This window comes from Podarcis erhardii (assembly GCF_964252035.2).
Source record: "Podarcis erhardii genome assembly, chromosome: 1".
NCBI classification, from domain to species: Eukaryota; Metazoa; Chordata; class Lepidosauria; order Squamata; family Lacertidae; genus Podarcis; species Podarcis erhardii.
Genome location: NC_138497.1, coordinates 46746341 through 47030107, shown reverse-complemented (window position 1 = coordinate 47030107; position 283767 = coordinate 46746341). Strand labels below are relative to the sequence as shown.

General features: G+C 43.8%; 1 protein-coding gene and 2 long non-coding RNA genes across 7 annotated transcripts; 2 read left to right on the top strand and 1 right to left on the bottom strand.

Annotated features, from left to right (window-relative positions):
* The first annotated feature begins 9730 nt into the window (after positions 1–9730).
* LOC309339022 lies at positions 9731–10450 on the top strand. Its single transcript, XR_014155140.1, has 2 exons — positions 9731–9938; positions 10014–10450. It is a non-coding gene; the product is annotated as an uncharacterized lncRNA (long non-coding RNA).
* Positions 10451–28903: 18453 nt separating this feature from the next.
* Positions 28904–31310, bottom strand: LOC309353082. Its single transcript, XR_014161524.1, has 2 exons — positions 30900–31310; positions 28904–29372 (listed from the first exon to the last, which is right to left on the bottom strand). It is a non-coding gene; the product is annotated as an uncharacterized lncRNA (long non-coding RNA).
* Positions 31311–56594: 25284 nt separating this feature from the next.
* Positions 56595–274968, top strand: RGS6 (regulator of G protein signaling 6). Of its 5 annotated transcripts, none has more exons than XR_014161495.1 (18): positions 56595–57140; positions 67745–67845; positions 183124–183223; positions 212437–212487; positions 213315–213421; positions 215120–215171; positions 218192–218256; positions 219954–220030; positions 223136–223217; positions 223842–223916; positions 225204–225302; positions 225812–225873; positions 230141–230251; positions 231334–231459; positions 239375–239539; positions 250464–250553; positions 261737–261790; positions 272778–274968. XR_014161495.1 is itself a non-coding variant. In XM_081881774.1 (18 exons), the coding sequence occupies exons 2-18, from the start codon at positions 67771–67773 to the stop codon at positions 272826–272828; spliced, it is 1464 nt and encodes a 487-aa protein (XP_081737900.1). In that variant the 5' UTR covers positions 56595–57140; positions 67745–67770; the 3' UTR covers positions 272829–274968. The 5 variants fall into 5 exon arrangements, 3 of the variants coding, with proteins under 3 accessions (XP_081737900.1, XP_081737899.1, XP_081737901.1); XM_081881774.1 differs by having other exon boundaries at positions 239375–239561; XM_081881773.1 differs by lacking the exon at positions 272778–274968 and adding an exon at positions 264598–264708 and having other exon boundaries at positions 239375–239561.
* Positions 274969–283767: the final 8799 nt, after the last annotated feature.

The window sequence follows — 283767 nt, the reverse complement described above, 5'->3', positions numbered from 1 at the left end:
ATACTGATCACGGTTTTATTTGGGCATGCGGTGTTTTGTGAAATAGGTACTTTGGTTTATTGGCATTCTTGGCAATGAAAAATATTAAATCTCATTGTTTGAACTTACACTGTGTTGATGATATTCAGCTGTTCCTGTATTAGCTTGTGCCTTTGTTTACTTGCACATTTCTTGAAGTGAGTAATTTCCCTTTAATACAAGTCCCTTTATTACTCGTAAAGGAAGCATATTTTAAGTGTACCATGTAATGTTCCTTTCACCTTTTATTTATTTATCAAATCACCATTCCTATGTCAAACGGATGTTGGCTGCAAGTAGCAGCCTTTCTATTTTGGTTGATTTACTATTTAATGCAGGGGGTGACCTTTCACCCTCCAGATGTTGTTGGACTCCACATCCCATCATCCCAAGCTAATATGACCAGTTATTGAGATGATTATAGGCCAGCAACATCCCTTTCCCTGATCTAACTCACAGATTAGCAATGCATTCACTAGGCAAGGTTTTATTTTATTTTTTTTAAACCCCACTAGTACATCAGTTCCATACCAGAATACAGTGGTACCTCGGGTTAAGAACTTAATTTGTTCTGGAGGTCCGTTCTTAACCTGAAACTGTTATTAACCTGAGGTACCACTTTAGCTAATGGGGCCTCCTGCTACCGCCGGAGCACGATTTCTGTTCTCATTCTGAAGCAAAGTTCTTAACCAGAGGTACTATTTCTGGGTTAGTGGAGTCTGTAACTTGAAGCGTCTGTAACCTGAAGTGTCTGTAACCCGAGGTACCACTGTAGGAAATAAATGTTTGGACAAGGGCAGCAGTTACAGAGACATAAATAACAAAACGTGAGTTCATATTCTGTATTTAGAACAATTAATAGCATTTGTCCTTAGGAACTCCTGGCAAATCATCACTGATACCGATGCAGCAGAAAGATAATACCCATGAGAGAGACCAAGAACCATGATTGACCTGTTGAGGATATATTGTCTTCTGCTGAGTCTGACTGCAGTTGATTCGGGGTTGGTACTATAGGTGCTCTCATCTTCACAGCGACAGAGAGAGGTTTGGGGAGATTTTTTTTGCCTCTTGCTGAATGTGGCAAGGCACCCCTCAAGAAGATGTCTTCAGCATCTCAACATAAGGCAGCCCTTGTGAGCTGTTCACCCCTGAGGAGAAATAAATGCGTACTCCTTCTGGGTCTTCGGCTGCCGTAGCACCCTCCTCCACCCCAGCAGTTTCTGTCAAAGTTGTATGACAGTAGAACAGACTCCTTTAGAGAGCAGTGGCTCTGCAGTGTTGGAGCTCTTTGAACAGAGGCCGAATGACCACCTGTCTCTCCCATTCTCTGACTTTCAGGGAATTGAAGCACTCTTCTTCCCAGTGCATTGAAAGCTGTGAAAACCAATTTCTCACAAGTCATTTATTGTGAACTAAGGGTTTTTTTAGGGAAAGAATTTCACTGATCAATGCAAAAATAAGCATTGAAAAAAACAGTTGCTGAAGTTTCTGTGCAGCTAGCATAAAAGCAAGCGCCTCCTCGTGACACATGAGCTCTCTGAGCATAATGCCAGCTGCTGCTGCTGCTGCTGCTGCTGCTGCTGTGCTCCTTGGCTCTTCGGTTGCCATGCTGCTGCCTTTCAGGAAAATCTGCATTCTTCCCAGTTCTGCTGTACATTTCATTATATACCTCTGGATCTAGGCCAACATCTGTGAGACACGTTGAGCAGATGGTGCTCCGAATAATTAAAGCAGATTCCTTGCCTCATCGATTTTTTCAGTACTCCAGGAAACCTATCCATCATCTCGGGCTGATACCTCCTCAAGGTGCAACTTCTTATGCAGTGCTTTACTAGCAGGCTGGAAGCAGATCCTAGTAAACAGCTGACAGAAAAGCATAAGCTTCTGGCCTCAGGGGCAATGAGGGAAGGGGATTCTCCTTGCACTTGCAGGTTGTTCTTTTAATTAAATCCCTCACCCTCTGCTTCTAAAATACTGCTCTTTCCCATTTCTGCCAAATAAACCAACAACTAGATAAATGAACGGATACAGTGGCTAAGGGTGAGCTGTAAATTAGAAGATGCCAGTTTCTGTGTGACCTCTCTCTCTTGTGACTGGAGAGAAGGCTGCCTTTGGTTTTGGAGCAACTTCCAGGATAGCCTCCTAGAAGACTTATCCCAGTGGCATAGCATAGACTGCCGGCATCCGGGTCAAGGCAAGTATCTTCCGCACTGCCCACCAATAGGCTGGAGAGAAGGAGAAATATCGTGGTGACCTACATGAGTGGCAGCTGCCGTGTGAATGCTGAACATGGCAGAGAGCAGGTATCTTTCTAAAGCCCATGCAGAGGGCACCCAGCACCCTAGCAACTGGACTGCCCAAATCCACTCAGTCTGCCCATGCAAACATTGGGAGATTTTCCATGTGAGGAGGAGAGCGCTCTCTTTAAATTTTTGTTACTACTTTATTTTCTTTTTGAAAAAGTAAAAAAAAGCCTCTTCCTTTTGCCCCCGCCTCTCCTGCTCTACTGTCTCCCAGGACCAAAAGAGGGTTGAAGAGGAAGGAGCAGAAGGTGAAACACAGGCGGAGTCTGCACCTGCTTGTGCGCAGCTTGGATAGGGGAGATACGTAAGCCAAGGTTGGGAGTATCTGCCTCATCAGATTCACTCTCAGAAGTAGCTGAGACACATAGGACTGATGGACATACCTTTCCCTAACTTGTAAGAGTGCTTTTGACAATGAAGAGTTGATTCCTCCCTCTGGACATTCCTTGCCTGACAGTGCTGTGGCCATGCTGACTGGTGCAGATGGGCGCTGGAGGGCCAAGGGTTCCCCATCCCTGGCTTAAGGAGCATGTGCTCTGTCACACACAGCATGTACTGGGTTCAATTTGTGGCTGATTAGCTGCTCTCCCTGTGCAAGGGTCAGAGGGGGCAGGGTTTCTGTTGAGGCAGGTGGTTAGCTGTGGGAGGAGCTTATCAGAGCTTGCAGGGCAGCGGCGCGCACAGTTTGATCCATCTTTTAGATTTAGGGGAGCTAGTCTCAAACGTTTGTTGGGGGAGACCTAGGTTTTTTTGGGGGGGGAGTTATTTGTCCTGTCTTCACACTTTTTATGATGGAGGACCGCTGTAGCCACCCCCAACGACACGTTCTCAAGATGGAGGGTGAGGGAACAGCTGCAGTCACCTGCAGTTCCTGCGCAATGTTTGCCATCTTGCCAAAGGTTGCAGGCAGCTTTACCTGCAGCAATTGCATGTTGATTGCCCTCTTAGAAGACAAAGTCCAGCAACTGGAGGAACATGTAGCTACGCTCCAAAGAATTAGAGAGCTGGAGCTCTTCTTGGAAGCAACAGAGCACACCGTCTCCACCAAGGAGGAGACAGGGGACTCCCCTGAGAAGGAGGCTAGTTCACCAACACAGGAGCCAGATATATGGAGAAACAGGACTCAAAGAAGTAGGAGGCCCAGGGTTCGCTCTGATTGTTTAGAAATACACAATCGCTTTGAGGTCCTCTCCCCTAGCATGGAAGACGAAGAGCAGACTCCATTTGAGGATCTCTACCTCATTACAGTCGATCAGGTATATGAAGACGAGCAGCAAAGTCAGTCCTCAGGGAATGTGCAGGCGACCTTGGAACGGACAGCTCACGGAAGAACCCCGACCAGACCTAAGAGGAGGCGTGTAGTGGTGATAGGGGATTCCTTACTGAGGGGAACAGAAGCAGTGATCTGTGGGCCTGACAAGATGTCTCGAGAAGTGTGCTGTCTCCCCGGGGCTAAGATCCAAGATGTAACTGAACGACTGCAAGGAATCATAAAACCCACTGACAAATACCCCTTCCTCTTGGTTCATGTGGGAACCAATGACACTGCAAGCAATAGCCTCCAGAAGATCAAAAGAGACTACGAGGCTCTGGGCAGGAAATTGAAGCAATTAAATGCACAAATTGTCATCTCATCTGTCCTCCCAGTTGAACGACGTGGCCCAGGGAGAGAGGGAAAAATAGTGGAAGTGAACAGCTGGCTTCGCAAATGGTGCAAACAGGAACGGTTTGGATTCTTAGATCACGGACTGCAGTTTCTTGAAGATGGACTTCTGGCAAGCGATGGGCTGCACCTCACAACGGTTGGGAGGAATGTTTTTGCCAAAAATCTCAGAAACCTCATCAGGAGGGCTTTAAACTGACTAATGTGGGGGAGGGAAACAGTGCTCCTGAAGGTAGGAGTCTATCAATTGATGAAGATGATCATCCAAATGTCATAGACCAAATGGAGCAAACAGCACGCAGACCTAGTGGTGGGAGGAAAAAATCCTTAAATAAGAGACACGGGGGAATGATTAATGGACTTCAATGTCTGTACACTAATGCGCAAAGCATGGGAAATAAACAAGATGAGCTTGAGCTCTTGGTACAGCAAACTAAATATGACATAATAGGCATCACTGAAACCTGGTGGGATAAGTCCCACGATTGGAATGTAATAATGGAGGGATACAATCTATTTCAGAGAAACCGACCAGACAAGAAAGGAGGAGGAGTGGCGTTATATGTCAGGGATGTGTATACCTGTGAAGAGATCCAAGATTTAGAACCTCAAAGCCAAACTGAGAGCATTTGGGTCAAAATTAAGGGAGAGAAGAATAACAGTGACCTCATTGTGGGAGTTTACTATAGATCCCCAAGCCAAACGGAGGACATAAATGATGCCTTCCTGGAACAGATGGCCAAGCATGCAAAAGGAAGGGAGATAGTAGTAATGGGGGACTTCAATTACCTGGATATTTGTTGGATGTCAAACTCAGCCAAGAGCATAAGGTCAAACAGATTCCTCACTGGCCTTGCAGACAACTTCATTGTCCAGAAAGTGGGAGAAGCAACAAGAGGAACAGCCATTTTAGATCTGGTTCTAACCAATGTTGATGACCTGGTTAGTGGGGTAGAAGTGGAAGGATCATTAGGCGCGAGTGATCATGCTCTTCTGAAGTTTACTATACAGCGGAAAGGAGCAGCCAAGCATACTAGGACTCAATTTCTTGACTTTAAGAAAGCCGACTTCATAAAACTTAGGGAAGTGCTGGGTGAGATCCCATGCACAGTAATACTAAAAGGAAAGGGAGTTCATGATGGCTGGGAGTTTGTTAAGAGGGAGATAGTAAAAGCACAACTTCAGGCAATACCAATGAGACGGAAACATGGAAGGTGCCTAAAGAAGCCAGGGTGGCTATCTAAAGAACTTTTAACTGAGTTAAGATTAAAAAAGGATGTGTACAAAAAATGGAAAAGCGGGGAAACCACCAAAGAGGAATTCAAACAAATAGCCAGCACGTGTAGACACAAAGTCAGAAAAGCTAAAGCACAGAATGAACTCAGGCTTGCTAGAGAGGTTAAAAGCAACAAAAAAGGCTTTTATGGGTATGTTCGTAGCAAAAGGAAGAACAAAGAAACAGTGGGGTCACTCAGAGGAGAAGATGGTGAAATGCAAACAGGGGACACAGAAAGGGCTGAACTCCTCAATGCCTTCTTTGCCTCAGTCTTCTCCGATAAAGAAAACAATACCCGACCTGAAGAATTTGGAGCAAATGATTCAGCAGAGGAAACACAGCCCAGAATAACTAAGGAGATAGTACAATAATACTTGGCTAGTCTAGATCAGTGTTTCCCAACCTTGTGCCTCCAGCTGTTTTTGGACTACAATTCCCATCATCCCTTGTCACTGGTCTTGCTAGTTAGGGATGATGGGAGTTGTAGTTCAAAAACAGCTGGAGGCACAAGGTTGGGAAACACTGGTCTAGATGTATTCAAGTCTCCAGGGCCAGATGAACTGCATCCAAGAGTATTAAAAGAACTGGCAGATGTGATCTCAGAACCACTGGCAGTCATCTTTGAGAATTCCTGGAGAACAGGCGAAGTCCCGGCAGACTGGAGGAGGGCAAATGTTGTCCCTATTTTCAAAAAGGGGAAAAGAGAGGACCCAAATAATTACCGCCCAGTCAGTCTGACATCAATACCAGGGAAGATTCTGGAGCAGATCATTAAGCAAACAGTCTGTGAGCACCTAGAAAGGAATGCTGTGATCACCAATAGTCAGCATGGATTTCTGAAAAATAAGTCATGTCAGACTAACCTGATCTCAATTTTTGACAGAATTACAACCCTGGTAGATGAAGGGAACGCAGTGGATGTAGCCTACCTTGATTTCAGCAAGGCATTTGACAAGGTGCCCCATGATATTCTTGTAAAGAAGCTGGTAAAATGCGGACTTGACTATGCTACCACTCAGTGGATTTGTAACTGGCTGACTGACCGAACCCAAAGGGTGCTCATCAATGGTTCCTCTTCATCCTGGAGAAAAGTGACTAGTGGGGTGCCACAGGGTTCTGTCTTGGGCCCGGTCTTATTCAACATCTTTATCAATGACTTGGATGATGGACTCAAGGGCATCCTGATCAAATTTGCAGATGACACCAAACTTGGAGGGGTGGCTAACACCCCAGAGGACAGGATCACACTTCAAAACGACCTTGACAGATTAGACAACTGGGCCAAAACAAACAAGATGAATTTTAACAGGGAGAAATGTAAAGTATTGCACTTGGGCAAAAAAAATGAGAGGCACAAATACAAGATGGGTGACACCTGGCTTGAGAGCAGTACATGTGAAAAGGATCTAGGAGTCCTGGTTGACCACAAACTTGACATGAGCCAGCAGTGTGATGCGGCAGCTAAAAAAGCCAATGCAATTCTGGGCTGCATCAATAGGAGTGTAGCATCTAGATCAAGGGAAGTAATAGTGCCACTGTATTCTGCTCTGGTCAGACCTCACCTGGAGTACTGTGTCCAGTTCTGGGCACCACAGTTCAAGAAGGACACTGACAAACTGGAACATGTCCAGAGGAGGGCAACCAAAATGGTCAAAGGCCTGGAAATGATGCCTTATGAGGAACGGCTAAGGGAGCTGGGCATGTTTAGCCTGGAGAAGAGGAGGTTAAGGGGTGATATGATAGCCATGTTCAAATATATAAAAGGATGTCACATAGAGGAGGGAGAAAGGTTGTTTTCTGCTGCTCCAGAGAAGCGGACACGGAGCAATGGTTCCAAACTACAAGAAAGAAGATTCCACCTAAACATTAGGAAGAACTTCCTGACAGTAAGAGCTGTTCGACAGTGGAATTTGCTGCCAAGGAGTGTGGTGGAGTCTCCTTCTTTGGAGGTCTTTAAGCAGAGGCTTGACAACCATATGAGTGCTCTGATGGTGTTTCCTGCTTGGCAGGGGGTTGGACTTGATGGCCCTTGTGGTCTCTTCCAACTCTATGATTCTGTGATTCTATTCTATGATTCTATGATTCAATCCCTGGCACTGTGACTGGAAATACAGTGGTACCTCGGGTTAAGAACTTAATTTGTTCCAGGGGTCCATTCTTAACCTGAAACTGTTCTTAACCTAAGGTACCCCTTTAGCTAATGGGGCCTCCCGCTGCTGCCGCCACGCGATTTCTGTTCTCATCCTGAAGCAAAGTTCTTAGCCCGAGGTACTACTTCCGGGTTAGCAGAGTCTGTAACCTGAAGCATCTGTAACCTGAGGTACCACTGTACCTTTTCCTGAAACCCAAGAGAGCCACTTCTTGGTCAAAGAAGACAATACTGGGCTACGTGGGAAGTAGCCTGACTTGGTACGAGGCACCTTCTTACATTTTTTAATTTGATACATCACTATACACAGGTATGTATTTATTTGTAATAATGCTGACATTGCAAGGCAGGAATGGAAGGCAGGCTCCGCTTGAGCAGAAAATAGTGGTGCTGCTATTTTTGCCAAATGTTTGTGCAGATTTGCTTGTCTTGTACTTCTGCTCTCCAATTTTATTGAATGAGAGAAATAATTGCCGCTGACCAAGCTCTAATTAAAAGAGAATTGACACTCAGGCAAATCCTGCAGCTCTCCCCCAAGACATTGTGGGTATAATAAGGTCTTGCCCATCATTTTAAAAGGTAAAGGGACCCCTGACAATTAAGTCCAGTTGCAAATGACTCTGGGGTTGCGGTGCTCATCTCGCTTTACAGGCCGAGGGAGCTGGTGTTTGTCCACAGACAATTTTTCCGGGTCATGTGGCCAGCATGACTAAGCTGCTTCTGGCGAAACCAGAGCAGTGGACATTAGTGCCTGATAAATCTCAGAGCCCTTTTCAAGGAATTAGTTGTAGGGCATGGCAATAGGGCAAGGCTTTCTCCGTTGCGCATCTTCTGTTCACAAACCTGGTTTTAAGTATCACAGGGCCTCTGCCTGCCTCCTTCTCCCTCCTGGCTCAGATTTCCATCTGCCCCATTCCCAGGTCTGAAGCCAGAGTGAAATTGGGATCAGATAAGGAGTATCATCCAGGACCGCCTGGTACTAAGCAGCCAGGAACACCTAGTTTTAAAAATATCAAAGGTTAGATATTAATAATTTACAGTAGTGCCCCGCAAGACGAATGCCTCGCAAGACAAAAAACTCGCTAGACGAAAGGTTTTTTCGCCCGCGATTTGCCTCGCAAGACGAATTCCCCTATGGGCTTGCTTCGCAAAACGAAAACGTCTCGCGACTTTGTTTCCTTTGTGTAAAAACCGTTAAAACCAAGGGTGCTTAGCTTGAGCAGCTGCAGTTGCGACTTGACTTCGAGGAGCAACTGTTAGCACGTGGTTTGGTAGCCTTTTCTCAGACTTTGCTCACTTTTGAAGATTTTCCAAAACTTTTCCAGAACTTTTCCAGAACTTCTCTTTCATCCATTTGGTAAGTTAAACTTTTAAAACTTTTTTGGGGGGTTTTGGATTTTGGGTTGGGGTGTTTGGGATTCAAGGACTTGGTGTTGGGAAGGGGTTTGCGATAATCTGGGGGCTTGTGGGCCTTTTTTGGGAATTTTTATGATTTTCTGTGACCACTGGGCCAGGTTGATTTTTTTTGAAAAATTTTCTGAGTTTGAATTTCTGAGTGCTGGCCATGTTGTTATTTTTTGAAATTTTTTTTTGTCTGGGTGGGGAAGCAGTTGGGGAGGGGTTTGCAGCAGTTGGGGAGGGGCTGGGGGAGCAGTTGGGGAGGGGTTTGCAATTTCTGTGTTGTGGGTGGGTTGGTGCGTGTCTGTGGGAGCAGTTGAGGTTTTTGAAGACATTGGTGATTTTTGAAGCTTTTCCTAAACTTATTTTGCAGCCATTTGAGGTTTCTGAGGACGTCGGTGGTTGATTGTTGAAGCTTTTCCAGAACTTCTCTTTCATCCATTTGGTAAGCTAAACTTTTAAAACTTTTTTGGGGGGTTTTGGATTTTGGATTTGGGGTTGGGGTGCTTGGGATTCAAGGCCTTGGTTCTGGGTTTTAATTTCTGTGTGGTGGGTGGCTGGCTGCTTTTGTATTTTTTGGGTTTGAAGCACATCACTGATTTTTTTTTCTGTTTCTGAGTTTACGAAGGTAGGAGCTGTGCTGCCATGGGACCCAAGAAGACTGCTGCTGCGGTGGCCGGCGAGAGGAAGAAGGAGAAGGTGATGCTGGAAATGAAGAAGGAGATCATCTGGAAGCACGACGGCGGAATGCGTGTGACGGACATCGCCAGGGAGTACGGCAGGAACCCATCGACCATCGGGACCATCCTGAAGATGAGGGAGAAGATCCTGGCAACTGATGCAGCCAAGGGAGTCACCAGGATCGTGAAGAACCGCCCAGCTGTCCTGGAGGAGGTCGGGAAGTTGCTGCTCATCTGGATAGAAGAGAAGCAGCGTGCAGGGGACACAGTGTCTGAGGCCGTCATTTGTGAGAAGGCCAAGGCCTTGCACGCTGACCTCATCCGGGAACAGCCAGGAACCTCAGCCGAGCCAGAAGTCTTCAAGGCTAGCAGAGGTTGGTTTGACCGGTTCAAGACAAGATCTGGCATCCACAGTGTGGTCAGGCATGGAGAGGCTGCCAGTTCTGATGTTCCTGCGGCTGAAGACTTTGCAGCGGAGTTCCTGGAGGTTGTGACGACGGAGGGCTACGTTCTGCAGGCAGAGGCTGCGCAGGAGCAGGCCTCACTGGAAGAGGAGGAAGCAACTGAGGAACGGCTGTCCTCCGAAAGACTGAGGGACATTTGCCAGAAGTGGAAGGAGGTGCAGACTTTTGCAGATCTACACCACCATGAGAAGCACGTGGCACATGACGCTGGGAACTTTTATGATACGAGGGTCATGTCGTCTTTCAGGGAGCTGCTGAAAAGGCGGATAAAGCAGCAGACTATGGACAGGTTCTTGACCAAGAAGCAAAGAGTGGAAGAGGAGCCTTCTTCGAGTGGTCCCCCAGAGTCTTAGAAAATGTACTGTACACTTTGTTGATTTTTAAATGTTTTTCTGTCATGTTTATAAAGTTAATTTATTTTCCCTTCAATTTTTGAACTGCTCTTTACAGTATGTGTGACTTTAAAGAGCAGTTAATAAACTGTTGTTGTACCAAATTTGGCTTTGTTTGGACTTTTTTTGACCATAGGAACGCATTAATTGATTTTCAATGCATTCCTATGGGATTTCGTGCTTCGCAAGACGAAAAATTCGCTAGACGACAAAAATTGCGGAACGAATTAATTTCGTCTTGTGGGGCACCACTGTACTTCTGATCTTCCTAGGCTACTATAGGCAGTTCAAATTATTTTTTAAAATCTTACATTTAAAAAAAAAAACCCATTAAAAACATACAATTGAAATCACAATAAAATAGAGAGTTTAAATACATCTATAACATTCAATAAACACCAAGAGGGAGCCTCAGGAACAACTCTTTCAGTTTAAAGCTGAATAAAATAAGAGCCTGGACTGAAGGAGCTATAGCTGTATATCTCATAGGATAGGAGCCACCATAAGGATGTCCCGTCACTGGTGCCCGCCAGCCTAACTGACCTTAAAGGTAGTTATGGGAAGCAATTCTCCAAATAACCTGCAACTAAACCAGCACTTTGAACTTAAAAATGGAAAGCGTAATGCTGGTGGTCAACAAAAGAGGTGTAAAGACTCTCAAGTCAAATCTAAAAAAAGGTAGTATAAACCCCGACAACTGGGAAGCATTGGCCTACGAGAGCTCCAGTTGGAGAACAGCCTTTACCAAAGGTGTCGTGGGCTTTGAAGATGCTCAAACTCAGGACAAAGGGAGAAACGTGCTAAGAGGAAGGCACGCTTGGCAAACCCTCACTGTGATCAACTCCCATCCAGAAACTTATGTCCCCACTGTGGAAGGATGTGTGGATCCAGAATTGGCCTCCAAAATCACTCACGGACTCACTGTTAAAACCGTGTTTATGGAAGACAATCTTAGTCAGCTACGAGTGATCGCCGAAGAAGAAGAAGAAGAAGAAGAAGAAGAAGAAGAAGACGACGACTTTGAATTGGACCCAGAAATGCACCAGAAATGCAAACATGCACAGAATGATGTCTGCTCCCAACGAGGTCTCAAGCAGCTTTGGCCAGGTAACACTTCTTTACCATCTTCAAAGGCAGCTCCAGGCCAGATAGATTAAGTCAGGGGTAGAGAACCTACAGATATTGCTGAACCACAACCCCTATCTTCACTGATCACTAGCCGTGTTGGCTGAGGCCAGTGGGAGTTGTTGTTTGGCAACATCTGGAGGGTCACTAGATCCCCATCCTTAGTTTAGGCCTCTTAAGAAATAGCCTAACCATGCCCTCCTTAAGAAAGCCAGGTACTTGACTTCAGATACAATTTTATTTTTACATCAGTCATCCCCCTTCCAACAAATCAGCGCCAACCATGTCAGGCAAGCTGGTGAAGCAATAAGGATGTTATGCTCCTGTCACCATTAGAGTCAGGCCATGCGCTTGGCCTCTAACCCACAACCTCTTTGATTCACTCCTTGTTTCTGCACCAGCACATTTGCTGCTACACAGGCACTGCCATTTCACCACCCAAAGCGCCTTTCGTAGCAAAGGGGGAAGATATTTGTGAAGGACACCGTGACAATGGGATTATTTTAAGGCAGCTGGCCCTCGCGGCAGAAAAGAAGACTGGTGCCTCAACAGGTTAAGCATCTGCTGCTGTATTGGCACTTAAGACAAATGATCAAAAGCCTATTAGCCACAGACAATTCCTCATTAATGGAATAATCGATGCCAGAGTAACAGCAGCACAGGATTGACTCGCCAATAAACTGGCTTGGACTCTCAACTGCATCAACACAGAGTGGCTTTTACCATTAAGTGTGACTTTCAGTAAAGTGTTTTCTGAATTAGCAACACAGATGCTAATTTTAATCACACTATTTACATTGGGTTCTGGGAAATCTCTATCCCTCCCTAGTGAACACAATCCAAAAGCTGCAGAGGCTTCATCAGTTTGAGCAAAGGTTGCTAGCACCCCCTAGTGTTCACCTTGACACACAAGATTTTATCCTTCCGAACAAGAGGAAACTTAGCAAACAAATAGCTTTTCTGTTAAACATGTGACTAAGGAGAACGTGTGCCTGTGTGTCTGAGATATTCCTATTCAATGGAGGAAGAGGTACCAGATGCTGCAGCTTCAGATTAGGGTCCAGGGTGTGTGATGATAGCTAGCTGCTGTTGTCAGTAATGTTGTTGTCTTGCAGCTAAGTGCTAGGTTTTGGTTTTAAAATTGGGTTTGAACTGATTTGGGAATATGGCACTGTGTTGTAAGTTGCCTAGAGGCCTCATTAAAGTCTGAAATGGTGGGACAGAAAATGAAAATGATACTTTTAAATTAAAACAAAGGAATACCAACATCAAGTTTCATTAGATACCACCACTTACAGCTCCCATTGGCCAGTCATAGTATAAACACATTAGTCTGCTCTGTGTAGGGATCATAGCTGTTAACGTTTCCTGTTTTTTAAGGGAAATTCCCTTATTCCGAATAGGATTCCTCACAAGAAAAGGGAAAAGTTGACAGCTATGGTAGGGATGGGAGAGAAATCTGTTCACTTTATATTTAAAAGCAAACCCACTTAATTTGCATATTCCGAAACATTACATGAACCACAGCCATCCTTTGAAATTTCCACTCCACCGAATTTTGTCATGAGGTTCTCCAGCCAAATAAAGTGTACGAATATGCATAGAATGGGGAGAGGTGTGCATAACCATGCGCATATTAGTGAAAACAACATATTGAAATATATTCTATTGGGGTAAATTGCTTTGCCAAAACGTGTACATTCAATAAGATTGCATAAAACTATTGTGTATTAGGAAAAGTTCCCCAATGAATTTTCGTGATGACATTTTTAAAAAAGTAAAATTGCAACCAGATGCAGAAATGTAGATAACCAAGCTTAAGGTTTGGAAAATAAGACACTTGGGGAAATGTGTGTGTGTGTGTGTGTGTGTGTGTGTGTGTGTGTGTGTGTGTGTATTTCCCCCAGCCACTCTAGGTGGCTTCCAACAAATTAAAACACAATAAGACATCAAACATTAAAAACTTCTCTATACAGAGCTGCCTTCAGGTGTCTTCTAAAAATCAGATGGTTGTGTATTTGCTTGATGGGAGGGCGTTCCACAGGGCAGGCGCCACTACCGAGAAGGCCCTCTGCCTGATTTCTGTAGCCTCATTTGTCACAGTGAGGAAACCACCAGAAGGCCCTCAGAGCTGGATCTCAGTGTCTGGGCTGAGCAATGAGGGTGGAGATGCTCCTTCAGGTATACAGTTAAGCAGTGCCCACACTGTATGACAGCAGTTCTCTGGATATTTATATATAATGTTTGCTAATTTATTAAAGGAAGGAAGAAAAACCCACAAAAGAGACTGGAAAGGGGGAGAACAAAACAACAAAACAAAAACAGAATCGTCTGCTCCCATTCACAGTACAAGAAACATCAATGTATCCATCTTTATTTACACATAGAGATTGACATATGCCCTCCAAATATTCGGAAAGGTCTCCAACTGCACTTGGTGTTTATAGAAGGCAGCAAGGGCATTAAGGTTTTCAAAGCACTGCATAACAGATGGTGAAAAATGTCCTTTCAGGCTCAAATGTATAGGTCTCTTAGCAACCACAAGGACTTGTAGCATCCATTTTTGTTGTCCTGCTGTTAGCCCCCATATTACAGGAGTATAACCCTAAAGGACATGAACATCAGCAGCCATCAAGGATTTCTCCAATGCAAGATTAATACAGACAGCAACTTCAGACTGAAAAGGACACATCCTATGTGAGGCTCGTCTCCAGATTGTCAGGATTTCCCCAACCCTACCTGGAAATGTGGACGATTTAACCTAGGAGCTTTCGCTTGCAAAGTGTCACCATTGCATAGTAATTTGCAGCGCGTGCACATTCATCTTTGAGAGCACGGAAATCTATTGTACAGTGGTACCTCGGGTTAAGAACTTAATTCGTTCCGGAGGTCCGTTCTTAACCTGAAACTGTTCTTCACCTGAGGTACCACTTTAGCTAATGGGGCCTCCCGCCGCCACATGATTTCTGTTCTCATCCTGAAGCAAAGTTCTTAACTTGAGGTACTATTTCTGGGTTAGCGGAGTCTGTAACCTGAAGCGTCTGTAACCTGAGGTACCACTATACAGTGGTACCTCGGGTTAAGTACTTAATTCGTTCTGGAGGTCCATTCTTAACCTGAAACTGTTCTTAACCTGAAGCACCACTTTAGCTAATGGGCCCTCCTGCTGCTGCTGCACCACCGGAGCACGATTTCTGTTCTTATCCTGAAGCAAAGTTCTTAAGCTGAAGCACTATTTCTGGGTTAGCGGAATCTGTAACCTGAAGCATATGTAACCTGAAGCTTATGTAACCCGAGGTACCACTGTATATGGAGAAGATAGCAAGGAAGTAATCTCTCTCCCCCGCCCCCCATTGACTCCCACCCGAGATGATCTCATCAGAAGACTGCCCAGGCTGCACAACACTATGTGCTGGCAAAGGCAGAATCACTGTGGGGAATCAGGACTCGTTCAGCTATAACCAAAGTAACATCTGTGGTTCGGCTGAGAAGTGTACCTGTGCATGAAATATGCAGATGCAGAATCGTTACTGAGGCATCAAGGCACACACTTCTTCATTTCTGCAAGGATTAAACTTCCAGTATGTGGAGCAGGGGAAGCTGTTCTGCAGCTTTGCAGGCGGTTCCCTCACTTCAGAGGCCAAACATGTTCAAAACTTGTTACCCATTCCTCTTTCACTAACCATTAACTTGGAAGGATATCCGTCCAGAAGCTTGCAGCAGTTCTATGCAACACCTCCAGGGTGTCTCTGCTATGAAGTCTCTGGTATGGTGTCTCCGTTATGACGCTTGAGCTGAGATTCTTGCATGGCAGGGGGTTGGACTAGATGACTCTTACAGTTCCCTTACAGTTCTACAATTCTACGATTCTAAGTCTTGCAATGCAGAGAAAGAAGAAACTTCATATGCTAGCTGGCCTTCTGCTAGGCCAAGCTTTAAATTCAGAAGCTTTTGTTTTTCTGAAGAAATACCAAAACAAAAAACCACACAGTGTGATTTGCTTCGTAGGGACACTTCATTGCCCCATTACTCGCCATAATTTATTGTTGCTGGAAATTTTTTTGGTGGTATTCAATGCTAGTCCTTTATGTCCATTGAATTTAGGACTCACTTAGGTTAATTCATTTCAATGGGTCTGTTCTGAGCAGGGGCAATGTGTCCTAATTTGCTGCACAATGGAAAGTGCCACTTTGCCCTGCTGTTGCCGCTCCCACCCTCACCTCCCTGCTCCTGCTGTAATCCCTATGTCCTGAACCATGGGGTAAAGGTAAAGGTAAAGGACCCCTGACAGTTAAGTCTGGTCACGAACGACTCTGGGGTTGCGGCGCTCATCTCGCTTTACTGGCTGAGGGAGCCGGCGTACAGCTCCTGGGTCATGTGGCCAGCATGACTCAGCCACTTCTGGTGAACCAGAGCAGCGCATGGAAACGCCGTTTACCATCCCACCAGAGCACTTTCACTTTGATGTGCTTTCGAACTGCTAGGTTGGCAGGAGCTGGGACTGAACAACAGGAACTCACCCCGTCATGGGGATTCGAACCGCCGACCTTCTGATTGGTAAGCCCTAGGCTTAGTGGTTTAGACCACAGTGCCACCCAAGTCCCACTGCTGTACACAAGGACATGGCAGTTGCTAGCATGTAGTCTAGTAGGCTAATGAGTCTAGAGTCCAGTCAGGCCAGGTTCTCACCTCTGCAGCTGATCCAGGGATCAGGGCACCTGGAGATCAGTCCCATACACCCAGTCGTGATCTAACCAATATGGGCAGTTGAGGAGACACAGCACCTCAGCTCTGCTTGCCTTTGGTACTTTGCCTGCTGATTGCAGCACCTGGGTTTGAAGAGGCATGTGATCCTCACCTGTTCTAAGCCTACTCCAGCTGATGAATCACATACCTCCTCCCAGAGCTAGTGAGCCCCACTTGGTCAGCTAGGGAGCTGGGCTGTGGGCCCTTGCCTACCTCAGCCTCCTAGAGCATTCCTTCTACTGCTCCCTATGCCTCAGAGCCCACTGTGTTCATGGAGACAGGGGCCCCTCTGCCTCTGGTGATGGGTCCTGCTGCTCTGATTCCTGTGCACTGACCCCCATCCCCTCACCATTCTCCGTCCTTCCATGAGTATTTTCTACACCAACTTCTTCTCCATCCCCAACTTGCCCTGGAGTGTCCCAGTCATGATGACACCCCTCACTGGGATCCTCTTCCTCCTCCCCGCTATTCTGTCAGTTCATGACACCCTACCACATCTGCCACTGGCAGAGAAGCAATGCTGTCATTGGTGCAGATTTTGGGCAAGATCACACAGGTTTCGGGTGAGGTCTTGCCCCAAATCATGCATGCTCCACAAGATCTCACGTGGTTTCGGATGAGAGCTCTCTCTGAATGGACACAATCTTGCTGGAAATTGGCACCAATTGTGGCAGTACTTCTCCGCCAATGGCGGAAGCAGTGGGGCAGTTGGGGCACCCTGGAGAGCTTCTGCCGCCTAAAGCAGAGGTCTCATCCTGCCTAATGGTTGTGGCGGCTCTGGTTCCACTTGGTGGAATATCACCCACACTTTTTTCCTTGGCCATGCACAAGCAAAGAACATGGAAAGTTGCCTTCAGTCTTTTCCACACTGGAGTCTTTTGTGGATTTGAAGCTGCTTCTGTTTCGTGTGTGTATTGTTGTTTTTGCAGCATTCACATGGCATCCTCCTCACCCAAAAGGCAGTCTCTGCTTGCCTACTATTAAATTTGGATTTTCGCAATACATGGACAATCTGATAAGGGGAAAAAACTCAATATAAAAGCACATTACCTGATTGTGTATGACCTGAGTTGCATTGTGTGGGCAGGTTTTTTAATGTGTATGGTAGCTGCTGGGCGCCATCTATCACGACACCCCATATTTCCATTTTGTTTCTAAAGGAAGGGATGCAGCCTGCCTTTTCCCACTGGTTGTTGCTGAAGGGAGGTGAGCAGTATTTTCATTTTTAACAGCTCTTTCACACATAACCGCTCTTGCACAAAACAAATACATTAAAAATAAAAATAACATCCGCCCCTAAAAGTACAGGAGGCAGGAGAGGACAAAGAAAGTAAAGGAAATGGCAACTTTTCCTGTGAGCAACGGTAAATTCTTCCCTGCCTTGTGGAAACACAAATTTTAAAAGTGCTTTTTTGTGGCAAATTTGGTATATCAAAATAAATCGTATTTCAAACACACACACACACACACACACGCGCGCGCGCGCGCATGCCCACACCAGAATTTAGGTCTCCTGTCTTGGGATTATTATTATTTTCTCTGCTCTTTTGTGTAAATATGGTAGACTGAAAAACTTGTATTTCAAAAATACCTTTTAAAAAAAGTATTGCCCATAATGGACTTCAAAGTTCTGTAAGTTATGTTGGGCTGGGAAGTGCTAACTGAGGGGAGAGGCAGCAACATGCAGTGCAAATGTACCCCACAAAGTACCGCCCACAAGCATACTTGATAGATTTCAGAGGCATAAACTTGAAAACACGCATGCACACATGGAATCAATGATGCCTGCAGAGCCCAAGACAGAGTCAGACTGTTGGTCTACCCATCTCAGTACTGTCTACTTTGACTGGCAGTGGCTCTTTCAGGCGGGGGTCTCCCCACTCCTCCTGGGAATTCATTAAAGCCTAATAGTAGTCGTGCCAATTTTATAGCTCGAGACGTCACCGTATTTCACGGAAAAGCCCTTGGCATTCTCTCTGTGCCTCAGACCACTCCGTTTTCCTCCTTCAAAAGGGCAACAGCCTTGGCATGTGCTGCATTTCAGCCACTGGGTGGCGCAGCCTACTGCATCATTGCATAGTACAATAGCTCCCGCACCCTTCTCGTTTTTGTGTCTGAGCTTGGCTGCTATAATGTAGAAGAGAGAGTTTTGTTACAGAAAGTATTATGAGGAACTAGGAGTCGAAACCGTCATGTAGCGCCCAGATAACCCACCTGTGGCAAACGTGTCAGCAGAAGAATGGGCAGCGGGGGTTAGTGGCACACCTGGCCAGGAGTCAGAAGACCTGTTGTTTGTCGGACTCTTCTGCGATGTGATGCTGTGTGGATCCTGGCTCTGTTGCCTAGAAGGACACTGCTCTTTTGTTGGCGGAATTTGTTTAGCAGTTAGACACAGTATATCACCTCTCCTTCTGATAGACATGGTAAACTTGATAAACTTTCCCGGAACTCACTGCCATTGCCATTATACGAGAACAAGTGCAGCATTCATGGTGAGTTCCAGCTCCTCTTTTTCTAGAAAAATAGCACTGTCTAGAGGAGCTATGTCTCCAAACGTAAAAGCAGGGAAATAAGTCGGGTGTGAATTCTACGATACAGTGGTACTTCGGGTTACATACGCTTCAGGCTACATACGCTTCAGGTTACAGACTCCGCTAACCCAGAAATAGGACCTCGGGTTAAGAACTTTACTTCAGGATGAGAACAGAAATCACACGGCGGCTGCACACAGGCAGCGAGAGGCCCCATTAGCTAAAGTGATGCTTCAAGTTAAGAACAGTTTCAGGTTAAGAACAGACCTCCGGAACGAATGAAGTACTTAATCCGAGGTACCACTGTATAACTAATGGGCCTTTGTGACTTTGCCTGACACATCCCTGCTGGTTTGGGGATATAGCTCTCTGTGTGTGTTTGTGCACACATGCACACATGCCCTAGCACACTGAGCACAAGAATTCTCACAATCTGCTATGCCAGTGGATATGACTGTGGTGTTTGAGTGTGTATTATGTCGGGAGCAGGCAGGGGTGTCAACTTGAATAAACAATTGGGGAAATCCTTGTAAAACCCGCCCTGCATAATCAACCACATGATACAGTGTATGCATACTATTTTAATGACTATGCCTATCAACGGGGGGGGGGGGGCGGCTGGCCCCCTCAGACATTTTAGGGGGGGTGGAAGACCCCTCAGACCCTAGGAGTTGGCTCCTCTGGAAGCAGGGATGGGCAACTATCAGTTTCGGTTTCTCTTAAGTTGAATTCTCTACATTTCTGCATCAATTTACCTTTTGTTTTATGTCCCCATGAAAAGTCATCAGTGAACTTATCCTAATAAACACTCCCCCCCCCCAAAGCAATTTCCCTTATTCAATGCACTTTTGTATTATTTTTCCCCACTAAAGATGCATTTTTGTACACATGGCTTGGCTTGAGAACAGCACTGCAAAATTCGTAGAGATGTGAATTTCCAAGGGCGGCTGTGCTTCGGTTCATGTACAGTTTTGGGAAATTGATTCACCTTTAAATGCAAACTGCACAGAACTTCTCCCATCCCTCCTCGGGATGTGGGTGGTATCAGGCTTCCGTATCTGCAACTCAAAAAGCCACATGACATTATTCTGAGTTCTCTTATGGGAGTCCGTGCTATAGACACAGTCTTGGGAAATGAGCCCAGAGTGGATTGCTTTCCAAACAGTCTGGGCTACATCTGTATTTTGCCCAACTTCACCACTGTTGTACTTTCTTACTCAGTTGTTAATATGAAAAAAAGACAAAGGTAATCAATGTGTTAAAAAAAAACCCACAATGCAATTTCTTTCAATGAATCCTTCACTGATGAGCTCCTAATGAGACTGACCTTTAGAAGCCAATTAGCCTTGGTAAAACAGCATAATCACATTTAAATAATGCTTTTTCTTTATCCAAACGAAGCTCTTTGTCATTATGCAGGTTTAAAGAGCACAAGCTACCTAATTGTTCCACGCATGGAGGTCTGTTACCCTCCTGGGCTGAGTAAGCCACTAGGTGGTCACAGCAAAATGAAATCGGAGAGGACAGATGCCAAGTCTGATTGGAGACGGGTTTCTTAAGTTAATTTTGATCTGCTCTGGTTCAGCTCTCTAAAGAGATGTTTCCGCAAGGCAGGAAAGAGACTTGGTCAGATCAGGCCAATTTGTCCTTAGCATCTTCGTACTGGGCAAGTGATGGGGAACCTGTGGTCCTCCAGGTGTTGATGGATGCAGCTCACAGCATCCCTGGTTGTTGCTAAAGCTGGGGGGGGGGGACAGGGCTGGAGCCCACCATCATTTGGAGAGCCATGAGTTAGTCATTGCTGCTCTACAGAGAACACTCATCGTACAAGTTGTTGTATAAAATCTACGGTAGAAGCTGCAAAGGGGAAAATAATACAAAAGTGCATTGAATAAGGGAAATTTCACAGAACCTGCAAATAACCTGTAATCACTGAATTTTCCCGTGTATGACGAGGTTTTTTATTTTAAAATTATGTAAAAAAATTAGGGGTCGTCTTATACACGGATAGTGCAGAGGGTGGAAAGGCGATTGGTTGCTGCTGCGAGCAGGAGATTGTCAGCAATGGGGTGGGTGATTGGCGGTTGTGGCAAGGCTGCTGTCGATAGGCTGGTGCTGTGGCAATTGGGCGGGTGATTGGTGGCTGCTGGCGGTGAGTGGGTAGTTGATTGGTGGCTTTGTAGGCATTTGCTATTGTCAGCGTTGGTTAGTTGGGCGAGCGATTTTAGGCACCCCCCCAATTAAGCTCAACAACTCTGGGGGCAATCCTCCCCCCAAAAAGTTTAACAACTCTTGGCAATCCCCCCCATTTTCTTAATTTGAAGTCTCCAAAAATAGGGGGCCTCTTATACATGGGGGCATGTTATACACGGAAAAAGACTGCATCTTCAGGGCTGTTCAGTTTCTGTTAATTGATTCTCATGAAAACTTGCAGATTCTGGCTTCACACAATTAACTCAAGGCAGTGTCAATTTACTCTTGGCAGAAAGCCAAGGTCTGCTTGACCTAGAAACTACTCACTCCGATTGGTTAACGACCAGCACTCAACTCTGTTATCTAGGAATGCTAGTACGTTTGGGGTGTGGTGTGTTAGGAGTAGGAGTGCTGTGTAAGGTTGAGAGAGAGAGAGAGAGGATTTATTTTACTTTGTTTTATATGCAGAAACTCTGCTGGTTTCTTTTTCCTTTTAATAAATCCTGTAAATAGTTATTCTGAGTCTAGCTGACTAGTCATTTCCACCTCAACTAGCTTCTTCGCTGTGCAGGAAAACTCTGCTACGTTTGGGCTAAAGCCATTAGAGCTATGCCTGACACTTCAAAGTTCCAAGAGGTTATGGGTATTGTGCTGCCAGCCTGAGTTGTGGTGGTGTCAGCATCAACGGTGTTGGTTCCAGTAGTTCCGGAAGTTGTTGTTCCTGTTGGTGCAGCAGATGGACACTGGCTGGTTCCTGACTGTTGTTTGCTGGTGACGCAGTGGACACAAGGACAACAGCTGCAGCATGTGAGTGCTGGGTTGCTGTGGTTCCTGTTCTCTCTCTCGGTGGTCGTGAGTAGCTGGTTCCGGGTTCCAGGGACATCGCTCTCAAGATGGCCTCTCAACCAGTTCAGATGGCTTTTGAGCGTCTGAATGACTCCAATTACTTGCTGTGGTCGGAACGCATGCAGGCAGTGCTGCAGAGGGATCGTCTCTGGCAAGTGGTGAGTAAGTTTCCTGCGAAGCCTGATGATGAAGACCTCGATAAAGACCAAAGAGCAAGGGCCACAATTGTTTTGGGGCTGGAAGATTCCCAGTTGCCGTATGTGAGGGGAATCAAAACAGCTAGAGGTGTGTGGCAAGCACTTAAAGAACTCCATGTGCGTGAGACAGCAGTTTCCAAGCTGTTCATTCGCAAGGCATTGTACAAGGCAACGTTGCAGCCTGGGGTTACAATGCAGGAACACCTACACAGTTTACAGTTAAAGTTTGCTGCGCTACAGGAAAGAGACTGTGCGTTAGACCAGCAGGAGAAGGTGGCTATTATTTTGAGTTCTCTCCCGGAAAGCTGGGATAATTTAGTTTTGTCTCTAGAAGGCATACAGGAGCATGATTTATCAGTCAGTTACGTTACTGGGCGTTTGATTGAAGAATGGCAGAAGAGGCAAGAAAGGTCGTTTGCTGCAGAGGCTTCTACAGGCGGGCGGTTTGGAGGGAGTTCTCATGCCGTGCCAGAGGTGAAGCAAGAGCAGCGTACCGGTGAGGAGTCAGCGTTTGCTGTTAGGCGTTGTTTCCGATGTGGGTCTTCAGCGCATCTAAAACGACAATGTCCAGAGTTGATCAAGTCTCAGTGGCCGGTGCAAGAGCAGAGACGAGATCAGCAGCAGCAGCAGCAGCAGCGTAAAAAGAAATTCTTCAAACGAAAACAGTCGGCTCAGCTGGTGACCGCCGAGGTCAAGATTGCTGATGAGAAACAAACTGTCTGGGTGGTTGATTCGGGAGCGTCTCGGCACATCGTAAATTCAGATGAATTGTTTGTTTCCAAGAACTCAGCACAGCGCAGCCAGGTAGCCCTAGCAGATGGAAGTACTTCCGAAGTGATTTCGGGGGGTGCAGTTTTTGTTCCTTGTTTTCGTGAATGCCTGCAAAATGTACTTTGTGTGCCTTCATTAAGGAGCAATCTGATGTCTGTAGATTGTTTGCTAAAAGCTGGGTTTAAAGTGTATTTTGAAGGAGACAGTTGCATTATTAAGAAGGCTGGTGAGATTTTAGGCACTGCTAAGTCAGAGGGAGGCTTCTTTTGGCTTAAAGCAGGATCTCAAGTTGCAGCAGTAGTCAGTAAATCTCAGCCTGCAGTGAATAACAAAGCTATACATGACAACTGTGTGCACTTATTGCATAGGAAAATGGGGCATGCTGGCTGGAAAAGTGTACTAAAAATGTCTGAATTGGCTGATGGGGTAATTTAAAGAGTTGTAATAAGTACCTTGATTGTAATGTCTGTAAAAAGGTAAAAACCCACAGAGTCTCTTACCCCAGAAGTGACAGAGTTAGTGAGTCACCGCTACAGCTGGTTCACATGGACGTAATTGGTCCATTTGCTGTAAGCAGGGGTGGATCGCGTTTTTCATTAACAATTGTGGATGACGCCACACGTTACTCTTGGGTTTTTCCCATGAAGAATAAGGGTGACGTGTTCACTAAGTTCAAAGGCTGGGTGGCATCTGTGGAAAGATTTCTGTCCATTAAACTCAGAAGGATTCAGACGGACAGAGGTGGCGAATTTATGTCAAATGCTTTTAGAGATTGGTTACAAAAGCGTGGCATTGGGCATAGAAAAACGAACGCTTTTTCCCCAGAGGAGAATGGCGTTGCAGAGCGAAAACACAGATCTTTACAAAATATGATGTTTGCCATGCTTGATGATGCTGATTTGCCCATGTCTTATTGGGGGGAGAGCATGCTCACCACGTGTTATCTCCAAAATAGGCTTTTTCATCAAACAATAGGTACAACTCCGTACTTTAAATTGTTTCAGAAAAAACCCAAAATTGACCATTTGCATGTGTTTGGATCAAAGGCCTGGGTACTAATTCCAAAACAAATGAGAAAGAAGGGAGATCCTAAGACCAAACAGTTAGTGTTTGTGGGTTACCAGGAGCTGGGAAAAGGTTTCCGCTTTGCTGAAGGGACAAATGGCATTGTGATCTCCAGGAATGCCAGTTTTTGTGAACATAGTGGCTGGGAGAGACTACATACCAATACTGAGGTTTGGTTTGAACCTTCCCAGGAGCTTCATGACTCTGAAGGTAAACATAGAGAATCAGAGTCTGAGGGGGAGGAAAGTTCAGATAAGAGCTCTCAAGAAAGTGGAATTAGCCAGAGACCAGTTGCTACGCAACAAAAGAGAGGTTGTAGTTCTGAGGAGGAAAGTGGGTCAGAAGAAAAATTTTCTCCCAGAAGATCTAAAAGACAAAACAAAGGAGTGCCTCCGGTGCGTTTTTCTCCAGATACTGCAAACGTGTTTAGTGTAATTGCAGAGCCCAAGAGTTTTCAGGAGGTGTTAAAGTTACCAAAAGAGGAGGCAGAGCTCTGGAAACAGGCAATGGAAGAAGAGATGTCCTCTCTGAATGAGCACAAGGTCTTTACACCAGTAGCAGCGCCTGAGGGGGCAAAGATTGTAGGCTGCAGGTGGGTGTACAAACTTAAACCTCTGGTGACAGGAAAGTACAAATACAAAGCTTGTTTAGTGGCTCAAGGATACTCTCAGAGGCCTGGAAAAGATTATGATGAGACTTTTTCCCCTACTAAGGGGGGACAGTGTAAGGCTGATTCTAACGCTTGGAGCAAAGAGAAAACTCCTGTTAAACCATTTTGATATCCAGACTGCATATTTACATGCATCAATATCAGAAGACCTGTATCTAGCCGAACCGCCTGGTTATGAGACAGGTTCCAATAGAGTGTTGAAATTAAACAAAGCTTTATATGGTCTCAAACAGGCGGCAAGATCTTGGAACAAATGTTTCCATGAGGCCTTAGTGTCATTTGGTTTCAAGCAGAGTACAGCTGACAATTGCGTTTATGTACGTGGTACAGGCAGTGATCAAGAGTTTTGTCTGATTTATGTAGATGATGTATTGTATGCTTGCAAAACAGATAAACAAACTAAAAGGTTTGCCAAGCAATTGTCCAGCAAGTTCAAAATGAAGGACTTAGGCCCAGTTAGGACATATCTAGGGTTGGAAGTGTGCTGGGCCCAAGATGGCAGCTGCCTAATTAGTCAGCAGAACAAAGTTAAACAACTACTGACTACATACAGGATGCAGGATTGCAAAGGAGCAGTGGTGCCTATGGATCCAGGTTTCATAAAAACACTTCATATAGATGAGAGTCCTGAATTTGAACATCCTGATATATATCATTCTGCAATTGGAAGTTTATTGTATCTAGCACAATGGTCCAGACCGGATATTAGCTATGCAGTAGGCATATTGAGTAGATTGGTCTCAAAACCCACACTAAATGCCTGGAAAGGGGTAAAACAAGTTCTGAGATACCTCAAACAGACAATTGGCTATATGTTACAATTAAATTCTTCAGAGGATGAAATGTTGAGTTGCTTCTGTGACAGTGACTGGGGAAATTTGCCAGATAGAAAATCTGTCACAGGACTAGTCATAATGGTCGGTGGAGCTTTAATCAGCTGGCGGTCACGCAAGCAAGACGTTGTAAGTGTGTCATCAACGGAATCCGAGTACGCCGCATTGAGTGAATTGTGCAACGAGGTGATTTATTTCAAGCATTTGTTAGCAGATTTAAATGTAAATTGTGGAGAACCAGTACGAGTTTACATTGATAATCAGGCTTGTATAACCTTAAGTAAAACAGAGGGTTTCAAATCACGTTCCAAACATATCTCTGTAAAATACCAAAATGTACGTTGCTGTGTACAAGACAATATAATCACATGTACTTATGTACCAAGTGAAGAAAATGTAGCAGATGTAGTAACTAAACCATTGGTAAAGATAAAGAACAAGCAAATGTGCAAGGGTTTAGGTTTGCTGGAAAAACAATCTCCTACATAGGTGTTATTTGATGTTAATTGTCCAGCAGAATCTGTGAGGGGGTGTTCAGTTTCTGTTAATTGATTCTCATGAAAACTTGCAGATTCTGGCTTCACACAATTAACTCAAGGCAGTGTCAATTTACTCTTGGCAGAAAGCCAAGGTCTGCTTGACCTAGAAACTACTCACTCCGATTGGTTAACGACCAGCACTCAACTCTGTTATCTAGGAATGCTAGTACGTTTGGGGTGTGGTGTGTTAGGAGTAGGAGTGCTGTGTAAGGTTGAGAGAGAGAGAGAGAAAGGATTTATTTTACTTTGTTTTGTATGCAGAAACTCTGCTGGTTTCTTTTTCCTTTTAATAAATCCTGTAAATAGTTATTCTGAGTCTAGCTGACTAGTCATTTCCACCTCAACTAGCTTCTTCGCTGTGCAGGAAAACTCTGCTACGTTTGGGCTAAAGCCATTAGAGCTATGCCTGACACTTCAAAGTTCCAAGAAGGGCTTAGTTCCACCGAGTACTAAATGCTCTTATCTGCACATGCGAATCAAGAGCACACAGAGTCCAGTTTTTGCTCACAATTAAGCTTACTTTGTCACTTTTGCCTTTAACCATGATACCCCCACCCTTGGGGTGTGTTGTAGATGCTTATTATCTGTCTTTTAATGATTAAAGATTATTCATATCCTGAAGGAGCATCTCCACCACCATCGTTCAACCCGGACACTGAGGTCCAGCGCCGAGGGCTTTCTGGCAGTTCCCTCGCTGCGAGAAGTGAAGTTACAGGGAACCAGGCAGAGGGCCTTCTCGGTAGTGGCACCCACCCTGTCGAATGCCCTCCCATCAGATGTCAAAGAAATAAACAACTATCTAACATTTAGAAGACACCTGAAGGCAGCCCTGTTTAGGGAAGTTTTTAATTACTGATGTTTTAATGTACTTTGTTGGAAGCCGCCCAGAGTGGCTGGGGAAACCCAGCCAGATATGGGCGGGGTATAAATAATTATTTATTATTATTATTATTATTATTAATCCTGCTGTTGCAGATAAGAGAGCCAACAGGGTGTAGTGATTAAAGTGCAGGGCTGTAGCTAGGGGGTGGTGAGGTGGGCCCCTGCCAGGGGTGCAGGTGACGGGGGGGGGGCGCAAAATCAGCTAAAAAAATATGTCCATAAATATAAATATTGATTATTGCCTCATAAGAAATGGTTTTATGAATGGGTGGAGGGGGGGTTGGAGGAGAGGCAGAAAGAAGAGCTAGTTTGTCTATGGCTAGGGGATGCTTCTGCCAGGGATGCAAGATCACCTAGCTACAGATCTGTTAAAGCGTCAGACTAGGACCATGGAGATCAGGGTTCAAATCCCTACTCGTCCATGGAACTGACTGGGTGACCTTGAGCCAATCACTATCTCTCACTCTAACCTACCTTACAGGGTAGCTGGGAGGATGAAATGAGGTGGAGAAACATGTGCTTCACCTTGAACTCCATGGAGGAAAGGCGGCCTATAAAATGTAAGGAACAAATAATAATGAACAAAATCTTAACATCGCTACCGGTGAATATTTGGCCAGCTCAGACTAATCTCTGTGGAAAGGGTCATGGCTCATATGGCCTAGAAAGTGTCCTCAGCTGATTTTAAAGGTCACAGAAGGTCACAGAGAGGGCCAAGGTCTCTGGGGATGTCCAAAGGTGGAATTCATTCTGAATGCTGAAGTACACTCCAGCGTTATTATTTTATTCTGGATTTCCCAACACATTCTGAAATGGTGGATCCACCCAGTCCTGCCATTCGTCCAGATTTTAACTAGGCTTAGAGAGCATAGCTTGCCCCAAGTCATCTATGGAATTCAAGCCTTTGAGTCCAGGTCTTTTGGAATCAAGAATACAGGAACCCATGCTGAGTTAGGCTGTGGGTCCATATAGCTTAGTATTGTCTACACTGACCAGTAGCAGCTTTGTAGGGTTTCACACAGGGTTCACAGCCTGACCTGGGACCTGCTGCAATACTCTTGCTAGTAGGTCACACCATTTATGCTTTTCCAGGCCACGTGTTACATTGGCATTGGGTTACTTGCTCACTCCTTGACCATCCTCAAGATTCACACTAGACCATATCTGCCTTCACCTCAGCTTTTGCCCAAACAACCTGAGCATCTTGTGGATACCTCCAGGTCCTACAGAGCTGTTTCTTTCCCACTTGAGCCAGAGACTCAGGGACAAGAAGAATGGTTGTTCTTGCTAAGGCCTCCAACACATTCTGCTAACAGTTTGGGGGACAAAGAGCCAGGGTGGCGTTCTTTGAGAAATCTTCCCAAGCATGAGAAGAGCAAGTCCTTCTGTCTTCTGCTTCCTCCTTTCATGGCTATAAGGAAACAAGGAAATTTGACCCTAAAGGCTGAAGCAACAAGGGCGCAATGAAAGAGATGGAGGTGGCGTGAGGCTGCCATAGTGCCCATTGCATCCGAAGAGAATGATGCAACAGCAGGCAAGTCCCATCCTGTTTCCTTCCTCCAGCTGGGATAGTGCAGAAAAATCTGAAACTTGAAGCAGGCACACAGAGGAAGGTGACTCATTTGAATGGGGTGTATTAATACTTAATAAATGTGTCATCCATAATAAATAAGAACTAGCCCACCCACAAGGGCACCAACTGCTCATGAATACCAACGGGAAGCAAAAACAATCCCAGAGGAGCTGATCTGATGGTGCCCTTTCAGGGGAGGAAAGAAAGATGATGGCTCTAACATTGTAATTGTACAGAAAATAATTAGCGGAGAAACAAAAGGTGCACACACTTCTAACCACTGTTCTAGGCTTCCCAACAAATACCCCACCGCCACCGCCAAGTCTAGGAAACCTGAGCTTCTAACTGAAAAGTGGCACCTTGGTAAAGTGATTCATGATCTGGTCATGTCCAGACTAGACTACGTAGGCTACCTTTAAAAGACGGTTCAGAAATCTCAGGTGGTCTAGAATGCAGCTACCAGAGACCTATTGGAGCAGCCAGTCATGTAAATTCTCATTTCTCCACAGCGCTTAAAAGTGTTTAACTGGACTGTGCGCAGCAAATTTTCCCTCCATATATTTTACAAGTATTATGTATTCCTCACTACAGCATGTTTCTTTGTTATCTCTGTGTGCACATTCCCCCCAGAACTCCAAATACAAAGGCACAGTGGCAGTTTAATCTCTGTTTGCCAATCACTGAAGACCTGACAGGCATTTCCAGAGGGAATTGTGCGCATTGAACTATAGCTCCTGCTACAACAGTACTGAGATTTTCATAGGAAGACAAGAAAGCAGTTTATCTGATGGTTCTGAGCTTCTCCAAAGAATAATAAGGGAGTAACTCCTCCCCGCAATCTTGTGATGCAACAGAATCTTAAGTATGGAAGAAATTTAATACAGAGGTGAAGGAACTTCCTTATCTGTATTCCTCCTGCAGTCCTTCAGATCTTAGTTCCCCCTACTTCACACACATAGTAAACCCATCTCTTGCTGAACATGTTCTCTCTCTTTCGGATCTTCTGGTTTTGCCTCTCTTGCTTTGTAATTTCCCTGCCTCATCAGTGGAGCCACCTGAAAAAGATACAGCAGGGATCAGCAAAGCAGATTCTGAGAGAGAGCTCTTTCTCAAACATTTGTTTAGTCGTTTAGTCGTGTCCGACTCTTCGTGACCCCATGGACCAGAGCACACCAGGCACTCCTGTCTTCCACTGCCTCCCGCAGTTTGGTCAGACTCATGCTGGTAGCTTCGAGAACACTGTCCAACCATCTCGTCCTCTGTTGTCCCCTTCTCCTGGTGCCCTCCATCTTTCCCAACATCAGGGTCTTTTCCAGGGAGTCTTCTCTTCTCATGAGGTGGCCAAAGTATTGGAGCTTCAGCTTCAGGATCTGTCCTTCCAGTGAGCACTCAGGGCTGATTTCCTTCAGAATGGAGAGGTTTGATCTTCTTGCAGTCCATGGGACTCTCAAGAGTCTCCTCCAGCACCATAATTCAAAAGCATCAATTCTTCGGCAATCAGCCTTGCTTATGGTCCACCTCTTTCCCAAACTGAAACATTTTAATATTTCATGTTTGCACCCAAATCCTAAATATATTTACTCAGAGGAAAGTAAAAAAAAAAATGATTTCCAGAAGATATACATCAAAGTAAGTACATTAAGGGCAGGAGCCTTACTTAAAAGCTGTTTTGGGTGGGATTTGCCCAGAAAAGTGGCATATAAATATGTTTTGGATTGAGCTGTAGTGCTTCAGTGCTGTCAGAAATGTGTCTGACCTCCACAAATTGAGCCACTGAATCAGCTGGCATACCAGGGTTCTGCCTAAGCCACTTTTCTCCCTCTGTATTTTTTGTTCCTTACACTAGCAGCGCTCCACTGGCACAGGGGTGTTCCTTTGTTAGGGTCTATTCCCCAAGCACTACCACTGTTCTACCACACCGGGTTCTGCAAGCATAAGAGCAGTGAAGGGCTGGAATGAAGAAGATGGAGAAGACAATTGCTCCAGATAAGAAACAAGAACCAATAGATGGAAATTGTAGATAATCGGATTTCTGCTAAATGTTAGCAGAAATGTAAGAGATGTTTGACAGCTCTTCCTGTCTCAGGAGGTAGAAGTTCCTCCTTCATTGGAGGTATTTGAGCAGAGACAGTGTCTGCCAAGAATGCTCTACTTTCAGATCCTGCATTGTGCTGTGGGTTGGACTACCTCACCTCCAAGGTCCATTCCAGAACTATGATTCTATGACAGGAGTGAGTCTGACCCCATTCAGCAGGCGTAACTCAGGAAAAGAATCAGCCCACCAGCCGCTCATTATCACCACTGTCTCATGGCGACGAACTGTGATTGTGTTCCTCACGCTGACAACAATGCTTTTGTGAAACAAACTCATTCCAGATACATTCATCTGGTCCACAGCTTTTGTCCCTTCCCGTGTCCCCTGCTGCTGACAGAGTGTCTAAACATTTAATCATCCTGCCTTCTCCGGCAAAATATATGACTTGTCTAAGAGCAGGACTGATGCATCTCTGTGTTGTCAGCAGTGGGGAGGAAGTCAATTGCGCTAGCTATTTGTCGGGAGGCTTCCTGTTCAGGGAACGTACCTGCTAACAATAGCAAGCTTGCCTCAAAACGTAATGCACGTATGTGATCCTCCGGCATTGTGCACCTCTGGGCACCTCTCTGAATACTGCTTTCAGTTAAACCTTCTGTGTTTGTGGCAGTTGTTTTCTTCAGTTCAACTGAACTTACTGGCCTGTTCTCTGAAAGAGGCCCACACATATCTGACCCTATTTGTGTAGGTCACTTTCGCACCAGTGCCACTTTAGCAGCTGCTGGGTGTGTGTGGTGAGCAATCCCACTGCCTCCTCATATACTTAGTGAACCTGTGAAGGGAATCATGATCTGAAGGACGACAGGCCTGGCCCTACCATGAGACAGGCAGCAACCTCGGGTGACAGGTACTGAGGGGCAGGAAGTGGACAGGCCTCTGTGGGCCCCCTAAGCTAACCTGATACCCTAAAAAAGTCCCAAGACACTCTTTGGACTTGGGTACACAACACAAAAATTGCTGCATTGTTAACGAGACCACTTTAATTTAATTTAATTTTTGTAAAAGAGCGAAAGCAAGCTGATTAGGGGAACACACTGAGCAAGGGAGTGGGAGTGGTAGGGGAATCTTTCGTTTTGAAGGTGAGGTCTAGCATACCCTCCAACATTTCTCCAGTGAAAATAGGGACGTCCCATTCCATAATGATAATTTTACTATTTATAACCTACACATCTTACTGGGTTGCCCCAACCACTCTGGGCAGCTTCCAGCTTATATAAAAACATAATAAAACATGAAAAAACTTCCCCATATAGGATTGCCTTCACACAGCTCAGGGGTCAGATAACTCCATACCCTCCAACATTTCTCCAATGAAAATAGGGACATCCTAAGGAAAAGTGGGACATTCTAGGAACAAATCAGAAACCGGGACAGCTTCTCTAAATCAGCACTCGTCACATTGCTTTGAGGGAAGAATGTTTAAATAAATATTTTCAATTGGCTCTATGCTGTTTTTCCCCACCACTTCCCCTTCCTCTTGTCAACTTAAGGGAGAGATTGCTCTCTTTCCCTGAATTGTTCATTAGTTCAGTGGAACTAACTCCCAGGTTTGGGTAAGTGGGTATAGAATTGCATTTACCTGGGAGTTAGTTTGCCACTTTTATGGGCAATAGGAATCCAATTGCAGCTATTGCAGTTTTTAAAATGAATAGACAGATGCAATGTAGAAAACGCTTTCCTGTATGAAAATATTGTTAGAAAAAAGATATTAAAATGTTAGTTTAAAAATATATATCAGAATGCGGCTAGTGATGGGAACTGTGAGTGCAGTGGGTTTGTTTTTATGTTCTGTTACAGAGATAATAGACATTTATTGAGGGTTGTTAATTTTAAGGGTGTGCTGGGAAGGGTGAATTGTAGCTCTGTGAGAAGTCTCCTGACAACTCTTAGCATCTTTAGCAAACTACAGTTCCCAATATTGTTTGGGGGATGCCATGACTATTCAAGTGTGTCAGAGTGATTGAAGCCTATGGTGCGGATGTGACCTCAGTTTTTAGAACAGACCCTTTTCTGGGGTTGCAAGGGAATTCACTACTTTTATATTTTAATGTTAACTTTTAACATGAAATGTGTTTTTTACTGTAATTATCACAAAAGCCCTGTTAGCTCAGCTGTGAATCCTACATTGTATATATACGTGACCCAGTTTTATTACTGCTGTGTATCAGAAAGTTCACAATATTGTGTTTATGTTGCAGCATATCCAAACTTAGTACACTGTTTTCTAGAATAGGACCAAAAGCTTTAAACATGTGAGTGTGTAAAACATTCGCTGCTCCATCAGCAAGTGGAATGGCTATTGCAATTAGTGAGAATGTAACTCTGGAATTCAACCATAAAAGTGCAATTCCCGGAGGCCTTTCCCCAGTGAAAGTTTCATGCAGACCATGCAATATTAACAAAACACAGCCACCACAAAGCATAGAGTCAAAAACCTCCATGTGTTCACTTTCCTTCAGCTATAAAGGATTTTACTCTGCAAAGCTCCTTCAATATATCTGAGAAAATAGCAAACAACAGGTTCCCTTCTGGCTATAGAAGAGGTTCATGGCCACTAGTAGCTCAGATGAAAAACCAAGTAAGCAGGGATTGCTGGCAGTTCAACACTGTTACAGTTAGTAGGGTTAAATTTGCTGATATACCACCTTAAGCAGATTATGGTGGCATGGAGCTAATTTCACTGTCATTGACATATAACCAGGAAGGAGATCATCTGGCCCTACAGATTTTGTTGAATGGCTGCAACTGGCTGAGCTTGATGATTGGAGTTATAGTTCAGCAAATCTGGCAGACCAGAGGTTTCCCACCCCCACATTGTAAGATTGTCTGCTTCTTGTCTACATATGGTACCTACAAATCACTTTGCTGTACTAAGGGACTGGATATCTTGAGCCACCCAGTCTTGAAACGTAACTCTTCAGGAAGCTGTGGGCTCCTATCAGAAGTGATTAGCCTCCCTACAATCCCTTACAATATTCACCCCAGTCTGTTATAAATGTTTACAGGAATTTTGAGAAGTAGAAGGATAGCTATTTGTGTTCCTAAACTACTCCCTAGGTTTGGCTATTCCATCCCTGTAAAGCTTTTACCTGACTGCGGATGCATGCAAGGAATATTTGTGGGATGTGAAACACAGAGCAGTCAAGTACAACATCCCTAGAGTGGACATAACAAGGGGATGTCTGGAGCAGCCAGTTGGAACTTCCTGTTTCCTCCTAGGCTGGGACAGACTTCCTCTACATGTGACCAGAGGTGGGCGTGGCCTCGCCTGTGCAGGTAACAAAAGCATAGGATGGGCCTTCATCTCTCTCTGACTACATTCGTCGAAGAAGCAACATTTGCTTAACCGAAGATTTTGTGGACTACAATCTACCTCCTCAGGGACTTCCGGGTTGGCGCCATCGCTGAATGGCGGACTCCCTCCAAGCTCCGGAGGGAGCCTGCTCGGTAGGGGCTGGGTCCTGCTGCGCCGGCGACGCGGGGACCCTCAAAAACCATGGGCGCTGTCAGGGGTTCAGGGAGAGAGGCGCAGATGAGGGAGGAGACAGAGAGTGAGGGGGAAGGATTCCAGAGTGACGAGGAAGAGGATGACAATGACCCAAGATTGTCCATGAGTCCGTCCAGTGAATCGGAGGACTCCCAAAAGGGAGCCCCTCTGGTCAAGCCAAGGGGAGCTAGAGAGGGAAGCAGTCAGGAGCAGGGAAACGAAGGGGGAACCCCCAGTGGGAGTTGGAGAGCGAAACCGGCTGCTCCGCTGGAACGGAGTGAGGGGGGAGGAGTGACCAGTGTGTCAGAAGGAGCAGAACAGGAAGCAGAGAGGGGAAGGAGATCAGGGCAAAACGTCCTGCCGGAAGGGGAGGAAAGTAGTATCGAGGGCAGTGTAACTGTCAAAGGGAAGGTCAGGGGCAACGTACGCGCGCCAAGTTCAAAATGGGAGGCGCGCGGAAATGAAGAGAGTCCTGGGGAGGAGCCTGGTCCCAAAGCCCAAAGGAGGGGGGAGGAGGCGGCAGAGGATTCAGCCTCTGGAGAGTCCCGAAGGGAGAGAACACAGGGGGGCAGAAAGACCCTGCGGAAAAGGAAAGAGAGAAAGAGGTGGACCAGTACAAGCCTCTTAAACTGGTGTAGAGGGGGGACCGACTCAGAGGGGACTTCAGCGGTCTAAGGGTGACAGACGTAGAGTCACGGAGCTCGGATGTGAAGCTAATAATGTTCTTCAATAAAAGCTTTTGTACATAAGCTGGAGCGGACTTTGGTCTCTTGTGAGCTGGGACCACGGGTGACTCTGACAGGCGCTAAAACCCATGGACATGGTGACTCGGCTGGCACCTTTTGAGCCCCCCCCCCGACCCGCGAAGGAGCCTTTTTAAAGGCTACGGAACGGGTGACAGGGGGTGTGTGCTTTGAGTCCTCCGCTTCCCCTGCCGAGCGAAGCCGCATGCCATTCGACGGAGAGCGCTGACTTCTTCCATTGGAAATTTGGACTTAAAAGCATAACCCGTGAGTAATCGGAACTTGGATTAAAAAAGGCGAGAAATTTTTAAAGAATTCGGAACGAGCGGGGGAGGCATAAAAAGGAAGTCAGCCCCCCCCTGTTGTAGAGGAGCTAAAGTAAAGGACTTAACATCTAAGATTGAGCGCAATTTTATTTTGATAAAGTTATGAAATTTCGCGATGGAAAATTATAAGATTGAGCTGGAGGAGAAAAGTGGAATTTATTCAAAAAGCAACCCCCCCCCGGAACCTGGGAGCGTTTTAATTAGAGCGCCGGGAGAAGACAAGGAGAGGTTTTGACAGCTGTCAAAGAGCTGTCAAAGCAGAAGAACAAAAATGAGAACTTTGTTACGAGGACTTTGCCGGTTATATTTGTTACAAATTGGATACAAAATGTTTAAAACAAGGAATAATAAGTTACTTTGACTGGTGGACATGATCTGGAAGGGAACTGAGTTACTACAATCCACCTAGAGGAGCCGAGGGATATTACAAGTTGTTGGCATCGAATTTGACAGAACTTTTTATCTCCTGGGAAACTGCAGAAATGGAACATTATTTTGGCTACAGAGGTTTACACACTAAAGTAGACAATAGACTTATCTATTGAAAAATGGAAGGGACTTGGCATCATGTTTCGTTCCTGAATAACAGAGCCTCTGCAGTGGAATTTAGAAGCTTTTGGAATTAGAACATTTGTGCAGGAAAACAGGAAAAGAAAGAGGAGAGAGATTAACAAGAACAACAAGAATAATAAGAATTGGACAAAGTTGGAAGTGGGAACATTTGGGACATCCAGATTTGAAAGGTTTAAGAAATAAAATTGGAGTTTTACTCCCAAGTATATAAAAATCTGGATGGAAAAAATGGGCCTTTTTGAGATAGACTCCTTCCAAGATTGGACATTTAAAATTAAAGAAGACTGGTAAAGGACTATGGTTTAAATAAATGTGGGAGCTCCAGGAAGACATCAGATGTTGATCAATATGGGGAACGCAACCAGGAAAAGGGGGAGGGAAATTTGGAATCCAAAGGCTGCAAAATCATATTTTATTTTGCCGTGCGTTTGTGGGGAGGCCCATTTTCCATCTTGGGCCTGGGGACGGGCCCCAGACTCCACCCCAGCATAAAAGACTCCAAGGAGGCCCGGAACACTGCTGCTGCCGCTTTGCCGGTGAGTCTTGGGGAGGACCGCTCCCCCTGCAGGCCCATTCTCCACCTTGGGCCTGGGGGCGGGCCCCAGACTCCACCTCAGCATATAAGGCCCCAAGGAGGCCTTGGAACATCGCTGCTGCCGCTTTGCCGTGCGTTTGTGGGGAGGGCTCTTTCCCCTGCAGGCCCATTCTCCATCTTGGGCCTGGGGACGGGCCCCAGACTCCACCCCAGCATAAAAGACTCCAAGGAGGCCCGGAACACTGCTGCTGCCGCTTTGCCGGTGAGTCTTGGGGAGGACCGCTCCCCCTGCAGGCCCATTCTCCACCTTGGGCCTGGGGGCGGGCCCCAGACTCCACCTCAGCATATAAGGCCCCAAGGAGGCCTTGGAACATCGCTGCTGCCGCTTTGCCGTGCGTTTGTGGGGAGGGCTCTTTCCCCTGCAGGCCCATTCTCCATCTTGGGCCTGGGGACGGGCCCCAGACTCCACCCCAGCATAAAAGACTCCAAGGAGGCCCGGAACACTGCTGCTGCCGCTTTGCCGGTGAGTCTTGGGGAGGACCGCTCCCCCTGCAGGCCCATTCTCCACCTTGGGCCTGGGGGCGGGCCCCAGACTCCACCTCAGCATATAAGGCCCCAAGGAGGCCTTGGAACATCGCTGCTGCCGCTTTGCCGTGCGTTTGTGGGGAGGGCTCTTTCCCCTGCAAGCCCATTCTCCATCTTGGGCCTGGGGACGGGCCCCAGACTCCACCCCAGCATAAAAGACTCCAAGGAGGCCCGGAACACTGCTGCTGCCGCTTTGCCGGTGAGTCTTGGGGAGGACCGCTCCCCCTGCAAGCCCATTCTCCACCTTGGGCCTGGGGGCGGGCCCCAGACTCCATCTCAGCATTGGAGCCCTTGGAATCATTGCTGCTGCCGCTTTGCCGTGCATCTGTGGGGAGGGCTCTTCCCCCTGCAGGCCCACTTTCCATCAGGCCAGGGGGCGGGGCCCACGCTTACCACTGCCGCAGCTTTGGGGGACACTAGTGCTGCTGCAGTGGTTGTTTGAAGTGTTTTTATATGTTTTAAACGGTTTTTATTTTTTGCTTAGTTGTACCACCATAAGCGGTGGTTTTTATCTATGTATTTTTATTTTGTTTTGCTTTATTTTGGGTCAGGGTTTTTTTGTTTTGGTTTATTTTGGGTCAGGGTTGGGTGGTTGTGGAGTGGGGTGGGGATTGGTTTTGTTTTCATGTAATTGTTTTTTATTTGTTTGTTTTTATATTCTGTAAATGGAGGCGAATATTAGGCTTGGGATTCCTACTGTGCAGGGGCGAGGGAGGTATGGCGGTGGGGGCAGATGTCATAGGCGAAGGGGATCGAGATACGGATATGCTCGTACCCCTTCCAATCTGCGCCCCATCCCGAGAGACGAGGGTAGGGTGAGCAAGGATTACTCACCTCCGTCACTGGTGTTGTGCAATGCCAGGTCTATAGGCAACAAAACCGCCACCCTGCGAGATTTCTTCACCTCGCAGGGGGTTGACCTGGCATGTGTGACTGAGACCTGGGTGCGTGAAGGGGATACTGTTCCCTTACGAGAGATGGCGCCCCCGGGTTTCTCCGTCCTTCACCAGTCGCGGACTGTGGGCCGGGGGGGAGGGGTGGCGTTATTAATCCGGGAAGATTGTTCTTTCAGGGCTCTACCATCGCCATCGATCCCCGGCATTGAATGTGTTGGCCTAGTGTGGGGCTCCGAGGTGAGCTTGGCTGTCTGGCTGGTGTACCGGCCACCTAGCACACCAGCAGCCACCCTGTCAGGCCTGCTGGAGGCGGTGGCTGGCTGGGCCTTGGAGTTCCCTAACCTATTGGTATTGGGGGACTTCAACATCCATGCTGATGCCACTCCCTCCTCACAGGCTCTGGACCTGGTGTCTTCCATGGCGACACTAGGGCTCTCCCAGTTTGTTTCGGGCCCCACACATCAAGCAGGCCACACGCTGGATTTGATCTTTGGCATCGGTATAGATGTGATCATGTTTCCTTCAATGAAGGTGCCATGGTCTGATCACTATGCTCTGAAAGCCAGGATTGACGTTCCACCCCCACCCTGCTTGGGTGGCGAGCCAATTTGGGCTCGCCCGCAGAGGCTGATGGACCCTGATAGATTCCGTCAAGCCTTGCGGGACCTTTCTCCCCCTGGCGACTCATTGACTGAGCTTGTTGAGGCCTGGAATACCCAGCTCCTGGCAGCCATCGATGAGATCGCACCTAAGCGCCCTCTGCGACCCCGCAGAAACCGGGCTCCCTGGTTTACCGAGGAGCTCCGGAAAATGAAGCGGGACCTCAGACGGCTAGAGCGAGTATGGCGGGGTGCCCGTGATGGAGCTTCAAGAACATCTTATAGGGTTTTTATGAAAACCTATGAGATGGCAGTGAAGGCCGCTAAGAAGTCCTACTTCTCGGCCTCCATTGCATCCGCTAGCTCTCGCCCGGCGCAATTATTTAGTATAATTCGGTCTTTAACGTCCCTTGAAGGACAGCCAAATTTAAATAACAATTCGACACACAGCTGTGAGGCATTCGCGAGCTTTTTTGCGGAGAAGGTCTTGTTGCTCCGCCATGACCTCCCTGCCAATTTGGATACAATAAAGGAACTGGAGGCCCCTCGACTGTCCTCGGGTTCAGTATTAGACCACTTTGACTGGATATCCCCAGCTGATGTGGACAGACTCCTCCGAGCTGGAAAGCCCACCACCTGTCCTCTCGACCCGTGCCCGTCCTGGCTGATTAGAGCGTGTCCAGACGAGGTGCGGGGCCCCCTGGGGGATATCATCAATCTGTCTCTTGGCGCTGGGACATTCCCAGGGGAACTGAAGGAGGCAGTGGTGCGCCCGCTCTTAAAGAAAACATCATTAGATCCTTTAGATCTATCCAATTACCGCCCGGTTTCGAATCTTCCATTCCTGGGTAAGGTGATTGAGAGAGCGGTTGCTGAACAGCTTGGTAGGTTTCTGGATGAAACATCAGCTCTGGATCCATTCCAGTCCGGCTTCCGCGCTGGTCATGGGACCGAGACGGCTCTGGTCGCCCTAACAGATGATCTCCGCAGGCAGCTGGATCGAGGCGGGTCGGGGCTGCTGATTCTTCTAGACCTGTCAGCAGCCTTCGACATGGTCGATCACGAACTCCTAGACCACCGCCTTGCCGACGTGGGGATCCAGGGCACAGTCCTTCAATGGCTGCGCTCGTTTCTCTCTGGTCGGGGACAGAGGGTGGCGCTTGGGGGGGAATTGTCATCCCGCCACTCCTTGGTGTGTGGTGTGCCCCAGGGTGCAATACTCTCCCCGATGCTTTTTAACATCTTTATGCGCCCCCTCGCCCAGCTTGTCCGGAGTTTTGGGCTGGGCTGCCATCAGTATGCTGATGACACCCAACTCTATCTGTTGATGGACGGCCACCCGGACTCGGCCCCAGACACACTGATCAGATGCTTGGAGGCTGTGGCTGGATGGTTTCGTGGGAGCCGGTTGAAGTTAAATCCTTCGAAGACAGAGGTCCTCTGGCTGGGACGGGACGACTTGGGACTGAGGGGGCAACTCCCATCTCTTGCGGGGGTGCAATTAGTGCCAGCACCGTCCGTTAAGAGTTTGGGTGTAATCTTCGATACCTCCCTCTCTATGGAGGCGCAGATTGCAGCTATAACAAAGGCGGCATTTTTTCATCTCCGCCAAGCTAAGCAGTTGGCTCCTTACCTCTCTCGCCCTGACCTAGCCACTGTGATCCACGCGACGGTCACCTCCAGACTGGATTATTGTAACTCGCTCTACGTGGGGCTGCCCTTGAGACTGACCCAGAAACTCCAACGGGTGCAGAATGCCGCAGCGAGACTCCTTACGGGGTCTTCGCTTAGAGATCACATTCATCCGGTGCTATACAAGCTGCACTGGCTCCCGGTGGAGTACAGGATCAGGTTTAAGGTGCTGGTTTTAACCTTCAAAGCCCTATACGGCCTAGGGCCCTCGTACCTACGGGACCGCCTCTCCTGGTATGCCCCACAGAGGAACTTACGGTCTTCAAATAAAAACACCTTGAAGGTCCCAAGCCACAGAGAGGTTAGGCTGGCCTCAACCAGAGCCAGGGCTTTTTCGGCTGCGGCTCCAACCTGGTGGAACGCTCTGTCACAAGAGACAAGGGCCCTGCAGGACTTGACATCTTTCCGCAGGGCCTGCAAGACAGAGCTGTTCCACCTGGCCTTTTGTTAGGGCGCAGCCTGACTCCCTCCTTTGGCAATCTTTTCAAGACTTTAGCTTATGGTTGCCATTAATTTTGTTTTTAACTCATTTTTATAATGTTTTATAATGTTGTATTGTTTTAGTGTTGTTAGCCGCCCTGAGCCCGGCTTCGGCTGGGGAGGGCGGGATATAAATAAAATTTATTATTATTATTATTATTATTAAAGGGGGGAACGCACGGAAGGGAATAGGTCGATCTTAGGAGATGGGAAAATATTTTTAAATTGGGTTAATGATAATAAGGTTAAAATTTGGGATAATAAATTGCTGAATTTATTTGTAAGAATTGGAATATAAGAGGGGGAGGGGAGGGGAAGTCCTGGAAAGATGTTACGGAAAATAAGATCTTAAATTTGGATGTTTTGTTTTTTTTATATTGTTATAATTGGAAACTCTTAATAAATATTATTAAAAAAAAAAAATACAATCTACCTCCTCAGATGCATGAAGTGTCATCCTGACTTACACAGAGACAGACTCAGGAGGTCAGAGAGAAATCCAATGCCAAAAAGTACAGACAATAATAATTATGGAATCACTAGTAGTGCTGTATTTTATCCCAGATCAGTTCACAAGTGACAGTATTGAACTTATTGATGTATTGTAATTCAGCAGTTTCACTTTTCAGTCTCCCTTTGAGATTCCTTTGCTTCGGGATGGCCACTCACTCTTAAAAGTCATATATAGGGTGTCCTGGTGGTTGAAATGTTTTGACACACTGGCTTTTGAATATTGCCATTTCTGATGTCAGATCTGTGTCCATTTATTCTTTCATGTTTATCCTATCATTTGCTGGCACATGTGTGACATGGGAAGGTGAGCAGTTTTGTTTCCTGTGCTGTAAAAAGAGCACTATAGTGGCCTTCTTTATGAGCCCTCTGATAATTCAATACACATCATGAAGTTCTAACTGAAAGAACTAGATTCAGCCTATCTCATGTCTCAGAGGGGCCAGCGCAGCATGGACAATCTAAGTTGTGACTGCAGGGATCTCACTTCTCATCCCAGCTCTGCTATCTTGTCATTACATTCATCTGTGACTAATGGTTCTGGTCTGATAGGCTACAGTCTGTCTCCCCTGCCCAAGGAAGCACAAAGAGGATATTGGCAGGATGATCAGTGATTGATCTGTCTAGATAACAGTGTATGTATCTATAGCTATATATATATCTGCAGCCAATGCCCTTGTTAAAAAACACACACACTGTTTTTGCAATTTAACCTCTACTGAAAACAGGAATTGTGTCCCTACCTTGTTCCCATTCATTTTGTTCCTTATGGGTTGCCCCACTAATTCTTTTGACATGGCAGCCAACCCCACCCCCTGGCCCATTCATCTGCTCCAGATCTGTCTGCTCTGAATTTTCCTGCTCAAGGTTCTGCCCAAGACTCCTTCCCTGGCCCCAATCCAACCATGCCACATGGTCTGAAGACAAAGGAGGCTACCAACTCCTTGATGAAGCAAAGCCAGTCAGGGTCTGGTCATGGCTGGGAATCACATGTATACCTTGGGTGCCTTGGGTTCCATGAAGGATGTGAGATAGGAATGTGAGAAAGTGAATCAACCAAAGCCCTTGATCTTGGGCACCAGTGACGATGAGGAGAGTCTTTGGGGCTTGGCTTCCCCTGCACCGCTTTGCTGTGTTTCTGGTTTTGCATCACAGTCCCCAACCGAGAGTGTGGGAAGCAGCCATCTGGGCATGCTTGGAAAGCGCTTCAGAAATGGCAAGTAATATTCATAATAGATTTCACGGCAATTAATTACTCATGAGACTTCTAGTTTCCTCCGTGTTCTGTTCCTTCCGAACAGCAGCGTTGTGCAATATATCCTCATCATACTTCAAACGCTTACACAACTGGGCTCTGCAAGAACTAGGTCACGTGGGAGGAAGCTGCTTCTTCCAAGCCGGAAAAACTTTTGAGAGAGGTCAACAGTGCTTTCAAAGCTGAGATGCGGAACAGGATCATTCTTCTCCCAGTCCGCAGAAATGAATGTGTACGTTCTCTGTTGCTTGCTCAGTGGATCAAGGCTTAAAAGGAAATATTTGCATGTTGGTAGCATGGAAGAGGCAATAGAGTCCGGCAACCGTTTGAAAATAGTATTGCTCCTGGATGTATTTAAAAGAATATGAAACTTTCTTTCTTGTAAATATTTTTTTCTAATCCATGGTCTGTCTAACCCATGTGCTTTTAAAGGTTGTGATCCTATGGATACTCACCTGGGAGTAAATCCCATTGGAGTCAAAAGGACTTACTCCTGAGTGGACATTGCACTGCATAGAACCAACTGAGAACTGTTTATCAGTATATAATTGCTGAGCTCTCTTGAGCCTGCTTTGTTAACAACTTTGCATCTGTTTCGTTTGATTTATTTTTAATTTGCATTTTCAAAAAGGTTTAATAAAGGAAAAATAATTCTAAAAGAACTACAGTTTGATGGGAACCTCATTTCAAATATCGTCTAAAACATATTTATGCATGTGTAGTTATCCAGTTTTAGACGGCTCCTGTCTTCCCCAATAGTTTTTCCTATGCATTTAGCAATCCAAAAGTGCTATTTTAGGTTTAAGACGCAACTTTGTTGTTGTTGTTTGGGATCAAGCTGCTACTATGGAAAAATTAGAGGTCGAAAGAAGAATATGCTTTGCAATAACTCAGCTATTCTGAGTTAAATTCCTTTCATAGATCTGTTCTTTGCTGCATAATTCTTTACAAAGCTGACTCATCAGGACACAAGAGCACTTTGAGTGACGATATCGAGTCTGCTTTTGTACAGGCTGTGCATATTTTTGCAGCTAAGTAGTTAAAAGTCCTTTCCAATAAAGAAGTTTCATTATTATCAATTATTTACTCAGCGCTGTCATTATGACAGATAGGGCTGCCCAAGGCAGGACGACACTGAAGCTTCCACAAGGATCTTACTGTGCTGCACCAAAAACAATCCCCACCAGTAAATAATGAGCGCGTGAAGCGTGCTGAGACACGGAGACTGAGCCCAGATTGATTTACTTCTGCTTGCTTATCTAACAAGAGGCATAGCCTTAAGATGCAGGCTTCTAAGATGTTTAACAAGTAAAGCCAGGACTACAGAACTGGCGTTTAAACACCTGGTGCCCATTGGGACTGGTAAGGCAGAAGGCAGGGAGAACAACTGTAGATGAAGTCAGAGCAAATGAATCATAGAATTGTAGAGTCCGAAGGGACCTCAGGGATCATCTAGTCCAACCTCCTGCAAGGCAGGAAACTCAGCTCAAGCATCCAGGACAGATGGCCACCCAACCTCTGATTAAAAACCTCCAAGGAAGGAGAGTCCACCACCTCCAGAGGAAGACAGTTCCACTGCCAAACAGCTTACTGTCAGAAAGATTTTCCTAATGTTTAGTCAGAATCTCCTTCCTTGTAACTTGAAGTCATTGGTTTGAGTCCTCCAGAGCAGGAGAAAACAATACAGTGGTGCCCCGCAGGACGAATGCCTCGCAAGACGGAAAACCCGCTAGACGAAAGGGTTTTCCGTTTTGGAGGTGCTTCACAAAACGAATTTCCTATGGGTTTGCTTCGCAAGACGAAAATGTATTGCGAGTTCCTGCAGGGTTTTTTTCCTCCCCCCCCTTTTTCTAAGCCGCTAAGCCGCTTATCAGCTGATCTGCTAAGCCGCTAAACAGCTGATCCGCTAAGCGCTTAACAGCTGATCCGCTAAGCCGCTTATCAGCAGATCCGCTAAGCCGCTAAGCTGCTTAACAGCTAAGCCGCTAAGCCGCTTAACAGCTGATCCACTAAGCTGCTTATCAGCTGATCCGCTAAGCCGCTTATCAGCTGATCCGCTAAGCCCCTAAGCCGCTAATAGCGCTAATCCGCTAAGCCGCTAATGGGCTTGCTTCGCAAGATGAAAAAACCGCAAGACGAAGAGACTCGCGGAACGGATTCTTTTTGTCTTGCGAGTCACCACTGTATTGCTCCCTCTTCCATGTGACAGCCCATTTGAAAATGGCTATAATATCTTTTCTCTGACATGCATATCAGCCCACCACTGAGTGGCTGTAACTAATACTGGGAGCGGCCATCAAGACCACATAACACTGGTCTTGAAAGACCTACATTGGCTCCCAGTACGTTTCCGAGCACAATTCAAAGTGTTGGTGCTGACCTTTAAAGCCCTAAACGGCCTCGGTCCAGTATACCTGAAGAAGCGTCTCCACCCCCATCGTTCTGCCCAGACATTGAGGTCCAGCAGCGAGGGCCTTCTGGCGGTTGCCTCACTGCGAGAAGCCAAGTTGCAGGGAACCCGGCAGAGGGCCTTCTCGGTTGTGGCACCCGCCCTGTGGAACGCTCTCCCATCAGTTGTCAAAGAGAACAACAACTACCAGACTTTTAGAAGACATCTGAAGGCAGCCTTGTTTAGGGAAGCTTTAAATGTTTGATGCATTACTGTATTTTAATATTTTGTTGAAAGCCACCCAGAGTGGCTGGGGAAGCCCAGCCAGATGGGTGGGGTATTATTATTATTATTAATAATAATAATAATAAATTTATACCACCACCCATCTGGCCGGGCCTCCCCAGCCACTCTGGGCTGCTCCCAACAGAATATTAAAAACACAATAAAACATCAAACGTTAAAAACTTCCCTAAACAGGGCTGCCTTCAGATATTTTCTAAATGTCAGATAGTTGTTTATTTCCTTGACATCTGATGGGAGGGCATTCCACAGGGTGGGTGCCACTACCGAGAAGGCCCTCTGCCTGGTAGCAGGCTGAGGTTGGTGTGGGACTGCCCCTTTCACCCTTATGGAGCACCTTCCATTGATAGAGCCCCTTGTAGTTTTTAGGGTGGAAGGGATAGCTGCCCCCATCTCATACACCCACCCACACCCCACAGAGTGTTTTGGCTCATATGCTACTCACCTTTCAACCAAGAAGAGGAGGCCATCCTTCGATTCAGTCAACCCTTTAAGGATGCCGGGTACCTGTCTGATCAACCAGCTGATGGAGGTTCCTTGCAAGCTCCTACAAACCCTCTTGCAGTTTTTCCCAGTGGAACTTCAAATCCATAAGTCAGCCAGGTGGCCCAGGCACCCAAGTCTAGAGGAAATGGAGTGGCTACAGAAAGTGCCCTCAGAGGTGGAGCTGGAAATGAGTCTACCCATGGGGGGAAAGCGATAGGAAGACGGTGGTATATGCAATTTGGTGACATATTTCCTATTCTGCCAAACCTTTTAGGGTGTAAGAATTTTTCCACTGACCTTGCTGTATGTTTTCACTGGTGTTTTAAGTGGTTTCGCTCTCCTTCTTCTTGCATTTTGTATTATTATAATCATATATTGGTTGGCACCTTGGGCTTTCTTTCAAATGAAGGGTGGGGCAAACCTTCACTGAAATAAATAATAAATAAGACAAATAATAAATAAAAAGACAAATAATGCCCAACACATTTTAGTGCCTGATATGAAAAATCCAAGTGGAATTCCCCTACCCTTAAAATAGCACGCAGCAAAGTCCATGGGGATCTTTTCCTGTGCAAGTCTCATTGAAATGAACACGCACTGCATAAGAGCACTCCTCATGTGTTCCATGTGTTGTCTATAGAACTGGGTGTCCAATTTATTTAAAATGTTATATGTGACTCTGAAGCGGGGGTCCTAATGCATTATTGCAGCAGGGTTTCTCTTAGTCCAAAAGCCAAATTAAGCAAGATTTTAATTGTATGGTTGCAATCAGAATACCTAGTTTTTTTAATTTAAATTTTAAAATTTACTTGTATATATGTACCCCAAGCTGCTGTTAGCCTTTAGGTGGAAGTTTCAATTGATGCCAGTGGATTCCTATCTTTAATGAAATGCAAAGTCATCCAGTAGAAAAAAACAGCCCCATTGCTCTTCTGCAAAGTACTGCTGCCTCCTGACACTTTTTCCTCATTAAAAACAAAACAGTGAGGCTTCATCATTACATACATTTAAGCCCCCCGCCCACTGCCCTTATTGTTTGTGCCCTAAACTTGTGGTTAGGGGACACAGTGAGATGGGCTCCCGCCATGCCTAGTAGTCTACAAACGTTTCAGATAATTTAAAACTCTGAAAGTGACAACCAGGGACAAAGAGCCTGAACCAAGTTTTTCTGTGAGTTGTTGTCACAACTTTGCATTCCAACATCATGTCAAACTGCCAAGCGGAGAAAGATGCATGCTTCATCCTGGCAGGCAGCGGAGCTGACATTCCTAATTTGGCCATGACATTTATAGGCTTTGCCAATCTGACACAGCTAATTGCAGGCTTGGCCGGTGTCCCAGGGCCACGGTGTTACTATGCTTGGTCTTGTAGCTGTGAGTCTGTTTCACAGCTCAACAGATCACTGCCCCCACCCCTTCTTGACTCTTTGTTATCAGATGCAGCACTCTCCTCTCTGGCCTTTTCTGAGTTGTTGTTAGGGGCCGGGGTAGAGGGGGGATGACGCCACATCTTGATGCCTCCAGAAGATGGAAAGGCATTGAACTTGTGGATGAAATGAATGGCAGGGCTACAAAAAAGCATTGTCTTGTTTAAACAGGTGATGTCCCTAGGAACCTATGGCCATCCAAATGCCACTGAACTTTGTGGAAGCATTCACTCCAGACATTTAAACCATACCCCCAATAATTGTGAGCGGTGCAGTTCACCCCAACAGAGCTATAATTCCCAGCATCCTCAACAAACTACAGTTCCCTGGAAGGTGTTTTAAATGTATAGTGTGCACACATCCTCTATCTCATCAGCCCTTGCCAGAATGGCCACTGGCAATGGGAATTGTAATCCCAAAAATGTTTGGAGGGCCACAGGTTCCCCACTGCTGCTGTACTTGGATATCCACATCTTTCGGGGCTGGCTCTTGCGGGAGCCAAGTGGTTTGTGTGAAAGCACAGCTCTCCAAAATGGGTGTCTTTGGGGTCGCACACTCGTGGGAGCCAAAACGGAACATCCCGTGATCCAATCAGAAGTCAGGATGGCCTCTGTAATTCTGGGATATCCCGCTCAAATCGGGACAGTTGAAAGGTGTGCCAGAATGAGCAGAGCCTTGTCAAAAGGAGAGTCTCTTTACTACTGCTAGGACCATAATGTAAAAAGCTTTGCACATGGGACCAGACCAGAAGAACATCAGTTGTTTGGCTTGAGTGTTTGTGATGCTTCCTGTGCCCTGCAGGTTATGGATAACAAGTGCCCCCAAACATTTCACTGCAAACCACCTGTGCTTTCATTCCTCATGCTGCTCCTAAAGATTTCTTATCTGGCCTACACACACACACACACACACACACACACACACACACACACACTTAGTAGAAATAGTAGATTTAAACACAGTGCATTGTAGGCATTTATTTATTTTTTTAGTACCTCAAGCCAAGTGAGGGAAAGAGCTTTGTGTTAATGTGTAACAGAGCACAAAAAGGAAGAAAGAAAACAGAAGGCTGCTGTGTCTGGTGGGAAAGGAGAAAGAACAAAGTATATGAAAATATATAAATTTAGATCTTTGGATGAGGGAATGTTTGTTGCAGGCTTATCTGTTGGAATGATAAATACTTTTGAATGTGGCTCTAAAAGACTGGTGATCTCAGCTAGCTGCCTCTGAAAACAATATATAAGGAGTGACTTGTGCTTCAGCCCCATTGATTTTCGCCTGATTTAAGCCTGCAATACACATTGCCCAGACAAGCCATCTTCCTAAATCAGATCTTTTGTAGCTGGCCTGGAAAAAACAGACCCCAAAGCCCTTCTACTCAAATGGAGCATCAGGGGATGTCTAGTAATTTCCACAGCCCAGTGAGGAGCAGCTGCGGCAGCAATCCCCAGGTCTCCTCTCAGTCTTCATTTGAGGAGGCCAATACAGCTCTTGTCTGTAAAGAAATTCTTACAGAGACATACATCTCTGGAGCACAGGGAACTGGGGAAGCTCTGATTGTGCACCACGTATGTGGGGGTCCAGAAGATGGGTCAAAATGCCCATCTTCCTATCTGGCTATGAATAGAATAAACAAGAATATGCCATTCTAAAATATTTTGTGGCTTCTAACATGGAAACAGGGAAAGGGTAAAAGCAGGGACCTGGGGAACATATTGTAGTAACAGAAATGCTGCCCCATGCCAGAGTTTTTAACAAGGAAATTAATCCAGGCAAGCTTATCTGCTTTCCAAAAATAAAAATTAGGTGATATTTATTGTAAGATGGTCTGCTCCCGCCTCTATGCTAAATGAGAAAGAGGGAGGTAAATGTGCTCCTCTGAATGGCACATAAAATCAGACATGGCTTGTATTGCCTGGAACTGTTTGTAGTAAACATAACAACTTGCTAGGAATGTAACCAGTTCCATTCCACAAAGACATTGCATTAGCTGGTTTCCTAAATAATTACCGTACTTCAAAAGGATGCCATAAGGAACATGAAGGCGATTTCTTATTTTCTCTCCGTACGAGTGAGCTGCTCTCCCCACCAACACCTATAGTACAGGGCAAGATGCTGAGCATTTGTTTGACATATTAGGTGTTGGCATGGACTGAAGAAAGCCATTATGGCCCTAGCAGTAATGTATATAATGAATGGAGCATCTAGGTGCTGAAATGCTGCTATTTCAATTGGCCTCTTAAATCTCTCAAAACATGGGCAGCCTGCGACAGCATAACATTCCCATGGCCTCAAAGACTCAAAATAGTATTTCCTTCCCTGCCTAAGGCTACTTCAAGCTCTGAACAAACATTCTCCTACTTACATGGCTGTGAGTAGAGAACTGAACTCATTTTTTATACGGATTATGTTCTCACTACCCATAACCTCCCGCTGATAACCTGGGTTTCTGCCAGATAGCAGTCCTGCTTCAAATGTATAAAGAATGAACTTGCGTCTGACATTCAGCTCCCTCCGCATTTGCAAGTAACCAGAAGCGCTCAGTGCTTTTGAGGGAATGTCAACACTACACATGTAAACTGGTGTCACAGTAATTCCCTCTCCCCAGGGAACACCCTGGGAACTCTCCCTCCAAGGGCCAGAGGCTATGTTTTTGTCTGGCAATGACCATTTGCCTGGTGGGTGGAGTTTGAAAGAGCGCCCCCAGTGGGCCAAAGCAGATGTGACATCAATGGCATGAATTCAGTGTTTATTCCAATAAAAGCAGCAAGCCATGAGTAGGCAAACTAAGGCCCAGGGGCGAGATCTGGCCCAATCGCGTTCTAAATCCGGTCTGGGAATCAGCATGTTTTTACATGAGTAGAATGTGTCCTTTTATTTAAAATGCATCTCTGGGTTATTTGTGGGGCATAGGAATTCGTTCACCCCCCCCCCCAAAATATAGTCCAGCCCCCCACAATGTCTGAGGAACAGTGGACCCTGCTGAAAAAGTTTGCTGACCCCTGCTCTAAGCTGTGGGCACCTTCTTTGATTCGCTTTCTCCCTGCCACAGTTCCAGCAAATGCCATTTCTCCAAAGCTGCCATTTGGGTTTCATTTGGTGTCAGCGAAGGATTCCCTTGAAATGCAAATGCAAATAGCAGCGCTAGGGAGGCAATTCTTTCTTGTTGTCAGGACTGTGCTAGGGAAAGAATTAAACTTCCCCTCCCCTTCAGTGCTGCTACGTACACAGCAACAAAAATGCACACTAAATGTGTTAAAATTCCCCGTGCTTTTATTTAAATAGGCTGTGGGCATCCAAACAGGACAATCGTAGAGGGGGGATGCATTGACAACTTAAGTCTAAAAACTTTCCTGTTTAGCTAAGCCTAGCCAGACATGTGAAGTTGATATGTATTCTAATCTGTCATATTAGCTTGCAATGTATACTTTTGCTTTTTTAAATAAACTTGTTTTTAGCATTGACTTTTATTGACAAACGTAAGGTATATTTTATATTCTATGTAAACCGCTTAGAGCTTTCATTTACATACATACCTAAATACATACATAATTTTATTTGCATGCCGCCTTTCCACAGTTCAAGCTATGCTCAAGTCAGCTCACAACATGAAAATAATGCATAACTATAATGTAACAAAAGTCGGCATAACAATAAATAAGACATTAAAAATACACAACCAAACTGAACAATGTCCACATAAATCACCATAAGATATAAAATAAAGATACAAAAAGCCAAGAGCAGCAACAGCAACTACCCCACCAACAACCCCAGCAACACCCCAACCCCAGTTAAATCCTATACAAATTTTTGTTAAAAAAATAAAATGCGTCAGTGGCCATTGCATGGCTGATACATGGCAACACGCATAATCACATGATAAATCAAGTGGGGCAACTGGATATGCTTTTCCACATTAAGTGGTTATATTTCTCATGCATAAAGCATGGTGAAGGTGCCATGGATACACAATGGGTGGTGACTTCTGCTAATGCTATAGAATGAGTATACTGCACAACAATCAGAAGTGCTGCCTGTGTTGAAGAACAAGATGGCACCCGTAATCTTACCTCTTGAATCCGACTAGATCGGGAGTTGAATCTGACTTCTATACTGGCTACAGGACAGTCTCCTCCAGTCTAGCTTATGGGGGCAGGACACTTTAAGAGATGCTGGCCCATCCACGGCACCAACTACCTGAAGCGCGTGCCTCACTCTGCCTAATGGTAGGGCCAGGCCAGCCTGCATTTAATCTATCATTTAGTTTCGTCCACGGATTCACAGTGCAGCTCTGTGGGGACATTTCTGTATTTGTGCAGATCTGCTCCCACCACTGAAAGCTGGCCTATGCGCCAGCTCGATCTGAGCAGCCAGAGTCCTGGCATGTGGGTAAAACGGACTAATAATGGAAGTTCCAAATCTGTCTTGAATCTAAGCAGAAAGTCGGAAGAATTCTTAGAGCGAAAGATTTGCTGGTTGCATTGTCAATGCTTCATAGAACGGCAGCATTCGGTGCTGCACAATGTAAGTACAATTTTTATCCTGCTTGTAAGATTTTCATCCCCGCTTAGCCAATTCATTGCCTAAATAGAGTTATTAAATATTTACAAAACAAAGAACCTTCTGCAAAGAGGTTGAGGCATTTGAGATTCTCAAATTTACAGCACAATGACAAGTCCAGAGTTATCTGGGCTGACATTTGAATGAAATTGACAATGTAGCGCAATATGCTCAAAAACCTCTGCATAAATACAAAAGGAGATAGATGGTCATTACGGATGCCTAAAATGTAGCTGGAAAGAATAAAAATATCTCAGCAACCAGATTCCTGCTGTATTGAGCTTGAAGTAGCACCCTTTTTTCTCAGCAAATCTGATGCAGGAGGCCTAGGAACACAGATAAGATGCAGGAAGCATCTAGAGGTAACCATTCCAGTAGTGGAAGAGCTGGGAAGCTGAGCCCACTCCATTGACTCTTCTGTGACAGGCCAGCTCCATCAGCCCTCTTCTCCCCTCAACTGATACCTAGGGGCAGTCATTCTATCAGGCTGCCTCATTGGGATAGGAAGCAGGGCTCATTCATCAGCTTTGCTACTGTGCTGGCTGGTCAATATAGGACCTACTGTTCAGAAATTGGTGCCTGATTTTAATTTTCCTCTTCCCTCCTTGTCCCTTTTCCCTTGTGTGTTATGCTTTTTTAGCTAGTAAGCCTGTGGTAGGGACAGTCTTGTTTTGATAGTATGTAAACCACTCTGGGAGCCTTTCTAGCTGAAGATCAGGGTACAAATACACTAAATAAATAAATAGCAGCATCTCTCCAGGGTTTCAGGAAAGAGTCATTCCTGGCCCAACTTGGGGACTGCAGGGACTGAACAATGCAAATGCTGTGCCATAGAGCTATAGCCAATCTGATGCAGGAGGCAAATCTGACCACTGGAATCCAAGTGAAAAGCGAAGTCATTCAACATTTCCTGCTGTGAAATTTAGGCCATGGGTAAATTAACTTTTGTTTTAAATTAAATACCCTCTCTTGATCAACTTCCTTGTCATTCTGGTCTTCTGAAAAGGTAGATCTAAAGTTCTGCAGCAGTGGATTCAAGAAATCCAGCCATTTTAAAGCATGATTCAACTGATTTGTTTCCGAGCACAATTCAAAATGCTGTTTTTTACTTATAAAGCCTTAAATGGTTCAGGGTTAGCTTACTAGAAGTACCACCTTCCTCTATAATCCAATCTGCAACTTAAGATCTCCCACAGAGACCTTACTCATGGCTCCTTCAAGGTATTTGTAAGGTAACAGAACGTGAGATTGACTTTTCTGTGGTGGCTTCCCCACCTCTAAAACTCTCTCCCTCAGGAGAGCCATATGGCTCCCTCACTGTTTGCATTCATGAGTGAAGTTAAACAACACACAACTCGTTTTTGGCTTTTGAACGCTCCTGGATATTTTGGCTGCTATGTATTGTTAGGTGTACTGCTTTAGATATTATTTGTCATTCTGATCTCCCAATGAAAACAATGCAGCACAAAAGTGTTTGTTTTATTAAAATTCCTTTACACCCTGCTCTCTCTGTGATGTTGGAGCCATTTCCCTGAGATTGGAGCAAAAGATTCAGTATATCCTATGGCCCCTGGGACCCCACCCAGGGGTCATAGGATTGCATCTTAAAGTGCTTTAATTTGGCTGGATCTTTCCCATCACTATTATTATATTAGGAATCATGCTTACAGGTCAGTCAGGATAAGCCCCCCACCCATAATAGTAACAGGCAGTTTGCAGATCTGTCTGTCTGTTCCAAGTGTTTCCACACATTTTTTACCATTGTAAATTTGCACAATGAGATAATACTTTGTGGGAGGGGTTGTCCTATTATGCTCCACACAGATTTTTCTTAAGATGGGTAGGGGAAGAGTCACCTTATGGGAAGGATATGTGTGAGAGTTTTTATAGTATAGATTTAAGCTTTTTAACCATGACACAGAAACAACAGTACTTCTAACGTCTGTGTGGTGCTTTGGGTAATACTGAATAATCATAATGGACCACAGAGACCTCGGAAATAGTGAATGTGGTTCAGTTGAGAAGGACTCCAGAAAATTCACCATGCTGCTGTATTTTCCTATAATTTATACCCCACTCCACTGACAGAATACATTTTGATTTCACAAATGGCCACCATTCTGTTAATCCTTGTGCATGTAGCGTCGTCTGTAACACACTAACTCCATCTAAAATGGTGGGAAAAAACAAAATAAAAAAATTCCTTCCAGTAGCACCTTAAAGACCAACTAAGTTAGTTCTAGGTATGAGCTTTCATGTGCATGCACACTTCTTCAGATACACTCAGAAGATATCAGTCTGTACCTGTGCAAGTTTCTTGGTGAGGTTGATGGACTTCCATTTCATGCGGCTCAATGTGGTGCCTTCCATAGTTCCAGTTACAGATGGGTAGTCGTGTTGGTCTGCCATAGTCAAAACAAAATAAAAAAATTTGAAGTGTATCTGAAGAAGTGTGCATGCACACGAAAGCTCATACCTAGAACTACGTAACTTAGTTGGTCTTTAAAGTGCTACTGGAAGGAATTTTTTTATTTTGTTTTGACTATGGCAGACCAACACGGCTACCCATCTGTAACTAAAATGGTGGGGTTATTTGTGACGGGGTCTGTGCATGTGTTAGGCATTTAAAAATCTCATCTAACAATCATTCATGTGTGTTTCTTGAACCTGAGGGTGCCGGCCTGTCATGAATACTAAACACTCCTTATTATAGTAAAGTGCACCACAAGAAGAACTATGGCCTAAATGCATTCAAGCAAGTCTTCCTAACAGGTTCAGAACTCAGTGGTGGCCGGGGCCCATTGAAAATGGCAGGGCAGAAGACAAGGAGGCCAAGAGAAGGTGGAACCAGAGCCAATGGCAGACAGAGCCAACTAATTCCAGTTTGGCTTCCTCTGTCTTCCCTGCTGAGTTCTATAATGGCAACACTGAGACTAAGGAGGAGGAAGCTGACAGCCAGCACCACCACACGGGCTGGAGGTAAGAAGGCAGGAATCTGGGGACTGTCAGAACTCCAGCCTGGGATTGTTGTGATGCGTGATGGTGATTAATGTCCACTTTGGAGAAAGTAAAACCAGTGGAGGCTGCTCCATTAAGGTGAATGGAGAAGTGCCCACCAAATTCAGCCTGCCTTAGCCAGTCCCCACCCAGTGGTAGACCTTGGTGCCTCAAATTTCAGTACTGCCCTGTTCAATGCCAAAATCTGGTGCCCCCCATCTCTCGCCTTCCATTGGACATCATAGTTGCGATGCCTGCTGCAGCGCCCCAGAAACTCCACACTCAGTACTCGACAGTTAATTTTACAAAAAATTACATGCAGTGCTCATGTAAAAAGGTATCAAGTGTTTCCAAACAATTTCATGAATGATCAAATCGGACATGATTCCATGCTCTAAACTTGCTCCTTTTCTGATTTCTGAACTGGTATTTCCTCCTGCGACTTCCAATGAATCAATTGCACAACTGATCATTGCTGTGAGACATGCAGTCGCGAAGCATGGGAGAAACTCTCTCTGGTGATATGCTGATGGAATGGACACCTCAAATTTGGCATCTCACATGGATGGAAATTGAGATGAAATTAGAGCGAGAAGGAAAAACAACACAGCAAAAGACTTTTACAAAGTTTGGGGAGACTTTTTTCATATGCAGTGTCTAAGGAACATGGCTTTTGACCACCCGCTGTTTATGGAAATCTATGGAAAAGTACTTTGGTATAAAACAACAACAACAACAGTTTCTAGATACCTTTAGTACTGAGCGGGAGTGGAGGAAAGATATGTTAGGGGAGGGATACATTTGTTTGTATTGTTTTGGATATATGGGGAAAAAAATCCAATTAAAATATTCTGAAAAACACACACCAACATTTTAAATTGAGCCCGGAAATGTATCAGAAGCCAGGCCAGAATTGGTGAGATGTGTTTGGGCTATCTGGTCCCTCATTCTCCCCCTTCCCCTTGAAGGTAATTTTTCAGGATGACCAGGGCCAGTTCCGTATCAACCCCAGGCTTGAACCCAGACTGGAATGGGTCCTATTTCCTCCAATAGTGACTGCAACTGAACTGCCGTTACACTCTCAAGCACCTTACCCCCAAAGCAGGACACTGTTGTCAAACCCTCAGGGTCTTTTTCAGGAGCAGGTGTACCATCAACTCCTTTAAGGCAGTTGGGATAACCTCCTCATGCAAAGATGCATTAACCAGCCCCCACCCTGACTTGCATCAACAACCAGGATGGGCAAGGGTCAAGAGGGCCAGGGATGGGATGGGCAGCTAGAAGCACCTTGTCCACATCCTCAGGCCTCCGTAGCTGGAACTGATCCCACAGAACTATATATGACAGTGTGCTGGATGTCTCACCAGAGATTATAATAGCAAAGGAATCAATACAGTGGTACCTGGGGTTACAGACTCCGCTAACCCAGAAATAGTACCTCAGGTTAAGAACTTTGCTTCAGGATGAGAACACAAATCGTGCAGCAGCGGGAGGCCCCATTAGCTAAAGTGATGCTTCAGGTTAAGAACAGTTTCAGGTTAAGAACGGACCTCCAGAATGAATTAAGTTCTTAACCCAAGGTGCCACTGTATTGGTATGAAGGTGAATGGGTTTGTCCTTGAAGTGCCTAGCAAACCTATCACAGCCCAGGCCTTTGATGCGTCCAGTGCCTCATTATCCCAAAATTGCTTCACAAACAAGCCAATGCAGGCCTCCGACACCTCTTTGGGGCCAGCATGTAAAAGGCCCCGAAGCCATTCTGAAGAACTTTTGGCTGGCATTGGGAGGACACAATGGAAGCAGAGAGAAAACATTTCTTTGTTGCATTCACGGCCTCAGACCAGGCTTGACAGTGGGCACACACTTGCGTTTGATTGTATTTGAGAGTTTTCTTTCACGTGTTTATGCCATCTCCCTTACTGGTTCATTATTCTCAGACCATGGCAGGCCCTGAGGGAGAGGAGATGACGCTCAAGAGCGATTGTGTCAACCACCTGGGCTGTCTTCATTATTCCTCTCAATTTTGTTGTACTGATGTGAAACGGGTTGGTTTTTTTTAATAATATAGGTTTTTTTATTTTTTTAATAATATAGTAGTGCGGATTAGATGTTAGCGTTGTACCGGCGATTTAAAATGTGCACCGCCCTGCAATTAATTCAGGGACGTTAAGCAAAACAACAAACAAACTTGCCGGGGGGTTTTCTGCTGCACCTCCCTGGGGGCGGGCGGGCTGCGCGCTCTCTCTAGAAGGCCTTCAGAGCCTTTGGAAACGAGGCTGCAGTTCCGCCCGCAGCCTGCAGCGGGCGCTGCTGCTACTCCCGCCAGCCCGCTGGCTCGCAAGGGACAAACCTGGGACTTGGAGCCTCTGTTTTTCCTTCTCCGTCCACATCTCCTCCCTCGGCTCCGCCGGGGTGGCTTCTCCTCCTCCTCCTCCTCCGCCGCTGGGCTGGTCTCCCCGCCACTGCCCGGCCTGGAGCGGAGCAAGACGGCGAGGGCGAAGAAGAGCGTGTGCCAGAGCCGCGGGGAAGGCGAGCGAGAAGGCGGCGCGCGCGGAGGGGGAATGCAGCGACGGGAGGCGTGAGCCGCCGAGCATGTTGAGCTGGGCTCCGCCGCTTCTCCCGGGTCCACCTTCGCCAGCGGCGCTGCCAGCCCTCCCTCCCGCGACCCCTGTGGCAGCCGGCAGGCGCCCTCCTGAAGACGACGGCGTCTAAGATCCCCTGAAAGGCGGGCGGGAGAAAGAGAGATCCAGATCCCCGGGGAAGCCGCCTCTCCTTTAACCCGCCCCCCCCCGCCACTTCGGCTTCAGCATGAATCAGGCTGCTCCCTGCCGCCCAGGGGAAATTTAAAAGCCGAAGGCGACCCACAGCAGATCCTTGGTTGCTAAGGTAAATTACGATCGCCCTTGCGCAGCGTCCTCGTTTCTTCACCCCCAACCCCCCCCCCTCAAAGCTTTGTGGGGCAACGATGCCTAGCAATGCATGACCCCCACCCCCCGCTTTCCCACGTTAAAGGGACACGGGAAGTCATTAAATCGGTTCTTCGGTTCCTTAACCCCAGCCCCAAAGCAATGCGTGTGCAACTCCCTTTTGTGCAACGGGTGCGAAAAGGAGGAGCAGCGGGATTCGGATGAAGCAGCTTCGCGGCCCCCTTGCCTTCCCCCTTTTGTTATTCTAGGGATGCAAATGAGTTGGAGGAGACGCACTGGATCGCGGGCGTCGCCGTTGTAAACGCGCCCTCGGCGCGGCGTTCCATTCGGAGCGCAGCTGTTTGCATGCGGGGCCGTGTGCTTGGGGAGGGTGCGCGCGTTCATTTGAAGCGCGGGGAGCGTTGGCTTCCCCGGGCGCCCGCCGGCTTCCCCGGGGGTCTTGCGCCGAGAGAAGAGGAGCGGGGTTTGCGTGCTGAGCGGGGCGCTGCGAATCGGGGCCGCGGAGGGCGATCGCTAAGCAACGGGCTGGGCAAGGGAGGGCGCTGGCTCGCTGCTGCGCCGCTTGCCCCTGACCCTTGGAGGAAACTTGGGAGCAGGAGTTTGCCGCCGGCGGTCGCGTCTTGCTGCGCGCTGTTCAAATGCAGTCCAAGGGCGGGAGAGGTGGGGGGAAAACCGCGCTTGGAAAATGGTCGCGCTTGAATCGGCGACCGGCAGAGCTAGAGGTCGCAAGTTTCGCGTATTTCGAAGAATGGGATTTGATTTTAAAACTCAAAGCAAATAAATGGTTTTGCAACCAGGCCCCGAAGTACTTGGGGAGAGGAAGGGCCGGGGGGGGGGTCTTCCCAACACGACCTGCTGCATTTTAGGCTGGAATCTACATCCATTTCCCTGGGAGTGTGCGCCGTTGAACTGAGAGGTGCTTACTTCTGAGTAAATGCGCCTAGGGTTGCACTGCTAGTCTTTCAGCTGCTTCTTGTTGTTTAGTCGTTTAGTCGTGTCTGACTCCTCATGACCCCATGGACCAGAGCACGCCAGGCACTTCTGTCTTCCACTGCCTCCCGCAGTTTGGTCAAACTCATGCTGGTAGCTTCGAGAACACTGTCCAACCATCTCGTCCTCTGCCGTCCCCTTCTCCTTGTGCCCTCCATCTTTCCCAACATCAGGGTCTTTTCCAGGGAGTCTTCTCTTTTCATGAGGTGGCCAAAGTATTGGAGCCTCAGCTTCACGATCTGTCCTTCCAATGAGCACTCAGGGCTGATTTCCTTCAGAATGGATAGGTTTGATCTTCTTGCAGTCCATGGGACTCTCAAGAGTCTCCTCCAGCACCATAATTCAAAAGCATCAATTCTTTGGCAATCAGCCTTCTTTATGGTCCAGCTCTCACTTCCATACATCACAACTAGAAAAACCATAGCTTTCTTCTGAGTAAATGCGCCTAGGGTTGCACTGCTAGTCTTTCAGCTGCTTCTTACACTTTCCTTTTGTTCCACAAAGGAGTTGAGGCTGGTTGGGCCCTAGGGATGGGACTGGAATCCTAAACTCTGACCCACTGAGATCAGATGAGGCTCTTCCAAGTAAACCACACTAGGGTTCCAAGTTTGGGAAAGAAATAAAGATTTGCTGGAAAAGAAAACACCCTGGTGGATTTCACCAATAGAAGTGCTGACTGTCAAAAAAACTAATATGGAGAGGGGGGAAAGCCACTTATGAAGAACTTACCAGGAAAACTGATCAGGGCATAAAACTTAAACCCTATGAAGAGGTAAAGAATTTATTTACAGGGTGGTTGCAATACCACCAGGTAAACGACTTGCTAAAAGAAGACAAAAAGAAATTAGGATTTGAAGATAAAAAATCTAAATTTAATGTGGAAGTTATAGAAGGTAAAAATAAAACTTTGTCTAGGATGTATGATCTCTTATTGGATTGGTACACAAAAGACGAAGAGGTGAAGGAGGCTATGACCAAATGGGCCATGGATATTGGTCACAATATTGATTTTGTAATGTGGCGTGAATTGTGGAATGTTAATATGAAGTTCACGGCGTGTACGGCATTGAGGGAGAACCTTTGGAAAATGATTTATAGGTGGTATCTCACGCCAGTGAAATTAGCTAAGATTTATAGATTGAAGAATAAGAAATGCTGGAAATACGGAGAGGTAGAAGGTGACTTCTACCATATGTGGTGGACATGCAGTAAGGTGAAAGGCTTTTGGGAACTGATTTACAATGAGCTTAAATTTTTTTTGAAATATACTTTTCCAAAAAAGCCTGAAGCCTTCCTGCTAGGAATAACTGGCAAAGAAATTAAAAAAGAAGATAAAAATCTATTTTTATATGCCACAACGGCCGCAAGAACCATGTTAGCACAAAACTGGAAAATGGAGGTAATACCTACTATAAGTGACTGGCAAGTCAAGATGATAAACTATGCTGAGCTAGCTAAAATAACAGGAAGATTAAGGGATCAGGATGAACAGAAATTTCATGACAATTGGAACAAATGTATATAAGAACTAATTGTAGAACTTTGACGACACTGGCAGGACTGGAATAACTCTAACAGCGAACGACTAATAAGTAAAGGAGATAAAATACGTGATTCCAGAATTTATCTGATACTTACCAAAGGAGTGGAGGGAAGTCTAAGGCTCGGTGGAGCTTAAAACAACTATGTAATATATGTATGATTCATGGACTGGATATGACACATGTAATTTATGTATTATACTTTGTATTTGTTTATATGTATATATAATGATAAACCAATAAAAACTCACTTGGGGAAAAAAAACCACACTAGGGTTGCACTGTAATCTGGTTTTCACAACTGTCCCCAAGAAGGCCTTTTAATGTGGAATGCATCATGTTGTGAATGGGGCGATAGGAACTGGAAGAAGCCAGTTTTCAGTGGGTTAGAAGTTTCATCTATGGGTAGCCTTTGCCTTTGAGTTGTAGATGCATAGTCTCCTCCCCCAACAACAAACTAAAAAGACAGCAATACTTACTCACACATACTTCCATTTAGGCTGTGTACATATTATACCTTTAAATCACATTCAGAGCATGTTCTTTCGCTCAAAGAATTCTGGGCGGTGTAGTTTACCCCTCACAGAGTTCCATTTCCCAGCAGCCTTGATAAACTACAGTGCCCAGAATTCTGTGAGGGGACAAGTGTGCCATGCATGTGCTTTGGAGATATAGTGTGCACAGAGTCACTTAAAGCCAAGTAAGTACTATGGCATAACTGAGTTGTGGCTGCATACTCATCAGACATATAAAGCACCCACCCTGAAACAGAATATTGGGAACGGTAGTTTAATGGTGCTGGGAGCTTTGTGAACTACCACCCCCATGGTTCTTTTTGGCTCTGTATGTGCTTTAAATATATTTAAATATCATATGCTGCCATGGAGTGATTGAGAACTTGCATATTACTTATCTGCACATCTTTCCAAAGAAAACCAAAGGCTCTTGCTTGGATATGAGACCGATTTCATCCCCATGCCACTAGCAAGACCTGGCTGGTGACAGAGAGAGGAAGAGTGCTGAGTGCAGGCATCTTTCCATATTCCCAGTAGCGCATGAGTGTGCCATGCTCTCACAGCTGCATTGCATGGCCATGCTGATCCCACACAAGTCCCCGCCAGCTCTGTGTGAAAGCAGCTGTGGAGCAGTCTTAGGTACCCCATGTTTCTGGACAGTGGGGATTAGAAGTGCTAGCAAAAGCCTTAAGGCTGTGGTCCCTTAAAATTAAAGCTCCCTGGATGGGAGTTTAGTGTGCCCAGGTGGGCTTTGGAAGGAAAGCTCAGCTTTGATTGCTTGTTGAGTTGGTTGAACATGTTGCCTGCTGGATTTTTTTCTTAGGAAGCAGCGGTCCTGTCAATAGCTGTGTTTCCTTATCCTAAGCACAGAACAGGCTTGCACAGCTTGAAGCCTGCTCTCTAAGACTTTGATAAACCTTCTGTTTTTGCAGGTCACGATGAGACTGCTAGAAGAGCAGGGTTGTCAGTTAATCAGCAGACCCCCCCCTCCCCCAGTGCATTGCTGGCATGGGCTGCGTTCTTGATGCGGGCTTCCATGTTGTGCAGGGTGGGTTGCTAAGTCTCTCCATTTTTAGTAGAATCCACTTCAAGTTTATTCAAAGGATGCAGCCTGAGCACTTCACCATTATTTCCCTAATCTCATTAAAAAAAATTATATAACCTAACAATGCAGGTGTATGCTTTTATTTATTTTAATTAATTATTTCTTGACTGCCCACCCTCAAAAGATACCAGGTTGCTGTATAAAAGTGTCTGTGAAATTAACTCACACAGCATACAAGTGCAGTTTAAAACCAACAAATAAGCACAACCAACTACAACAAGGCAGAGCTATGACTAAAGAGAAATCCTTATGTGTGCAGTACCAAGCACACTTGTATGCACTTAATTTCCATTGAAGCCGGTGGGACTTGCGTACAAGGAGTCACGTTCAGCATCATTAGGGAATCATAGTACTCTCTTCCTCTGAATAGTTATCTTGAAATTGCACTGCTGAATTTGAGAAATACTTCTCTGGAAAGGATAATTTTATAAGGTGGGAAGGGAACTCGGGTACGTCTGTGTTCCCATTTTTTTTATTTTGCTTTTGCAGCATAATCCTACAAGTCCCATTTCAGAACAATACCATGCTGTTCACAGGTTGCAGATGAATGTGGAGGGTGGAATATCATGGCTTTTAAAGGCTGTCCTTTCAAAGGCTGGAGGATATGGGTTTAGGGGAAAGAGGGAAAGTGGTCGGCAGCAGCAGCAGCAACAACAAAATCTGTGATACACAGGAGCTGGAAATGGCTTGTATCAAGTGAGTCTGGAGAAGCCTTTAAAAACATGCAAATAGATAGATAGATAGATAGATAGATAGATAGATAGATAGGGTTCTTACCAGCCCATCCCCATGAGGTCCCAGGGTGTGTTACAAAGATTAAAAGATAAAATATTGAAATCAGTTTAAAACAAATGTTAAAATACATGTTCCCCTCCTTGACAAGGTCATTCCTTCCTCTACCTATCCTTTTTACCTGTGAACTGGGGTGGGGAGTATACTATTGCCTTTCAGCTGGGACTTCCAAGGTTATCCTGCAGAGGTTATAAGATGGAAGGGATTCATGGAGGGTATAGCAGGGCAAGGGAGACCTAATTTTGTCTCCCCCACCCATCCAAGGAGTGAAGGGCATTTTCATACAAGAGACTTAAAGCAGATTTCTGATATAACTGTAACTTTAGCCAGAATACCACTACTTGTTCTAAATGTCTTTCCTCCGCTTTCTCTTCCACATGAAGAAAGATCAGACATCTGCATAAATAGCGCAAAAGCAGCCCAAAGGCAATCTAAGCCTCCTACATGAAAGCTTTCAGAATCTGCAAGAGCCAGTGGGGTGTATTCAGTGTAGACTAGAGCTGGTCTCTGCGTGGGAAGACCCAGACTTGGCCAGAAAGTTCATTGGGAAGCTGACCTTGGGCCAATCCTAATCCTTCAAACCAACCTGCTTCATAGGGTTATTGTAAGAATTTAGGTGGCCATCTATTCTGGAGTGCTTTTGCCGCCAGTTAAAAGCACATGTTTTTATCCTTCACTTTTAGTCCCAGATGCCTTTGGTTGTTAACTGTTGTGATGTCTTTACTGATGATTTTAGCTTCATTGGATTTCCATATTCATCTATTTAGTTTACTATAAACTCAATTAGAATTTAGGGAATTAGAAGGTATTGTGCAGCCTAAACAATGGGAAATTGCTTTTGAATCTATGCAGAATGTTTTCTTGGACCTGAAATGGATATTGATTCAGCCAAAATTGATATTCTATGTTGGGCTCCACAACTTTCGTAAAGGAAGACTAACATACATAGATGTTGGAGGTGTAATGCTGAGAATGCCTATTTGAGGCATCTGATGTGGGCTTGTCCACTGATACATTCCTTTTAGTCTGAATTTGTTCCTTGCATCAGCTTTGTATTGGTGAAGCCCTTGCTATGGCAGATGTTCATATATTCTGAAATTATATCCCTGTAGTATGTGGACTAACAAGTGGACAACAAAAGTGGGTTTTGTGAGCCCTTATGGTGGCTAAGAGATTATAAGTACTCAGTGGTCTGAGGACCTCATTTCCCCAGCTATATTCAGTCATATCTCATATTGATATCAATTTTGTATGGCTACCTATTTCAGTATCTGGAGGGCTTAATTTAAGATTCAGCTACTGTTGGTGGTCTGTTAATTATTATTTGTATATAATTTGTATCATTACTACTTCCCCCCTTATTCTTTTTTCTTATTTAATTTTAATTTTTCTCTTTTTCCGTTCTCCTTTTCTTGCTAAATTTGCAAATAAAAATGTAAACTTTTCTAATAAGGAATAAAACACAAGTTGGAACATGTGGGAGTAGTTAGAGCAGGGGTCTCCACTGTTGACCTGTATTTATTTTATTTAATTGATTGATTGATTGATTGATTGATTGAGTTACTTACTTACTGCCCTATACCCTCAGGTTTCAGGGCGGTTCACTTGTGGAACTTGCTTTGATGAAGGAAATCTCATACTCTGAGAAGTAACTCAAGGCATGAAAATTCAGTGACACCCAGTTTGCCATTTGGAATCCAGATGTTTTGGACTCCCAGCGCCTATCACCAATAGCCAGTGTGTGGCCAAAGTTCAGGGATGATGGGAGTTGTAGTCCAACAACATATGAAGGACTGCTGCCTTTTGACCCATGGCCTACAGTTTAGTTAGATTCACCTTTTCTTTGTCTTCATTTGGGGGAAGCACTTCGCACTCTGAGACAAAATACATGAGATTTGAGAACTTTTGTTGTTGTTTAGTCGTGTCCGACTCTTCGTGACCCCATGGACCAGAGCACGCCAGGCACTTCTGTCTTCCACTAGATTTGAGAACTAGCAATCCTCAAGTACAATGATACAGCATATCTCTTGCCTGCCTCTCCCGGCCTGAAGAAGTCCTTCACCACCTTCAAAGGAGCCTCTTGAGCATCTGATTACTGAACAACAACTTATACTTCTCCTCCTCCTCCTCCTCCTCCTCCTCCTTCTCCTCCTGGTTCAATCCTGTTTTGCCCCCAGCTCAGTTTGTACATACAGGTTCAATTTCAGTTTGACACCCTGCTTCAAATGGTGATGGTCCTGTGGGTGAGGCAACAATTAACTAATTTTACCAACAGCAAATATATATTGCAGTTTATCCCTGAGTCAGCCATGCTCTCTGGTAGGAAGATGTCTGGATGATCCGCACAACAAATACGCAGCTGTACGTTTGTTAGGCCTTAAATTGATACTCTGAATAGACCCCCCCATAAAGCTAATATTCATAGTTCCTTGCTGCTAAGAAATCTTTGCAAGAATATCTGAATCACGACATCAGTCGTTGTTCAAGCACTGTTTTAAAGTGACAAGTTGTCATGTCAGATAAAAAATTGCATCAGGGTTTGTGAATTAGGTATGTGCCTTTCCAGTGGAATAGTTCATCTTAGTCATGAATAAGCATTATTATGCAGCTTTATACTGTAACTGATGACCAACCTTCCCTTCGGGAATCAGTTTTGCCTTGATAGCACAGAACTGTAGTGGTGTGTGTGTTTAATTTCGGGAGGGGTGTGTGTGCAAAAGAACTAGCCATTTGTCTTGCTACCTAAAGTCGTAATGATCTGCGTAAGCATCTCCCTAGCAACAGAATTTGATGTCATAAATAGAAGATTAAGGAATAAGATGAAAGATAAGCCACAGGTTTTATGCAAAATTGATTATTGGTGAAGCAATATCCTGCCATAGCAACGTCTTGAGCGTTATAAAGAGGGGATTTATTTAAGGACAAGGCTCTAACCCTGCACTACTTCAATTTAGTGATGTCCTATTCATTCCACGTACAACAGCTTTTCCATTCACTTCACTGGAAGGGCAGAGGGATATGTGAGATGAGGGATATATGGGGAAACCATACGCTGAGGAATGTGTATCTTTGTGGTCATTAGCTTACACCAGCAGGTGAAGCAAAGCAGTGCGGTGATGGTTGGGCTGGGGGATCTTGTCTGTGATCCTTGGAATGGGAAAATAAGGATTTGATTATGACTAGGTCCCTATTTTCACCTGTGAAATGTTATAATCAATGCTTGGAGCTGTGCATGCTCTTCCCAACATGGGATTGGGAACTGTGTGCCTTGCTCCAAGCACTGGTTATAGTGAACCAGCTTTAGGAACAGCACCTACACAATTCACCTGCATGTGTGCTGTTCATTGTCCAGCAGGGAAAACTTCCATGTACACCTGCTTTCACTCACATGTTGCTCTTGCTGGGATCTGATAACACTTGTTTACTTTCCTGCTATTTCAAAGGAAGAAGCATGCACAGGATTCGACCTGTGACACTATCAGCACAGTGCTTCCTTTTTGCTGACTGCTGATCTTGTGTAGTTCTTCTCTTAATTTGCAAAGTGCTCAACAATATTGATTGTATTAATCTTAGCAGTACTGTTATCCTAAATAGTAGAAACCCATTTTACAGATGCTAAAAGACAGTGACTTATTCCAGGCCATACATTTCTGCCAATCCCAGAAATGGGGCTTTAGTTCACTTCTCTGTTTTTTAGCTCAGCACTGGTTTAAGGTATCTTAAACTATGTCCCGTTTTTTTCACCCTGATCCAGAAAAGGAGGTGCAGGCATAGAAGCAGATATTACTTGCTTTATCAGGAACTACAGACAAATAAATGCACATTTGAATATGCTGTTGTCTGCATGCATTGCATTATGTTCTATCGGTTGTGCATCTTGCACTACAATCCTATGCATACCTACTTGGGAGTAAGCCCCACTGAACTCATTGGGACACACTTCTAGTTTAGAACTGCATTGTTAATGTGTATCTTCATCTACGTTCTGGGGTAGCTCGTTTCACTAAAGTTGGGTCAGTGTGTTTGAATTTTAAGATAAAAACTCTGCACACACTTCCAATCTCATCCACTGTCGTCTACTATATTAATGTATTTATTTTAATGGCCTCTGTTTTTAGATGTGGAATTCATCATGGCCATTAACTGTGAAATGTTCTAAACTGGTTGGGTATTAAGCCCCTAAAAATACATTTTTATTATACGCTTGATGCATAGCAGTTTGTTGATGCCTCTCAGTCCACTGGCATAAAATAACAGATTGTGTTCTTTGAATCTCCTTGCTAAATGATGATGAAACTATTTAGACTCTGCCAATATTGACTTTATTTTTGCATGGTCTGATGCTTTTTCTAATGTATTGTCTATTAGCAAAAGTAATGGCAAATGTTCCCTTTCTCCTCTTCTCTCCATTCTAATTAGGCATGCAGTCATGATGGAGTTGAATTTCTCTGTTGTATTGTCAACTCCTGGAAAAAGAATTAACTTCCTGATTGTGTCTTTCAATAGAAGTAGCATCCATGGCTAAGTAAATGAATATGGACCCGGGCACTCCTCCACCACCCCTATGCAAGTCAAAGAAAATGTATTAATACAAAGCTTCAAAGTGAAACCGTTTCTGGCTAAGCATTAATGTAATCACATAGTGATGGGTCAGGACATTGACCCATCAGTGAACTTAAGAACTGTTGACCAAGTAGAGGCAAGTGAATGAGCAATGGCACAATCATTTTTGCAAAACTTTGGAGCCAGCAAGATCTCTCCTTAGGAGGAAAAACCTAATTTCTTAGATGCCAGTGGCTACTGGATGCCTGGACTTCTGTACTGATGGATATGAGGCTCCTCAAGTTGGTGGCAATTATTTTTTTGCTCTACAGCCTCATTCTTTGGCTCTCTTAAGACCCAAGATGCATATTTTTGGTTCTATACTTTCATACAGATTGCCATCATTTTACTCACTTACAGTAGGTGTGGTATGGGCAAGGGAGCTTTTGATTGGCAGGGATGTTTTTGTAGGAGAAATGGAGAAAGGTCACATACGCTGTCATGTTGACTTCTGTGTTTAAGATCACCTGAGGAGGTTCTGTTAATGGCGTCCCATTATCAGAGTCCATCGCATGTTCTGCTTGCAGGGTTCCTACAGGCATCTGGTTGGCAACTGTAAGAGCAGGATGAGCATTGGCCTAATTCTGCAGCCCTGGTCTTCTGTTCTTAACAAGACTAATCAAGCCTTCCCCAACTTGTTGCCCAGCAGCTCCCATCAGCCCCAGTCAACAGCACCAAGCCTAAGTTGAACATTACTTGCTTCTAAGCAAATTACTAAGCAAAATACTACAAACACACCCTTGTCTCACCTGATCTCTCATCCAAAGAAAACAAAATTCTTCTTGCCCCTTGGCAAGGCAGTAAGCATATGTTTAGACTCAAGTTTGCCAGTCTGTTATTTCATCAGTGTGATAAAAATATTTCTGTATCTCATGCCTTTCAGGCATTATATGATGGAATACAATTCCTGAGCACACTTTTCATCTTCTATATCTATGCTTATTATTTGATTTTGAATGTATCTTCCTGTCTTTCTTCCTCTGGGTGACCCATTGAATAATGTTCTTCCCTTTTACAGCCTGGGTGAAAAGAAGGCAGTTCATAATGGCCCAGGGATCCAGTGACATGGAAACAGCTGATCAAGAGGAGAGCTCTCCAAATATGATTGTTTACAGAAAAGTAAGACATTCAGAGGCATTCATTACTTCTGTGCCAGCTTCTGAGCTGGATGACTGTTTACATGTTTTCAAAAAATAACTTGCTGCATAATCCTATACATGTCTACCTTGAAGTAAACCTCAGTGAGTTCAATGAGACTTACTCCTAGGTAAGTGTTCATAGGACTGCAGACTTATTTTACAAATGGATTCTTCAGGTTTTGTACTATTAAGATTAACGGTTTTCTGTTGTTTTTGTCTGTACTTGGGTACGCTACCTGTAAATTTAAAAGGAAATGTAAGATATCACTGACTGCGAGGAATATAGGTTGAATTAGATTCACCTTTGTAAGAGTCTGTTGTAGAACTGGTATTTTGGTTTGCTTTTTTTAACAGTAGACAGCCACAACCAAGCTAACTGCAGTTTTTGACTGACTTCATTGGAACCTAATTGGCATAAATCACTTTGACTTTGGACTGTATTCAATATAGTGCTAAGCAAAACATTCTGTCAGTGCAAGGATTTCTCCTTACACAATGGAATATTCTCCACTTCTCCTCCCCCTCCCCCTCCCTACATCTGTTCTTGGGGTTCCTCCAGCCTGCCAGAGCAGATTTGGGGGTGGCACAGGGCATGCACTAGGAGAGGGCATGAGGGGGATCCTGTCGCAGTAGCACTAAAGCTTGCAGCTGAACAGCTATTTAGTTGAATCCTGCCCAGAGTCGGCCAATGAAAAGGATTTGTCTTCAAGTTGAAGGTTCCAAAATAGTCCCATGTAGCCAGTATAAGCCACTCTACGAAAAACATTTTCTCTTCCTTCAATTTCCAAAGAAGGGGCTATGTTGGAAATGTTTTAGCACACATTTTAACAGAGATGTCACTATAATATCCTACTAGTTGATAAAGAAAACAGTAGAAGTTCAAATGGATTGATGGGCATATTATAATGGCACTTTTCCTTATGACCATGAAAGTGGTGATATATAAAATGGGCCTGCAATCCTTTGCTCACTTAAACTGAAGTAGGTCCCATTGGCTTTAGTAGGACTTACTTCTCAGTAGACATTCTGGAGCTGCATCCAGGTGGCCTTGCTGTGCTAAAGTAGCTGTAGCATTTAACCAGGAGGGGAGGGGAGGGAGAAATGGAAAATGCATCAAATGGTTCTAGGTTTGTGCATTCCAGTTCCTGTTTGAGGTTTTAGCAACTGCATCAACTGTAACAGACTTCTGTCTGCCATTGGACTAGTGGAAATCAGCGTGGAGACCACCACAGCTCCTGTATTCAGTATGTGTGTGTATATCAGATATCCAATTCGCATACTTTGTTGGCATGGGGGAAGCAGAGGAACTCTGCCCTCTGGAAACCTCATTGTGCAGTGTGTGAGATCATGGTCATAGCGGGCCTTTATTAAAGGCACCTGCAGGTTGCTTTCTCGCAATCAAAAGTCAAGAAGACCAAGCTTTTGTTTTTAACCTTTCCTATTATTATCAGCAAAGTTCTGTAATGCAGCCTAGCCTTCAGTAAAGGCTATTTTATCTTTCCATAATGAGATAGCAGAAATCCCCTTGCGGGGACTGTTCTATTTCAGGTTTCATATGGGAAGCCAATGTTTTGAAATCACTTGCCCCCAAGTTAACACATCAGGCACTATGTCAGGATAGAACAAGACTTCTCTCTGGTAATTAAACTGTTGACACGGGGCGGTTTCCCCATGGAGTCCTTGCTAGCAATCTGCACCTTTTTATGTATAGCTGGAAAGAGTACAGTCTTTGTATAGGAGCTTTACCACTACTTAATGCATTCTACATTACATTTTTTAAAAGGTTTGGATTATCTGATTCAATACGTTCAATGTCACATTAGAAATACTTCAGGAGATAGATTTTAAAGTTATATGTGACTGTGAGAGCATTAATTTGTACGTTAGTACTTGTTCATCTACGAAGAATAATTGTTGTTTTTTAAAGCAGAAACTAAACTAATTGCTTGCTTTAAACATAGCAGGAAATTCTCTTCAGTGCTGAAAGTGGAACTTACACATGAATCTGAATCAATAATCTTGTTTAACTATATATCCTGATAGAAGTGCTGGTTTTCATTAGGCTACCATTGTCAAGCACAATTTTTCTTTACACAAACACAGTATGAATCTGTATGAGGAGGGTTATATTTCAGGTTCTGGTGCAGTTGAAAATGCGTGTTAATACTGGGCAGCATCATATATACTGGGAGGAGGAGTGTATGATCCTCCAGATGCTATTGGGGTTCCAGCTCCCATCATCCTTGGCCATTGACCATGCTGGCTGAGGCTGATGGGAACCGGAGTCCAACAACATCTAGAGGGTCACAGGCCCCCCACTTGTAAGATACATATGCTGAATCTTTATTTCCACGCTGTGGACTGTTGATGTGCTGTATAGAGTCATAAAACCAAGGAAAGCAAATGTTCTCCAGATGTTGCTGGAGTCCAACTCTCATCAACCCCAGCAAGCATGGCCAACAGCTGTAGCCCAGCGTTGACTACCCCCACATCAGCCTGTCTAAGAGTCATGACTGGTCAGAAAACCTTTAAGACAGTAATCTCTTCATTCCCCCAGATTCTTGTTGTGTTGCTGTATGTAGAATCATGCCCTCTCCCAAGGCACATGCTGCAAAGGTTAAAGAGCTTTCATTTGAAGTGAATTGGGTTGTATTGGGGCCCAGTGGAAGAGCACCTGCTTTGAATGCAGAAGGTCCCAGATTCAGTCTCCAGCATCTCCAGATGGGGCTGGGAAATATCCCCGTCAGAAAACCTATAGAGCTGCTGCCAGTCAGCACAAACAGTGCTGATCTAGATGGACCAATCGTGTAACTTGGTACAGGGTGACATTCTGTGTTCCTGTTGCTTCTTTCCATGTCTGTCACTGTGAGCATGGCAGAAGATGGGCAAATTCGAAACAACGCGGGGAGGATGCGAAATATTTTATTAAACAAGCAGTAAGAGGAAACATCAATTGATTTTTCATGACTGTCACTTGTCCTTGAAATTTAAGCTATACTGATTGCTTTGCTCATTTGAGTATTATTTCTCGGATCCAAATGGCCCAGGGCTTTCACTTTCCTTCAATAAAACTCATAAAAATAAGAGATCTGAGGGCCATGCCAGAAAGAAGCCTGCTTTTGTGCCATCTGGCAGAAAAGGCCACAGAACAAATCTTGGCCTCTCATTACCAGGAAGAACTTTGTAATTTTGAGGGAGTTCAGGGGAACTATAAAAAAAATGGCAAAGGATTTGGGACAAATTGTATTTTAAAATGATATGTGTGTATGTTGTAAGTATGAGTAATTAATCTGCTTAGGAGCAGATAAACAGTTTGTGGGGCTTGGCCCAAAGAACACTGGATACTGTGAACTCATGCCCACCAATAAAAACTGCTTGCGTTTTAAGTCCCTTAAGATTAATGTCATGTTTGTGTTATTTGCTGTAGAGGCTTATGGATATTTACGTAGAAGTTAGGTCCGTTAAATGGAGGCTGCAATCCTATACTGCAGAGATAGTCAACATGATGCCATCTAGTTGTTTTTGGATTCTAACTCCAGTCGTGCTTGACCAATGTCTATGTTGGCTGGGGCTGATGGGAATTAGAGTCCAACAACATCTGTAGGGTGCCACATGGTCTTAACTCTTTCGAACTCACTTACCTTGAACTCATTGGGGCTTCTGAGTAGAACTTGAGAGGACTTTGCTGTAAGTGCATGGATTCATGGATGAATTTATATGAAAGGAGAACCTAAAACTATTTCTGAATTATCATCATCATCATTATGGCAAAGAATGTAAAAATGTTTTCCTGGCTCAGTAAAGAATAATCTTAGCCTAGTTCAGCCTTCCTGAGCCTGGTGCCATCCATATGTTTTGCTCAACAGCAGCTGCCTAGAGTTGATGGGAGCTGAAGTCCAAAACATCTGGATGGTTGGGGAAAGTTGGCTTATTCTTTAATGGCCTCGGTCCTGTATACCTGAAGGAGCTTCTCCACCCCCATTGTTCAGCCTGGACACTGAGGTCCAGTGCCAAGGGCCTTCTGACAGTTCCCTCACTGTGAGAAGCGAGGTTACAGGGAACCAGGCAGAGGGCCTTCTTGCTAGTGGCACCCACCCTGTGGAACACCCTCCCATCAGATGTCAAGGACTTTTTGAAGGTAGCCCTGTTTAGGGAAGTTTTTAACGTTTGATGTTTTATCCTGTTTTAATATTCTGTTGGAAGCTGCCCAGAGTGGGGAAACCCAGCCAGATGGGTATAAATAATAAAATGTTGTTGTTGTTGTTGTTGTTGTTGTTGTTGTTAATTTGCTTTTGTATAAATGGGAGCCCTCTGGGAGGAGTCCTTCAAATGGTCTTTGATCTCACGTTCTCAACCTTCTCCTTTGACATATATATTAACGCAGTACTACTAGCAATTTTTCTGAAGCGGAGGAGGCCATTTACCTAAGCTCCCCTCAAGGGTTGCAGAAAAATAAGGTGTGTGAAATGATCCTCTGCCTGCCTGCACCACAACAGGACTTAGTCAGCACTTTCCTCAAATTCATGCTAGCTATAGTGTGATTTGAAGACTGGGGGGGGGGAGGGCTATATTAGGTTTAAGTTGGAAGGGAAAGTATTGGATGACTGTCATCTTCTATCACCACACAAAGCAATGTACTGTTTTTCTCCAGGAGAGGAAAAATACAGGAAATAACTGCTACTGCTGCAATTGCCACTTGACCACCCATCTCATGTCCCTGGGAAGTTCACACTGGGGACAGCAGCACCTGCTTGATGCCTCCATGGCAACTAGAATGCAAGCATTTCCCTTTCCATCCCTGTGGAGGATCTAACCCTGTTAAGCTACGGTTATCACCCAAAACCTGTGTGCGCACGTGTGTGTAAACTGCTTCACTTGACAAATAGCGCTGTTCAGTTTCTGGAGCCTTTAAGTCAGAAAATATCTCAAAGAATGATCTTCTTTCCTATAAGTTTAGGATCTTGCCATTCCCAGCCTTTAGTTGGGGGTGAATTCACTCCACCCACTTTTAGGAAGATTCTTTCCTTAAAGGGAGGAGAAGATGGAATCCTTCTTAGGCCTGTAGGGGGAAGCAAGCCTCCTATATAGAGGAGAGACCTCACCCAAGCACTTCCTTTTCTATTCTTTCAGCATCCTGCCCTCTCACCCTTCCAGCAGGGTGCTTTTTGCTGGTTACCATATGGTGCTCAGTAGGAATTATCTGTTTGACCTTTGAGGGCACTTGCCTACTCTACTCTCAATGCAACTGGCTTCTAGTTGGCTGGGTTTAAGCAGGCTGTGTCACCTTTGGGGTAGGTTGTGTGGGAAGGTAAGCTGAATTTAACATGGCAAGCACCTTCCACCACTAGCTTCCTCTTATTGTTGACCAACTTGGGTTTGTGCTCTTGGGACCTGGCATGTGCCACATGCCGAACAGCGAGGGTGGCTAGCACAGCTCAGGTCCCTCAGGCCATGACTTCACTTTTGGGGAAGATGCTTTTTGCCTACTACTACGCCTGGCAAATAGAAGGAGAAGAAATGGAGGCAGTGAGAGATTTTACTTTCTTGGGCTCCATGATCACTGCAGATGGTGACAGCAGCCATGAAATTAAGAGACGCCTGCTTCTTGGGAGGAAAGCAATGACAAACCTAGACAGCATCTTAAAAAGTAGAGACATCACCTTGCCAACAAAGGTCCGTATAGTAAAAGCTATGGTTTTCCCAGTAGTGATGTATGGAAGTGAGAGCTGGACCATAAAGAAGGCAGATCGCCGAAGAATTGATGCTTTTGAATTATGGTGCTGGAGGAGACTCTTGAGAGTCCCATGGATTGCAAGAAGATCAAACGTATCCATTCTTAAGGAAATCAGCCCTGAGTGCTCACTGGAAGGACAGATCGTGAAGCTGAGGCTCCAATACTTTGGCCACCTTATGAGAAGAGAAGACTCCCTGGAAAAGAACCTGATGTTGGGAAAGATGGAGGGCACAAGGAGAAGGGGACGACAGAGAACGAGATGGTTGGATAGTGTCTTCGAAGCTACAAACATGAGTCTGACCAAACTGCGGGAGGCAGTGGAAGACAGAAGTGCCTGGTGTGCTCTGGTCCTTGGGGTCACGAAGAGTCGGACACGAATAAACGACTAAACAACAAAAACGCCTGCATTGGTGATGAAGTTCCTCTCGGGTAATTTGGCTTTCAGAGGCAGGCAAGAGATTGTACAGATCATTCCTGTCTACAATTGTTTGGTACGATTAGCACAAGTTCTTCTTCATTCCAGGTCTGGTTTAAGCGCTAAGCATCATGTCTGTCTGGTGTCAGATACCATGGAGCAATGAGGGTTAGGAGTTGTTTCAGTACCACGGATAGCTCTCAGTGAGCAACTTTCTCTGACCCCCTTGTAGAGAACTCTTCGTTCCTTAAAGAGCCAATCCTCTGGTCTGAAGATGGGCAATTCTCCTATGTTCCATGGCCACCTGCCTGGTGTGTGCCACTGGAATGATGAGGTAGTGGACTCCTCAGGCTCAGAGAACTCTACAGGTCCTGGTTCTGTGGGAGGTTTTTGTGGACTGTCAGCTACATCCCTATTGGTCTCCACATCTCCAGCAGCTGGCTCAGATCCTTGAACCTGATCTGACTCCTTGGCTGGTGCCTCTGGCATCTCATGTTTCTGTCTGGATTGCTGCTGGACTTTGGTGTGTGTGTGTGACACCACACTAAGGTTCTAAACCAAGGGTGAGGGACCTGTGGCCCTTGTTGGACTCCAACTGCAGTCCTGTCAGTCCCTTGTGGCCGATGGTCAGGGATGATGGGAGTTGAGAGGCCAACAGCATCTAGAGGGCCACAGGTTCCTCACTTCTCTCCTAAAAGTTACTGCAGTTGGATAACCAGTGTGACTAAGCAACTGCTGATGTGAGTGATCTGCTCTTACGAGCACTTCAGGTTCTGAACTTCATGAAAAATTGCAGCAGCCGTTTCCACAATGGCAAAGATTGCAAAATAACATGTTTCTTCTTGCAGAGGCAGCCCCTGCAATCTCCCAGGATCCTCCCACTTCAGACTCCCAATTTCAGCATGAAAATAGAAAAAGGAAATATTTTGACATGTAGAACTCATGCTGTTTTTTAATTACTGATCACTCTGCATAAGTGACAAATGAATATAGATTATAAGTAATAGTTGGAAGGACAGTGCATATTTCCTGTTATAGACCCCACGGGAGTGTGTGAGGGAAATTGTGTTTGTGCATTGTGCTGTGAGGAAGAGAGAGAGAAGAGAGTGCCTTGGAATTACTAGGATTAAGCAATGAGGAGAAGAGGAACATCAAAAATGAGATATGGGGGCTAGGGACTTGAAGGCTAAATCCACTGCAAAGAAGATACAAGATGCAAGTGAATGGGGAATCAAAGGTATATAAAAATTGAAGGATTAGAGCTATCTGACTTAATGACAGTGCTATATCAGAACTGGTTAGAGGAAGGCAAAATTCTGAGGTAATATGCCAAGAGGGATTTAAAGTAGCTAGGAGGCAGTTTTACTCTATGTAAATCCCCGTTGCTGTTTCAGATGGATAAGGCAGTCTGCTTTGAATCTGCCAATGGAGAAATTTCAGATCAGCTGGGATTTGCACCAGCATTGTACACTTAGGTGAGGAAAATAATGTGCTGAGTTCATAGAATAGCTTGGTGCCCATCTGGAATCAAATGGCTGGGGAGGGTGAAAGAACGCCAAGGCTAAAACTCAGCTCAACCAAGAATAGAATTTCTGTTTCTACCCCACAGTTGCAACAAAAGAATTTCAGGCTGCAATTAATTCCAGTTCCAGTAGTGACATAGGAAGCTGCCTTGTCCTGGGTCAGACCATAGGTCTACCTAGCTCAGGATTGTCTCCTCTGATAGCAGCGTTCCAGGGCTTCAGACAGGGACCATTCCCACCCCGTCTGGAGGTGGTAGGGATTGAACCTGGGACACGCAAGGCAAATGCACTACAGCTCTTTCCCAAAGCTATAGTGTTTCCTAGTTTGCAAATGCATCCAGCAGTCCATATTTTGACTACGCAGATGTTCGTGGGCCATCAGCTCAATTTCAGTCTCCCCTCCAGTGCCAACTCGACTGTCAAACAGCAGTGCATCTTGTGGAATGTGGAAACCCCACCTCTCAGTTTGTCCTCTTTGGGGATGGTTTTTGGTGACTACAGTGGCTGGACTTCAGTAGGCCTCACCCCTAGACTGGGTGCAATGCTGCCTCGTTGGAACACATTGCTTTCTGTGCTTCCTGTATTGAAAGTGGCGATTTGGAGGATTTCTACAGGGATAGCAAGAACAAAAGAAAGTACTTCTTCATATGGTTAAATCATGGAATTCGCTCCCACAGGATGTAGTGATGGCCCAAAACCTGGGTGGCTTTAAAAGGGGGTTAGACAAATCCATGAAGGATGTCAATGGCTACAAGCCACAATGGCTCTGCTCTACCTCCCTTGTTGGAGGCAGTATGCTTCTGAATCCCAGTTGCTGGAAATTGCAAGTGGGGAGAGTGCTGCTGCATTTGGGTCCTGCCTGTGGGCATCCCATAGGCATCCAGCTGGCCACTGTGAGAACAAGATGTTAGACTAGATTGACCTTTGGCTTGATCCAGTAGGACTCTTCTTATGCTCTTAGGTCATGGTATCAGAAAGGGTCTCCCAATCTACTATATGCTGTCTAAAGGTAAAGGTAAAGATACCCCTGACTGTAAGGTCCAGTCGCAGACGACTCTGGGGTTGTGTGCTCATCTCACTTTACTGGCCGAGGGAGCCAGCGTACAGCTTCCGGGTCATGTGGCCAGCATGACTAAGCCACTTCTGGCACAACCAGACCAGCACACGGAGATGCCATTTTCCTTCCCACTGGAGAGAGCAGTACCTATTTATCTACTTGCACTTTGATGTGCTTTCAAACTGCTAGGTGGGCAGGAGCTGGGACCGAGCAACGGGAACTCACCCTGTCGCGAGAATTCAAACCGCTGACATTCCAATCGGCAAGCCCTAGGCTCAGTGGTTTAGACCATGTCCCTATATGCTGTCTACTAACTCCTATATAATTTGTATTAATACCACTATGCCACACCAGCTCAACTCAAAATATTGTGGTGAGAATCAGAAAGGGAGGGAGGGGGATTAGTTACTCTGAATATGTGCTGTGAAAACCACACAAAAAATTGCCAGGGCATGTTTTGCTCATCGCATCAAGGCTTTAGAGAAGTGTGGGATATGATCCATAAGCCAGTCACATCCCTGCACCCTGCAAGGGGCATGCACTTGGCTTTGTGACATATTCACAATTCCAGAGAGACAATAATGCATGGATGTCAGTCAGGTCATGGTTCCTTCTCTTAGTGAGTCAAGAGTGCCATCTCTGCTCCTGGGAAATTGTTGCATATTTAGAGAAATTGTTTTGGGTGGATCTTGCGCTTCTTTTACTAAGAGTTTTTAAAATGGAGAAGCACCAAGAGAGGAAGCCAATGACCTGGAAAACAAGCTCAAATTAAGACATGTCAGGTTGATGAGGACTCCCCAGGGGTTTCAAGCAGGAGTAGTTGAGATTCTTTCCTAAATGGAATATGAAGGAAGTGCAGCACGGACTTCTTCCATTTCTCATTCTATTTTAATTTTCCCCACTCCATTGCATACCCGGTAAGGCAGGCAGGCAGGGCTTCCTTTTAAGCATTGATGGATTTGTGCATATGCTTTTGGAATGAAAACTGACAAACTAAAATGAGGGAAATAGTTTTATTTTAAACATGGTAAGTGGAGATAGTTTAATGCCTACGTCCTTGGCTCAAATCCAGACTGTTAGAAGAGAACAGAGTTATTTATATGAAAGCAAGTTAGTATCTCCATATATAAATCTCACAGTGGTTAATGGGACCTGTTCCTGGTAATGTGCTTAGATCTTCAGCCTGCAGTCCTATGCACACTTACCTGCAGGTAAGCATCTCTGAAAACAGTGGATCTTGTAAACATGTATAAGATTATGCTGCATAGCACACAGGGGAAAGACACAGTTATGGGTGAAATAGCTTAACTATTGAAGAGAAGCTAAGTGGTTGAAAGAGGGCATTCAAATATGTATTTCTAATTTGAATGCCAGAGCTTTCTGTCCACCCTCTATAGTTGATGGTGCCAGGAATGAAATCTATAACTTTACTTGTAATCTTTCTGATGGATAATGTAGTGGCTGGGAGACTTTTGGATGCTGCTGCTTAATTCAACAGTACGTTGAACAGTGTCCAGTGGTATTTTCATGCCTGAGCTGGAAAGTCAAACTGACACCCTTTCCAATTTTGCATTGATTTATTTGAATGATTTTAGGAACTATTATGACAGTGTTGCACTATAGTAAGAAAACACCAGCAATGGTCATAATAAGCTGCTGCTACTATAAACCAGGCTTTGCCAACCTGGTATCCTCCAGATGCCTTGGACTTCAGTTCCCATCCCAGCCACGGATGATGTCTATACTGGCTGAGGCTGATGGGAGTTGTAGTTCAAAACCTCAGGCGCTCATCAGCCTGCCAAAGGCTGCAGTTAATACTGTTATTCTTGTTATAGCTATTTTCTGCTTGTAAATCATGCTAAAAGTAACAATGGCATAAAGGTTCAGCGTAGAACAGCAGATTGGATAAAATCATCACACGTCCAGTAGATACTACATGCTAAAAAGACTGGGTGAATAATAATAAAGAGGCCATCTCCTGGCAGTAGAATGACATCTCAGCTGGTCCCGGATGAGCTTTCCTGGACAGGGAAGCAAGCACTAGGACTTCGAATGGTGCATGGAAATGCACCAGTATCCAGAAGTAGTGATATATGTTCCATGTAGCCAGTCACAGATAGGAAACTGACAGCTGAATTTGAGAGACCTTTGTTCTCCTCACAGTTCCTGGGAAGAGGGTATGACCTTTAGACCACTCTGAGAATTGTAGCTCTGTGAGGTGAATAGGGATGACTTTTATTACCCTTAAATAAACAACCATTGTTTGGGATATAAATGCAATAAATAAGTTCTTCTGCTTCCCTGCTTAAGAAGGCTGGAGGGGCCAGCCAGATGGAGATGTTGGTCGCCAATCTGGCATTCAGAGAGCTCCACGTGGTCGCAATTATATCCACGCCAGTTGCAAAATGCGCCTGATGTCTGGCTAATTTCGAACAGTGCTGAGAACTCATTTGAAGCGAAGCTTCTGCTTTGCTTCACCACACACAAAACTGGAATTATCCTCAGCTGTAATCTGTGGGTTTCAGCTGCTGGTTGTGACTCAGTAGTGGGGAGCAGCAGCAGAGCGCTTCACCTTGAAGTAGAAGCCACAGGTGAACAGCTTCTGGATTGACAGCTGAGCTTGTGCCATTAGGTTAACATGTGATGTGAAACATTTCCCCCCCCCCCCAGGGAACTACTCTATCACTGACATTAAGTATTCTTAACTAATACTGGGATCCGGTCCAAAGAAATGCTTTTTACTTCAGCTCAGCATTCAGTATATAAAAGGTAAAGGTACCCCTGCCCATACGGGCCAGTCTTGCCAGACTCTAGGGTTGTGCGCTCATCTCACTCTATAGGCCGGGAGCCAGCGCTGTCCGCAGACACTTCCGGGTCACGTGGCCAGCGTGACAAGCTGCATCTGGCGAGCCAGCGCAGCACACGGAACGCCGTTTACCTTCCCGCTGGTAAGCGGTCCCTATTTATCTACTTGCACCCGGGGGTGCTTTTGAACTGCTAGGTTGGCAGGCGCTGGGACCGAACGACGGGAGCGCACACCGCCGCGGGGATTCGAACCGCCAACCATGAGATCGGCAAGTCATAGGCGCTGAGGTTTTACCCACAGCGCCACCCGCGTCCCTGTGATGCGAAACATTTTTTTCCCCAGGGAACTACTCTATCACTGACATTAAGTATTCTTAACTAATACTGGGGTCCGGTCCAAAGAAATGCTTTTTACTTCAGCTCAGCATTCAGTATATAAATCTCAAATTACTGCTGACAAAACAGATGCTAACTACAAATCAATGAGCATTTTGTTCCTTTGCTCTCTGAGACAAGCTCTGTGAAAAAAACACACTCAGAAATAGTTAAAATGAGGAGATGTGTGTATATTCAGCGACTTTTTCATGCCATGGAACAAATTATTAAGTGGCTTACTGGTAGTCTAAATATTGAGTAGTTATTTGCAGGGTATATAGAACAATGCTGTATCATCTTCTTTTTCCTTTTGGGTTATGTCCTTTTAGATTCCAAGTCTAAGGGCAGGGATGGTGTTATTGTTTATTTTAATATGTAAGCCTCCCTGAGACCCTGATTGAAAAGTAGGGCATTAATGCCCCTGAAATAAATAAATATTCTTGCAGCTGCTTACTATAGCTCAGTTAAGATATATCACCCGAAACGTGGTTTGGAATTACACGAATGAGCATCAAGGTTTACGTACTCCTTTTCCCTTCTCACATTCACCAGCACTCCCAGGTTTGTAGCTGTAGTTTGGCCTTATAAGTTGAACTGGAATACTATGCACACAAAAGCTTATACCAAGAACAAACTTAGTTGGTCTCTAAGGTGCTACTGGACAAAATGTTTAGTTTTTTACATATTTCAACTGCGTCAGACCACCATGGCTACCTACCTGAATTTGGAATACTACGGTTGTGCAAGCCATGGTTTGTCCAGTTTGGATGCAATGGCAGACTATGGCTTGACAAAAAAGAAGTGGTGCAAGAGGGGATTGTACAGCAGAAATAGAGGAGGCTTGGTGTTAGGAATGTAAGAAGGTGCTGTCTACCAAGCCAGACCATTGTTCATCTAGCTCTGTAGTGTTTATAGTCCAAGCAGCTGCTGCCAAGATTTCATACAGGAATATTTCCTAGGCCTACTCAGAAATACCAGGGAATGAACATGGAACCTTTTGCCTGCAAAGCAGATGCTCTACCACGGAGCTTTAGTGGAGACTACCTGTCATGACAGGAGAAACAAGAAGCTGGCAGATTCCAGCTAGGACCCCAGAGGCCAAGACTCTACTCTGTCAGGTCAATAACTTCTTGCTGCATTTATAGCCACTTCAAGGAAGGTTTGCCCACCAAGGCTTTTTTTTTTTTTTACTTTTTGCATATAGCTGTTTCAATCCAAGCTGGTTATTACAAGAATGTTGTAGCATTAAGAATTTGATGCCAGAGTTTGCTTGTTTTCCTCTTCCCTCCCCATCACTTCCCCCCCTTTGTGCCATGTTTTAAGCCTGAGGGAAAGGACTCTGTTGTTTTTATTGATTTGTAAGCCACTCTCAGTGCTTTTCTGACTGAACAGTGGGGTATAAATGCTTAGAAAAAGAATACATTTAATATTTTAAGCTGCAGTAATACTTTTTTTTTTAAGTTGGGGCTCTTCCATTTTCTCTCTTAGTTTGGGGTCAGGTCAGGGGTAATGTGGCAGCAGATGTGGAATTAAAGCACTCTTTTTTCTTTTTTGCACCCATGTATTGTTGAAATAAAAGCTTCTTCTTGCTGGAAATTAATTATTGAGTGTTGCGATGCTTTATAAGATATTTATATATTCTCTTGAGCCCTGTCTCTTTCTGTATCAGAGTGCTATCTAGAGAGCAGTTCAGGCGAGAGAACTGCTCAGCTTCACTTCCTGGTTCTCCCCTCTGCTGAACTGTATCAAGACAACACACTAAAACAAAGGGGGAGATGAGCCAGAGAATAGATAAATATTAAATTACACTGGTTGGTTTCATCTTTGGAAGGATGGTGACCTGAATCTGCACGTGTAGCTCTCTCTCCTTCTCCCCTAGCATTTATTTGGATCTGCTGTGCTCTTGGATTAAAGCCTCCAAATTAAAAATGATTAAAAAAAAGGCAGACAAAAGTAGGGCCCAACTACATGATCTATTCAGCCATAAGTTGTGTTTCAGCCCAGCATTTTCTTCTTTTCTATTTACTCAAAAGTAACCACCTACAAGGCAGTTCTGAAGAAAAACAGTGGAGGGGAAGGATAGTTGCTCCAAATTTTTCTTTCAGGTTGTCCCCCTCCCCACCCCCCGCTCAATCTTTCCCCAGATTCTCTACCCGCCGCCCCTGCTTCATAGGTAACAAGATACAGCGAGCTACTCATATATTCCCCCCCCCCCCCGCAGCTTGCTGGAGGTGGGGGAAGCATGCTTTTGAGCAGAAAACCAGCCTGAGGAGACAGGGTTAAACAAACTGTAGCAATTGGTATTTATAGAGTTAAATATTGTCTCCAGCAGTTAATGAGTTGGACTCTCTAGTATGTTATTTTCCAATGCAGTTGAATTTTATTCTGTTCATCAATAAGCAGCCTCCTGTTCTGGACCTACAGAGTAAGTAACTTTGCTTTGTGTTAAATACTGTAAATACAGATATCTGTCCTTCTCTGCTGTATCTCTTTTTAAGTCTGCAGCATAGCATGAGTTAACTTTTTTAAAAAGAAAAACCACTGGCGAAAATATAAATGTGTAATATGTAACGAGTTGTAGTATTGTTGATGAGATCTATTGCTGTCCAATTGTGATTAGTGCTGAAATATGCATGGGTCTTTTTCCATTTTTTAAAAAACCTCAACTGCAGGGCTTAGCAAAAAATTAGCAGAATTATGATGTGCAGAGTTGTGGGGACAGAGAAAGCATATATGTTTTGTGTGAGAGTGCTGTGCACACTTCAGACAGACAGGACCACCTGTCAGGGGAGATGATTTTTCTTTTTGGTTCCAAGTCGCAGCGAGAATGTGATGGAACTATGAGGGATGTGTATATGCACCAAAATTAATTTCACAATCCTGTATTCCTATCTATATAAAGATAATAATTTGCCAAAGGTGATCAATACTCAAGGGAGACAATTGCAGAGCCTGAGTTTGAAACCAGATTTTTCAGCTTCTAACTCACGTACTTTTTCCACTGGACCATGCCAGCTGTAGACAGGCTCCGGAATACTGAACATTAACAGTTTACAAATTGGTTGGCAGCAGTTTACATTAGTGGTGTTTATTTTATTAGCTAAGCAACTGCTTTATTGGGCTATTGGAGCAGTGCCCTTTCCCCTTCTAGCAAGCATTTAATTATTTTTACAAGCCACAGTACTACAGCAATCTGGCTTATGCAACTATTCAGAAAGTGACCTGCAGTCCTCTCCTCCTTCTGGATAACTAGGCTGTGAAGGAGATGCATTATCTTACGTAATTCTTATATTTTGACGCTTAATCTGTAGCATGAGGCCAGGTCCAAAACAACTGGTTAGCCTTCCCTGAGCCCCATGTATGTGGAGACTGGTTCAGATGATTCAGAAAAGCACCATGCACTCCTCTTGTGCTTGTCTATGCACTCTGTGGCTCTGGGGCCAGATCCAGAATGCCCTTTGGCGATCCCCTTCCTTCCTTGGCAGAGTTCAGATTCAGTAAATTTTGCCAGGTGATTCTATGAACATTTGCAAGAAGCAGAGCTCTGACCCGGAAGAGAACTTAAGCATGTGCTTTGGGATTTTGATTTAGGACCAGAACACTTATCACAAAATCTCCTCCTTCCAAATTTAAAAACACAGCAAGACTCTGCTTCTATTTTGGAGCGTTCAAAACCGTTTGCAGAGGGATGACATAAAATATTTGCCTTTCTGTCAGTTAGGCTCCGCAAGGTGACTTAGGAACTATGTAGAATCAATACAATTAAAAACGTAATAAGACAACAATGCCACAAGTCTTCCCTGGAGCTGAGTTCTGCTGTTCAGGCACCAGTCAAAATCCCATTTGGGATGAAGCTGAGATATGAAGAAAATAAGAACTTCATTGGATGTGGCAGGTAATGTGGCAGTAACTGCATTGCCTATAATTACAGAGATGTGCTTGTTGTTCTTCAGGTGAGCAAATATCCCATTCTTGCACTCCTGAGCATGCAGTTCAGGTGTAGGACTGAAAACACAAATGTAGTAGAACGCGAAGATAAATGAGATGTGCGAGAACAAAAGGTCTGTGGGCTCTTTGAGATTTAATGTTATGCTCTTTCGTAAAACCTAAGCTTCCACTTCAACAAAATGCAAAGCTTTTAAAAATCCCTTCCAGCTGTGAAGCTATCAAAAGCTATGTAGATAAGTGCATTCTTGCTTGTCTTGGCAACTTAGGTCTTTCGACGCAGTCAGTAAATTTAGTAGAGGACAACAGAGTTGTTACTTATTGCAGGATTATCATTCTGCTTTTAACATTAAAAAAATGACAGCAGCAAGGCATCATCATTGCCTCAGTTGGCCACAGCAGGACCAGGTATTCTAACTAAAGTAATTTACTGAACAGACCTATGCATGCATACTCAGAAGTCTCTGCATGTTAAATGGTGCTTAGTCTCAGGTAAATATGTGTAGGATTGGAGCCTTAGGATTTGTACCTTAAAACGCCAATGCAGAATGCAGATGTCTTTGAAATCTGGGTGTGGGAGGGTTTGGACAGGTCCAGCATCTAATTCTTCCTGGGGTGAATTTCCAGACTGCAGAAAGTCTAGTAATTCCTCATTACCTGCCCCTGAAGTTTTCATGATGTTTTTGACTTCCTTCAGCCAAGAGTGGACAGATTGGTTTTGTTTACAGACATCTTTTTTAAAAAAGAACGTCTAGCCTACAGTTCAAATAACTATACATTATTCAGAGCTGCTTGCAGCAGCTAAAAGAAAAAAAAAATGGAAAAACAGGTTTACTTGTTGCTTTCAAGGTATGTATGCAGAGAACCTTTATGACATTTGTATGAGTTAAACATGAGTTAAGAAATACACAGGGGGGAAATTAAACATTTGCTGTCAATATAAACAAACAACGCATAAATACTATTGCAGCAGGGAACTTAAATGAATGAACTCACTTTGCTGTTGACTTTATTGTTCATTAAACTGACTTTTCAATATGTTGAGCAAAAACCGAGTATATATTAAGATGTGCTGAACTGTTACCTTCTTGAATATGTTAAATGCTTCCTTCATACCATCAATATTGGTATCAAAGACAATAAAGGAAGTAAACAGGGAAGAAGTTGACTATAGTGCTTTGAAAGTTGCTGTAATTGATTACAAAATATATGTGGTTAAAGAAGTCCTTGTCATGGTAAAAAAAAAAAGTAAAGGTAAAGGACCCCTGGGCTGTGAAATCCAGTCAAAGGCAATTATGGGGTTGTGGCGCTCATCTTGCTTTCAGGCCAAGGAAGCCAACATTTGTGTGTTGAGACCTTGAAACCACCCTCTTGCCAATGTATGAGACACAGGGACACGGATATTAGGTTGATGTTATTGGGCAAAATTTGGCCACAACTTTATTGCTTACAGAATGTGAGTGGTATTGGCTTAGGCACTGGAGTTGACCCGACTATACCTGACTCCCGCCCGTCACACAGGGAGTCCAGTAAGGGTCAACCACCAATAGAGGGAGCCCCATTGATGCAAACCAACTTGAGCTCCCCCAGGGTTCCCGACGGAGTTGTGGCATGGCCCTAGCCCAGCCCCGGACTTTGGACAAGATCCACACCCCCGGATTCCTTTAACGAAATACTCTTAAGCTTGGAGGGGCAGGTGATGTCCACACCTCACCTCCCCCATCATAAGATCAACCAATGCCTAACCGCCAAACCTTACAGAGTTGTGGCGATTGCTACGAGGTAGGTGAAAACCAAATGGCCCTTGCCAATCTGCCAAGTGGAAAAATTCCTACCAGGCCCCTCAACGGCGACCGACCGTCGTCCATAGCAAGGCCAATGTCAAAACCTGAAATTAGGGAGGGCGGGCGGGAGATGGAGGAAGTGAGCCAAGAGAAAGCTCTCCACGTCATCTCATGCCTTTGTTTAAATGGGGCCTAGCCACGCCTCAGCGGATTGGCTGGCTGGGTGATGGTGTGGCAGGGAGCCTCTGGGTGACGCAGGACTCAGTCCTCCGCCCCCGGAGGGGAGTTGGTGGCCATGTGGTCCACCACAACTCCTCCCCACTGCTAAGTGGAGCAGATTTGTCCACAGACAGCTTTCCGGGTCATGTGGCCAGCATGACTAAACTGCTTCTGGCACATCAGGACACTGTGACGAGTGCCAGAGCACACGGAAATGCCGTTTACCTTCCCGCTGCAGCGGTATCTATTTATCTACTTGCACTGGCGTGCTTTCAAACTGCTAGGTTGGCAGGAGCTGGGACAAAGCAATGGGAGCTCACTCCGTCGCAGGGATTCGATCCACTGACCTTCCAGTCGGCAAGCCCAAGAGGCTCAGTGGTTTAGACCACAGTGCCACCTGCATCCCTATTTGTTGTGGTAGGATGAGAGGTACTGTGAGTGGCCCCTTTTCATTCCATGGAGAAAGTGATATTAGGAACTGGAGTCCAAGGACTGAAAGTCCTCCAGATGCCAGTTCCCCTACCCAAATTCTGGGTACAGCAGTGTTGGCATGGGGAGGAGCCGGAGCACAGGTTCCTCCCATGTGCACTGGGGCCTCACACCTAATCTTCATGGTAATGGATGGAGCAATGCTACAAAGACCTCCCCCACTGTGAAGGCAACATGGAAAATGGAACAATGGAACCATGGCATTTATCTCCTGCCTTTTAATTATTTTTAATCCTATTGTTTTCAGTCTCCAGGAGGCTTATTAATGCATATCTTTTAAAGCGAAGGAGAGCACAAGTAGGCGTTTGTATGTAAGCAGCTGAATTTATTGGCTTCTCCCTAATGACTTTGAATTAATAATTCCCTGGCACTGCCCCAGCAGAATCAATAAAAGTAAACAGTCTCTGTGGCAAGAGTTTCTTTGCTGTGTGGTTGCAGTCTTAATTTGGAGACTTGTGTCAGATATGCACAGCATTTGAACTGCTGTGTTTTTCCACGCCTCTGCTGGGTGGTTGAATATGTAGTTTTGGGTTTTTCTTGAAAAAATGTTTTCCATTGTTATTTGAGCCCAGTTCTATTTCATTACTTTACTATTGTCAAAATGTCCTACTGACAGGTGAAAAATGGAATCCTGTGCCTTCATCACAATGTTTGCTGCTTTGACGCACAAAACCTTTCATGAGCTTACACCAGCAAGCATAGTTGTACATTTTAAACCATGGGCTGTTTATCTCTGCTACATTTTGCTAGCCTGTTGCAAATATTTGGGACTGGGTTACTTCATGTTACCATTTTCCAAATCAATTAGGAGTTCCTGGGAATGGTCACTGCGGCTCACAGAATTGGTGCCACTGTTGATGCAAGGAGACACAGGGCCTTGACTAGCCCAGAGCTCAGGCTTAGCACAGCCATTGTTGAACAACATTCTGAAGGAAGGCAGGGATAATGGATGTCTCTTCGTTGATGCTGTGTGTTTAATTGTTAATCTACCGAGTCATCAGCTGGTAGAGGTAGAGAATCATTATAATGTTCAGGGAAAGTTGTTTGAACACACTTTTTTTTTGCATTCTGTAACATTTGTTTTCAAGGCAGATAGTTTGTGTGAGCTACTGTCATCACACTAAAGAGCACTTTAGGGTTTCCATAGGGTTGCATTGGTTGCAAATACAGTGGTACCTCGGGTTAAGTACTTAATTCGTTCCGGAGGTCCGTACTTAACCTGAAACCGTTCTTAACCTCAAGCACCACTTTAGCTAATGGGGCCTCCTGCTGCTGCTGCTGCTGCGCCGCCGGAGCACAATTTCTGTTCTCATCCTGAAGCAATATTTCTGGGTTAACGGAGTCTGTAACCTGAAGCGTATGTAACCTGAAGCGTATGTAACCCGAGTTACCACTGTATGCAAATGGATTTTGAATTGTGGGAGGTTAAAATCATAGAACTATGGAGTTGGAAGGGGCTGTGAGGGTAATCTAGTTCAACCCCCAGCAGCAATGCAGGAATCTTTTTGCTCAGGGTGGGGCTTGAACCCACAACCCTGAGATTACAAACCTGGCTTTGCTGCCAGCTGTATCTGCCATTCTTTCCTAGCAAACTTATGCTTGCATAGAGAAGCAGACACATGGCACTGCCTGGAAGGGCTGGCTAGCAACAGGGGGTGTCTTCCAGGCCTTGCCCTTAATATCTGGGTGCTGTTGAGGAGGTGTATCCAATGCGGTCTCTTCAATATGTTGTGGACTACCACAGTGTTTCCCAACCTTTGGCCTCCAGCTGTTTTTGGACTACAACTCCCATCATCCCTAGCTAGCAAGACCCAGTGGTCAGGGATGATGGGAATTGTAGTCCCTAAACAGCTAGAGGCCCAAGGTTGGGAAACACTGGACTACCACATTCATCATCTTCAAGCTTTGACCATGCCGGCTGGGGCTGGAGGAAGCTGGAGCCTAGCAACATGTGGAGGACTCCATGTTGCCTACCCTTGTTGTCTTAATGTGTGTTTCCAAGCCAATAAATTCTGCTTATTGGTACTATTGTTTGGGAAGCAGCAGGGGCTGAGTGGTTTGGGAAATCCTCCTCTGAGCTCCTCTCAGTGAAGGATGAACTTCCTTTATAGATATGATCTTCCTTTCTGAACCTCCAGAAAGATCTAAGTTTTTCCAAGTGTTCTCTGAGAAAACTCTGAAATCCCGGAGTAATTACAAAGGGAGCTGAAGAGAGCTTGTTCATGACAGTTTGAATGCTTGCTTCTGAGGTAGCCAAAATTCCATTTTAGAATAGCTACTGGAGTCTTCTCCATTTCCCTCTCTCTGCTGAGTCATGTTCTACACAGCAGCTTTGTGTGATGGCTCTCTGCTGTGGCTGGACATGGTGATGCTGTGCCAAGTCATGTTGCTGCATTAATTGGATGAACCGAGGAAGCCAGTGTTTTGAAATTCTGCTAATGCAGTTTTGAAGTTCTGCTAATGCAGCAGTTATTGCGCCTCATTCCAGGCATTTATTTGCCACTGCAATGCTTGGGAGCATCGTGATCTATGCACTGGTTGATGTTTTCATTACTACTTAATACGGTGGGCAAACTTACTCTCCTTAGTGTGTTGTTTTTCAGTGTTTGAACCAGAAATATGAAGTAGCACAAAATGGTTTCCATTAGAAGTTGTTTAATAAAACCCAAACTGTTTGTTTCTGGCATAGTCAACTTTAATAAGAGAACTACAAATTATTGGTTTTTGTACAGTGCAGAGCTACTTATTTATCAATGCAAGATTTCCTTCTTGATTTGGGGGGGGGTATGCTTTAAATGTGTGAGGTGTACACAGCCTTACTGACTGAGACATTGTTCCCATATTCATTTATTGCATTTGTTTCCAAAACAAAACCAAACCCTGGTCCTCGCAACATAGTAAACTTCATGGCAAGGAAATTTATGGTGTAGAATTGAGTGGACATTTGGTTCGTATGTGCGTATAAAAAGTGTGGCTTGCTCTCAGAGCAAATATACAGTGGTACCTCAGGTTACGTACTTAATTCGTTCCGGAGGTCCGTTCTTAACCTGAAACTGTTCTTAACCTGAAGCACCACTTTAGCTAATGGGGCCTCCCGCTGCTGCCGCGCCGCTGGAGCACAATTTCTGTTCTCATCCTGAAGCAAAGTTCTTAACCTGAAGCACTATTTCTGGGTTAGCGGAGTCTGTAACCTGAAGCATATGTAACCTGAAGCGTATGTAACCAGAGGTACCACTGTAATCTGTGTACTATATGCTGGCGGTTTATGCTTCCGCTTGCCATTTTGCAAGTCTCATTTGCCACACATCTGACCCATATTAAAACATGACTATCTTGCATGGACAGAAATAAGCCCCATTCACAGCCATGTGATTCAGTCCTGATTCTTTGACTTTGAGTCACAGATTTTCTCAGCTTCTCACACTATAGCTGGTGATGATAATCCTTCTTAAATAAAATATTGAATATATTAGTCCTGAAGTCCAATCTGTCATCTTAAAAAAATAAATAAATCGTGAATCCTCAGAGGATTGTATATTGTTCTGAAAGAGATTAGGCTTCCTATGTTTTCTCTAAGGAAGAGAATAAAGAATCACACTTCCCTTTAAGAAGAAGAATTAGGATTGTGTAAAATAGGTCAGAGATGTATTTAATTTCAAAGTGGATTTGGTGGGGGTGAGCAGGGAGGGGAGAATTAGATTTTCCAAAACTCAGGTAACCCTGAGGTGTGGTTATCATGAAATAATTACACACAAGGGGTTATAGGCATCCAATGTTGCTAACGCCTGAGGGATCCGATTAACACAAGATAATTAAAGCACTGATGGGGAAAGCACAGACTGAAATTGGGAAAGTGTGAAAATTAATGTGTGCACCTAATACGAGAATTTTGGTCCATTTTCTTCATTTCCTGCTTTTCACTGTTGAGAGGCATCTTGAGGATGACCCAAAATGCTTTTCACTTAGTGCCCTCAATAAACTATCTATATATTAACTATCTTTTTCCTGTGTTGTCCAGCTATGTCCAGATTTGGCAATCCCACCCACCATTGCACCCAATGTGTTTTGACTATATACTGTTTTGGCATTATGCATTGTCCCTGGAACATAATCCCTGGGTAAGTTGCAGGTCAATTGTATGGCATTTATCTATATTGAAGGATGCAGGCAAAATTGTTACCCTGTTATCAGCTTGCATCCAGTAGCTGGGACCTACCCTCAACCATTGGTGCAAAGGAGCCATCTTATGAAGCAGAATTCCAATGTGCCCCTCTCTCAGTCTGAGAGGTGGGTCAACAAAGCAGAAAACCTGCCTACTTGCTTTGAGGCTAGTGAGATAATTGACACAGTCTCCATCAGATGAGGGAATGGCCCCAGTACCAAGATATTAGAATCATAACATATGGAGATGTTTGTTTGTCCATTTGAAACTTCAGGTCTAAGTAACACCTCCAGCAGGCTGGTCTCCTTTCATTCACTAAGTCAGGAAGAGAAGACCTTTATTCTCAGTAAATAAACCGCTTCAGCTGTAACTGTGTCCGTCTTCAATAAGCCACTCTCCTTCAACATCCTCAGTAGCAGGAATTTCTTGATAACAATTTCTACAATAGCCTTATAGGAGTAAAAATAATAAAGAGTTTAGTGGCACATTTGAAGACTAACAAATTTATAATGGCATGCATTTCCATGGAACAGAGTCCATCAGATACATGATGATAATAATAATAATAATAATAATAATAATAATAATAATAATAATAATTTATTTATACCCCACCCATTTGCCTGGGCTTCCCCAGCCACTCTGGGCAGCTTCCAACAAAATATTAAAATACAGTAATGCATCAAACATTTAAAGCTTCCCTAAACAGGGCTGCCTTCAGATGTCTTCTAAAAGTCTGGTAGTTGTTGTTCTCTTTGACATCTGGTGGGAGGGCGTTCCACAGGGCGGGTGCCACTACCGAGAAGGCCCTCTGCCTGGTTCCCTGTAACTTTGCTTCTCACAGTGAGGGAACCACCAGAAGGCCCTCGGCGCTGGACCTCAGTGTCCAGGTAGAACGATGTGGGTTCAGATATACTGGACCAAGGCCGTTTAGGGCTTTAAAAGTCAGCACCAACACTTTGAATTGTGCTTGGAAACATACTGGGAGCCATGACATGTTATCCTACGTTTCTCTTCAGATAGTATAAATCTTTCGCCTTTTGCTGATGTCTTTGTTTACATAAGTTCTCCCAGCCACTATTCTGTGTGAAGTAAACAGAGGATTTGCGCCAGGAGATATAACTTCATATGAGCAATATTCCAGCTGCCTAGACCATGAAAATGCCCAGTGTCCCAGCTCTCATGTTTTATGTTTGCTTACTCGCATGCATGCACCTTCTGTGATGGTCAGCACAGGAGCAGAAGTAAGTATTGCTTGAAATGTCTCTAGGAGAACATACTAGTTAGACTAACATGTACCAAGAAGAGGAGTAGAAAGTAATGACCAAGTGGATAAAAGTTAATGGTATATCTTTAATTGCTATGACAGTGGAACAGAGATTGAAAAATCATAGGGGGAGCTTTGGAGGTTACAAATGCAGTGCACACAGTTTAATGGGTGATTTTAAATTTTGTTTATGTTAACTGTGCAAATGTCACCTCTGTGTACAATGTGGAGAGTGCTTTAAATACCACAAATGACTACACTTTAGATGTGGTAGCATTGAAAGCCACATGATGAGAGGTTGCCATTTTTTCAAAATGTAAATGGAGCACAGTGGTGATGACTACAAATGTGCTTGTATTTTTGTAAGAGGGCAGAAGGACAGATACTGGAAAATGCAAACAAATAGCCACCACAGTAACATTAGGCTTCAAGAGGAACTGGAGTTAATGAATGAGAATGCTAATTAGAGCCATTTAAAAGGGCCAGTTACAAAGCAGAACTGCCTCTTGCAATCTAAAACTATTATAAGCGGCTCAGCATAAATATTTAATAAAAAAAAAAAAAAGACAATTCAGTATAAAAAAGGAACACGTGGCTAAGCAGGGCACTGAGAAAGACTCTTTTGAATCAAGCTAGCAGCAACAAAAACCCTCAAATAAATAGAAGGCAAATGAGGAACACAGGAGAATGTATAACCTCCGGCAACTAACATAGAAAATGATTACAAGGAAAGCCAAGAAGGCATTTGAGGTAAAGACATAAATTCAAATACTGCTCTCATTTCAGACCATCAAAGCTAGAAATCATGCCAGAAAGTTAATGGGACCATTAGTCCTTCAAGATGTCTACATGTGCACACATGGAGGATGTTGCACAGACTGGATTGTTAAGTGAATTGTTTGTATGGGGGCAGTGGTTTGGAAGGGGTTCGGTATGCAGCTAGCACCTCTCTGAGTCTACAAATACCGTATTTTTTGCTCTATAAGACTCACTTTTTCCCTTCTAAAAAGTAAGGGGAAATATGTGTGCGTCTTATGGAGCGAATGCAGGCTGCACAGCCATCCCAGAAGCCAGAACAGGAAGAGGGATTGCTGCTTTTGCTGCGCAGCGATCCCTCTTGCTGTTCTGGCTTTTGAGATTTGGAATATTTATTTTCTTGTTTTCCTCCTCCAAAAACTAGGTGCGTCTTATGGTCTGGTGCGTCTTATGGAGCAAAAAATACGGTACTTGTCTGTTCACTGGTGTGACAAAGGAGTTTCATTGTGGAAGGAGAAGTTATTTCCTGCCTGATTTTAAGCACTAAAGCACCAGTCAAGGACCACATGAGCGCACTGATTTTGAACAGTCTGCGTTAACTATGAAGGAACCCACATAGCTCAGAGTACACACAAGGCCCAGAGTTGAGCCCTTGGCAACTCATGTCTCCAGTGAAAGGATGTGGGTCAGAAACCTTTGAGAGCTGCTAGCAGAGTAGACCAGAGGGTGTGTGTGTGTGTGTGTGTGTGTGTGTGTGTGTACACACACACACACACACACACGCACACACTGCTGTCTTAAACTGTGGAGTATGCTCTGCCAGAACAGTGCAGAGTTCCAGACTGGGGTAAGCTCCTAAGGCAAGCAAAAACCTCCTCTCTCCACCCCAAGGACTGTGTGTAGGCTTCTTGCAAGACAACTGTAACTTATCTACACCAAATGTGTGTGCATGTGACTGTATCCCTGGTCGTCTCTCCCTGAAAAGGAAGCCGAGGTGGAGCTGCTGAATTACAACCCAGTCTCCTTTCATTTTGATGTCTCCTGCACAGTATGAAAATCCTCAGCTGAAACATTAGATAAAAATAGAAACAGCCAGTTCTCAATACTTTCCGATTTCTCCCACACTAGGCTTACATAGCTTTTGATCCACCATGCGGAATGCATCCCTCTGTGCACTTAGGGTGGAGAGGTCAGTAATGTCATGTATTATTCCTCTGCCCATGCCAGTCTCGATTGGAACCACAGTTGAGTTCCATGATGTGCTGGGAAGGGGGGATATAAACAGTGTTATTTTTCTAAGAAAAGAGGTGCCGGAACTCATCATGAACGCCTCTCATGTTCTCTTATAATGGCAATGGTTCCAACCTCTGACATGCCGGAACTGACGAGTTCTAGCTGGAAACAAAAAGCCCTGGATATAGATAAAATAAAGCATATATCAAAGAAAGATGATGCATGCAATCTGTATAGCTGTTCTTTATGGTAGTAATGTTTCTTTTTGTGGCCTAAGATTGAGAATGTATAACTGACCATTTCGTGTCACACACACACACACACACACACACACACACACACACACAGAGTTGGTACATGGCAATATCTTCCTTATCACTTGGCAGGATAATATTGATCAGCCTCAGTGAATTTGGTGTTGTCCAGATGTTTTGCACTATACTTTTCCTCAGCCTCAAGTCACGCTGGCTGGAGCTCCTAGGAGTTGCCATCCAAAATATCCAGAGGATACCAAGTTGAGGAAGGCTGATATAGACAAGCTTTTGCTTCAGGAGAATTTGGACTGCTGATTAGGCTTTATTGGTGGTTAAGTATATGGCACAAAGATGGAGGGCACAAGGAGAAGGGGACGACAGAGGACGAGATGGTTGGACAGTGTTCTTGAAGCTGCCAACATGAGTTTGACCAAACTGCGGGAGGCAGTGGAAGACAGGACTGCCTGGCGTGCTCTGGTCCATGGGGTCACAAAGAGTCGGACACGACTAAATGACTAAACAACAACAACAAGTATATGGCAATGCTACGAATAGCTTATTGAAATAAGGATTTGGTTTCATTAACTAACAGTGCCATCCTATTCTGAAGTAAATCCTATTGAAATCAATGGGTCTTCTTCCTAGGTAAGTAAGGTTAGGCTTACGGCCTGTTGATAGTAGTTTTGAGTAACAGTGGAAACTAAGGACAATTTAGAGGCCAGCTGTGCTGCTGTAACGCTATTGAAATATGCCAGATTACTCTTGTGTAAGTGATCTGTGGGGACGTGGGTGGCACTGTGGGTTAAACCACAGAGCCTAGGACTTGCCGATCAGAAGGTCGGCGGTTTGAATCCCTGCGACGGGGTGAGCTCCCGTTGCTCAGTCCCTGCTATTGCCAACCTAGCAGTTTGAAAGCATGTCAAAGTGCAAGTAGATAAATAGGTACCGCTCTGGCGGGAAGGTAAACGGCGTTTCCGTGCGCTGCTCTGGTTCGCCAGAAGCAGCTTAGTCATGCTGGCCACATGACCCGGAAGCTGTACACTGGCTCCCTCGGCCAATAAAGCGAGATGAGCGTCGCAACCCAGAGTCGTCCGCGACTGGACCTAATGGTCAGGGGTCCCTTTACCTTTACCTAAGTGATCTGTCAATCATCACTATAGAACTGCGTATCTTATGTTGACCTTTGCTTCTAGGATCCCCTCTTTGAAGTGGCTCTGCTGTAGAAGTCCTAATGTATTTGTGCATTAGGCTAAGGAACAGAGCTGTTTAGAGATGTCTACGCAAATGAAAGGAAACAGATGTTTATGGCAAACTGTCTTTCTTACTGACAGCTTGAATAGAGTGTGGCAATTGCTATTAATTGTAACAAAGAAAGGAGGTGTTGCCTCTTAAGTGAACACATCCTCCAATTGTAAATTAACTCTATTAGGATAACTGAACACATGGCATTACTTTGGGTAGCGTTTGGATGAACTGAAATTATTCCATGGAATTGAAAATTTGGGGGAGGAGATGTGATTTCTACATTGTGCAAGCTGAAAATGCCTCCCATGCTTCTCCCTCACCTTTCCTCCATTTGAATTCTCTTAATTTAGGCTGTTTCCCTAGAAGAAAAAGGGAGTGATGCCATTTTTAAATCGGTCAAAGTCGGCTTTGGAACAAGAGCTCACGGCTCTAATTAGCAGTAGTGTACTGACTCTGCTAATAATGTTGGAGCGGTGTATAATCTTTCACCAGTTTCTTCCTGAAACAGTCCCCTAGCTACTATCTTCATCTTATCAGTGTAATTGCAGCAGAAGTCTGCCGATATTGATTTTAAACCTCTTGTGAAAGGTGGTTGGTTTTTTTAAAAAAAAATACCTTCCATAGTCTTTCAATGGACTGCTTGTTACTGAGCCACCATATAAATGTTGTTCACAGGTAGCCAAATGTCCTCAGTGAATTAGACCTTTAGCTGTGCGTGTCAAACTGCGCCTCTTCCCTTTTTTTAGTTGATCAGCATATGGATGAATAACTGGTACCTGGGTGATTATAAGGAGAGCATTTGGGGATCGGCTGTTGCTCAGTGGCAGAGGCACATGTTTTGCATGCAGAAAACTCCACGTTCAACCCCTGGCAGCTCCATGCAGGGCTGGAAAAGACTTCTTTGAAACCCTGTCAGTCAGTGTAGACAATAGCCGTGTTGGTCTGCCATAGTCAAAACAAAATAAAAAAATTCCTTCCAGTAGCACCTTAAAGACCAACTAAGTTAGTTCTAGGTATGAGCTTTCGTGTGCATGCACACTTCTTCAGATACACTGAAACAGAAGTCACCAGACCCTTCTATATAGTGAGAAGGTGGGGAGGGGTATTACTCAGAAGGGTGGTGGGAATGGGTGATTGGCAGATAGCTGTGATGAGCCTGTTGAGGACTCTTAACTACTGCAATAGGTCTTACACGAAAAAGCAAGGGGTGAGAAGGTGAAAAATGGCTTTGTCATGTATAATGAGATAAGAATCCAATGTCTTTGTTCAAAGTAGCTGTTCTATTACAAAGGAATTTCAGAAATAGACTGGAAAGAGAAGCTGCTGAATTGCCAATCAATTGGCAATTTACCAAACTTAAAACCATGGAGAGACCTGGTCTGAACAAAGACATTGGATTCTTATCTCATTATACATGACAAAGCCATTTTTCACCTTCTCACCCCTTGCTTTTTCGTGTAAGACCTATTGCAGTCGTTAAGAGTCCTCAACAGGCTCATCACAGCTATCTGCCAATCACCCATTCCCACCACCCTTCTGAGTAATACCTCTCCCCACCTTCTCACTATATAGAAGGGTCTGGTGACTTCTGTTTCAGTGTATCTGAAGAAGTGTGCATGCACACGAAAGCTCATATCTAGAACTAACTTAGTTGGTCTCTAAGGTGCTACTGGAAGGAATGTTTTTATAGTGTAGACAATACTGAGCTTGATGGACCAGTGACCTGACTCTGTATAAGGCAGCTTTCAATGTTTCCATGTAGGTGAGAAGTCTGAGTAGTTTTACTTGTTGTAACCTGTCCTGGGACCTTAGGGTAAAGGGTGGGTAGTAGCAGTAGCAGTAGTAGTAGTAATAGTAATAATAATAATAATAATACTACAGTGGTACCTCGGGTTACATACGCTTCAGGTTACATACGCTTCAGGTTACAGACTCCGCTAACCCAGAAATATTGCTTCAGGTTAAGAACTTTGCTTCAGGATAAGAAGAGAAATCGTGCTCCGGCGACGCGGCAGCAACAGGAAGCTCCATTAGCTAAAGTGGTGCTTCAGGTTAAGAACAGTTTCAGGCTAAGAACGGACCTCCGGAACAAATTAAGTACTTAACCTGAGGTACCACTGTATATGTAGCTCTTGCACCTTCAAAGGGGAGCATGCAGAAACATTTAAATTTTTAACAGAAACTATAACAATATATATTAGTATAAATGTGGTTCAATATGTCGTTCCTGTGCACTGGTTTCGTGAGAATGAGAGATAAGACATAGGAATTGGGTGAATACAAATGACCATTTACCAAATGGTAATGGTCAGGTCTCCATGGTGCTGGAAGCAAGCTTATCTTTTTAATGAATGAATGCCATGCCATGCCATGCCATGCCATGCCATGCCATGCCATGCCATGCTTATTTCTCTTCAGAGTACTTTAACGCTTAGGACCTGGGTTAGTTCAGCTGGTAGAGCATGAGACTCTTAATCTCAGGGTTGTGGGTTTGAGCCCCACATTGGGCAAAAGATTCCCCCATGGCAGGGGGTTGGACTAGATGACCCTTGTGGTCCCTTCCAACCCTACAATTCTATGATTCTGCAACTGGGGGAAAATGTGAATGAAAGACATTCTTTCCTTTTAGCAGTGTCAAAGGGCACATTCACACCATATATTTAAAGCTCCTGTGATACCACCTGGGACAGCCCTGACTGTAAGCAGCCTTATCTGAATTGCGGTCTGGAGGGTGTGAGGAAGCCCGAGCCTAAAACAGAGCAAGCATTGTTCTGTTGATCTGTTAAGAGGCAGGCGTCTACTTTACTGTTTGCACTTGACAAGAGGACAGCCCTCTTTTGAAGTGATGTCCAGACCAAGTCTAGTTTTTAGATAAATAACAACAAGCCCATCAGCACCTGGACAGCAGGCTGAGCAAACCTACACAGGTCACATGGCCATTGTCTTCCTCATTACAGGCAGGTATTTCTTTTCTATTTACACTATAGCAATCATTTCTATATTTGCATTTTTGATTTATGATATTTGAGCACCCTGGTGACAATAGGCGCGATACAGGGCAGGAGATCCAGTCTCCAAGAATGCATCACCTGTCACCACAGTGTGCTCCTTGGAGGCTGGATCGGCCACCTCCTCCGCAGGCCCCCTCCCCAATCCTGCTTTTACAGCAACATCTTGATGAGTAGAAGGCACTGCTGGCCCCCTTCCACTCTTGTTCCCGAATTTTTATTCACTCACCCCTTCTTCCCTGCCTGGGGTGAGGGCATTTTGTGGTTCGCCCCAGGTGCCAAGATGTCTTGGGCTGGCCCTGGTGTGATACGTTTTCTGCTGCCTATATCAAGAGCCTTGTCTGTGCATTATCAACCATGTTTTGAGCATGCTTCAGACCTTGCCCATCTCTTTTTTTTGTGAGCCTGATAGCTGACACAGTGAAGAGGGCCTTCTCAGTAGTGGCACCCGCCCTGTGGAACACCTTCCCATCAGATGTCAAAGAGATAAACAACTACCTGACATTTAGAAGACATCTGAAGGAAGTTTAAGGAAGTTTTTAATGTGTGTGATTCTTAATCTTTGTTGGAAGCCGCCCAGAGTGGTTGGGGAAACCCAGCCAGATGGGCAGGGTACAAATTAATTATTATTATTATTATTATTATTATTATTATTATTATTATTTATTCCTCACTGATTCTGCCCTGGTTGGCATAGCTGTAGATTGCAGTGCTGGTTTCCTCTTTCCATTAAGCCCTATCACTCAGTGGCGTAGCGTGGGTTGTCAGCACTGCAGTGAGAGAGAGTGAGTGAGCCAGGTAGGGGCAGAGAGCTGCAAGTGCGAGCGCACCCCCCCGATGTTGCGCCCGGTGCAGCCGGCCCCCCCTGCACCCCCACGCTACGCCACTGCTACCACCCAGGGGTTAAGATCACAGTCAAAGTGTATAGTCCAGGCATAGGCAAACTCGGGCCAGCAGATGTTTTGAGACTACAGTTCCCACCATCCCTGACCACTGGTCCTGTGAGCTAGGGATGATGGGAGTTGTAGTCCCAAAACATCTGGAGGGCCGAATTTGCCTATGCCTGGTATAGTCCAGGATACATGGGGTGGGTAGCCTATGCCATGTGTGACCATTAAGCATGTTATCTTTCTATAACTACACTTCACAATCTTAAAACCTTTTAAAAACTCCCCCTTTAAGCTATTTTTGTGAATAACTGTTCTAATTATAACAGTGGTGTGATTATTGCTAAATTCCCCAATGCAAGCTAGACAATCATGACCATTGCAATAATGCCTGTGGTGCACAGTCATTTCCAGTGAAGATTTTGTGAATCTTTTGTGACTGTGAGACATGTGTTCCCAGGCACACATGCACTGGCACACATGCAGATTTGTTAATACCCCTGCCCCTCCACACACACACACACACACACACACACACACACATGCACACACTTGAAATTTGGGGCCCACAGCTTTCCCAGGTCCTGTATCTGCATATTTTCAAAAGGGAAAGTTTCCAGAAATAAACCTTTCACAACAGACAGGTGTGTGAGGAGTCTCATTCGTGGCACAGCCCTGTTCTGTTTCCTGGATTCAGACAATTTATTTCCCCAAACTGATTGCATACACTTTTGTATCTTTACAGAGCAACTGCTCTCAAGATGTTACTAGTACAGTGGTACCTTGGATTACAGACGCTTCAGGTTACAGACACGTCAGGTTACAGACTCCGCTAACCCAGAAATAGTACCTCGGGTTAAGAACTTTGCTTCAGGATGAGAACAGAAATTGTGTGGCGGCGGCAGCAGGAGGCCCCATTAGCTAAAGTGGTGCTTCTGGTTAAGAACAGTTTCAGGGTAAGAACGGACCTCCAGAACGAATTAAGTTCTTAACACGAGGTACCACTGTACTTCTTTACTGAAGCTGTGCCCCAAACATTTTTCAGTAACATGTTTCACCCATTACACCAAATCTTATTTTAGAACTGAAGGACATCTCACTCTTCCTAATTAGGATGTTTGTTCTGATTTTAAATCATGCAAACTGGGCACAACATTTGATTGTCTAATGCAGATGCAGGTCTTTTCAATGTAATTAGCCCAGGGGTGCCAACTTGAATAAAATACTGAGGGGCTCAGGTAAGTCCCGGCCTGCATAATCGATCACAAGATGCAGCACATGCACATCATTTGAATGGCCGTTCCCATTAACTTTTTTGGGGGGGCTGGCCCCTTCAAATATTCTATGGGGGGGGTGAAGGGACCTTGGCCTCTAGGAGTTGGCTCCTGTGAATTAGCCCAAGTAAGCACCAATGTTGTCAGAAATGGATTTCACTTGTTGCTTGTTGGTGGGTGCCTGTCAGTTGGATATTCTGGGGGATATAAATATATCCGCCTCTGACTGTAAAGAGCTGACTAATCACACAAACATATATTTACGTCTCCTGGAAATGTAAGCACCATTTAGTACTTGATAGTCTTTAATATTTATCAATCCAACATGTTGGAATCTGTCAGAATCCTGTTGCAGCATAGTTGGTGCAGTCTACATATTACAAATGTAACCCACCTAATTTAGTGTTCTGTAGGTTGTGATGTATATTACAGATATTCTTTCCAATGATGAAGCATTTTCATTACTGGATATCCTTGGACTAGGCATTCAGCCAGTTAGATCACTTTGCTTTAGCAGGATTTTGACAATCATTGTAATACAGCTACCTAGCTAATATAATAACTCTCTTCTCCACTGAGATTGCCCTTTGGGGTAGAACAGAAGATGGAGGGTTTTTAAAATAATGTTAAATTTTGTCTACTTTCTTTATTTAAAAAAAATGAGACAGAAAAATAAACTCTATAAGGGCCAACAAATGTATTTAATAAAATAGGTACATCTAGCCACTCTATCCATATCTTATACAATTATTGAACAATAAGCTCAGCTCTGTGCCACAATAAACCATCCTGTAAAGTTTATGTGAAGCATTACTGCAGAGAGTTGCAGTTCAGCAACCTCTGGAGGGCCAAAGATTCTCTAGCGTCTCTCGCAGAAAACAAACTTTCTCTTGTGGAAGACTGGCTCTAGTTAAGGTTTGCATGCTAATGGAACTGACTGGGCGTAACTTCCCTGCACGTATATATGTCTAAGTGTGTTTGATTTGCTGCCTCTGTAGCTGTGTCCTCTCTAATCTGAGTTCATGCAAAAAGGCACCTGGTTCCTCAGTTACTGCATGGAAGAGACACACAACCAGAAGTGGGTTTTTTCTCACTTAGATCAGTATGGGAACAACTGTGGAGACAAAAAGCACAGATACGCATAAAGAATTTCAGTGTTCGAAATGTGAGATTTTTCCATTGGGCACCAAGCTCCTTTTAAAGGAGCTCATATTCACCTGCCATTGGGAGTACAAAGTATTCTGAAGGCTGCCATGTAAAACAGCTCCAAGAAGGTGAGACTCTTCCACTTATCAGAATCTTAATGTTCTTGCACTTCCTCTAGCATCTTCCTTATATAACGAAGCTATTTGTAACTGTAAAATGCATATATTAAAATATAACAAACAAGTATGAGGCTTTAAAGTGTTATAATTAATCCTTATTAGGTAAGCTTGTAAGCTAGGTCAACAGTATTACATCATTTGCCCCATATTAGGGGTTAGTCCTGTTCCAACATTACCCAGCTTCCCCACCTCCAGTGTTCATCAGTTCACCTGTTAGTCATGTAATCTTTGTGCATAGATTTCCTCCTGCAAACACCAAGAATCAGGGGAGCCTCATGACAAGGGTGTGTGTTCATTTAAAATACACTTCTTAAAATACATACTGTCAGGGGTTCAGGAGCAGAGGCAAAGCAGAGTGAGCAAATCGAAAGTGAGGAGGAGGAGTACGAAGGGGGAGCAGGCAGTGACAGTGGGCAGAGTCAATCCACAAGCCTCTCTAGCGAATCGGAGGACTCACAGAAGGGAGCACCGATGGCCAGAGCGAGGGGGGTTCCAGGGGGGAAGCCCCAGGAGGGAGGGGCCAGCGGGGAGTCCCTGAGCAGCAGTTGGAAATCAGGACCAGCTTCTCCACCAGAGCGCAGTGGGGAGGGGGAGTCCCAGGAGTCGGGACCAGTGTTCTCATCTCCAGCGGGAGGAGAGGAGTCAGGCTTGGCAACGCCCACATCAGGGAGCGGGGAAACGGTCAGAAGGAAAGTTACCGGCTGGGCGCGCGCGCCAAGTTCAAATGTACAGGAGAGCGGCACAGCAGGGAGTCCTGACAGGGAGCCAGGTCCTAAAGCCCGCCGAAAGGAAGGGCGAGACTCAGGGGGGTCAGCGTCAGAGGAATCCAGGAAGGAGGTAAGATCAGAGGGCAGAAGGACCCAGAGGAGGAAAGAACAGCGTAGGAGGTGGAGCAAGGCTAGAATCTTAAACTGGTGTGGGTTCAGCAGCGAGTCAGAGGGAACTTAGCCGGTCTAGCGTCAAGACGTGGGTCTGCGCGCCCAGAGCTTGGAAATGGAAACTAAACTTCAATAAAGACTTTTGTATATGACATCCACTGGGCGCTGGTCCTCTGTGAGCTGGGACCTAGCGGCAGGCCTGACACATACGTTCTACAGACTTGACATATTGTAGTTGCTTCCAACTGAGCCTTCATGAGCACACAATTTATCTTGGTCTTTCAGCACCAATCCGTTTCCTCTGCATCTTGGATCTGGCCCAAATAATTTTGGACAGGCTTAGACATAGATCATGTGCTCACCTCCTCCCGCAAACTCTCAACTCTGTGTAATAGCTTCCTGACATAGTTGCTGGAATTGCCTCCCAACCTATTTCAACAATGGGTGTAGGCAGGGGGGCAGTTGCCCTCCCATCAATAAAAATCAGTACAAATCTGAGGTTACGACCCCCCAACAAAAGCCTGCTCCCCTAACAAAAGTCCTGGCTATGCCCATGGGTACCCTAGGGTTTTGGGGGGCCTGGGCAAGAAAGTCATTGTGGCCATTAAAGGTATGAAAGCAAGTCAGGCATGAATAGAGCCAATTCTATACACAAAGCTGCAATGAAAGTACAGATAAATGATTCATTAATACATTCCTTGCCAATTTTCATTACAACTGGCGTGGAGAATATTATGTAAACTGGGTCTCTCCAACCTCTTCAGACCCATGTTTAACCCAAACATGCATTTGGAGACCCATTTCGTAACCCTATGCCACATATTTTCACGGTGATAGTGTTATGACCCATTTTGGATCCAGCTGCAACTCACTAGTGGGTCACCACCCACCAATTGAAGACCTCTGATTCAAACCATTATATTACCACAAACTGTAAATACCGTATTTTTCCCTCTATAACACGCAGATTTTTTCTCCTAAAAAGGAAGGGGAAATGTCTGTGCGTGTTATAGAGCGAATGTGTGGTCCCTGGAGCCGAAAAATCAAGCAAAAATCAAATCGCGGCGCTTCACGGAGAAAGGAAAGCTGAAAAGAGGAAGCGGCTGCTTTCCTGCATTCTGCCTCAGGGTCTTACTGCCCACCCTCCTCTGTTTCGTTGCTGTGTTTGCTGAAACGGAACAAAGAGCAGGGAAAGCCCCTCCCCTCCAGGCAAGCAGAGGGGAATTCCTCTCTGTGCTGCTGGGGGAGAGGGAGAGAGAGGGGGGAGGGAGAGAGAGAGGGGGAGGGAGGAAGGGAGGGAGGGAGGGGGAGAGAGAGAGAGAGAGAGAGAGAGAGAGAGAGAGAGAGAGAGAGAGAGAGATGGCTGGCTTGGGTGGGGGAAAACTTTTGCCTTTCTTTCCTCCCTCCCGTTAAATCCCTCTCCTGCATTCTTAGCCAGCTGCTTCTCTGCACACCCCTCTCATGTCCCTTATTTGTTTTTCCTTTGCTCCCCACTTAAAATGTGGTTACAAAGCATAGATCCACATGGATCCTCAGGATCTTTGCATTGGGTCACCCCAAATTCACCGTCAGATTACATAGCATGTCCATGGCTACAGCCTGCCCCCCCCAAATCACGCACCCACTGTTGCCTGGGGCTGCAATGGTGCAAAAATGTGGTTACAAAGCATGGATCCACAGGGATTCTCAGGATCTTTGCATTGGGTCACCCCAAATTCAACATCAGATCACATAGCATGTCCATGGCTACAGCCTGCACCAAAAAAATCACGCACCCACTGTTGCCTGGGGCTGCAATGGTGCAAAAACGTGGTTACAAAGCATGGATCCACAGGGATTCTCAGGATCTTTGTATTGGGTCACCCCAAATTCACCATCAAATCACATAGCATGTCCATGGCTACAGCCTGCACCAAAAAAATCACGCACCCACTGTTGCCTGGGGCTGCAATGGTGCAAAAACGTGGTTACAAAGCATGGATCCACAGGGATTCTCAGGATCTTTGCATTGGGTCACCCCAAATTCACCGTCAGATCACATAGCATGTCCATGGCTACAGCCTGCACCAAAAAAATCACGCACCCACTGTTGCCTGGGGCTGCAATGGTGCAAAAACGTGGTTACAAAGCATGGATCCACAGGAATTCTCAGGATTTTTGCATTGGGTCACCCCAAATTCACCATCAGATCACATGTCTGTGGCCACAGCATGAAGCCCAAAAATGATACATCTACTGTTTCATTCAGAATGTTTTTTCCCTTGTTTTCCTCCTCTAAAAACGATGTGCGTGTTATGGTCAGGTGCGTGTTATAGAGCGAAAAATACGGTACATGAATGAAAGGCATAAACAAGTTGTTACCTTCATACACGATTCTCCTTTGTAACCAGAAACAGCCCCCACCCCCCCATCCCACAAAGTGGTGCTTTTTTAAAGGTTTTGTATGATATGGTAGGAAGGATATACTGTACGGTGAATTTAGTGATAGCCAGTTCACCGAAAAATAACATTATAGTGATTAATCACATCAGAGTCAATGTTTTTGTTCCTTATTTAATGAAATGAAAAATTGTTTCGCCTTCTTGGAAGCAAAGTCCTCAATCAAATTTCTGTAATCCAAACTTCTCCCAGTTCAGCTGACATCAGTGCTAATCCTACTAGATGTTTTTGCAACACATACTTCTTTTTATAAGTTCCAACTTTGAAAATGACCTCTCATCAGACATAACAGTTACGGTGAGAATCATTTGAAGTACTACACATAAATTGGGGCAAATAACCTGACTGTTACCCTCACAAATCAATTGAAGGGCGGCCAATACGTTGCGTTTTTCTTGAACTTGGGAACCAGCTCTTGGATCTCAGCAGCACAGCAACTAAGCCACCCAGCAAGGCGATGTGATTTGGCTTCAGTTTTGGAAGTGTGTTCAAATTCTAGCAGTGGCTGCTAGCCATGATGGTTGTGTCTGACCTCCACTGCCAGTGTTGCTGTGCTCAAGTCTAGCTTGCAGGCTTCTCACAGGCATCGGGCTGGCCACTGTGTGAACAGGATGTTGGGCTAGATGGGCCCTTGGCCCAATCCAGCAGGTCTCTTCTTATTTTCTTAAATGCTGAACATTTATGAAATGAGAATGTTACATAATTTGACTATTATTACCTTGTTGAGGCCTATTTAGGCTGTTGTTCAGACTGTGCCTAGCTTACCCTAGCCATTACCTGCCTGCTTCCATCACAAGAGAGATACATAAATAGTTAAAGTCCAGTGGAAATGCATGTGGTTCTACGAGCAGGTTCCATTCTTCACTATTAACTATCATTATCTGCTCTTGGCATTCTTCTGATCATTACAGAACGAAAAACAGGTGGGTGGGTGAAGTGTTTCTGGGCTTTCTCTGCCTGCGATTCAAAGACCCCTGGATTTCTCACTCCCAGGCCTCATTAACTGCATGTGCTAAAAATCATTAAAGCCTGGCAGTTAATTTGAAATAAACTAAAATTAATCCCCGTGGAGCAAGCAGAATTTCTCACCCATGAAGGGTAATTATTGTGTTGCTTTTCACTGTGGAAAGAATCTGATTTTGTTCCTTTTCAGCACAATAGCTCTAACAGCATCCGTAGAAGAGCTATTGTTAGAAAAAGGAACCTTGGGCTTACTCCCAGGTAAATGTGGGAGCAGGGGTGGGGATCTGGCCGCTGGGCCAGATCATTATCTCACCCACCCCTCATAGGCCAATTATGATAGGTTCGGAGATGCCAATCACCTGATGCCTTTAGGTGATCTTTTTTTGCCCACAGAAGTCTTGCAGAGAACTTTGTAAGATCCCTGCTCAGGACCTGATAATCGTTTGATGATTGGGTCTTGCTGAGCTCCTTTCAAAGCACAGAACAAGAGAGTGCTTTGAAGGACTTCCAAAGACCTGAAACTCATTTCAAAGCACTATTTTTCACATAGGGCTAGGCAGCTGATCAGAGGTGCTCCAACCCTCCCTTTCACCTGAACCAAATTTTTACCTGCTTTCCACCAGATGCCATCAGGGGTTGGGCCAGGTGGGCATTGCCTTCCCCAAAGGGCCTTGTGGGCCTAATTAGACTCAGGGTATGGGACGTGGGTGGCGCTGTGGGTTAAACCACAGAGCCTAGGACTTGCTGATCAGAAGGTCGCCGGTTCGAATCCCTGTGACGGGGTGAGCTCCCGTTGCTCGGTCCCTGCTCCTGCCAACCTAGCAGTTCGAAAGCACGTCATAGTGCAAGTAGATAAATAGGTACCACTCCGGCGGGAAGGTAAACGGCGTTTCTGTGCGCTGCTCTGGTTTGCCAAAAGTGACTTAGTCATGCTGGCCACATGACTAAGCTTTACACTGGCTTCCTCGGCCAATAAAGCGAGATGAGCGCCGCAACCCCAGAGTCGGTCACGACTGGACCTTTACCTTTACGTAATGGTCCCTTTACCTTTACATATGGAGGATTTTAGCCTCAAGCTTACCCTTCTAGGATGAGAGGTTTTGAGACAGAATGACTCCCTTTCTTTGACCTCCGCCTTTTAAAAATACAGGCAATACAAGAGTTCTGCCTTCTTGCAGGGTAGTTTTTAAATCCGGTCTCATCCTTAAGCAGGTTGGAAGACCAATGTCCCATTCTATCGCTCCCCAAAAGCCTCATGTTAGAGCCTGTGTCCAGGGACCCGTTCTTTTTATATCTGTTCGGTAATATTACACTTTTATAAATAATAAATGATTGTAACCTTTACTGAAAAACTGTTTGGAGCTGTTGTTCCTTCTTTTAAGAAAAGTATAAAAAATGAGCTCCTGCTTTAAGGACCTCAGTACCGAAGTACTTACTGGCCATTTGCAGAGGTTTTCAAACGTTTAAGAACACTGGCCATTAATGCGCTGTGGGTTTTATTGCAAAATCTTGTTTTGGATCCAGACTTTAAATTACAGCCATTTCTCTACATTAGCAGTAGCTGAGTCAAGGGATTTGGTGCTTTGAATGTCTTTCCAATTTCCACATTTGGAAGACTTTGGCTCAAGAGAACAGGGATGGTCAGAGACAGGGAGACAAGGCAAACTCCCCTGTGAGGAGCAGCTTCTTCCTAGGGCAGCGTGGCTGTCTGCATCAGTCTGCCAAAGAGGAAGAAGAATTTCCCCACGCAGCAGCAGGTGCAGCTGTGCGAGGAGGAAAATGGTCCACTCTGAACCACCCAAATGTTGTACCAAATTACACACTGCTTTTGGAAGAACATGGCATTAACTCGATATGTTACATGAGGCTCCTACAGTCTGGAACTTTCCGCCCCTTGACATTAGGCAGGTGCTTTTCAGTATTCTTTTTGGAGCCTGATGAAAACCTTTCTGCCCAGACGTGTAAAGTTGATGTGCACTTTAATCAGTCATTTTAGCTCACCTAGGGAGGCTCACCTGGTGCCTTCATTATACACTTTTGGGTGCCAGGCAAAAACATTCCTCTTCAACCAGGCCTTTGGTTGATTATTTTGTGGGAGGTGGGGTTATTTGTTTGTTTTGTTTTCATTCTTATTTTCATTATGTATTGTGGTTTTTTATGTTGTATTTTTAGGCTGTGAACAGCCCTGAGATCTTCCAATGAAGGGTTGTATACAAATCTAATAAATAAATAAATGTATACTTTTAACTGTTGGTGTTATTCATTTTGGGGTGTGTGTGTTTTAAAAAAACCCAACAACTTGTCTTTACCATCATTTTTATTAACAATTTTAATGTATATTTTATTTTATTTTATTTTATTTTATTTTATTTTATTTTATTTTATTTTATTTTATTTTATTTTATTTTATTTTATTTTATTTTATTTTATTTTATCTGGCTCCTATGTCTTGTCAGAGCAAGGATTTCTTCTGCACAGAACAGATTTGCGGTGTGTGGAGTGGGGAATGTTCTGTTGCTCAAGTAGAAGTTCTTGCTGTGACAGGAGCCTTACATAGTGCTACATTAGATACAAGTATTTGTAAACTGCTTAGAGGTTTTATTTTGTTTTATTTCATAAAATTTATATACAGTGGTACCTCGGGTTACATACGCTTCAGGTTACATACGCTTCAGGTTACAGACTGCTAACCCAGAAATATTACCTCGGGTTAAGAACTTTGCTTCAAGATGAGAACAGAAATTGTGCTGTGGTGGCAGTGGGAGGCCCCATTAGCTAAAGTGGTGCTTCCGGTTACAACAATTTCAGGTTAAGAACAGACCTCCGGAACGAATTAAGTACTTAACCTGAGGTACCACTGTACTTGATTGTAAAAAAAAAAAAAGTGAGTTGCAAGGTTATTTCTTCCATTTTACAAAATTAACAGCAAAGTCATTTACAGTTACGTGGCATACAAATTTTGTTGAATAAGTTTTAAAAGTTTCTAAAGCAACAACTCCATCTCTTATTACCTTAGTGGTTTTGCTCATGTCAATAAAAATATTTATTGTGCAGTATGATGACACAATAAACAGTAATGGATGGCCACACCGACTCGGCCCTGGACACACTGACCAGATGCTTGGAAGCTGTGGCTGACCTTTAAAGCCCTTCACGGCCTAAGACCCTCATACCTACGGGACCGCCTCTCCCGGCATGCCCCACGGAGAGCCTCAAGGTCCATAAATAGCAACACCCTAGTGGTCCCGGGCCCTAAGGAAGTTAGATTAGCTTCAACCAGAGCCAGGGCCTTTTCAACTCTGGCTCCGGCCTGGTGGAACTCTGTGCCTCATGATCTGATTTCTTTCCGCAGGGCCTGTAAGACAGAGTTGTTCTGCCTGGCCTTTGGCTTGGAGCCAATTTGATTCCCTCCCCCTCTTTCTTTTTTCTTTTTCCTTTCTGCTCCTGTGATGAGGCTGCATTTTAATATTTTAACGTTTCAATATTTTAAAGTTATATTTTAATCTTGTTTTTAAGTTGTATTCATTCAACTTGTTTTTATTATTGCTTGTTAGCCGCCCTGAGCCCGGCCTTGGCTGGGGAGGGTGGGGTATAATCATGAATTTGAATCATGTAGCATCAAGGAAGCTGCAGTATACTTTTACTGCTCTTTTCACTGAAAATTGCCCTGAAATTATCTTGCCATTACACATAATGTCAGCCAGCAGTTACCTGCCCTTTTCAGTTGTTGAGGCTACCTGTGCACTTAGCTATGACTGCTGCGGTTGCCTAATAAGATTTTATTATGATAATTTATCACCAACGTTCCAGAGTTATTCCGACCAATCTGAATATAACAGTAGTCGTAGTATTTTGATTCTTTGATCTGACTCTTCACCCTAAAGATATATTTATTTTTAATTAAGGCTGTTCAGCATCCTAACAGCATTTAAATATTATGAGTTTGGGAGCAAAACAAAGAAATAGGAATACCTGCTTCCAGCCAGACTTCAGTACCTTGTTTTGCATTAGAATTCAGAGATTCCCTGCAAAGAGTTATAAAAATAGAGGAAGCAGGACAAGCATCACTTTATTATAGGTCTCCTAAGGCAGCTGATGAATTATAGAGTCATCCTAAGAAACAGAAGACATTAAATAAGCCGATGATGAAATACATGCAAACACATAACTCCAGTTTGCTCCAAGCTACAAAATGATTTTTTCCTGCCCTTCTTTTGAGGGTTGGCATAAACGCATTTAGATGTATTTTAACACTCCAAGATACAGCCTTGGGTGTGTGGTTTTTCCCACCCCCCTTTATTATGTGTTTGACTGCTTCTGTATGTAGATTGCTGCCACCTTCCCCTGATTTTCTTTTAAAAGCTGCATGGAAGCACTCGTGCTGAAAACAATTCTTTTCAGAATTAGACTTGATGCAGATATAGTGTATTCATCTTTAAGCTGCTTTTCTATGTATCTCAGCAGTAAGATTGCCGTATTGAAAACTTCATCATATGGGACATTTACAGCTGTGGGGGAAATGCAGTTGCAATTTATCTACTCCTGGCTAATATTATTTGGATTTATTAAATTTCTATACTACCCATCATCCGCGGACCACAAGGCTGTTTGCAGTATAAAAACACAGAAATACACAACCTAGTAACAAACAAAACCAGTGGGTCCACAGTCTAGAACTGCCTTCCCCAAGGGGTGATTTCCAGATATTTTGGACTACAACTCACACCAGCCCCACCCATTGTAGACCAGAACAACTGGAGCCTGATTTAGGCTGGCCTTCAGCAAAGAAGTACGGTAGCCCTTTTCAGTATACCAGATATAACTAGGAAGTGTGCTTTTCCTCACTGTGAACTGCTTGTGGCAGAAATCTGAGCAGCATAGAAAGGAGGTGGAGACATGAGTGACGCAGAGGTTACCAAGAAGCCGTCTCGTCATGTACTGAGGAGGTGCAAGAAGAATATGGAGCAGGAGCTGCGCAATGCTGAGAATTTCAATCCATCCCAAGGCAGCGCTCGAAACAGAAAAGAGGTTTCTGGATTTTAAAACTCAGCTGATGTTAACCCCTTCAACGGAAGCCATATCAGAAAGAGCTTTGTGTCTTAACTGCATTCATGTGAAGTTGGGGAGAAGCCATGGCTTGGTGGGAGAGCACATACCATGTAGCAGAGTCCAGGTTCTGCTCCCAACATCTCCTTGTCCAAAGGAACTTCATGTAACAAGGCTGGGGAGGACCCATGCTTGGGACTGCCACAAAGTCAGAGCATGCAGCATTAGGCCAGATGACTCAGTGGTCTTGCTCATCACCAGGCAATTTCATATCTAAATTGCAGGCTCCCTTTCCTCCTCCATCCCCCAGGCCAGGCACAACCGCCCTAATTTTGGAACACTGATTTCTTGGAGAGCTAATCAAATTTCAGAAAATGAGCAATGCTTCATTCAAGGCAAAACAATGTTTGTGAAAACTATTTTTGCATAAAGCTTTGTATGGTATTAGTGTTTTAAGACTTAACAGCCTTCGTTTCAAAAGAGAAGCCCCTTTTCTTTCTGCTGCACTCAGGTTTGGGGGGTGGAGCGAGACAGTGGCTTGTTAGAGGGCTTTCTCGGTGGTAGCCCCAAAAATATTGAACTCCCTTTTCAGAGACATGTGTTTGGCACAATCTATTAGACTTTCCACTGGTCCCTAAAAATGCATCTCTTTACCCTGGCCTTTGAATTTTATTTTTTTTAAGTGATGTTGTCGGTGTCTTCCCTGTATGGATTACTGATTTTGGGATTGGTGTTTTGTTGTTTTTCTTTTTTCATAAGCTATAACCTTTGGACCCTCTGAGGAAGGGAAAAGGAAAGGTCTAAACCAGAGAGATCCAATGCGGTATCCTCCTAAATCTTATTTGACTCCAGCATCCATCAGTAACAGCCATCATTTCAAATGGCCTGGAAGTCGTCACCAAAGTCATGTCTACTAACATAATAGCATATTCATGCTCGCTCATAACTAATGGAATAAATATCATCACATCTCAGTTTACTGGTTAGCCTTTCTCAGAGATTTGGAGGCAAAGATGTGGGGGAAACTGTATTAAATGCTTTGGCACCAAATTTCAGGATGTATTATGGGTATGATGGATAGGCTCCATTTTGGATATAGTTGGATACGCCAATCTAGCAGTTTAGATTGACCCCAAGTTTGCCATCAGAACAGACTGATGAGTCACATTCCAGGAAACAGGAGGTGTAGCCCAGATAGAGTTTCACACCTATTGTCTCAGCCACACTTCTTGCCAGTCTGATGTGTTAACAAGTCATAAACGTGTCTTGTTAAACTGGGGTGTTAAGGGACACCAGGGCACTTATTGGTGGTAGTCTTCTTTGCACCTTCAGCAGTGCAAAACATTAAGAAAGGCCAGGTTGAAAGCTACCTTCCCAATTGGCCAGAATCAAATCTGTTGGAGTAACTGGGCATGGGAAGGGGTTAATTTCTTTCATGAGCTTAAATCACCCCATGAATGAGCTAATTGCAAGTGCAAGATCACCCAGCCCAGTGTCCCTGACTATATCTGTGATTAATGTATGGCAGCTCAATTGTGTTCATCAGTGTGAGTCAGAGTCTGTGTTATGTCTTGAATTGCTGGAGTTTATTTGGAGCAATGGAGATACCGTATTTTTCGCTCTATAACACGCACCTGACCATAACACGCACATCGTTTTTAGAGGAGGAAAACAAGGGAAAAAACATTCTGAATGAAACAGTGGATGTATCATTTTTGGGCTTCATGCTGTGGCCACAGACATGTGATCTGATGGTGAATTTGGGGTGACCCAATGCCAAAATCCTGAGAATTCCTGTGGATCCATGCTTTGTAACCAAGTTTTTGCACCATTGCAGCCCCAGGCAACAGTGGGTGCGTGATTTTGGGGGGGCAGGCTGTAGCCATGGACATGCTATGTGATCTGATGGTGAATTTGGGGTGACCCAATGCAAAGATCCTGAGGATCCATGTGGATCTATGCTTTGTAACCACATTTTAAGTGGGGAGCGAAGGAAAAACAAAGAAGGGACATGAGAGGGGTGTGCAGAGAAGCAGCTGGCTAAGAATGCAGGAGAGGGATTTAACGGGTTGGAGGAAAGAAAGGCAAAAGTTTCCCCCCACCCAAGCCAGCCATCTCTCTCTCTCTCTCTCTCTCTCTCTCTCCCTCCCTCCCTCCCTCCCTCTCTCTCCCTCCCTCCCCCTCTCTCTCTCCCTCCCTCCCTCTCTCTCTCCCTCCCCCTCCCCCCTCTCTCTCCCTTCCCCCCCTCTCTCTCCCTCTCCCCCAGCAGCACCGGAGCTTGCCTGGAGGGGAGGGGCTTTCCCTGCTCTTTGTTCCGTTTCAGCAAACACAGCAACGAAACAGAGGAGGGTGGGCAGTAAGACCCTGAGGCAGAATGCAGGAAAGCAGCCACTTCCTCTTTTCAGGTTTCGCTTCTCCGTGCAGCGCTGTGATTTGATTTTTCCTGATTTTTCGGCTCCAGGGACCACACATTCGCTCTATAACACGCACAGACATTTCCCCTTCCTTTTTAGGAGAAAAAATCTGCGTGTTATAGAGGGGAAAATACGGTACATTGTTCTAGTATGGATCTGTAGATATCTGTATCTTCAAAAGCCTACAAGCTGTATATATCTATGTCCAGAACTGTTTTACTGAGCCTTATCTTCTGCAGCAATAAACTATTTGGACCTGCTTCTACTGCTGCTATGTGGTGACAGGTACTGGGTGCAACTTCCACTGCATGGGCATCTCATACCAGATTCCCAGCAAAATCTACAAGTACCACTAAACCTGATGGGCCAAGACTATCCCTCCTTGCAAAAAAAAAAAAAAAAAGGTCAACTCCCAAAGTTCCCTTCTGAGAGAAATAGTTTTTTCCTCTAAATATATTTGGGTGGGAGAAGAGAAATCACTTACTCTAGAGCAGGCATGGCCAAACTTGGCCCTCCAGATGTGTTGGGACTTCAATTCCCATAATCCCTGACCACTGGTCCTGTTAGCTAGGGATGATGGGAGTTGTAGTCCCAAAACATCTATCATGTTGCATGTCCAGATGTGATTGTGTAGATGCTGACTTTAGTAATTTTAGTACTGGGTCAGCAAAGTACCAACAGTTCGGAGCCAGAGCAGAAAAGCTACATTTGGTTTCTTTTCTAAATTGCCTGCATTTCTTGAAGCCTTTGTCTCTCTGTGCTTCCAAAAGAAAAGAAAATCCTATTAATCAGGGTTGGTGGTGTCAGCTGAGTGGAGTTCTGCATGCTAACTAATACACACCTGTATGCTTATACTCTTAGGATAAGTTCTTCTCAGTCTTATTTAGTATGACCTCCTCTATAGACCATTCATATGTCTAGGCCCCAGATATTCAAATGGTCTGAAGACCCTCTCCAGAGTTTGCAGTCGTGTCTCCAGGTAAGCAAATATTTGGGGGGGGGGGGGAAATGTGTCCATATGAATGTTTTGTTTTTCATGCTTTGTCTGTATGGTAAATTGATTTATTTCACTGAGAAAACGTGGAACTGGTTGTTACTGGAGATTGTAAGCTGCTTTGTAAAAGAAGTTCTTCAAAAAGCAGGGTATACAATTTAAAACAAACAGTACTAACTGGAAGAATCTTGCCTGTTACATGACATGAAATTGAACTCCATAAACATTTGTATTGATTGATAAATATTACTAAGTTTTCAGATTTCAGCTTACATGTTGAAGGCTTGTAAGTCAGCATCTTCTGGAAACTGTCAAAATAAGCAATATATTTTGTGATAGGTTTGTGACTCTGCGTGTATTGGATCGTTTGAACACCACCACCCCTTCATCCATTCTTTAAGGGACCTCTCCCAATTACCTTTCATATTTTAGGAAATATTCCACCTTCTCATCAGAAAAACCACCAGCCTCCTACATGACAGCTTTTGGTAGCTGTGAAAGCATCCCACTCACCATTTCTTCTTTCGGCCAAGTGCAAATCTGTTTCTCAAGGCAGGAACATTTGCTGTCAAGTACTAAGTCAATCAAACAAGTGAAAACTTGCAATTCAGGAGAAAGGAGCACTTAATAAAATTGAAAGGTAGAACAAAGAAAAGGAAAAAGTTTTTAATACAATAGAAAGTAACAGATGAAATCAACAGGAAATTGTTCCACTAAACAGATTGGAAGAATTAGTTTGAAATTTGAACACACAGTGCTCACCATGTTAAACCATAATACTGTGTTATTCTGCTACAGGCAAGCCTAAGTTATACACCCTTATCTAATAGAATATAGGTGAGGACAGAACTACAAAGAAAAAATGGCTAACTGCCCAATTTTTTTAAAGAACCACAGAGGACTTGACTTAATGGTTCCTTTTACTTGCACCTGACCAGTGATTATCTCACTTTGTTGCAAGGAATTGTTGTTTTTAAAGCAGCAATATTTAATCCTGAAGAAACTCGTAGTGCTATAAAACAGGCTCTCTCATGACGCAAGATTAAGTAGATCAGACAATGAAATTTATGAAGTTAGCTCAAATCATGTTTCCACCCCAGTGTTTTTTTAAACCTATTTTCTACATTTAAAGTAAGGCTTTTCTAGCCAATGAATATCAATTAGTCACGTGAATTTATTCTCGACTGCCAAATTCAGTAGCTTAGAAAAGGACTAATGCAACCACTGGCATCCTGGTTTCTTTCATTTGTGGGCCCAAACTTCATCCTCTTTCTTCTAGAACTGTGGGGTCAATAAACCAATCCTCACATCTTTAGAAATTAACTGTTCATTATGGCCTGTCTCACATAGCAGTGGAGTCTGTTGACTGATGACGATAATAAACTTCTGTCCCACTTTTCCTCCCGAAGGAGCCCAGGGTAGCCATCAACAAAGTAGTAAAACAGTACAGTTGAAACTAAATAACACTAAATAAACACTAAATAAAACTAAATAACAACCTATTTAGAACATTTTTTAAATGTTAAGAAATCTAAAAATATTTAAAAACAATTGAGAGCATGTTGAAACTTATTAAGCACTGCCTTTTGATATTCATCTGTTTTCACATACAGTCTTTAAGCTACAAAGCTAAACTAGAAGCCAGTTAGTGAAAGATTACACTTTTTCTTTAAGATATAAGAACAGCAAAACTAAACATATTTAAAAAGTGCAGTAGCTATCAATCAACAGCTTGAACTCTGCCCATATGTTCTTTGTATATAAAGAGGTCTTGCAGAGATGCCAAGAAGTTTTCTGGCATTCAGTTCTGTTTTCCTTTCATAGTTTTCCAGGATTAACAAGGCCTCTCTGACACTGTTACTTCAGTGGCTTTCTGTAGTTTGTTGGTGTCTCAGCTCTGTTGCACTCTGTCCCCAGCCCGTCATTCTTCTCTGCTAAGGGTCAAATCACAACGTACAGTTTCTCAGAAACGGGGTCATGCCTGCAAGTGAGCCTCATACCAATGTTGTGTATAAAATGGATATTGAGACTCACTGAGCACAGGTTGATGTGGAAGCCGTTCTTGTTCTTAAAGCATCTATACAATTTACTTCATTGGAGGCAATAGAAGCACAGGAGGATATCTATGCCTGTCAAATATAATATGTCCCTTATGCTTTTGACAGCAGAAGCATCATACAGAATGCTAAGCCAAACTATGGTAAGCAACGAAGCATACTGGTGGACATTTAGAAAATGGTGTCTGCTTCACTACTTCACTACTTCACTACAGAGAGCCAGTGTGGTGTAGTGGTTAAGAGCGGTAGTCTCGTAATCTGGTGAACCGGGTTCGCGTCTCCGCTCCTCCACATGCAGCTGCTGGGTGACCTTGGGCCAGTCACACTTCTTTGAAGTCTCTCAGCCCCACTCACCCCACAGAGTGTTTGTTGTGGGGGAGGAAGGGAAAGGAGAATGTGAGCCGCTTTGAGACTCCTGAAGGGGAGTGAAAGGCGGGATATCAAATCCAAACTCTTCTTCTTCTTCTACTGCGACTGCCATACTACTGTATGTCAGGATGCTGTCAGTGGCTCCCGGCTGGTTGCCCAGGAAAGTTACAAAGACAAGGAAAAGTTTCTTACTGTCCTTCTTTATTTCAACCTTACTCAGAGAGGCTATAGAATCCAGCCTCTTGGATAATGGTGTTGTCCCTAGTGAATCTCCACCCCCCACCTCTCCCACTTCCTCATTCCTCATTCTCATTGTCTCTTCTATGGGTGCTACTAGGTGCCCTTTGTCTTTGAGCTCTTTGCTCTCCTACTTTTAAGGCTCGCCGGGTTCTGGGAGATGGAGAGTCTGGAATGCTTTCTAATGACAATGTGTCATGATGTTGTTCCAGTTATTTCCCAGCTTTTCCTCTTATCTGCCTCTGAGCTGTGACCTCCCTCAAACCCCTGTTGTAAATCTGTACTGCCTTCCTCTTCCTCCTCCCTGGGAGGGTCAGGATTGGGAGGCGGTGACCACCATTCACCCTCTACCCAGTCCCTGATGCTACTGAGAGCTAAGTCACTGCTTGACTTAGTGTTTGTTCCAAGCAAACACAGCTTTGTGGTTTGTCTTAGACCATGAGTGGTAATTCAAGAACAAACCTTGTTGTTAATGTTACATTTCTCAGGACCTAGGGGATATCCAGTTATCCCAAAAAGTTCACAATAGGACACACAACCAGGGAGAGTGACCCACATGAACCTGACACACAGTTCCTCAACAGTTGATAATGTGTGTCATGGGGGACGGGGGACGGACAGGATCAGTCCACAGGGCTTATCTTTCTCTTCCCAGTGATTTGGCACCAAGAGCACATCACTTACCATATCCTTCTGTGTAAGAATTCCCACATTTCCTTCCAAGCGGACGTCTAGGGCTGAAGAGCAGAGAGGGCATTCACAGACATTAAAAAATACTTTTGCTTATGTCAAATGTAGAAAGCATGTTAATCCTTAATTTCTATGGGGATACATAATCCACACTGCAAAATCAAGTATTTACAGAAAACCAAAGATGGATCAAGTCTACTAAATGTATCACTTTGTATTCAAAACAACTGTATGGAGGTTCATCTGTAAAAAATGAAGATGTTCAATCTTGTTGCTGGTAACGGAAAAGTAAAAAGATTTGAAATGTTGTCATCAAATTTTCAGGAGTGTGTGGCAGTGTGCAAGGTCATGTGCAATTATATTGTTTGCATACATGATGTGCAGCGGTGCTTCTGATTTGTTGTACTAGTTAGGAAAACACAATTAAACTAGAATGAAGATGATAATATATGTGCTATGTGCAACAACTATCTGAAGATGTATGCATGATGCATATCTATTATTGTACAGAACACTGATATTCTCATCTTCCTGTGAGTTGCATGAAATATTCACCAAAATGAAGGGACAAGTTTCATTCATTCATAATGATTATGCATTGTCAGCCCACAGAAACGTTCCCCCCCCCCATTGGGGAGTATCAGTAAGAAAGGACCCACAGCTTACTTATAGAAGAAAGTTTTGCATACTAAGTTTACCAAAATCCCCTCTAATCTTTAATTTCTTTCTCCCAGCAAGCCCACAGAAATGTCACAGTGTCAACTGACCATCTGCTCTGAATAACTAGAAAGGAAATTGTCCATAAAGGCCACACTGAGACTATTAACGGGAGAGGGAAATGGAGAGAGCACTTTCTCTAATTAGCACTTCATTAGGTAGAATCAGCTAATGAGTAGAAATGCACCTAGCAGATAGCTGTGCATCTTTGAACCTCTAATTGCTTAAGTCAGAAAAGTGAAAATGTATTGTGAAGCGCCTTACATTTTGAACGTATTTCTGCCATCTAGCCTGTTTTTTTCCTGTACCAAAAAACTAGTACTGCATGTTAGTAGAACTACTGATATGACAGTGTGTGTTGGTGACGTAGCAATAGTAACGGGAAAAACAGAAACATTTTCATTTACATGGAATAAACACATGCATTTTGTAAATCAGAAGAGAAACAGCCATTGATCTTGGGATATCCAGCCACTAGAACTGATTTCAGGGATTCTAGGGTGGAAGGACTTGCAGAATGACAACCAAAGTTGGAAGTTTCCAAAATTAAAGAATTTTATTCAACCGACTTCAATAGTAGAGCTATTGAAATTAATGAACTTAAGTTAGTTACAGCCAATACTATTTTTCTAGAAAAAGAGGGGCTGGAACTCACCATGAACACCACCCTTGTTCTCTTAGAATGGCATGGCACCTACCTGAGAGGTGGCGTTGCTGAGTTCTGGTGAGTTCCAGCTGGGGGGGAAAAGCCCTGGTTACAGCCATTAATTTCAGTGGGCCTACTCTAAGTAAAAGTGAGTTAACTACAACTCAAAGTAATGGCAATAGTGTCTGCATAATCTATTTCAAAAAGTGAAAAACAGAAATTTATAATTTGGTGCTAAACTAGGAACCTTTTAAAACATGAAAATTCAGCTGCATTATCTGTGCTAAAGCTAGCAGGGACTGTAGTCTTCGTTTCATGTTTTGTATGATGGTATTTTTAGGAGGTTTCAAAGAATGAAATATATTGGGAGTTTGGCAGCCCTCCCTCCGCATAATAATAATAATAATAATAATAATAATAATAATAATAGTTTTAATTTACCATCAAGGTTAATCCCTGTAGAGAATCCTTTAATTTGCTTTTAAAAAAGTAATGGTTTTTTTAAGCTGTCACTTATCTGTTGCTCTAGCTGGTAGCACTGAATAGCTGAATGTTTGTCCTTTGCTGACTGCTATTTTTTTAAAAATGCTTTGTGAGGAAGTGGTACTATGGAATCATTATATTGATTTGTTCAGAAGTACCTTACCCTTAGCAGTAGAGCAGGTTATGGAACCGCCAAAGGTTGTGCTTCCCTAAAAGCAAAACCAGACCCAAAATCCATGTGTAGTTTGAATATCAGAGGTTTTTATTTGTTTTGCTTTTAAAGTTATGCTGTTTATTTTAAATAATTATGCCGTTGTATTAAAAAAATTACCATATTTTTTGCATCATAGGACGCACCGGACAATAGGACGCACCTTGTTTTAGAGGGGGGAGAACAAGAAAAAAAAATTCTCCCCCTCTCTGCCCAGCGCCCCTTCAGTGAAGCGGCAGGAGGCGCTGCGCAGAGAGGGGGAGAATTTTCCCCCTCTTGTTTTCCCGCTCTAAAACAAGGTGCCGTTCAGGCGGCTACCTTGGAAGCCTGGAGAGCGAGAGGAGTCGGTGTGCACCGACTCCTCTCACTCTCCAGGCTTCAGGTTCCTTTCGACCTGCTCTTTGGGGCTGGCGGGGGAAGCCCACCACCAGCCCCAAAGAGCAGGTCAGGGAGCATCGGAAAGGCGCAGCGGAGAGGCTGCTGCCATAGTCGCACGTCACCTCTCCAGCTGGGAGAGGGTCGCGGGGCTATGGCTTCTTTAGCCCCTCACGTGCTCTCCCAGCTGGAGAGGTGGCGCGCAGCTAAAGAGGATCCTGCCATAGCCACGCGTCACCTCTCCAGCCGGGAGAGGGTCGCGGGGGGCTTCTTTTGCCCCGCGCACGCTCTCCCGGCTGGACAGGTGACACACGGCTAAAGAGGCTCATGCCATAGCCGCGCGTCACCTCTCCAGCCGGGAGAGGGTCGCGGGGGGCATCCTTTGCCCCCCGCGCGCTCTCCCGGCTGGAGAGGTGACACGCAGTTATAGAGGCTCCTTCCATAGCCGCGTGTCACCTCTCCAGCCGGGAGAGGGTCGCGGGGCTATGGCGTCTTCGCTCCATAGGACGCGCACACATTCCCCCTTCATTTTTGAAGGGGAAAAACTGCGTCCTATAGAGCGAAAAATACGGTAATACAACAATGTTCAGTATCACTTCCTAAAAATGAGATGAAAACAAAACACAACTGTATGTCACAATTAAAACTGAGCAGTGTACAAAGCAACACAGAAAATAAGGGTCAGAGTCTGGCAGAGCTTGGGTAAACACAGAAGTTGTAAAGTGGTTTTTAAAGGTCATTACTGCCTCTGTCACACCAGGAACACGAGGGAGGAAATTCCAGAAGGTGGATGCAATCACCGAGAAGGCCCTTTTCCACATTACCACAAAGTAGAAATCCGTCTGCTCAAAATGTCTCAAAGATTGGCTTGGTCTGTGCTAGGGGAAGCAGTTTTCTCGGTATCCTGGTTTCCTTAGAGCTTTAAATGTCAACAGCAAAATCTTGACCCTTGTTTGTTAGCTAATAGGCAGCTAGTGCAGATCTTTCAAGACTGGCATAATATTTGTAAAGTTCAGTATCCCACTAAGACGCCAGCAGCTGTATTTTGCACCAGCTGCTGCTTAATAGTGCTTTAAAATGCTGCAGTGAAAACAATATCCTCTCTGGCTGCATTGGATGCATTCAGACCAAAGGACACTTCCCATATCTACCCAGATGCAGCCATGAAGAGCAGATTTGCTTCTGTTCTTAATTAAGCACCATTTAGTATTATGTCTGAATACAAGAGAGTGGTTCATTTTAACTAAGATTTGCTGAAACTAGCTAGCCTTATAAACCATAGCTGGAAGTTGATTTGTTTCAGTACACCATAGTTAAAACTTCAGTACACAGTTTGTCCAGGTCCAGACTATCATGCTAACCTGCAGTTAGTAGAAATAGAAGTAAAAGCTTTGATCTCTTCTTCACAGCTATACCAGAGGAGGAGGAGGAGGGCCAGCCCAATATATTTTGGCACTTGAGGTGCACCACAAAATGGCACCCCCTCCTGGCCAGGGAAGAAGGGGTGAGTGAAGTTCTGCATTAGAAACAAGTGAGGAATAAAGATTTACACTGGGAACAAAGGATTTACACTGTGAAGGGGAGAACACAAGCAGCACCTTCTATTTGCCAAGAGGCTGCTGTAGGGGCAGCATGTGGGATGGATGTTGAGGAAGTGGCTCTAAGGAGTTGGGCGCAGGAGGCAATGCACTCCATGGAGGCTGGATCTGCTGCCCCTATGGATCCTGCCCCCTTCCCTCAACTTTCTTGCCTTGAGGAGAAGCATGCAAGCCCAAGGCTCACCTGGGCATATTCACATAATGATTATAGTTTATTGGTGCATCTAATCACAATGTCTCTGTGTTGCTAATTTGGATTTCCTGCATCTATCTCTCTCTCTCTCTCTCTCTCTCTCTCTCTCTCTCTCTCTCTCTCTCTGTCTCTCTCTCTCTCTCTCTCTCACACACACACACACACACACACACACACCCCATTGCACAAGCCACATCTCATTTCATAGGAAAAGTCATTGTACAAATAATGAAAGAATATCTGAAGCTTTCTCCATTTGAGGGGGGGAATATGTACTGCAAGCTCAAATGGTAGAGGATCAGGACCTAACTGTGAATGCACATGGGACAAGTTTGAATGAAAGTCGCTCATTTGGAAAAAGTTGTGATATGACCGGAGAGGAGATTTAATGGGTGTGGTGCAAATGCAACCTCATTGTAACATCTCATCTCCACTCCAAAAAAGTTAACCTGATGCCCCCAAAAGGATCACTCGCTCATTTGGGAAGGTAATGCACAGAATGGGTAATATTTTAGAACACTGGGTTACCATCTTGATCAAGCTTTCTACTATGACCCCAAGGTCTCATTCTTGGTCAATCACTGGTCAGTCAATCAATTTCAGACCCCATGAGTGTATATGCGAAAGTATACAGTGGTACCTCGGGTTAAGTTCTTAATTCGTTCCGGAGGTCTGTACTTAACCTGAAACTGTTCTTAACCTGAAGCACCACTTTAGCTAGTGGGGCCTCATGCTGCTGCCGCGCCGCCGGAGCACGATTTCTGTTCTCATCCTGAAGCAAAGTTCTTAACCTGAAGCACTATTTCTGGGTTAGAGGAGTCTGTAATCTGAAGCGTATGTTACCCAAGGTACCACTGTATTTTTTTGCCTGATTTGCATCACTTTATGTTGGTTTACACTGAATTGCATTTGCATTTTGCCACCCATTTACTCAGTTTGGAGAGGTCCTTCTGGAGCTCTTCACAATTTCTTTTTGTTTTAACAACTCTGAACATTTTCACAGACTTCAGATACTTGAAGTATATGCCACCCACCCCCAGAATTAAAATTGGAAGCACGCTTTCCCCTCTTTTCTTCCCCTCACACATATCTTCACGTAATTCTCTGGCAAACAGCCTCCCTCTTTGCTTTGTTGTACTTAGCCTAAGTGATGCCAATTAGATTTGGGAATCTGTTAAAATGCTTTGCCTTCTCTCTGTGATTGGCTACCTTCCACTGAACTGGAGCTGCTTTGGCTTCATCCTTAACAGATACCTAATTTCAGTTTCTTTCCTCCATGCTTCTATTTTGGCCATCTGTGATTCGCCCATTATTCAGACCCTTTTGCAGCAGACACCCACCAAACAAAACAATATAAAACTCCTAATAAGCAGCTCACTTTGACAAGCGGCAGGAGGTGGACTGAGGGCTTATGAGTTTCTTCATCCTGTCCAGCCCTGCCTACAACTCTACCCCACTGCTGGAAGTATGTGAATCCTTAAAGGGAGAGCCCAGAGCAGTTCTCCTTTTTTTCTGTAGCCCTTACCTGGCACGCTCGGTCTTTCATTGGACACGCAAGGTAGCATGGAAGGGACTTGACTCCTCAAACTGAGCTCAGGAAAATGTGAGGCCCTTTATCACTAGCCTCAGGAACCCAGCCCAGTTTCTCAGCCAGTGGTACAACATCCCCAGACTCAGCCAGCTTTCCCTCCTCTCGCCTCTCGCCTTCTGTTGGCGTGTTCTTTCAGAAGACAACAGAACCCATCATGCAGTCTGACTGTATGCAAAATTCATGTCCATGGAAAAATGGAGCATGTACCTTTGTAAGTTACAGGACCAGTACAAATGGGGCTATCTGAACCTGAACAGGCAGCTGGACTTGTTTGACAGTTTGCTATCAAATTCTTAAAGATTGCCCTGTAATAAAACGAGCCTACGAGTGTGTATATTTTATCAGTCTTGTATTTAAGCTTTAGCCCTGGTAGCTTTTAGCCTCCAGAAACTCCATGCAGGCAAATGTGCAGACTGGCAGAGAAGGGGTGGAATGCTCCATCCCTCCCCTGTGCTGAGTAGAGAATCTGAGTGGTCCCTTAGAGCAGTGTTTCCCAACCTTGTGCCTCCAGCTGTTTTTCAACTACAACTCCCATCATCCCTGACTAGCAAGACCAGTGGCAAGGGATGATGGGAATTGTAGTCCCAAAACAGCTGGAGGCACAAGGTTGGGAAACACTGCCTTAGAGGAGGGAAGCCCCCTCCTCCATATTCAGCATAGAAATGCAGGGCTCCATCTCTCTTCTGTCAGCCCACCAGCAGGCATATACTGTAAGCCTTTTATACAAGCTAGTGACTTTAGCAGGGAGGGCTATATCTCAGCAGTAGTTCATCTGCTTTACATGCAGAAGGTCCCAGGTTAAATCCTCAGCATCTCTAGCTACGGTTTGGGGACAACCCTGCCTGAAACCCTAGGGAGCTGCTGTCAGTTGGTATAGACAATACTGAGCTGGGTAGATCAATAATCTGCCTCAGTTTAATGCAGCATCCTCTGTTCCTGTGGGGCTTATTTATGAGACTGATCTGAAGCCTTGCAATGACAATCTGTTTTCAGCTTCGTTTATACTCTCTTGGCTTTGTATTCCACTGTTTCTCTTTATTTTATTGCTTAATCAAAACAGCTTGAAGTAATACAAGAAGACTGCCCTAAAAATACAGACACGAACACTGCTTATTTATGTTTATGAACTTCACAGTCATAAACACTATCTTCCACCCACCCTGTTTTGTTCAGCACCATATCTTTTGATTGGTTCTCACCTCCTCTTCTGCATTTTTACACAATTTATTTATGTAAGAAATCACATCTAAGGTGAGCTTCTAAACGTGCAGAACAAGGTGGTGGCCCTCCAGCAGTTAATAGAATAGCAGGAAGCAGGAACTCCCACCTTTTTGAGACGGACAAAGTTGTTGAGTTGTATTTTAGAGGCCGCAACCACCTACCGCTGCTTTCGGTGCCATCAACACAAAATAACCCCAATGCCTTTTGCAGCCACCCTCCTTAACCTCATGTAAGGAACACAACTAAAACATCCATGACAGATGGCCTCCAAGGAAGAAGAGGGAGACCATTCCACTGTCTAACAACTCTTACTGCCAGAAAGTTCTTCCTTATATTTACTTGGAAGCCATTGGTTTGACTCCTACCCTCCAGAGCAGGAGAAAACAAGCTTGCCCCATTTTCCATGTGATAGAAGACAGAGAAGCTCATCCTGGCAGCTTTCAAGCATATGCTGAGATGAATTCTGCACTGCTGTATACGTGAGCTAAATGGCTTTTAGAGGTGCCTCTCAGATATTTTTGGACTACAACTCCTATCATTCCTGTCCGTTGGTCATGCTGGATAGGACAACATAAGAACATAATGCAAGCCTGATGTATCAGGCCAGTGACCCATCTAGCCAAACATCCCGGTCTCTCAGTGGCCAACCAGATGCCCATCTTTAGACTGTGACTAAATGTAATCCTTTGATGTTAACAACAAACTAACTTTTCTCATCCCCACCCTTTGCTTCCTAACCCACTTCATAGGGTTGTTGTGGGGATTAAATAAGGAGAAGGAGAACCATGTGTGCCTTCATGAGCTCCTTGTATAAAAAGTTACAGATAGGTAGCCGTGTTGGTCTGCCATGGTCAAAACAAAATAAAAAAATTCCTTCCAGTAGCACCTTAAAGACCAACTGCATGCACACGAAAGCTCATACCTAGAACTAACTCAGTTGGTCTTTAAGGTGCTACTGGAAGGAATTTTTTTATTTTGTTTTGTATAAAAAGGTGTGATATAAATGAAATCAATCAATATTGCCTGATGAAAGGGTTTGGAAAAATTCAAAAACTCGTTCATGCTTTTGTGATATTTTGGTTGCTTCTAGCAAAGTTATTGCGCAGTCTTGCTGAACATATATAGGAACTCAGGATAGTAGCCCTAGGTGCTAACCACAAACCACTTAATCTGAAGCAGTCATGGGTTTTGGATTGCCTTCACTCTTTGTGTAGTGATTATTGAAAAATGCATGTCGCTTATAGAAGATTAAAGCGATGGCCTGCAAACCAACCTCTTGTACTTCCAGTATGACTCATTTGAAGTCAGTGGAAATGCTTCAGATTAAGTGGTTTGTGGTTAGCACCTAGGGCTACTATCCTGAGTTCCTATATATGTTCAGCAAGACTGTTTGGGAATAATTATGTTAAGAATTGATGGCAAAAGGTATTCGTTTCAATATCTTGGCCAAATTGCAACTGGGATAATTGCATTTCAAGATCTGCTGTGGTTTTAATTAGGCAAGTTTGTTTTGCTTCCTAAATGCTTCAGTAAATTGTTTTGGAGGTTGCCAGAATAGAATGGCTGCCACGTCTCACCTAAGGGGAAGTCTTCATTTCAGTGATGGGCAAATTAATTCCTGTGTCAACATTCTGAAAGAGATTTGCCATTCTGTTGGAGAATAGCAAATGGGGATGACTCAGCAAGTGCATTCAGACAGGTAGCTTTGTTTTGTTTCAATTTAGCCATAAAATGTTTAATTTTAGATTTGTTGGCTAGCAGCAATGAGATGATGTGAAGATTGAGTGATTTGCAAGTAATAAATGGATCACACCATTGTTCCACAACATTGAAGACTCTGTACTGATGACCCTTATCCTCTGAACTTTAAACTAGAATGATGATCATACATGTAGACTAGAAAACATTCCAGATGCATTTAAGGGGAAGGTTTGCCAATCCAAGTCTGTTGATTATAGATGACTAGCATTGATCATAGATTTGTTAGAAGTCTGGGAATTCTCTGTTACAGATCCCTAATCAGAGAGCTCCCCTAGCCTCTCTTTCACAGAGCAACGGTCTGTGAAGATGAACTGGCTATTAGACTGGGGAGAAATGAAGATGGAGATAGCGATAGCGATAGAGATGCCCTAGATTACTTTATGTTCACTCCCTTATGCATTTCTATGCCAAGTGTAACTCAAGGGTTTAAGGAATAAGTAACAAGGCATGTTTTGAGGGAGGGTTACCAATTGAACCTTGCAAGTACTGCCTAATTCTTTGTGCCTGAGTGTGACTTGTTCTATAACACAATTCCTGTTTGGAATTGTCTAAACCGTTGGCTGATGTTAAATAGAATGGTGTTGGTTTTCCTGTGGAACAATCCTGATACGCCCATCGTGTTTGTATTCCTTAAAGATTAAGCATTTTAAGGACAACATTGGAGTACCCTACTCTGTGCAAGTTTCCTTGGAAGTCAGCCCCCCTGGACACAGTAGGACTTACTTCTAAGTAGACATGCATAGGATTAACAAAATAAAAAAATTCCTTCCAGTAGCACCTTAAAGACCAACTAAGTTAGTTCTAGGTATGAGCTTTCGTGTGCATGCACACGTCTTCAGATACACTGAAACAGAAGTCACCAGACCCTTCTATATAGTGAGAAGGTGGGGAGGGGTATTACTCAGAAGGGTGGTGGGAATGGGTGATTGGCAGATAGCTGTGATGAGCCTGTTGACGACTCTTAACGACTGCAATAGGTCTTACAGGAAAAAGCAAGGGGTGAGAAGGTGAAAAATGGCTATGTCATGTATAATGAGATAAGAATCCAATGTCTTTGTTCAGACCAGGTCTCTCCATGGTTTTAAGTTTGGTAATAAGTTGCAATTCAGCAGCTTATTACCAATTCAGCAGCTTAGAACTAACTTAGTTGGTCTTTAAGGTGCTACTGGAAGGAATTTTTTTATTTTGTTTTGACTATGGCAGACCAACACGGCTACCTATCTGTAAATGCATAGGATTGTGCTGCATATCTCATAATCCTCTTGACTATATGAGCTGAAGGAAAATGCTTATTATATTATTATTAATATTTATTAAATTTGTATACTCCCCTTCATCCGAAGATCTCAGGGCATTTTCACAGCATAAAAATGCATCATCATCATACCATTAACCCCCCCCAAAACACATTTAAAAGGACATAGAAGTTAATCAGCCAAAGGCCTGGTTGAAGAGAAACAATTTTGCCTGGTGCCTAAAGATGTATAATGAAGGTGCCAGCCAAACCTCTTTGGGGAGAACATTCCACAAATGGGAGGCCACTGCAGAAAAGGCCCATTCTTGTGTTACCACCCTCCGGACATCGGGGTGTGCATTATAGTCTTAAATTTACACAATTCTATTTTGTGAGTGTATCAATCTAACTACAGGAAAGAATAACATCTTGAGATTTAGTCTGTGGTAGCATCAGAAGCATGTTCTTAACTTTAGGACATTTGTGCACACAATGCCGAAAATGTTATATCCCTTAAATTTGCAACAGTTTATATCTCTCATTAGTAATGCAAATAGTGCTGGGGGGGAAAGGGCTCGAGCTTAGCGATGTGTAGAAAAAAAGGTCTTGTGTACTGTGTCTGCTGCTGTAAGCCCCATCTTTACTCAATTTATTCTCTCCCCTCAGTGCCTACATTAAAATGTCCAGAAGAACAAAAGAGGATGCCATCTACAGACAGATTCCACAATTGCAGCATAATTTATAAAACTCCCATGAAGCTCACATATGCTACAATTATCCCAATGAAAAGATGTATTGTAGGAACAGGTCATAGTTCAGTGTTTGCCTCTAAAGCAAATTTAAATGTTTCCAAAACAGCATTTTTTACAGATTGCCTAGTCATTGTTCACCTTTTTTAAAAAAACACAAGACCTTAATATTTTGGTGTTTTTAAAGGTCCTGACAAAAGGGATTAAAAGTAAATTTATGCATTTTATGCAAAGTGTTTTTGATTCTTTTGTGATCAGCAATTAACATGTACAAGGAATCTGAATGACTATAATTTCATTCATCCTTAATAAGGCTGTGTGATTTCTCCCTTTCTTAAAGAATCTTTGGAGAATTTCAGCTTTATTTAGATAATACATGCCTCCAATTGTAGTTCTTCTCAACCATATCTTGCTCTATGCCAGTAATCCTTTATCTTAAGAGTTAAAGTAAGCTAACGAGAATTGGATTTCCTCCAATTGCTCCTTGAATAATTTGCTGGCAGCCAAGAATAACCAATCAACTGCCTCTTGCAATTCTTCATCTCTCTATTTGTATTCAGCCAGCCTACAATTAACAAGCTCAACTGAAGAAAAATCTCAAACTGGCCACTTCCCTAGTGCATTCATGTTAAATTAGTTTAATCCAATCTGTTTTATGTTTTTGCCAGGCTCTAATGAGGAGGCACCTTCTCTGATGAAAAATTGTAGTGGGAAGAAGTGGGAGTTGCCTTCTATTCGATAATTTAATGGGGTGTACAAAAGAGTAATACAAGCAAATTAGGTAACAGCTTGCAGTAAAAGCTGGAACCATCAGCTCTTGATGCAGCACCATCAGGTAGCCCATGTGAATTTATGGGCCAGTGCTATAGTGCTGGCATATCTTAGTCACCATCCTATGTATGCAAAGTGGAAAGCAAAACAATGTTGGTAGAAATAGCATCACCGACAGCAACTCGCACAACGATGCTGACCAACACTACCACCACCCACAGTGTTGTGCACCAATAATGAACCCAAAATAGCCATGCACGGAACAAATCAACACGTTGTGAAGTCAGAGGTGTGATTCCCCGCACCCCCTTTCTCTCTCGCACACATGCTGCACCAAGGATTGTGCAAGCAAGAATCCTCAGTGCTTCTGCTGTCCTTGTGTCACTGGTTAGAAGGTTATCAAGTGACATTTGTAGCCACAAGCTCCACAGCTTTCCTCAATTCTCTGTGCAGTCCAAACACAGCCAGCAGCAGCCTTCAAATAAATCGTTTGCTGAGTTAGATGAGGAAGAAACAGGGGGCATTTCAATTGCGACCAAAAAGGTAGGGGGCCTGCAGGTAGAAACCATTGGCTACAGGCTCACTAGGAGAAGCAGAGAATCACTGAGATCTCTACTTTCCAGGATCCTCTATAGCAGGCTACTAAGAATCCAGAATCTGTAAGAATGAGACTCTGCACCTTCCACTTCAGCCTGCCCTGCCAGTCTCTGCTCATCAGGATATGCTTGGGAATGAAGAGAGCCAGCAGCAGGGAGTGATTGAAGGGGCACTGCCAGGCTGGTCCTGGGGCAGACCAGGTTCGAACAAACAGGCAAAGTTTTGGCTTAGCTTGTAATGCTTATTGCTTCCTGAATTGGGGAGTTAATCTCTTAAGTCCTCCCCTCTTCCATTTTAAATTGCCACCATCTCTACGAGCATCACTGCTTATTTTGCTTATAAAGGGGCATTCACCTCCCAGACCTCCAGGCCATAGAAGAGACAACCATGACAAAGATGCAGGCTGCACCCTCCTGGAAAAATGGTCAGAGATCCCACTTCCACATCAAGTGAAGAACTGGACCACCGGGTCTCAAGCGGGCTCAAGCTTCCTGTCCACCTCTCAGTACAATGCAGAAGGACCCCTGCCTACTCATGTCCAAATCATGGTGGTGGGGGGACCACACATCCCCCTGCTAAAGAGGGGGAAGAGGCTTTTCAAACACAGAGGTCTGCATGCTATCACAATTATTTTGAAGCTTTGGATCCGGCATCTTCCCGTCCATTTCCTAGCTTCCTATCAACGCTGGAGAAGAGAGTTTATTATTGTTATGAAGCCCAGGCCTGAAGTACATATTCTAATGAAGTCAACAGTGCCACCTACAGTGTCTGGGATTTCACACTCTCCAGTGAATTCTGAATTAACAGCTCTCCAAGGCCTTTCCTCTGAATAAACATCCAGGAGTTAAGCTCTTTTGCACAATGCTGCATTCAGGTGGTGCTTGCTAGGCCTTTTTAAATGTAAGGTCAGAGTCATTAGGGAGGTAGATCTGATTTCTAAATAATTATCTAATGATCCAGTGGGATCAGAAATGGAGATTTTTTTTTCCACCGTTGGACAAAGCAACACTCTGGACAGATATGCACTAAACATTTATAGTACATAACTTCCCCCAAAGCATCCTGGGAACTCTAGTTTCCCCCCCAAGGAGCTATTTCCAATGCCATCACATTATAGTTCGCAGGATTCCTTGCAGGGGGTCATGTGTTTTAAATGTATAGTGTGGATCTGCCGCCTTCTGCCTTAGTCAGGAAGCTGGTTTTTTTATAGGATTTAGATTCCCACAAAAATAGGAAGCTATACTATCAGTCTTCTTCCTACATCCAATTAGAAATCCAAAAGTGCCCTCTCTCAGAACCTCTCTCTTTTGCAGATGTTTTGAAACCTAAGACTGTGCTCAATCAGGTAACATAGCTTGTTAAGTTAGATTGACTTTATTGATTTTTTTTGTAAGTCTCTCTGTGTGATTCTTGCCTTCCCTTTTCCTTCCCCTTTCTTCTTCTTTTCCCTGATAAAATTGTTTATATGTTGACACTTGGCTTTCTTGGTTTGAAAAGGCAATTCTTCAGAATATTTTACTAGGATATTCTCCATGTGTTAAGACAGCAGGTTTACTAAAGCTATCCCTAGGTTTTGAGGATATTTCACAGGATTTTCTTACAATCTGCATCTGTCCTGGGTGTGCCAGGATATACAGTACATCCTATCTGCTGACAGACTATCGGAATTCTCTGGGGAGGGATCTTTATACAAAGTGGGCTCCAGCCAGAATGACAAAAGCCCACCACTGACCTGTTACAGTTGCCTACCTCATGAATACATTTATACCATTTTCCTAACAGCATCCTACATTCCAAGTAAGGTCCAGTGGGTCTGGTGAAAAAGTAAAGTTGAAAGTGCATATCCTAAAACCACTGTTCAGCCTCGTGGGGGGTTTTTTTTTTGTTTCACCACAGCCTAGTACATATAATAATAATAATAATAATTTATTATTTATACCCCGCCCATCTGGCTGAGTTTCCCCAGCCACTCTGGGCGGCTCCCAATCAGTATTAAAAACAATACAGCATTACATATTAAAAACATCCCTGAACAGGGCTGCCTTAAGATGTCTTCTGAACGTCAGGTAATTCTTTATCTCTTTGACATCTGATGGGAGGGCGTTCCACAGGGCGGGCGCCACTACCGAGAAGGCCCTCTGTCTGGTTCCCTGTAGCCTCACTTCTCGCAATGAGGGAACCGCCAGAAGGCCCTCGGCGCTGGATCTCAGTGTCCGGGCTGAACGATGGGGGTGGAGACGCTCCTTCAGGTATACAGGACCGAGGCCGTTTAGGGCTTTAAAGGTCAGCACCAACACTTTGAATCATGCTCGGAAACGTACTGGGAGCCAATGCAGATCTCTGCATTTCTCTGCAGTTCACTTCAATATCAGCTCTCCCCATTCACAATCACCCTGAATCATTGTTGGTTTTCGGCTGAGTATACACTGCACCTTTCTGAGCACCATTCAAAGTATTGGTGCTGATATTAAAAGCCCTAAACGGCCCGGCTCAGTATACCTGAAGGAGCGCCTCCACCCCCATCGTTCTGCCCGGACACTGAGGTCCAGCTCCAAGGGCCTTCTGGCAGTTCCCTCACTGCAAGAAGCGAAGTTGCAGGCAGAGGGCCTTCTCAGTAGTGGCACCCGCCCTGTGGAATGTCCTCTCATCACTTGTCAAGGAGATACACAACTTTGAGAATACATCTGAAGGCAACCCTGTACCAGGAAGTTTTAATGTTTGATGTTATATTATGTTTTTATATGTATTGGAAGCCACCCGGAGTGGCTGGGGTATAAATAATAAAATTGCTGCTGGTGCTGTTTCCTAACAGGGTCCGGGATTCTTTGAGGTGAAAAATGTGTTTTAAAGGTAGAGTATGCATACAGCCTTTGTACACCCTGGCAATTTGTAGAGTAGGTTTAGTTTGTAGCTTCTCATGTATAGCTGGAATTTATATCTGATTTAAACACACACACACACACACACACACACACACACACACAATTCTTAGATCACGGAACTAACATGGAATTCAAGGGACAATAAATACGGTTCAGTTGATTATGCCTGCTCGTGAACATATTTAATCTCATTATATTTTAAATGGTCAATTCTATCATATAGAAAGTTAATGCTTTAGAGGAAGCTTTCTGGTTTTCTTTTCAGTAGAAAAGTCTCAAGCACATGTCAACGAATATATTTTGCTTCAATATTTGGGTTCGGGGGTGGAATTCAGCTTAATTAAATATTAGGCACCACCATGGTTGCCTTTTCAGCACCTGTTAAAGATACGTAATTCCTTTTTCAGCAAGCCTTTTAGACTGAGACCTTTCCCAGTCTGCATCATATTGGAACTGCTTTTAGATGTTTTTATTGTTTTTTACTTTTGTGTGTTTGCCGTACTGGGCTCCTTTGAGAGGAAGGCAGGGATATGAATCTTAGCAACAACAATTTGAAAATAAATGTGAAAAGGGAGAGGAAATGCCATACAGAGATCTGAAGGAGCTGGTGCCTTTCACTGGTGTGGAAAGAACACTGTTCTAAAAACATTCCATTCCGTACAGCCCTTTGGGTGATTGGTCTCTGAAAAGAACAAGGGAAGGGATAAAACACAGTAGTGTATTTCATGTAACAAACTGATATCCATGCAGACATGAACCAACTGTAATGGAGAAACTGGTGCAGATTCAAAGGACCTTGAGTAGATTGTTGCTGACAGATAAACCTTATGGTTGTAGTCAGTTCTTGTTTACCTCCAGTTTCAAAATCTTTGTGGGTGGCAGAGTTGGAATACACACCTACTTTTCCCTGGAAGTATGCTGGCTCAACTTTATAACCTCTTTCCTGCCCTGTGCTGCCAAATTATATTACCTAAATTTAAACTGAGGTATGTCAAGCCAGCCTTCAAAATGCCAAGGGACTTTTGTCTCATTTTTGCTTAAGCTGGAAAACATGGGGTAGCCTATTTTTGTCTGCTGTACGGAACCATTCCATTTGTGTACTTATCACGACAGCTTGGCCTCATTTGAACACAGCAGATGTATTTAAGGTTCGGGCAGCATAACAGGAATCGATGAATTGGTGTGTTCCCTTTTAAGAAAAAGGAGAAGCTGAAATAGGAAAAATGGCCATGGGGAGTGGAGAAGGTAAAAGAGAAGGGGAGAAAAACAACTTACAGAGCAGGGATGGGCAACCTCTGGCCCTTCAGAGGTTGTTTGAGATCAACTCAGGATGGTTGCCACCAGTCCCTATAGAAGAGGTTGGGAACTTGAGGTCTCTTAGATGTTGTGGGCTGCAATTCCCATCAGCCTCTGCCAACATGGCTAATGGTCAACAATGATGGCAGTTAAAGCCCAGCAAAATCTGGAGGTTTCCCGTTTCTGTTCTAGAGTTTGAGAGTCTTGCACAGAAATCTGAGCAAATACAGGATAAATGTGGTTTTCTTGAATAACTAGAGTGTGGTATAACTTTGTTAGAGACTCCTGGCCTAACTAAGCCTTTACAGAGCACCTGCTATTGTACATAAGACATGCCAAAAGAGAGTGAAACTGAGGTGTCAGCATAAATATATATTTTCCTTTTCTATTAGGGCAAACAAGGCAGGATATCAGCTAGGTATTAAAATGGCAGGCGGTTATTTCAGATGATGGAACATCACATCTCTGACTTTATGAACTGACTTCATGAAGTTATTATGGAGTTTTGCTGAAACTAATGCTGTATACCCATTCCTTAGTTTTGGGATATTTAAATAAATGATTTTGTGCAGTAAAGGTAGAGCTGCAAAAACATGTAAAATGGTCGAGAAAAAATAGAAGCCACCCAGTGGTGGAAGCTGGTAGTCCTTTCTTAGGTAAGAAGCCCACAGCGCAGCACTGATTTGCATGCAATATGAAACTGTTGTGATAAGATAACAAATAGTACTCGGATGCTTGTACCTTCTTCCCAGGCACTCTCATTAAGTCATAACTTGTTTCTCCTTGAGCAAAAGTGGCACTGGGAGTGGAATCCTAACCCCCACTTACCTGGGAGTAAGCCTCATTGAATTTAATAGGATATCCTTCAGTGTAGATGAGATCAGGATTGCAGCTGAATAACCCTCTTCCCTTGTGGGGTGAAGATTACAGAGCTGAGTAGTTGCTGTTGGACCGCTTCACAGTAAGAGCTGAACTGTTGTTGAGCTGAACTATTAAAGAAGAGATTTGCCAACCTGCTTTCCCCTGGTGGGATCTTGAGCCAAGACGAAAAGAAAATAACCCTTTTTATGATGAATCTGGCCCAAGGGTTACAGAACGTCATTATGAAATGATGGCAACGTATTGTGCCACTATTTTCTTAGTGTAATGTATGTCTGTTTAGGATATCTGTCCTTTGATTTAAAATACTCCAAAGCATTAATTATTGATACAAAGTGCCTACAGACTCCCAGTATCCCCTTCTAAACTCTTATTGCTGAATTTGTTAAGCTATTTATGTTCAGGGGTTTTTTTAGTTTACAAATGGGGAGGGTGCAAATTTGGCATTTGCCGGTGGTATCTGAAAAGGCAGGGTTTGTCACTGATGGCGCAAATGCATCTCCTCCACTGCCAAACACACCCTTCAGATTGGCTCGGGATAAGCTGTGCTATTCACTCCCACCCAAACAGGGAAACAGTATTGTCTATTCCAATCCAATTTGAGTTTAATTAGCAATGGAATCTGATCCTTCCCATGAGCTTCCAGTTCCCCTTCCCCCTCCCTCAAACCTTCCATATGCCATCGTGGCTTCCAAGGCTGTGATGGAAGGGAGCCCCCTCCCTGCACCTGATGCTTCCTTGGTAGAATGCCAGGCACCAAGAATACTGAGAACTACAGTTCCCAGGAAGCACTGTAAGGGTGCTAAGTTGTAATGTAAAACAATTAACTAAATAAAGCACACGGTTGAACATAACCCAGCAAAACGAGATTAGTTTTCTAGCATCCACCAGTCTGTGAGGAAAATCTCTTTTTATTGTCAAGGGTCAAACTGCTATGAAATTCTGTTTATGGAATATGCGCAACCTTTCCCTATTGTTGGCTGGCAGAAATAAGCTAAAAACTCCCAACGAGCAGCAGCTAAAAGCACCAACGTTCTGAAATTCACAGTAAACAAAAATCTGTTCCAAATTGTTCAGGGTCTGAGGAGAGTGCCACATGAGGAGTCTTTGTCCATTTCCTGGCTCATTTTCTGAGGTAAATTCTTTTCCTGGGCACAAATAACCACAGTGCACTTCTCTCCCCATCCCTCTACCATAACTCACACTGTCCTTCTTTTAAGAATCAAGTTTACTGTTGGACACATTTGTGCAGTTTGATGCAGTGTATGTTTCCTCAGAAGTAAGTCCATTTTGTTCAGTGGGGCTTACTCCCAACTAAGCGTGCATAAGATTTCAACTAACTATAATACATTGGTGAAAATAAACCTACAGGTTATTTTATTTTACAATATAAAGCTGTTTTATAGTAGAATTTTTAATGAGCCTTTAAGTATATCTAGATATTCTAGCCATGAAATCTGTCACAGGCTCAGCATAAGTCCTTTGAATATGTGGCTTGCTTAACATTGCTGTTGCACATGGCTCCTCCTTTTCCTACTTGGTTTGAGAGCTATTTGATGGCCAAGTACATAGGAAAAAAAATCTATCACCAGTTCTATTCACCAAGTGATAAGGTATAAAGAGGACAAGAGAACCCTTATTTCTCGCTAGAGAGAGGCCTTTGCTGCTTTCCTGCAGCTTTCTCTATGAAAATAAATGCATTAACCTATGCTTACTTGAATAAGTTCAAGGAGAGCATTTATAGTATATGTTCAAGTTTACATTTTAGTGTTTACATTTTACATTGTATTTTCTCCTTCAGAAGTGCTATAAGTATTACATATCGGTTTGTTCTCAGTCATCTGCTCCCAAGCCTAAGACCTGAACTACATATTATCACATGGTGCAGCCTTCCTAGGATTGTACCATTTGAGAATGCAGGTTGAACCAGGCAGAGGGCCTTCTCCGTAGTGGCAGCCTCCCTGTGAAACGCCCTCCAATCAGATGGCAAGGAAATAAACAACTATCTGACTTTTAGAAGACATCTGAAGGCAGCCCTGTTTAGGGAAGTCTTTAATGTTTGATGTTTTATCGTGTTTTTAATATTTGTTGGAAGCCGCCCAGATGGGCGGGATGATGATGATTATTACAGGATACACCATATTAAAAATGCCCCCTCCATGAACACATCAAGGTAAATGCTGAGCTAGACATCCCAGCAGCACTGTGTTCCATGTATGGAGAGGTGTTTTTTTGAAGGTGGGTGGCATTCAGTCATGCAATTCTCCAACTGTATTCTGAAGCAATACAGCCTAATAATATTTCTGAATGTGCTGTTTTGATTAAACTACTTAGCATCTTCCCAGACTTTCCTCCCAGCACCCATACAGAAGCAATGCTGTTGGCAGTGATGCTACCAGCAGATGAGCTGGTCCCCCCGCCCCCTCCACCATGCACTCCCACCTCTTAAGATATGCTGGGTGAGCGACCTGTAAGTTCCATTACATATGAGCCCAAGAGCGTTCTTACAAGTTAATTCAACCGGAGAGCCCCTGAGAATATACATTATTCATAGGTTAATATCCGTTTTGATTACATTGATTTTCCCCTCTGCAAAAAGTTAAATGTTAATTATTTTTATCTGCAGGGCTGTAGAAGATGCTGATATATGACCACATCCATACTGGTTTTTACAAGCCTGCTGGCAATCAATACATTCTAATACTTAATGGGTTTAGATTAGACCCCAAAACATCCCAATCAGCGTAATGGCTTCTTTGGCTTATCTTGAGATGTGCCTTAGAACATTCTTGCAAGCAGCTTGCTTAAAACTGCTGTTTATTAGAACAGTAACCTTTTGAGGGACCCTGCCTATCCCGACCAATGAGTGTTTTATCTAGTGGTATGAGCTAGGTCACTTCGATACAGTGGCTCAGTTTGATGCAACACTAAGCCAGTCCATGACTGAGCATGAATAAGCATGCAAGTGGGTACAGTACTTGGAGCAAAAAGCATGGCCACTTCACTCCTCTCCTAGTCCTGCTGCTGCTGCAAGTCAATGTTTGGTTAACATTATGTCCAAACCCAGGCTTCAGACAAACCACGAGCAGTAGGACAAGAACAAACTTAAGACAAACCATGAGCCCAAGTTTGGAGGTGATGCTAAGCCAAACCACGGCTTAGTTCTGGGTAGTAGAACAGCAGCAGGACTGGGGAAGGAGTGGAGCAGCTGTGATTCTTTTTCTCCGAGTACCTTCACACTTCCTTAAAAAATTGTCCAGTAGCACCTTAGAGACCAACTAAGCTTTCGGGTGCAAGCACACTTCTTCAGATATCAGAACAAACTTAGTTGGTCTCTAAGGTGCTGCTAGACAATTTTTTAATTTTTAAATTTATTTTGACTGTGTCAGACCAAACACGGCTACCTACCTGAATTCACACTTCCTCGTTCAAGCTAAGCTATATTTTGGCTTAGCATTGTTTGTGAACCATGCTATTGAGAGCTTGTGTGGAGACTAACATGTAAACCAAGAAGCCATGATTAAAGGCCACCCCAGTACCAAAGTTATGACGGTATTCCTAGGCAACTTACTGTATCTTATCATCATCATCAACGGAAATGTGGGTTGTGAACTAACTACAGCTTGTGAACTAACTAACAACTTTGATAAGAAATATAATCAAACCTGGTAAACAAACAAAAACAGGGTTAACATAATAATTTTTTCCCTTTAAAATATAAAGTGGTACAGAAGAATGAAATGAAAAGAATAACAGTAACAATAACTGAAATATAATGCGAAGTGCTTTGAAAGTTCAATATAGCTTCTAAGAGTTGTTGTTTGGCAATGATGGGATTTTGATTATAAGAGACAGCATTCATCCTGCATCTAGTCTGTAAACTTAGAATGGATATTTGTCAGACCTGTCAGTCCACTCCTTTCCAAAAATACATTTAAAAATGCAGATACTTTCATTTTTAAGTCCCTTATTAAAAATGAAACAGTCTTTTGCCTCGACTTGGGAAATAGATGCTACCTGACTGGAGACATTTTAAAAAGCACAGCTATTTATTATTATCTAAAACATTTGCATCCCACCTTTCCAAATTTTGGCAGTGGAATTAACTTCCATTTAAAAAATGCACTATAAAGGGGAGGACCTCCTATAGGCAGGGCCTTTTCAGTTGTTGCACCCCAAATCTGCAACAGCCTCTCCATGGAGGTCAGCCAGATCCCATCACCTGCTTGATTTTAAAAGGGGAAACAAAACAACTGTATTCCAACTAGGGTTTTTTTTTTTAACTATACCATCTTTAAATTGTTTTTAATGCTCCTATTGCTTTTAGGTTTTCATTCCTTATTTAGTGTGCTTTGTGGCTTAACTGATATTTTTGTAGTTTTTTATTGTGCACTGTTTCTGTTCTAATGGCAACCTGCCTTATGCATTAGAAAAATTAGAAAAATTGCATACTAATTCTGAAAACAGACAAACATGTTTATGCTCTTGTGATTTCCCTCAGCAGTAGTCTTGAGAAGGTTCTGCCTTGGAGTAAGATGGTTTGTGATGGTTATCTTCTAGTTGTTTACAACCCTGTCATCCTATCCCAGTGTCCCTGTGAGATTTCCTCTGACTCCCCTCTTAATAGTAGCATCCTAATTTGTGTATATTAAAGAAGTCATTGAATGTGAAACAGTAGGACATAGATATGACACTTAGAACCAATCCTGTATAACTTTCTTAAAAATAAATTATACTGTGTTCTGTGGGATTTACTCCCATTGTTGGGGATTTGGCAGACTTTTGAGAGAAGGCTTTTGTTGTTGGTGGTGTTGATACTGCATTTGTGAAATTCTGTTCCTTGTGATATCAGGCCCTATCCCTATAAATCTTTAATAGAATTGTATGCATAGCAGCTTTTGAGCTACCCAAGATGAGCATAAATTTATTTGCAGTGACTCATTTTTTAATTAGACAGTACATTAATCAAACCAATACACCATGTACAGATATAAGCCATAAAAAACTACCAAGAATCTTGTGGCATCATACGAACTAACAATTTTTTAATGATAATAGCTTTAGCTGCAAGAGACTAATATGGCCACCTGCACCGGAAATAAGCCAGAAGGACACTCGTTGGCAATTTAACCCAGCAGCAATTTTGCACAAACGGGGTGATGCCTTAGCATGAGAAATGTAATATAAACGGAGCAAACAGATCTGTAAGTGTTTTGATTTAAGGATAATAAGAAGAAAGAGGGGCAAGCTAAAGAGTGAAATGTGATCTGTGGCTGAAAGTGTATGACAAAGGCCTAATCTAGGCATTCCGGGGGTCTTCTACAGTGGCCTGAAGAGACTTATTAGCCTATGGGGATTGCTGATGGTACATTGCTCTGCTGCAACTGGGAAAGTATATTATGATTTGGCAGTATTTTTTCTGCCTCTGTTTTAGAGATTGACGTAAGACTCACCTAAGAGTCAATGGTGTGCAGGGATATGAAATGGTGGTGCCACACTGCTGCTTTTCAAGTATGATAAGGACAGTGCCTGAACAGGGCAGGGTGGTGTCACTGGATAGACATTTGGGAGAGGGCATTTCTGGCAGTGACCCTGCGTTTGTGAAATTCTGTTCCAAGTGAGATCAAGCAAATCACATACCTATAGGTCTTTAAATGGATCTTGAAGACTTAACATTTGTTTCCTGCTGCTGTTTTGAACTGATTTCCAGTGGCCTTCTGGTGCTCTGGTGCTGTTTTTATACTGATTACATGGGGTTTTTATGGTTGTACTGAGCTGATTGTTTTAACGTGCTGGCTCTTTTAATGTTGTTAGAAACATTTAAGTTGTGTTGTATTGTGTTGTTGTGTGCTGAGTTGATATAATATTTGTGTTTGCTCCCTTGTGAGGAAATCCTTCTAACAGGTGGGATGTAAATCTCTTAAACCAGGGGTCCCCAAACTTTTTAAACAGGGGTCCGGTTCACTGTCCCTCAGACACTGTTGGGGGCTGGACTATAATTTGAAAAAAAATATGAACGAATTCGTATGCACACTGCACATAGTTTATTTGTAGTGCACAAAAAACCGGAAAAACAATACAATATTTAAAATGAAGAACGATTTTAATCAACATAAACTTATAAGTATTTCAAAGGGAAGTATGGGCCTGCTTTTGGCTAATGAAATGGTCAGTATCGCTAATGCTCGTCCCTACATCCCAGCCTACACATGGATCACCCCCATGGCCCAGTCTACATGCAGGCCTTCCATGCCTCCATTCCCACAACCCAGCTTATACAAGTCTCCCTAACCCCCTTCCCCACGACCCAGCCTATGCATGTGCTTCCCTAACCCAGATTCCCATGACCCAGGCTGCACCCATGTCTCCTTAAGCCCCATCCTCACGACCCAACTTACCCGTGCATCTCCCAAACCTCCATCCACACACCCCAGCTTGCACGCCTGTCCTCCAACCCCAAATCCCCACACGCCAGCTTGCGCGTCTTCTACCCCCGACTCCTATGGCATGGCCTGCCCACATGTCGTCCGTCCCCACGACTCCCGACTTAACTGCGGGGGCAGCTGCAGGGCCGGGCCGCCCCTCCTCTGGAGGGTACCATTGACAATGATGCCGTTCTTGCCCACATTGTGGCTCTGCAGGCACCGGGCCCTGCAGTGCCCCAGGAGGCGGCAGCAAGAGCACGGAGTGCAGCAATGCCAGCAAGGCCCTCGTGCTGGGCCCGACCTCACCCGCAACTGCAGCCATCTTCCAGCGCAGCGGGCGGTGGCGGACGAGGAAGGCAGGCAGGCAGGGGCGGCCGCTGACTATGCACCGCTGACCTCTGGGGCAGGGAGGCAGGTGGACAGGCAGGGAGAGGTGGTGTTGAGTCTTCTGTGGCTTCCGATTGACTGCAGGAGCTTCCTGAGGTAAATCTGGCGCGGTGTTTCGACTGGTGGGCTGGATTTATGAGCTTGGTGGGCTGGATGTGGCCCGCAGCCCGTATTTTGGGGACCCCTGTCTTAAACAGATAAGGTGCATACACATCTTTGAATGCAACAGACATGTGTTTTCAAATGTATCTGTGCCATACAGATTAGATTGAGATGGTACCCAAATATAGAATGTTCTCCCTTTTGGAGATATAAAACTGGTACCAACTCTCCTAACTTTTCAGCACTAGTTACAACGTACCTTTTTCATCAGGCCTTTATGGGGGACTTAATCATAGTTCTATTTCACTATTTGGGAGGGAGTGGGGGGGACTTAGGATTTTAATTTTTATTAAGCACAGTTTTGACTTTCCTTTTGCATCAGTCACTTAGGTCATCTTAAATCGACATCTGATTTTCTTTTGGATAATCTATGAAGAATGGTCTTGTCTGGCCATCTGAAATGGATCACTGAAGGTATAGGAATGCAAATGTTGAATTTAAACACCTTAACAGTTTTGTGCACTGGAAAGCATCTAATCAGAATGGGTTCCTTCTGAGCAGCATTTTGTAAATAGACCATAAATCAAAGGACAATGAAATCTCAGATCACTTCTTGTTTTCACAGCTCACCTAGTTTCATGTTTAATTAAACTCTTTAAATCAGATGCTAACAAATGTAGATATAAATAGTAACCCCAGGCTGAAACACCAGAAAGTGTGCCCTTACAAATGGCCCTAGCTATAAAGAAAATAATAATTAAAGTCTGCTAAATATATAAGAATTAGGGGCCTGTAGCTGCCATTTTGCTTGGTAAATTCTGACACAGAGACCCCTCCCTAGGTCCTAGTTAGTAGATTACTGGAAAATATCTCTCTCTTTCATGTTCCCCCTACTTGAAGTATGTTCTTAATCATTGTTACTGTCTTTTTCTGTCTATTCCACCTCCTCTCTCACATATCTCTGTGCCTTGCATGTGTGCCACGTGACTGTTTTGCATTTTATTTATACTGATTCATTTATTTTTGAAAAGTATACTACCCCCCATCAAAACTGATTTAAAGAATTAAACAACACAAATACATATACATTAACAAAAGACTTAACACTTTGCATGGTACGATCGCTATTAGTCTCTTACTCATAACGGCTGTGCACATTTTACAGTATCAGAGTTAGTATGCCACCAGGCAGCAGATGCTGGGGGTGGGGACAGCAGTCCCCTTGCTGTTCTTCCCAAGTTTCCTGGCCTTTCCCTTCTGTTGCAGGATAGAGCTGCAGATGCACTCTATTCTCCCAACAAAATAAAAAAATTCCTTCCAGTAGCACCTTAAAGACCAACTAAGTTAGTTCTTGGTATGAGCTTTCGTGTGCATGCACACTTCTTCAGATACACTGAAACAGAAGTCACCTATTCACTGAAACAGAAACAGAAGTCACACTGAAACAGAAGTCATCTATTCTCCCAGAGAGTTTTTCCTACAAGTCCCAAAACGAAGAATTCCAAACCACTGTAACTCATAGCAGAGCTGCCATTGTGGCTGCCCCTCGGGATGAGATACGACAGGCATCAACTATCTTTACTTTTCAGAAGCAGTTGAAGACATTTTTGTTTCAATATGCCATGTTTATTATTCTATTTAGTTTTTCCAGCAACTTTATGAAAACTTCTCTCTGCCTTGGTGCTCACTTTGTGCTGTTTTTAGACCTGTCTAGCTTGAGTTCTGCACTACTGTTTTCAGAACTATTTTCAGATGTTTTGATGGCATTTCTGTCAATTGCCTGGAGGCATATGCCAACTGCTGCAGGTGTGGTGAAGGACATGACCCCAACACCTGTGTTGAATTAGGAACGGACTGCCAGTCCAGTCAGCTTCTGTAAGTGGAATGGAGAGAAATGAAGTCTTGCCCTTTGCCTCAGGCAGCAAAATATGTAGGGACACCCCTGAGTCTTATGTAGCCAAGACTGTGAACATTGGAATATAGGAAGTTGGCTTATACTGAGTCTGACCATGGGTTACATCTAGGTCAGTGGTTCCCAATTAACTAATTACTGAGGACCCCATATTTTTCAAAAGCCAAGCCACGGACCTCCTACTTTTGAAAATTCTGATAACTCTATGGCATGGACATAGCTCAGGGGGGCAGGCGGGAAGCTGCCCCCTCCAAACCAATACAAATCAATAAAAATCTGAGGTTTTGCCCCCCCCAAGCCTTCCCCCCTAAAAATCCTCCCCACAACAAAAATCCGGGCTACGCCCATCGCCCATGCTCTGTGGTAGTTACCTCTGCAAAGCAATGTTTTGAACAAAATGTGGGGTAGCCCCTAATAAGCAAATGATTTAAGATATACAAAACCCCCAGTACATAAAATTTGTGATATTGGCAGGCAAAAATGACAAAAAAAGTTGGGGGGGGAGGCAAGGGATGGGGCTGTAGATCTCCTGGGTGCATTCTGCGGACCCCCAGGGGTTCCCAGACACCTAATTGGGAACCACTGATCTAGGTCATTACTGTCCACACCGACTGGCAGTGACTCCCCAGGTTTCAGACCACAATCTCTCTTAGCCCTACCTGGAAATGTTAGGGATTGAATCTGGGACCTTCTGAATGCAAAGCAGATGTTCTAGCAAGAACATTATGTTTCTGTCCGGGCCATTCATGCAATTATTGCAACAGCTATTCACATCAGTGTTGGAAAGTAAATGTAGCACTTGTCTCCCTTACAGCTTTGTTCAATTATTGGGATGGTGCCACTATCCACTTCTGTGCTCCTCTGTCATTGAGATTATTTGAAGGCCTGCTCTTCTTCATGCAAGGCCAGCCTTGGCAGCCGTCCTGAGAGGCACAGCCTTACTCTTGAATGCTGCAAGCAGATGAGTGCAGTTGCTCCTGTGACATGAAAAGCTGAAGTACTTGGACCACATTAGCACCCTGGCCTCACTCCAGCAACTGTCTGAGGATCCATGTAGGGTAGCAGCTTCAGCAAGACTCATTTCCACACTATCTTGGAAACACAGGCATGCAAAAAGTCTGAAGAACATCCAGTCCTATTGAGACCATGAATAAGCAGAGAATAGGAACAAGGAAGGTGCCCACAAAGCAGGGTGAACAAGCTTTGCATAGTTCTGTCTCCTCCCTCCCCCTTGTTTTGCTTTGTTCTGGGTTTGTTTGCTTTTTCATAAAAACAAAACCCAAGTTGCTTTGAGTCTTCAAAGTGATGTAGTAACATATCAACTTTAAAAACACTAAGAAATAAAAATAAAACCAGCACACATAAATACAAACGACTGTCAGAGCAATAAAGCAGCAGTCAGTAGAATCAGAATACAGTGGGAACATAAATCAGTTAAAAGCCCTGGTGAATAAAATGGTGCCTGAATGACTGTAATTTAGGCGTCTCACCACATTTCTATGCCTCCCAATAACAACATTCTCGAGGAAGCTTAAAATATCAATGAAATATTAAAGTACAGCAGTGAAGCCGTGGAATTATAAACTGTGTACCAAAGGAAAAGAGGACCAGCCCAAGACATTTTGCTTCCTGAGACAAAGGACAAAATGGCACATACTGTAGAAGCTGACTGACAGGTGAACCTTGGGTAACGGTGATGGGACAGCATGCTCCGCTGCATGTGACGGCAGCAAGCCAGCTTAAGAGGCACAGGGCAGGCTTCCTGGATCTGTCCTCTGACACCTGTCCATCATTCACTGCTCTTCTTGCTCACTCAGACAAATTATGCAAAGTAGCAGTAAGGTCAGCATGCATCTCGAGAGCAGATGTGCTGCTGGATTGTGTGGTGTTGTCTGGCTGCCTCTTTCCCCTGCTTGCTCAGCTGGTGGCTTTTCCCAGCAGTACTGTCTGTAGCACATTGGGAAAAGACAATTCAGTAAACCAGCCAAGCCAGTCCAGCAATAACCAAACATTGTTGCTTGCCAGCTCAGGTGGAGAGTTCGGGTGGAATGGCTTGGGTGTGGGTGGGTGTTCTACTCCTGCTGCTGCCTTTGGTGGCTGCCATATTCTGCCTAATGGCAGGACCAACCCTATCTCTCATACTCAAGTCCAGTCCCACAATCTTTCCATAGTAATTTGATAATCCTGCACATACCACTACCGTGCTTGCAGCCAAATAGCCCTTTGCAATCACCATCCACAAGTTCATAATAATAATAATAATAATAATAATAATAATAATAATAATAATTTATTATTTATACCCCGCCCATCTGGCTGAGTTTCCCCAGCCACTCTGGGCGGCTCCCAATCAGTATTAAAAACAATACAGCATTACATATTAAAAACATCCCTGAACAGGGCTGCCTTAAGATGTCTTCTGAACGTCAGGTAATTCTTTATCTCTTTGACATCTGATGGGAGGGCGTTCCACAGGGCGGGCGCCACTACCGAGAAGGCCCTCTGTCTGGTTCCCTGTAGCCTCACTTCTCGCAATGAGGGAACCGCCAGAAGGCCCTCGGCGCTGGATCTCAGTGTCCGGGCTGAACGATGGGGGTGGAGACGCTCCTTCAGGTATACAGGACCGAGGCCGTTTAGGGCTTTAAAGGTCAGCACCAACACTTTGAATCGTGCTCGGAAACGTACTGGGAGCCAATGCAGATCTCTCAGAACCGGTGTTATGTGGTCCCGGCGGCCACTCCCAGTCACCAGTCTAGCTGCCGCATTCTGGATTAATTGCAGTTTCCGGGTCACCTTCAAAGGTAGCCCCACGTAGAGCGCATTGCAGTAGTCCAAGCGTGAGATAACTAGAGCATGCACCACTCTGGCGAGACAGTCCGCGGGGAGGTAGGGTCTTAGCCTGCGTACCAGGTGGAGCTGGTAGACAGCTGCCCTGGACACAGAGTTAATCTGCGCCTCCATGGACAGCTGTGAGTCCAAAATGACTCCCAGGCTGCGCACCTGGTCCTTCAGGGGCACAGTTACCCCATTCAGGACCAGGGAATCCTCCACACCTGCCCGCCTCCTGTCCCCCAAAAACAGTACTTCTGTCTTGTCAGGATTCAACCTCAATCTGTTAGCCGCCATCCAACCTCCAACCGCCTCCAGGCACTCACACAGGACCTTCACCGCCTTCACTGGTTCTGATTTAAAGGAGAGGTAGAGCTGGGTGTCATCTGCATACTGATGAACACCCAGTCCAAACCCCCTGATGATCTCTCCCAGCGGCTTCATATAGATATTAAAAAGCATGGGGGAGAGGACAGAACCCTGAGGCACCCCACAAGTGAGAGCCCAGGGGTCTGAACACTCACCCCCCACCACCACCTTCTGGACACGGCCCAGGAGGAAGGAGCGGAACCACTGTATAACAGTGCCCCCAGCTCCCAGCCCCTCTAGACGGTCCAGAAGGATGTTATGGTTGATGGTGTCAAAGGCCTCTGAGAGATCCAGCAGAACTAGGAAACAGCTCTCACCTTTGTCCCTAGCCCGCCGGAGATCATCAACCAGCGCGACCAAGGCAGTTTCAGTCCCATGGTGAGGCCTGAATCCCAATTGGAAGGGATCCAAATGGTCCGTTTCCTCCAGGCGTGCTTGGAGTTGTTTAGCAACCACCCGCTCAATCACCTTGCCCAAGAATGGCAGATTTGAGACTGGGCGATAGTTGGCCAAATTGGCCGGGTCTAAAGATGTTTTTTTAAGAAGCGGTTTAATGACCGCCTCTTTCAGCGGGTCTGGGAAGGCTCCCTCACAGAGGGAAGCATTCACCACCCCGCAGATCCCATCGCCCAGCCCTTCCCGGCTCGCTTTTATCAGCCAGGATGGGCAAGGATCAAAGAGACAGGTGGTCGGTTTCACTCGTCCAAGCAGCCTGTCCACATCCTCGGAGGTAACAGATTTTTGCATGCTATTGCAAACTTATTATTTATGCCTGCAGGCAGAAACTTAATCCTGTCAATTCTAGTGGTACAGATTTGGCTGGCCATAGGCAGGGAAGTGGCACATGAATGATTCTGGAACAATTTCCCAGTGGCTGCTGCATGTCATGCCTTGATCTTTAGTATTAACCGGCCAGTTCAACCTGTGAGGGGAAATGCCTTTTCCCTGTTTCTGCTCCACATATAATGGTGATATTGTTGCTGTCTAGTTTCTATCCAGCATACCCAAGGAAGTACCTACTTCCTTTCTCTGCCTTTTAAGATCAGCAGAGGAGGCCCTGCTGAGAGAAAAGAGCGCGCAGAAGATATGCACCAAATGAGGGGAAGGCTGAATTCTTCAAGAAGTTGCATGAGACTTTAATGGACTTTTTGGACTTTAAAATTATAATGATGGGTGATATGAATGGAGTTGTCTCCACAAACATGGACAAGGCCCAAAGACAAATAATATCTAATGATGGAAGACTACCAAAGACATTCTTTGAACTGACTGACACTATGGACCTGATTGACATTTGGAGAACTAGGAACCCTCTGGAAAGGGAGGGGACCTTCTTCTCTGAAGCAAAAATGACATGGACTAGAATTGATCAAATATGGACTTCTAGTAATCTGGCATCAAAAGTTAAAAAAATAGAAATCTGCCCAAAGACCTGTTCTGACCACAATGCTGTCAAGATGGAAATGAAACTGACAACAGCTGGAACCTTTAGATGGAGAATGAATGACACTCTCTTTGGAGATGAAGAAATTTGTAAAAAGGCTCAAAAGACACTTAAAGACTACTTCGAGATTAACCTGAGATCAGACACTGAAAAAAGAGTTATTTGGGATGCAAGTAAAGCCGTGATGCGTGGCTTCCTAATACAACAGAATTCAATAAAGAGGAAAAAACAGAATGAGAAGAAAGAGAAAATTTGGAATCTAATAAAAGAAGGGGAGAAGAAATTGAGATCTAAGCCTAAATCTCAAGAGATATTAAGAGAAATAAAATTCTATCAAACACAATACATGGAATTGATGAATCAGGAAATAGAATGGAAAATTAAACAAATGAGACAAAAGACTTTTGAGTCCGCAGATAAATGTGGGAAGCTACTGTCTTGGCAATTGAAAAAGAGGCAAAAATTGAATACAGTGACATCACTCGAAGTAGATGGGAAGTCTATTAATAAACCAAATGAGATAAGTAATTGTTTTCAAAGTTTCTTCAAGAAATTATACAGACAAGGGCCAAAAAACGAACAGGAGATAGAAGAATTTATTGGAAAATACGGCTTACCAAAAATCTCTGAAAATAATAGAAGGAGTTTAAATGAGAAAATTACAGATCAAGAAATAGAGAGCGCCATTCAGGATATGCAGCTGGGAAAATCACCAGGACCAGATGGACTAACTGCGAGATACTATAAAGCACTGAAGGATTGGTTAATACAACCATTGAAAGAAGTTTGCAATCAAATTTTGGAAGGGAAAAAGGCTCCCGAATCGTGGAAGGAAGCATTCATCTCACTTATACCGAAGACAGAAACTGAGAAACATCAAGTTAAGAATTACCGCCCTATATCACTCTTGAATGTGGATTATAAAATTTTTGCAGACATTTTAGCAAAAAGATTCAAAAAAGTTTTGTTAGAGGAGATTCACAGGGACCAAACTGGCTTTCTACCAGGCAGGCAATTGTCAGACAATGTGAGGAATATTATAGACATTTTAGAACTTCTGGAAACTGACATAAATAGAAAAGCTGTTTTGATTTTTGTGGATGCAGAGAAAGCCTTTGACAACATTTGTTGGAGCTTTATGAAGAGGAATCTCCAAGGGATGGGGGTAGGCAAAAACTTTGAAAATGGTATAAGTGCAATTTACTCTGAGCAAAAGGCCAAACTAATTGTAAATGGTATGGTTATGGACGAAATTCCAATAGAGAAAGGGACACGACAGGGATGCCCAATTTCCCCTCTATTGTTTATATCGGTACTGGAGGTTTTCCTAAATATGATTAGAAGAGACCAGCTGGTTAAAGGTATACAGGTCGGAACTAAACATTATAAGTTAAGAGCATTTGCAGATGATCTAGTCTTGACATTACAACAGCCAGAAACCAGTACAAAAAGAGTTTTGGAACTTATTGAAATATTTGGTCAGGTAGCAGGTTTTAAATTAAATAAACATAAGACAAAGGTGTTGGAAAAAAATCTCACGGTGGGGGAAAAAGATAGTTTTCAAAGAGAAACTGGTTTGGAAATTACTAAAAAGGTGGGGGTGAATTTAACATCTAAGAATGTGAACCTATTTAAAGACAATTATGAGAAATGCTGGGCCGAAGTGAAGAAAGATTTCGATATATGGTCAAGATTGAGACTTTCCTTGTTAGGCCGAATTGCTGTTATCAAGATGAATGTATTGCCGAGATTGTTGTTTCTGTTCCAGACATTGCAAATTTTAGATAAGATGGACTGTTTCAAGAAGTGGCAGAAAGATATATCTAAATTTGTCTGGCAGGGCAAAAAACCCAGAATAAAATTTAAGATTTTGACTGATGCAAAGGATAGAGGGGGCTTTGCCCTGCCGGACTTAAAACTTTATTATGAAGCAGCGGCTTTTTGCTGGCTGAAACCATGGCTACTTCTTGAGAATACAGACATTCTGGACCTGGAAGGTTATGATAATAGTTTTGGTTGGCATGCATATTTATGGTATGACAAGGTAAAGGTACATAGAAATTTTAAAAACCATATTGTTAGGAAAGCATTGTATAATGTATGGAATCGATATAAAGATTTGCTTGAAAGTAAAACCCCCAGGTGGTTGTCACCAATGGAAGCCAAGGCGGTAAAAAGACTGAACATGGATACAGAGTGGCCAAAATATTGTGAAATTATAGAATATGATGGTGAAAAGTTGAAACTACAGAGTTTTGAGAAATTGAAACCTAAAGTTCGAGATTGGTTACATTATTTCCAGATCAATGAAACTTTTAAGCAGGACAGAAAACTAGGATTTCAGAAGGAGAGGTCAAAGTTAGAAACAGAATTGCTAGAACCCAATACCAAGAATTTGTCTAGAATGTATAATCTGCTGCTAAAATGGAATACACAGGATGAAACGGTTAAATCAGCTATGATTAAGTGGGCACAGGATATTGGTCATGATATTATGTTTGCTGACTGGGAGCAGTTATGGACCACAGGTATTAAATTTACGGCATGCAGTGCCCTGAAAGAGAACATAATGAAAATGATCTATAGGTGGTACATGACTCCAGTCAAGCTTGCAAAGATATATCATTTGCCCAATAACAATTGTTGGAAGTGCAATGAATGTGAAGGAACTTTTTATCACCTTTGGTGGACCTGCCCAAAGATTAAGGCCTACTGGGAAATGATCTATAATGAAATTAAGAAAATCCTTAAGTGGACATTTGTAAAGAAACCGGAGGCTTTTCTCCTGGGCATGGTCGGCCAATTGGTACCAAAGAAAGATAGGACCTTTTTTATGTATGCAACAACAGCAGCAAGAATCCTTTTGGCGAAGTATTGGAAGACTAAAGAATTACCTACTCTGGAAGAATGGCAGACCAAGGTGACTGAATTTATGGGATTGGCAGAGATGACCGGCAGAATTCGTGACCAGAAGAAAGAGACAGTGGAGGAGGACTGGAAAAAATTTAAAATCTATCTTAAAAATTGTTGTAAAATTTCGGAATGTTAAGATGTCAAGGGATTGGATACAAAGAATTACAGCTATAAATTGAAATTTATAAAATAGAATTTTTTTTAAAGAGAATTAAATATAAAAATGGGATGAAGAATTGCTAAAAATTTTTAAAATTTGGATGCAGGGAAGGGGAGGTTTGGGGAAGTCGTGTTATGTTTATTTGTTTTTTGTTTATGTTGTAAAATCAATAAAAATTATTTTAAAAAAAAAAAAAGAGCGCGCAGAAGAAAGCAGTGTAACTGCCCAACATTTCCCAGATGAAAACAGGCACTATGCTTGTGCTACACCTCTATCATCACACCAAATATCACCAACCGTGCACCTCAAGCCCTTCCTTAACACACGCTATAGCACATTATTGAACGCTGTTCTCTGAGTCCTGTATGCTGTATTTATTTCCTCTGTAGCAGCCTCCCCTATACTTCCAAAGCCATCCATGTGTGAGAGCAAACACATTGAAACTATTTTTTAAAAATGGTTTTAACTTTTGTTGTGGCCCAGATATCCAACAGCGACCAACTCAGAGAGAGGGAAATGCCACTATTGCTGCCTGAGAAGGTTCTGAGCCCAAGCCCAACAACAACAAAAACATGATTCCTAGAACCCGAAGACCAGATGTTCAGTGACTACTGCCCCCAAGACGACTTTCACCAAAGAGCTGCTTTCCTTATACCCAATGAAGGAAGGTGAGGACAGGTGACTCCACCTAGGCCCGAAGTCACCCCCTCCAACCAGGCCTCAAACTGTCCAAAATTCCTTTTGTCTTCTAAAAATCCACAGCTAAAGCTTTCCTCTGTTTTGTCACAAGATGCTGTGCAAGGGCAAACCGTTACTTTTATCAACACAAGAACGCTTCAAAAAGCTAATGAATAGACTCTGTCAGAGCAGGCCTGAGAACTGACTTTTATCTCATTCTAGTTGCAACATCTTTGGACATACTGAACTGCTCTCATTCCCCTTTCCTGGGAAGAGTCCCAAGACAGGAGCTTTCTGTTCATGCTCAGGAAACACAACATGGGGCAGGACTCCTGAGGGAGGAGAAAGGGGAGGGAAGTGGAAGGGGAATATATACTCTGTGCACATGACTGTGAACTCGTGCATGTTTTTGTGAGTTGTCACACTTGCTCCTTCTACCAGTTCATGGATGGTAGAAATAAAAGCTTTTTCTCCAAAACTATTCCTTGAGTGTCTGTTAACTCCCATTCTCCCTTTCCCGGGCGCAATATTTTTCCCACCCGAGGGCAAAGCCTCATAAGGCTACACCAAGACCCTCATAGTTAACCATCATGTCTCATCAGTGGAGCCAATGTGACCAGCATGACCTTTTGGAGAAAGAATGTCAGGTTCCTTTCAAGCTCTGTATTGTCAGCAAGGGAAGGTAGCCCAGGGAACATTAAAGGGTTTAATTGAGACTTAAGGCTCATCCAGACTTAAACTTCTCCTGCCACTTCCCATCAGGAAAATCCAGTCTTTACCACTGAATTGGAGCAAATGTCCATCGGGTTTCCTGCGTATTGACGTTTGCTTTGATTCAGCATTAAAGAGCAGTTTTTACAGGGAACGTGGTGGGGCAGAGAGAAAACTGCTCAGATCCGTGCACTGGACAAGCGGAACTGTGGAGGAGCCCTGAGCTGATGTAACAATGCTATCTGCTCCCTGGGCTCTGTCCATGGTCCTGAAGAACTCTTCCAACTCTACCTGGAGATGGGACCTGGGACCTTGAGCTATAGCTTTCCCCCACGGATTCTCCACAGGATGTAGTGAAACTATATCATATTCCTTTTTTTTAAATATTTATTTATACAACAAGAAAAAAACACAAAAAACCACAAATACAAAATTACACACAAATTACAAAAATATCCATAGACACATAATTTTCTTGGAAAACAATAAAACATCTATTGGTCTTAACACTAAAGACCCAACTTCCCGTCTATTCCATATTTCAAATTCATATTACTTATTGCCAATACACATTTTTTTCATAATTAAACTTATTCTCAATAAACTATATCATATTCCAATATGGTCTTTTGTTTTTATTTTTTGTTTTTGTTATGGCTTTGTACTAAAAGACATCCAATAAATAAATTAAATCATCCTAAAAGGCAAAACAAGGACAGCCATCAGTAAATACAGAAGCACATCTGCTTCCATCAGCCTTTTGAATAAAATCATTAAGGATACCATCTAAAATAATACACAGATATATTGAAACAAATGATACAACCTGCTGCTTGTTTGGAGAACAGAATGAACAACAGAATATTGGTTGAAATTCAGGAGCAAAGTGAGAGTAAGAGAATCTTATTAATGCTGAGTGATTGAATAACATTCATTCTAAGGCAGACTCCTGCCCGCTAGAGTTGGGAACCCAGTCTGGCTGCTCAGCTGGTAAGTCTAGAGCTCATGATTCAACGTCTTGGTTACCTCTGGCCCCTGGCACACAGTTATCCATTTGCTGTTCAAGACAAAACATATTTATGGCCTCCCAGTTCTTTGAGCTGTTAGTAGTCACCAGGGCAGCGGTGGTGGTAATGGGAGTACGGTACAGATTCCTGTCTCCTCCTCCTTTGTAACTTTAGGTGGGATTTAAGTTTGGGAAACCGTGTGTGGGCAGCATCCCAGCCCTAGTCAAGATTGGATTTCCTTGTGTCTGCTTTTAATGCCACCTATAGTTGGGCCCACAGGCTCTCATTTATTATAGAAACTTCTGGATTTCCTTCTTTCTTTTTTAAATTTAGGATCTTTCTTATCTAATGATTTTTGATATGTCAATGAACTCATAGCCAATTCCAACATTCCTTCTGCCCTATGCTCGTTTGTAACTTCTATACCACGGGTGTTTGAAAGAGGTGGAAGCTAATAGGATCTTACAGTTCTGAGGATGAAAGAATATATGAATGAGGAAGGTAGTACAAGTGCCTTTAGATCTGAGTCACAACAATCTCTAGTGGAAAAATTAGTTTAACTGAAATTTAATTTTCTTCCAATTATAGAGAACGAAACATGGATAATAACCACCCTTTCTTTAAGAGAGGGTTTGGAGAACAATAGCTATTCACACACAATCTTTTCATGCGGAATAATATTATCATTTGATAGCTTTAGTCTGGCACTCATATAAACGTTTAAGTGTAATTGGAAATGGTTTATACCTGTAGCAGAATAATCAGTGTTACAGAAATCCTGCCTTAGAAATTTGAAAGAAAAAAAGCAGTGGAACAAGGTGGACAAAATCATCAAGGTTTGAGGACCATGTAGCCTTTTCCTTTCCAAAGTGGGATCTCTAATTTTGCAGCTCTCTGTGAGAGTGATAGCTCTTTACAAGCATCTTATAATTTGGTTGTATTGGTACGTGATTTATTTTTTAAAAAAGCAATTGCAGTGCAGATGGGAATGTACGTTCCCAGCCACAATAGCTCAGGCTATGCACATGTGCTTATATTTGGATCAAGAGTATTTTGCCAGTCTTAGCAAACTTAAGTTATGGCACATGAACCTTCTCATTCTGCCATCCCCATACCCTTCCCACTAGTATGCATACACACATACACTTTTATCACAACTATGCAGACAATGCTGTGCCTGAAAAATATCATTTGGAATAAATAGAGTAATCAAAAGATTAAAATATTTGTTATCCGACTCCATCTGTCTGTCTGTTACCTGCGCTGGATTTAAGAAACGCAGTGCTTGAAAATCAGTATTCCACAAGTGAAAGCCTGACTCAGTGAAGCCCTTGACTTTTGCAGTCAGCCCCAATTTGAACATCTCCTTGCAGCTTTATTTATAACTGAGTGTGAGTGAGATAATTGAAATGCACGTCAAGCAGTGGAATGGAAAACATACCTCACAGCTAAGGCTCGTTACAAGAGACACTGTAGCTCATTTTGGGTCTGAAATTGCACACAGGCTGCATAAATCTGCTTCTGTCCAGATATTTTTTAATGCTAAATTTCAGGTCTCAGGGAAAAAGCCATCTTTCTCATTAACAAAATTGTGCTCCAAGCCAAAATAGAGGACGACATCCAACTAACACATCTCACTAGTTCAAGGATTTCTGCCTCTGTAATGGGACTTTCCTAGTTCCTCCCCAGATCTGTTCAAGAGAGTTGGCGGGAAGCCCCAGGACGGATTTAGGGAGGAGGAGGAATGTGGAAAGCAAGTTCTGTTGTTCCAGCAAAAATCCTTCCGCTGATGGAACCATGATATTTTGCTACACTGGATACAATCCAGAAATATTTAGATATACCGTATATACTAGAGTATAAGCCGACCCGAATATAAGCCGAGGCACCTAATTTTACCACAAAAAACTGGGAAAACTTATTGACTCGAGTATAAGCCTAGGGTGGGAAATGCCAACAGCAGCAAAGGCGGAGGAGGAAGGAGCAGCAGCCCGAAAGGGCTGCTTTTGGGCTGCTCGTTCCTCCTCCACTGGCAACAGCCTCTGCTGCTCGCAAGGGCAGGCACAGGAGCCGCGCTTGGCAGAGCGGTGGCGGCACAAGCGGCGGCAGCAAACAGTAAGTGGGACCCTCACTCGAGTATAAGCCGAGGGGGGCTTTTTGAGCATAAAAAATGTGCTGAAATAGCCGGCTTATACACAAGTATATACAGTAGGTGGATATGTCTCAAGGTAGCCAATGTAATGACCTCCAGGTAGTATTGGAGTCCTATCATCTATGACTATGGGCTATGCTGATTAGAGCTAGCGGGAGTTGAAGTTCAATAGCATCTGGCGGTGAGAGGGAGGCACTCTGGTGTGCAGTGTTGACACTCCTCTTTGCCACCTCCGGGCAGAGAAACTGAGCAGCAATGTTTTATGGAACACCCAGACTTCTGAGTTTGGTGAGAGCTGGGTTGTTCCCACATGCTATGTTGCTGCTAAGCTCCAGCCTGCGAGGAAATAAGCCAAGCAGCAATGCTGTGAGCAGTGCCCTGCCTCTCCCTAACTAAGTCTGGTGAGAGCCAGGGCGTTCCTGCATACCAGGTTGCCATTCGGCTTCCCTAGCCCCCAGCACCTGCCCGGCACTGAACGTACATTATTATCTCATGTTTCCAGTTGGATGAAAGAGGCCCTGTGCTTATTTCCCCCCCTTCACTTTACAAGTCCCAGAAGAGGAAAGTTTTCCTTTCCCACTTTATTACTTATGGACTTCATGTGTTGGACGTCAGAGGCCTTGGAATGCTCTCAATGCAACTGCCTCCAATGCTTTTTCAGGGAACTGTATCTTATACGTACAGGTTCTTCCCTAGTCTGTATGAGGGAGAAAAGTGAGATGGGAACCTTTCCTTTTTTTACATTTGACTTAGGAATCTTCAAAATCCTCTCCTAATGTAAAGAGAAAGGTTTCATGGTTGGTAAACAGGATTGAAAACAAACCTGGGCTTCGGACAGATTTGTTCATTGACTGCATATTATATTTTCCAACTGCTCCTACAATCTTTATGGACATTTTGGAAAATATTTAATTTCCTTCCATATAGTGGCATGACATGAAAGAGACTTGCTCATCTTGATCTTTTGCCGCCGTGCTACGAACCAATCATTCGCTTAATGCCAAGCAAGTGAATCTATTACCATCTCTCAAATTGCCTAGGCTGCGCTCACAAATCACACACAATGGAGGGAAGCAAGGAAAAGCAGTGCTGCTAAGTCATCTAGCAGCAATGATGAAGGTTCAGAAAATTGTCAAAGGACCTTAGTCAGCAGCTTCCCAATGTGGCTTAGACTTTGGACTTTGCCAGGAGCATCTGTTTTGATCATTTGTTTTTATACCGCCTTTTCATTCCCTGCAAAATGGCGAGCCAGCCAGGGCAGTTAGAAGCAGCAAAGATCCGAAACCCTCACAAACCCAGACACAGCATATGGATGGAATAGATAGGTAGACATAACTATACTTCCACAGAGACCCTTCTCACTGTCTCTTTAGGTATCCATTAGGGACAGTATGTAAGAGGAGCTCTCAACGGTGGCTCCTTCTCAGGAATTTCCTCTCCTGGGATATCTAAGGCTCCTTCACTGCTTGTATTATTCTTATTCTTATTCTTATTCTTATTCTTACTCTTACTCTTACTCTTATTATTAAAAATTTATATTCCACTTGATTGTGGCTTATAAAAAATAAAACAAACATTCTAATTGTCAATAAAATACAAAGTTAAAAATAGAGGTGGTTAAAAAAAAACCCTCAAAATAAAATTCAGCAGTTAAAAACAAATGAAAACACATGCTAACTTCTATGTGTCTGGATAGGTTGCCTAAACAAAAACGTTTTTTAGCAGACACTGAAAAGAGTACAAGAAAGCTGCCTGCCTGATGTCAATAGACAGTTCCTCAGTGTGGGTGCTGCCAGGCTGAAAGATCAATTCCCTACATGTACAGAATAAATATGTGGCACCTTCCGCAGGTCGAAGTAGTTGAGTGTATAGGAAGACTTTTCCGCCTTCCTAGACACTTTGGCTACTGAGCATTTTTTTTGCTGTTTACTTCTTTATATTGGGCATGTGCAGGTGTTTGCCTGACTACACAAAGTGTCAGATTGTGGACGGATGCAAGCCATGTCCCTGACACAGCAGAGCAAAATGCACACTGCATGACCGCTTTGATTGATCGTTTCTGGTTTTGGTTCTGCTGTTCCATTATGCATTGCTCCTTGTTGGTTAAAAAGCTTTGGTTCCCCATCCGTGATGTAGTCCAGGGGCCCTGTTTGTCTCAGCCACAGACTGTTGTTCTGGTGACCGCAGCCGTGTCTCCGGGTTAATCAGTGATTGGCTGTGTTCACCTACTAGAGCAGAAGTGGCATGAGCAAAGCCGTGAAATGATTACTGAATTTCAGCTACAGCTCCAACCGGAAGCATCTCTGCTCTGCAGTATTCATTAGGTGTCATCCATTTATCCTCTCTTGCACATCTGCTCCTCAAGGCCATAACAGGTCACAAGCATGAGAAACATCAAATATAAAATAACTCTGTTCTACACTTGATAGAATATTAATGCGCCTTTCAAGACAACCAGGTCTGCCATTACTAATTTATGCTGCTGCTTACGTTCTTCTGCATTTATGCAAGGGAACTTGTATTTGTGTACGTTAAGATCAGGGCAATATGGTCATTTTTAATGAAAAAATAACAGGTTCATAAGCTCTTTGGAAAAAGCCCCTTTTGGAGGGTGTATGAATGAAAGGAGCATTGCTGAAAGAAACCAATGGCACGATGAGAAGTGACCCCATTTCAGAAACTTAGAAGAACAGAACTCAAACTTCAAATGATGACAGCCTTCTCTAAAACATCTGAACTCCAGAGACATGCCAGGCTTTCAGAAGTTCAGTGCCAAAAAGTGCTCGCTTTATTAACAGGTTTCTGTGTGAGGAGGCTTTCTATAAAGATACTATTCTCTATCCTTGGCTCTGCGTAGAAGCTGGAAGACTTCACCATGATTAATCTGAAAAGGTTTCAAAGCAGAATCAAATGTAGATGTGTCTTAAGGAGGCCAAAATGTAGCCTTTTGCAAGTTTTTAGGGTTTCCACCCCACTTTGAGAAGACCTTGGAAAGTTTTAATAGCATTGTAGGTTCTTAAAACTAGTAAGAAGAGCAGGGGGAATTCAAAGTACTTCCTCTCTCTCTTATCCTTTAGGTAGAAATAATGAGTGGCAATATATTGAAATTGATGCATCTAACTTAATCATATCTATAACATGTTCAGTCGATAGAGCATGAGACTCTTAATCTCAGGATTGTGGGTTCAAGCCCCATGTTGGGCAAAAACTATATCCTGTGTTGCAGGAGAGGGGTGTTGAACTAGATGACACTTGTGGTCCCTTCTAACTCCATAATTCTATAATCCTGTGGGGCAAGTGAGCAAAAGTTAATTGAATACCACCCAATATAAATGAAATGGCCCTCTTTTACCACTGCAAAGGCACAGGGGCTTGGCTTGGCTTTCTTGACTTGCTGTTTAGCACTGAACTGATTGATAAGAGCATCAAGAGCATGTTAGACAAGAAATCAAACTGGAGCTGATGGTGAAGAGAGAGAGAGACTTGCAACACAATCCTAACCCTGTGAACTCAAATGTAAGCCCCATTAAATTCAGTTGAGATTTACTGTCAGGTAAATGGAGTTAGGGTTGCAGTGTCAAAGTTTAAAATCAAAGCAGCATTTTACTTAATTTATATGTTTAAAAACTGATTATCTGGGGAGTAGCAAAATGTCTCAATTTAGCATCTTCAAACAGCGTGGAAGTTTAGATTTCAGGTTTTGCACAACTTCTGAAAGGTGTTTAAGCTCCTTGTTGGCAGTGAATATCTTGAGGAAGATAATAACTTGTTCTTGCCTTTGCACTACTTCCACTTTAGAAAAACCACACATAATGACTTTGTTAGTTTTCATTTTTTGCTCCATTGCCCATTCAGATAAACAGATTCTGTTAGAATAGTAGATACCTTGGTCATTTAATTGCTACATTCATTCCTCATACAAATCAGAAGTGTTTAATTTTCAAAAGTCTATTCTAGTTTTTCATGTGTGGGAGAGGGAAAAGCAATGGGGAAGTTTGACAGCAGGGAGATGCAAGTAGCAACCCCAAAAATCTTCCCCCAAGGAGCATAGCACATAGGGTGGAATTGTTAAGAGGTGGGTGACAGAATAAATGTTTTCAGATACAGCAGGGTGCCCAGTGTTTCAGCTGGTTATCACTTTGCTGGCGTGATCGTCTGATCAGCAGTAGTGCTTGAGATCAGCATCCCTATCCATTGAATAGCACAAGTGTAGTATAATGAAAGAAAATATGAATGCTTTTCATTTGGTGAACAGGGAATTCTCAAGTTTTAATTGAACGAGGACAAGTTTTGAAGGCTAGCATACCTGTCAGCTTATTTTCACAGTGACTCTTGTGTTTTATTTTGGAGCTGCAGGGCATTGACTGTGACCCTGAGGGGCCTGCCAGAAGAAAGAGGTATTGCCAGTGGCAGAGAGCAGTAACAAACAGCTGGGAATTGGTATTATAAGCTGGTAATAGTTGTTCTGGGAGCAGGATGCAGAGCCTCAGTGGAATCGGGAGCTGCAAGACATGAGATTGCTCTGACAAGATGGAGAGCTCATGGTGAACCCTTGTGCCCTGATGTGCGTCTTTATGGCCATCTAAGTCCTGCTGCTTAGTGGAGAGTAGAAAAGAATTCAAATGAGTAGTGCCTTGCCTTAAAACCCTGTACTCTTGCATCCTTTAACAGTGTCTAGAGAGCTCCGTAAATCCATATGTGGGCTTGCCAGTGGTGATCATCCTTAGTTGCACCCTCAGTTGCCTAGCACAAAGATCCCCTTCCCACTGGGCTTTTGCAAGAGGCATCAGGAACATTCCTCTGCTTATGCCAGGCATAGGCAAACTCCGGCCCTCCAGATGTTTGGGACTACAATTCCCATCATCCCTGACCAGTGGTCCTGTTAGCTAGGGAAGATGGGAATTGTAGTCCCAAACATCTGGAGGCCGGAGTTTGCCTATTCCTGGCTTATGCTGACTCTTGCTCACGCCCACCATGCAGGACCAAACTGCACTCCTTTCTTCCAGGGAGACCCCTGGGGTTCCTCTCCCTTGCAAGAGACACAATCACAATAATAACGAAGGGCTGCTGGTTGTCTCCCGCAGAAGCCCTGTGTGAGGGGAAGAAACCGCTGTGAGGTGAAGGGTTAGGTCTAGATCCAGGAGATCTGATAAGAGAAATGTCAGCAATACAGCAAGCATGAAGAGTCTTTAGATCATGGATTTGATTTAAGCCCACCCTCTAGTAGTTACACATTGAACCCACCTGTTGAGCTTCTGTTGAACTCAGTGGGGTTTACTCCCAGTTAAGTGGAATTAGGATTGCAGCCTTAAGTATTATCTTTCTTTGGTTTTGCAGGATTATGTAGATTCATCTCGAGTTTTCTTTATACTTTCCCCTCTATTTTTCAAATTTCTGTTGAAAGTCTAAAATGTTCGTATTGCATGTATATTGTAAGTGCATGAATCAAGAATTACAGTATATTGGGTGGAATTCAGCACCACGCTATTATAGCTTGCCAGGTGGAACATTCCCTCCTCTCCTCCCTCTGTGTGCTGTTCTGGGGCTTCTCCTGACTCCCCCCCCCCCGCAAGCCAATTTTAGGGGACAAAAGGGGGGATGGCAAAGAATAGGGGGAATTCCCATTGTGGAAATGGAATCCATCCTGCAGGGCTTTCTCCTGACTCGACTGAGTAGTTGAATCCCTCCCATTGTATTTTATATTGGGGCAGTGGGGAAGAGAGCAGTAGAATGCAGCAGAATTATTGTTTTTAAAATCTAATCTTTAAATTTTAAAGAAACGTATTTACACTTGAATTTACCCTACAGGCATTTCCCCCTAACATTAGGAAGGGTCTGTGTTCTAATTAGATTACAGCTCTAGAATTATGTGGTGGTGAACTCACTGAGAAATGACTGCGTACTCATTGCATGCAGAAGATTCCTGGTGAATGCCCAGCATCTTCAGGTTGGGATGAGATTGCCCCCCCCCCCCCAAACCCTGAGAGCTTATGCCTGACAGTGAAGACAATACTGAGCTACATGTACCTATGGTCTGACTCTGTGTAAGGGATCTGCTGCATTCATATTTACACATTTGTGTAAAGTGTAACGCGGGAAGTTGAGACCCACTTCCCTGATACATATTTCCAGCCTGCCGGAGAAATAGAGACTGAATTAGGTTAACCTGGGCCAATGACATGCTGAAAATACTGCTGAGGTAAAGCTCAGTTGCTAGGCATTATGGGTATAATATACTGCAAATTGCTGTAGCAACGCAGGAACTATTTTCTTAGCTTGAAAACACCAGCTGAAGGATTAGTCTGGCCTTTCATTATTAGAAGCTGAGTGTTTGTTCTGAAGTGATTTTCATCGGGATTATGTAGAGCTTCAAACACTATAGAGCATGTATTTGCTTCAAATAAGTTCAGGCATACGAAGGGAGAAGAATAAACAGATGTCATGGGCTTTGGATGAATAAATGTATTGTAAAGTCCTTTTTTTACTTTAATTACAGCTGGGAGTACAATCTCCTGCCAGGCATTAAATTGGGTCAGCAGCAGCTTGAGAACAGTCACTGATGAATGCAAGTAGTGTATAGATACAGAAAATAAACTCCAGTGCAGTGCTAGGCTAGATAAGCCTGTGGGTATCTTGTAAGGCCCCCATTAACATTCAAGTAAAAATACATGAGAGAATTTGTGGCTGTCAAAAGATAACCAAAACTTTAAAGGATGCCAAGGCAGCACTGGGTTTAGCTGATTGCATTTAATCCTTTGGAAGGGGTGCCCCATATAGCCAGTTCACATGCTTGTCAAATGGAGGAACATTGTATGTACCATGAGATACACGCTTATGGAAGTACAATGGAATGTGTGAAACAGGCAAAGTATACACCATACGTGCTTGATTCCTAAATTCCTCTTATGAGGTGGAAGGTCAGGCTTGGGCATGAGGTACGTAAGGAGGGTTCTGATAATTCTTGGAGTCTCCATTACTGCTGGGAATCCTGGGATCTATAGTTTCTCTTCATCCTGGCTGCAATGGAAGCACTCAAGAATTACTCAGAATGCTGCTGGGAATCCTGGGAATGTAAAAACGGCCCCTCTTTTTATCTCAGCCTTCATTGCCACCACTTTTCACCCTGACCTGACCTATTGGGAAAGTGGGGGATGGATGGATGGAAACTGGAAAAAGAAGAGATAGACTTACGATGACTGGTGCTCAGATCTGCTAAACCAGACTTCAGAGTTTGGCTCACTGTGTAATTGGCACAGCTTTTCCAGGCTGGGGGAGTTTGTTCTGAATCTCAGCCCTGTTTAAGCATTCATCAACATGTGATTAACATCATATAGAGCAAGAGAACAGGGCTACATCCATAGACCCCAATCCTCTACCTCCTCCACCACCATTCTCTGCAAGTGGTTGAGAACTCTGGTCACATGGAAATCTAAATCTTGGCAGAAGCCTACAGTAGGCTCCCTCTACTGACTTTCCCCCAAGTCATGGATAATGGGGGCGGGGAGGAAGGGGAGGGCCAACGGGAAGCATATTGGCAGGGCTGGACCAGTGAACACAGTGCCACCATGGAGGCTCTGCTCTGTTCCAGTTGCTGGTGCCATCCCTACAATAAAGAAGATAAACTTGTGCTTATCAGGCACTTGTTCCAAATATTATAGATTTGACTAGTCATCTCTGAACTGAACTTTATAGTTGAACACAGATAGCAGTTTCTCTGTCAGCTATCAGCATCCGTGCAAAGGGCAGAAATGTGCTGTGTGATTTCAATCTACCTTGTACAGCATAGCAGTGGAAATGACGGGCATGTACAACATCTTGCTATTTTTACTTAAATGAGGGGATGAGACATCTGCATGTCCTATGGTTCCTGTTTAGAAGGAAAGAAGGGGCTTGTCTTTGTCAAGATGGAGCGTGTGTGTGTGTGTGGACAGGACAAGCGGAAGGCTGTCATTTATAATTTTTTTACCAGAAATTGATCATATTTACTTGAATCTTGGAAGAATAAAGGATCAAGCTAGCAAAATATGGCAAGGCTTTGTAAATGCATAGAACTTTCCCATTAAAGTCTGAAATATTTATGGATTAATCATCACAACACTTGCTTTAAGAATTGACTGATGGTGTTCAGTTCTTTCTAGAAGGCAAACTGCCATGGGGCCCAGTGAGTCACAGTACTTAACACTATGGTTATAGTGAAAGAACAGTGGGATGTGAATGATGCATGGAAAGTTTATCAACCTCTGTATGAAGTATCGCTGTGTGGACCTCAAAAACTTACATTATTTTCCTTCAAGAGAAATTGTCTGATAAAATGCATTACAATTATATTTCTGAACTTACGGTGTCTAGGTCATTCTTACATTTTCTTTTAATTTGTTTCCTTCTGTTGCTGTTAATTTTTAGATTTGTCATTCATTTTTTTCTCCAAATTTTCCCCTTCCTAGTTGTTGTTTTTAATGCCTTCTCCCCTTAAAAAAAGATAAAAAATTATTCTACCATCTCATCATTCTTCAGGTATGGCCATTTACAAGGACCTATTTCAAAAGTCTGCTTTCAATCAACTTGCAGCCAAAGATCTATTCCTCATCATTATGTATTGTACTTCTTAAACAGTGCTAAAGGTTATCTTGGGAATAGCAGACCAGGAGAATTAGAAGGCCTGCCAGGCCACAATGAAACTGTGTTCTGATTACTCTCTTGTTAGAATTCCATTAAGTAAAAGGGGTGAAACGTGCAAAGGCAACAAGTTAAATCAAAAGTGCAGATTTTCTTCACACATTACATGCCTTATCCCTGATACTTAAAAGAAGGGCCTGGGCTAAGCCATAGATATTTTTATCCATCCATTTGGATCCTGGGCTGCTTCTCCAACACATAATGACCACTGCTTTCAGGATTCTGAACAGGTGATTAGCAGTGTCAGAGTGGATGGTTCCACTCATTTGATTGGCAGTGCCCATGCACTGGTACATAAAAGGGACAGATTCAGAAGGCTAATCAAAACATGTTGTTGTGTACCTTCACTGAATGAAAGCAATTATATTAGATATGCCGAAGGATGGGTGGTTATTCCTGAGAATGAGTCTAATGGCATTGAGTCATGTATATAACATGAGTAGGACATGATACAAGAGCATCCTGTTTGAAAAAATATATTATTTATTGGAATCGGACTCTTTTGCTATTCTATGAGTGCTCTCTGTGTTGCTGTGGGGATAGCTGAGCAACTCATAAAGAGTGAGATATATATTCTGTGGAAAGCCAACTTGGACATTTGTTTTCAAACAGGTTAAGCTTATATTGCCATTCATTCTTTCAAGTCTTGGGACCATTAAAATATCACATTGAAAAGCAGCCTGAATTTATCAGGGTAGCCAGACCTTTGAGTGTACCTTCCTGTCTTAACCCTGGCATTGTTGCTTGCCCAATAACAGTGAATCTTTTCTCACAATGACTTTCGACTTCCAAATTGAACTTCCAAACATATCTCCCGTGTGACCTTTAGATCAGTGCATTCTTGCTATAACTAACAACCCTAAACTTTGCCATTAACAAGCAAGCAGCTTGTTGAAATGATGTGGGATTTCCCCTACAATACCACACCATCAGAATTCAGAATTCAAAACTGAATTAAAGTTGCTTCTGTGTTCGTTTTGGTGGACAGATTTAGACAACTGGTAGCTTCTGGAATGCCTAATCTGAGGAAGTGGCTATAGCTTGCAAACATGTGGTTAACCCCGCTGTCATCTCAACAAGTGGTGGAAAATGAGATACGTACCCTGGGTTTGCAGCACAATTCTGTGTGTCGGAAGACAGCCCCTCCAGACTCCCAGATAAGTGCATACAGGGTTGGAATCTTAATCACTTGGTTGAGGACTGTGGACTATTATCTCTCCAATAGGGCACGGGAGTTATTTGTGTTTTTAAAATGTCCTTAAACTTTCATAGACCTTTTGCATATTGTGAGAACAAACGCCTTTGCTTCGAAACATTCCTGATGGGATTTGGCTAAGGAATTGAACGAGGTAGATATTTTTTCCATCCCCTTTTGGTGGCTGCAATCTCCTTTTCATCTCTTTCACAGTGTTTCCTAGCCGTTCGCTCCTAATCATGCAGAGCGATGCAGTGCAGCATGTATTCACACAAAAGTCGTCTTGAAGCCCATTAAGAATTCCAGCCACCTTTTGAAAACAGCCAGGTAGTCCTCTGCTTTTTATCCATCTAGCTGTTTTAACATTTATTATTGATGACCTTTCAGCACTTCCTCTCACCTGGTGCTCTCCAAACCCTTGTGCACCGCTGTGTAGGAACAGGTGGATGAATAGGCATGAAGCCCTGGATGTTGATCACCGGCCTGTCAGGGCTTGTTTCTTTTCAAGGCTGCTTGCCAGCACTTACATAGGTTTCTTCTCAGCACCGGTATAGTGGTTTTGAGGCAGTGTTCATTCTCATAAAAGAAAATTGGGTGATTGTGGTCATAAAAAGTTTGAGCTACCCCTTTGCATATTTACTTGTACCATTGAAATTAGGGAAACTTATTTCTGACCAACATATGTAGAGAATTAGGAATTTAATTAGGCAGGGAAGAACACATAGCAGTTTTCTTGAGATTTGAGGGGCAGAGAATCTCTCTTCCTTCCAAAGTGCAACGTGAGAACCTTGTTTCAGCTAATCAAAACCTAGAATAACTTAAAAGTAGACTCATATCCAGACATAGTTGTTTATTCACGCTGGGGTCTGGGCTTACGTGCTGGGAGAAATAGTGACTGAGTTTCAGACAATAGGACCGTTAAAAATTATGGATAATGAATTATTATGAAAAGGCCTTCAGGCCTCAAACTGTGATTGCACAGGGCTCCGTGTTGGATGCAAGCCTACCCATCTTCAGCTGTATTTTTGTGGGGGTGGCGCTGTGGTCTAAACCACAGAGTCTAGAGCTTGCCGATCAGAAGGTTGGCGGTTTGAATCCCCGCGACGGGATGAGCTCCCGTTGTTCGGTCCCTGCTCCTGCCAACTTAGCAGTTCGAAAGCACGCCCCAAAGTGCAAGTAGATAAATAGGTACCGCTCTGGCGGGAAGGTAAACGGCGTTTCTGTGCGATGCTCTGGTTCGCCAGAAGCAGCTTAATCATGCTGGCCACATGACCTGGAAGCTGTACGCTGGCTCCCCCGGCCAGTAAAGCAAGATGAGCAGTGCAACCCCAGAGTCGTCCGCGACTGGACCTAATGGTCAGGGGTCCCTTTATCTTTACCTTTTATCCTTACAGATGTTCATGAATAGAGATCAGGGGATGGGGCTAGTCAGCGCAAATGATGTCAGGGGTTTGCTAACCAGCACAATCCCATCCCCTTCTTTGTGTTGGTCTACGCAAGAGTTATAATGCCTGGAAAGGGCTATTATGAACTGTGATTGCATCATAGAGCTAGGCTTAGCTATATTTGTGACAGTCATCTTGGAAAATTGATGCCTTTTCTGTCGCAGTTGAAAATCACATTTATTTCCCCCCCTTTTTGGTCTAAGGGAAACTATGCTGAATGTTTAGTTACTGCTAAAGTCAGTGTTTGAACACCATAGCAGCAACCCGTAATCTAAAGGAGAAGGTGATTTTAATCACAAATGTAAGGCTTGCCAGATAATGATGCTGCACTAAGGTCTACTGTCAGACCTGAACACTAATAAGGTTTGACAACAGAGTGGGACATGTTAAGATTGCTGATGTGCAGCTCCCTATCTCTAAAGACTTAAAACCTTCTGTCTCAAGGTCATAAACATCTTTTCTTTCTTTTTTTGAAATTTGAAAAACGAAAATGATTCCATTCATTCTCAAAAAATAGCATTTATACTTCAGTGCTGTAAAATACTTGAATGTTAATTGGAAGGTGTAATCCAAGAAATATGAGTAATTTCTGGTGTGGTATATACATTACAGCTGTCTCATGGAAAATTGTTCCACATGAGTCAGGTTGCAGATGGCAAATCCCGCATATTTATCCGTATCAGCATAAAAGCTGGGTTTTCTGGTTATCATTGCTCAAGGATCCAGGAGTGAAAACACTGAACATATGGGGTGCAATTCAACATAGTGCTAAGTGGGGTATGCATGGGGGGAACAAGGTCCACTCACACAAAGGGACTACCCCCTCCCCCCCCCCCCCCGTTCTGGGAGCAGATTTAGAGGGCACACGTGTAACAATGTAGTTCAATCCAACCCTAAGGTTGTAATTTGACTAACAATTAATTTGTAGGCCCCATAATAAATACAGTTTTACTAACTGGACAGTCCTATGGCCACTAGTCATTTTTCAAGCTGAGTCTCTCCCCCGCCCCCACTGTTCTGTTAAAGGTTTGCTTGCTTGCTTATCTATCCCTGCACAGAGTCTTGTGAGCCCATTTGGTGAGAGAGTGGTGAGATCTTGTGTCTCCTTGCCAACCTCTTTTGGATGAACCTCACCTTAGCTCCAAGTCTCAAGCAATAATGTCGAAATGTTTTTGGGTGCACTAAGAGTTCTGTCCGCTATAAGTAGCAAATGCATATCCAGGAAATTTGGAGGGAAATACCAAATCAGAATCTTTGAAGAGTACGAGATTAAATATATTGGTAGTTATTGTGGGGAGGTTCAGCCGTAGTCCCTGTAAACCCTGCCGTAGTTTGCTCACAGTGAAAGGTGATTTTTTGTTGTTGATTCTTAGGCTCATATGTCACCCCTGGACTCCAACAAGAAACTATTGTAGTACTGTAATGAAATATAAGTGCAAGGTTTTTCCCTTGGTGTAATTCTGCTGCAGACTTGTGTATTCTCAGGGCAGACCTAGCTGTGAATGTGTGTAACAAATTGCCACTTTTGCTCAGGGAAAAGCAGCTCCTGTGTTAGCTAGGGATGATGAGAGTTGTAGTCCCAAAACAGCTGGAGGGCCAAGTTTGGCCATCACTGTTCTAAGGGGGTCTGGATGCAAAGGATATGCACTTTCTGAAAGACAGAGGAGGAAACAGCTCTAGGAAATTGCAGAGTGAACACACACAGAGAGATAAACAGGGCCAGCCTGCTCATGAGGCAAGATCTCTCCAGAACTTACTGCAGCTTCTGCCACCACACAACCCAAGGACGGGAGGCAGCGGCGCAGCATCTTCCTGTTTTGTCTCAGGCAGGAAAACTTGACACTCCACACTTGCGCGCGCACACACATACACACACTTCTCCAGTGCAAATCAACCCTCCCCAAAGCTATTTACCCCCACCAGAAATTGCTGTCAGGATTTTGTTACATACATAGTTTTTGTTACATGCATAGTTCCACCCTCAACTTTCAAACAATACCGTATCAGGCTGTGTCAGAGCTTATTCTGCTGCCCGCACAAGGTGGGAATGGATTGTTATTATTATTCTATATAAATAATAATGGCTGCTATGATGATGTCCCGTTGAGGCAGAAGCGGTTTAGTCATGCTGGCCACATGACCTGGAAAGCTGTCTTTCCAGCTCCCTCGGCCTGAAAGCGAGATGAGTGTCGCAACCCCATAGTCGCCTTTGACTGGACTTAACTGTCCAGGGGTCCTTTACCTTTACTTTATGATGATGAGCATTAGATGTTTGACCCTCTTCTTAAAATCAGCTGCTGGATAGTTAGAGTTCTATTTTTAGAAGCTGGGTTGCTGCTGAAAAACTACTGGGAAAATTGTTTCAACTGTATCAGGTAAATGGATTGTATTTTTCATGCAGATGATTTCCTAAAAGGTATAAATATTAGGGTACACATGTGCCCCAAGATTTGCCTTGTATTTGTACTTTTAAAAACAACAACCAATCTGTCATTCTTTGCTCTGTCTTCACTCTGCTCCAATCCACAATTCAGACTTTGACCTGCTCTGCATATAACGAAGCTCCATGTTCTCCATTCACTTTTATGAGAAATCTAAACACAGCTATAACTTCTTTCACTTTTTTCAGAAATGGAACACATTTGCAGACACAGGAACCTCTTCAGCATGAATTATGTCTGTCAAATTGCTGGGGAAAGGGTCTAGTGGATTTTGTGTGGGAAGTAAAGGGGATCAACTTTCCTCCATAATCCATATTAGGCCAACTAAAAAACCTTATTAGTTTCATGTTTTTGAGGAGAGAGCAGGGGTTAGTCTCATGATCTTTCACTTGTCAAAATAGTTAAGAGGTGACTGAGTTGTGTTGGATTGTTGCACATACTTTTTTTAAAAAAAGGGTTGGCTTCACACTAGGGTTGCCATATTTCAAAAAGTGAAAATCTGGACACAAAAGTTGTTCAACTTTTTTTTTTTTGCAGAATCTCAAAAAAATAAAAGAAAAGAAGTTTTTGAGCTTTTTTAAAGAATGCAATTCACCAAAATCTAGACTTTCAACATGCATTGCCATATGTCCAGATTTTTCCAGACATTTCAGCGATTTCTGCCTGGACAGTGATTCTGACTATGTCCAGGAAATTCTGGACATATGGCAGCCCTACTTCACACCATCTAGCTTAGCTTTCTGGTGTGAGGAACAGATGTCCTCCAGTAGGCATTAGAAGTTGAAGATTTCCTGAAGTGTGCCTCTGGAGTGGTGAAGAAGCCCTACCCACCCAGCAGTGTGTGTGTGTGTGTGTGTGTGTGTGTGTGTGCGCGCGTGCGTGCGTGCGTGCGTGTGTGTGAGAGAGAGAGAGAGAGGTTGAGATTTTTTTAAAAGATAAGTTAAATTTCTAACTTAAAATAATCACTACCCAGTTGTATTTATTTTTTTAAAAAAATCACCCATTGCTCAGTGCTATGCAGACAGCATTCAAGACAGCCCCATTTCTTGCAAACCCCATGAACCAAGAGAAACATAAATAGCCATAGGAAAACAGGAAAAATACAGTGTAAAAAAAGTAGAGCACAGGAAGACAGAGCAACATGACTCTTTGTGGGGAGTGTTAATCCTACTCAAGGTGCTTTTTTGACTTGAGAAGGAGGAAAATTAACCTAAACCATCCTGGTTTACCTCATTAATCTGTTCCAGCATAGAGTCGCTTTACATTGCAAATAAATATCATAAAAGTTGTGCCCATAGCTGTATGGTACAATTACTGTTATGAGACTCTATGCTGCCACCTTCCCAACGTGATCCCTTTCTAATGTGGTCACCTTTTTAGCTGAACAGGAAAGTTCAGGATATTCAACACCATCTGCACATGCTAGTAATAGATGTCAGTTATATTGGTGTCCAGGTGCCTGCCCTGTAAGCTGAAAGAACAGATAAGCTGCATTCAGTGGCTAATCTCATATTACAATAAACAGAGACATATATTTTAACATATCAGTGCTGCTTTAGTTCTTCAATAATATACAGTGGTACCTGGGGTTAAGTACTTAATTCGTTCCGGAGGTCCGTTCTTAACCTGAAACTGTTCTTAACCTAAAGTGGTTCTTAACCACTTTAGCTAATGGGGCCTCCTGCTGCTGCCACACTGCCGGAGTACAATTTCTGTTCTCAACCTGAAGCAAAGTTCTTAACCCGAGGTACTATTTCTGGATTAGTGGAGTCTGTAACCTGAAGTGTATGTAACCTGAAGCGTCTATAACCTGAGGTACCAATGTAATGAGCATGTAAAGACTTTGTCGTCCTGGCCAATCCACATACAGTAGTAATTTTGAGGCTGTATCTTTAGCTGTAGGCCTCAGTAGGAGGGTCTACACAGTCTCCCTCAAGCATTGATAAAAGATGTGAAGCCATGTTGGCTAACCTTATGAAGGGCCACCGGATGAACAGCAGTGTGTGGAGGGGGGGACAGAGAGGGCATGACCACCACCTGTGTTGATGGTGCTGAGGCTATTCAACACAACCTGTCACACGTTATTTTGGCAAGGTGATCTGAGTGAACCCTCTAGCATTTACCGTATTTTCCCCTCTATAACACGCAGATTTTTTCTCCTAAAAAGGAAGGGGAAATGTCTGTGCGTGTTATAGAGCGAATGTGTGGTCCCTGGAGCCGGAAAATCAGGAAAAATCAAATCGCAGCGCTACACGGAGAAGCGAAACCTGAAAAGAGGAAGTGGCTGCTTTCCTGCATTCTGCCTCAGGGTCTTACTGCCCACCCTCCTCTGTTTCGTTGCTGTGTTTGCTGAAACGGAACAAAGAGCAGGGAAAGCCCCTCCCCTCCAGGCAAGCTCCGGTGCTGCAGGGGGAGAGGGAGAGAGAGGGGGGAAGGGAGAGAGGGGGGGGAGGGGGAGGGAGAGAGAGAGGGAGGGAGAGAGGGGGAGGGAGGGAGAGAGAGAGGGGGAGGGAGGGAGAGAGGGGGAGGGAGGGAGGGAGGGAGGGGGAGAGAGAGAGAGAGAGAGAGAGAGAGAGAGAGAGAGAGAGAGAGAGAGATAGAGAGATGGCTGGCTTGGGTGGGGGGAAACTTTTGCCTTTCTTTCCTCCAACCCGTTAAATCCCTCTCCTGCATTCTTAGCCAGCTGCTTCTCTGCACACCCCTCTCATGTCCCTTCTTTGTTTTTCCTTCGCTCCCCACTTAAAATGTGGTTACAAAGCATGGATCCACAGGGATCCTCAGGATCTTTGCATTGGGTCACCCCAAATTCACCATCAGATCACATAGCATGTCCATGGCTACAGCCTGCCCCCCCCCAAATCACACACCCACTGTTGCCTGGGGCTGCAATGGTGCAAAAACGTGGTTAAAAAGCATGGATCCACATGGATCCTCAGGATCTTTGCATTGGGTCACCCCAAATTCACCATCAGATCACATAGCATGTCCATGGCTACAGCCTGCACCAAAAAAAGTCACGCACCCACTGTTGCCTGAGGCTGCAATGGTGCAAAAACGTGGTTACAAAGCATGGATCCACAGGGATCCTCAGGATCTTTGCATTGGGTCACCCCAAATTCACCATCACATCACATAGCATGTCCATGGCTACAGCCTGCACCAAAAAAATCACGCACCCACTGTTGCCTGGGGCTGCAATGGTGCAAAAACGTGGTTACAAAGCATGGATCCACAGGGATCCTCAGGATCTTTGCATTGGGTCACCCCAAATTCACCATCAGATCACATAGCATGTCCATGGCTACAGCCTGCACCAAAAAAATCATGCACCCACTGTTGCCTGGGGCTGCAATGGTGCAAAAACTTGGTTACAAAGCATGGATCCACAGGAATTCTCATGATTTTGGCATTGGGTCACCCCAAATTCACCATCAGATCACATGTCTGTGGCCACAGCATGAAGCCCAAAAATGATACATCCACTGTTTCATTCAGAATGTTTTTTCCCTTGTTTTCCTCCTCTAAAAACGATGTGCGTGTTATGGTCAGGTGCGTGTTATAGAGCGAAAAATACGGTAGTTTTCTTTAGTTGTTTTCAAAGCACTAACCCTGGGTCTGAAATACATAAAGTCCCAAAGCGCTTGGATCCAGATTTTCATTCATATTATCCCTTTGCTGTTGGGAGATTATTCACATATTTTTCCCCCTATGAAAATGTTCTCTTTACACATCTGAGCAAATTGTAGCTATGGAGTCAGGATGTGGAGAATACAGAATGAAGTGAGGCAATTAAAGTACATTAAGCTTCTCAGTAGTAAAATAACAAAAGACGACTGTATCGCTTAAGTGGTGTGTATGGAGGCTGATGTCTCTCTCCTCTTGGTAGCAATGCCATATGCTTCAAAGGATGGCACAGGGCATTACATTATGAAACAATTTGACCTCAGAGAAAGTATCTAGCTTCTTTATTCAAAGGTTGGCGTCTTATGTAACTGAATTATAGTTACTGTGTTGTGTACAACCACATGAATCTGGGTCTCCAGTCTCTGAATCCTTCTACTACCAAACACACAAAAGTATTCCTCTCAATTATTCTTTTATTCCTGCATAAATGCTTGTCGATATTCTCCAGTGGCCAACTTGTCTGTTACACAAAATATTCTGAATCAGAGCTGTCTGACTAAATTTGTTGTATTTTTTTCCTTTTGTGTTTTTCCTATTAAAAAATAAGCTGCTTGCATAGTGTTGTACACATTTGCATGTAACATGGAGTTTGGCCCTGGAAGAGCAACATTAACAATCCTTAAAATCAACTTCCTGAAGCCTAAGAAAGTGTTCAAGTACAAGGGTCATTTAGTCCAGCCTGGCCCATATGGGAATTGAACCTGTGACTTTGGCATTATTAGCACCAGACTCTAACCAGCTGAGCCAGTTTCTACAGTGGCAAATCTGCTGTACTCTCATAGGTCCTCTGGAAACTTTAAAACAGGGATGGGACCTGACACCCGCCAGTTGTTGTCTGAAATAAAATTAAAATGATAAGTAAAAAAAAAATAAAAAAAAAATGCATCTCCTTCCCAGACCACTGGGGCTGATGGGAGCTGGAGGGCATCAAGCTCCCCACCCACAATTTCAGAAACTGATTGTGCAGGATCCTATCCTTGGGTGACTCTCTGGGTTGGTTTAGGCTGAGGAGGACCCTGCCCTCAGAGGCCAGAAGGCAGTCTCCTTGGTCCTTCTGAAAGAGGCAGGGCTGCCCCTCCATCCCCAGCCGACCTCCCGCCTCATGTCTGTGATGCAGACGCAGTCAGTGCTCCTGTGATTCAAAGAGAGGCTGGGAGAGAGTAAAGACCTTTAAATCTTGTAAATTGACAGAGGAAGAATGGTGGGTAAAGAAATTCCCCCATCCCAGTTTGGCACACAGGGAGATGTTTCAGAGAGAGATCCAGACTGCAGCTACTCCCACTCCGTCTCTCATTGGCAACAGCTCCAGAAGCAATAGGGGGGCTGAGGTTAGCTAGTTGTGGAGCCTCGTGCAATTCTGGTCATGTGAACAGTTTGAATATGGCTAGTATGTGAAGGGAATGCGTGAACAAAAAACTTTCATATACATTAACTGTGCCTCCATATGGCATTAAATTTACAGATTGGCTTAGAAGTATCTCAAGCCCCCAAAGTTTTGAGACAATGCATTGCTATTCTTTCACTTATTTAAGGTGCTCGTATACCACCTGCCATATAAACAGATGCCAAGGGTTTCACAGCAAGAAATGGCAGAAAAATACAATTGCAGTATTGTATTTGCAAGTGTAAATTGCCAACAACAAGAACTTAACAACCCGTGATTGAAACAAAAGCATTTTTCAAATTCACCACAAACAATTCAGGCACCCTGAATCAACAGACTTGAAAATATCGCTTCCTTCTTCTTTCTTAGTATACATAAAAAGTCAGTGTGATGCTGCCGCCTTGGCCCCATTGGACTTCTTTTGGCCCTCTTAGGAAGAAATAAGCTCAAGGAACTGGCCTGAAGAGTTGCCATTGTGACTGTTTGGTTGAAGTTTTGGCTGGTGGGTAAAGAAGTTGCCTCTCAGCTCTTCATTCAAGCTGCAGCTCCTGCTGCTATGGCAACATCCTTGCGTAAAGGGCCGAGAGGCAGGAATAGGGCAGAAGAGAACTCTGTTCACCTTTTGGCCTGTCAGCCAAGCCACCCACCTGTGCCCTGGTCACACCTGTCTCCCCCTCAGCTCCATTCAGTTTAAATATTTCAGCTTCACTTTCCACCTTGTGAACGTAAGCCCTTCAGAAAACCTGAGAGGAAACGGGCACCGCCTTTGCTTATTGAACCCTCAGCTTCACTTTGTGTTGGTAAACAGACTCTCTCTATGCCTTTGGGCCAAAGCTTCACTCCTTTTACATCTGCCTTTTGCCAATTTTCAGACTTAATTTTGGCCATGGTAGATTGCAGTGCATAGCATTAAATGATGCATGAAATGACCTGTCACACTGCATTATGTGGTGCAGAAAAGCACACAAAAAGGGGAGGGGGAGAAAATAGTGTGAGGGGGGAGAGAAGAGAGTATTAATGGTGCACTTGCTATTCACTGGAAAAATCTATTCGTGCGGAGTGGCTTTGTTAATCTGTATGAATTTAGCAACAGCAACATAAAAGGAAGGAATGATTGGTACAGGTTTCCTCCACTAACTCGTTGCTGTAACTGGTAGCTATGATACTGTGCTTTTTTTCACCATGTGTCATTTGTTACAAATGCAGCCCTGCCAAACTTAGAGCTTCATGCTGGGGAAGTGATGGGAGCTAATACAAAACCTAATTGGAGTTTTCTTGTAACGAGGGTAACGCTGTAATTTATTAGATTTCTAACCTGCCCTTCCCCCAATATAAAACTAAAATCTGTATAAATAAAGCCCACTCGTTATAAAAAACACTATCTCGAGTTTAATGTAATAATAACAGTACTTCAGATTTCACCAGTCTCCATCTCCCAAGAAATGGGCAGAACTTGTTCGTAAAAATTGCCCACTTTTGTAGGAAGGGAAACATGTAACTCAAGGGTGGGGAACTTGTGGCACTCTAGATGTTCAGAGAATCATAGAGTTGAGGAGGACCACAAGGGTCATCCCCCTGCAATTCAGGATTCTTGCCAATGTGGGGCTCGAACCCATGACCTCATAAGTCTCATGCCCTTCCAACTGAGCTATCCCAGCTACTGGATTACAATTGGCCATGCTGGCTGGGGCTGAGGGAAATTGCAGTCCAAGAACCTGAGAAGGGCCACCAACTGCCCACCCCTGCACTAAGTGGCCCAGGTTTGGTTTTCAATACAGTGCTGAAAGTAGGTAAGAGATTTCAGAGGCTCAGGTGGTCTCAGTGGCTGGGACTGTCTTTTTCCAGTTATGACTGGTTCGCCAGCTGCAGCCACTTTTGGACAGAAGTGACTTGGCCACTGTGGTGTAGTGGTTAAGAGCGGTGGACTCATAATCTGGGGAACCGGGTTCGCATCTCTGCTCCTTCACATGCAGTTGCTGGGTGACCTTGACACTTCTCTGAAGTCTCTCAGCCCCACTCACATCACAGAGTGTTTGTTGTGGGGGAGGAGGGGAAAGGAGACTGTTAGCCGCTTTGAGACTCCTGAAGGGGAGTGAAAGGCGGGATATCAAATCCAAACTACTCCTCCTCCTCCTCCTCCTCCTCCTCCTCCTCCTCCTCCTCCTCCTCCTCCTCTTCTTCTTCTTCTTCTTCTTCTTCTTCTTCTTCTTCTCCATGCACCTGTAAATTCCAGATCGGATCATTGTAATGCACTTGATGTGGGACTACCCTTGAAACTTCTATTGGTTCAAAATGCAGCCACCAGATTCCTGGCCGAGGTTCCATTTGGATCGCATATAACCCCTCTTTTTAAAAAGCTGCATTGGTTGCCGGTTTGTTTTGGGGCTTAGTTCAAGTTGCTCATGTTAGTGTTTAGAGCCCTCAACAACTAAGACCCCCCCCCCCAAAAAAAAACAATATTTGAAAGACCATCTCCTTCCCTACAGGCCTTCTTCAATCTGCAAATTTCATACAATTCTGATGAAAGGAAAAAGGCTACAGCTTTTTTTTCTTTTTAAAATTTCCCTATATCAAATTTGGACCCTGAGCTGAGTTGGACAGACTTCAAAGCTTTTTGGATTTTATTGGGCTGTTTTCCAAAGTGCTGAATTGGCACCCGAACTGAATCTTGTAGTTGGTGTGCACCCCAGTACATTATATCCATATGTTACCCATCAGCTCCCATATAGATACAAACCCCCATGTAGGAATTACGTCATGTCGTTATGTTATGTCGTTGATTTCAGTCTGTTTCAGTCCAGGCATGTTGATTTAGGATTACAGATTGGACTGGGAGGCTGCCATTCATAACCCACTCACTCTACAGCGACTCATTAATGCCTTGGCTGCTGTTGCAAAAGGGCATCCCTTGAATATTATACAGTATCTTCATATCCTTTGTGGGCGAATGAAAAGAAATGTGGATAAATAGTCGAGGGCAGGTGGTTTGTGCACTTCCCACAGCTCTGCCCCCATTTCTATTGCATGCTATTGTTTCAGTCATTGTTACATGAACTGTCAAAACACAAAGACCTGCCTATCTTTATGTTATGTTAAGATATTGAAGTATTACATCAGAAAGCTGCGCCTGTTTCCAAGGCAACAAGTGCAAATAAATGTTGCTTTTACAGAGAAGCTGTGGATTTCCCTTCAGCCCATGAAGAGTTTAGCAAAGCAAAACTATCACTCTCTCACACACACCTTTTGCAGTTTGCAAAACCCAGTGGTGTTTCCCCTTTGGGTACTCATCTGTGTAGCTTCATCATTTACATTTAAAATCTTCCCTGTGTCTTATCCTGCATTTGAACGGGAGAAGACATTTCTAGGTCACTGTTAAAATATAATTACTACTGGTCAAAAAAGAAAAGAACCTTAATTTAGTTGTTAAAATAAGTCCAGAAGGGTAGCCATTTCAGTCAGTTGTAGCAAAAGCAACACAAAAAATGTCTTGTGGTACCATAAAGCCCACTGCATTTAGTGCAGTGTAAACTTTTATGGACTTAGAATTCACTTCATCAGATATCTTATATGTTACACCATATATACCTGCCAACGCAGGATAATGTTCCATGCAACTGATGAGGTCAGATCTCATCTAGAAAATCTGTAATAAATGTCTTGGTCTTTAAGGCACCACAAGACTTTTTGCTTCTTAAAATGAAAATGCTGTTAGCTTGTGAGAAAAAAATTGCAGGGGTGTTATCACCTGCCATGATGACCTTTATAATCTCAGAAGAGAGCTCAGTGGCATCAAACATAGAATACAGAGAGAGCCACCCATCTATGGATGGGTTTGCCTTTGCTACCCCTGTCTTTCTCACAAGCATACACACACATGTGCACACACATGTTCTCACAAGTGTAACACTCTGTCCGAACCTATTCAGAGCCTAAATCTAGAAGCAATGATTATTTATTAACAGATTCCAGTTCCAGAGTACAGCATCCTCCTAGATGCCCCCAGTACAAGCACATATCGTGAGAAAGAACTGCTTTGATCCATCAGACGCCTCTGTCTATACCAGCCTGCCTTCATGCTTTTCGTGAAGCATGAGCACAATCTGAATCCCACTGGACAAAAGTCTTATTCAATAAAGCTTCAAGAATAAGGGAAAGCATGAAGACCAGAACTCCCACAGGTGAAGCTATGTTAGTCTGTGCTTGCAAAAACAACAACAAAAACTTTTAGTACCTAAAAAGCTAACTATTTTTAAAATGTTGTAAAGTCTTAATCGATGAGAGTCTCCACTTCATCAGATGCATGAAGGGTTATCCTCAGTTGGCAGGTATGCAAACATATGGGAAGGGAATGTAAAATATGGGTTTAAATAGTAATGAAATACAAATATTCAGAGGGAATTCATTTGGAGCATATGCAAAATAAAGGAAAAAAAAAGCAGTGACCATTTACTGATCATACAGCAATAATTGGTGACAATGTGTCTTGTCCACATTGCTAAATGAATTAAAACCTGTTGTGTTGAATTCATTCTCAGGTCACATCCAGGCTTGCAACACAACCACATACCTGCCAAGACCTGCAGCAAGGGAACGAGCCCCATAGCAATCTTATTGCTGCTGGTCCTCAAGCTCAGCCAAGGCATTCTAATTTTATTGTGCATGATAAATATTATTGTTGGCATCCATCTGTTTTGGGAGACAATGGAAGAGTGTGTCTTTGTGGGTAAAGTAAAACCGTTGGAGAATTACAGTGCCTCTAATGGCTGTAGAGACCAATAGGGGAGAGATATGTTTTGTTGCAGTTGGGGCAGATGAAGGTGTCCGGTTGTTCTGCTACTGATGTAGCATGGCATTTCTTGTCTCTGTGTTCCTCCCAGGGGTCATTCCTCTGGTCACTGCTATGGATATGCAACCCGACTGTCACCAGGTACTGCGGTCATCTGCAAGGGATTCCCACACAGCAGGCTTGCTGCTGCCAGCTTTCATGTCTCATTTGCAGACAGCTTTGTAATGCAGAGTTGCTCTGCCAACAGGCCCAGTGCCTGAAGCTAGCTCCCTGTCCTTGGGGATCCTGCTGTCTTTCAATCTGTGGACATGACCAAACCTCCGTAGATGTTGCTGAGACAGGAGTGTGAACATGTTAGGAATGTGGGCTTGGAAGAGCACATCTTTGAGACTCTGTCCTCCCATGTGATGCCCAAAATCTTCCTGATGCAATGCATGTGTGTGGAGGTAATGCTCTGCTTGTGCTGAGGCACACCTCGCACCTGGCATGCAACAGTTTGCCAAGGAGCCTTGTGCCCACGCTCCCTGAACTTCTGCCTTTTGGCTAGAAAACAGGGTTTCCCCCCTGACCGTTTGTCCTCTCACAGATTTGGTTACTAGACATAATGCTTGGCTGGAGCATGACCGGGGACGCAGATGTAATCAAGTATCGGGGAACATTTTAGGGAAACACCTGCTGACACGTGTATTTTGATAATGCTGGAAATGTGCTTAGATGGAAATACGTCATGTTCAGAGTGGTTTCACTACTGTTTCCAATTGTTGAATTCTGCTAATAAAAGGAGCCTCTGCGGAACTAGCCGGCAGCCTGCTTGGAGCATGCTTGCCAGCTTGCTCCTGCACAGCTCACCTGCGTCCAGCCTCCTGTCGTCCTCGTTATTCCTACAATGTGGAAGGTGTTGAGGCATTGCTCCTGGCAGTTGTAAGGTGCCTATGACTCACTTCCAGAAAGCAGTGTGTTCAACCTGCAGGCCTGGCAGATCTTCATCTTGGCATTGGTCATTAGCAGCACATTCTTCCATACCCTTTTGGAGAGGTGAGCCATTGCCATAACTGCCTTGCCAATACACTTTCCCAGCGCAGCGTTGATGGAGAAGTTGCTGGCTACGGTGGAATCCAGGTAGACAGAACCACCTACCACTTCAAGTGTGTTGCCACCAATGCTGATGCGTGGAGTGCTGCTGACATCCCAGCTCAGGGTGTTGGTCTTCATCAGGCTGGTGATAAGGCCAAACTCCCTGTAGGCTTGGGCAAAACACCTGATGATTCTCTGTAGAGCTTCCTCGGAGTGTGCTGTCAAGGTTGTGCCATCTGTAGACAACACCTCTTGGATAAGGACACACTGCACATTTTTCTTGGTGTGGAGATATGCCAGGTTGACCGGACCCCAGTGATAAATATGTGCAGTAATTTTAAAACATGACCATCTGCTTGTAAGGTCAGGGTGCACATGGAACGCAGCATGAGATTAACATCTGTGTCAAGTGCAAGAGCACAAAAGAAATGAGTGTAGGGAGGAGCCCAAGAGAACACCTCTACCATCTAGTGATGGCAGTTGTATAAACTCAAATATTCTTAGACAGAGTCTTCTACCTTTGCTTCCATTTGAAGTGTTTTTTCTAGTTTGATTAAAGTCTTTCTAAAAGTCAGTTGAGGATAAAGTGTGTGTATGCATGCATATTCTCCTCTGGTGGCATGTCTGAGGCCATTTACAAGCATTAGTGAATTAAGTTCTACCTTACTTCCTACCTAGTGAATTATTCATCTGTTATACAGATGGTAAAGACACCTTTGGATAAACCAATCTTTATTGTAAGTCAAGAAGCACTGGGGATAGATCTCATACCTTCTAAAAGTTCATTCAGCATCATTTCATTGGTAGCAAACACTTTTCCATGATAGCTTTCACATTGTCACATTTGTCAGCACCTCTGGTTTTCTTACCTTCACACCTTGAGCCATCGCAGGTAGATCTTTGGCACCACCGAACCTCAGAGCAAACATAACAGTTTTCAATTGAGACAGTTCCTACATTTAAAGGCTGAGTCAAACGTTAAGTAATATCGTGATACAAATGCTATATATCTCTACATCTCTATCTATCTATCATCTGTCTGTTTTCTGCCCTTCCTCCTGAAGGAGCTCAGGGCAGCAAACACATCCACAATAATAATGAAAAGCATTCTAAAACAGTTAACACCTTTCAAAACAGGTTCAAGTTAAAAACATTCTAAAAATAGTTATAGTTAAAAGCCTACTTTGTACATATATGCAACTTCCACAGTAACAGTAAAAGTTCATTGCATGCTAAAAAGCACCACAGATATCACTAGCAATAATTCTCATGTATGTGATTATGTGTAAATACAAAAAGACAGCAGTGGGCTAATCAGTTATGTAACTTTATAAGATGCAAGCTGAAGTTGCTGACAGTAATAAGGCTGGCGTATGATGTACTGTGTAGCTTTGAAATAATGAGTCATCATCACCCACATGTCTCCAGAGACATTATTTGGAGCAGAGCAATGACACTGGTTTCAATTATAAGCTTACTAGAAGGCAGTGGTAAAATGTAATTATGGGGCGCTGAAGTCATTAGACTGAAGACTGTGGATGGAAACTCCCAGGAAAGCAGAGAATTAGGTTTTTCCAATTAGAAACTTTAGTGATTTAGGAATTTCCACTCCCCCTTCTTTCAGTAGTCCAGAGCATTTTGTTGGGATACATCTGTCTCGAGAGACAATGGAGTACTCATCTGGGATTGAAGTCAAACTGCTGCATTTGCAGCCCCAAATTGACCTCCCCAAGGCACAAGCTTGGGTAGTGTATATGGGAGGTCCTGAGCTGCCCAGACAACAAGAACCCTTTCTCGGCCTCGCTGATGTGGCCCAGTTCTATGGATGGACTTCATCAGCAGCATACATATGATCCCCTCCTTCACATTTTTTCAGGACACGCTGACACTATTTTTCTGTTCTGGTTTGTATTTAGATAACATTTTTGTGTTATGAAACATGTGTCTGCTTCTATAAATTTAATGTCAGTATTTTTAATGTTCATGTTTTAGGCTTTTTTATTTTAAGCCACCTGATGGTGATGGTGATGATAATGATGATAAAAATAACAATGCACTTCTTTGTAATTCACAATCCTGCATTTGGTTCATCAGAACTTGATTTGGTAAAATACTTCCTTATTTCTGGCATGCATCATATTTGTTTTCAGCTATCTTGATTTACTTGCTTTTATGTTATCAAGATAATGCCATTTCTAAAGACTGGTCATTCGTTCTTCTTTTTCTCCATCCTTTTGGCAACCAAATTAAGGTTCAGCCGGTGCTATTCCTTCAGCTCTTCTCTTCTCTGCCTGCTCCTTTTGAGCACGGTTCCTTGTAACACCTGAGATGTTGGTGAAGTGTTCCTAGAACTGTTAAATATGTTGCTGCAGTCTAAATCTCTATAGTCAGTCACGTGGTTTGCAAGAATAATATTCATTGTCTCTTCCTTTCCAGATTGAAGATGTCATTACAAGAATGCAAGATGACAAAACAGGTGGTGTGCCCATCCGAACAGTCAAGAGCTTTCTGTCAAAAATCCCCAGTGTTGTCACAGGTATGTATGCTGTTTGAATAGTAACACGTTGCCATTCAGTTTGTTTCAAATCATAATAGTAGGAAGAAATAGGAAGTCAGAGCACTGGACCATCTTAACTCAGTACTATGCACAATAAGGGTGGTTGAATTGTAGCCCTAGCCATGTGGTTCGACTACAATTCCCATCATCCCTGACTATTGGCCATGCCAGGAGTTGGAGTGCATCAACATCTGGAAGGACAGAGCTTAACTACACTGACTAGCAGTGGCTCTCTAGGGTTGCAGACAGGAGTCTTCTTCAACCTGGAGATGCCAAGGATTGGTGTGTAAATTGAAGCTCCCTCATGGCAACCCAGGTGCTGGATTTTGCTATCCAGCCATGCAGGCAACCTAAGAGACACATGCGTTCTTCTCAGTACCACTATGATAATGAAGATTTTAAGTTCTCCTGGGACTTTCAAGCTCATCTGCAATCCCCAAATACTAAGTGCATAATGTAGGCCAGGGTCAACCAAAGTGAACATCAGTCCCAGGCAGCATGGCCAATGGCCAAGGATTATTGGAGGATTATATGTTCAACAACATCTGGAGGGCCCTTGTTGACTATCATTGATGTAGCTATGCATACAGAGTATGAGGGCATGAAATTCATGTTGACAAACTTTGTATCTGACTGTCCTTTGGTTAAAAAAAGCAAGCGATTCATCTCTTTTGAGAATGTATCCCATCAGCTCAAGTGAGAAAGACACAAGCCAAGATGACTTAATGTATATTTAGCTAAGAAAAGGGATTGCTTATCTTCTTGTTTAATATTCATGGGCTTTATTTAAGCATTGGAGCTAGCCATCACTGTTCCTTAGGAGGACAAGGAAGGAAAAAGAAGACAATCATTTCTAAGCTGATTATACTTATCCTTATGCAGGATCAGACTTCCTGAAAACGAGTCTTTTGCATTCCTAGGAACAGCTGCAGTAAGGATTTTCTTGGCATTAAAAATGCCATCACAACCTGTTTGTTCTATAGGGTCAAGATAATTCCCGACAGCACAGTTGATATGCTGCACTGCATTTTGTACCAGCGAAACTGTGATTCTTCCCCATATATTGTTGGGTGGGAATTTTAGACTTTGGGCTTAAGGGTCTTAAAAGGGCTTTTCTCCAACTTTAGACGTGTAATGTGTACTACTAGTCCACTTACTTCGAAATTTGATAAGCCAGCCCTTGTGCATTTGGGGGACCCTCCTCCTCATTCTACTGAGACATTTACCTCAAAGTCCTATCTGAGTAAGTCACTGTTGAGCCCATAGGTTGACACTGTGGTTGCTGTGTGGAAAGCGGTGTCACTTGCACCTATTGTCTACATTATGAGGTGACCAACAAACATAAATAATAAACACTATGTGAGTTAGGCTGCTGTCAAAGACTTAAAAGCAGGACTTCTAAAAAAAATTGGTAGCCTTACTTGACGTTCCTCATTTGTAAATCCCATCATCTCTGACCATGGGCAATGGTGGCTGGGTCTGATGAGAACTGCAGTCCAACACCACCTGGAAGGTCACAGATTGACCACCTTTTTTAAAAAAAAAATAATAATTTTTATTGGGTTTTTACATTTTATAACAACAGACACACACACAAAGACAAAAACAAACAAATACAATTTCATACCCTAATTTTCTTTACCCTCTTTCATTGACTTCCCCCCACCCCCTCTTTTTACATCCCAATTCCAATAATTAATTCAGCAAGTTCTTACCTAGCCTCTTAAACATATTAATATTACTTTTAAAATTTAATTCTTTTTGTTTATCTATATTCAACTTATCCGATTTTCTTATAATCATTAATTTCTTTTTTTTTTAAGGTCGATCTAACTTCCCTTCCACAAATTTTCCCTTTATTATATTGATTATAGGTCACATTAACCAAGTAAGCAAATCATAACATTTTATAGTTCTATTCTCTCTCCCCTCCCTGCCCCGGTTTCTGTCCCTTCCCAAACAAATGTCCAAAAAACAAACAGAAAATAGTTCTTAGCCCGGATTCCTCACGTCTGAGGCCTTTAATTCTCTGTTAGTCCCTCTCCGCCAATTATATTGGTAGTCCTTTTTGTAGTCCTTTTTGTTGATCCTAAGACCCCGAAGGAGTTCAGTCAGAGTCACATCAAATTTTCTTTCATCCAGAATGTTTATAAATGGTTGCTGCGAAAGATCATCTACTTTTCCATACTCAAGAGGAAAGTCCCAGTCATGTTGCTTTATTCTTTTTAGTTTTAATGTTCCAAGTACTCCAGGGGCTTCCCTCTTCTTCTTTCTCATCTTTCGCAGATTTCTAATCCAAAGGTCTTCTTGCTCGTGCTCTAACAGTGTAGATTCCTGATTGATGTTTTCCACTTGTAGTGTCTGCACTCCTTCTTTCCTCTCTGTCAATTCCAAGAGCATCTCTTCCTGCTCAGCTGCAGGTTTTTTATCAGTCATATCCTTTGTGCATTCAGCAGAGTTGTTTGTTTTAGAATTCAAGGTCGTAAGTGCTTTGCTCATAGCCATACTCTGCTCTTGCAGGATTCCCACGAGAAAGAACATTTTTTCTATCTCCGCCAGTAATTTTCCCTCTGCAGCCATTGTAATGTCACTAATTCCCCCTAGGGGGCTTTCAGTTACTTGGTAGTCCTTTTCCAACAATCTGTTACTTTGTTGTTATCACTACTTTGTTTCCAACCACCTCAGTTCAAATGTATCACCTTTAATTCAGAGAGTTATTAAATAACAAGATTCTTAACTTTGTCCACCCGTTTGACAGCTCCTTTGACAGCTGTCAAACTCCTTTCACTTTTTCCTCCGGCACACAAACAGGACACTCCCGGGTTTTGGGGGGGGGGGATTACACACAAAGTTCCAAAGATCCTCCCTTTCTCTCCAGCACAAAAAACTTCTTCTATCAAATTTGTGAAAAGCTTTTAAATCATCAAAACAGTAATCATTCCGCCTTAATTCTCCATTCCTTGCTTTAAATCGTCTGTAAGTAGAGGGGGTGCAGACTTCCCTTTAGCACATCCCCCGATCGTGCCGAATTCAAAAAATAAAATTTTTTAAAGTCCAAATTCCACTACTCACGGGTCCTTTGTTATCCAGTCCGAATTTTGGGAAGAAAGCGCTCTCCGGCCATGGCTCGCGGCTTCGCTCCACTGAAGTAGCGGCTACTCTCAGCACCACGCCACTCTCCGTACCCTCTCCGTAGCCTTTAAAAAGGCTCTTCGTGGGTCGGGGAGGGCGCTTAAGGTGCCCACCGAGTCACCAAGTCCGCAGGCTTCCGCGCCTGCGGTTTCTGAGGGTCCCCGTGTCGCCGGCACGGCAAGACCCGTCTTCAGCGGAGCCGATTCCCTCCAGAGCTCGGAGGGAATCCGCCATTAGCCATTCGCGCTAACCCGGAAGTCGGGCCACAGATTGACCACCTTTAGCTGGCAGTAGAGAAGAGTGGTCCATGTAGCTAAGGGAAGGATTTGTGAAGGAGATATTCATAGAATCCTGCCAATTAACAACTTGCTGTCTTTGCCCTGACCTTCACTTAAGCAAACAGTTTGCTTTCTTTCTAGAATCCAACCCCAGCCTATTACACCTCCTTCAAATAAAATGTATGTAGAGGAGCTGCTGTGCCCATGAGTCAAAACATGTCTGTGATGGTGGTGACTTAATGAGTTCCTATATATAGTGGCAGAAAGGAAATGAGAAAGCAGACCGTGGTATCTCATCCAAGATCAATTGTAATAGCTCAAGATGCTCATGTAACCCCTTAGAGTGTGTAATCTTAAAATTCATGGGACTTTCTTTCTCAACAGCACACTCCGGTGTAGAAGTAAACACGATGAATATTTATGTATACTTTCCCTAAATGCTCTCTGTACTCCACATAAATTGTCTCACTAGCAGGCCAAAATGATTGTTTCGGAATATGGCTAAGGGGCTGAGACTGAAAGATTGCAGCTTGCTTAAGGCCAATCAGTGGCCTGTTGGCTTTGGGGCTGATATCCAGCTCATTAAATAATGGTGTCTGTACTTGGAACCGGTGGTCTAATTGCTGCCTACAAAGCAGGATTTGAAATCAGATTAGACCAAGATTTTCAAGTGAAAGCGGAAGCTGGCTGCATGAAGGGAGGGCCAGGGAGGGAGCATAACAGCGCACAGCTCAGTCTCATAGCCATAGTTCAGGGTGTACCAGCCTGAGATTGTTACATCTCAACCAAGCCAGTGAGTTCATGGCTGGATGGAGATTTGAATCAAGTCTATCCCCCTCTTTTTATTATTAACTAACAAATACTACATAAAAATGAACATAAAAGCAAAGACCAGAGAGGTAGAAGCCGGAGGTTTACAAATACTACATAAAAATGAACATAAAAGCAAAGACCACAGAGGTAGAAGCCAGAGGTTTACTAGCAGCATCTAGCAGTAATCCTAAATTCTGTATTAATAGTGGTTTTGCTTCTGCATCCCAAGTTCACCTATCATCCCTTCTGGACAATTCATAACTGTGATGTACAGATAGGCAGGTATTATTCAAGATTGATGACCAATGCTATCCATAATTTAGTTCTTCCTCCACAGTTGGAAAAAACGGGTTTGGAAAGGTATTGATAGTCCTTTTTTATATCTGTGAAGGCTATGAAGTCAGTTTATTTAACCAGGGACTATTAACCACTGCACTTAGTGTGCAGATTTTGCTCATCTGCCTCAGGGCATTAAATACTGTGAGGGTTCTTTAGAAAGAATGTTTCCAGCACTTTGGGGGGATAATAAAAAAAAAAGAATCCTCAAATATTGATGAAAAGGCTATGGGTGCCAGTAAAAAATGGCTGCTATGGACCACAAAGAAAGAGGTGCTGGTGCTTTGTACCAGTGAGTACTATCACACACAAAAAGCACTGGATGCTTCTATATGTCAGATCAACATTTTAATTTTTAATGCTGCATACTCCCTTTTCACCTACTTCTCAGTTGGAAGATCGCGTTGGTCATTGTCATATTCATTTATACTGATCCTTCAGACTTCCCCATCCCCCTTTCCCCCTATTAGAGATTTCTTTTATCTTGTCTTCCTCTGTACTTTCAGGTCTCTGAGGCCTGCACACCAAAAGCTGAGGATGACTATGACACCTAGAAGAGATCAGACATAGCATATAGTGAATTAAAAATTCAGCATTTCCATTGTTCCATGGCAGTAGTGGGCTGTGATACAATTTAAGAAGTCACTACCTCAGCTTTTAAAACATTTAGAGGGAAGGGTAGTGATTCATTTCTGAGTTTATGATTCCCTCTCAGTCAGAGGGAGGAAAGGAGAACCAAAAACAGACAACGTGGACTGGGGGGAATGGGGAAATGGAAACTACCATTTTGATCCTTCAGGCAAACAAAGATAACCAGTTAGTTCTTGACTCTGCTAGATTATCCCCAATATTTAGAGAAGAAATAAATGTAGAATAAAGACCTGTGTGTTAGCTTTAGTCAGGTAGCACTTAATAATATTTTACTCTCAAATCAAATAGACCAATTCCCATTGGCAATAATGTTCAAGTTCTCTGGATATATTGCTGTCAGCATAGGAAACATGCGTATTAAAGGGAAACTCAGAGCTTTTAAAGGAGCATCTCTCTGGAATGTAGCACACGGTAGGTAGGAAAACCAAGCCCTTTGCCTATTTGCACATGTTAATTATTACCCTTTATTTCAAAAATGCCAGCTAAGTGAGCGTAACAGAACATGTGAGTGACTTGATCAAGATGTCCACAGAAATGGAGGGCAGGCTTAGTGTGACGATGTGGAGGGTGGACAAGAAGTATGGTCCACTCCTGCTTCAAACCAACATTGCCATATGTAAGAGTAATAATAATTTTATTATGTATACCCCACCTATCTGGCTGGGTTGCCTCAACCACTTTGGGTGGGGCTTGAATGCATGGATGTGGTTCAAGCTGTGTGAAGGCTAAGGGACAGAGGTAGGGAAACATACAGCATGATGTCATCAAGGCATAGAATATGTTTTGGTAGGTTTTTCAGGGGAGAGGAGAACGTAATCAGGATATGCCTTTGTGTATACCAGCAGCCAACTAGTCATTGCTTAGTATTCGGGCTGAGTTTAACTTCAGCCAGGTGGTGAAAAACCAAATGCTTTCACTTAAAATGTCTTTTAATGCCAGACACTGTAAAGTCAGATAAGCTGGAAATAAACTGGCTCTATCTGATGCAGCAGAAAGCCCACTACCATTGCTGTTTGCTGTCCAAGAACAAATGATTACAGTGCTTTGGGACAGGAACCACATATAGTTGTTCTGTGTGTACTGTGATTATGCAACAATCTGATTTGGAACACAGAAACTCCCTTCTTACTGTTAATGCCTTAAGATGGGTGTATTTCCTGATCCCAATTCTCCCCTGGTGACCCTGCTGAACTGTGGTGCATCTCTCATAAAATGTTCATCTAATTGGCTCCCATGTGACAAAGCTGGTGTCAAACCACTGTAATTCCAGCTGTGTGTCCTGCGGATACTAGTTCCTCAAGGATAAGGGTTTACAGCAAGGGCTGTTGAAAAATGAATCCTCTAATGGTCTTAGAAATCTTAGGCTTTCAAGTTGGGTATCAAACAAACAAACAAACAAACTATGTCACAGATGCAGAAACATCTTGAGCAAATTGAATATGTCTAAGCAAAAAAAGGGAAAAAACCAATTTAAGCATTTCCTAAAACATTTCAGTGTCTTTCAAAACAACTCCAAATATTTGCATTTCAGCTAGAAGGAAGTTTTGTGCTTTTTATAGAAGCTCTGCTGCAGCTGTGTTGAGATGGACTTTCTAGGTGGCATGGTTTGATAGTGGGTCTCTTAATATTTGTGTGTGTGTGTGTGTGTGTGCGCGCGCACACACACACACACACACACACACACTGTGTTTCTCTAGTATGTTATACAATGAGAGGTGGTAGAAGCATCTATGATGAGGCTAAGCAATGGCTTCAAACCAGTCTTCAACACACTCTGACTGGAACGGCCTCCTTGATCTGAATAGGACTTCAGAATAAATAACTTGAAAAATTACAGTTTCACCAACACATTCTCCCTTCCGTGTCAGAGGTAGTATGCCTCTGAATACTAGTTGATGAGAATTGCAGGTGGGGAGGGACCTGTTGTGATGCTCAGGTGATGATTTGGGGCTTTCCTGGGCATTTGTTTGGTCAATGTGAGAGTGTTAGACTAGAAGAGCCTCTGGCCTGATCCAGCATGCTGTTCTTATGTACTTACGTTCTTATTTAGCGTAAAGTCTAGGCAGTATAAAATCTAGATTGAAAAGGCTTCTGGAGAGCATATAAAGCAGGCTTCCTCAAACTTGGCCCTCCAGATATTTTGAGACTACAGTTCCCATCATCCCTGACCACTGGTCCTGCTAGCTGGGGATCATGGGAGTTGTAGGCCAAAAAACATATGGAAGGCCGAGGTTGAGGAAGCCTGATATAAAGGGATGTGTGCTTATTCTTTAGCCCAGTTGCGCTGAGCAGCTTTCCTGAGCAGGATCAAGCAAGTTCAGGGATTGCATAGCTTTCTTGCTCAAGACTTTCCCAAGGAATTTCTCTGACTTGAATTCTGTGGATTAGCTGAGGAACTGCACAGTTCCCCGGAGCCTTTAAAATCAGCCTTTGTGGGGGTGGGGGTAGTTTGCAGAGTGCTGTCTGAGCTGTGATTAATGTCCAGGATAAAAAACAAACAAACCCACCCAGAGAAATACATTTGACCATGCTGCTGTCAAAGGAGGTTCATCTGGACTTCTCTTTGATGGCATTTCAGAAACTGGTGAAAACAGCAATATGAAACACAGTAGAACATTACAGTTAAAAACCTATCTGTCACATAACCCCTGACTTATTCAGAAGGCCTGTACAAAGTCCTGGAGAGTGAGAACCGCCACTGGCTGATGGTGAAAAATAGGCAAAGTAGGCACCAGCCAACATTCAGTGGCTGGAATGGGTTGGGGAGTGGCATTGCTAAGAAGGCTCTCTAGCAGGTCACAGGCCTCCTGACATCAATTGATGTTGGCAGAAGTAGCCAACTGCAGCGCCCAGGCAGGGCAATATAGGGAGAGCAATTTTATTTTTCCTATTTATTTCAGTGGATGTTAACTGAATTTAAATCTTAAAATTTAAGGTTGGTGGTTGTTTTAATTGGCTCCAATTGGTTTTTAAAAATTACCTCTTAAAATACTGCATCATTTATTCAAACAATCAGACTAAATTCTATATATGATACTTGCTTGTCTGTGCTTTCTGTTTCTTCATGTGCATATTTGCTGATAGAGGCACAAGCTGCATCCAAACTGAGCCACTCTCTTGTCTTAGGATCACAAGTTAGCTGAAGTTCCAATCACAGCAAACAGACAGCACTTATCAGCTATGCGTTTCACACTACAATATATCCCTCCTGACATCAGTAAAGGCTTCTGTTTCAGGGTCCAAAAGTTCTTTCTCCCTCAGTCCTGGAATCAGTTGGAGGAGACTGTAATCAAAAGACAGAAGTTCGGGACTCGTGACCTTGAACAGGGACTCAGGTTTTTAAGGAGGAAGCTCTTACAGGTAAATTAGTCCATTGAGCCATCTTCCTGTTTTCTTTCTCCCCTCAGTTAAGGGAAAGGTTATACCTGCTCTTTAGCCATGACGCTTGGGAGACCTGCAGTGTCCAATTAGGGTGAGCAAGGAGAAGGAATTCCTGACTCCTCCTCTCTTCCACATCCATTGACTTCTTCCTATTTTGCCCAGCTACCTGGCAGCAATTTCAGTATAGAGTAGTTTTACTGGGTCATATCCTTAGCATCTCCTCAGAAATCCTACATGGAAATTCATGTCCAAGTTATTCATCGAAATTCATTTTCATTTCTACCTATTTTATCTGTTACAATATCTGGCTGGCTGTCATTTCTTTTTGTACATGCTTGGTTAGGGCTGCCATTCCAGGAGAGTGGAAGCTCCTTTCCCTTAATTGCACACACACGTATTTTTTTTCAGGCCTCAGTCTCATTACTACTTGGGAAGACCTACTGCAGGCATGGGGAGCTTCTGACCCACAAGGCCGTCCCCCCCCCACTGCCCTCCGCAGCCACATTCATACAACATCCTTTGCAGGGCAGGTAAAGCCACAACTGCAAAGAAGCATGTGGGCGTCTTAAAGTCTAATTCCTCCTCTGTAAGCGGGGCTTGCATTTGGTGCCCTTTAAGTCCCACTGTGATTCGTGTTAGCTGGGTGCACGTGGCCACAAGCAGAGTTTGCAGTGCCAGGTGCAAGTGCAACTTCTGAGCACCTGAGTGGAGCAACTCCATGAAAAAGAACACTTGTCCATTGCAGCCCAGCTGAAATTCAAACTGGTTTGTAAACCGAAAACGCTTCAATCAAAGCACACAGGCAGAGGAGCATTTTTCTTTTGTAGACTGGCTTTTATTCAAGGGAGACACTTCATCTGACACCATGGTGATGTTATCTGACACCATGGTGATGTCATCTGACACCATGGTGATGTCATCTGACAGGTGGGTGGCCTGGCCCACGTATCAAGATGGACCCCACAGAGTGGGATTAGCATTTGGCCCACGGTTAGATTCACATACCCCTGTTCTACTGGCTTCCCATACTAAGCTATACACAGGCCTGTGCACTGCTGTAACGGGGACAGCAAAAAAATCAAAATAAAATTAAAAAGCTAGAAGATTATTCTTTTTTTAAAAAAAAACCCTCTAATATTTTTGTTACTGATCATTTCTTTCTATCTACTGAATACTAATGAAGCAATTAGGCCCCATCAGAAGTGTGACTGTTTTCACTGGAGCAATGAATGAATTTTAACTGAGCGTATACGTACATAGCATTTATACATGGCTTTCAGAAACCCCTTATTGAAAAGTCTATTACCATCAAATTATTGGGTTTTGAACAAAATTATATTTCTCTCCAAATTACTACAGCTACTGATCAAATAGAGCAGATTAAAGCTGTTTCTTAAGTGGCATTTAAATCCATTTGTGTAGTTCAAGTGGGACCCAAACAATCTCACACACGCACAGAATAAACCAGTTTTGCTAATGCATGGGTCTTCTTTCCTCTCCTCACATAATGTAAGTATGGCAGTCTCTGTGCCCCCTAAATAAAACAGGCAATGGTACTAATCATGTGGCTGAGATCTCTCCACCCAACCACCCCTCACTGAAGACACTGCTTTTGGCTTTTGCTGTTAGGATGGCACCCCACAGCATGGGGGACTTGAATTTAGCAAAACAACTGAACTGACCTAGAGACTCACCTCTGTCATTCTACCCCAAGATCTAGGATGGCCACTTAAAAGGTAAAGGGACCCCTGACCATTAGGTCCAGTCGCAGACAACTCGGGTTGGCGTTCATCTCACTTTATTGGCGGAGGGAGCCGGCGTACAGCTTCCGGGTCATGTGGCCAGCATGACTAAGATGCTTCTGGCGAACCAGAGCAGCACATGGAAACACTGTTTACCTTCCCACTGGAGTGGTACCTATTTATCTACTTGTGCTTCGTGGTTTCGAACTGCTAGGTTGGCAGGAGCAGGGACCGAACAATGGGAGCTCAACCCATCGCGGGGATTCGAACCGCCGACCTTCTGATCGGCAAGCCCTAGGCTCTGTGGTTTAACCCACAGAGTAAGTGGATGGCCACTTACACCTCACCAAAAAAGAAGAGTCAATGCATTGCTACAAAGGAGGACGCTAATTTGCCAAAAGTTTTCATAGCTTCATGTACATGTAGAGTTGTATATAATTTGAGCAGAAATACATATCATCATATGTGAAAAAGACGGTGAACAACAGGCCAATGTGTCTGCTAGATCTGTTGTCCATGAATTAATGGTTTTTGGACCACATCAAAGCCATTTATAGTTTCCCTTCTTAAGCTCTTTTTCTTTAAAACAGGCTTGGGCTGGAAAGGCCTTCAAGCCAGTGTTTGAAACTCCCATTGTTCTAGGTGCATTTTGTGACAAGGAATTTAGCGCAAGCAGTTTCTGAGCTCTGGGCACAGTATCGAGCCTAAGATTTCAAATTAAAACTGCAGAATGGAAGCAAAGGAAGACCTTTTTTTCTGCCTCCCCACTTCCAGCTACTCTCTGAAGACTCAAGAAGGGACCCTCATAAGAATATGGGGTGGGGGGCAGGCAGGGGAAGGACTAGACCAAGTGAAAAATAAACATAATATTTTAGCTGCAGTTCATTCATATTCAGCTTTGTATTCTTGTTATAAAAAAGCACGCCTAGACATTCCGTTGTTGCGCCCATAACCTAGGCTTAAGGTGCCATTTAGCTCCCAGCTTTCATGTCTCATTTTCTAACACTGCTTCAAGCAGAGGGCCCATTCAAACAATGGACTGTCCTTTTACCATCCTTCTGACAATAAACTGCCCTTTGTAAAGTAGGACACATAGAAACCCCCTGCCAAGATCCTACAGCAGGGGTAAGGAACAACATCTGGTCTGCAGGCTGGATCCTGAGCTCCTGCACTCCCTACAGGGCATTTTAAACTCAGATTAAGATCCTTGCCAAAAGCAGAGGCTGACTGCACTAGGGAGTTCATGGTCAGGAACACCATAGCTCAGCTGATCCCAACAGGGATTGTGGACACTGGCAGCTGATTGGCACTGACAGCAAGCCCCATTTGTCAAGGGACAAGCAGGAGCGCGCTTTAAGACTCCCAATAGCTCCTTTGCAGCTGCAGCTTTACTTGCCCCATACCTGATGTCACAAGCGGTGTGATTGGGGGCAAACAGGCCTTGTGGGCCAAAACCTAATTTGGTTGATAGGTGGCTCCCCATTCCCCTCCTACTGCATCAATGGTCAATTAGTTCAACATAAAAATGGGTACTGTTCCATCTGTCATGATCAGTACTTAAAAAAAAATGTTTAGGGGTTCTCTCATTTTGACTCAAGACAATCGCCATTTTATAGTTCACATCAGGAAAAATAAATACATTAAATGGACAAAAGTACAAAGATTCACCAAATGTTTAGGGGTCTGCGTACCCCCAGGAAAAAAAGCACTGGTCATGATGGTTCTGTCTTCTTATGTGTTTATTTGTAGTTATCTCCTTCCAGTGTTTACATGCCTCGTTACTGGGCACTGACACATTGTTGAGCATGCAGTGATTTCTAATTTACAGAACTTCTGGGTTTAAAATTTGCTCCAGATCTGCAACACAACTAGAACTAACCAATGCTGCCTTGGAGGTGAGGATCCAAGTAAGAACTGTGTACCAATTCCTTTGTGTGTGAATATATGCAGCATGGCATCAGATAATGTGAAGCACTGGCAGAAAACAATATTAACATCTCCATTGTGCCTTAGCTGTTCAAATAATTTATGTATGCTGGACTCTGATGTCTCTCAGTACAGAGAAGGTTAAGTCCATAAATAAGCCATATAGAGAAAGAACAGAACACACTTTGATTAAGAATTGTGGCTGTGATGTAGAGTAAGGAGACAAACCTTTGAGTCTTACCAGTGATCTATATGAGCTAAGTCCTTAAAGAGAAAGGGAGATTCCTCTTGAGATTTTCTGCTATTTGATCTTCCTTCAATTGTGAAGCAGTTACAATTACTATAGCCTGTTTCTGGAGGTGGGGGGGGGAGAAAAGGGGGGCAGTTCATCTTGTGCATGGAACGGTGCGGAAGGCATTGTGATCACTTAATGATGTCCCAAGGGAACTACATTCCCAGCGGAGGCCCTGGCAATCTCAAGGTACACTGTACAGCCACTGTAGGTGGAAATCTGCTTTGGCAAAGCTTTGCCATTTCCCTAACACTTTTCCTCCCAGGATATTCTTTCGATACTTCAATTTAGCATGCATGGCTTTGTGACCATTTGAAACGAGGATTTCCCACTGCTGCATTGCAAAGCGCAGATAGCTTTCAAATTAGCTTTGTGAGCGTGTGTTTACCGAAAGTACACACACGTATGGTGATTTGCAATGTAAAGGGTTTTATCAGCACAAGCTTGTGATGGATGTGTGATTGATGTGTTGCTAAACTGTAAGTGAGATATGTACGTCAACACATAGGCATATTTGCAAAACCTTCCTGCTGTGCTATCATGTCTTTGGATAAGAAACATGGAGAGTAAAAATGAACGGGGTGGGGGTGCTCAGGAATGCATGGCAGTGGTTGAGAGCAGCCCTTGTCAACCTGGTGCCCTCTAGGCTGGGAAACATTGGTGGGCTGATAGATAAAGGCTGCTGTAGAGGCATAGAATCTCAAGGAGGAAAATATCCAATGGCTTCTAACAATGGCCTAGAGTAGTGTTCCTATACAGAATATGTAAACATAACCTGATCCTTAGATGTGCAGATGAGGCTGTCAAATGAGAAATGACCAATTTTCTTACTGTGGTTTCTCTGTCTATCTGTCTGTCTGTCTATCTATCTATCTATCTATCTATCTATCTATCTATCTATCTATCATCTATTTACCAAATCCATATCCAATCACTTTGAGAGAGGCAGCTTTCCTGCTAGGCATCTCAGATAAAGACTAAGGAAATTTAGAACAGCAATCTATATAACCCTTTTTTTAAATAAAAAAGCACACCTTGGCAATAAAATTAATAGATGGCAATACCCCCAAATTCATTAACTTAAAACAGCACTCAGCCCAGTAAAGCCATCAAATCACAGACATAATGTAAGATAAAATAGAACCAAAATTATAGCAGCCGGGCTGATTCTTAAATCATGGGAAGGCAGCAGTGAACAGGTAAGTTTTCCGCCTTTTCTTAAAGGCCTGAAGTGACGGAGCCTGTGGAATCGCAAGTCCACAATCTCCACCCTCCCAAAAGCCCCCTCACTTCTGCCTGTCCACCTATTTGCTCTCACACGGGGGGGGGGGGGTCACAAGTAGGCTGATACAGGTGAGGGCAGCCCTTCAGGAAACCGAGTAATTTATATGGATCTCAAGAATTTTGTCTGCACAGGCAAACACATAAACTGTCTTATTCTGCCAGTCACAAACGCATCATTTCTATCCCACATCTGCCTACAGCATCTTGTGATCAGTGTATTTATGGTCCCACAAAAAGAGTGGAGACTTTTTTTAGTTTAGTTTATTAAATTTATAAGTTGCTTCCCACAACAGAAAGTTTTGAAGTTATTTGCAAAAACAGAATGCAGTGATACAGAAAAAAAGAAACACAAGCATAACCAGAGTAAAAACATCCAGTCATTGCTGCTGCCCAAATTCCTGGGGAAACAAAATGTCTTTTCGTGGTGCCAAAAAAGTGACAAAGTTCCCATCAGGTAGGCCTCTCTGAGGACAGCATTCCATGGACAGGGAGCTGCTACAGAAATGGCCCTGTTCTCTCTCTCTCTCTCTCTCTTTTTTTTTTTGCTAACATCCGGACCCCCCTCAGAGGTAGCATATAAATAAGAGTCTCAGGTGGTGATCTCAGGGCCGTCTTCTTCTTCTTTGGCAATCCCTCGTAGCCTAGTTAGATTGTCTTCCATGAACACGGTCTTAACAGTGAGTCCTTCCACAGTGGGGACATAGGTTTCTGGGCAGGAGTTGATCAAGGTGAGGGTTTGCAAAACATGCCTTCCTCTTAGCAAGTTTCTCCATTTCGTCTTAAGTTTGAGCATCTTCAGAGTCCATGACACCTTTGGTAAAGACTGCTCTCCAACTGGAGCATTCACAGGCCAGTGTTTCCCAATTGATAGATAGATAGATAGATAGATTCTTTATTGTCATTACACAAGTGCAACATTGCACAGTGCAACGAAATTGGATGCCATCCCTTAAAAAAAAAAAAAAACAAAAAAAAAAAACAACAAAAGCAAAACAGCAACAACAACCAAACAAACCACATTCCAGCCACACCCACACCCACACCCATCAAACTTCCAGGTCACACTATCGAGTTACAGCATTCAAAAAGGCCACAGCTCTTGGATAGAAACTATTTTTCAGTCTATTTGTCCTTGACTTGATGTTTCTATATCTCCTGCCAGAAGGCAGTAGTGCAAACAGACTGTATCCCGGGTGAGATGAATCCTGCAGGATGTTGTTTGCTTTCCTAAGACAACGGGAACCGTACAGTTCTTCCAAAGATGGGAGAGGATGACCAATAATCCTTTGGGCTGTGGTTATGACCTTCTGGAGCACCTTCTTCTCCCTAGCTGTACAACTGGAGAACCAAGCACAAATACAGTATGTGAGAATGCTCTCTATGGAGCCTCGGTAGAAGGACACCAGCAGTTTCTCACTCAGATTGTTCTTCTTTAAAAGTCTGAGGAAATAAATTCTCTGCTGAGCCTTCTTCACCAGAGCAGTGGTATTTGCGCTCCAAGTCATGCCCTGATCGATAGTCACTCCCAAAAACCTGAATTCCGCCACCCTCTCCACCCGTTCCCCGTTGATATACAAGGGCTGAATGACCGCCTTTTTTGTCCTGTAATCCACCACCAATTCCTTGGTCTTAGCTGTATTAAGAGCCAGATTGTTCTCTCCACACCAAACACAGAGCCGCTCCACCTCGTCCCGATAGGCGGACTCATCCCCTCCTGAAATGAGCCCCACCACCGTAGTGTCATCAGCAAACTTGATGATTTTGTTGCTGGAATAGATGGCTGTACAGTCATACGTGTAGAGAGTAAAGAGCAGGGGACTCAACACACAACCCTGTGGTGAGCCGGTGTTAAGGCTAAGGGCTTTGGACATATGTGACCCTACTCTAACCCTCTGAGAACGTTCTGACAAAAAATCCAAAACCCAGAGACAGGTGGAGTTGGAGAGTCCAATCGCCTCTAGCTTGGACACCAGTCTATGGGGGAGGATAGTGTTAAAAGCAGAGCTATTGTCAGTGTTTATACTACATTTTTTGTAGATTTTCCTTGAGAGAGTCTTCAAACCTCATTTGTTGACCATCAGCATTGTGCTGAAAGGCAGCCCTTTAGGTCATTGGGATCCTGAGCTGCATAAGACTTCAAAGGTTGAAACCAGCACTTCAGGTTTTGAGAGGCCCACACTCCTGGCTGTTTCATCTGCTGAACCAGATCAGTGCCAATATTATCACAAGTTATTTCTGTACCGTTGCACTCAAAAACACTATACAGTGGTACCTCGGGTTACAGACGCTTCAGGTTACAGACTCCGCTAACCCAGAAATATTACCTCAGGTTAAGAACTTTGCTTCGGGATGAGAACAGAAATTGTGCTCCAGCGGTGTAGTGGCAGCGGGAGGCCCCATTAGCTAAAGTGGTGCTTCAGGTTAAGAACAGTTTCAGGTTAAGTACAGACCTCTGGAATGAATTAAGTACTTAACCTGAGATACCACTGTATACAATGCTAATTATTATTACAGAATAGGAACAGGAAATAAACAAGGAAAGAGCAAGCTGCATGAACTCCCCTTCCTCAAATGTCTTCTTTCACTAGATCTGATAATTTCATTGTTCCTAATAATATTCTAGGAATACTTCCATTGAAAGGAGACATACAACTGTTTAAAACTAGCAAACAAACAAAAGACCTGCCTTGCTCATTTTATGTTCTCATGCTTATGTTGGCCTATGAATGAGCCTGAACTTTTGGCCTTTGCAACAAAACAGCCGGTGTTTCTTCCCACTGCAGAGAGACTTCTCCTAGCAGTAGCAGACTGCTGTAAATGCACATTAGATCAGTTTTCATATAAATTCTGTTTACGCTGAAAGGGCAAGCAGCATGTTGAAGTGTTAATGACTGCTAATTCAAAATCGATGTGTCCACAGATGCCAGCAATCCACCTTAGCTAACACACACAGTATGTAGTACATTTTTAAATAAATAAATAAAATAATGGAAAGTTTTAGAATCAGTGGGACTTTGGCTTTCTATTTTGTGTACAAGTCCACCATCTGGTGGCCAAGTTGCATAACTGTTTCTGGAATGGTGCTTTGCTGATGACATTTTTATGCAGAGTCAAGTCCTTATTTTGTGTGTGTTTAGCAGAAGGGAAGTTTGAGAAATTCAGCCTTTGTGAATTACTATACAGACTCATCAAGTCTGCACCTCCTGGACTAAGGTGCAGGTTGGGAATGTAGTTGTTAGAATGCAGGTTGGAATGTTGGTTATTCTTAGTATTCCACACTTTGAATTTTGCAATGCTATTCTCAACTAAAACTGTAGGAAAATGTGTTTAGAAATCTGTAATTTAATAAATAATAATTTTGAGAAAATATATTCAAAAATATCTATTTGATACCAATTATCATGCAGATTTTGATTTATTTATTTTTTAAATTGCCAATTAATGTGGAAACAGAATGGAACAGATTTATGAATGAAGGCATGTGAAAGTGAAATGAACTGGAAGCAGACTAGTGTATAGTATGAAATATATATATATATAATTTAAAAAATTGTCCACAAAAGCTTATACCGAGAACAAACTTAGTTGGTCTCTAAGTGCTACTGGACAATTTTTTTATTTATATATATATTTCTACTGCATCAGACCAACATGGCTACCTACCTGAATCTAGTGTATAGTATGGTTAGCTAACTGGAGGCTCAGAGGCAATATGCAGCCCCCACAAGTTTCCCGGAATAACCTGTGAACATACTCCCCAATATGCATCAGAATTGCACATGCTCCCCAATATGCATCAGAATCACATTCTCAGACACTAATACATAAAGGACTCTTTAACAGAGGATTTGTAGTGAGCCACTTTTTTCTATCAGGGCCCCATTCCTTTGTGGGTCTTTTGTTGGGGGCCACACAATGGCCAATTTATAGATATACGCAGAATTTGGGCCCCTTGAAGCTATAATTCAGCAACAGTAATTCACTGTTTGTAGTCATGTTTCAGAGTCACTGACTCAGATAACAATGCATACTAATAACTTGTGGGCCCCTCAGCTTTCTGCTTTCACCCAAATGCTCACTGCAGCTGGTGTGCAGGCATGAAAAAACCCTCCTGCCTAACTTCAAAGGTGTATTACTAGAGAGGAAGCAAAGCAGGGAGCAAAGGATTGAGAAAGCTGAGGAGGAAGCTGTGTGTGTGTGTGTGTGTGTGTGTGTGTGCATGCGCGCGCGCGCAATGAACGGATAAACAAAGGATTGTGCAGCTTATGTTCTATATGAGAAGATAGACTTGAATGTGATGAGCAGAGAGTGCCCAGTACATTTCTTGCCTGAGGCAGAATTGATTCATACTTCTGCAGGAGAGGTGTAGTTGGACAGCATCCCGTGTGAGATTTTGCCTTTCTAGCGTCTGATACTGGAATTAGAGTTGCATTTGCACATACTTTAGCATGAGGAACTTCCTGCAATAAATCTGTACGCTGTTTTTCATATGGCACAGTATGGCGGGATAATGTAGATGGGGATTTGTGGCCTAGCAGACTGCAACTCTTTCAGTGGTGCTTACATTCTTTCATCTAATTTTTGTTGTGCTCCATGTTTGCACGTTCCTGTAAGAAAATAGTGAGGTACTGTGCATTTTTGTAAGAACATAAGAAGAGCCCTGCTAGATCAGCGACCAGCGTCCTGTTCCCACAGCGACCAGTGAGCAGGACCTGCATGCAACAGCCGTCTCTCCACTTCTGGTTCCCAGCAACTAGCATTCAAAGGCAATCTGCCTCCATGTTTGTGATTCCTTGAACCTGTGGGACTAAGTGGTTACTTGCCGCATACGTTGCTGTCTTGGCATATTCCAGGGTTTTCTTTTGGATGTATAAACTTACCCTCACACTTTTCCATGTTTGTTGGAACACACCTTGGCCACTGCCTAGAACAGGCATAGGCAAACTCAGCCCTCCAGATGTTTGGGGACTACAATTCCCATAATCCCTGACCACTGGTCCTGTTAGCTGTGGATGATGGGAGTTGTATTCCCAAAACATCTGGAGGGCCGAGTTTGCCTATGCCTGGCCTAGAACAGAGTTAAGAAAGGTCTGATTTGGTATGTAACGCTAAACCATGGCTTGGCGTGATTTGGGCAAGCCTCCACAAACCTAAGCAGCACATGGGGCTCACATGTTCCCCCTTCCCTTCTCTTCCTCCTGTATGGTTGAAAGGACCACTGCTTCTGAGTTTACTTTTTATTTCAAAGAATTTCAGCTTAGTCCTGTGTACTTTCTAACCAAGCAGACCACAAACTACAGGTTATGAAGTTGGCTTATATAAGTAAGCATTGTGTTGTGGTTTGTTTTTGTTTTTGTACATAACACAGTCATACAAGATGCTTTGTAAATGAAAGTTAACATGGCCTAAGCCTTAGCCACATGGGAGGAGGCAGAGGGCATGAACCTGAGGCATTGTGTTTGGACCTAAGGAGGCTCATCCATGTAGCATTAAACTAGGACTTACATCCTCCATATGTTGCTGGATTTTATTTGGGCAGATTTTCAAGAACTAGTGGTTGGGCTTTAAATTGCTAGGTTGGCTGCTGCTCATTAGTGCCTTTATGTTGCTGTTGTTTTAAGTTTTTAAGGCAACAAACTTTTAAAGGCTTGTTGTTAAACATACATCAAAAGTCTCAGAATTGTGAGACATTTCAAGGGTGCAGAGATGATCTGGGTCTGGTCCCCCCCCCAAAAAAGGTCAAATATTTGTGTTTATTTACAAATATAGAAGACAGAACATAAGTGGAGGTACACCTATTGTGCAGCTTCAGAAGCACAGAGCAGCTGAGTGGCGCAACTATTATTTTTAAAAAATTACAAAAAGAAGCTTCTTAAACTTCCAACGAAATTGTACCACCTTCAGGCATTCCCCAAGCAGCTTCCATAGGCAGTGATTCCAAAAAAAGTTTGTGTGACATCCTCCTATGGGCTTTCCCATGAGTTTGGATAGCCAGGGAGGTTGTAGGGCACAAGAGAATGGTGCAGGCATTATTAAAAAAGAAGAGGACACTCCTTGTTGTTGTTTAGTCGTGTCCAACTCTTCGTGACCCCATGGACCAGAGCACGCCAGGCACTCCTGTCTTCCACTGTCTCCCGCAGTTTGGTCAGACTCATGTTTGTGGCTTCGAGAACACTGTCCAACCATCTCGTCCTCTGTCGTCCCCTTCTCCTTGTGCCCTCCATCTTTCCCAACATCAGGGTCTTTTCCAGGGAGTCTTCTCTTCTCATGAGGTGGCCAAAGTATTGGAACCTCATCTTCACGATCTGTCCTTCCAGTAAGCACTCAGGGCTGATTTCCTGAAGAATGGAGAGGTTTGATCTTCTTGCAGTCCATGGGACTCTCAAGAGTCTCCTCCAGCACCATAATTCAAAAGTATAAATTCTTCGGTGATCAGCCTTCATTATGGTCCAGCTCTCACTTCCATACATCACTACTGGGAAAACCATAGCTTTGACTATATGGACACTCCTTAGGTACCTCATAACAGTATTATGTTGATAGTAAGGTAAATGACAAAGCCTAGCAGCCTAGAGAATTTAACCAACATTTCCAGCCTCTTTCCGCAGAATTACCCCAATGAATGGATGGGAAATAACAGACCAAAATAGACATCACAACACTAGCTTAAATATCAGAGACCTTAACATTTGGTATCCACAACACACACTAGCCAGCCAGTCTGAATCTAGGCATGGCAGTAGCTTTTGGTAGAAACAACCCTCTTAGTGGCTTAGGGTTGAGAAACTTAGATTACAGTACAGGACATTTAACTCGCAGGTTGAAACTTCAGATTCAATTTCTGGCAAGTCTCAGAAGGACATGAAAGGATTTCACGCTCTCTCCTTCTCAGCTTTCCAATTAATGTTTCCGGTGTGCCACAGAGCTCAGATCCTGGACGTAGCAGTTAAAGGTTTCCTGGGACTCCGATGTTGACAAGAATTCTATCAAGGAATAAGATGAAAGAAGATTCCCCCTTCCTTGGAAAAACGAGATAACGATTCCATTTCAGTACTGCTAATAAATTGAATGATGTCCGGCCCAAATCTTGAACATATTTTATTTGCAGGCAGCTGATTGGAAATTTATTCATTCATCTTGGCTTTGGTTTTGAAATGAGGTCTTTGCTTACTGACAAGTAGGAATAGGGCTTAGAAAATATATATTCTCGAACCCACCTTCCAGTGTGAATTCCTTCTCAATCTAAAACAGGCATCGGCAACCTAAGGCCCATGGGCCACAAGTGGCCCACTGGGGTCATTTAACCAGCCCACGAGCCGCCCCTGAACTGAATCGCCCACTCAGTGAGTCCCCGCACGCTGCGTTAAACCGGCACAGTGCGGTGCAGGGACTCGCTTCCGCAGCGCCAGAAATCACATCTGTGCAGACACCGGAAATCGCGTCTGCGCAGACACAGATACTGGAAATCGTGGGTGCGCGCACTCATGCTCACACACAATCCAGCCCACAGAAGGATCTCTGTAGGGGTGAACTGGCCCAGGCAAGGTAAACTTCTGATCTAGAAGGTAGAGATGGCACTGATCTCGACCCATTTCATAAAGACTCCTGGTTTTAATCCCTATATTGTTGCTATCTTATCCACCAAAATAGTGAGAAGGATCAAGAAATCACAAGAAAGGGAACTGAACCCTGGGGGAGAAATAATGCCATATAAATATAATATATGGTGGGTTTGTAAAATGGAAAAGGGTCAACTCTCTTAAGTAATATTGAATAATATTATACAAAATATCCAGTTCTGATGTTACGCTGTCAATTTCATATTTCATTTCTGTCTGCCACTGTGATATACTGGTTAAGAGTCTTTGGACCAAGGCTGAGACCCATGTCCAACTCCCCCCTCCACCATGAGATTATAATACTCTGCAAGTTTTTTGAGTCATTTTTGGAGAAAGCGATTTATATATTCAGTCATCATCATCATGAACAAGAGTAATAGAGCTCACTTGGTAACCTCGGTACACCATCTCTTAGCCAAGCCTACCAACCAGGGTTGTTGTGAAGATAAATGGGGAAGAACAATGGGAAGAACCAACACTGAGCTTGTTGTGGGAGACATGGGATACATAGTTAATAAATAAATAAATAAAATTATTCAAAGCATTTTGGAACAGGTACCAGACAGATTGGTGGTGTGGCACCACTCCACTGACCTGGTGCTTATCAGGAGGGGTGAGGTGGTGGCCGAATCAGTGCAGTGCAAACACACCCGTGCCAGATTGTCTGCACAAGTGCGTTTCCACCGCACTGACCTTGCCTCTGTCTCCCAGTAAGCAGCAGTGGCAAAATCAGCTGGAGGCCTCCTCTGCCCAGTGGAAAGAAGGCAGCCTTTCAGATATAGGAGGCCTCAGCCTGACTCTTCTTGATATGTCATAGGCAGTGCTGCCATGACACACCCCAGAGGCAAGGTGCAGAAAATAAAGGGAGCGCTCTGCTCTCATTCCTCAAACGCTCCATGCTGCTGTTTCTTTCTTGATGCATCTGGCTGGCAGCAAACAGAGCAATTACCACATGCTGATACTGAAAGTGAAGCAATTACTGCACTTTCAGATGGAAGTGCCAGGATTTTTCATGCTGACATGAGCAGTTATTTACATATGAATTACAGGGGGGAAATACTATTAAATGATTTTCGGACATTGTGCCGCAACATGGTGTTACATGGAAAATCCCTTGTCTGGCAGGCGAATTAGGGGGGAAGAATCATAAGCCCTCTGATAGCAGGTCCCACACATTCTGTCTTGCTGATGCACTCTAAGGGCTTCAAACAGGAAAAGAAAGAAGACAGGCAACGGACTTGGGAAAGAGCTAGATGCTGCATCAAAAGTGCTTTGCCTTCCCTTCCAGCTGAAGACTGGATTTTGTGGCCAGCAGAGGAGGCAATGTTATTAACACTTCTTGCCCAAACCAGGATCAGGTTTTAGAAGGTGTTCCCCACAGCTCTCTCTGCTAAAGCTGCAAACAGAGCATGCTAGCATCAAGGCAGTAATAGAAGCTGCTTATTTCCTGTTTTGGAGATACAAGATAGACAGTTTTGGTCTTTCTAATTATACCTTATTTCTGCATGCAAATCTTTGCCCCCAGAGGGAACTTTAATGACCTTTGGTAGCTGTAATAAAATGTTTGACATGACTAGCATTTGTATAGCATGAAATATGAAAATTAGCCTTAGAATACTGCCTAGTCTGCCGAGACTAAACCCCACTCTTTAATTTTCCAGGCCCTTTGTGGGCATTTTTCTGGTACTTGCAGTTATTCTCTGCACATTTAATAAGTAGCTGTTGCAGTAGTAGCTGCAGTAAAATGGTAGTGATGCTGGTGATGATTTTCATGGCAACCCATCAACAAATATTCTCTGGAGCAAAAAGCAAAACAAGGTACAATAAAAGAAAAGTATTTAAATACAGAAAACAATAAAAATACAAAGGTAAAGGGACCCCTGACAATTAAGTCCAGTTGCAAACAACTCTGGGGTTGCGGCGTTCATCTTGCTTTACAGGCCAAGGGAGCCGGCATTTGACCGCTTCCGCAGACAGTTTTTCCGGTTCATGTGGCCAGCATGTCTAAGCTGCGTCTGGCAAAACCAGAGCAGTGGCAGGAAACGCCATTTACCTTCCCGCCGGAGCGGTACCTATTTATCTACTTGCACTTTGGGGCGTGCTTTCAAAGTGCTAGGTTGGCAGGAGCAGGGACTGAGCAACAGGAGCTCACCCTGTCACGGGGATTTGAACCGCTGACCTTCCAGTCAGCAAGCCCAAGCGGCACAGTGGTTTAACCCACAGCGCCACCTGCATCCCCCAAAATACAAAATGTTCCATCTAATGGGAAAAGAATATAATCATGAGCAGTTCTTTTTCCACACCAGAAACTATGTAGACTGTTCCATATTGTTCACCTCATCAAATATTATAAGTGTGGTAGCCAGAAACACATTGCCAAAAAAAGAAGAGGTGCTTAATTCAAAAGAGACCACAGATTTGCATAACATTTGAATACACTAGAATATACTAATATGTATGTATAGATGCAAATTTAGAAAATAATCACTGTAATTTAACCAGAAATACAATAAATCCCATCCTAGTGGGAAAAGCTTTGACCAGGTGGCCTGTGTGGCTGCTTTGTCTCCTTCCAAGGTGTTAACTGTATGGGCAACTTCAAGGCCCCTGTGCCTCCTTTATCTTTAAACATGACTTGAGCTGGACATCCCTGTGGATAGAGGGCTGTCCTCTGTAAAGAAGGGCACATGGCTACCCTAACGTAAAGACATATGGGGAGGCAGACAGGCTCAAGAAATTGTGGCTGATTTCTTGTGAGCTTTGTAATCTTCCTAAAAGTGATGGGACATAAAAACAGTGTATCTCAGACAGTGGTGATTCAAATCCATTGTATCTATAATTCCTCTAGCTCTCAAACTTGTTATTTCCATTTCCCCCCCTCTTTCCTTGATTGCCTTGCTGTTTGTCATTGTGACAGACGCTTGTCTGGTTACATTTTCAAGGAACAGTGGGATCTAATATTTATGAGGAAATAGTTGGAGATATAGAGCTGCTATCCTGTCTCCATAATACTTCGTTATATGAATGAGCGACTTGGCAGTTTATGATCTGATTCACCGTTTTCTCAGTGTTATGTAAGTTCATTTTTGCAGCGCAACACTAACTGATCCAAGAAGTAAGGAGCAAGCACATCTCATAATTGCTGCTTCTTTGGGTATTACCCATAAATGTTGTATTGAATTATTTCTGTAGGATAACCTTCTTGAGATGTTTGATTTGGCCACCATTTGGAATACTGTCCCATTTGGATTTACTGTAACACGCTCTACGTGGGTCTGCCTTTGACAAGCGCTTAGAAACTTCTTGTGGCTTAAAGAGCTGCAGCCAGATTGTTGACCAGGAGCTGCTTATAGGGAGCTAGAACAGCTCTGCTTACTACCGATCTGTTTCTGGGCACAATTCATAGTGCTGGTTTTGACCTATAAAGCCCTCTATGGCTTAGCTCCAAGCTATCTGACAGACTGTATTCCCTCATATCAACCTGCCCAGGTTTTGAGGTCTCCAGGGGAGAGCCTTCTGTCGGTCCCACTACCCTCACAGGCATACTTGGTTGGGATGTGGAAAGGGCCTTCTTGTTGGCGTCTCCCGGACTCCGGAACTCCATGCCTGGAGAAGCTAGACTGGCTCCTCTACTAGTTGTCTTTCTGCCAACAGATGAAGACTTTCTTGTTCCAACAGATTTTGGGGAACTGATGGCTTTTAGTAAAAGAGCTTGTGCTGTGCTGCTTTTATTGTAATTATTGGTATGGTTTTAATAGATTTATGTAGTTTTTATTCTATCAATGTTTAACTGTTTTTTTAATAATTATTATTATTATTCTGTTTTAAGTGGTCCTTATTTTTATCTGAAATCTGCCTTGAGTCCCCATCAGGGGGAAAAGGTGTGTGTGTGTGTGTGTGTGTGTGTGTGTGTGTGTGTGTGTGGAACAACAACTTGTTTCCACCTCTTTTTTGTTTGCCTTATTTTGTATTTTTTAAAAAACTACTAGGGGCTGATGGCCCTCATTTATTGCTTACGAACCCTGAGTACCTCCTTTGCCAAACTTCCACCCTTTACCTCTTACCCAAATTTCCAGTCCTCATTACTCCTTCTGCCCCTAACCACCCCCACCCTAACCCACCTCCCCCCAGGCCACCCACAGGTGTCACCGTCACCACCCATAATTTGCCCCAAACTCCCCTATCCGCTCTAAACTCACTCCAATCCCAAGATCCCGCTGCCACTCACGGGAGGAGAGTTTTTCTCCTCTGTCCTCCATTCTGCAGCATGAGGTGAAAGACTTTCTCCTCTTCAGAGGACATGGGAAGGCCCACCTGGGCCATCTTTTGTCTGCTCACTCGCTCAGTCTGTTTGTTTTGCTTGCTCGCCTTGCCTGCTGTTGTCATGCTGCAGTTGCAGCACATGATGACAGCCTTAGGTTTTTATGTATATCGGAAGATATCCCCCCCCCCAAAAGCAGAGGAATGCAGACCGTAAGGCAGGGGTGGGAAACCTGTGGACCCCCAGATGTTGTTGCATCTGGCCCCCACCATCTTTGGCCATTAGCTACATTGGTAGGAGCTGATGGGGTTTGGAGTCTAATAATAATAATAATAATAATAATAATAATAATAATATGTTTGTACCCTGCCTATCTGCCTGGGTTTCTGCAGCGACTCTGGGCGGCTTCCAACAAAGATTAAAAATACATTAAAATGTCACACATTAAAAACGTCCCTGAACAGGGCTGCCTTCAGATGTCTTCTAAATGTCAGGTAGTTGTATATCTCTTTGACATCTGATGGGAGGGCGTTCCACAGGGCAGGCGCCACTACCGAGAAGGCCCTCTGCCTGGTTCCCTGTAGCTTTGCTTCTCGCAGTGAGGGAACCAGAAGGCCCTTGGCACTGGACCTCAGCATCCGGGCAGAACGATGGGGGTGGAGACGCCAACAACATCTGGAGGGCAACAGATTCCTCAGGCCTCCTATAAGGGATGAAATCAGAAACGTTGCCTATGTAGCTTCCATTTCTAACCATGTGTGCTAGGTATAATAGCTGCACAGAGCCAGGAAGAGATGCTCCCTTGGTCAGTTCTGGGGAGGTGAATGTTGCCAACTTTTATACTGACCCTGCTCCTGTACATGAAAAGCAGGCTGACAGCAGCAGTTCACTAGCTGAGACCGTGGCCTTGCACGTCACTTTATCTTCATGCTGCAGAGCCAGTGAAATAGTTGGCAGTCTAATTTGTTACTCGTGGCCAAATGGAGTTGCCCGACTTCCTAACATAGGCAGGCAAGCTCCCTAAGATTAAGAGAGCCGCAATACAATATTCATATAGGTATGCTATAAAAGGGGTGAGCCAAAGGAGGCCCTCCAGGTCTCTCTTTCCTGCTTTCAGAAAATGGGAATGTGTGTGTGTATATAGAAACTTCCATTACCCTGATCACTGGTGTGTGGTCCCTAGAAACACCCCTATAAAGAAATTTGGACTCTCTCTCTCTCTCTCTCTCTCTCTCTCTCTCTCTCTCTCACACACACACACACACACACACACACACACAAAAGCATGCAGTTATTGCTGACATCTACCGCCACCCTATTGCCCCTCCTTCCCAAATCTCCCACTGTTTGTCTCTCTGTACATCAGCCATTACTGCTGCTTTCCTCCTAAAAATGCAAGAGATTTGGAAGCCAAATAATGACCTCTCTTGTGTGCTGATGCCCCGAATAGCAGCAGTCCCTTTGTCAGGTGCAGACACCAGTGGGCCCATTTTTATCCTGTTTTGTGCATTCTGCTGGCTTTGATTTCAAAAATATGCAACGGGGGTTAAAGCTTTCTGCTTCTTACCTGCATGATTAAGAAGGGCACCACGACTAACATATTCATTATAGAACATGTTTACAGGGCCAGAGACTTGAGAGGGGAAACTTTGGTTCTGGAAGGCATTGTAGTGGATAAGAAGATGAGCTCATGGGAAATTTAACCCTACTTGCTTGTTATGAGATAAGGAGGTTTGTTTGTCTGTTTGTTTTTGTGTTATAGCCCACTTTTTTTGTAGAAAATAAACTGTAAGTTGGAGGCTTTCAGAAGACTTTTATTTTTTAATAGCGCCCATAGGAATTAGGGAGTTAGCTAACCCCTGGCAGATTGCAGAAAGCAGTTTTCACTGCACACAGGTGGTGTAGTGGCAATAAAGGTTTATTATTATTATTCTTTATTTTAGAAAATACAGCAGTTTTAGAAAAAAAAGCCCATGAATAGCATGTAATAGCATATGATGCAGCCTGCATAATCACACACATGCACACACATATGCGAGTGTTTTCTTTGTTGGATTAATGGCATCTGGGGAGGAGGGTGTGGAGATATGTCTGTTTTCTTGATGAATGCTGATCAGACACATGAGTATTAGCAGTGACACTAATTAACAGGGGGAGGAAACGCTTGTCATTATCCTGAGGGTGAGTAATCATTTTTGGCAGGTGATAATTAATGGTCTGGCAAAGTCAACAGGAAGATAATCTGTCAGCCTTGGGGAAAGCTAGGGACCCACCATTAAAAAAAAAAATACTTTCGTTTCTTGGTGCCTCTCAGGAGTCCTTTGGGCTTTCAAAAATGGTACACATAAAGGGGTGATTGTGCGGTGTTTCTGGAGTTATCTTTCTCCAAGCTTTGCAAATCTTCAGAAACTCCAAATTGTTTTGGAGTGTGGAAGGATGGCAGGCTGGCTGACTTACTTGATTGATTGATTGATTGATTGATTGATTGATTGACTGATTCATTGATTGATTGGGAGGCATAAAAATTTGATTGACCAGAAAATCTGGTTGCTGTCCTAAGCAATAAGTTGCCTGAGACACTGAAGGCATTGCTGTGTGTAATGTTTCTAACTTGATGTAAACCAGGGACAGCAAACACTGTACCCTACAGATACAACTCCCATCAGTCCTAGCTAGCATGACCAATGGCCAAGGATGGTGGAAGTTGTTATCCTGCAACATGGGTTGCCCACCAATGCTGCCACATCGCACATCCAACAGGTAAGAAGACGGCAGAACAGAGAGAGTTCTGCCTCCACTGCCAGAGGCAGCCTGGCTATGAACAACAGTTGATGCTTGTGGGGTTCCTGTGGACATCTGACTGGCCTCTGTGAAAACAGGCTGTTGGGCTAGATGGACCACTGCTCTGATCCTGGTTCTTATGAATGAAGGGGGTGCATGAGTGCGTGTAGAAACTAGCCTCCTATATAAAAGGTAAAATGCACATTTGTTGCTTTACTCATCTTTGCTTCTGGCCCTGAAGGCTGGTATGTGGCTTTCAGAAGATTGCCTAGAAGGGAGTGGAGCCATTGGGCTTAAGAAGGTTCCCTGGCCTTCCCTGTTTTAATTAGAAACGGAAACAACATTGCCAAGAAGTGTCACCATTTAAATGGACAGCGTGACAATGGGAACCACATCAAAGAAAAAAAGAAAGATGCACCCTGCCTCTACTGACTATATTCCTCATTTGCTGACTTCATCTTTGCTAATCTGTCACAAGAAAACTTGAAAGTCTCGTCCTCACCTACTAGAGTGGGGGGGGGGGCTCAACAATTATCCTGGTTCTCCTCCTGATGACAACGTTGCTTCTGCTGTAAAAAAGCCGACCCCCTCCCCACAGCATTTCCTCTCCACCACACGACTGAAAATAGTTCTTATTGTTTATGTATTCTTTGTCTCATTCCTTTTGGCTTTCTTCCTTTCCTTTCCTTTCTCTAGGGACTGACATAGTGCAGTGGCTCATGAAGAATCTCAACATTGAAGACCCAGGTAATTTGTTCTTCCAATGCCAAAAAATATATAAGCTTGGGGCTTGGTATTATCTATGGCTTGCAATATTGTATGCTATAAAATTAAACTCGGAATCTTGTGATTCTGTGGCATCCCAAACTGAAGGGTTAAGAATTCGTTGCCAGATTCTGGGAACACTGTTTCTGAGACCCAGGTGGGAAAAGTGACCACAAGATGAAAGACGGGTTGAAAGTAGTTTCGTGCCATCCCTAAATGAATTCATTTTCTCTTCTGAGTTCTCCAGAATTCTTTCTACCACATTTGGATTGACAAAAACCTTAGAGAAGGATAGGGAGGTGCCTACCACACACTCAGAATTGTGGTAAACTCTTCCAGAACTTGATAATTTTATTATTATGATATATTAACATAGTTTTTAAAGTTGTCTGGGTCAGCAGACTTGTCATATATTGAGTCTATTTCAGTGATTGCAGAGGCATTATAGGAGAACCTGAGGCTGCAATCCTGTACCCACTTAACTGGGAAGAAGCTCCAATGAATTCAGTGGGATTTGTATGTCTCTGAATGAAGACGAGGCTCCAGATGCACCTTTGTGGGGAGGGACTCCCACAGCTTAGAGCCTATCACAGAGAATGTCCTCTTTTGGGCCGCCACCAGGCTCTGAGGGTGGAGGAACTACCAAGAGGGGCCCCCTCTGCCAATTTTAGCACCCAGGCGTGTCTGTAAGGAAGGAGGTGGTCATGGCTCGGGGACTGCTGTACCAACAAGGTCCTGCCACCCTAGGCCTTGGGAGATGTTGCTTTGTACAGATATTTGACATATATTTTTTCTGCCTTAATTTCCAGCTGAAGCAATACATATGGGAAGTCTCATTGCAGCACAGGGATACATTTTCCCAATCTCAGATCATGTACTTACTTTGAAGGATGATGGGACTTTCTATCGCTTTCAGGTAATTTGGATTACACAACAACTCAACACCCTCCTTGATAAGAACTTCCTGCTTTCTCCTTGACAAGAGGAATGAACCTAGAGTAAAGGCATTCCAACACACACCTGCTGCCTTCTAACTTTTGGAGGAGCTGCTTTAGTTGTTTGACAGCGGCATGGAAATGCTTAACTTTTATTATAACTAAGCATTAACAGATGCTTATATATAAAGTTAAGTTTGGGGGGGTTGGTTTGTTTTAACTGTGACAGAGATTCCTTTTAAACTAGTAGGGCTAGGTGTTGAGTCTCACACCTTTTTGGTTGCTAACCATGTGTTCTACCACATATTTATGCCCCGTGGCATGGCATATTATGATCAGTCTCATGCCCAACTTATTTTCCTACACTTTCCACCCATTGGCAGCTGACAGACCCACAATGCGATGCCGCAAGGGAAGTTATAGTACTGTTCCAGTCTGCCTTGGTCAGATCCCATCTGGAGTACTGTGTCCAGTTCTGGAAACCACAGTTTAATAAGGATACAGTGGTACTTCTGGATTTTTGACGTCCGTGAACCGAAATGTACGACAATGGAGGCATTCGGGAACTTAGGTACCACTGTATTAATGAGCTAGAATGTGTGCAGAGGAGGGTGGCCAAGATGATAAAGGGTCTGGAAACCAAGCCTTCTGAGGAACCGTTGTGGGAGTTAGGTATGTTTAGCCTGGATAAGAAGAGACTGAGAGGAGATATGATAGCCATCTTCAAATATCTAAAGAGGTGTCACATGGAAGATGGAGCAAGCTTGTTTTCTCCTGCTCCAGAGCCTAGGACCTGAACCAGTTACAAGAAAGGAGATTCCAGCTAAACATCTGGAATAATTTTCTGATGGTAAGAGCTGTTCAGCAGTGGAACAGACTCCCACGAGAGGTGGTGGACTTTCTTCTTCCTTGGAGGTTTTTAAGCAAAGGTTATATGACCATCTGTGTTAGTTGTGATTCCTCCATCTGTGTTAGTTGTGATTCCTCCATTGCAAGGGGTTGGACTAGATTACCCTCAGGATTCCTCCCAACTTCCTCCCAAGTCTAAAGTTCTAAGATGAGACTTGAGTCTGCCAGCTTGTTTTGATTGCCCAAACCACATCAATACAAGCATTTCTGGGGGGAAATTCACCATCTTCTTCCTGCTGGAATGGCTACACATCTTGGTTACATCACATGACTTTATATCAGTTTTCTTCATATGAGGAGGCAATGAAAGAAAATATAATTCTCACAGTATTTTACAACTGATCAAATCTTGTTTTATGAATATTTCTCATTAACATAAGAATGTCCTGTATACCTGAAGGAGCGTCTCCATCCCCATTGTTCAGCCCAAACACTGAGATCTAGCGCCGAGGGCCTTCTGGCAGTTCCCTCATTGCGAGAAGTGAGGTTACAGGGAACCAAACAGAGGGCCTTCTGTAGTGCAACGCCCTCCCATCAGATTTTACACACACACACGTGCGCGAATTGCTTTTAAAATTGTTTCTATACATTTAATTGTTTTAACTGTTTTTTATATGCGTAACTGTTGTAAATATGTTTTTGTTATATTGTAAATTACTTTGGGATGCCTCATGAGAAGTGATTCATAAAATAAACATATTAATTATGATAACAGCAATAATTATATTTGGATGAATGCATCATAGTGATAAAAATTCACTGTTTTTCAGGCTCCATATTTTTGGCCTTCAAATTGTTGGGAACCAGAAAACACAGACTATGGTGAGAATTTGCAGTGATGTAATTTTTAAAATGTTATTTGTAAATATATTTCCAGTGATCAAGTTGTTCTAAAAAGAGATGATTCATTATATGACCCACATTGCTTCTCCTTTCCCATGTAAGAAACAGTTCTATTCGCATGATTAGAGCTGGACTGTCTTTCAGTTTGGATGATAATAATAATATTAACCCTCATTCAACTGACATGCAGCATCTCCTGGAGCAAATTCATAATATATAAAATGAGCAAGCACAAGAGACATTATGGGATGAATTATTAAATTAACAGTAGATTTTTTTTCAAGAGCAGTGTTTCCCTCTTCCTAGCTGAACACTTGAAAATTGCTGAGGGTCTTGGTGGCCCACTTAATGATTTCCCTTCGTGTTGTAGCAATTGTAATATGCTCTGCTAGGTGCTGAATTATTTTTGATTGTATTCTTCTGGCTTCTTTTATTTCTCATATTGCACTTACTGTATGTAATACAAATTGAAATCTATGGAAATTTAAATTTAACGCAACAGATGTGCATATTGTGTTAAATGTCTTAGCCTCCCATTAACTTTTAACTAATATAACGGCAGATATATGTCAACAGATAGCTCTAGTTTTTAATTACTGTGAATCATTTCTCCAGGGCTCTCTCCAATCTCACAGTGTTTGGGGAGAAGATTTAAAAACTGTTATGTTTTTCCTGTGTACCCATGCCTTATCCAGTTCTGCCACTAGGGGCCCCAGTGTAACCTTGCTCCAGAGCTACCCTGAGTTGGGGCCCCAGAGTCATTTGGGGAGAAATTAAAACTGTGGGCACCAGCCCCAGTGTTTCAGTGGCTGTCAAGACCACCTCCCTCCCCTTTTTTTGCTTCTGCTCTGTTGGCGCCCACCTGCCTCAAGGCAAGCAGAGCTGAGCCGAAGTCACATCACAGTTCTGCCCCCAATCCCCATACATCCATTTTACACTGGAAACATTACAGTCATACCTCAGGTTGAAGCTTCTTCAGGTTGAACGCTTTTGGGTCACGCTCTGCGGTGACCCGGAAGTAATGGAACGCGTTACTTTCGGGTTTCGCCGCTTGCGCATGCGCAGACGGTCAAAATGACGTCACGCGCATGCACGGATGTGGCGAATCGCGACCTGCAGTCGCGGGTTGCATTCGCTTCAGGAAGCGAATGGGGCTCTGGAACGGATCCCGTTCGCATCCTGAGGTACCACTGTACAGTGTTTTTCAGAGCCAACCCTACTATTAAGCTGGTCTTGGGTGCCATGATTGGGCAGCAAATTGTTATTTGTTTAATTTATTATTGTTGCATTTTTCCTATTCGGGAGGGGTGCTTGTGCAGTTTGTGCCTCGTAATGCCAAATAATTTGACAGCCTTCATTACTAAGCACCTTGATTTAGGATGAGGCACCACTTGTTGCTCCCCTTGGGCCGGCTGTGGTGATATTAATTGTTGTGTGAAAAGGGCAGACATTAAGAGTAATTTCAATAGTGCCGAGCCATATACAAAATTGCGTGCAGAACAGAGATTAAGTTAATATGGAAATTAAGATAGGACTTTATTCAGATGCAACAGTGTCGATCTACAGCTGCAGATATGAATGCACTCCCTGTGTATAAAATGATTGCGTTGTAAAATACCTTAAGGTTATTGCCATCTCGCATCATTAGTATGATTTTTGTACGAAGGTCAGGCTGTGATCTGTGGATGAATTTGGTGTCCTGTACGATAAATGATGATATAGCCTGGACACTAATATATAGTCTGGCTGATCAATAAACTGTTCTCTAACCAAAATTAGAAATCCCTTAGCAGCAGTAAATGAAAATGGCATTGCATTGATGTATAGTGGGGGGAAAGAAGAGTGATCAGTTTATATTAGTGGCTGGTGTCTGGCGTTGGGAAAGAAATAACAGTGGTTTATGAGCTAATAAACCACAGAATTCTCTATTAAATGTCTGAACAGCTTGAGTACTAATGCATAAAAGGAATATGTCAGCATTGTTATCTTTAGCTGTCTCTATGCGTTATTGCTGTCTCTTCTACAGCTATACTCCTCTCACGCTGAAATGATAAAATCAATTTTTTCATTCAACCGGGGCACTGGCAAAGGAAATGAATATACCTGTGCTCATAAAACAAGGGCTTTTGGCAGTGCTTTTTTTTTTACAGGTTGACCAGAAGCAATTTATGACCACACAAAACAAACAAACAAAAACCCTTTCTTCCTTGTCACTGCCCAATTTTTAATAAATATATTGTAGGATTTGTAGTTTAGTTGGAAGCAGAGTTGCCATCACTGTGGAAGTCATATAATGGTAATCACATTCAATCTCTTATTTAACTGTTAATAACTCCAACAAGTCAGTAAGAAAAAAAGATGTATAACAAACAATCCTTCTCCTCCTTTAGGCATTGAGTCCATTGTGCAGCTGTCTAAGCAATTCTGAGTCCATTTTATTTCAGTGGGAGATATTTAAGCAAGTGCTTCATGCTTAAGAGATGGCAATTTCTGTTCCCTTATAACTGGCAAAATCCATCCAGTCGGTAACCCAATACATTGCTGCATTTGCATTGCAGGCTGGTGGACCAGATGACGCTTGGGGCTGCCATTTTAACCGTGGGCACATTTTTTAAGGGAAATACATCCTAGCACGTAGAGCATGCACCGGGAACCATCTTGAAAGGCTAGCACTCACAGTCAAAATTCTTCTCCCATGTTATTCATGTTGATGTTTTGCTAAGATTTATTTTATTATCATTTATTCCATTTGTATCTTACCAATCATCATGAAGTAGCTCAGGGCAGCATTTGTATGATACACACAACAATTCTACAGACATGCTCAGAATTTCTGGGTACCCAGAAATGATTTTTTTTTTTTTTTTTGTGATTCAGGCATCTGAAAAAATGTGATTTTGCAGTTATGGGAGTTGGTCCACACCTGTGGCTGGGTTTTTCCCCCCTGTAGCAACTGTCCTTGCCTTAATGGTGACATTTTGTTTTCTTTCTCTCCATAGCCATCTATCTTTGCAAAAGGACCATGCAGAACAAAGCGAGGCTGGAGTTGGCGGATTATGAAGCCGTAGGTATACTGATTTTACAGTTACAAAGTGTAATGTTGTCCTCTAAAGCAAACCTCTTTTCTTTGTACAACAAACTTGAAGGTGGAATCTGTGCTTTCTAATCGTTGCTTCTATCTGGAAACTCTTAAATAAATGTCAGGAAATTCATGCTCTTTCACTTTTTGGATGCTTGTTAAACCACAGTGGATCTTTATTCCTGCACAACCCAGTGCTTCCTCTGGCTTGCTAAACAGATACACATTCCATCCCTGCAACCCAGGCAGAACTGCCAATTGACTCTAACCACCAACCATGGTATATTAAACATTTTTATACGCTATATTATCACTCTTTACAGGGTTTTACTCCCACACATTTCCAACTTCATTATTTATAAATTCAGTTACAAATCTTTGCTTACTATCAGCTAGTCTAGTCAATTGTGTGGGTTATAAAGCTTCTTTATGAATCACAAAGGGTTTACTCAGAGCCACCAGTCACACTCTGGTATACATGCAGAGAAGGTATGGCACCAAAATGCAGTATTCTGGGGCCTATTGAGAGCAATAATTATCAGACAAGGCCAAACGATTAGATCATCTTTCATTTTCTTCAAGCCCATAGCTCACGTGATGAGCAACCACATCAACACTTGCCCGGTTAATTAAAGATAAGAGTGGTGTATAGCTTTAACAGAAGCTCTTGTTAAAACTAGGAACTCAATTTTTTTTAGGGGTGATTTTGTTTTTGTGGTTGCAAACAAACCATTGGATATATTACTGCAGATGTTTTGGAGGTTTTTGTAATTTTTTTTTTTTTACTGCTATCTGTTTTTCCTTTGCTTATACCTTCTTTTCCCATTCTTTTGTCTATATGTGAATTTGTATCTATCTATTTAATTTTTTAGGCAATGCATGTTGTCTGCATATTCTGGCTCACGGTGGATTTGTCTCTTAAAATGGCTGGGCTTTAATATTTAGTCCACTCTGTTGGCAAGGCCAATGATCCTTTCCTATACAAGTCAATAGTGAACTTATTAAATGAGATTCCCGTTATGGCATTTCCATAATGTTAAAAAAAAGGTAAAGGGACCCCTGACCATTAGGTCGAGTTGTGGCCAACTCTGGGGTTGCGGCGCTCATCTCGCTATATTGGCCGAGGGAGCCTGCATACAGCAGGTCATGTGCTTCAATAATGCATGGGGGGGGTAGAGAGAGAAAATTCACATAATGGATACAGTATATGGAAAGAATTGAGCTAAAATTGAGTGCTTTCAAGTCCTACTGACTTGATTGAAATGTTAAGGAGATACTTGAAACGCTCCCATTTAAGTCAATGGGACTCTAAAAATGCTGGCTCAAATCCTCTCTACAAACGCCACACTGACATCAAGACCATGGGACTCATCTTATGTGAAGCGAACAGACAGCAGCTAAATAATTCCCAAAATACTGGGGTACATGAAACAAAGGGGGGTGCACACCAGTAATACAAGAAAGGTGGTTTCATGCCCTGCTACAACTCAAGGTATTGTGTTCTGTTCTTTACTCCTTTTATGCTCAATGCAATTTCCATTCTTGTCATTTCAACTGCCGCCGCCATTGCTTTGTGACTGTCCGGCTTTGCAGATACACGTGACTGACGTTATAATGAGAGGTTCATTTTGAGCACGGGTTGGTATAATTGGTGGCTCACCTCATCTTCCTCTCTCGTTTAGGAAAACTTGGCAAGACTCCAGAGAGCTTTTGCAAGGAAGTGGGAATTCATCTTTATGCAAGCTGAAGCTCAAGTGAAGTAGGTACCAAGTGAACAAATCTTCTGGGGAGAGAATGTGTTAAGGCTAACCATTCCTTCTTAAAGCTTAGGTCTCAAGGGTACGTTTCCCTTCTCCTCTGCAAAGTGGAGGGAACTGAAAGATGCTACATTCTGTTCAGGATCTGAACAGTTAACATTCCTTCACTGCATATCTGGCTCCATTCACAAGGAGAACCTCTCCATTGATGGCATCAACCACCAGACATGTGCAGCTCTGGCATGATGATTCTTGGCACAATTATGTGGTCTTCATATGGTTGACTCTTCCCCCTTCCCCCTCCCCCAAAAATGCTGTCTTTGGATGAAGAGCAGTATATAAATTTAATAAAACAAACATAAACATCACCCATATTTTCTATGGGTGATACCCAGTGCCGCACAAGCAGATTTCCACTTGTTCAGTGGGACTTCTCCTTCCTCTGCAGTCCACCATGTGTGCGCATAAACACACATGTGCGCACCAATTGTCTCTGGTGGGACCCTCATTGGATATCACCCTGTGCATGGCTTGTCCATGGAAAGGGCAGGTGGGAATGATGGCATTAGCCTAATTTGTCATTGTAAATGGTTGACTATTGAGCCATCACCTGCTGTTGAACCAATGAATCATTTCAGTGATTTTGCATATTCTCAAAACCACAATACATTAATTTGTCTGAAGGTGAAGCTCCCTGCCCCCTCCAAAAAAAGAGAAAACAAATAAAGATGCCTTCTGCAATAAACATGTCAACTTACAATTTGGTAGACAAAAATGATCACACCTTGCTGGAGGGGATTTATTTATTTCATTAAATTTATGCTTGGTTGTGAAAAACCTGAAAAGAGAATAAAAAAGATAACATTATTGGTAAAAAAAAGTTAAGAGCAACTGCTTAAAACATTAGAAAAAACACAGATTTTGCAGCAAACTAAAAACAGATTAAAACACACAGTCTGTATTACAGCACCATCTCCCCCCCATTCCCTATTATATTAACACACCAAAACAAAAATAGCACACACACCCACAACCACCCACAAACCCGAAATAAACGTTTGCCCTTAACCTCCATTCTTGCCAGTTAAAATTGGGCTCCACCAGTTAATCCACTGAACTCTTACAGCACAACCTTGTGCATGTCTTCTCAGAAGTAAGTCCTGTTGTTCCGTGAGACTCCCAGCTAAGTGTGAATATTCCCTGTCAGTTGCTTAATCTCCCGATTAAACCTTATAGTCCCAGTGTGGTGTGAAGAACTTCAAGGCTAATCATAATTAAATAAGCTACTTTTGTCACTTGCTGCAATTTGTCTTATTAATACGGGAAAGGTTTTAAAACTTCATTTGACTCTTGCCTTCTCTGATCCTCTTCACTTTTTTTTTTGCCATCCCTACATACTTGAGCATACTTGAGCAGAAACTGGAATAGAGGGTGTTTGTTTTGCCTGTTCCTGGCCACCTTCATTTGAAGGCCTGTCTGCTATGACAGAGGCTTCTACCCCCATCCGTGGGGTATTCCCAAAGCCGCAGGCAACATTAAATGAGCCACATTAGTCAGTGTCAACCGCAGCGATAAGTGTGGATGCTCATCATTAAACTCTTGCTGCTAAGACTGTTAGATTTATGTGCCTAATATTAAGTACTTAGGTTTAACAGTTGTGCCTACCATGTCATTACTTACTCTGTATTTCCCTTCTGGCAGTTGTCAACATGGGCGGGGGGGCGCAAAAAGCTTAGTTCATAACTGGGCTGCATTTGAATGACAAACACAGGTGTAATGGAGCCCTGCCAGTGGGTGGCCATGTGCCCCGCTTTACAGAGGACAGTCCTCTATTTGAGGTCCTTTCTTTGAATATCTATCTGGTCCAGGTCTGGTTGAAAGGTAAGGATCCATCAGAAGAGAGAGCAGAGACCTTGAAATTGACCATCAGCTGTTACCACTTAGGCAGCAGATTGAGCAGGCAAACAAGTCACCTGGGCACAGACTTAACCACTATGGTGTAATGTATTTCTGTTTAAATTATAGCAATTATTTCTAAGTTTGCACCTACCAGATGTAAATCAGGACATGCCAGTTTTGTGCAATTTTGTGTGCTCCTTTTTGGTGATATGTAAATGGCCTCCCGCAAAATTCATTTAGGCATTATGTATGCTTAACTGCTTTCTGCCCCCATGTTATTCTAAAGGTAGGGTGAATGTAGCCCCCATATATTTTTGCTTGCTGCTAAGGAATAAATTCGTGTCTTGGTTTCAAGGCATGCTCTCTGCTATGTGAAAGGAAATATGGCAATTGCCTCTTGAAACCACAGAGAGGACTTGTAGTATAGTTCTCATGGACTGGTTGGATGCAGAGGAATGTGGGGATGAGCCAGCTGGGGAACAACTGCTTCATGGAGGCAAGAACTACCAGAGATGAGTTGCTGTGGTCATTAGGCCTGAAACTTCTTTGCTGATCTCGTTATTTGCTAATAAAGAGTTAACTCCAAGTTGCACGGTGTGATTTACTGCTGGCTCGCTCCTGACAATAATGCACATACAAGTCCACCCAACAGGATGCAGTGAGCACCATGTTTTTGGTGCAGAGTTAGCGACAACAGCATTCCTGCAAAGCCTTTCTAATCCGACTATCAAGTCTAACAAATTAGCCTCACAATCCTATACATGCCTTGTTGAGTTCAATAAACCTTGGGGAAGACAAGAGTTTTGGCCCAGGGTGGAGAGCATTTGGCCCTCCAGATGTTGTTGGACTCCATCTTCTCATCCCTGACCATTGACCGGGGTTGGTGGGTGTTGGGAGTCCAACAACATCTGGAGGGCCAGAGGTTCCCCATCTCTGCCCTTTGCTAACTCCAACTAGTGAAATTGTGGACTGATTTCATTGTGGGATTGTCCTTGTGGAGGATTTTATGAGCTGTTGTGGGTACTTAATATTACATTGCATTTGTATTCTGCCTTTGCTTTTCTATATAGCAATTGTGTTTGTAATGTTCCGAAGGTTATTCAATAGACCCTAAAATCCAATCAGTCAAAACACCACACTAAAGCTTAATCTAGATTCTCATACAAACCCCAATCAAACTTTTGTGATTTTCTTGTGGTTTGTTTTAGAATTGACAGAAAAAAGGATAAAACAGAAAGGAAAATTTTGGATAGTCAAGAAAGAGCCTTCTGGGATGTCCATAGGCCAGTGGTAAGTTAAATTATTTGTTGCTGCTATACACTCCGATGACATGTTCTATTTTGTTTTCACACATAGATATTGTGTGAGCTTTCATGTTTTCTTTATTTTATCCTGTTTCCTATAGTATGGAAGAATTTGCACAATTCTGTAGATTAAAGCCCCTTCAGAGCTCACTTTTTGCATCAGAGAGCATGAATCTTCCCACTGGGAAGAGTGGGGGGGGGGGGCAGAAGCATTTCACCGCACAAAGGAGAGCAGTGCCACTGGCAATGTATGAAATTGAATTCAGTTGCAGCTAATTCGTCCTGGATTGTACCTCATAGTGGCCTTTTGAGACTTTAAAAGCAGAGATGAGGAACTTTTGGCCCTCCAGAAGTTGTTGGAACTGCAGCTCATATTGTGCCTGTTCACCCATCATGCTTCCTAGGGCTGTTGAAAGTTCAGTAATATTTGGAGGGCAGCAGGTTCCCTGTCCCTGCATTAGAACAGCTCCTGTTTTTAATAATGGCACTTTAAATAAAGGACAGTAATTTTGGCTATGTGGCTCATATTTTGAAATTACTGGTTTTTAGAAAGCAGGGACAGTATGGAAATTAAACGCAGCCAGTAATCTCATAAATGTGTGTTTTTCAGCCAGGCTGCGTGAACACAACAGAGATGGACATCAGAAAGTGTCGGCGTATGAAAAATCCACAGAGGGTCAAAAAGGCAAGATTCCTCCCCCCGCCTCAAAAAAGTTAACGTTAAATTATGCCATACCTTTACAATAAGAATATCAGAGTTTCATGGGATGTTTTTGTTATATAGCAGGAGGCACGTGGCCATGCCAAAGATACATACATTTAAGTTGCTTTTCAGTTTCATTGAGGTAAATAAATTGTGAATACTCTGGTTTCACCTCAGATCATATAAATCTTTCGCCTTTTACTAGAGGTAGATAAATTGTGTGTACCAGTTGTGAAGAATCATACAACATAACATGTAGACCTGATTACTTCTTTTATTTATTTATCAGATTTCTACCTTCATTGTAAGGTCCCGATGTGGCTCAGAGCAATATAATCATATAAATTTTAAAAAAGTAAAGTAATTAAAACAGTTTATCTCCAATCATAAAAACAAATAAAGCCTTTCTAGGTGAAAGCTGCATACTATAGATTAAAGAAACAGAAGAGGTTGGTGCTACAAAAACACCTTAAATGACAAGTGTATGTCAAGAGGTGTGTTTTCAGGATGTGACAAAAGCTATGCAATGAAATGCTAGCTCAGGCATCTCCAAACTCGGCCCTCCAGATGTTTTGGGACTACAACTCCCATCATCCCTGACCACTGGTCCTGTTAGCTAGGGATGATGGGAGTTGTAGTCCCAAAACTCCTTAGAGGGCCGCGTTTGGGGATGCCTGTGCTAGATGCACCTCTGTGTGGAGGAAGTTCCACAATTCAGGGGATGCCTAAAGTTAGAAAAGTCACTCTCAGGCTGCCATTCCTCGCACTTCTGAGGATAGTGGAACGTTAACACCCAAGAGAGTCAGTAGGGATGGAAGTGGTCTTTCAGATATTTGGGCCTAAGCTGTTTATGGCTTAGCATTATATATAGGACTGCTTACAGCGTAAGACAACCTTCCCCAATATGTTGGCCTCTATTTCTTTTCGATTATCCACCCCATTAGCTCCAGCCAATGTAGCCGATGGTCAGAGATGATGGGAGTTGTAGTCAGAAGCACCTGAGATTTAATAAGGCTGAAATAACATAATAATTAGGGGGTGAAAGGATAGGACCATACTCTGAGATATTTACTGTCAAATAGAAATGACCACCAATGGAGGGGAGGGGAGGAAGGAAAGGAAGAGGAAAGGGATGAAGGTATAATTGTCCTAAAACCCATTAACAACTCTAGTGTTTAAAATCATAATCCACTTATTATTATTATTATTATTATTATTATTATTATTATTATTATGCTTACCATACTGTTTCTCACCTGTTCATTGCAGTCAGTATATGGAGTTACAGAAGACAGTCAGTCCCAAAGTCCTGTACATATGCCCTCCCAACCAGCTCGGAAAACAACAAAAGATGATGTCCGGAAGCAAGTAAGGAATCTTCTCTGTGACTTCTCATGTTCCTTTTGGAGATATTCCACCCTTTTTCTCTTTCCATGTTACTATAAATAGGACAGAATATTGAGTAAATATGAAATTGGAAACTTGCCTCTCCCTCAAAAGGAAACACATGTGTTTAGAGTATGTCATAATCTGCCAGTTTTTAAAGTTATAATTATATCTCTTGTACTGTTGTAGTTTGCTGTAAGCTACCAGGGATCCCCTGGTGCTAAACACATTTCTTTGAGAGCAAATCAGTTTATTTCACAGACACTTGCTTTCCTATAATCAACTTGTTCCTTCTTGGACCATTGCACTTCTCCATTCATGTCATGTATGGCCATTGACAATTCAGCAAACGGGGAAGCCTGGGTTTACAAGGTCCTCCAAATGCTCACCAGAATAGTCAGGAAGGTTTGGGTTGGGAGTCAACATCTTTAAGTATATTACAGTGTAAGTCATTTGAAGCATTAAGAGGTGTTTTATTTCTCTTCCGCCAGATAACATTTCTGAATGTGCAGATAGACAGACACTGTTTAAAAATGTCTAAAGTAGCAGAAAGGTAAGACTCCCCATTTACATATGTTATAATTGTTGTTGTAATGGTTTTACTATCTGTTCTGTTTTCCCCTCTCAATGATCATCATCATCATCATCATCATCATCATCATCATCTATTATTTACATCCCAGCCACTCTGGGCGGCTTCTAGCAGAATATTAAAATACAATAGTCTATTAAACATTAAAAGCTTCCCTAAACAGGGCTGCCTTCAGATGTCTTCTAAAACTTTGGTAGTTGTTTTTCTCTTTGACATCTGGTGGGAGGGTGTTCCACAGGGAGGGCTCCACTACTGAGAAGGCCCTCTGCCTGGTTCCCTGTAACCTGGCTTCTCACAGTGAGGGAACTGCCAGAAGGCCCTCGGCGCTGGACCTCAGTGTCCGGACAGAACGATGTGGGTGGAGACGCTCCTTCAGGTATACTGGGCTGAGGCTGTTTAGGACTTTAAAGGTCAGCACCAACACTTTGAATTGTGCTCGGAAATGTATCAAATGATTCAAGACTAATGTCGTCTCTAGGAATGAGCACCTGAGCTGGGCATTTCTCCCTTGACTGCTGCCCTCCCTTGCTCCTGTTGTACACCTACTTTGGCATGAAGACCCTGATTTGTATTGAGTCAGAGGCACCCCCCCCCCCATTACATCCAAACCAGCAAACTCTGGTTTAATGTGGATTAACCGTAAGCCCCAGTGCCCATCTATTCTATGTGGGGGTGTAGGAAAGCCACTAAGGGAAGCCGCTCATGAAGTAGCAATTCCTGGCAGAGGAAGGGGGCGGTGGGGGCGGACCGCCCCTGGCACACACACTGAAGGCGTGACATTTGGCGTGTGCCTGCGACTCCCAAGCCCTACCCTGAGCCATTGGGGTAAGGTGGGAGCTGCACCGCTTTGCTGGCAGCATTCCCCCCTTCCTCCTTCATTTTGACAGCTTGGAAGAGGCTTGGGAGTCGCAGGTGGGAGGTGCGCTGAATGTTCACCATGGGCGGCTCACTCCGCCCCCAGCTGCAGGGTGCACGCACTGCTCTGAGCACCCAAGCAGCTATCCTGCGCCTGGGAGGGCACCCTCTGCACCGCACCCTCCCCCTCGGTAGTGCGCCACGCCCCCCTCTGTTTGCTGGCACTGTACAGGATCACACCCTCCCACTTAACAGCTGTGTGACTCTGTTAAGCAGAGACATTGACCCTGCAGGAAGGAGAACTGCATCATGGGGTGTAATCCTGAGAATTAAGTAAGTAAATATTACATTTAAACTTACTAAATTTCCCTCCAGTTTATTACTTGATGAAGTTTATATCTTGCTCTTCCTCTCAAGGGAGCCCAGGATGACTCTGGTTACTTTAAAATAAGTGGCAGCTTCCAATCTCCTCTTTTCAGCTGCACCAGAGGAGGAGAGCGGGGAGCATGTGAGCACAAGGCATTGCTTTAAAGCATCATTTAGTGTTACATGTCAGAGGCTCGCAAGAGTGAATTAGGATGAAGTAGTTTTAAAGCCAACCCAAACAAGATCCTTTGACCTTAAAGTTGGGATAAAATGCTGAGCTCAGCATGGCCAGACTTGTTGATTACGATGGAATTGTTGTTGTACGGTAGCCTTTCAGACTGAACCCACAGTTTAATAGCTTATTGTTTCCGCTGGGAATGTGGCAGATTAGCAGATCATAACGCATGAGGGCTTCTTTTCTCTTTATCTGTGCAGCATTAATTCCCAAGACTATTTTCCCTCCTAGAAGTCTCCAAACAAATTTTGCACTAGCAGTAAAGGAGACTTTGGCTAGAAGGAGACAAAGAAAAGCACATTGCAGTGTCAGCAAATCAGAATACTGTCCTAGTTGCACAATTTATGAGTGTGTGTGCCCTGAATTCCAGTAGCTATTAGGGATTGGGATGCAAAATGCCATTTTAAACAGCTTTTCTGTCGGTCTTCCAGAGGCCATGAGTATCGTAAAAAATACGTATAGAATCACAAAATTTAGAACCGCAGATATACAGCAAAAAAGGTGAGGAAGCCGAAAGATAAACAGCGCTCCTGTTTAGTGCAGAAAGAGATTATGTATCATTCAGCAGGGTTGCGGAGCATCAGAGGAAGTTTTTCACCAGGGAGAAGAAGGAAGAAATTCCTTGTGCAGTCACAGAGAAAGTAGATGGTGACTTTCCCAGACTTGCATGCTCCTAGATCCGCCATGTAGCATTGCACCAACACTAAGCAAAGTGCCTGCAATGTTCAGCTGCAGAACATGCCTGAAATATTCAGTGGATCCAGTTTTCCTTCCTTCCTTTCATCCCTTACTTTTCATGTCTCTGCAAAACCAAGGCTGACTTTACAATTTGCCCGGTGCGATTCACAGCCACTCGATAATAGGCTCATCAAATTCCATGAAATGGCTCTGAAGTAAACAGCTTGAACTGCAACCCACATTATTTTTAACTCCTTGTGGTGCCCGCAGTTTCATTGGAAAACATTTGAATTTCAGAAACTATAGTCCCCAATTGATTTTTTTTAATAGAAATCTCTCTCCTCCCCCCCCCCCCAATGCTTCAGTTACTGTGAAAATTGAGGCTTTTCCTTCCTCCAGCTACTGATCCATGGTGGTCATGAAACGTTATTAATGAAATAAGATAAGACAGGGAGGGACTAAGGACCCCGAGGCTTTATTGGTAGAACCTGCATTTTGTTACGAAATGGTGTGATTGTAATGCCTTGTGAAATAACAACAACCTTCCTGTGACAGGCTGAAGGGAAAAAGAGCTCCACACCTCCAGCTCCACCATTTCTCATTAACACACACACACACACACACAGGCAAGTGATATAGCCTGGGTAAGAAGAATTAAAGTGAACAATTGGCCAGTGTTTGGAACCTAGACTATTCTCCATTGCGACAGTTTGATTCTTGATTCTTATTCTTAGCTACAGTCCGTGCACAGTCTTAAATGCCGTTTTAGTAAATGCCGGTGTTCACATGTGGGTGCTGCAAACGGGTGGGGGAAGGGGGCGGTGGGGGCGGGCTGCATGGGGTGTCACCACTGAGGGGGGTGACAAAATGCTGGGTGGCACTCACCGTGGGGCCTGCAGCACACCCAAGCCACATGTCTCTCCTGGGAGTGATGTGGTGGCTTGGGCACCTGCAGGCTCCGCGCTGCCCCAAACAGTCCGGCCATTGCCTCCCGCTCAGCTGTAGGGCGGTTGAGTGGGAGGAGGCAGGCAGACTCCTCAGAGGCCCCGTGGAGCGTCCTGCCCCAGTTGGCCCCGCCCCACGGACAGCTGGCCCCGCCCCCGGGTGTAGGGTACACACGCTGCCCCAGGCACCCAATAGGCTTGCTCTGCTGCTGGCTGCAAATCCCAGCTATGTGCCCATCAATATTCACCTGAGCAATAATCTGGCAAAAAATGTTGACTTGCCTTACGAAGACGAAATGAAAGCAATACAACTACTCAAAGTATGCACAGTGAATGGAGCATTTGCGGGGAAAAACTAAAATGATATATCTTGTTGATGCAATTATTATATTAAGCGGGACACTAGAAACCAATGCGCACAAGTCTACAAAACTTTAGTGTTTAACATCCCCCATTGACATCTATTGGACAAAGCACCAGTTAATTTTCTGTTGAAATCAATGCTTAGCTCTGTCCAATAGAAGTTAATGGGGGCTTGCTTTTGTCCGGTACACTATATCTAGTTAGCTACTTTGTTTTTGATCAAAAACAATCATCTGCCTAACTCAGGGGTCAGCAAACTTTTTCAGCAGGGGGCCAGTCCACTGTCCCTCAGACCTTGGGGGGGCTGGACTATATTTTTTTTGGGGGGGGGAATGAACCTATACCCCACAAATAACCCAGAGATGCATTTTAAATAAAAGGACACATTCTACTCGTGTAAAAACACGTTGATTCCCGGACCATTCGCAAGCCAGATTTAGAAGGCGATTGGGCCAGATCTGGCCCCCGGGCATTAGTTTGCCTACCCATGGCCTAACCACTTCTTTTTTTTAAGGAATGGAAACAAAAGTTACATTCCTATGAACTTAGATAATGCAAGGTAGCATTATTTGTTTTGTAACATCTATTGGAAGACAAACATTTTGGCATAGACTATGTATCCTATAGGAACCAGCCTTTTTACTGACATTTGTGCAGTGCATGGGTAAATAATGAATACTTTTCAGATTAATGTACTTTTTAAAAATGGCAATATATGTAATATTTAATGAAGTTATACACACAGCTCTCATCTCTGTATATTTTCTTTTATTTTCTCTTGTTACAGTTTAATTACTTATTCAGATCAGTACATTGACTATGACCCTTTTATAACTCCTGCTGAACCTTCCAATCCCTGGATAAATGATGACGCTGTATTTTGGGACTTAGAAACAAGGTAAGAAATTAATATTTTTCACACTTCTTACTATTATTTCTATACAGCTTTATATTTTTTGGGGGGGGTCTCAAAGCTGTTTACAACCTACATTCATGCTTTTGAAAGTGAAACTTTCAAAGATAAAACATTGCAGAGCTCTTTTGGCTGCACAGTTTGCATTATCTTGATGTAAAGGATTGACACCTGCCTATAACAGAGGGAGAGGTGAGATGGCAAGGCCTTGCAGAGAACAGCTGCTGGCTGGCTCCTCTCTTCCCAGAACTGACTCCCAAAATCCTAATAGTCATTGTAACAATTATTATTATTTATATAGCACTATCTATGAACAGGATGGTTTATTTACAAAGGAGGGTCCCTGCCCAGTTATCTAACATTATTTAAGAATTGGTACCTAAATTTGCTTCTCCTCCTCTTTATAGATTCCTTTGTCCCTTATTGTATCCCATCTGTTATACTGGATGTCATTATTTGAATTTAAAATAAGGGTAGTTAACTTTTCTGTCTCAGGCTGCATACAACCCCAGAAGAGGGATTTTGTGGGCTCCCTCAAACTTGTCATTAAATATATCATTAATTTCTTATTTTCTGAGATAAGAAATTTATTAGAGTAAGAGACCCTTCTGAGGAAAAGAATACGGCTGCATGCTTATCATTATCAGATTCTCCTTTCAATACATAAAACAGATACTGAATAGGAAATTATGCCCCCTCCCTCCCCAGAAAATCATAACTCACCCCAAATATTGCAGGTTGACATTTTCCTCTCTTGGGCTACAGAGTGGATTTCTTCAAATTATAAGCAAGTGTTTCTCTCTGATATCAGCTTTGTATCCACAAGCAGAGTACTACCTAGCTTATCTTTTTCTGACATTTTGACAAGGTAACAAATCATCTGTTTTCATACATACAGAATTCTCTACTCTTTGAAGTCCAAAGGATGTGTGTGTCCCCCTTTAATTTAAATTATCACTACAGGCTCACTAATGAGCATTTTGAATTAAGCTGTCACAGAAAAATATACATTGGGAGACTCGAAAAAGAAACCCTGGCTGATCCTTATCTTTCTATCCTTTGAATAGCAAGGAGCCTTCTCAGCACCGGGTCAAAAGATGGGGCTTCTCTATAGATGAGGTGTTGAAAGATCCCGTTGGGCGTGACCAGTTTCTTCGGTTTCTGGAATCGGAATTCAGTTCTGAAAACCTCAGGTAAAGACCCTTCAGATACACTAAAGATTTAGTGCTCCAAAGGTTGCAGTACTTGCTCAGCGGAAAAGTTCACTCATGTCAAGAGCAAGGAATGTGGGAATTGGACTCCTGTGTGGAATGCTATAAATTAGCATGACAGCAGTGCTAGTCTGTATCTAAAAGGTACCCTTAAGGTACTACTAAGGAATTTGCCAAAATCTTTGTTAAAAGGCATGCTGGTTGGATTTTGATAGAAATCTACAATTCCCTCTAGAAGGTTAATTTTCCATATATGTTGGACTAAAATTAGTTATGATGCAAGGCAAAAGCTAAACGTGAGCGATCCCTGTCACCCTGTTATCATCATAACAAACACAAGCTGCAGTGACAGCTCAGTGTCAATCCGTCAGTCATTCATTTGCTTAGCATTACATGCAAACTCACATGCCTCATCGTTTTCAAAGGGGGCAGGAACAGTCTCTGGACAGAGATCTGAGACCCCATCTAGTGTTTAACAGACAGTTTTGTTAGTAGGTTCTGATAATACATTTATATGCTTGTGTCAAACGGGGTCAGATTTTGAATCAGTGTTACTGAGTGAGCTAATTTACAAAGAGAACAGAACAGGCCTTATTACTAAGCAATGTTTTCTGGGACGTCACATAAGGCCACTGAAGCATAGCTTTGCTTTATTTATTGATAAAGGATGTGGCAGCACCTTGAGAACACTGTTCTGTGACCGCTCCTGCAGCTACAGCTAAAGACTAGTTTCAGAACCGCTACATTAGATGCTCGTAGTTCTGCAACAGACATCTTGAAGAAGAGTTTGGATTTGATATCCTGCCTTTCACTCCCTTTAAGGAGTCTCAAAGCAGCTAACATTCTCCTTTCCCTTCCTCCCCCACAACAAACACTCTGTGAGGTGAGTGGGGCTGAGAGACTTCAAAGAAGTGTGACTGGCCCAAGGTCACCCAGCAGCTGCATGTGGAGGAGCGGGGAAGCGAACCCGGTTCCCCAGATTACGAGACTACCACTCTTAACCACTACACCAAACTTGGTGAATGCCCACACATATATCCAGGGCAGGAAGAAGAAAGGAATAACTGATATCGGGATAGCCAAAGGATCTCTGTGGCCCTTGAAGAATGCAATACTTATTTCACTGAGCCTAGAACTGAATGTTCAGTATAGATGGATGAGACACAGTGTGTTGTGTACTGGTTAGAGCCTTGAACTACTAGGACCAGGGAAACACAAGTTCAAACCCCACTTGCCTTTGGACCAGTCAGTCTCTATCACTTAGCCTAACCTACCTCACAGAGTTGTTGTGCGGAGAGATGGGGGAGAGGTGTGCTGATGTGAGCTCCTTAGAGGAAATTGCAGAATATAAATGCAGATGGTGGTGATGATACCGGAATAGTGAAGGGATAGTCCAATCACAGGGGAGGGGGCAATTGTGGAGTGCAGTTGTGGCTGATGAAGGAAGACCTCATCAAAATGCAACAGCCCCTAGGACCAGATGGGCTGCGGAAGAAGAGGCTGCTAGTTCTGGGAGTTCCAGGATCCTGTGGGAGGGAGAAGCTATTTCAGTATTTTGCCTATGGCGACAAAATGCCTAAAGGGAGCCCTGAGGGGGAGTTTCACCAGCTGTCTCCAGATTTTTCCTGTCAGAGATTTTTGTGTATTCGAACCAGCTGAAGAAATCTCCATCGTCACAATTAGAACTCTCTTTTCTCACTTTATATTAACCTAAGAGTAAGGTAATTCCTGAACCTTGAAAGCAAGCCATGTATGAATGCTGAGAAAAGGGACATTTGTGAAGTACCTAAAGACCTTAAGGGTAGTTATTTTAAAAAAAAGAGGATTCACACACAAAAAAATAATGGAAGACAAGCAATTGGGTTGGTGGGGGGCTTTGTTGGGTTTACTAAATTCCCTTAATTTCAGATACTTTTTTATTTCCTTGTTTATTCCAGTGGGTAGCCATTTCCTCAGAACAGCACAGTGTTGTGAAAACAACAAATGCCACTCCTGTGAACACATCAGTAACATCCTTACCTGATACACAGGATGCAGAATTAGTTGCACCTTCCTCTCCCTCCTCTCAGTGTGCTTAGGGCAAGGAGGAAGGACCACAGCTCAGTGGTGGAGCACCTGCCTTGCTTGCAGAAGGTCTTGGGTTCAATTCCTGGCATCTCCAGGTAGGGATAAGAAAAGCACAGGACACACAGGCTTACTGAGACCAGGTTCCCAGAGAGGAGCTCCCAGCTGCTTTGCCCCTTTTTGCAGCTGTGCTATATACAAAGACAAGGTTTGGCTTGGTGTGCAGTCCAGCCTGGGGCTCCTGGTTCTGCTCTCGCCTCACTAACCCTCAGCTGTAGCCAGTGTTTGACCTCGACTCATTGTCTCTGTACCTACTGCCTTTGACAGCCTTGGACTAAAATGCCTGTCAGCCACCACCATGTGCATAGACACCTCAGCTGGGAGTAGAAATGGTTAGTTGCGATGCAGGGCAAAAGCTAAACGTGAGCAATCCCTGTCACCATGTTATCATCGTAACCAACACAAGCTGCAGTGACAGCTCAGTGTCAATCTGTCATTCATTCATTTGCTTAACGTGAAGGTTCAGCACAAAACTGGAAAAGATCCAATTGCCAAGACAAGAAATCAGCAAAAGTGATTAAACAATATACACTATGTATATGCTTAAAATTATGCCTTTACCCACCTGGTGTCCTCTAGATGTTTTGAACTACAACTCCCATCAGCCCTAGCAAGTGGGAGGTACCAAATCTGGAAGGTACCAGGTTGGTGACCTTATATGAAATTACTTCCAACATGATAACAGGAAAAGACACTACTGCAAGCATATATGTGTCTATAAAGAAGCGAACAACAACAACAAAACACATTTTCTTGACAGTGAAAGACGGGTACTAATCAGACTCCTAAGGCATCTTGTCCTAAGAGATGGTACAAAAGGTAATGATTACTGTCTCTGTGTGACCTTTTAAACTGTAGTACAAAGAACATGAGACAGAAATTCCAAGGAGCTGAAATAACTTTGCCGTTTGTTGACACCAGCATCTGTAGTCTCTTAGCCACTAGAGGGTGCAGATGCTCTACAGGTACTAGTTTCTGCTAAATTCAGGTGGAAGATCTCTGACATCGTGTGGATACGAAAAGGAGTACTATATTCCATAGGCCTAGAGAAGAACCCGAAGCCTGACTGATTGTAGAACTGTTGCTACTCACCAGTGTTCACAAGTTATACTGGAAATCCTGTAGACCTGAAAATTATACATGGAAAGTTTGCCACGCACCTCAGAATTGAGATGTAAATGTGATGCATGTTCTATTTTCCCCTTTTAGGGGATATCATAGATGCAGTGTCCTGAGCCACACTATGAGAACAGGGTCTGAATAACAACCCGATTATAGCCCACCTTGAGATCTCAGTGTTTTTGTTTTCTACACCCAACATAAGAAAATGCTCCTAGTCTCAGGAGCTGGAGAATCTAGTCTGGATGAGTCATACATGCTTTCATGATGCCTGCAAGTGTCTGAAGCTTTGACACTGTAAACCAATCTGAGGAGCAAATCCAAGCTGCACTGAGCTCAGAGAATTGGAAGTACAGGTCTCACAAATAAATACATTTCACACCAGTATCCTTTAACATACTGCTGGCCCTGATCAGAGCAAGTGTGATTCATTATATTTCCCATTATTTGGGAGAGGGAAATGAGTTCTTTTGCAAGACTGTGGTTTTAATTTTTTATAAGGCTCAATTAATATGAGCCTTAAAAACATAGTAATTTGGGTGCCTAGTAGCTTAAACGAGATCTGAGAAGGGCAACGAACGCAAACAGCAGAATCCTAGGCATATCTTCTCAGAATTAAGCCCCACTTAATACATGCATTTTATTTGCATGCTGCCTTTCCATGGTTCAACCCATGCTCAAGGTGGCTCAAAACATGAGCATATATATGTGGGAATCACTAATGACAGCTATCACTTCACTGGAAAAAAATACAGCTTTTGGACTGCCCTTATCACTTTTCATTCAGATAGATTTGGTATATATAAATGTTTCTTTTGATGAGCATGCTTTCAAGAACAACTATAACCGTACTATGAAGAAATGGAGAATATTCTCCCTTCTGGATGGTATAAATTGCATTACATGGTTATCTTTAGCAGACACTAGACAGTGATTATATAATAAGGGGACATTATGTGGAACATATTTCTGCCACATCCTGGTGGGTTTTGAATACTATTCTCACAAGTAGTTCCTCTGACTTCCCATGATTTGAATGTCTTTGTGAAGACTACATTAGACCCTTTGGCTAGAAAGGGTGCAATCTACCAAAGTGCAGTCCCTCATTGGATATATGTTAAAATAAACAGTAAATATACCCTGGGTGGGTAGATTCTTCCTAAGAGGCAAAAGGCAAAGCACAGCCTCGATTTCTTCTGTGCTGATCCTTTGCTGGTAACAGCAAGTGTGGAATTTGACTAGCAGTAACTTAATTTGTGGTTGTGGTTAATATTAAAACTCAAACCCCACCTTTCCTTCTTTCCCCCCATATACTCACAATGGCATTTGCCATTTCTAAATGTGTTTCTTTCTTATGGCTGTTTATTCCAGGTCTGCGTCCTCTTTGTCTGTACAATATTGCTGTGTTCCTCAAATCACAGCAGTGCCTGTTGTCGTAGGTTTACATTCTATTCTGCCTGCCCACTGCCACAACTGTGTGCTGTCTGTAAAGAGAATGTAGTGAGGAATCCCTTTCCTCTGGCTAGGCAGAATCCTTTCTCCTCAGGCTGTCTTTAAAGTGTGGGGCAGCCATTGTAGCAGCAGAACAGCTTTGTCCTATTTGCTGAGAGGCTTTCCATGCTTGACATTGCCTTGGACCGTCACCATGTCCGCTCCTTATCCCATTTACTCTGCAAACAGAACCTCAGAGGAAGTCCATTTTAGGACCCTCCTTTCTTATGCAGGTTTGCTGATCACATTGCACACTAGTCCTGCATTTCAGTATATGGAGGAGAGCGTGTAATTTAGGCTGGGTTAGGTGTTTTCTTCCAGGATTACAAGCGCTCAAAATGGGTCTGTGTAAACTGTGGCTCCCAAGGACGTGCTGCACCACAGCTGATCATTAAAGTGTTCCATATCTCGGATGGCTTATCCTCCTTCCTCTTTCTCCTTGGTTGCCATGGCTATGGGGGAGGAGGACCGGAATGGACGGTCAATCAAACTGCAGGCGGTTTTGAAAGGCAACTGTGGAACAGCCCACTAGATCCTGTCACACAGATGGCTTTAATACTTCTTGCAGGGTGGAGAGATTGTTAAGAACAGGAAATCGCAGAATACAGCTGCCTTTTGGGGGGCAGGGGGAGGTACGAAAAGAGAAAACTTCACAAAGCTCAAGCCAAATGAATGGAAAATGTCTTTTCCCAGCATTAGCAACATGGCTGAGGTTTGTGATTAAAGAGAAGGGCAATCTTTACTCTCTTCAGTGGTGGAGAAAGAGAGAGGCACAATGGATGTGCTTGTTTGCATTTATATCCCACTTTCCTTCCATCACAGAAAATACATGCAGTTCCCCGGTGGTCACCCATTCAGCACAGAGCAAGGAACACACCTTCTGAGCTTCAGCAAAGCAATGGCCTCGTGACCTTTTAACGCCATGCATTTCTCAAGCTGCTCATAAAGGGTTTACCTCCAAAGTACCTGCAGCATAGACGCCTTTGGAGATTTATTTATTTTGGGGGTCACACATATTTAATCATCATTGGCGACTTGCACATTGAATGAGCTGTCAGAGACCGAATACCGCAGATTGCATTTCCGTATCACCTGACACGTAATGTTTTTACATGATGCAATTTCAGCTGCCAGTGGTGAGAAACCATAGTAGACAACTGAGCCAGTCCCTCTTGTACCACCTTACAAGAAAAAAAGCAAAAGGGTGACAGAGCATGTGATTTGCATGCAGAGGCTCCCAGATCCAGTCCTGGGCATCCTCAGTTAGAAAGATCAGGTAGCAGGTTCTGGGATTGCCCTTTGAAACCCTGAAGAGTTGCTCCTTATACAATTGCTTGCCCTGACAGCTCTTGTCTAGGGTTGCCCAAATTGGAGGGAAGTTGCAGTTATTGCGAATGCCCACTGGGTGTCATTATCACTTTGTGCAGATTCCTGTCAAAGCACTTTCTTGGCAGTAGGAAAAAGAGGTTTATTTCTACAGTTACTTTTAAGGGGCACCTAGGGGGGGATATTTTTGTTACGCATGTGTAGGCAACATCCACCCCACACCAGTGTGAACACATCCAGTTGCATCAATATGTCATGTTAAGCATTGATAAAATGTAAAGGCAGGCCTCATTTGAGTTTCCTCTGGTGTGTTACCAGCTCCAGATGATTTATATTGATCCAGTTGGACAAGGATATGAGCACATTATAAGGAGTAAGCAACTCAGGCACGCAGTGTAAAACAGCAAATTGTGTATGGCAGATGTGCATGTACAAATTGTTTGTTTGTTTCTTAGATTTTATACCCTGCTTGATTGTAAAAAAAAAAAAGGCGGTTTACAAAAGATAAAACAGTAAAATCAAGAAAAAAACATAACCCTACTTTAAAATATACAAAAGATAAAATACTAAAACAGATTAAAATTACCTCAGCATTCTAGGCACCTGTGTAGACTTTTCTAAACAAGCATGTTTTTAGCAAGTGCCAAAAAGTGTACAGTGAAGGCGCCTGCTTGATCTCAATAGGCAGGGAGTTCCAAAGTCTGGGGTGCTGCCACACTAAATGCTCAAGTTCTCCGTTCAGTACAATGAAAGGAGCGTCTCCACCCCCATCGTTCACCCTGGACACTGAGGTCCTCCTCCAAGGGCCTTCTGGCAGCTCCCTCACTGCGAGAAGCCAAGTTACAGGGAACCAGGCAGAGGGCCTTCTCGGCAGTGGTGCTCTCCCTGTGGAACACCCTCTCTGCAGATGTCAAGGATAATTTTTAGAAGACATCTGAAGGCAGACCTGTATCAGGAAGTTTTAAATGTTTGGCATTTTACTATGTTTTTATTTGTGCTGTAAGTTGCCCAGAGCGACTGGGGACACGCAGCCAGTTCGGCAGGGTATAAATGATAAAATTATTGTTATTATTAAATGCAGAATGGGTATTAGGTGGCACCTGTAGTAGTGCCAATTCTGCCGATCAAAGTGGTTGACTGGACACCTGTTGGGTAAGGCCATCTTATAGGTAAACTGGTCCCAAGGTGTTAAGGGCTTTACATATCAATAGTAACACCTTGAACTTGGGGCAGTCTCAGATTGGCATGCAGTGCAGATCTCTGAGCACAGGTGTTATATGCTGGCAAGACCTCACTCCTGTCAGCAACCGTGCTGCAGCATTCTGCACTAACTGCAGCCTCTGGATGAAGCACAAGGAAAGCCCCACATAGAGCACATTGCAGAATCTATCTTGAATAAAGGCAATTTCACAGATGAAGTTTTTTATAAAAGAAATCCATTGTGTTTTCTATCAGTTCTTTACATGAATGTAAACTCCACATTGGATTTAATGTACATTCCATCTCAATTTATCTCCTACATTAACAGCATTTCCATGTTGACTCAAACCACAATAGACTCAAATGCACCACAATTGCGACCACTTTCCTAGTGGTTAGACCTATCACATTTTGGTTCTTGCAAAGTTTGTTTCATGAGCCACTGGATTAGTGTAACTGAGTTGCATTTAACATAATTTGAATATTGGCTGCATAACATGTCAGCTTCTGTACTATAAATGAATTTTCTTTAATGTAACCTTCAGTGGAGCTAGGACTGGGATTAGCCAGTGCCTTGGTAGCTCAGGTTGAAGCACATCTCTGAGACGAATTTCCCCTGTCTTTCCCCTTGATACAGGTTTTGGTTGGCTGTCCAAGACCTGAAAAAACAACCATTGCAAGATGTAGCTACCAGAGTGGAAGATATCTGGCAAGAGTTCCTCGCTCCTGGGGCCCAGAGTGCCATCAACCTGGACTCTCACAGCTATGAGATAACAAGCCAAAATGTCAAAGACCCAGGGAGGTACACATATGAAGATGCACAGGTTCGGACTTGGGTGTCATTCCTAATAGTGCACTAGAACAGAGGAGGGGATGTAACTTTTTAATTTCAGGTTGGGCAAGAATTGTGTCAGGAAAATGTACTTGTGTTTAGCCAGTTAATATATACAATGAGGACTACGGGCAAAAATACAAGAGCTGGATAAGCCAATTCACACTATAAATGTATTCTCAAAAAGGAACTAATTGGATATGCTCCCAAACCTAGCTCATTCACAAAATCCATGGGACTTTTGTTGAATTTGCTCCTTCTACCAGAAGGTTAGAGTGTGTTGCTGATAACAACAAGGTTGCAGATTCAATCCCTATATGGGACAGCGGCATAGGGGGTTGGTCTAGATGATTCTGAGGATCCCTTTCCATCTCTGGGATTCTATGATACACCCCCCCACACACACACAAACCTGGCACCACACTTCTCTATGTCCCATTAGTGCTTGAAAGTGTTTGAAGCAGAAACTGAGAGATAGTTCTCCTTTAGCATGAGATAACCAGTGCAAACACATTATAATGACATATCACGTTTTCTGGGGGCTGAGCCTTGGCACTGAAAACAAATTTCAAGGGTGAGACCTGGCACACCCTGGCTCAAATTAAGCAGCGAGTTCCCACAGGAGTTCACAGACATCGCATTCCTGTGCAGTAAGCCAGGCATAATTAGGTAAAAGAAAACAGTGATGTGGTAGGGAGGATATGAGGCTATTCTATTAAAAAACTATGCAAGATGGGAAAGAGAACAAACAATGGGAACATCCTTGGGTTGGCTGGGGGAGGAAAAGGTTTCGCTATGCAGTACTTATCTTTTTAAACTGAGCCCTCCCGTAAATTGAAGAAGTTATGTTAAGCCCTAGAATGTGTAGAATCTTAGGGAAGATCAAATGGTTCTTGCCTTCTTAATATCAGCTCATTGAACATCATGTTTGCATAGGAGGCGACGCACAATAATTGCTCCATGCACCCCAGATTTGGTGGCTATCAATGGCTGGACAGAGCCTATGCATCCTGGGATCTACCAGAGTGGCCCCTGTTCCAGAGTGATGTCCAGCACATGGAGAGAAGGGCCTTATTTGCTTGCTATGGCTCTTCTCCATGCATAGAATAAGTATGTGCCTGGTAGGCAGCAGCAGGCACTACCTGCTGCCATTTCCACCATGAAAAGCCAATCACCACACACTGCACAGGTGTGATGGCAGGGCTCCATGCAGCGAGGAATTCTGAATCCTTTTGGGGTACGCTTGTGCGTGGGCCCATGTAGCAGCAGGAGTGGGAGTCTGCTGCCACCTCTCATAAGTGCATTCATTCTACATGTGGGGAAGAGCCCAAATGAGTGAACAGGGCTCGGAGGTATGCCCTGGAAGGAGATGGGGTTAGTGAGTGCCACGCCCCTCCTTCACTGCAGGTGGGCTCTGCATGCATCCACATAAGGCTTTAGTCCTTAGCTGAATTTAAGGAAGTCTCAGTTACTTGAACTATATTGTCCTACAGAGATTATTTATAGGAGCTAAATTCTGATCACTGTTGGGAAATTTAACCCTGCTTCTCATATTCATGCACACCTACCATGTAAAGAGTTACCATTTTTGCCAAGCATGTGCAGAAGGCAGCAAGTCCAGTGGGATGAGTTTCAGAAGTGATGCCCATCACCGAAAAATAAACAAATGCAGATAATGCCTATTTGATTAGCAGCATGCCCAAATGTAACTGGTGTGGCTGGATCAGCTGAGACATAGAAATGGGAAGCAGCCAGGCATATATTTTAGGGAAAGAGAGAAGAGCTAGATCGGTCCTGTTGCTTTAGAAGGCAGTGGTGCCTAGAAAAAAGACATAGCAGCCCAGATTGTTTTTCTATACAGGAAATGAAAAAGGATTTCCCCCAAACGAGTAAGCGCATAATGGTAAACACATCGTTCAACATGTTGATCTGCACTGTGTTTCAGAGGCAATGCACTGTGGCTTTACAGCATACGATGTATCTCCATAGTGGGCTTTAAAACAGCATTTGCCAATCGTTACAAGTCCCCCCACCCTGATAACACAGGCATACGGCAAGCCCAGATGGTAGTTCTGTTCTGAGAATTACCCCACAGCCAAAGCCAACACCCACAATGTGGTTTTGCCCTGCCTTTCAAGGGATACAGATCCGTATCCATTATACTCCTCTGCATATGTTTTTCACTTCTAATTCCCCATAGACGTGACCAAATATATCATAGTGCTGACACTTGCTGGAATGTGGCCTACAGTGCTGACAAGTTATTGTTGTAATGTAGAATGTTTGCTATTGTAGGCTGTTTGAATAAAGCCACATCCTGTCCCTCTACTCCCACTCGAGTGCCAAAAAACCCCGAAACTGCAAGAAAAATCACCATATTTCCCCTGCAAATATTTCAGCTTGTGGGCAACATGCTCTTCACAGAGGAATACATGGGGAGGATAAGGATGTTGTGGTTTCTTGGCTACTGATAAGATGACTGAGTCACAATTTAAAATAGAAACAGGACAGACAATATACGGCTGGGGACCCTGCAGAGAATCTGTACCTTCTGTTGGGCTTTTGTGTAGGTGAACATTTTGCAACCTGGAGCCCTTCAGGCGTTTTGGAGCCTGACTGTGGGCTATTCTGGCTGGGGCTGATGGGATTTGGGAGTCCAAAACATCGGGGGGGGGCACCAGATTGGGTAAGGCTGGTGTGAACTAGCCAACTTCATTCTCGTCAACATTTCATAGGTGAATCTTTGTGGAAACTTTGTTTTTTACTCCCAAGGAAAATGGGGTTGCCGCTATACTGACACAAAGGATTCATTGACTGATCAGCTCTCACCTTCCCACTTTACAATCACACATTTTTCTTCTCAATGTAGGGGGAGATTGAATGGTATACTTGAATAACTTATGCTATTGATGATATGTATTGATGATATGCTATTGATGATATGTATATGATGCCACAATATATAACTGCTGAATGATGAAGGGAACGTAGTGGATGTAGCCTACCTTGATTTCAGCAAGGCATTTGACAAGGTGCCCATAGATATTCTTGTAAAGAAGGTGGTAAAATGCGGTCTTGACTATGCTACCACTCAGTGGATTTGTAACTGGCTGACTGACCGAACCCAAAGGGTGCTCATCAATGGTTCCTCTTCATCCTGGAGAAGAGTGACTAGTGGGGTGCCACAGGGTTCTGTCTTGGGCCCGGTCTTATTCAGCATCTTTATCAGCGACTTGGATGATGGACTCAAGGGCACCCTGATCAAATTTGCAGATGACACCAAACTGGGAGGGGTGGCTAACACCCCAGAGGACAGGATCACACTTCAAAACGACCTTGACAGATTAGAGAACTGGGCCAAAACAAACAAGATGAATTTTAACAGGGAGAAATGTAAAGTATTGCACTTGGGCAAAAAAAATGAGAGGCACAAATACAAGATGGGTGACACCTGGCTTGAGAGCAGTACATGTGAAAAGGATCTAGGAGTCTTGGTTGACCACAAACTTGACATGAGCCAACAGTGTGACGCGGCAGCTAAAAAAGCCAATGCAATTCTGGGCTGCATCAATAGGAGTATAGCATCTAGATCAAGGGAAGTAATAGTGCCACTGTATTCTGCTCTGGTCAGACCTCACCTGGAGTACTGTGTCCAGTTCTGGGCACCACAGTTCAAGAAGGACACTGACAAACTGGAACGTGTCCAGAGGAGGGCAACCAAAATGGTCAAAGGCCTGGAAACGATGCCTTATGAGGAACGGCTAAGGGAGCTGGGCATGTTTAGCCTGGAGACGGGGAGGTTAAGGGGTGATATGATAGCCATGTTCAAATATATAAAAGGATGTCACATAGAGGAGGGAGAAAGGTTGTTTTCTGCTGCTCCAGAGAAGCGGACACGGAGCAATGGATCCAAACTACAAGAAAGAAGATTCCACCTAAACTTTAGGAAGAACTTCCTGACAGTAAGAGCTGTTCGACAGTGGAATTTGCTGCCAAGGAGTGTGGTGGAGTCTCCTTCTTTGGAGGTCTTTAAGCAGAGGCTTGACAACCATATGTCAGGAGTGCTCTGATGGTGTTTCCTGCTTGGCAGGGGGTTGGACTCGATGGCCCTTATGGTCTCTTCCAACTCTATGATTCTATGATTCACTATTTCTGGGTTAGCGGAATCTGTAACCTGAAGCGTCTGTAACCTGAAGCATATGTAACCCAAGGTACCACTGTATACAGTAGGGAGAATAAAGCCAACTCTCAAAGCAGGTGCTGACTCTGACCATTTCTGGTCTTTGCATCTCTACATGAATGGTTTTGTAAATAACGGCCAAAACCCAGAAGTAACCCGTTCCGGTACTTCCGGGTTCCGGCAGTCCATAACCTGAAAAAATGCAACCTGAACCATCTGTAACCCGAGGTATGACTGTATCTAGAAACAGAAAATGAACTCGCGGTACTTTTTTCTTCTATGACTATGTAGCTACAAGTCAAGCAGCAAATGTGTTTAATCCAATAGCAAAGCCAGCTATTCCTATAGTAGAACTACTAGCATTGAATGTTTAAAAATGTGGCTGCAGGTGGAGTTAGAAGAATAAGAGTACATTTAGGCAGCTGCCTGCTTGGCCTGAAGTACTTACATGAGACCAAGCAACTTGTGACACAACAAATTGAGCACCAGTCATGAACCATTTATTGTGACAGCCTCTCTGACAGCCTCCATTTTTGCAGTCTTGGGCAGGCAGAAAAAAAGCAAGTGATCTATAGAGCCCTAATATGGGCAGGTACAACTCCAGGATTACAGTGCTCTAAATATGGCTTCCTTTGTCATGTCTCTCATGCTGGTGGATTGCCCCCCTCAATGTTGCCAAGGGGTTAAGGATGATTTGGCCTCCTGTTTATTTCCAGGAGAAACGAGGGGCCTGTGAATGGGACCTTCTGCCAGTGGTGGTGATCTTAGTGTCAGTGGCTGCCATTATAATTGCCCATGATGCCCCAGAATCACATGGTTTTGCCCTGGGACCTTTTTGGCAATTACAGTAATGGCCACAAGCCTATTAGCAACCCAGGTAAGGGGTCTCAGGACAGTGGCATCAACAGCAGCGGACCCTCAGCAGAATACTGCATGCTGCAACTGCAAGTTGTCCAGGCTGTCTCTTGCTTTTCCAGAGAAGTTATGAAAGGCAAGGGAAACCTCTTTTCCCCTTGTTCTTTCTTCAAGTGCATGAAAAAAGAGTGGGGGGGGGGTTCTTCGGTTTGCACAACAAAAGGAAAATAGGGATGCTTTCTTATATTCTGATTAGCTCTGTTGAATACTCAGCGCAGAAGACAGAGATAAAAGTGACACAATTTTAAACAGTTCAGCTGTTCCCAGGATGTTTGTCTAGTACATTCAAGGCCCTGACTGGCTGGTTGCCCACCCTGTGTCCTAGCCAGGGTTGTTGTTGTTCAACGGTTGTGTAGGAGGAGAGGGAGCCTTGAGATCTTCCTGCCGTGGATTGATTTGAAGCAGGTGCCTTATCGAAGCAGCCTCCATCTTATCCCACCTCCCACATACCCATCTGGAGTTCAGGGTAGCTGTGGTTTTGTGTTCCTTTCCATTTGGTTCTAGAAAAATGTCCTTCATCTCTTCCCAGAGATATGGCTTGTACGTAACAGGAGGGAAATGCGGGAGCCATATCTTTATAGCAAGGTTTTACTTCCCTCCCTCCTCAGTTGTCAGCCTTGGTGCTTGGAGATTTCCTCCTAGACTTTTCTGACTGATTTATTAGCATGGCGGGGGGGGGGCATAGGTTATCAACCATTATATCTTCGTGTTCTTTACTCTTTATACTCACAAAGTCAATCATATTGCAACACCAACCAACAGCCCCATCCCATTTTGCCACCTGATGTGAAACAGGAAAGTGCTGCCGCCCTGCCAAAGCCTCGCTTGCTGGGATTGCACAGTGATGGCTTCCAGTGTGATCACATGAGATTTGTGGAGCTCTCACGAGATCTCACTGGAAGCCGCTGCCATTGCTTCTTCTTGCTTCTCCAGGGGCGGGTGCCTAGGTCTTCCGAAAGTTTTAGTTCTTCAAAGATGGGCCTTCAAAGTCTAGTCTGCTCTTCTGGTGGGGCACTTCTGGTGGCTCCCCACGCCCCAGAGGTTCAGCTGTCCTTCACTAGGGCCAAATCTTTAGCATGGCAGTCTCTGCCCTGTGGAACTCCCTTCCAGTGGAGGTTCAGCAGGGAGCTATCCCTGCCTTCTGAAAATGGCACTATTTAGGCAAGCCTTTGCAATATGGATTTCTCTTTTTAACCAAACATCTATGGTGTTTCAAATAATACTTTATGGATATTTGTGGATTGAGTTTATTATATATTTTAAATGTTGCAGATTAGAAATATTTAAATGAATGAATGAGTAAATGAATAGTACAACTTCTAGAAGACATCTGAAGACAGCCCTGTAGAGGGAAGTTTTTAAGGTTTGATGTCTTACTGTGTTTTTATATTTTGTTGAAAGCTACCCAGGGTGGCTGGGGCAACAAAGTTAGATGGGCAGAGTACAAATAAAATAATAAAACTATTATTATTATTATTATTATTATTATTATTATTATTATTAGTTACAGATAGGTAGCCGTGTTGGTCTGCCATGGTCAAAACAAAATAAAAAAAAATCCTTCCAGTAGCACCTTAAAGACCAACTGAGTTAGTTCTAGGTATGAGCTTTCGTGTGCATGCACACTTCTTCAGATACACTGAAACAGAAGTCACCGGACCTTTCTATATAGTGAGAAGGTGGGGAGGGGTATTACTCAGAAGGGTGGTGGGAATGGGTGATTGGCAGATAGCTGCGATGAGCCTGTTGACGACTCTTAACGACTGCAATAGGTCTAACACCAAACTTAAAACTATGGAGAGACCTGGTTTGAATAAAGACATTGGATTCTTATCTCATTATACATGACAAAGCCATTTTTCACCTTCTCACCCCTTGCTTTTTCCTGTTAGACCTATTGCAGTCGTTAAGAGTCGTCAACAGGCTCATCGCAGCTATCTGCCAATCACCCATTCCCACCACCCTTCTGAGTAATACCCCTCCCCACCTTCTCACTATATAGAAAGGTCCGGTGACTTCTGTTTCAGTGTATCTGAAGAAGTGTGCATGCACACGAAAGCTCATACCTAGAACTAACTCAGTTGGTCTTTAAGGTGCTACTGGAAGGAATTTTTTTTATTTTATTATTATTATTATTATTAGTTTGCCTGACAGAAGATATGAATGGGATAGCACAAGCTGTCATGGTTTTGTTACTAGGCCTACTCTGGTGTCTTTAAACAGCCTGATACATGAAGTTTCCCCATCCCATTCTTCTCCATGCCAGAAAAAGGGGCAGGAGAGAGACCAGCTGGACTGAGTTACATTTTCAGTAGAAACAGATGTAACCTTCAATGGTGATAGAATTACAGTAAGGTCTGGGAAGGTCAGGCCCCTTTGCAGCATTAGGGGCCTCCTGGCTTCCCTTCAGGACTCAGAGATATGCATTTTGTACAAAAAGAAGGAGCCGAAGGAAAAGAATTCTCCTTTGTTTCACCCAGACTGGTGTTCAAAGCACATGGAGCTGAGACAGAGAAAAGAACAAATTCACCCTAAGAGCTGTGTGAGGCAGAAGCAACGGGCTGAAAGGGGTAAAAGTTTCCCTCAGGTATTCAGGGCAAATAAAATCATAAATATCTAACACAAGTTACACAGGGAGAAATTGCATCCGTGTGCTTTCAAATCCTCTCAGACTGGGGGTTTGGATGTGTACTAGAAATCCACATATCAAAACTGAAGTTAGAAAATATGAATTCTGAATTTATCCCCTGCCCTCGGGCCGCTTTTTCTAAATTTTTCATTTTTGATATATCCACATTAGCTTCGTATATTTGATGTAATGTGGATTCACACAACGGTGTTCCTATAAAAATAGCTCTATCAAAATCTATAAGCCATGGCAACTAAATGGAACCTCCATGTTCAGGGGCAGTCTAGCTCATTGATGACAGAAACTGATCAGGAAGGGCAAACAGTCTCCCATGCATGGTAGATTTTTGAGAAGATATTTATTGAGATCTTTAATGGGTGCTATAGGATATACTAAAGGGTGCAATGGTGCCCATGGGCACCATGCTGGAAACCCCTGCTGTTATTGGAAACTGCTGTATCCAGGTGCTAGAGTTCAAGTCATTACTCGGGTCTTTCAAAATGATGATGTAATTAACTGTGAGTAACAGTAGGTGCCCTAGGACAGGTCCAGGGGGACAAAGGGAGAGAAGACTTAAACTGGCTTCACATATTTCACACAATCAACCCTTTCCCAAGCGCTTTGCCAACACCCCTGGCCTTGCAATCTATTGTTCCATGCCAAGAAGTAATTGCATATTTTCTTTGTGGGCTGCACACACATTTTAGCAGTCCTGTAGCATCAGCAGATATTATTGGCATCTCCATAGGGGTGCAGACTTTAATCAATATAATCTGTTATCCTTAGAGTTTCTATCCACTGCCTGCATAAGGGCGGCTTAACTATTGCTGAAGCTATATTTCAAGCCGGAGCCCTTGCAGAGGGCTGCGCTCTCAGGTATGACAGAGAGACAGCAGCGACAGCTGGAGGGCACTCTCTGCAGGTTGCAAAGGCGAGTGCAGCTTCCCCAGCAGAAGTTGCACAAAGGATGAAAATGAGTGCTGCAATTCTTGGGCCAGCCCTTCATCTGGAAAGGGGAGCTTGCAAAACTTTGCAAGCAGAGAAGAGACTGCCTGCCAGTCATTTGCCAATTTCTTCCTTCAGCGTTTTCTTCATGAACATTCCAAGCTTGGGAATAATTTTAAACAATTACTGCCTGCCGGTGCTATTTTTCTAGAAAAAGAGGTGCCAGAACTCGCCGTGAACACCTCTGTTGTTCTCTTAAAATGGTAATGGTGCCCACCTGAGAGGTGCCGGAACTGAGTTCTGGCAAGTTCCGGCTGAAAATAAAGCCCTGTTGCCTGCCAGTGAAAATAATAGAGTTGCAGTGGTTTACCAGTCCCAAGATAGGCAGTTCTTAGAGACGAGTCATAATTTGGTTATCTGCAAAAATAACTATTCATCAGTTGGCTTGGTGTTTTGTGGTTTGTTTTGTTCTGCTGCTGCTGCTGCTGCTGCTTCTTTTTGAGCAGTGCAATGCGGATGTAGAAGACTTATGTGACAACAAAGAGGCACTCTGGGAAAACTAAGGCACTGGGAGAATCTGTGGCAGAGAGAACTCCAGAACAGTGGCAAAGCTGCACGCTCCGACACAGGGGGCGGAGAGCAGGAGGGGGCATGGCTGGCGCGCGTCCTGGGGGTGTGGTGTGCATCCCAGAGGTGTGGCACACTACCTGCAGGGGTGTGGCATGGTGTGGCACACCGCCACACGAGGGTGTGGCATGCAACTGGGGATGTGGTGCGCCACCTGCAGGAGTGTGGCTCGTGTCCCAGGGGCATGGTGTGAGTCCTGGGGGTGTGGCGTGGTGCCTACAGGGGCATGGCGCCTGGCGCGGTGGGATGCACGGCATGTGTCCGGGGGGTGGTTGTGATGGCACCCCCTTCCCCGATGGTGCTGGGGGGTGGCACGCTCCCCCCCACCCCCCTTTCCTCCTCCAGTACTCCAGAATCAGGCAGAAGCTGAAGCAGGCAAGTGGGAAAGGGCATGGGGCAGAGATGAGTCAGGCTGGTGAAGAGTCACAGGGATCTCCCTCTCTTGCTGCAACAAGCTCCCTCCATCCCTGACTTCCAGAACCACAAGCGGCATGAAAAGTGCAGAGCAAAGGCAGGCTGCATGAAGACGTAGTATCCAATTGCTTGGAAAAGGCCCTGGAGAGGAGGAGACATCCAGTAGATGGCTTGGGGAGGTGGGAACCTTTAGTCTTGGCAACTGGTTTCATGCAGTAAGACCTACAAGGAAGGAGCTGGTGTGCTCAGTAGGCCTGACTCTCAGCCAAGTCAGTGAAGATTGTATTTTTGCTAATAAAGTGTTAACACCAACTTTGACCTGGTGTGATTTGCTGCCTGGCTCGCTCTGTGACAGATATCAAGTGCAGGTGGTATTGACTGGTGACAGGAACTTGTAAATATGTGCAATAGCTTGATGGAGTAGGGGTGGATGGAATAGGAAAGGAGAACTGTGTATATGTTTGAAGAGGGGGGTTGGGGTTAGTGTTAGAGCCATATTCACAGCCAGAGCCATGAATATGCATACATACGCATTAGCATATGCAAATAGGCATTTTAAATACCTAGCCGATGCCCCTGGATACAATTCAAGGGGAACCTTGCACGTTATGTGTGCAGAAGTGCTTCTGTACCAGGATCATTCACTCCACCTCAGCCTTCCCCAACCAAGCACCATCCAGGTATTGTTGAACTACAGATCTTTCGCCATGCTGGTTAGGACTGGTGGGACTTGGAGTCCAACAACATTTGGGGGGCATCAGGTTGGAGAAGGCTGCTCTAGCTGGACTACAGCAATAATGTTTGTACTGTAAACATGCTCCAATGGCAGATACAAGTCTAGAAGATTCAAAGTGTTCTCAATGGCCCCATCTTCACCAGTAGAGAACATCTGTACATCTGTGTATCAGTAGCTGTGTTAATCATCTGTATTTTGGGTGATCAAGTCTGTTCCTGAAATGAGTTCTATCCGACTTCTGATAGGATGCTTTGAGGGTCTGCTGACTGAAAGATGAGATGGAAATGTTTTAGATAAATGCGCAAATAATAAATATTGTATAGTATTCATAAATGCCTGCTTCGTATCCAGGAAACCTCTTTGGTGTTTCTCTTTTCTAGGTGCCCAGGAAATGTTGACTAGTGTCCCGGTAACAAATCTCAGCCTGTTGTTTCTTCCCTTCCCACAGGAGCACATTTACAAGCTGATGAAGAGCGACAGCTATGCACGTTTCCTCCGTTCTAACGCTTACCAAGACTTGTTGCTGGCAAAGAAGAAGGTATCTGTCGGGAAGGACATGCTTGCATCTCTGAGCACTTCTTGACTCCTGCCTGCTGCTTGCTGCTGTGTGAACATGGAAATTAAGTTATTTGGGGGGCTTCTTGCTGACTGAAAGCACTTCTTTCTTTCTTTCTCCTTGAAGCTCCATGTTTGGCATCCCTATAAACAGCAGTCAATGTGAGGAAGACCTACTCTGAGCATCCTCTGCGAGGATCATGTGAACTAGAAGCTGCCTAGTTCTGAGCCTGGTCATTGGGAAGGGGCAAATGGCTTGATTGCCAAAGGGTCAGGGTTCAATCCCTGGTGGGACTGGGTAAGACCCCCTTTCTGAAATCCTAGAGAGGTGTATTGTCAGTCTCTGTGGACAATGCTGAGCTCTATGGACCAATGGTCAGACTCCGTATAAGGCAGTTTCCTAGGCTCGTACATCAGTGGAGCACACTGGCTGTCTGCCCGATCCTCCTTTCTCAACTCTTCTACCTCAGGGTCAAATGACAAAATACACTTGATGCACAATGTGCAGCTACATCTCTGTCTTTCCTTATTTGCAGCCATGGAGGACCCTGATGTTGCTGGCACTGTTCAGCTCATCCCTCCCTAGGAGCAACACAGCTATGGGGATTAGTTCAAAAGTTCCCACTGGCACTAAGTTCTCATTGCCTCCCCTCCCCACCTGTTGCAGTTCTAATATCAATCCAGCAGAGGGGGCACAACTGCAATTACATTAGGAGAGGACACCTGGAGCCACAGCTGCATGCTAAGGAGGAGGTGTAATGTGTAGTTTGACCCTGAGGACCTTTAACCGGAGATGTGAGAGCTTAACCCTGGGACCTAGCATGGGATCCACCCTGGAGTTACAGCTCCTCCACAAGGATCTCTCAAACTAAACATAAGGCATTAAAGTCCCATTCTAAACTCCTTCAGGACAAATATGCGATCTTGTGTAACGTTACCTATGAATCTCTTTATTTTTCATAACCATGGCAGTAACTAATGATTGGGAAGTAGCGCAAAACCCTCTTCCATTTAGTGTCTTATGTCAAGCTTTGTAGCTTTTCTTGTAAGGGATGCCTTGCATGGAGACTTTGTCATGATTTCTTATTGGCTCCCCTCCCCTCCTGTTTTACCTGCACTTTCCTGTATGTGGTTTCTCCCCTTCCACTTTTTTCCATTTAATTTTAAACTAATTACAGTAAGACTGGGAACTCCTCAAAAGCGGCACACCTTTCCCTTCCTTTCTGCCTTTTTGGCATCTGCATGCCCATTATCAGCAATATGTTTTCCATCCAGGTCAAAAAAACAAAGGGTTTCTTGTTACGCTGATAATCACCTGATTCTCCAGGCAAGGAAGAAGGGTGGGGAGCAGAGGTAGTTTTATCTCCATTTGTGGCTGTGTTTAAACGTCTTTCAGAAGCTCCTCCACCTAGAACCATGTTGGATAGACATCTGAGAGAATTCCCCACTTCTCTCATTCGCCTTTGACCTTCAAGACACTTTGTGCAGAGTTTTCCCAGCTTCTGCAGCTTGGGTTTCCTGCCGTTTCCTATTGCTTTGCTCTTTGCTGTCTCCATCCTGCTGGGGCTTCCATATGCTGCCAAATTAAAGTTAGCCTCCACTGCAGCTCCAATGTGCCCTCGATGGTTAGAATGGATTTCCCACAATCCAGCAGTCCCTTCTCTGTTCAGGAGCTCAGAGGCACAGCTGGAGTTACTGAGCAAAGCCTTCACACTTCTGTTAGTGTGGCGGCGGCCTCTCATGCACTGTGGAGACAACTAGATTGGATCGAATGTGTTGGAACAATTGGGCGAAAACTGTTGTACTCTGAAGCAGCCTTCACTTAGCTCCAAGAGTGCGCCAGGTATTTTCCAGAACCATATTTTCCATGCTGTCTGCCATTGTGAATGCTGTATAGAGGCAACAGACCAAATAAGAGGTTTTCTTATACCAGACATTGACTTCAGGCAGGTTTTAGTGGCATAAGTTGAAATGGGAAAATGCAGGTACTATGGTAAGGTCCTATTTGCTCTGTGTAGTTTTCTTGATTATCTTCAGACTGCTGGGTTGCTGCCACACATGGATTGTGGGCTTGATGGGTTACTGTTTTGAGAGGCCTTCTTTAAAGTACACCTTCCTTTTAGTGTATGCTTCAGGGTGCAAAGTGACTACCTACGAGCATCGTTCTGCTGCTTCTGTTGGAATCTTGTCAGATGATGCAAAGCATCAGATTTTATTTAAGGTATACATGTAGTCCTAGTCTGGATCTTCAACAGGTGCCACAGATTCCTCTAGTAGTCTGGTCCCAGAAGGGGTAACCTTCTTAAATAACTGAACTGTGGGTGCTGGGTGATCAATCACCTGTAGTGGTTTTCTTTTTTCAGATGTAGGGTTTTGTACCCAAGTGCTTTCAGGGGATCAAGTAACCAAAGTATGGTTGGTTGGTTGGTTGGTTGGTTTGCTTGCTTGTTTGCTTTGTTTTGTAAAGAAAATGAAATAATTAATGGAATTGTAAGAGGTTGTTTCAGGAGGATGTAAGCTTTGCTGGAGTTCTGTTTCAATTTCAAAACTAGAAAGCTTCACTGCTGCAGAAGGACAGCAAAAAGTGTTTAGTCACTTAAAAAAACAAGAGTCCAAGACAGCTTTGGAAACAAAGTGAGCTCTTTAAAGCAAAGCATCCCAAAGGAAAGCTATAAGGATGTGTTGATGCAAAGTGTTCTTCAGCTGGAAGGCGCAGGGGCACAACCCTGTCTCTGAGTCCTGACCGACTAGGAAGATGGCTGGTTGCAACACTGGGAGGCAGCATTAACTGAGCTACCTCACAGTTGTTAGGGCAATGCCTGCCCTGCTCTCTAATAGTTGATTAGGGAAACATCTAATGCAGGCATGTTCAGAGTCCATTTCGGGGGTCTAATACAGCCCACCGGTCAACAATAACTCCAGCTCCAACTCTAAAAAAGCTCAAAAACGTCAATCCTAAAAAAAGCTGGTTGGCCCTTTGGTCGTCCCCCACGGCCCTTCATTTAATCAAATCTGACCCTCTTTGAAAAATGTTTGGACACCACTGACTAATGTATATTTTTAAGAGTGAGAGTAAAGTGTACATCTTGTTTTAATCCAGAAAAAGTGTGCATCAGCAGGCAAAGAACTATAGTCATTACCTCTTATTTCAAACTTCATGGTAATATAACACTATTTCATTGTCCCATGATAACAACCATTGATCATATCATTTTTCATCCCTCTATCTAAACATGAATGTTTGTTAAAGGTAAAGGTAAAGGGACCCCTGACCATTAGATCCAGTCACGGACTCTGGGGTTGCGGCGCTCATCTCGCTTTATTGGCCGAGGGAGCCGACGTACAGCTTCCGGGTCATGTGGCCAGCATGACCAAGCCGCTTCTGGCGAACCAGAGCAGCACACGGAAACGCCGTTTACCTTCCCGCCAGAGGGTGCCTATTTATCTACTTGCACTTTGACGTGCTTTCGAACTGCTAGGTTGGCAGGAACAGGGACTGAGCAACGGGAGCTCACCCCGTTGCGGGGATTCGAACCTCCGACCTTCTGATCGGCAAGTCCTAGGCTCAGTGGTTTAACCCACAGCGCCACCCGTGTCCTTTTGAATGTTTGCTAAAGGTAAAGGTAAAGGTACCCCTGCCCATACAGGCCAGTTGTGTCCGACTCTAGGGTTGTACGCCCATCTCACTTAAGAGGCCGGGGGCCAGCGCTGTCCGGAGACACTTCCGGGTCACGTGGCCAGCGTGACAAAGCTGCTCTGGCAAGCCTGCACCAGCGCAGCACACGGAAACACCGTTTACCTTCCCGCTATAAAGCGGTACCTATTTATCTACTTGCACTTAAGAGTGCTTTCGAACTGCTAGGTGGGCAGGAGCTGGGACCGAACGACGGGAGCTCACCCCGCCGCAAGGATTCGAACCGCTGACCATAAAATCGGCAACTCCTAGGCACTGAGGTTTTACCCACAGCGCCACCCGCGTCCCTGAATGTTTGTTAGTATCTGCTAAATTTGCTCTGATGGGTTTTATGTTAGCCCCATGGTGGGGTTTCATTGCTGTTGTAACCTAGGTCTAAGGCTGCATCCACACCATACATTTAAAGCACATGGCTTTCCCCAAACAATCCTGGGAGCTGTAGTTCATTTTCACAGAACTACAGTTCTTTTTATATATATAAAAAGATTGTATTAAGACTTTTCATAATACATTACAATAAAAAAACAAACTAATCTAAACAAAAACAAAAAGAAGAAGAGAAAAATACAAAGGCCTCTCTCATGGGTAGATTTTTAACCCTTGTTTCACAAAGAAAGAGTTGGACCCTCCCATCGCTTACCTGGGAGCTCCCCTTTCTCTTCCCCTCCCACTCTGGAAGAGCTTCCCTGCCTCTCACACAGGGTCCTTCATCAGCCAGCCATTACCTTCACCAGCATCGAATCCCCTCATTGGCCCAGAGAACAACAACAGCAACAACTAGAACAAAACAGAAGCAAGAGCAAAGCAAAAAAGGAAAGCAAAAAAGTAATACAGGAATGAGAAAGCAATACAAGAATAAAAAAGGAAGATCGGGAAAAAGAGAAAAATGAAAAATAAATAAAAAGGACTTCCAACTATCCGTCTGTCAATTGTACATACAAGAGTTCTTTAAAGTATTCAAAATGTTTACCCCAGGGTGGTATCCAACTGTTCCTCCTTCTGCTAGGTGATGTTTTTCCCAGTCTTCAACTCCTGGCATCTCAAGTACAGAATTACAATTCTCAGCACTGCTAAGAAACTACAGTTCCCAAGATTCGGCTGGGGGGAGGAGTCATGTACTTCAAATATATGGTGCATATGCAGTCTACCATCAAGCTGAATGGGGTGGCTGCCTCCAGCAGTTGAATTTGGTTGTCCTGAAAAGGCAGAAAATGGATAAATAAAATAGCTTTTATTGTTGTGTTTTAACGCCAGGTAGTATGAAAGCACGTCAAAGTGCAAGTAGATACCTTCCGGCGGGAAGGTAAACGGCGTTTCTGTGCGCTGCTCTGGTTCGCCAGAAGCGGCTTCGTCATGCTGGCCACATGACCCGGAAGCTGTACGTCGGCTCCCTCGGCCAATAAAGCGAGATGAGCACCGCAACCCCAGAGTCGGTCACGACTGGACCGAATGGTCAGGGGTCCCTTTACCTTTACTTAGTAGGAGAGAGAAGTTGTGAGGTTTTCTGCATCAGGCGCCAAAATAACTTGGCCAGCCTCTGGAGTCCTGTGCACCTTAACTTGGGGCGGGGGGGGAGGTCATTTGCTGCTCTGCAGCAAAATGACTTGGATGTGAAATCCCCTGCAGGAATGACACATCCTGGCACTAGGTCTTGTATTCGAAGAACTAGATATTTGGGGGTTGGAGGAGGAACAATCATGTAGTGTGGTTAAAGCAAAGCCAGGGGAAAGAATGCAGATACAGTAAACTTATGGACCCACATTTTCTCATCCCCTTGCAGCTAACTGGAATGAGCGCTTTCCTTATCAAAGCATTTTTACTTTACATAGCTATGCCCAACTCTTTGCTACAACAATGGGTTGATTTGTTCTCTTGTGGCAACTGCCCTCCCCCCACAACCATTTTTTTTTTTTTGTTTTTGCATGTTTGAAAACTGCATAAGCCAGCCCCTGCATATTTGTATGTGCTGAATTCTGCATTTACAGAACTTAATGAGTGGAAATGTTAACATGCTGCCGCAGACAGAACGGTTAGGTTTGTAATTATTCTCCCTGCTTTAAGAGGGACACACAGAACGCTCCAATTAAATTCATCAAGGTTTACGAAACTGTCCCCAGAATGTTCACTTTTAGTGGACTCAAGCAAGCAACAAAGATCTAGTCACCCACAAGTTATCATCTGAGCATACTTCGTTAGGCAGGAGTACTGTTGATAACAAAATACACACTTACCCTTTTTTTGATCTGTGTCAATCTATTTGTCATACTTGCAGTGCAATGCTATGCATACTTATGTGGAATTTATGTTCCCCTATGTTCTAGCAAGTGTGTTTAGGATTGCAGCCTCAGAATAGCCTGGCTCAGGTGTGATGGCTTAGCAGGGAATGTCAACATGAGCAGGGAGGTGTGGGAGCTTGCATGTTCACCCCACCCCTAAGGCCCCCACATGCATCAGCTCCACTTACTCCACCCACAACCTTCCCACAATGCACTCGGAGTCCTATTCATGAACAAGCACTCTGATAGCAGAGGGGCTTCCTGATTGCAGGAAGGCATCTAAAAACATATTTAGTTTAGCATGCCTGGAAACCCCCTCCAGACTTTCCTGCTCAGTTTAGGAAGGTTGGGGTAGGGCAGGACATTGGGGAATTGCCCTGCCTACATGTCCCTTGTATTGGCATTTCCTGTTCAGGCATAATGCCTAAGCAAGGCTTATGTCTATAGTACCTGTCCATTTTCAGAATGCTTGATGTGCAATATTTCAGCCATCCTCACAAGAACCTGGTAAGGTAGGCCAGAATTATTGTTCCCATGCTGCAGATGGAAAGAGGAGATACTGGTGAGGAAACCCACTGTTTGCCTAATGCAAGCTAATAATTCTGTGTCTCACTTTGAACTGGAAATGTCAGAGCACACACCCTTTGCTTCATCATTACATAGGCTCTGAACTGATTTGGTCTCAATCTCTTTCAGCACAAGAAAAGGCATATAATAGGTTGTATTCATTGCTGTTCCCCCTTGAACTGATGGAAGGTTATTTGACACAGCAGAGGCTTCAGTCAGCACAACAGGAAGGAAAACAATTTTCACCACTTCCCTCTCCCCCTGCAGACTGGGCACGCCCCCCCACCCAAAAAAAAATCTGCTCCAGGTGGTTAGGAGCAGTGTTGGGGCAGAGGAGTTTTTGGTTTTGCAGAAAATTCAATTTTATACATTCATTCATAACAATGGATTAATGCAAAGTGCAAATAAACATTAGTTAGGTTTTTAACTTTGTTTACTAAATACCTGTAAAATAAACTAACTACATTAAATAGCTCTCTGTGGCATCATACAGTATTCTGTTGCAACCTGAACATTTCCCAATGAACATTTTCTGATGCAAATTACCCTAATCTGCATAGGAAGGTTTTCCAGACAACTTTCCCAGAAAACCCACATCCCTGTTTGGGGGACGCTTTGGAACAAGCATGGGAGGTGCCACAAGATGCTGCAGGGAGAAGAGGGAATTAGCCAAAATAAGCTCCCTCCTTATTTTGGAAATCTCCAGTTTCATCATCTCCTATTAAACACCATTGGATGCAACCCATTCAGGGATCTAGAACCAGCTGTGGTTTAATGCAATTCTATTAATTTCCCAAAATCTATACTTACGAAGCTGCCTAATGTGCAGTCAGGCCATCCAACTCAGTGTTATCCTCACTGAGGGGCAGCAGTTCTCTAGAGATTCAGGCAGGAGTCTTTCCAAGGCCTTCCTGGAGATGCCAAGGACTGAACCCGAGTCTTTCTTAATTCAAAGCACGTGCTCTACCACTGAACGATAGCCCCTCCCCACTGTGCTATGTTGGCCCCAAATAAGAAGGCCAAGAGACATCCCTTCGGTTCATCAGGGCGCAGATAAGCATCATTGTGCAACTTGAGCTGTGCACATCATCCCATAGCTGTCAACTTACAGATTTGAAAATAAGGGACCAGCAGCCTTGAAAATAAGGGACCAGCAGCCAAAATAAGGGACCTGAAGCCTCACCTGTTCCAGGCACTCCAGTCTTCCTGTCCTCCTGCAGTCTGGTCAAACTCATGCTGGTAGCTTTGAGAACACTGTCCAACCAACTTTGTAACCAACTGAACAGAATCTGAATCACATGCACCACAAGGCCTATGCAGCCTCAACTTAAGATGGCTCCCTGGCCTGGCTTTGCACTGCAAAGTTTGCAGCAGCATGTGCAACAAAATGGCGTCCAGCATTCAAAACCCCCCTCAGCTTGCATTAACTAGCCACATACAAGGCATGCAAGCTCCACCCCCCCAGTCGTTCTTAGACTTCTTATTGGGTGAGCAACACAGCCAAGCAACACAGTTGGAGCCTCCCTCCTCCCTGGCCGGCAGGGAGGGAGGGAGGGAGAGAAGCTGCTTCCTTTGAAATTTAAGGGACATCATTTAAGGGACATCCATCAATAAGGGACAGCAGCGGGACATGGCGCTGGAATAAGGGACTGTCCCTTCAAATAAGGGATACTTGACAGCTATGCATCATCCACAAGGCCATGGGCTGCACTTTCAGGGCCCTGCTTTCGGATACAGGGTCTTTCTGAACCGGTGTTTTGCAACAAGTGTTAAAATAGGATATGGAACGCCTTTAGTCTCCCAAAGCAAGACACTTCAGAAAGCCCTGGAAGAAAATCTGTATATTTTAAGATTCTCTGATCCCAAACCTCAGCTTTTCTTAATTATGGATACCTAGAGGTCCCACTTGCAAAGAAGAAGCTTTTCTTTTCTTTTTAAAAAAAAGGTCTTGCTCTACTCTTTGATGCTGAATGCAAGGCAATTTGAAGACCATTCAGAAAAGGTTCAGAGTTCAATTCCTCACATCGAGGCCTAAAATATTTTATTTACAGACATCTTTTCTAATAATTGCTGTGCTAAACTACCAATGCAAAGGTCATCTCAATGCATTCTTTAATTGAGCATTTAATCTCAAGCGCCAGAAATTTTGCCATTAAGATTCTATTTTGGTGTACATGGAAAACTACCAGAACCAGATGAAAAGAAGTTGAAGGAAAGGCCTTAGTTCAGGGGTGGAGCATCTGCATAGCAGCAGACACAATGTCCCGGGTTCAACCCCCAGCATATCCAGATGATACTCCTCTTAAATGGTCAGGCTGCTTCCTGTGTAGCACAGCCCTAAGAAGCTTTTATACTGAAGCATCTTAATTTTTTCTTGTGCTCATAAGTTTTGCTGGTGTTGACAGCAGTTCCCATTTTTTTCTCCTTGCTTCTTATGATATGTTTTGACCTGAAAGATGTGTTTCTTCCTGTTTGTATGGCTGGCTATATGTTAATGCCTAGTATCTGATTAATCCCTGCACTCCAGACATAGCAAACTTGTGCCCTTTTGAGATGTCATTGGATTCCAGCTCCTGTCTTCCTCAGACAGTATGGCCAAAGGTCAGGGATGTTGGGAGTTATAGTCCAACAACGTCTTTAGGGCCAAAGGTTTCCCATCCCTGACATAAAGGGTTCACCAGATTCTCCCTTGCCTGCTCCTACAGACTAGTATTGAATCCATCAGCCCCAGCCACCATCTGGAGGGCCAGAGCTTCCTCATCCCTATTCTAGGCAGATTCTTGAAGCAATCTTTTATCAACCGCTTTCACTTCTCTTCCATCTGCTCGTAGATCTGATCTGTAAGTCACAAGCACTGATTTTTTCTTTTGTATTCCAGAGGAGTAGAATTGGTTGTGCTGAAAGTTCTCCAAAGAACTTGACCCTTTGCCATCACTCTTCTCCCTTCCATGCCCCCATGCAGCACCATCTGACAGGAAGTTTTCCATTACAGAAACATTCACTTGCAAAGCAGAGTGTTTAGTACCAGAGTGTGCAAAGCCCTGCTCTTTAGATAACTTCCCAATGTTCCTAACACCCTTCAGCAAAAGTGTCCTTTTGCTAGAAAGGATTTGCCTTTCTTCCTTTGCTTAGAAGGGTGGCAGGTCTGCTGTTTTTCTCTGATTTCTTGACACTTCATTTTAAAAGAAAATGCAGATTTAATAAAACCACCAAACACATTCATAATCACATGTCTCTCTTACTTCCCAACCACAAGTGAACTGGAGGTAAGGTAGTTCCCCCCCCCCCCCGATGATGTGCTGATTGTTCCCCACCACCACCATTTAATCCCTTTATTCAACAAAATGGCAGGCTTGCTAGCAAAATTACCTCTTCTTTCATAGTTCCTAGAATTGGTCCTATGCCAAATGAATCACATTACTTTGGAGAACAGCAACATACCCAAAATGTTGGTGGCTTTCTTGTTATGATGAAATTATATTATTTATATGCTCTAGCAGATAATTAATTTGTTTTTTCAACAACCACCACCACCACCACCACATCATAGTCTCATCTTGGTGCCTCCCCCTGCCCCCAAAGCCATGTACAGAAGCTGGCCAATCCTGGTGGCTGAGACTTTCTACCAACACTGGCAATGGGATGACTTCAACCCAACACACCTGAGGGCAGCAGGGCAAGCCAGCTCTGTCTCCCAACATCTTGCTGCTGCTCTCCATCCGCTACCCCCCACATTTGCTGTCTAATGGCAGGGTTGGCCCTGGTCTCATCCTTGCTCTCTTGCATCTGCATATTTTAGGATAAAATAAATTGGTGGTGGACAGTCCTGTTTATTATGGAAACTTGCCTGCTATTACTGTCCTTCTCACTTAAGAGATTCCTGATAAACCTACAAGGAACCCTAGGGTTCCTCATAGCACAGTCTAAAAACCACTGTGCTATAGCCATTGTATATGTTGCGTCTCACCTGTGTGTAGAGCTATACAACAGGATAATAAAGCTATAAGTCTTGAATGATACTGGCCCTGATCCAGTCACAACTGGTTCATGGTCCCGTAAGGCAATGCATCACCATTCAAATTAAAAGACACATCCAACATGCAGGGGTGAGGAGAACAAGTGTGTTTCCATGGGTGGCTCCATGTTGGATAGGGGCAATGACTGTTTTTAGTACCATATTGGTTCATTTTATAAAACCAATTAGCCTATCCTGAATGGTAGGAGACCACCGTGTGCTGATTGGGAAAGTTTAGGCTCTATCCTGAACCACAGAAGGGAAAGCTCAGGGATTGATTGATTGAATTATTGAAAAGACAGATGCAGAATGCATCATTACGTATCTTTCTCTTGAGCTATGTAAGTTTGGACTAGAGCTACCTCTAGAGCCGCATTTTAAGCACGGAACACAAGATACTTCCCAATGGGAGAAGCTACCAGAATATTACAATACAAAAGTTAGTTGCTTTGCTCTTGCAAATTGTAGCTGCCATGTTTTGAGATGTTTTATCTTTCTTCTTTTCTTTTGCTAATGTTTTTAGATCAAAATTTAAGCTGAAGGGATTCTTCTTTTTTCTTTTCTTTTCTTTTTCAGTAGTTTTTCCTTCCTAACTTTTTTTTCCCCTTCTAAAGCCCGAGAATGAGCAAGGTCGTAGAACTTCTCTAGAAAAGTTCACTCGCAGCGTGGTAAGTTCATTTTGCTTTTGCTTTTCTTTCTTTTCCCCACCTTCTCTTCAGCATTTTCTTTTATTTCAGAAATTATTTTATTAAATTTTACACCTCCTGTGTAGTTTACTCCTATACAATAAAAAGGTAGAATTTCATGATATGCAGATTTCGGCCAGTGAAGGTACCCCAGTCTAACGTAAGCAGAATGCTCCCCACAAGGCTCTAGGTTTAAGAGATGTTTAATGAACTTGTTTCAAACCAGTTGCCCAATAAAGGACAACTTACAATTTTCATTCATAAAAGCGCATGCAGATTCTGAACTCAAGCTCAAAAATCCATTACAGTTCTGTTGATCTAACATGGGCCTCTAAAATATCTTGGAATGGTCAGCTATGATTGAATAATGTCAGCTATCCTATGCAAAGATGCGTGAGACTAGTTCTATGAGCCTGATAGTATTTCATTAAAAAGTACTTTTTCCTCATGCAGCAGCACATGGCAAATTGCTTTTGAAACGGAAGAGAGCTTTAAAAGTAATTTGTGATGTGCCTTTAGTGGTTGGCAATTCAAAGAAGAAGAAGAGGACAAAATAAATCCAGACTAGCAAAAGTGTGAGCTTAAGCTGCTTTTTGAACCTGGCTGTAGAATAGAATGTATAACATTTCCTCAACCATTCATGAGAACCATAAGAAGAGCCCTGCAGGATCCAACAAAGGCCTATCTTGTCCAACATTCTGTGCCCAACCACAAGCTTCTGAGCGTGATAGCCCTCTCCTGCTGTCATTCCCCAGAAACAGATACTCATGCTTGCCTCTGATCCTGGATGTAGCATACAGCCATCATGACTAGTAGCCAACGACAAACGTATCCTCCATGTAATCCCCTTCCAAAGGCATCTAAGCTAGAGGCTACTAAGTCTTCTCTTTTCAGTCACCTAAGTGGAAGACCTTAGGTGGATCAGAGGTGGATCTTGAGGTCAAGTCTGAAGCTTCTTGCATTCATACCAGCAACCACTAATTTCCTTTTAACTTTTTTGACCACATGGGCTTCATACTCAGGTATGAATGCATGAGTGAAAAAGAAGCAAAGTGGGAACCTGTGCCAAGTTCCTATTGCTGTTCCACAATTTCACTGCCTGGATATTATTCTACGGAGAAGTCCTCGCCACATTATGAATCACAGAGGACTTAACAGCAACCCCACATCTGTTTTCAATTTAGGCTACACATACTGTTTCCCATTTCCCCAAACAGTAGAAAGTTCCAGGGACAGCTGCTGTAGTATCGTATTCTTTAGAAGGGAGAGAATGCTGGAGGTGATTGTCGATTTCTGAACTATGTGTTTATTTACAAATACACCATCTGACTGTGGAGGAAGGAGACAAACACCCAGACAGCTAGAGCAAGCCTTTAAACCAGCTTCCGTTTCCCAAAAGCAAATAGCAGGCCTTGAAAACCCACCAGCCAGTTGCAGAGATACTCAGAGGAATTTTATCTCCACTATCTGCATCCTAGCTGCCTCACTTCCCAGTCCCCTTGCAAGCAAGTGACGTGTGTCCTTGCTAGTAATCAACCACCCAAAGCCATTGAAGAAACATCTTGTAAGTCATTACTCTCCATACAGGAAAAATATTTAGCTGTGAGCTAAATAGGGGGAAATAATTTTCTGATTTGATAGCCATTACAGTTACAGCTGTGTTCTTTCATTGCCAGATTTCCCTTGAAATTAGCAAAGATGATGCAGCTGAACGATAACGAAAAACATTTGTACTCCTTTGGTTCTCTTTGGTGCCCTAGTGGGCTTCTGCCTTCTAACTTGCCTTCACGATCCTCTCCCTCATTTGCCCACATGGCTGCTCAGCCTGTTGGCTGTGGAGATGTACAGTATGTGGCCTTGTTTGCACCTACCCAGGATGTGCTTAGGCAGCACCACAAAATCATTGCTGACCTCAAGGGGGTCCCCAAGGCCAGTCAGATTAAATGGCAGCTTGGGGCAAATGAAGCTGACGGCAGTAAAGACAACGAAGAAATAGTCCTGAGAAGAACACACCAAAACATGGAAAACACTTTTCAATACACTTTTGGAAGCATGAATAAGGCAAGCAGTTCCAGCTTAGTCCTAATAATAATAATAATAATAATAATAATAATAATAATTTATTATTTATGCCCCGCCCATCTGGCTGGGCTTCCCCAGCCACTCTGGGCAGCTTCCAAAAAAAATTTAAAATACTGTAATACATCAAACATTAAAAGCTTCCCTAAATTAGCTGCCCTAATTGCTTTCTAATTGCAAATGCCACCATGTGAAACAGGGAGGGGGAAGCTGTGGCCCCCCAGATGTTGCTGGTCTACATCTTCCCATCTTCCCTAACCATCAGCCATGCTGGCTGTCTAACAAGGTTTCCATCTCAGTTGTAGAATAATGGATAAGGCTCCCTACTTGCTTTTGCTTCTCCTTTAATTGTTTACATTCCCTCCCTTTTTATTTCTACTGAGGACAGAACTACACAATATATGTTCTTCCTTTTTTTTTTAAAAAAAAAAAATGCTCTCCCTCACATCCCACCACCTTTTGTGTCATGCAGCCACTGAGGTTGCCATTTGAAGGGAAAGGTTGGTATGGGAAGAATGTGACTTCTGCTTTCCTGCTGAAAAATCACACATACCCTGAAGTTGTTCCTACCCTTGACGGAGAAAATATATGTCTGTCTTCCCCTTCAAATCTCAGCTTCAGTGGATAACAGTGTTCAAAAGAAACGAGTAGAAATGGCCACAACGAACCTGTTCCATGAGATTTGAGCTTGGCTGTCTGTCTCTTAATAGAAGTCTTCTGAACTGTTCTTTAGTGTGGAACGTCCGTGGTTGAGGCAGGTGACCCTTTGGATTCTTGCCTTTTCTTTCTTCAGCTAGCTTTTAATGCATGTTCGATTTCCAGCACAGCCTTTCTGCACAGCAGCAAAGAAACAGATTCAGAAATGGGTTCCAGAAACCAAACTGCTTTTCATGCACGCACAGAAAAAAAGAGTATTTTTTTTCTAAGCTCGGTTGGTACTGTAGTGACTATGACATTAAAAACATAGATGCTAAATCAGAACAAAGACCTATCTGGTCCAGAATCCCATTGCCCACAGTGGCCATCAAAAGCCTACAGGAAGCCCTTGAACAGGATGTGAAGTTTATCCTATTGTCTATCCTGAATCTTCTAGCATTCATGTTAATTGGATGACCTCATGTTGTAGTATTACTGGGGGGGGGGGGGACTCCCTATCCATGTTCTCTGTACCATGCATAATTTTCTGCACTACTCTCATCTCCCCTCCTTACCTTTTTTTCCTCCAAGACTAAGATGGACCATCTCTTTCCTCTTTCCTCCTTGATAAGTGCCCTTTGATTGACCCGTGATGGCAGTGTATCCTGCCTTGCAAACCCATCCCACTTCACTGGCTGGGGGGCAATGGCAACACTGGGGAAATCCCACTGGAGGCTTCTCTGAGAAGCTGTTTCGGCATCCCATGCGCTGAGGACCCCAGGAAATGGTGCCCGAGTCCTTAGTTCAGATGTCAGTCACTCTGGACTGGGATACTGCCCAGAGTCTTGTCTCTCCTACACAGAATATGTGAGGTTTGTTACTTTTTCTCTCTGATCCTGCATGTTGAAGGGACAAATGCCTCCTACAGCCAAAACACATTTTGCAAGGATTAGCTTTTTTTTTCTAATGAACCACTGCCAGCGCCTCACCATGGCTGAAGGGCATTTAAAACTAAATAGCTCTATCTTGTTTAAGAACCATTGCTGGCTCCTAAGAAAGGCTTTGAATGTTTGCTCACTAGGAAAGCTTCCCAAACGGCATGAAACAGACTCATGTACACTCGATTGCTTTGAATGCAAAAAGGAATGTACTAAATGGTGTCTTTCAGTTTTTCTGTTATTTTATATATGCAGTGTAATGGATTTTCAAATCAGTAGTGGGTGCATATAATCAGGACTGGAGGAAAGTGCTGAAGGCACTTTAGTATTAATATTCTCTTTACTGACCCTGGTGAGTTTGAGCAATCACACCTGACATGCAGTTAACACTCAGCAGTTCATTTAATTGGGGTGGTGGAGCAGGAGCTGGGGAAACAAGGAAAACTGCAGCTTCCATGGGGTGTCACAAAAGATCTGGGCCCAAAGTACAACAGCGCAGGCTTCTACATTTACCGGCCAACAGGAGGCCTGCACAGTTTCAAGACTGCGTTTGGCCTTCTTCTCAGGTTCTTTCCCACAGAACTACCTTGCCTAGCAAGAATCCCAGGGCTACCTGTTTCCAAATCACTAGACTGACTCTTATTCGTCTCCAAGTCCCTACTGGGGCTTCCCCAGGCCCCACAGAGCTGCTCTCAGGCTGCAGTTCTTTTTTCTGTCTTTCTCTGCTTTCCCACCTTCTAGGTCATGGCAGGAGGTGCTGGCAAATGTATCCTCAAACTTGTGAGGGCAGTGGCGGGGGGGGGGGGCTGACATTGCACATGTGATGTCATGCGCATGACTTCAGGACTTTGGGAGGAGCCAGGGGCGGAGCCAAATGCAGTGGCCACATGACTCAGTGGCTGGCAGCTCCTCCTCTGACTCCTCTTGGCACCATCAGCAGCTTCAACCCTCCTTCCCCTCTGCGGCAGGAGAAGGAGAAAGAAGAAGCCGGCTGCTCCAGGCACGCCACATTTGGTGATTGGCGGGCCCTGGCTCCACTCCCCAAAATATAGGGGGAGGCCAGAAGGGCCGGGTCCCTAGGAGCCAGTGACCCTGCTCCACAGTCCTACAATTCAGGAGGAAAACTGCATACAAAACTGTTATATTAGGAGAAATACACACTAAAACAATGGCAGAAGCATTTGCAAAGTGAAGCAGAAAGGTGGTGAGCTGAAGATTGGGGAAATGAGAAACTGAGGGGAAACCCAAACTGGTAGGTTCATCCATCCCTTACTGCAACAGACTTAATGTTTCACAGAGGTCTTGCATGCAAAAGTTAGGAGTTGAGGTGTACTTGGATGTTACCACAGCGCTGCTGTGTGTCTCTCTGTGCCCTGATCTTTGTAACCCCTCTAGATAAGACCAGTGTGTGATTTTCATCAGGACACTACAAGAAAGGGGGGAAGACGTGAAGCTGTCACAGTTTTAGTCTCTTGTAGCAGAGGTATCAAAACAGTGTTTACATTGCACAAGTAAGTTGGATGTTCTCCATCATGCCTGCAAGTACACCTGTAATACTAATATGAAGAGCTGCCCTTAAGGGAGGACACACAAAGAGGCTGTTTTTCAATGGCAGAGGGGACAGCTGTGTCTGCATGCTTGGTAGGCAGCACACCAGGTAGCAGGGGTGGCTAACCTGTGGCACTCCAGATGTTGGAGTTATGATCCTATCATCTCTTGACAGCCATTGGTCTTGCTGGCTGGGGGACAGTTTTCATTAAAAATGTGGAGGGCCCCAGGTTAGCCATTCCTGACATACAGTCATTGCATTTGTCATAGTGACTGTGCATGTACACCATCAGAAAATTTACCTTAGATGCAGCTGGAAATGAAAGGATCGGGCAGTCAGATAGTTACTGTGCAATCTCCGGGCGCCAATAGGGTAAGTGTGACATGCCTGTACTTAGTGAGCTGACATTTGTACATCCGGATTGTGATTCTTCATCTAGGTAAACGTTTAATTTCCATGGAAATAGTATTCAAGACATATGCTTTTGACTTTTTAAGAAAGAGAATCTATATAAGGCTTTGTTTTTATGTTGTTACCCATTATTTGTTATATGCATGCTAAATTGATTCTTCTTTTGATCTCTTTTCATGTGAATTTATCTGTGTAGATTTTATGTTCTCTTGACATTACTTTTCTCTACTGTTGCTTTTTTTAACAAAAATAACTTACTTGAGCATTTAACTTTGTTTCTTTTCCTAATTTATGTTACCCTTCTTATGTTTATGGTGTGTGTATCATTTCTCCCCCAGCAAATGCTAATAAAAGGCTGCTTATAAAAGGATATGGTCCTTAAGATGTTTAAAAGAATTATGCATTGAAAACACATGGAGATTTTGGGGGTGTCCTATGAAAAATCCTGGTTCAATAAGAAATGGTTATGCATGCCCTGTGTTTTTTAGGATTTGTTGTCAGTGCAGATTCTGAGAGGCCTAATGCACAAACATGGCCTGAATTAAGGAATATTGTAGCTGTAGATATAAGCCCGCAAAAACACAGCTTCTTTATTTCCCTGTATTGTCATTGTGGGAAAAGTTTACAGTCTCTCAAGAGGCTGGGTGCCTTCTGGATAGCTGAGAGGAATCTAATATTCAGTGTGAGTAGAGTTGATCAATTGGGGGGGAGTTATTAGTATAAGACTTTTTGCTCTCCGCAGCACTGGTTGAAGTACAGGAGACATCGTGTGCTGTCAATGCAAGTTGCTATGTGGCCTCCTGCCTGAGGAAATGTAAAGGGTCATCATGCCCCTCACAGCCATTTCCCAGGGTATTGAAGAATAGCAGTGTTGGAAGAGTTCCTCTTGTGGATCAGAAGTGGTTAAGTAGCAGGAAGCAGAGAGCAGGAATAAATGGACAGTTTTCCCAGTCCAGGGATGTAGAAAGTGGAATCCCCCCACAAGGATTGGTCATGAGACCTGTGCTATTTAACTTGAGTCATGAAAATTTATATATATTGTGAAGATCTCCAAAAGGACCTCTCCTAACTGAGTCAATGGGTGGTAAAATGGCAAATGCAATTCAGTGAAAACAAGTATAAATCTATGCATGCCGGGGGGGGGGATCTTAATTTCGCACATGCTCATGGTGACATGATAGGCATTTATCAAATTATGGATGTTCATGGATGTGGAGCTTGCCTTCATGGTAGTACGCTGTCCACTCATGCATGTATGCATGAGTTTAGGTCCTCTAAGAGTTTGGGCCTGTCGCTGGTTCCTTTTAGTGGCTATACCATGCTTCCTTTCAGCAGGACCAAGGAGGGCTGAGTAATTCATATTGGCAATTGGAGTTTGATGTATTATAGGATGACACTCTGATTCCCCTCGCCAAATATAAGACCCAGTGGATAGACACCACCAGTGCATGAGACTGTGGACGAGTCAGCTGATCACAAGAAATTAAATCTGTTCAGTCATTTTAAATTTCTGGGGGTTTAATATAAGTTTTTTATTCTGTGTGGTGCATATTTGAGAGCCATTTTGAGACGTAGATAATTTTTTTAAAACAGGATATAATTTTAAAAAACAAATACAGTGGTGCCTCGCAAGACGAAATTAATCCGTTCCGCGAGTCTCTTCGTCTTGCGGTTTTTTCATCTTGCGAAGCACGGCTATTAGCGGCTTAGCGGCTATTAACGGCTTAGCGGCTTTAAGAAAAAGGAAACAAACTCGCAAGAACTCGCAAGACGTTTCGTCTTGCGAAGCAAGCCCATAGGGAAATTCGTTTTGCGAAGCACCTCAAAAAACGGAAAACTCTTTCGTCTAGCGAGTTTTTCGTCTTGCGAGGCATTCGTCTTGCGGGGCACCACTATAAAATAAAACCTGGGGCAAGAAGGGAGGCACATAGCTCACAGCTGCTTTCAGAAAGTCAAGTCGCTATTCCAGGATTTCAAAGTCCAGCATCCTGCCTGACACACAAAGACTGAGGCTGCCAATAGTCATGTAACAACTCTTTGAAAGTTTCCTCCATTGAGGCCTGTAGTCAGATTGGGAAGCAAATCCCCTACATCTTGCCAACACAGTTGAGCTCAATGTTACCACCCTGCTGCTGCAGCTGCTTAGAAATAAGAGGAAGCAGGGAGATGCTGAAGTTAATGTTCCAAAAGGGGCTAAATTAGTCTACGTATTACAGAAGACATTTCTGCTCTACCTTTGACCTTCAGTTTAACTTTGATGCTGTGCTAAGCACCGTTGAGACAGTTCAGTGTTTGAGAAGTTAACTAACAAATGAGATTGTTCCTCTTCTCATTTCTTCCTCTTCTGTGAGAACCCATTTCTATGAATATCTGGAGGTTTCAGGAATAGCATTCCCCTTGTGATTAGAAGCACCACACAACTGTGCTTTTTAAACCCTGCAATCTAGCTCCTGGGAAGGAAGGGCAAGTCAGTTGCTCATCTCGTCCTCAGAGAAAGCCCCCAAAATATTCCTACCAGAGGCAGAGTGGCAATTGGCTCCACTTGCCTCAAAAGTCAAGGTGGATAGTAAAAAGGTAAAGGGACCCCTGACCATTAGGTCCAGTCGTGACCGACTCTGGGGTTGCGGCACTCATCTCACTTTATTGGCCGAGGGAGCCAGCGTACAGCTTCCGGGTCATGTGGCCAGCATGACTAAGCCGCTTCTGGCGAACCAGAGCAGCGCACGGAAATGCCGTTTACCTTCCCGCCGGAGCAGTACCTATTTATCTACTTGCACTTTGAGGTGCTTTTGAACTGCTAAGTTGGCAGGAGCTGGGACCGAGCAACGGGAGCTCACTCCTTCGCGGGGATTCGAACCGCTGACCTTCTGATCAGCAAGTCCTAAGCTCTGTGGTTTAACCCACAGTGCCACCCGTGTCCCAAAGGCCTAAATATTTTGACACCTGGGGCAGAAAATTATACAGGTACCTCTCACTGGGAGCAAAAATACAACAATAATAAAATAGCTTATAATTTGCTGCCCTTTTATGAAATCCAAAGCCAGGAGCCAGAGACTCTCTAGGGATAAAGTTAGCCCTGGCAGACCTACCTTCAGCTTCCTTCAGGACCCTGAAAATAACAATGGTACTGGAATCAATCAGGAGAGGATGCCCATTCCAGGTGTCTAAAGACAACTTTATCAGACATGGGCAACATCAGTGAGGCCTCTGCCATAGGGTGCTCCTACATGCACACAGATTAGGTGTTTGTTTGCTTGCTTGCTTGCTTCCTTGCTTGCTTGCTTGCTTGCTTGCTTGCTTGTTTGTTATAATCCAGACAGATTCATTTAGATTAGGAATAGCCAATGAATGCCCTCTAGATGCTGTTGGATTGCAACACCAAAGCACCATGGATGATGGAAGTTATAATCCAACAACCTCTGGAGGACATTACAGAATCTACTCTTCATTTAGATGGGTAACCAACCAGAGGTGTCTGGATAAAGGAAATTTATAAATAGTGGCAGAGTTGAAATCATGGATGCCTCCTCCCTCTTTTTGATAGTTCCCAAGAAGCTTAAATTGCAATCCTATATCTATTTACCTGTGAGTGAACTCTACTGAACACATTGGGATTTATTTCTGAGGCGGCGCACATCTAATTGTTCTGTTAGAGAGGCAAAAGCCACATGGGAGTAGCTAGGATTTATATGGGGGGGGCAGAACTGAGCTATCTGAGATGTGATTAGTCAGTTATTTTTATTTATTTACTTGATTGGGAGGGGCAGGTGCCCCCCTCCCTGCCTTCCCTTGGCTAGGCCCATGAAAAGCCTTTCTCAGCTTCAAATGGGTGCAAGAAGTTCAGGAGGAGGGGAAATTTTGTGCGTCCTCCAAACAACAGTACGTTGGTCCACACAGATAGCTGTGGGCAGAACTTCCACATTCAGTTCGCAACTAGATCTAGTGATTGCAAGCAAATGAAGAAAAGAAGACTATGAGTTAAACTACAGAAATGAATGATAAAGCATGTTATGGTTTTTCTGATCAGGGTGAACATTACCTACTGTATTCTGAGAAATCTGTTGCATTCTTTTGGCACACATTCTGTTATTTTGCATGCACCACTGGCTGCATAAACAAAGCTAAAAAGTAAAAGAAACAGCCGTAATTTGCATTACAACCTCAGAATAGTAGCTCTGGGAAGAATGCCTTGAGATAACTCTGGAATTTTATCATGTGGATGCCCAGGTAGGTACTTGTTGTGGAGTTACACGATCATGCAGCTTTAAAGTATATCACATAATTCCAAATGTCAACTGTTCATCAATTTTGAACATGTGGGGTACTTTAACTGCCGTTAAGATTGGTATGAAAGTGTTTGGTTTACATTCCAGTTGGGGCTTGGCCAGTATCTATGTATGCAGGATTGGGATGCAAGTGTAATATAAATTGGGCATAAGCTTATTGAATCAAGGAATTCAGAGAAAAGAGGAATTTCAACATCAGTAGGTTGGAAAGAGTATCTCTTCTCAACCAAGGGAAGGACTAACGGTTGCCAATAAAGGTTAAATATAAACATCTTTGTGCTTGTTGCTTAAGCAGCCATCAGTTAGATCAATATGGTGCTGCTCAGCAAAATAGCCTTGGATTTTTTGTGAAACATTATACACTTGACATTTCAAATGATGCAAAAACACACTCGCACACATACAGGCACAACCAGATTGCCCTGAGCATCTGGGCAAAGCTGAGAACAGTTCTAATGTATTTGTAAGTGTATGGCAGGACTCTTTGCCGCACAAGTACAACAAAGCCAGGATTAAACAGGAGGCTTATTTTGCAGCCAAGTAGGACCCTTTGGCAGGGAAAAAATGTGGTGGGATTAACTATACTTACCTAGCCTGCTCTACCAGCTGGGATGTGCTCAGCGACCAGCTCTCCAGCCATCCTTGCAGCTATTTGAAGTGTGCTGAATCAGCAAGTTTGGCACCTGGGGTTTTTATCACCTGAAAGAGCCACAGCATAAGAAAGGTGTCCTACCGACCTCCATACAGCCCATCTGGTGCCATCCTGATCTACAGCTTCTATCAGGCCCAGCCAGCATGGCCATTTGGCTGGAACCGATGGGAGATATAGTCCCAAACATGAGGTCACCATGGCCTTGCTAGGTGGGGCTGATGCAAGTTGTGGTTAAAACATCTGGTGGGCCCTAGGTTGATGAAGGAGGCTGCTGAACTATCACTGCCTTTCCTTTCCTGTCTGGTCACTGTGCTGACCTCCCAATCACTGAGCAATCTGGCCTGTTTTCCTGAGTAACTGGGATATATTCACATCCTTGGCTTTCTTCCCTCCCTCTCCCTTTTGTTTGTTCCTCCAGGGGAAGTCGCTGGCAGGCAAGCGCCTCACAGGCTTGATGCAATCTTCTTGACAGCATCGTCTCAGCAAGCGGTCGCTGGCATTTCCGAAGGACAGCTGCACTCACTCAACCTCCTCCACGGCGGAAATATCATTTGGGGGCAGATGGGTCACTGTGTGTGTGCGTGTCTGTGTGTGTGTGTGTACGGCTGGGAGTGCAAACGAGATGGGAAGAGAAAGAGACGGAAGGGAGCACAGGGAAGGCGAAGGAAACCACGAGGGAAAGCCTGGCCCACCCGGAGGTTCCTCTTTTCATAGTTTACATCAACACTTTTCTACTTGTACAGCTTTGTAATGGCACTGAGTTCAATCAAGATAATTCTCTGTTTCTCGCTTGATTTCAGAGGAGCACAACTTGCTGTATGCAGGATGCCAACTTAGGCAGAGATGGTTGGGGGGACTGACTATGGGTGTCATTTAATGTAGGGGCCCTAAGAGAAATCTTGATAAAGATTTGGTTGAGATCCATATTCGTAATGCAGGCACTTTCTCACACTCATGTCTCCTCTTGCTGCTGCTGCATGTGTACAGACAAAAATATCCATCTTCTGCATATCTTGGTAGCCCTGGCGTTAATTCTCCCTAGCCATGGATAATGGCTATTGCTGACTTGACAGTAACTTCTCAGATCTGGAATCCTTTGTGAAACCTGAAGAGGTTTTTTTCTCCGCCTGAGAGAATAGTACGCAATACATGTGTTGCCATCCTTGAGTGGAAATGCAGATTAAAGTAGGCAAAGAGGAATCAGAGCAAGAGGAAAGGGTGGTCCAAAATACCTTTACTCCCTAGCCACAGAAAGAGCTCTTGCTGATCTTGCCACATGTCCCCTTTCATACAACCATTCGGGTCCAGTAAAATAATAATTGAAAGTTCCCTAAGGATGGGAGGAAGAATTCAGTTTTACCACAATGAGATAGTAGACATATTATCATCCACTTTTTAAATAATGGTTTTAAAAGTGCTTTTTAGCTTCTTCACTCACTGTCAGCAATATCCCTCCAAAAATATATTTTGGGGTCCTCAGCTGCATAGAAAGGGGCAAAGCTACTGACTGCCAGCTCAGGATTTGGTCCATAAAGCCAGACTCTAAGCTTCCTGTGAGGGATCTGATTTCAGTAGAGTTGCTTTGCATTTTGCACAAGTAAAAAATGTTGGCCCTGCTTCTTGGGCGATATGATCAAAATGTTATGCCAGGCCTGCACAGCTTGTGTAGCCCAAGCTTATAGGGTGGCCTGCCAAGTGTTTGGCAGTCTGTCTGTTGTTGCTTTGCAGTTCCGGGAAGGCAGCAAACATGGATGGTTTTCTGAACCCCTCACTATCTGTTGCACACGGCCAGTGGGCTGCATTCAAGTTTGTTGTATCACAAGTTGTGCTGGCCTGCTTTATGCACACATTCTGTAAAAACACCATATTTGAAGAGGTGATACTGGGTTGGGAAAGAAGTCTTGTCTTTGTTGTGTGGTTGCACTTTCTGCATACTTCTTCCCATTTTGTCTGTCTCACGATTTAGTCACACAGAGTAAACCAAGCTGATGGGAGAATTCGAAACATCTCCCTGCGCTTGTAGGAAGAAAAAGACCCTGTTAGGGTTATTTATTCATTCCTGGACAACTAAGTCGCAAATAAGTCTCTTTTGTAGAGAAAGGGAGAAATCAGTCTACAACACTTTGGCTTGGAGGTGAATGGCTTTTTGCTCAATGTAATGGCATTTGAACGACTCTCACAATATAGCAATAAGTGAGGATGGCTTGAAACTGTGATAACTCAGCTAGGTATGGAAATAATATGGCTGATTTCTCAGAATTGTTCTCAGTGCTCTGAGAAATGGGAGCACAGGGGAACTAGCTAAAAAAAAGTAGTAAAAGGAGACAAAGTACTACTTTAAGTGTAAACTAAAACAAGTTCAATCTGATTTGGACCTGCTTAGCATCATAATGATGATCTAAAGCAGTCTTCTCCAATGCTTGTTCTCTGTCTGTTGTTGGACTCCAACTCCCATCATCCCCAAGCATTGTGGCCAATGCTGAGACATCTGGTTCAATAACATCTGGGGACCTAAGGCTGAGGAGGGATAGTCTAAGTAGCGTTGATATTTTTGTGTTAAAAATAGTTCATAATACCTGTATTCATAAAAATCTTCTTTCCACTTTAAATGCACATTAAGCTCTTTTCTTGGCAGTAGATGGATATGAATCTAATCATGAATGCTTAGTGTGGTAGGGAAAACATTCCTGTCCACCTTCTGGTACAAAAAGGCAATGTGGGTAATTTTCTGTCAGACATTGCGCTACTGGTTCTTAGATGGACAAGTTTACAAGATGGATTCTTAGATGGACAAGTTTACAAGATGGATCCAGTACACAGCACATTGCAAAATAACAGTGCCCCAAGGAGTGTACAGAGTGTACAATCTAAATTTATCGACAAGTGGGACAATAAAGGGTAGAGAGGAAGATGGAATCTGAGGGGAAACAAAGGAAGAACCACTTAGAACAAGAGGAGTCAACCTAGAATCATAGAATCATAGAGTTGGAAGAGACCACAAGGGCCATCGAGTCCAACCCCCTGCCAAGCAGGAAACACCATCAGAGCACTCCTGACATATGGTTGTCAAGCCTCTGCTTAAAGACCTCCAAAGAAGGAGACTCCACCACACTCCTTGGCAGCAAATTCCACTGTCAAACAGCTCTTACTGTCAGGAAGTTCTTCCTAATGTTTAGGTGGAATCTTCTTTCTTGTAGTTTGGAACCATTGCTCCGTGTCTGCTTCTCTGGAGCAGCAGAAAACAACCTTTCTCCCTCCTCTATGTGACATCCTTTTATATATTTGAACATGGCTATCATATCACCCCTTAACCTCCTCTTCTCCAGGCTAAACATGCCCAGCTCCCTTAGCCGTTCCTCATAAGGCATCGTTTCCAGGCCTTTGACCATTTTGGTTGCCCTCCTCTGGACACGTTCCAGTTTGTCAGTGTCCTTCTTGAACTGTGGTGCCCAGAACTGGACACAGTACCCCAGGTGAGGTCTGACCAGAGCAGAATACAGTGGCACTATTACTTCCCTTGATCTAGATGCTATACTCCTATTGATGCAGCCCAGAATTGCATTGGCTTTTTTAGCTGCCGCGTCACACTGTTGGCTCATGTCAAGTTTGTGGTCAACCAAGACTCCTAGATCCTTTTCACATGTACTGCTCTCAAGCCAGGTGTCACCCATCTTGTATTTGTGCCTCTCCTTTTTTTTTGCCCAAGTGCAATACTTTACATTTCTCCCTGTTAAAATTCATCTTGTTTGTTTTGGCCCAGTTCTCTAATCTGTCAAGGTCGTTTTGAAGTGTGATCCTGTCCTCTGGGGTGTTAGCCACCCCTCCCAGTTTGGTGTCATCTGCAAATTTGATCAGGATGCCCTTGAGTCCATCATCCAAGTCATTGATAAAGATGTTGAATAAGACCGGGCCCAAGACAGAACCCTGTGGCACCCCACTAGTCACTCTTCTCCAGGATGAAGAGGAACCATTGATGAGCACCCTTCGGGTTCGGTCAGTCAGCCAGTTACAAATCCACTGAGTGGTAGCATAGTCAAGACCGCATTTTACCACCTTCTTTACAAGAATATCTATGGGCACCTTGTCAAATGCCTTGCTGAAATCAAGGTAGACTACATCCACTGCGTTCCCTTCATCTACCAGGCTTGTAATTCTCTCAAAAAACGAGATCAGGTTAGTCTGACATGACTTATTTTTCAGAAATCCATGCTGACTATTGGTGATCACAGCATTCCTTTCTAGGTGCTCACAGACTGTTTGCTTAATGATCTGCTCCAGAATCTTCCCTGGTATTGATGTCAGACTGACTGGGCGGTAATTATTTGGGTCCTCTCTTTTCCCCTTTTTGAAAATAGGGACAACATTTGCCCTCCTCCAATCTGCCGGGACTTCGCCTGTTCTCCAGGAATTCTCAAAGATGACTGCCAGTGGTTCTGAGATCACATCTGCCACTTCTTTTAATACTCTTGGATGCAGTTCATCTGGCCCTGGAGACTTGAATACATCTAGACTAGCCAAGTATTCTTGTACTATCTCCTTAGTTATTCTGGGCTGTGTTTCCTCTGCTGAATCATTTGCTCCAAATTCTTCAGGTCGGGCATTGTTTTCTTTATTGGAGAAGACTGAGGCAAAGAAGGCATTGAGGAGTTCAGCCCTTTCTGTGTCCCCTGTTTGCATTTCACCATCTTCTCCTCTGAGTGACCCCACTGTTTCTTTGTTCTTCCTTTTGCTACGAACATACCCATAAAAGCCTTTTTTGTTGCTTTTAACCTCTCTAGCAAGCCTGAGTTCATTCTGTGCTTTAGCTTTTCTGACTTTGTGTCTACACGTGCTGGCTATTTGTTTGAATTCCTCTTTGGTGGTTTCCCCCCTTTTCCATTTTTTGTACACATCCTTTTTTAATCTTAACTCAGTTAAAAGTTCTTTAGATAGCCACCCTGGCTTCTTTAGGCACCTTCCATGTTTCCGTCTCATTGGTATTGCCTGAAGTTGTGGTTTTACTATCTCCCTCTTAACAAACTCCCAGCCATCATGAACTCCCTTTCCTTTTAGTATTACTGTCCATGGGATCTCACCCAGCACTTCCCTAAGTTTTATGAAGTCGGCTTTCTTAAAGTCAAGAAATTGAGTCCTAGTATGCTTGGCTGCTCCTTTCCGCTGTATAGTAAACTTCAGAAGAGCATGATCACTCGCGCCTAATGATCCTTCCACTTCTACCCCACTAACCAGGTCATCAACATTGGTTAGGACCAGATCTAAAATGGCTGTTCCTCTTGTTGCTTCTCCCACTTTCTGGACAATGAAGTTGTCTGCAAGGCCAGTGAGGAATCTGTTTGACCTTATGCTCTTGGCTGAGTTTGACATCCAACAAATATCCGGGTAATTGAAGTCCCCCATTACTACTATCTCCCTTCCTTTTGCATGCTTGGCCATCTGTTCCAGGAAGGCATCATCTATGTCCTCCGTTTGGCTTGGGGATCTATAGTAAACTCCCACAATGAGGTCACTGTTATTCTTCTCTCCCTTAATTTTGACCCAAATGCTCTCACTTTGGTTTTGAGGTTCTAAATCTTGGATCTCTTCACAGGTATACACATCCCTGACATATAACGCCACTCCTCCTCCTTTCTTGTCTGGTCTGTTTCTCTGAAATAGATTGTATCCCTCCATTATTACATTCCAGTCGTGGGACTTATCCCACCAGGTTTCAGTGATGCCTAGTATGTCATATTTAGTCTGCTGTACCAAGAGCTCAAGCTCATCTTGTTTATTTCCCATGCTTTGCGCATTAGTGTACAGACATTGAAGTCCATTAATCATTCCCCCGTGTCTCTTATTTAAGGATTTTTTCCTCCCACCACTGAACACATTTGGACCAGGAACACATTTCAAATCTTGAGAGAATGTTGTGGGTGCCAGTCACAAAACTGCTGTTGTTAGGGCATGGCATAACTCAAAATGGCTGCCATGGTTGTGGCATAATGCACTTGCTGCCACTTGCCCCCACACCACCCCCGGGGCAACCTCATGCTGGTCCTGATGGTAGAGCTCATACAATACTGATTTTTTCACACTCCCATTTCTCCTCTCTTTACCAAAGTACATCTCTCTCCCTTCCTCATAGACAATACCATTCAAACTCCCCACCCCCTCTCTTTCTTTTTTTCTTTCTTTCTTTCTTTCTTTCTTTCTTTCTTTCTTTCTTTCCTTCCTTCCTTCCTTCCTTCCTTCTTTCTTTCTTTCTTTCTTTCTTTCTTTCTTTCTTTCTTTCTTTCTTTGACCAAGTGCATCTTTCTCACACACAGACTACACATAAACACAGAACACACATATATTCATATTTCTCTCTCTCTCTGTCTCTCTCTGTCTCTCTCTCTCTCTCTCTCTCTCTCTCTCTCTCTCTCTCACACACACACACACACACACACACATACCTGAGCAGCACCCCCTACATTCAGTCAAGAGAGCCTTATGCTATGCAATACCTGTTGTTTAGGCATTTAAATGTGCTTATTCTGCATATTCGGTTCAGCGCAAGGTAGGAGAGCATTCCTAGCACAATAAATAAAGTTCAGCGTGATCTGATCCTGATTTCACTACACTGGTGACCAAAATGTCTGCCTTCTGTGTAGAGAGATATATGTCTAGTAATAGTTTCTTTTCTAATGAAATTTCTGTTAAAGCAAAAGGCAAAGTATGAGACACATTTGCTATTTGAAAAATCTGAACCATTTATTTTGAACCACATCCTCTCTTTATCTGTCTTCCCTACTCCTCAACCACAGTGATATTTAGATACAAGTCCTTCCTCAGCTTACATCTTTCCCCATTTCCCATTCTTTCTCATGCATATTCATGCTATATTATTATTTCAAAACATTCCACTGGATATCACAGCTGGGCTCTTATGTGCCTGGTGAGTGCCAGAAACTTCACCATTCCCACAGTAAATTTGCAAATCTTGCCCCCACATTCCCATCCATGCTCTACGCAAAGCTGTTTTCAGAGAGACATGCCTTATCATCTTATTTTGTCTATCAAAGCTTCTGTATCCTTTGTGCAACCCCTGAAACAGTGGCTGTGGAATGCGGAGGGAAAAACTAATGTGCTTCCATGTCGCACCAGGTGCAGAGAATGGCCACTAGATGTGCCCTCACACAAAATATTAGGTGATTTGGGTTCTGCTAAGGCATAACATCTGTAGGAACTCAACAAAAGCTAAATGCACTTTGGTAAGATTAGAATCATAGAATCATAGAGTTGGAAGAGACCACAAGGGCCATCGAGTCCAACCCCCTGCCAAGCAGGAAACACCATCAGAGCACTCCTGACATATGGTTGTCAAGCCTCTGCTTAAAGACCTCCAAAGAAGGAAACTCCACCACACTCCTTGGCAGCAAATTCCACTGTCAAACAGCTCTTACTGTCAGGAAGTTCTTCCTAATGTTTAGGTGGAATCTTCTTTCTTGTAGTTTGGAACCATTGCTCCGTGTCCGCTTCTCTGGAGCAGCAGAAAACAACCTTTCTCCCTCCTCTATGTGACATCCTTTTATATATTTGAACATGGCTATCATATCACCCCTTAACCTCCTCTTCTCCAGGCTAAACATGCCCAGCTCCCTTAGCCGTTCCTCATAAGGCATCGTTTCCAGGCCTTTGACCATTTTGGTTGCCCTCCTCTGGACACGTTCCAGTTTGTCAGTGTCCTTCTTGAACTGTGGTGCCCAGAACTGGACACAGTACTCCAGGTGAGGTCTGACCAGAGCAGAATACAGTGGCACTATTACTTCCCTTGATCTAGATGCTATACTCCTATTGATGCAGCCCAGAATTGCATTGGCTTTTTTAGCTGCCACGTCACACTGTTGGCTCATGTCAAGTTTGTGGTCAACCAAGACTCCTAGATCCTTTTCACATGTACTTCATCTTGTTTGTTTTGGTCCAGTTCTCTAATCTGTCAAGGTCGTTTTGAAGTGTGATCCTGTCCTCTGGGGTGTTAGCCACCCCTCCCAGTTTGGTGTCATCTGCAGATTTGATCAGGATGCCCTTGAGTCCATCATCCAAGTCGTTGATAAAGATATTTTATAAGACGGGGCCCAAGACAGAACCCTGTGGCACCCCACTAGTCACTCTTCTCCAGGATGAAGAGGAACCATTGATGAGCACCCTTCGGGTTCGGTCAGTCAGCCAGTTACAAATCCACTGAGTGGTAGCATAGTCAAGTCCGCATTTACCAGCTTCTTTACAAGAATTTGTAAAGAATTAGTAATTTGGTAAATTCCAGCTAGGGCAAAAATCACATTGGCAGATGGTCCTACATCATTGTAGCGATGAGTTACTCAACTAGAGAACAACAAAAAGCTTCGAATATATCCCTTAATTGTCAGGTATCATGAAATACTGCGATATGTAAAGTGGTGTCAAGTCATAAGGGGGCCCTATATGATGGTGTAATTCATCTCCGTTTGATTGAGAGTCTTAACCGAAGACACTTACCTAGGTTTTCTTCCATCCAGTTAAAGAAGGAAGGACAGAACTCCATTCATCAAAGTATCAAATAATAGATATCAGTGGCCAAAAGGTGAACCTTTCATGTCTGCCCATATTGGAGGCTTATAGGCTCATGTTTTGCAAGATTGCTCTGGTCGCCTTGTGTGCCCATGAGTAATGCATCCCATTATGCAACAGCATGGCCTTCCGTGGAATAAGCCACTATTATGGAAGCTGTATGTGATGCTCAGCCCTGAAAGCTTCATCATCTTGCCTTGAGATCACCTTGAGCATCACACAATGCTCCTGTTTTCTGTGATTAGCCCTCTTGTCATTTGGGATGTTGCAAGGGCAGGTGCTCAACTGAGTTTATGTCAGATTGAGTTTAAACCAATTCATGCATGCAAGGTTGAAGGAAGAAACGTTTTGTTTTTGAGGTTTAGTTGAACATGGGTCAGTTTCCATTTCCATATCAAAACTTTCCTTTTTAATAAGGCGGGTCATTGCTTAAAAGTAGACAACCTGACCAGGGACTTCACAGTTCCTCTTGAAAGGCTGCGCAGCTTTTTTCAGTATGTACCTTTAGGGCGTACAGGGAAGTAGACAATTGGGGTTATAGGGCAGTTCTCACCAACCAACCTGGCACCCTCCAGAGGTTTTAGCCTACAGTTTCAATCAGACATGACAAGCATGTCTATGGTGTCTGGGGCCGATGGGAGTTGTAGTCAAAATTTCTGAAGGCACCATTTTGATAAAAGTTGCTGTAGAGCTTCCTTAGACTCATTTTATGGCTCTATGGCCTCTTGGTTTTTTCCAGAGAGATGCCCCTCCCCCCCCAAAAAAAAAAACCTGGAAGAAAACAATGCTAATATTAGCTGTAAATTACCAATCATGGTATTTATAAACTAGCTAGAAAATGGGGCTAGGCACAGGATGCTTCCTGCAATGCATCCTGTTGAGGCCTCATAACTCTTTGGCTCAGGCACCATATTTCTGCCCTCATTCAGGAGAGAAATTATGTACGCACAGGTAGGTCCCCTTCCTCTGGATCACCAGAATCACACCTGGGACTCATTGCAATATAAATCAACTGATTGAACCAGTGGCCAGTTGCCCCACAATGATGATACAGCCACTGTTCCCTGATTAATTACTGTCTTCTCAGCAGGAAGGAATTTTAATGATCAATCTCTACATGGCTTTGTTGGCGCCACAAGATGTTGGAGGCTAACAAGCCGGAGTGGATAATGGTTTTGTGCCCTCCTCTTTGACTTTCCCTGAGCGCCTCTGTAGTCATAGTCAGATGAGAGAGTGCTACTCTAGACGGGCCTGTTGGTCTCATCTAGCCTTTCCTGTTGATTGGAGAATGAAAGAGGCAGTATAAAATGGTATCGCTTACTAGACTTTGTGTTTTCATTATTTATTTATGTATTGATTAAATTTGTATACTGCCCTTCATCTGTAGATCTCAGGATGGTTCACAGCATAAAAACACAATATACATAATTAAAGCAACAACAAAACAATACCTCCCCCTTAAATTGCTTAAAATTAAAAAAAGTGCTTAAATTGAACCCTTGGAGAGTCCTCTTCAAGGATGCAGAGCAAGAAAATAATAATAATTTAGGACTTCTAGGACTGCACCAATTCAGGCTGCAGGTGGTCGATTGTACATTTGAATGTTTCCTTGCATCAAAAGTATTTCTGCCTGTGGTAAGCTAATACGCCAGGGAGACCATTCTAGCCTAATCCTCTCCTTGGCATCCTTGTTTTCTATTTGGAGGAGCATTCAGCCATGCGCTCCTCCCACCTGTGATCTGAAATGGTCCAGCCTTACAGCACAGGCAGTATTACTGTTCACATTGTTGCTCAAGGGCTTTTTGCCCCGCTTGCTTTTCTTTTGTGCGCAGGGTTGTCTAGCTCTTCTCCAAACGCTGCTCCCATAGTTTTGCGGGAAGCGCCAGAGCTACCTAGCAGCGACCTTGGAGCTGACAGCCTCCCGGTCCAGCAGTGCAGAGGAAAATGGTGCCAGTGAACAATTGGGGCTGTCAGCGTCGGGCACAGAAATTTGCAGACAAAATTTACCCTCTGGCTACTTCAGGCAGGAGAGCCTCAGGCCAGCTGGAATGCACCAAAACACAGCTGCGCCTCCCACCCCAAGCAACTGGGCGGCGTGCCTGCTGCTTTTGGACTGCAGAGAGGAGCAAATGTGTGCAGCGATAGCACATCCTGCACAGCAGAGCATCTGTGCTCTCCACCTACCTTCTGGAGGTAATTCAGCTCTTATCAACATGATTTGGGCATCCTGTTGATGTTAGACAAAAGCATATAATATTACAAAAGGCGGGTGGGGGAGTAAAATATTTAATACAAGGGTTTTTATGTAATTGTGTAGTTCTTCAAGCAGCTAAAATGGTAGATACTCAAATTTAGCCCTTTGGCCTTTTGCAATCCCGGGCAGGATCTCATTATCCTTGCCTCACTCTTTGATTCCAAGCACATCCCTCAGAACTCCTGCCGGTTATTCTGCTGGCAGCAAAAAGACTAATCTCTTTCCGTTTCAGTCGCCCAGAAAGTAGCAGGTTAGTGCAACCATGAAATCCTTTGGATAACTCCAAACACGTCCAGCAATCTGGATCAGTGATGCTGCAGATGTCAAAGATGCGGGAAGGTCCGCTTTCCATACACCTTTTGCAGAGACACAGTTATCCAAGCTCAGCAGTCGTACTCTGCTTGACTCCCTTCTTAAAGCATCCATCCCCTCTGCTGGGTAGCCTTGCCTTGTGGCACCTATTCTGAAAGAGGTGAAACCTCCACCTTTTGTGATGTAGCTGTGTCACTCATGCCACATCTACATGGCTCTTATTTAGGGGGGAACAGGATGTGACATTCAGTACACCAGGTCAAAGAGCTGCTGG

Bases quoted from the DNA above. Each gene is read 5' to 3' on its own strand.
- RGS6 (XM_081881773.1), top strand. From the start codon at position 67,771: ATGGCCCAGGGATCCAGTGACATGGAAACAGCTGATCAAGAGGAGAGC. The intron at 225,303-225,811 runs GTAAGGAATCTT...CTCTTCCGCCAG, and splicing joins AAGATGATGTCCGGAAGCAA to ATAACATTTCTGAATGTGCA. The intron at 239,562-250,463 runs GTTCGGACTTGG...CCCTTCCCACAG, and splicing joins ACACATATGAAGATGCACAG to GAGCACATTTACAAGCTGAT.